General features: G+C 40.7%; 2 protein-coding genes and 2 long non-coding RNA genes across 9 annotated transcripts; 2 read left to right on the top strand and 2 right to left on the bottom strand.

The window, feature by feature from the left end:
* Positions 1-31,125: 31,125 nt before the first annotated feature.
* Positions 31,126-57,175, bottom strand: LOC118238465. Its single transcript, XR_004768893.1, has 2 exons — positions 57,119-57,175; positions 31,126-31,957 (listed from the first exon to the last, which is right to left on the bottom strand). It is a non-coding gene; the product is annotated as an uncharacterized LOC118238465 (long non-coding RNA).
* A 10,322-nt stretch (positions 57,176-67,497) lies between these two features.
* On the bottom strand, positions 67,498-84,067 carry LOC103163316. Its single transcript, XR_003483334.2, has 6 exons — positions 83,702-84,067; positions 76,880-77,013; positions 75,875-76,020; positions 70,891-71,038; positions 69,606-69,678; positions 67,498-67,908 (listed from the first exon to the last, which is right to left on the bottom strand). It is a non-coding gene; the product is annotated as an uncharacterized LOC103163316 (long non-coding RNA).
* Zeb1 (zinc finger E-box binding homeobox 1) lies at positions 83,416-244,610 on the top strand. 6 transcript variants are annotated; one of them, XM_027405467.2, is made up of 10 exons: positions 83,420-83,527; positions 125,858-126,009; positions 135,783-135,918; positions 192,438-192,638; positions 224,730-224,891; positions 228,912-229,114; positions 231,166-231,271; positions 236,001-237,805; positions 240,059-240,239; positions 242,168-244,610. In XM_027405467.2, the coding sequence occupies exons 4-10, from the start codon at positions 192,548-192,550 to the stop codon at positions 242,743-242,745; spliced, it is 3,126 nt and encodes a 1,041-aa protein (XP_027261268.1). In that variant the 5' UTR covers positions 83,420-83,527; positions 125,858-126,009; positions 135,783-135,918; positions 192,438-192,547; the 3' UTR covers positions 242,746-244,610. The 6 variants fall into 6 exon arrangements, with proteins under 6 accessions (XP_027261264.1, XP_027261266.1, XP_027261268.1 ...); XM_035442770.1 differs by lacking the exon at positions 83,420-83,527 and adding an exon at positions 136,997-137,046; XM_035442771.1 differs by lacking the exon at positions 125,858-126,009 and having other exon boundaries at positions 83,439-83,527.
* On the top strand, positions 101,587-105,406 carry LOC100761755 (high mobility group protein B1-like). The gene has a single exon (XM_035442772.1). The coding sequence runs from the start codon at positions 104,699-104,701 to the stop codon at positions 105,293-105,295; it is 597 nt and encodes a 198-aa protein (XP_035298663.1). The 5' UTR covers positions 101,587-104,698; the 3' UTR covers positions 105,296-105,406.
* Positions 244,611-288,358: the final 43,748 nt, after the last annotated feature.

Below are 288,358 nucleotides of genomic sequence, written 5' to 3'. Positions count from 1 at the left end.
TTGTCTCTGCTTGCTCAAGAGAATCGAGACATCAGGGGAGCTGTTCCTCTGCACACACATGTCTCTCAGGCACCTCTCCTATGCATTTCCACAGGGGTACACTTCTGACTATGTTATTAATTCCTGGTCGTGGCCCTCTCCTCTGCTTCTTTCAGAGCTTCTGGTCTTGGGGTCTCCCATCATTGTCTTCAGTCTTTGGATGTTCTTTTCCTAAGTCTTGGGCCCACTGATTATGACAAGCTGTGAACTTTAGCCCACAGGATGAGTTTGGCCCCAGTTCATGTGAGATTTGATTTTATTTCAAGAATCTGGAGGACTGGAGAGATGGCTCAGCAGTTGGGAGGCCTTGCTGCTCTTGTAGAGGACTCGAGTTCAGTTCCCAGTACCCAAGTCAGGTAGCTCACAACTGCCTGCAACTCCAGGGCCTTTGAGTACTTCCACATCTCTCTCTCTCTCTCTCTCTCTCTCTCTCTCTCTCTCTCTCTCTCTCTCACACCCACACACACACACACACACACACACACACACACACACTTCTTAAAAATAAACCTTTAAAAAAAGGAACAGAAAAAGATCTTGTCTGGGAGCAGCCTGTTTGCTCCTGGCTGTTCCTGAGTTCAGTCACATCTTCCTGCTTAACACCCCTTCCTCGCAGACCTCCGAGCCAGCTGTCTCACATGGTGTGTTGTCCGTATAATGGTTTGACTGACTTTCTGTCTCCTCTTCTTCTGGTTCTCCTCAGTACTCGAAGCTGATTGTTCCCACCCAAAGACCTATAACCCTACTGGAAGAAATCCGACAGCAGTTGTCTGGGCAGTGTCCTGTTCTTGGGCATCCATGTTCCTGCTTCTGCTGGGCTTCTTCTTCAGAGCACACTTATGCTCTAGGCCTCTGTATCAATCAGAGCAGTGCCCTCTGCTAACCACACCCCCTTCCTCTGTATCAATCAGAGCAGTGGCCTCTGCTAACCACACCCCTTTCCTCTGTATCAATCAGGGCAGTGGTCTCTGCTAGCCACGCCCCCTTTCCCTATTTGGCTTCATGCCAGCACCTCCATCCTAGAGTCAGCACATGTGCCACGCTCATCTGGAATAGAAAGGGTCGCATCATCCCTGTCTTTGGGATCTTGAGCCAGGCTCACAGATGAGCTCCACTTTATCCAAGAGCACCAGAGCAGAGCATGGCAGCTCCAAGATCTCCAAACAACCCCTACAGGATGACTTCTGGGCCCCCAACTGTTCTGTGAGTTCTCACGCCTTTCCCTGGGACGTCCTGGCATTCCTGCCGATTGTCAGTTCCCAGGCTCTAGCTCCATGCCTTCTCCCAGGGCTGGCGTGTGTGCTGGTTTGACTTCACTAAGTAAAGAGTTGACAGAAAGGTTATCTTGGCTCACAGATTTTGTGGTTTGGGCCCATGATCTGTTGGCACTGGCACTGTTTCTTCAGAGCCAAAAGTGAGGTCACAGGTCATGGTGGGAGCACCTGGCAGAGGAAAACTGCTCACTCCATGGCCCAGAAGCAAAAGGGAATGAGGAAGAGAACAGGGTTGCACAGTCCCTGGGAGGGCACACCCCCAGTGACCTCAACACCTCTCTCTAGGCCTCATGCCTTCTCCCTCTTTCTACCTTCTCCCTAATAACACTAAGCTGGAAAGCCAAGCCTTTAATAGACAGGCCTTGACGAAGATCTATATCTAGCTTCAGTGTGTTCCTTTTCACACCACATTCTGTCTTCTGCTGTCATAAAATCTAATGTGACTGATCTCCTTTCTCTATGCTTCCCAAAATTCCCCCCTCATCAAATAATAATCTATTGAGCGCCATCAGTAAGTCCTGACCTATCACGCCCCTCACTGCTTTGCCTACTTCCTCATGTACTTTTTATAGCAACTTTTCAAACATATCCCTTCTGATCCCATGCATGGATGTATTTATGTGTGCATGCATGTATATGTGTGTTCCTGTGTACAGAGACCCGAAGTTGACATCGGGTATCTTCCTTGATTTGCTCTCCACCTTATATATTGAGGCAGGATCCCTCATTAGAACCCAGAGCACCTTGATTTGAAAGTCTAACTAGCAGCTTGCTCTAGTTATTCCCTGCCTCCCCTTCTGTGTGCCGAGAATACAAACATGCTGCTCCACCTGGTCATCATCATTATCTTGGGTACTGAGGATTTGAACTCTGGTCTTTACACTTGTTTGGCAAGCACTTTATCCACCGAGCCACCTCCCTAGCCCTTGTAGCCTTTCTATGTCCGTTAATGACAGTGTAATTTTGTAATATGTCCTGAACCCCAATGCTTTGAACAGCAGTTGAGATGGTGACAATGGTGCCAAGTTTATTTGCCAGAATATTTAATTAACTAAAACATTTCTAGCAATCATTTCTTAACTATCACTTACTGGAAAACACTTGCACAGTTATCTTAGATAAAGCATTTATAAATTAGATGATCCCCCCCCAAAAAATAGTTCTCTACATGGAAAGTAGCATCTGGAGCAGACAGACTGGAAGAAATCCAGGAGACTGGTCCTGGCAACCCTGATGCGAGGCCTCTCAGCTGCACAGCCTGGTGCAGAGCAGGGAGAACATCCCCAGAAATCGTAGCTTCTGGTTTACATTCCAGAGAGAACCAGCACGACATGCCCACAGTAGTAAAACTGACATATTCAGAGTTCCACACCTTATGGTAAATGAGGTCTGTGTGACGATGTGATGTGGTCCCCACTGCCAGGTGCTGCAGAAATCTTAGCCACCATGGAGGTGACTTTTCATAGAGGAACAGACATAGGGAGTTTATTAACATTTTAGTCAACAGTTTTGTTTTCTTCTCTACAATAGTTACTCTGCGGTGAATGTGTTCCGTGTTCAGTCCTGAATGTTGCAGCATGTCTGCAGGCAACTGGATGACAGCACCTGAGAAGCCTGGGGGGGACAAGATGAGCACCGTGGGCGAGGGTGGTCATAGGTCTTCTGTAGCTTCCACTCATCATGTCTCCTTTTTAGAGACGAGGTCTTGCTGTGTAGACTAAGCTGGCTTTGGTTTCCAACTCTGAATCCTCCTGCCTCAGCTTCTTGAGGGCTGAAATTAAAGGTGTTGTTCTTCTGCTCGTTTAAGCCTCAGAGTTTGGTACCTAGTTGAAAGAAGATTAGAGAAAAATTCAACAGGTAAGCACGAAACTGGTCAATGCTACTCTTCATCTTTGGGTGTGGAATGGGGGCGGGGCAGACTTCTTTGTGTACTAAAGAGTCAAAGCTCAGGGCTGCTGGGAGCTGAAACCTTCCCCACAGCAGCATGCCACCAGCCTTGCCATTACTTGCCATCACGGCAAGGTGCCTAAACATGAAAGCTCTGTCCCTGCGTCTCCAGTCTCCAGGGGCAGTTCAAAGAAGCATCTCTCTGAGGACACTGACTTCCTTCAGTGAGAGAATGTGGGAACAGGGCTCCCGCCATCAGGATCCCAAGCAGCCCATCCTGGATGTCCCCCTGCTTCAGCTCTCCTTCGTAAGATAGGATCACAGCTGCCTCCCACGGATGTTATGAAGATTCAAAGAGGTAAATAGATAACAGATACTTATACTTCATAGGGTTCGCACTCATCGGAGTCAGTCCCCAGTGGTGAGTTAGGTCAAATGTGGAAAGTTCCCTGACCCCTGTGTTGCTCAAGGGGTACCATGGCACAGGTGCACATTTCTGCTTAATTTCACTCACGATGTGCTCTTTTCTGAGGGTTTGGGGAATTTTCATGGATTGCTCTGGAAAGTGTGAGAATTCCTTAAGCTGAAGCTGAGCTCCTCCATGGAGACCTGCTCTTGCTTGCTTCTAAATGGCACCAAGCTGCAGCCTCTTTAAACTGACCACACAGCCCAACAATGGCAGGGTGACGCATGTATACAACACATAATAATTGAAGCAAAGTGATAAACATTTCGGGCTCTGCAAACATTAATCCCTTTTAGTGGTTGGGATTTCCTAGTCTTTGAAGTGCAGACAGTACAATGACAAAAGCTAAAAAGACATTTGGCATCCAGAAGAACTGTGTGGACAGAAGCAATGAGAAAAGCTAACTTTACTACCCCACCTAGGTCAGGGTCTAAGTCACAATTTACATCGTACAAGGTGCTTATCAAGAGAGAAGTCTAGCTTCAGGGATGCCATGAACAAGATGCTTACACAACACCTGTCTCTTCCACTGTGGAAGTTTCAATAAGCCTGGAGTGCTTGGAGGATAAGCACGAATCCAGCAAACAGCTTTGGTTTTCTTCAACAGTTCACAGAGTGCGGAAGGCAACCCATTGTAGCACAGTATACATGCAATGGATTGGTGATGTGTGCACAGGTGCCCAGAAGAGCAAACAAGGAAAAAATACTTTAAAGAATACTCACGTAATTATATCATACAAATTTGGCAAAGAGCAATTTGATGAGATATACATTTTTAATATTTTTACTTTTTCTGATGTGATTGCCTGCCAGACTTATAACTACAGAATAACTAACTGTTAAGAAATGGACTCCTTCTAGAAGAGAAAAGCCCAATTCTGGAAAGCAGCCTGCTTTGATGGCTTGCTTTGTCTTGCTGTGCTTAGGAATGCTGTTATTGATCACTAGGTGGAATTTCCAAAACAGGGAGTTTTATAGAAATGTGGAAAGAAGTGGGAGACAGGGATGGGGTAGGAGGGGATGAAAAGATAATTTACAGAACTAACTAGAACAATAACTTTAATGGTCTTCATCCATCCCTGTACATCAACAAATCATGTGCTGCAGGCTGGGCTGCTGCAAGAGAGCTTGGCCTCATTCTGTTCCTACTGGAAGCAGTGACAAGTGCTCGGACTGGTGCCACGTTATGCATTTGGAAGAATAATTGCATTATAAAACCCACTCCATGCTCCCTACTGCTCCAGCAATGGAAACACTGAAGAACATTTGGACTGATTTAAACCTGAAGCCCTTCTACTACTCAGACACCCCCTCCAAGGAGCCTGTTACCTGCTTGCTTCAGCCAGCTCTGATGGTGGGTGGAAAGGAATCATTTTTTTCCACCCAATTCTTAAGTCAGACCACTATAGGAACTTCAGGCTTTATATGAGATTACCATGCATGGGGAGCTTGGGGACCCCTTTCTAGAGAAGCATGACTGACAAGATCCTCTGATTCAAGCTGAACCTGAACATACTCAATTAACCCTGAAGAAATCACCCTCACTTGTTGAAATGCATTCATTACGAAGCTGGCCTGAAGTTAAAAGATGCATAGCATCCTGTAGGCAGTGAAAGCCAGAATTCTGGGAGGTAAACACACTTTTTCCTACACAGTGTGAGTGGGCCCTGGGAAGGGGCAGTTTCGGTTCTGAGGGCAGAAGATGAAGCTTAGGTATGGTCCTGGGGGGATCTAAAAAGACAGTTCCAGGAGGGCTAGAGTTCTGCAGCCAAGATGAATGAAATATAGAAAAGGACAGGAAGGAAAGAAACCTGTGTCAGCTCTGAACAGGGAGTGGGGAAATAAACCCCTCTACTCTGGGAATGTGTAAGCACCGCCCTGCCAGTGTGACACAGAAAGCTGAGCTAGAAGCTCTGTTTAAGGTGGCGGTAGCTGCAGCTTGGTTCCACGTAGACACAATCAAGAGTGAGCCCCCAGGGATGAGCCCAACTTCTACTCAAAGAATTCTCACACACGTAGCTTTCCAGAACAATCCATGAAAATTCCCAAACACTCGATAAAAGAACACACCGTCATGATTGAAATTCTTCAGAAATATTAGAAATATACACATCCATGCCAGGTAAGTTTCAGGCATGAAAGAGTTCATTTACCTCAATGAAAGGGAAGATAACAGTGCTAAGGGTGGTGACAGACGTCAGGATCCCAGCACTGGGGTGGAAGTAGGATGATCAGGAGTTGAAAGCCAACCTCAGCTATATAGCAAGTCTGAAGCCAGCCTGGGCTGCATGAGACCCCGTCAAAACAAGACAAAGCAAAACCACCAGAAGCTGAATATAATGATGGAAACTGGCTTGCCTTTAAACCAAATTTGACTCAACTGATAAGAGAAAGTGAGTGGAAGAAAGGGAAGTCCACAGAGATGAATGAAATAAAACCCGAAAAAGGAAGAATGGGAAGCATGTGCTGAGGCAGGGGCATGAAGCAAAAGCCTAGACATATGCCAGTTTGAGCCACAATGCAATGCAATACAGAGAATGGGGAAGAGGAACCATTAAAGGGCAGACTTTTAAGAGATATCAGATGATCCTAATACTCTGTGATAGCCTGAGAAGGGTTTGTAGAAGCTGAATCAATAAAAGATAGATTTGGAATGAGTGGGTTTTGTGGACTTAGAGGAATGTGTAAAATACCTAACATACTGCCTTGGCATTGTGCTCAGTGGAAATGAATCGGATAGCTTTTAATACCCATATTAGTGTTGGAGATTCCTTTCCAAACTAACTTTATCCATTTTTCTTGCACTTTTTGTAGTTCTCTGTGCCAAGATAGGATGTGATCTGTTTTCAGTTGTCACATTTCACGCTTGTCTATCATCCCCCTTCCCCTGTGCTCTGTGTTCCAACTCCAGAACCACAACATAAAGCAATCACTGCCTCTCAGACACCTACCTGTTCCTCCAAAGATCCCTGTCAGTTTTCACTATGATGCCCAGGTCACTAGGATGTGATCAAGTGAGAAGCGAAGGAATTAACTCGAATCAAGACTTTCTAGGCCATATCCACAAGTGCTTGTGACAAGCAAAAGACTCTAGGGACTGGTTAAGATTGAAAGGGGCACTATCTCTCATGCTGTCTATGTAAAGGGCATGTAAAAGCAATGGTCTAAGGAATCTAATACCTCTAGGATTGACTGTCATAGGTTGCAAGTTTCTACCAGGTATACAGGTGTGTGTTTGCATACTGACACCTTGAAAACTGGGGTTTCTGTGTCATTCTGGAAGAATGGTGTCCTTTCAGTAGTGGATAGAGAACTCAAGATTCCAGAGATCAGTGTATCCCCTTGTTATTATTTAGGAGACTAAATTTGGAGACTTTAAAAAATGTTAATAAAGAAAGATTAGTAACCATAGAAACACAGCATTGATCAATTCTGCTGGCAAGAAGTCACCTTCTGTAGAATGATTTTACTTGCTGTAGCAAGTACTTCAGCCTGAAGATCTGTCTCCTACAGGTCTGAACTACTCAGAACCATGGGAATTCACTAATGTAACAGGCAACACATTTAATAACAAGCATAGCAAATTTGATTAAAAGTTATAATATACTCCATACAAAGAAATGCCAAAAAAAGTGGCATCTGACCAAACTATCCACAGTAGAGAGAGGGAGCCACAAGTGCCAAGATCAATCCAGAGACTATGAAGGAAGGAAAACAGAGAAGTGCTGGCAATGACTCTTTGCCAAGCTCTTATGCTCTATTTCATTTAGCCCTTGTGACATCCTATAAATACACACACACACACACACACACACACACACACACACACACACTGCTAATGTAATGATCATGGTAGGAAAGTGGAAGCAATGAGATTTAGGAGGAAAGCAAACATCACCCATTTTACTGTGCGGAAAACCAATTGTAGAACTTTGTGTATTTCTTGTCCCTTCATATAGTGTTTTACACAACTGAATTTATAACAGACTTTTTGAGCTGGGGAGATGGTGCAGGGGATGAAGCAGTTGTGATGAAAGTGTGAGGAGCAGAGTTCAAAGCCCCAGAAAATATGTAAATCTGAAGTGTTTATCTAATTATTCTTTATCAATAAAAAGTCAAGAGTCAGATATCAGGGTAAGAATCTGATAAATCAGCAAAGCAGAAGAGAAGCCACCAGTGACCTCTTCTCTCCTTCCTTGATCCAAAAGGGCTGAGAATCTTTCTAAATCTCTCCCTCCTACTTCCTGTGTCTCTCTATATGGCCCTTGGTCCTCTAAAATCCTCTATGGCTAATTTTGGTCAACTAGATCTAGCTCCACTCTCTGATTCAAAGTAAACTTTATTGTCAGTCTTGGGAGTGTCAGAGTGCCATCAAAATATGTCAAACATAAAGCCTTATGTGGGAGCATGCATCTGTAATCCCAGCACTCCTGAAGTGAGTTGGGAGTTAAAACAGGACAATTCCCAGAAGATGGAGTTTAGCTAGTGTGGCTGTAGGCAGTGGTGCCCAACAAGAGATCCTGTCTCATATAAAGTGGAAGACAAGGACTGAACCCAAGGTTTTCCTCTGACCTTCATATGTGTGCCATGTGCACACACAAATGTGTATGAACACACACACACACACACACACACACACACACACACACACACACACACACACACACACACATTAAAAGAAGAAGACAATATCTATTGGTACTGAACACTTTCCTTCATCATCAATGAGGACTTAAGGTTAGTCTACTCCATTACTATTTATTCAGTGTCTGATTCTGTGAATACCTGAGAAATCCTTGCCTATTGTGTGGGCATGGCTGCTTCCCTAGCCCGTTCATTTGCTCTCATTTTAAACATTCCTATTTATTAAAATGTATAAAGCTTTGTTAGAATCTCTGATTTTTCCCCTTAAGGCTAGTTTTCAGACACCAAACTTCAGAATTAAAATTCTAGGACTTTCTAAATTCATATTGCAGATTAACCATATGGGGACATCCTCCACATAAACTCAAGAGTTTCTGTTTTTATATGGCCTCTTAAATATTACATACAAAATGATTTGTTATTATTAGCATGATACACACACACACACACACACACACACACACACACACACACACACACACACTATTTTTCTTTTGTTTTTTTGAGACTGTCAGAAGTTCCATCCTGGGGGCTGGGTTCATGGTTTAGTTAGTAAAGTGCTTGCTGTACAAACATAGGAAGACCTGAGTTCAGGCCTTTAGCACCTATGGAAAGCCAGTTAACTGTCCCTCCATCACACAGCTTGAGAGGTGCTCCGTTGAAAAATCCGAAACAAAAGCTTTGGGAAGTTTTGGAGTCCACCAGAGCCATTGCAATTGTCTTCATACATTATATTTAGGAAAAATGACTTCTAAAAATTAAGCTTTAAAAACAGACACAGGAGAAAACCAGTTCATTCTTTTTAGTACTCATTCCCATGGGTTAAAAACTCAAATCAGACCTCGGAAGCAGTCAGACACAGTGAGTCTCTAGGTGGAGGGTTCCATCACGTTTGTCAATGTTGGTGTCTACAGAGAGGATTCAGTCTAGCAGCCAGAAGTACATTCTGAAACTTGGCTCAGCAGGGAAGGCTTATACTTAGGAATCTGAATTATTGTCTTTCCAGTCTCCAAGATATAAAACTTAAAGTTTATTATAAAACACTTTTAAAAATGTTGTGTGGGTTTGCATGTAAAGTGTCCCTCCATACACTTACATCCTGGACACTTTGTCTCCAGCTGGTGGCTCTGTTCTAAGAGGTTATGGACCCTTTGGGAATTGAGCCTTGCTGGAGGAAGTGGGTCACTGGGGGCGGGGCTCGACACTTTCAGATCTTTTCCCACTTCCTTTCCTGTGTCTGTTTCCTGTTCTGAGACACGAGGGAGGAAGCAATGACTCCCATCTATACTCTCCCTCCACATGGAGCCATCTACTGCCCACCTCCTCTGCCATGACGGATTGAATCCCTTAAATGATAAGTCCATTCTTTCTCAAGTTGCCTCTTTAAGCTTCTTTTATCACAGGGCGGATGAGAAAGGCCACTAATACAAATGTCTTTTAAAGGTCTGAAAAAGGAGAGTCTTCCATTGTTTAGTGAATGTCAGTGTGCTATTTATCAACTGCTAAGTTAGGGACTGATTTGTTCATCTGTGCCCTGCCATACAAAATTGTTTTAGGAAGAAAATTGATAAAAATCAGATGTGACTGAGTAACAAATGGATTCATTATAGTGGAAGTGAATACATGTCTGTATTTTAGAATAGATAATTTAAGCCAAACAGGGCAGTATGAAAATTAACATTTGTTTTTCCCTCAATCCTGGGACATGGAACAATATTCTCAGGTCCTATTTCCCAGTTACAATATCATGAATAGATATTGATGTAGCCTATTATCTCAGCAATAATGCATATTACAACAAGCGATTATTTATTAGCAATAAAAAATGTTTCTCTGGGGCTTAATTTAGAATGCCTGAAATGAAATAACAAAATCTCTGTCTTGGAAGTGATCCTTTGCATAGTTACTGTTTAGGGAGATTTTTTATTGCTTCACAGCAGTTTATGACTCTTAATTGGGTAGTTCTTTGAAATGAAGGCATATGGTGCAGTTCTGAGTGTTTGGAAGGATGATGTGAATGAATGCATGTCGCACCGGAGGCTGGCTTCTGGGAATGAGTGGTAGGTGTCTGTCGGAAGCAGAGATGGGAATCTCTTCCACTCTCAGTGACATTTGATTTCTGGTTCGGCTGCTTCCTAGCAGCTCCCACTCAAGCCCCATGCAGACTCTATATGCAGATGGAAATGTTGACTATGAATAGGTTAATCCACGCAACTCTACTTGCTCAGAATGAGGGTGTGGTCCAATGTCAGATCTGGAAAATCTGGGTTGTGGAAATAAGCTACAAAACTGGAACACAATATATGAGAGCAAATTTGCCCTAGAAGAGTCCAAGACTGGGCTAAATCCACCTTCAACAAGCAACGAAAACTAGAGTTCTGCAAATTTGGTTGGTCCTGAAGTAAGGCGAGATTTTGGTCCCTGAAGACAGGGCAGGGAGGAGCTCAGATATCCAACAGTAAGGCAGGGAGGCAGATGGAGACCTTCTGAGTCACAAGGTAAGTGAGGTCAACACTGTCCCTTCTCAGTCTCAGGAGCATCGAGCCAGAGGAATGACAGAGGCAGCGGGTGTCTATTGGCATTTTCCTGCTCCCTGGACAGAAACGAAGTTGATAGTATTGCTAAGGACAGAGCTCAGTCTCTATTCACCAAATGGTCCACCATGGGACAAGAGGACACTAGGAGCACATGATTTGAGGCCACCCACCATTCTGTACTTCAAGGACCTTGTTCTCTAGACCCCCTTTTTCCTAAAGGCCTTAATTTGGGAGCTTGATCAAGATCTAGAGGCAGCTTTACCTTGAGGATTGGGCATCATTCTAACCTCTCAAAGATGCTCAGCATAACATATGCAGCAACCCAGGCATCCTCTGTTTCATAGATCTGCATCTGTGCCATGGCATACAGATAGCCTAGGACCTTGGGGTTTTCTTCTGAGCTTCCTTTGAGTCTGCTGACTGAGAGCTGAGTAATGACTGGAGATGTCCATGACTGAACTGAAATCTGCATCCATCCAGAGCACTAAAATGAATGTCCTTAATGGAACTGCTGGCTGGGGGAAAGCCACTGTAGACTCCTGACTCGGACTTCCAGCCAAAGCTTTTTTCTATTATTCTGAACTCCGGGATCACAGTGGATTGCTTAATTATTTGGAAATTTGCTGAGGCAGCAGGTGGCCTTAGTCAGCCTGGAGCTCACCACACTGCAATAGGCTGTCACCTCCCCTGTCTCCCAAGAAAACTTGGCCCTTCAGGACCACCCAATAAGCAAAACATGCGTCTCCTATTCAATGCTCTAAGACCAAGATTGTAGCTTTGAAAGCAAAGTGCAGGCAGCCTAGGAAAGCCTGGGACACACTGACTAGACACAGTGGTCGTGGAGGAGCATGTGGGCAATAAGGATGAGTGGAAGAGGCTCTGCTGAGGATGAGAAGCAGTGCCCCAAAGACAGACCCGATGGTAAAGTAACAGAACCAAAGAGTAGAGTAGACATCTGAGAGATGCACATTGAAGGAGAAAAGATGGTTGTATATGCGTGAGTGTGTTGCGTGAGAGTGTGTGTGTGTGTGTGTGTGTGTGTGTGTGTGTGTGTGTGTGTGTGTGTGTGTGTGTGTGTGTGTAGATGCATACCCATGTGGGAGACAAAGACTGACATCAGGTGTCTCCTGTAATCACTCTCTACTTTCGTTTCTTTCCTTCTTCTTCTTCTTCTTCTTCTTCTTCTTCTTCTTCTTCTTCTTCTTCTTCTTCTTCTTCTTCTTCTTCTTCTTCTTCTTCTTTTTTTTTTGAGACACTGTCTCTCACTGAACCTGGGGCTCACAGATACAGCTAGACTATCTGGCTATCGAGTCCTGGAATCTATCTGTCCCCTCACAAGAGGTAGAATTACAGATGGACACTGCCATACCCAGTCTTTACTTGGGTGCCAATGATTCAAACTCAGGCTTGTGAGGCAAGCGCCCCCACCCCCCAAATCAGAAACTGACTCTAGCCTTTGGTGTTTAATGTTATTTTTCTAGACATATACCAAACTCAAATTGTCTGGGGAGCCAGGACTTCTAAGCAAGGATCAGAAAGTGGTGAATTAAATAAAGAAACTGATTTGTTAATTATTTACCTTGTCCTAGGCACTTTCATATCAAGGGTTTAATTTAATCCTCGATACAGTCCTGAATATATTATTATTCCCAGTTCTAATGACAGGCAGGGGAAGCTTATTTCCTGAATGTAGGATCAAGGAGAATAAAGCCAGAGCAATCCTGGGCATCCACATGCCACACCTAGGTACAAAGGCTGAATCCCTATTTATTTAATTTGCCTTAAAGGGAAGTTGCAAAGAAGAACTTGCATTAAGTAGCAAATATTATAGCCCCCTGTGCAGAGTCTGGCACCTCACAAGGGCTGTTAATTAAAGTGTCTTCTATATTTTCCATCTGAAGTGGTAGGCGCAGACCAAGCATGCTGGATTGTGCCTGTGTTTCATGGCACTTGGTGGTGGTGGGGAAATGAGGCAGGAAGATTATGATTTCAAGCGCCAGCCTGGGCTACAAAGGGATATTCTGTCAGAAAAACCAAGCCAACCAATTAAACATTAAAAAAAAAAAATCCAGATGCCTGGAGGGGCTGGCAGGACATAGATTAAGAGCCTGGCCAGGCTAATTGACAGCCGTCCTTGGCTGGCGTGAAGCTTTATAGCTTCAGACTCCCAAGATGAGTCACCAATCTTGAGGGGCCTAGAAAACTACTGCAGTGCGTGTGAGGCAGAGATACAGAGGGACAACTTATAGAAACAATCTATCATGCCAGAAGAAGGGTGGGGAATCCCTGAGGGAAGTGCCCTGCACTGTCTGAAGCTACTACTTCTGTCTAGGACCTCTTATCTACAGGGACACTCAGCTGGCCACAGGTCTGGTGAGTTGGTGGGCACTTTAAGGCCCTCTAGACATCACGATGCATGTGAAGATAGAGAAGAGCTAGGTAGGTGTCAAGAACACTTTCCAGCAGTAGCGGGACGTTCACCCCAGGCAAGGTTTCAAAGTCCACTGCTCTCTTACTCCCATCTCTGGGAGTCAGGGCTCAGTGCTTCCTTCTGTGACTCAGAAACAAGTCAAGCTTTCCAACCTGTGCTCTGCTTTGTTTCTCAGATTTCAGGGCTGACCCCGTGGGTCCTAGCTTGGTATTTTCCTGGCTGATGTCAGTTTGGTTCATAATAAGCACACTCAATGCTTAGTCACCTGAAATCCAGAGCCCCTGGAACTGCCCAGTGAGTCACTAGACCTGTAGACACCAGAGTGTTCCAGGAGATAAGTGGCCCTAGATGGCAAAGAAGTGGCTACACACAAAGCAGAACATTTCCCCCAGGGATTCCCCACCCTTCTCCTGGCATGATAGGTCTGTCATTGCTTCCATCCTTCTGTCTCAGTTCTGTCTGCATATCTCTCCTCTCTCTCTCTCTCTCTCTCTCTCTCTCTCTCTCTCTCTCTCTCTCTCTCTCTCACACACACACACACCCTTAGCAAGTTATGGAGATGATATTCTGGAAACTATCTCTTCTTGGCTATTGAATATTTTAATGGTTTTCTTCTTGGGATGCTCCAGCTTGGAGCTTATGAAAAGGACTTTCTCTGACTCCTACACCCCAATCACATCATGACTGGCGAGAAGGGAACACAGTTCATCTTGTCTGCTGGTGACTTCACATAATAGGGCCTGGATAGTATCACACACTTATTCTATTTCTCCTGGTTTGAGGCCCTGTGTAGGAAACAGCCTGGAAATATCTACAAGGTTCAAATCAATGTGTTATTGAACACATGTCCACAGCACATCTGTTGAAGAAGTTGTTAGAGATGGGCTCAGAAACAATCTTTTTATTTTTTTATTTTTTAATTTCATTTTACATTCCAACAGCAGTTCTCCCTCTCACACCTCCCCCCCACCTCTTCCCACCTCCCCTCATCTTACTAAACTGCACATATTTACTATCTATTTTCTTTACTTTCTGCTCTCCTCCACCACGAATACCATTTTATTCAAAGAAATTTCCCATATATTAGTAATTCTTGAAAGTATATTTAGTTTGCTTTTATTACTTAGTATATAATCAATATTTGGAACTATTAAGATTATTGAAAAATAAACATTCCTATCAGCGTGGGCATAGCCTTTTATATGAAACCGTTAGATTGTTTGGGTAATCTGTAATCCTAGAGAATCCTAGAGGCAGGAGGATCATGAATTCAAGGCTAGCCTAAAGAGCATAGTGTGACTCTCTCTATACCTAAAGTTAACAGAGGCCATTGTTAGATCAAGTTTATTTGGCTCTGGTTTTATCACTGAACACTGTCTGGATCACACTCTCTGTAGCAAGGGTCCCTTCTGTAGTACTATAGATGACATCAGGGAGTCATCAAACAGGTTCCAGAGGCTCCCCTGTTTACAAACTTGGCCCTCAGGCAGCCAGCATGCTCGGGAAGTTGTGGGCCCTTGCCCCTCAGATGAGCATCTCTCCCCTCAGGCATGCTCTCTGATCCCTATGGGCCTAAATGCCAGGTGCCCACAGTGGTAACATGGCTTGGCTTCCTTCCTTTCCCCCTGTTGTGTCTCTGCTTACCACTTACTGGTAGTTTCTGGGATCATTTCCCAAATAAACCATCCCGACTTTGGTGTCTTCTCTCGGGACTGATTTGGGGAAACACATACCAGACAACTAGCTTTTTAAGGAATCAACATAGTCATAGTGTATTGTTTCCTTACTCCGGAAAGTAATTTATTTGTAGGTTTTAGGGCCCCCTCCTGTGAAGAGTGCATTGCCAGCTTAAGGAAAAAATGCAAGCTGACTTGACTTGCGCATATATATATATATATATATATATATATATATATATATATATATATATGAGCTGAATTTATTTATCTGTTGAGTTTAATCCAGAAGTTGTTGACTAACTACCCCACAGGCTAAACCTGTCATGAAACCCACTTTTGTATGGCTCACATGTTAGAGTGGGCTGTACATTCATAAAGGTTTCCAGAAACTATGTAATCTAAAATGCCTAAAATGTTTATATCCAGCATTTACAGAAAGATACCTGGCTTGTCCATTGTACTCATAAATTCTATTCTTATCCTAACTAGCGTTAAATTTTTAAGACATTCTGCCTATAAAATTTTAGACAAAGTCTGAAGTTGTTCAGCACCTTAACCTCTTCCCTTTGAGCATTTCAACTTGCTACAATGGAGTTGAATTTATGGGTTTTTAAATTACATATTTTATTTGTTGTTCCTTTGTAAGTAGGTGTGAGTCAGCATGCCACAGTATGGGTATGGAAGTTGGAGGTTAGCCTGCAGGGTCAGGTCTCTTCTGTCACCAAGTAGATCCTGGGGATTCACTCAGAATGTCAAGTTCCTTCACTCACTGAGTCATCTTTCTGGCTCCTTGGGTTATCATACATAAATATCATGCAACTATAATAATATTATATATATAATATATATATAATATATAGTTATATGCAAATATGTAATTATAATATAGCTATACATTATATACCATAACAATTATTATATTGTATGTATTATATGTGTGTGTGTTATACAACGAAAGTCTGTAATTGCTTAGTTGTCTTGGTCTTTGTAATTATGAAACATCTTTATGTATCTTAGCAGCTTTGTTGAATAGAAAACTTTACATGAAAATTTTCTTTTGTCTCATGAATACGTGACAGGCTTCTGTATCAGTAATGACAAGTCTACTGCCTACCACTGAGTGCTCTGCACATTGAACCTGCTTCTGTTTCTGATAACTTTAGTATTTGTCTCTTTATCCTTGATGTTACGAAACTCCATAGTTAAAGAAATCCTGTGTTTTAGAATTTAAACTTTATTTATGCAAATTATAGCATAGACATATGTATGTGTATATACTACATGTGTGGGGGGTGTCTACAAATGCCAGAAGGAGGAGTCATATCCCCAGGAGCAGGAGTTGTGGGGGGTTGTGAGCCACACAATATGAATGCTAGGAATTAAACAATGGTCCCTGGAAGAGCTTCAGCTCCTCATAAATGCTGAGCCTTCTCTCCACCCCATAATCCTACAATCCTGCATGAAAACAGCAATACATACTCTCATAAACACACACACACACACACACACACACACACACACACACACACACACTCACAAACACGCATACACACACACTTACACACCATCCAAAGCCCTTGCTTAATTTTTTCACATAACAATCTTAACAGTTTCCTACAGGACCATCATTGTCACCTGATAAGTTCTTTGTCTACTTCCTCTAAAATGTTGCCCTAAGGGTAGAAGTGTTTTCTAATGATCATTATTGTATTGCCTGGAATATTTCCCAACATGCAGCAGTGCCTTCAATATTTGTTGAATAAATAGACCCATGTATTTTTATTTGTTCCAAAATTTAATCCAACTTAAAATTGAGCAAGAAAGACACTTACATGAAGATATCTAAAATAAAAGTGTTCTGGACAGCTTGTCACCTAGGTGGGCCATGGGGAGGGTGGTGCTGGTGGGCCACTAAAGACCATAGAACAACTTGGGAAATGTGATGAGTCAGAGCACAAAACCAGGCATTTGTTCCACCTTCAGCATAGATAAGCTTGAAAAGATCACAGAGTCAAGCTAGCCAAATGGCTGGAGGTATACAAACATACTCAGGACTAAGCCTGGATGTTCAGCTGCCTACATATCCAGAATCCTGTAGGCTACTTCAATAGACACAAGGTGAGTGAGATTCCAATTACATCCTGACTCCCTCCCATGGCAGATGAGGCCTCACATTCTGGCCTCTATCTGTCTATTCTTCCCATTGTTGAGTTATTGTACAGCCAGCAATACTATAGTCATTGTGGAGTAATTATATGTTCCTGAATTAAATCTTCACAGTTGCCACAGAATTTGGTCTGTTCCTTTTCTAATGGAATATTTTATTATATCTCCTTGCCTGTGTTCCTTTGGTCTCCTGATAATCTTATTTTTCTTCAGGTCCTTGCTTAAAAATGGGCACTGCTGAGAACTGTTTTCTGCTCCCCAGAGTTGGTGGTAATGCTTTTTCTTTGTTTCTCCACAGTACCCACTCCCCTCTATATAATGTTTAGTACACACTTTTCCAAATTGGTCTTTTTCATTGTCTTCCCAACCTGGCAGTGTGATCCTGTGTTAATCTGTTTGGTCAATGTGGTAAATGTACAATAGAAATGACCTTAAAGGGGAATGATTTAATCCTGCTGGATATCAGAGGTTACAATCAGCACTAATTGTGGCATTCAGGAAACAGAGATAACCTGTGCTAGCTGATTTTTTTCTTGGATCATCCCAAGATGTTTTTACCCACACTCATGTTAAGTTTTACCTCTTTCACTATTTGTCTTTTTTAGGAATTTTATTGCTGTGAAGAGACATTGTGACCATGGCAACTCTTATAAGGATAACATTTAATTAAGGGCCTTGCTTATAGTTTCAGAGGTTCAATCCATTATCATCATGGTGCGAAGCTTGGTGGCATGCAGGCAGATATTCTGGAGGAACTAAGAGTCCTACAGCTTGCACGCAACAGGAAGTTGACTGAGGCATCTGTATCCTGAACATAGGAAATATCAAAGCCCACCCCCTACAGTGACCCACTTCCTATAACAAAGCCATACCTCCTAATAGTGCCACTCCCTGTGAGATTATGGGGGCCAATTACATTTAAATTACCACACTAAGCCTCTCAGAGACCCCTCATTAAGCTGAAAGGACTGAAAAGCTAACTTCACACATGCTTCTCTGCCCACTAAAAATTATCATCAAGATGAAACCTCACAGATTCTCAAAGAAGGAACAGGAAATATTCACAGATATGGTCTAGCACTTAGCACATAGGTTTCCCATGGAAATTCTTATTGAATAAGAAAGGGAGTGGTGGCCGGGCGTTGGTGGCACATGCCTTTGATCCCAGCACTCGGGAGACAGAGGCAGGCCTATGTCTGTGAGTTTGAGGCCAGCCTGGTCTCCTTAGCGAATACCAGGATAGGCTCCAAAGCTACACAGGGAAACCCTGTCTTGAAAAACCAAAATATAAGAAAGAAAGAAAGAAAGAAAGAAAGAAAGAGAGAGAGAGAGAGAGAGAGAGAGAGAGGGGAGGGAGGGAGGAGGGAGGGAGGGAGGGAGGGAGGGAGGAAGGAAGGAAGGAAAAAAGAAAGAAAGGGAGTGGGGACAGGTAAGAAGATGCCAGAGAGCTCCCAGCAGCCTAACAAGGAAGCTCTATATTGGCTCAGCAGACAGGAGAACCATAGGAGAGAGACGGGGGGGGGGGGGTGGCTTAACATCACAGCAGAGAGAAGCAAGCATAAGTCAAAGGCAGCTTGAACTATCAAATATCCAGGATTCAGGCTTGCAATTCTAATTTTTCCTTTCTGGTGCTTTCTCAACTCCTGCCATACAGTCCTTTGTCTGTGCTGGCTCCAAGCATCAAATCCCTGTGTCCTCTTCCTCCTTCCTGTATCACCAGCTAGCTATAAATATGAGGAGTCTCAGGAGCTAAATGGTGCAGGAGGATTCATGGGCATTTGAGCCACAGGATGTTCTCAAATATTCCAGTACTATGGTCCACAAGAAGCTGCCCACTTCTCATAGCAGTTAGAGGGTGTGGGATTCGTCAGTTACTATGCAGAGAATCGGAGGGGGGAGGGTGTGCAAACTCAGCCTGAGAGAGACATTAAGGTATTGGGAAACAAGTGCCTGCCTTGGTTTCAGTGAGTTGGAGCTGATATCCAATTCAATCCAATCCATATATACATATCTATTTTCCAGCAAATGAAATCCATTATTATTCTTTTGAGCCAGCTGTTCTTGGGGCTTTGTTCTCTATAATGGAAGGGATACCTTGAAGCTATATATTTTAAATCCTATATCCTCAGAAATCTATACTGATGCTAATAGAGGTACTCATTTCTCCTACAAGAACCCCTCTGTGACAAAAGTATGTTTGGGTATTGCTTAATGCACTCGTAATAAATATATACAGCCATGAAACATTGCAAAAGCCCTGGTAGCCTGTTATTTGCCATAATTGCAGATTGTGAGTGGACATTTTAAAGAGAAGCTTACAAGTTAGTTGTGCTTTCTGGTAGTAATTACCTCCCACAAATGTGACTCACTCCGGCAGCTTAATGCAAGAGCCGGGTGTCCCAAAATCAGGTCTTATAAATAAGTCTCTGAATCATGAACTGCACAAATTCTTAAATATTTCTCCCTGGTCTCAAAAACAGCTTTAGAGTCGGGATTTTATACACTAAAACCCCTTAGGAGTCAAAGTAAAAACAAAGAAACAAAGAAGATTCTGGAAGCTTCCCTACACTGTGGTGAAGCTTTCTTCACTTTGGCGGTGTACAGCCTCCCTAGAGGACTCAGATCCTAATGCAGTGGTGCATGCATGCCTGTAACGGGGGAGGGGCACTGCTACCCGCTCTAGTGCAGGTTTCCACTTTGAGTGGTATTCATGGGCATGTTGTTGTGGTAAGACAGAAACCTGGATGCTTTGGGGAGTCTTGTGGGTAATAGAACATATGACTGAGGCTATGTTGACTGGGAACACTGAACAAAGAACCGCCCATGCCAGATGGGATCATTCATGTTTCGGGAAGGCTCACTCAAAGACATTCTATATCCCAATGAGCTTTGGCCTTACAAGCCATAAAACTTTTTTTTTCAAGTATGAAAGAAGTACATTTCTGAAATTAACAGAAATCTGGGCCCTGACCTCATCCACCCACTATTCTTTCTTTTTCTTCTTTTTTTTTTTTATGTCAAGTCGCGGAAGTTTATTCCTGTCTCATTATGAAGGGAACAGCATTAGAAGGCTTGTCTAGTCTTCATTTATCCATGTATTTCAGAGCATGATATGGATCATACATGTGAATCTGAGAGTAAAATGAAGGCAGAATTATGTTAAACTGTGTTTAAAATGTGAAATCACATGTCTATCTGTCTCTGCTTTCCTTTGGGTTAAAATTCTACAAAATGTTCAGTGTCAGAAGTGAATGTCCTCCGTGAGAAGTCTTTCTCAAGCTTTTCTGAGTTTGCTATCTGTTTTGTTCCTGGTTATTTTCATATCCACAGTTGCTGTGGTTGCATTCCCCTCTCTTGGAAAGATCCAGAGAAATGCAAGTTTCCCCTTCGGCCAAGGGGAAAATCCTTGCCAAGAATGCTGAACTGGTGAAGGTCACTAAATACTACCAGACAGATTAGGTACAGTAAATAACATTGATGCACACAAACAAATAGCCCCTTGCAATTATATTTCTTGGAGAATTCTGATATTGTATAATCACACAAATGCATATGGACATGGAATAGAAAAGCAAGATGCCTCCATGGCTGTGTGGCAATTCCATGGTTAGACAGCAACCAGACAGAAGCTCAGAACATCCCCGAATAATCACCATGACAAATATCTAGTACCTTTGGTTGCACATATTAGGCTCCTGTGTAGAACTCAGACTGGGAAATTTCCACCTGGCTCCATTAGAGAGCCTTTGGACAGGATGAGGAATGAGGCCCACAGAGTCATTTTCTTGAAAGTGAAATGGTCATGGGCAACTGGCTCTCACTCACAGCACTTCAAAAGATGGGTCAGCTTCCCTTTCTGTCTCACAGGAGGCATTTCAGTGGTACCCGGGATGCTGCTTCTGGACTAGGAGAGTTTGAGTTTAAGGGAGTGAGGAGGCCAAAAGAAGGGTGCAAAGTTTGGAAGAACTCCGTCACACATCATCCTCAATTCATGATTTCAAAAGATAATGAATTGAATCTAAGGAAGGAACTGGAAGGTTACTTAGTAAGTATTTAAGTATCTGAGAGTGGGAATGACCTGGAAGCAGAGAGGATTGGGACAGGCTAGAGGCTGCTAACTGGCCCTCTAATTCCCAAGATCCCTTGCCATGGAGCCTAAAGACACACCATGGGGGAAATAAGCCTGTATAATATAAAAGTACAAATTTTCCCCTGAGAATCTTGTGGGATGTGCCCAGGCTCGCCTCACTCCAGCTCTAACTCCCCTGATTACCCTGGATTGGTTTTGACACACTACAGGACAGGCTGAGTACTGAATGGTGTTCAACTTCCAAATGTGTGTAGCATCAACTTCCAGCAGGGTGATATTTTAACCAATGTAAGAGGAGAGCCAGTCAGTAAAATCTCACTTCTTGCCCCCCCCCCCGATTCAGCTAGCTAGCTTAAGGAGGTATTTACACAAATCCTCAGAGAACATTTTGTGGCGTAGAGTTATCCATTGCACAAACCAGCAACCGACTAAATAAACAACACCTTTTCCTATTGTCTCTCTGCTTCATTCTTCTTGACTCTCATGGTAGCCCTGATAAGATAAAGCCCTTATGTTGTGACTTTAACTTTCTGGAGAAGCGAAACTAGAACACGTTTGCATGTATGGCTCACCTTGAAGAATAAGCCATCCCAAAGAGAATTGCATTCTCGTATTAAAAGAAGACTGGATAATGTTAGGTCAATGGAGGTTCATCAGTGGAAGCAAATGCCCACATCTGGTGTGGATGTCGATAAAGGTGATGCTGTGAAAATGTGTGTGTGTGTGTGTGTGTGTGTGTGTGTGTGTGTGTGTGTGTGTGATGGAAAAAAATCTCTGTATCCAAACTATTCTAAACGCAAATTATTTTAAAAGCAACAACAAAAATGTTACAAAAACCCAGTATTTTATAAGCATCATACAATTGGAGTTTCCCTACACAGGCATTGTGCTCAACCCAGAAGTCATAGGTTGTCTATAAAATAAAAAGCCCACTGCCAGATGTGCTGTATCCCCCCCTCCAGATTTTGGTCAGAGGTGTCCTGGTAACACTTAAATAATACATTGTTAATGCTTCTGATTACCCACTAGAACTTGTTAAGACACATTGGTCACAGGGCATGGAGAAATCAAGCTGATATCGACCCTGAAAGCCTCGTTCTCATAGTGCTAGAAGGTGCTGTATAGCCTGCTGGAGGGAGAGGTCCTTTTCTTAACCTTGTGAACTGAAATAGTGGCCAGTGTGACAAGATTTGCCCATGGTTTCTATAGTGGCACAAATACTATGGGTGTAACCAACTGCTTTCTGGTTGGATTTAAGGCTCACTACACAAGAGGAAACACATGTCTGATACTGTAAATCTGGCCAAGAATCCATGATTGGGGAATTCATGAACCCCCATTATTCTGCTATATGGACATCAGCCTGGTATCAAATTGTATCAAACTGGCCTGAAAATCTGTTTCTTTCCATTTGTGGATTAGTGTAGCTCTCCAACCCTGTTTCTTTCCATTTGTACTTTAGTGTATCTCTTAGACTTTTTCACAGAGGTTTCTTTGTGCAGTGGATAATTAATGAGAAACTCACAAATGAAGTACAAATATGTATCTGTTGGGTGCTCATCTGCAAATGGGTTCATCCATAGCACACCTCTCACCAGGAATCAGGGACCATTTCTATCCTAAAGAAAGGATGGAAAGGTTGTAAGAACGAAAGTTGGAGAGGACTGCAACTAAACAGAGTCTTCTGGACACGAGCTCACTGCCCCTGTGAACTCACGGCAGCTATGGTTGTCTACACAAGACCTGCCAAGATTAAGTTGGCCAACATTCTGGCATAGAACAGAGTGGCTCATGATCTCCTAGTGCTCAGTGGGGATGACAGCTGATGGCTTCTGGAAGAGAGTCAGTGTTTTCTTTAAGTCTGTGGTTCCTGGTAACTCTAACATGCTCCAGGAGATGGCCGCACATCCTAGAGCATATAAGCAGTCAATGGATTATTTAAAAAAGGGGGGGGACATGAGTTTGGGGTTCAGGGAGGTGGGAAGGTCCGGAAGGAATCAAGACAAATATGTGAAGAAACACTCATGGGTAGGGGGATCCTGGAGGAGCTGGGGATGAATATGATCAAAATATGAAATGCCCAACTAACCAATTAAAACATTTAAGTGTTAACAAACTAGCTAGCCTAAGTATTAAACTGCAACTTCAGTGACTTAGTTCACTCTTTTGTAAGAGGCTAGGTAAGCTTGTGTGCTAGACTCTTGTGGGCTGAGTTCTAATCTTCAGGACAGCTTGTTTAATAGGTGTCATTTTTGTCATCATCTTATGGATTGAACACATGAGGCATAGAAAGTTTTATAAATTTATCCAACTAGTGTATTGGAAAATTGAGAGTTGAGCTCTTGAATGAAGGAAATGCATAGGAATATAGGTGAAAAAGAAGTATAGAAAACTAAGCTTATAACACATACACAATGTTAAAATGTTCTGGGGGTGGTAGCACAGGCCTGTATAGCACTCAGAAAACTAAGGCCAGAGCCTCTCAAATTTGAGGTCAGTCTGGGCTACACAATGAAATTTTGGACTGAGGAAATTCTGGACAACGGAAGCATGCATCCTGTCTTAGGGTGTAAGTCCCAGCTCCAAAATGAGACAGCTGAAGTCCCTAAAGAGATGAGATGAATCCATTCCTAACAGCTGTTTCTAGACTGAAATAGAAAACAATTTTTCTGTATTTTTAATTTTTTTGTATATGGCAGGCACAAGGCCACACACTCACGATTTCCCGTTGTTCTGGGCTCATAATAACACTGCACACACAGCTGTGCTTCTAGGTGGGCGTCATGTGACTCATTTTGTCCACTGGAATGTGAGTACATCATCGTCCTTTATCTTTGCACTCTAGAATTCCAATTACCCATAGTTGACCAAGATCTGAAAATACTGACAGTTGTCTGGAGTCGAGGCAGAGACCACATTATGTAACTTTTATTTCTGTGAATCATAATTGTCCCATTTTATTACCAACCATTGCTGTTAATCTTTTGCTGTGATGGATTTATGAAGGAACTTTTTCTGGCATACACTTATAGGAAACGACTGATGGATATACAGGGTTTGGTATTCACTGTCTGTGGCCTCAGCATCCTCTGGGGGCCCCTGCAGCTCTCTAGGGGATGGCCACAGCATCGTGTATACTCTTTTATGCCTGTCCCCCGTGATCCCAAGAGTTGCTTGGTCCCTATGTCTTTGCTGGCTGCCTGCTGCTGATCCAACAAATGAATCCAAGATCCCAAAGGATCCCAGGGGCCCAGGAGGCAGTTGCTCCAGTAGAAGAAAGATTCTAGATCTCTAGAGCTGCTTTCGGGATAGCCTCCCAAGCAACACTCAGAAGGAGGGTGTGATGGAATGAGACAACTCTTTTATTATGTTACTCCTTGCTCAAACTCCTGAGCTCCAAGACTGAGGAACACGTCCTTGCTATTACTTATTCATGAAATGTAACCCAAATAAAAAAATAAAACAATATTTTGGCATTTAGGCTCAAGATTTGAAACTTTTGTGCTTTTTTTTTAAACTTCCTTGAAATTCTATGAACCTCAAAGCAATAAGAAATCATGACATCAGCAAGAAGAACCAACCTGCCTGAAGGACACTGGTGATTGGGTACACTCTGTTAACCAGTCAAGGCTAGAAGGATGCTGGTGATTGGGTACACTCTGTTAACCAGTCAAAGCTAGAAGGATGCTGGTGATTGTGTACACTGTGCTAACCAGTCAGGACTAGAGCTTTTCTGCTCAGAATGCTCCCTTGGCCTCTTGATAGCTGATGAATCCACAGGACACTGACCCCTGAGCTGTGACACCATGGCTTCTTAAATGAGGGTCACAACTCCTACAGAAGTCATCAAAATTGGCAACAGTGAGCAGTTTCTGAATGCACAAAAACCAAAAATTGATTCAAAATCCAAGAGGTAATGAAGCTGAGTGTTGTTGGCAGTCCTTGCCTTTGTCACACCAAGCCACTGCAGCCTTGGTTCTGAACACACAGCACAAACCCATTGCCTTGTGTCACCACACTACATCACACAGCACCAGCAAATGCTTTAGCTCAGATCTGCATCTACTATATGTTTTTAAATGCAGTGTTTTACTGTACATGCAGAGGTCTCTACTCTTATAGAAGCATAATGCTTTAATTATGAAAAACAAGGACTTAACGTTTTCCTACTGTCATCCCTCAGCATGTAAGTTTCAAATTAGTACATCTTTGGGTTGTATTGTGTGAGAATGTTGACTTTAAAAGGAAAATTGCTGTTTGAGTTGCTTATGTGATCATCATTTAACAAAAAACCACTAAATGTTCGAACGGGAGGGTTCTAATCAAAACATATTGTATACTTGTATGAAATTTCTTTTTTGTGTGTGGGGGTCAAGGCAGGGTTTCTCTGTGGCTTTGGAGGCTGTCCTGGAACTAGCTCTTGTAGACCAGGCTGGTCTTGAACTCACAGAGATCTATCTGCCTGCCTCTGCCTCCCGAGTGCTGGGATTAAAGGCAGGCGCCACCACCACCTGGCTTGTATGTAATTTCTAAACAATAAATAAAAATATACTTTAAACTCATTAAAAGAATTTGGCCTGGAATTAGGATAGAATTTCCAACAATTTTGGAAGTGATGCTTAAAGTATGTCTGCCATTTTGTAGTACTGTTTTGGGGAAGCAGTGCTCTTGGCATTGATGACTGGAAAACCAAACTTTCACTCACCTCTAAAAAGTGATGAAGATGTTCTACATCCTGTAGTGTTAAATATTCAGCCAGAAATTAATTCTTTATGCAAAAACAAATAAGCGCATTATTCCTATTAGTATGTACCTTTGCTTTTCTCTTTAATAATGATAAAATTATGTATATATATTGAAGAAATGGATTTTCCAATGGGGGGTAATGGAAGGAGGGAGCTTATGCATATGTGTGCACATGTATGGAGGTGTGTATGTGTGCACATGTATGTATAGAGGTGCATATGTGTGCACATGTATGTATAGAGGTGCATATGTGTGCACATGTATGGGGGTGCATATGTGTGCACATGTATGGGGGTGCATATGTGTGCACGTGTATGGGGTACATATGTGTGCACATGTATGGAGGTACATATGTGTGCACATGTATGGGGGTGCATATGTCCATACTTGAGCATGCGGACACAGAGATTGACATTGGGTATCCTCCTCTATCACTATCTTATTTTTGTAACAAGGTCTCTCACTGAACCTGGAGCTCACTGTTTTTTGGCTAGACTGGCTGTCTAGCAAGCCCCCAGGATGCTCCTATCTCTCTGCTCTCTCAAGTGTTGTAGTTACTGAAACACCAGGCATATATTGGTGTCTTGATCTCTTCAGTTCCTGGATTCTCTTCTCTCCATTACTGGAATCTCCTAAGTTCTATCAGGTCACTGACTTCCCTGTAAAAGCAATTGCATTCCCTAGTGTGGCTCTTTGATTGAGTTCATTCCAGGGAAAGGGGGAAAGAAATGGCAAAAGGTATTTCCAGGTTACTTCCTTAATGACAAGTTTTGCCCTGCCTTTCTCTTTCCTGCTGTATTAAAAGCATGATGATGGGAGCAGTCTTGGGAGCCATGTGTCTGGGGTGGTAGAATATTCCCACCGATCCAGACATGCTCACCTATGCATTTGAGCTGCTGTATGTTAGCAGCACAAAGTAACCTGACAAATCTATTCTCTGTGAAGTGTGAACTGTAGCTTACATCATCCCACTGGTGCTTTTTACTGACTGTACTTCTGTGACCAATTACTGGAATCAAAACTGAATAAATGAATTCCATAGATATTGTAATACTAGTGCTGAGAAATTTTTTTTTTTACTTAGTTTTACAGAGATAGTGTGATTGTGTTGCCCAAGTTAGTCTTGAATTCAGTGATCCCCCTGCTTCAGCTGCTCTGGTCGTTAAACTTATAGGTGTGTGACATCAAATGAAATATGTTCTACTAGGTAGAAAGTGCAGAAAATGGAATGACTTAGGAAAATGACTCTTAGCATGCTAAATGATGCTTTATTTTTTGAGTTCTCTACGTATTACAGAATCATAAATGATATGATTAAGGGTGAAATACGGCTTAACCATTGAAAAGGATTTGATCTTCATTAAATGTATGCATTCTCCTTTCCAAGAAATGTCAACTTCTAAATCAACTAAAATTTAGCTATGAAAACCAAAATAATAATTTTTTAAATTTTACATGTGAGCTAGTGGGAGTCACATTGAAAAGTATGAATTGGTCCTCAGTGAAACGGACTTGATTCTTTGGTGACAAAGTATGTTACTTAAAATACTTTGTAAATATATTGTATATTCTTCAGAAACATTCATTATACAAAAATTTAAAAGTATCCTGTAGCTCATCATTTAATCACTGTGATTAGTGCAATGATCCATAAGAGAACAGCTGATAGCAGAGAACACTAACAGGACTTCATGTTGGCTCACAAATGGACCCTGCACAGCTGAGCCCCTACTGCTCTGATGCCATTCTGACAGTGAGACTTTAGAGAAAAGTTATTCTATTGTGAAAACCCCAAGAAGTAACAACATACAGTCCAGATGTCAATATATGGTATTAGTTCTAGAGCAGCACCATCTTGGATCTTGAATGCCTCCCCAAAAGCCCATGTGATGAAGGCTTGGTCCCCTGGGAGGCTCTTTGGGGGAACTGGCGGGATCTTTGAGAAGAAGAGCCTCCAGGGAATGTCTCTAGGTCGCTGGGAGGGTAAATCCTTGAAGGGGACTATATAGTTCATGTCTCCTCTTTGTTTCCTAGCTCACTGGGTGAGTGGTTTGTTCTGTTGTGCAGTGTCACAGGACCAAATCAATGGCTCTAACCAATCATAGAGCAGAAACCCTGAAACAGAGCTCGAAGCTGATTGTTTCCAGGATTTTGTTATTGTAATGGAAAGCTGACTGCTGTAAGGGTCAGGGTTTACACTACAATAAAGCATCATTGTCTCGTGACACGAGAGGAGCTAAGCAGCCAATGGTCCATCTGCTGGGCATTCTTGCTGTTCACAACACACCCTGCTCCACTCAGCACCAAGGGCACAGCTATGTCTTGAGGTCAAATACAACACTCACCTCTACTGATTTTCCAGCTCTTAAAAAAAAAAAGTATCTTAGCAAATCTGTTTCTTTTCTTTGTGGGTGTCATTTGAAATATAATGACTGATTAGGGCCCTTTTAGCTTAATAAACTGTAAATGTTGTTCCTGCACTACGCTTACATCAATATCTCAAATGACTCACCATTTAGGATAATGAAAAATCACTTATGGCCATTTACATAGCTGGCATGTAAATTTAAAGTAGCTATCCATCATGACAATATTATGTGAAATTATTAAAATGGTATTTCATTGTGCTTAAAATAGTCATCCTGGTGTGAATTCTGAGTGAGTTAAATACATTCCTCGATGATCTCCCCGTAAAAGCCTTACCATACTGTTATTTGCAGCAGAATTTCAACAAATAATGGTTATTTGCCATACAATAAAAACTAGAACGGCTGTTTGACATTTAGAATTGAAAATGGAAAGTTCTTTTCATCCCCCTGCCTGTTTTTGGAATTGCATTTTGTCTTAATATTTCATTATCCTGTGAGAGAGACTGCCAGTTTTCCTAACTTTGGGTCATGGGACTTAGAAAATTATGTTCAAGGCAATAAATCATGTGATGAGGGCTTGCCCGAGGGTCGTCTTCTTGCTTTTCATTCTGCTTGCCCTTACATGGGGAGAGGAAGAGTGGGAATGGAAGTGAAGGGGATAATGAAGACATGCCAGAAAGAAGCAGCAGGGTCAAGGTGAAAACATCTGTCTGTCCAGTCTCTGATGCAGAGTGGCTCTGGAGCTGCTGGAAGGGACAGATGGTCCTGGTTGAAGCCCATGCCACCTGGAACTGACAAACCAGATTAGGAGTGGTGATGGGCGGCTGTTGATCTTTGTAGAACCAGATGCTTTCTTGGATTCTCAGATTAATTCCAGGCCCAAGGAGCAAAGGAATGCTAGAGCAGAAGTGTGGGACGTGAGAAATGAAAAGAACTCTGGATATAAAAGCCCTGATGTTTAGAAGCCCAGGTGGTTCATGGGACTTGCCTGGATGTTGCAGAGAGCAAGTGACTGAGCTGGGAATCTAAGTCTCATGACCCGAGTTCACATCCATGTGTGAGACATGATTTCAGAACATACTGCCCATCCTCAGGCCTGTCTCACTTCTGTTTTCTCCCTAAAAATGCAGGGTGGGTCAGGGATACGAGTAAAATGAATGACACTGTCTACATGCCCTGGCTCAGGCTTGCCAAGAAAGCTTGTTCTGGACTTTTACATACTTGTCATCCTTGCATCAGATCTACTTTGTTTTATCCCCAATCCCCCTTCAACCAGGCAAGCAAGGGAGTGGCCAGAGAAATTTTTGATTCTTGCATTTGGTCATGAATTTGCATGTTGGTCATGAACACACAGCTGCAGTGTTCTTGGCAGAATATCTATCTGCACAAGACCAGGGCCTTCAGCAGTCCACCAGGGATGGGGATGCAGCTCATGAATCCTTCACACGTCAACACTGAAGCTGATGGGCTTGTGGGGCATAGTGGGGTAGATCATATTTCTCAATGGTTTGGCCCCTGGTTAACTTGCCCATACTCCAGTGTATTACCCCACTCTGAGCAACCCGAATTAAACTCGGTGGGTCAAACAGGAAGGAAAAAAAGGCATGAAATTAGAAGCTATGAATGGTCAGGGGAGAGAGTGGAATAAGAAATGATAATGGACTGAATATAATTGCAATATACGGTGTGTATGTACAAAGCTGTTAATAAATGAGGGAATTACTTTTACAAAGATGATGCATGCATATTATAGCCATTAACTGGCTTCAGAATTATTTGCCTAGATGTGCTGTAATCAATGTTTAACAAAATAAATGTGGTTGCTTTTTTTCCAGTTAGAATATGTCTTAGTTTAGCTTCTGTGATTGTGATAAACACCACCATGACCATAAGCAGCCTGGAAAGGGCTTATGTCATCTTACAGCTAATAGCCCTTCATGAAGAGAAGTCAGGGAAGGAATCTGGAAGCAGAAACTGAAACAGAAGCCATGGAGGAACACTGCTTACTGGCTTGCTCCATCTGGCTTGTTTAGCCTGATTTCTTATAGTACCCACCTGCCCAGGTGGCTGTACCCTCCCACATCAATCATTTAGAAAACATTCCACAGACTTGCCAATGGGCCAACCCAATGGAGCCATTTCCTCTTTCCAGATGACCCTGGCTTGTATCAAGTCAGGAAAAGAGAATGATAATTAATGCACACAGAAGGCCACAGTGCCACAGCAACCATGCTTACAAACTTCAAATTTCAGGAGTCCTTCTTTGCCACACAATCTCACTATGGCAGTGCTGTCTCATTGAGCTGTGTGTTGGGTTTACTATCAACACTCTACACACGTGTACCAGTTTGCACATTATTTGAAATGCATGTTTTCTCCCATTGCTAAGCATATACCATAACCAGCCTTATTAAAAATGAAATTGGCTGAAAACTGAGACTGTTATAACTAGTACTTTAAATGACTCTACCACACAATCTACAATACTACCCTCATGGGAGAATTCCACAAATAATGTTTGGCTACTGAATGCATTATATTTCAGCTAAGACTTATGTCTTGCAGTAGCTTTATGGGGTAGATCCTGGTATTATCCCACTTTATGGTGAGACAAACAGAGTCACAATTGTTAAGTGTAGTCACATACCTAGTAACCTACAGAGGCAGGCTTTGAATAGTGTAATCTGAATTTAGCCTGTTGTAGTGACCTTATACTGTATCTGTCCAGGTCAATCAGTTCACAGCAGCTGCGTGTATGCACAGGTGTGCGTGTCTGTGTACACTCACATGTGCACAGTGACAGAGTGAAAGAGCATAATTTTATTTTCTGAGATGGGGGGGTGTCTCATTATGTAGCCCAGAAAGACTCCAAACTAGAAATCTCACTGCTTCCCAAATGCTGCAATTCCAGGCTTGTGCCACCATGCCCAGCTAAGACAGACTTGAAAGGCAACCCAAGACTGAATGTAATTCCAGATCATGCCCATAAGTTAAGTGGTTTTCTGCATGGCTTAAATGACCTGGCTTCCTCAGTGATAAAATAAGAACAGAAAACGACTGCCTCACCGAGTCTGAGAATCCAAAGCGGGTGCATGGAGACAGTCTAAGCATGGGCTTTGTTGTTGTTGATGATGATGATGTTTGCTTTCTTTTTGGTGGTTGTTGTTTTGTTTTTGAGGCAGGATCTCCCTGTACAGTCCTGGAACTCATTATGTAGATAGACCAGGTTGTCCTTGAATTTGTCCCTGTGCTTCTGTTTTACCCTTCCCGTGTGCTGGCCACATCTAGCTCTTCCATCTGCTTTCGATCTGGCTGATCTGGTCAGTTCTTCATCTTTAAAGTGAGTCTTAGGGACAATGGGAGTCAGAATGCATGATGGGAGTGCTGTGCTCTCCTTCTGCCTAGCTGTTCTCCAGCTCAGCTTCCACTGGTATCAAATACAGGAGCCTGACTTTCCAGGACAATGGGGTGCTGTTGGGGAAGCAAGCCCTGGGCAATGTTGAACATTCTGTTGCACATTTTTGCTTCTTGTATTTCCACAGTCTTGAATGTGAGCAGTTTCTTCTCCGCGGCACATATTCAGGGTCACGAGACCCCTAGAGTTGCCTACTTCAGTGTTTCACCAACGTCTATCAGATATTTAAAGAGATTTTTAAATGGTGAGAAAAGTGGAGACATTTCTCTACTCAAGTGTTAGTATTTCTAGTTCAAGATGTGTATAGTGCAATGCACACACGACTGTCAACAAACAACAGTCCCCAGGTCCATACAAAAGGTGACACCTATGTCCCAAGCTTTGCTGACCAAGTCTCATCCTCTGCAAAAGAAGGAGCTGGCTCCATCAGGGCAGCCCTGGGGCTCTGCCAGGTGTTCAGATTTGGCTTTGGGCCATCATATGGGGACACTTCAGGAGACAAAGGGCTGGCCTTCTTGTGACCATGGTGGTTAATATTGATTTGTTAACTTGACAGGATCTACAATCACCTAGGACACAAACTTCTGGGCATGCCTGGAAGGGAGCTCCTAGATTGGGTTTATTGAGGTGAGAAGATCAACCCTAAATGTGGGCAGTACTCTCCCATGTGCTGGGCTCCAGACTGAATAAAAGGGAGAACTGAGTGTCAGCATTCATCCTTCCGTGCTTCCCCACTAGGCGTGTAAACCGACTAGCTGCATCAAGTTTCTGTCACCAGGATGTCCCTGCCATGATGGACTGTATCCTCAAATTATGAGCCAAAAGAACCCCTCCCTTCCTTAAGCTGCTTTTGTCTGAGCAACAAGAAAAGAAACTACTGCAGTAAATGGCAGGGAAGAATTTAAGGCTTGAAAAACCAAGCAGAGCTTTCTTTCTGGGAAAATGCCTACAGAACACAGACAGAAGCTGGGGAGATAGATAGCTCAGTGGTGAAGGGCCTGAAGTGCAAATGTGAGAACTGGAATCTGGACCCCTCCAACCTACACAAATGCCTGCAGACACGGGAGATCTCCTAAGCAAGCTGGCTAACCAGACCAGGCTAATCAGCAAGCTCTAGGTTGAAGTAAATGACCCTTTTTCAGCTTATAAAGGTGGAAATGATCAAGGAAGATACTGGATGTCAACCTCTGGTTTGACAACCATACACACACTCACACATACATACACACACACACACACACACACACACACACACACACACACACACACGTACATGCACAGGTATGTACACACACATGGGGGTATATGTTCATGCATGTAGGAACAACACACACATAGATAAGAACAGAGACAATCTGTTCACATTGTTTGGCTCAGGAAATACACTCTCCTTGTTTTTGCACAAACCACATGTGTCAATTAGCAAAGCTTCCTATGTGCCACTACCCAAAAATCACCACAGCCTTGATTTCAGATAAAGCTGACCATGGCTTGATGTCAGAAATGGTTCACTCCAGTTCTTGCCTCCAATGCAGGAAATATTTAACTGATTTAGAGCAGAGACTCTTCCATGGACTTTTGGATGTCTTCAAGTCCACAGTTCGGTGACTGGGGAGCCATTTCTGACTTGTCACATAGAAAGGAAGACAGGAATGCCTCTACAAATATTACAACCCAACGGAGAGCATGTTCTTTGGAGCCAGAAAAGCTGGTTCCACTTTATGAACCAGGAGATAGCCTCTTGGGACCTCACTGCCCTTTTCTCAAAAAACAAAACAAAACAAAACAAAACAACAAAACAAAACAAAACAAAAAAAACGAGGATAGAAGCCCTGTGTGTTTGGGTGGTGATAATAATAGAAGCAGCACACTACTGTTTATTGAGCATTGTGTTTGCTCTCAGCACTTGATGTGTTGTGACTTATTTAATCTTCACAGCACAAAGACATAGATTCTGTTGTGGTCCAAGGAAAACCCTGGTGCACAGAAAAACACACAGTGGGAGCCATTGTTACTAATAATCATGACATCCTTGATGTTGGTATAGTTTCAAGTGGTACAGCTAACACACAAGAGCGTAGAGGGAGTGTCTTCATTTAAATGCATTATTAAAGCCAGGGGACTAAGATAAATCACTTCATGCCTCTTTCTCCATAAGTAGTCAGGAAACATATTTATTTTAAGTGAGTCTTTTGACCTAAACAGCCCTATAAATACATGATTAGAAACTGAAATTATTTGTAAGTCCTAGAGAGGGGAGAGAACGTGGACAGAGGAAGGAATAAACAGGTTTGTTTTTTAATGTCCCCACATTAAAGTGTAAGGATTCTCAGACTGACGGAGGAGGCTGTGACATAATGAACATGGAAAGACCTGTGTCACATTGGTGAGTTATAGTAACATACCACCCTAAAATCTTCCTGAAAGGAACAAACAAGCAAGAAAAGCTGCCAGCACCCAGAGGTGTCAGCAAGTATCAGCTGTCCCACAAACCATGCCCCAAGCCAGAGGGCAGCTGAGAAATGTCTTCAAACTGCTCACAAGAAATTGTTTCAAACCTAAAATACTTGACCGAGGCACTCTGTCAATCAATCCTGACATCTTATAAAATATTCAAATGTTCAAAACCTTAGCTCCTATGCTTGCTCTTTCTCAGGAAACTGCTGGGAAATGAACTACAGAAAAGAGGAAGTTGTTGAGGAAGAAGGAAGACCATAGATACAGGAAACAAGATGTGGGAGACAATGGACACCCAGGAGTTAGAGAAGGCAGGTCCCAGAACAGCATCTGTGGCGCAGCCTTAGATAGCAGTCCCTGCCCCTGCCTTGAGCAAAAGGACTGAAAATTGTAGGAAAGAAATCTCTAGAAACTGGAAAAACAAACTGATTTGCCATGTTTAGCTTTCTGAAAATGTTATTTTTAGTTGCTTGACGTTATAACACAGAAAACTTACCCCAAAGACAGACACACAGAGACTAAGCAAATAAAAACATAAAGGAGATTACTAATTCTAGAAAGAAAAAAGAGTTGTATAGAAAAAGGGAATAATCTAACTGCACAATGTAAGATGTAGAGTCGTGCCCCCCCCCCACCCGCCATGGGTGTAAACAATGAAAGCAGCTGAGCGCATTCCGGTGGAAGCAGGAGGTGGAGGGTGGGGGATGAGCTACTCTCACCCATGCGATATGCTGTTCTCCAAAACACTCAATCCACTATTGGATTGACGAGAGACAGACATCTAGCGCTTGAGTTTCCCTGCCTCTGGGTAGTCAGTTTAGGGGATTAAGAGGACTGGGGAGGGCCGTATTGACTCCCAAAAATAAGACTCTAGGTTTTTAGATTGCAAAATGTACTAATGGGTCATGTGTTGTTCCTTTGTACAGTAAAAATAAATTGTTTCTAAGAGGGTCATTTTAATTAGGTGGCATAACCAGAGTTGAAATTTAAGGAATTGCTTTTAGATCCATTCTAATGGTAAAAGGTTACGATTTGCTCTTAACAAAAACAAACAAACAAATAATAATAATAATAAAAAACAGAATACCCACCATATACACACACACTTGATCACAGGAAATTATTCCCAATGCCCCAAACTAATAGAAACTAACAGAAAAACTAAGAATGAGAGAATTCATAAAGGAGGCAAAAATGAGAGAGAGGGGAGAGAAAGAAGAGCCAAAGTTAAAGTAACAGAAGACCTTGTGACCTGCTGGCCAGTCACACTGAGAGATGGGGTGTGGGAGCTTGTCTCTTCAGCTAGAAACAGGAAGACATATGACCCCAGACCCCGGGGCCTTCCATATCCACCAAGCAAAGGAAGCAGGAACCAGAAGGCAGGACAGCAGATAACCCGATTTAAAACTGCCTGCTAAACAGATTTACTCTCTCCTTGCAGCCTTGGAATAGAAATCTACGAAAATACGTACATAAGAGCAGACCAAAATGATTATGACTTGAGGGGGGAGGACAGTTCCTGAAGAAGTGAGGAGCTTTCTCCCTAAGTGTGACAGAAGCAAAGGTCATATGATGGGCAGCTGTCTTGTTTGGGGACACAGAAGGGTGTAGAGCAGTTAAAGAACTGTGAAGGCTGTTTCTCTGCCTAATGGGAAATGGATTCTGAGTCTAAATTAATACTCTCCTTTTCAGACCAGCAATGTGATCCAGCTGTGCCGATTCTGGATATATAATCTCTGTATCATTAATATAGAGATACCAGCATATCAGTGTTTGTTGTTCCACGGTAACCAAGTTGTGGAATCAGCCCAGACATCCAATGGAGGAACAGATAAAGAAAATGCAATAGAGTCTCGTTGAACCATAAAGGAGAATGAAAAGATGTCACCAGAAAGAAAAATGGTACAAGAGGAAGCCATGATGCTAAGTGAAATAAGCCAGAGTCACAATGACAGACACTGCATGCTTTCTCTCATGTTTGCAATGTAGTATATACATGTGTGTGCATGCATGCATGTGTGTACATGTGCGAGTGTGTATGTGTGTGTGGTGTGTGTGGTGTGTGTGTGTATGACGAGTTATGAGGGTGAAAGGTGTACTACCAGGGTTATGGAGGGGAGAGGCGGGGGTAAGGGGACAGAAATGTTCATGGGTGTGTTATCTCTATGTATGGAAATGCTATAGTGGCTCACTTGAGTATAATTTAATTTTGTGCATTTAATATAGGCTAACAAAATTACTCCCCCCCATCTATATTTTAATAACTATGAATGCTGCCTACATTTACAAATATTTTGATCTCTTGGGCAAAATGATATTTAGGCCTCAGTTTGTTTGTCCAATGCACTGTGTGGTTTGAGAGCTAGCACCCTCTGTGGAAACTTCAGGTCACAGGCAGATTATTTTGAAGTGAAAGTGTCCATTCAGATACCACTAACTATTTATGGCAAGAAAGTCTGAAGTCTCTTAAACTATGTGAAAAGAAGAATTTTTTTAAAAAAGCACTAGCTTTTCTACAAGTACAGGTGTTTACTGTTTCTCCCCGGGGGTGGGACCTTGGGCCCATCTTGTCTCTGTGCTGGGGATTTTGCCTAGAATGAGCTTGTGTAGGTCTTCTGTGTGCTGTCACAGTCTCTGTGGGTTCATATTGCAACAGCCCTATTCTGTTTGTGAAGTGCTGTTTCCTTGAGATACAAGTAAGACCTATCCCTATTCCTGCCGGGAATTAGTTCTTAGTGAGGTAACCAATGGTCCTCATTAGTTGTAGAGGATGCACAGGAAATTCCATCCAGTTTATTTCCCTTCCATGCTAATAAAATGGCTGAAAATCACATTTATTAAACAATACTGTTGAGCACTGTCTTCTAGGTTCTCATGACTCTGCAGTAGGCCAAAGCTTACAGAAAATCTTGTCATTATTATCCCTGCCTTGAATACAAAATCCTGAGATCTGCTTGAATGTTAAAGTCCATTTCCTTTTATGAAAATATGCTGGTGAATCAAGTTTGTAAGACTTTTTTTCATAAAATATAGGAAATTTGGGCCAGAGAAATGGCTAAGAGGCTCTAACTTTGTGATCAAGAGGACTGCAATTAAGATTCTTAGAGCCTATGTCAAAGCCAGGCAGGTATGAGAACTGCCTATAGCAACACTCAAGAGGCAGAGGCATGGGTACTCTGGGTAAGCAGTCTAGCTAGACTAGCCAGAACTGGCAAGCTCTGGGTTTAGCAAGAGACCTCATCTTGATCAAGTAGAAAGGGTGTCAACCCCTGGCTTCCATATGCATGTGTACCCACACACATGTCACCCCAACATATGTGAACATACATACACACATGCACGCACACACACACACACACAACACACACACATATACACACAAATACACACACACACATACACACACACACACACACACACACACACACACACACACACACACACACACACACACACACACACACACACACACACACACACACACACACACACACACACACACACACACACACACACACAAACACACACACACACACACAAACACACACACACACACACAAACACACACACACACACACACAAACACACACACACGGAAAAGTATGGGAAATGTATAAAGACATTTGCTAAAATTACTTCTTGAGTTAGGAAACTTTAGGTTGGAGATTGGTTGATTTCTGTAACTATAATTTCATGAAAGGACAGAAATTTTCAGTTACTCAGCGCTTCAACTATGTATTTAATCCTGAAGTAAATTCATGATGTCCATACCACCTCCTGTGCCATGCACTGCCTACAAATACAGTATTATTTTAAATGTAATTTCTGATTATAACCCAGTTCTATTTTGATGTGACTGGGTCTCATTTTGTAACAACAACAACAACAACAACAACAACAACAACAACAAAAGTTACTTCAGTGTGAATCCCAAGATTAATCAACTTGTAGTAGTCATAGAGGTATATTATCATATAATCATCTTATCTAGCCTATGAAGACTCTCCATTGATTCTCACTTAGCATTAACAACAAGATCAATAAATCTAGAGTCTTCAACAGTCATTGGCAAGTGGTCATTCCCCAATCTAGTTGGCCAATTATGTATAGGATTCTTGATATACCACACCTGCAAGGGGTACTGGGAAATCACAGTCAGTAATGGGAGCACAGACAGGGCAAACTTGGACATCTATGTTCCTTCCTAACTGTATCTCCAGAACAATTTAGCTCCTTTTCCACACACCTCAGTTCTCCACACTCCTCAACTGTTTTAGAACTCCCCATGCCAGTGAGACCATGAAGTACTGTCTTCCAGTGCCTGGCTTATTTCATTTAACATACTGATCTCCAGTTGCATCCACATTGGTGCAAATGCTCAGATTTTGTTTCAAATGGCTGAATAGTATTCCATGGTTTATACACATAGTCCACATTTTCTTTATCTATTTATTGTGTGAAGGGCACTGACATGCTTCCCATTCTTTGGCTACTCTGAATAACACTGCAAAAAAAAAAAAAAAAAACATGGGGAATTAGAAGTCTCTTCACTATGCTGATGTAATTTCTTTTGGTTACATATTGAGCACATATATATTTATATATATACATATATATGCATGTATGTATGTATGTATGTATGTATGTATGTATGTATGTAGTGTGACTGCTGGGGCACATGGCAGCTCTAGTTTTCTTTTGACCTTACTAACTCGCATTCCCGTGTACATTATGTATGGTGAGAGTTCACTTTTCCCCATATCCCCACCAGCACCAGCTGTCTTTCCTACAGTGAGGTGGTAGCTTCAGTTCACATTTCTCTGATGGTCAGTGGGGCTCAGCATTTTTTTCACATGCCCACTGATCTTGTGGTTGTCTTTTGAGAAATGTCTACGTAAGTCTGTTATCCAGTTTTACTTTCATTTTTTGGAGCAGGGTTGGAGTTTACTAAGAGATTTAAATACAGATTTTAAACACAGTGGGGGAGGCCACTCCCAAGAGCACAGGCATGGGGTTCAGAAAGGACAGTTGCCTCTTAGGCATCTAAAAACTAGATTCTTAGTTTTGACTATTGTTTCACTTGAGTTACTTATTTTTCTGAATATTAACTCCTTCTTAGGAAGTTTGCAAATATTTTCTTCAGGTGAGGGTTTAAAGGAAGTGAAGAGAACACAATGCTGTAGCTGGCCAATGAGAAAGCAGATAGCCACCCTGCCTAATGGAGCCACATGTCACCATCACTTAATTTAATGAATATTTATTAGCTGACTAGTATTTGCAAGATTTTAGTGAGACCAGCTGTGGATTTAAAAATTTCACAGTTCTTTTCCTTTAAAAGCTGTCTGTCTAATAAGAGGGATAACACAAGCACACAGGCAAGTTTTCTTCAACACAGATTATACTAAAAGTCCCAGGAGAGACACAAGCCAAGTATTCCAGTGGTGTAAAGGAAGCAAGGTCACATCTGGCTGAGACCAGAAATATTTAACAGAGAGTGAGGAAAGGGAGAAAGAGAGTACTAAAAATAAGTAGATCACCATAAACAGAGATAGGAAGAGCCAGCAGAGGAGCCGGACAAGCATATCTCTTCCAGGAAGAGATCCATGATGTAAGCAAAGACTCTGGAAGTGTGGAGAAAATGGCATGTTCACAGAGCAGGGTGCCTGCAGCATCTCTGCAGATACCATGAGCTGTGAATGTCCAGCCTCCTGTACAGAATGCCACAGTGTTTGCATGGAGCCTGTACCTATCTCCTGTGCAAGTTACATCATCAACAGCACTGGGGTGATTTTTGAAGTTGAGACAAAACTGGGCCACACAGTAAGCCCTCAAAAATTTGAAATATGTAATACCATTTAAATGTTATGTGAAGACTCTACAAAAAGCCATAATACTGCATTGTTTAGGGAATCCTGACTGTTTTAAAACTATATGTTAGGTAGGTACAGACACAACTCTTCCTTAAGCCCTTTGGATCTGTGGCTGGTTGGGGATCTGTGAATGAGATAAGGATTGTGAGGTCAAAAATAGTCTAGTGTGGCTCACACCTTTAATCCCAGCACATGGGAAGCAGAGTATATGTGCTATATGTGTAAGGCTTCTCATCATTAAAGGAAGATCGGAGATCAGGAGCGGCCAGGAAGCTAGTGCTGGTGGCAAAGTCTGAAATGGCTCTGGAATTCCCTGGCCAGGCTGAATTGATGAGTCAGCAATCTCTAATTTCTTCTTTTTAGCCAGCAGGAGTGCTCCAGAGCCTTCCTTAAACTTGACTTTAAATATAAATGCGTGGGAGCAGGGGTGGGTGGAGGTTGGGGTGTAACTTGGTAATAGAGTATGTACTTTCACACAGATGCATCCCTTAGTCCAACCCTGTGCATTGCAAGAATACACAATTTAAAAAAAAAAAACAAGCATAGCTGGGACTGCTTTAAATAAGGGATGATATGAGACACAGGATTCCATTATCCATGGGAAAATAACCCATTTGGTGAGTTGGCTGTCTCCCCTCTATTTTTCTGGCAGTTTACATGTACTGATCGTTATTACTTCCTCTGCACTCTGACTTGGCATCCACCCTCCAGAGGCTTACCTAATTGCCAACGTGTTCTTCACTGGGGATCTTTTTTCTTGAACTCACTTAATAAGGACAGCAGGATCTCAACTGCCTCTCTACAAAGACCCAGAAATATAGCCAGAGCCAGGAAACCACTGTCTCTCCCCACCCTCCCCTCTCTGCAGCCAGACAGGTGTTTCCTTGTCTCCAAGCCTAGGATAAGCCTAGGAAGTTCTATATGGAGGAAGAGACAGCATGTTTGCTGTATGTTAAGTAAGACCTGCTTCCTGCAACCTATGGATATTTTTTTATATTACTGGTAACTTCAAAAGCATTTTAAAGGCCACATTTAAATTACAAACATTAAAAATTCTCTCTTATGTTTAAATAAAGATCACTAGACTCCTCCCAAATTAATCTGTCTGCCATAACGTTTTAAAGTATTTAGTTTAATATTGTTAAGTGACTTCACTCAACAACATATAGAAAGCTGAGAGATACAGACACACACACACACACACACACAACACACACACACACACACACACACACACACACACACATATATATATATATATATATATATATATATATATATATATAGACAGGATCTTGGTATATAGCCCTCCTGTTCAGCCTGAAATTTGCTATGCTTCATATTTGCAGCAATCCCTGCCTTTGTTTCCTGAGTAATGGAGTGCAGGGGTCATTAGCGCACTGGCTCTAGACTGTCTTCAATGGAAAGGACAATGTGAAAAATGAATCTCCATTGTAGAGTATGATTGAGTATGCCTCAAAAGAAAACTGTGATTTTCTGATTGAGCAAGAAAAATAAGAAAAATTAAGATTTCTCCTGGCTACTTTATGAGATCTTGTGGCTGGAGGAGCGCTGCTATGGAGAGATGCATGGAGCCTCATCCATTGTGCACTAAGCCAAGTCCCAAGCTATACAGTTGATGTGACCAGCCTTTATTGTCTACCCAGAGAGGAAAGGGGAAATTTTGCTAGGGAAAGACTATGATCTAGAGTCTCTATGCTTTTTTAATGCATTATATCCATAACTCAATAAAAATGTTACTCAGAAGTCATGCATGGTGGCACACACAGTAAGTATCAAGAGGCTGAAGCAAGAGCAGCCATGGCCAGACTAGACTACAAATATGTCAAGAACCTAATAAGTCAATAAATAGATAAATACTTATATTCTATGGATCATATGAGTTTTAAAAACTACTGTATGTGAAATTGCTGGGATTAGCAGAAAAGGACTTTGAAATAATTATAATTAATCTGGTAAATGAAGTAGAAGAAATTAAAGAAAGTATACTACAATACTTTAAAAGTCAAGATTGGATTTTAAGAACACAATGTATAAGTTTAACAGCAGATTTTATACAAGCTTAAAGGTGTAAACTCCAAAGTAGAATAATCTGAAAAACTGACATTGATGAACAAAGTACACCAAAGAATAGAATATATTGCAATGCACATACTACATAATGGAAATGTTCAAGATACAAGTTCTTGGAGTTTCCAGAAGAAATGGTGAGAGAGAGTAAAACTTCAGTAGTATTTGAAGAGATAAAAATTTATGATTCTAGGGCCAGAATCATAACAAGATGGCCCAGGTTAGGTAAAGTCATCTGCCACCAACCCTAACAACTTAACTTTTATTCCTGAGACTCCCATGGTGAAAGATGAATACCAACTTCTGTAAGTTGTCCTCTGACATCATAGGTACACTACATCACACGCATAACCCCAGAACACATATACATACTTATGGACACACATGCATGCACACAAGAATAAATAACAATAATTTTAAAGATACTTTTCCAAATCATGAAGTTTTAAAGACATAGACCATTAAGCTCTGAAAACCTCAAGAAGAAAAATTCAAAAGTTAAGAATAAATGTTCCTAGAACACAGAATAAAACTACAAGAAAAAAAAACTATCTTAAAAACAGCCAGAGGGAAATTTTTACCTTCAAAGGATCAATAGATTGAATGATAATTTCTCAACAGATTTAACAGAAAACAAAAATAGCATTGCATATTTAAGTAGAAAGAGAATAACTGTGGATCTATAACTGTCTCTAACAAAAACCAAAGTGATACATGTGACCATTCCAATAGAGCAGAAAAGGCATCCCATAAAGTTCAACATGACCTCATAATAAAAGTGCTTAAGAATTTTGAAATAGACAGAACATCAAAATAATAAAGCTATATAAAACAAACCCATTGCTAACATTATACTAAACGGTTAAAAAAAAAGAATGAAAAACAAAATACCCTGAGTATTCCATCCTACTTAAAATCTGGAATGAGATGTGGCTGCTTGGTTTTCTTCAGTTTTATTCAATACAGTTACTGAAGTCTTAGAGTAGTAAGACAAGAGAAAAATATAAAAGAGATAAAAATGTAAAAGAAGAAATAGAATTATCCCTAATTGCAGATAACATGTTGTATATTTAAAACTCTTTGGACTCCACCAGAAAACTTTTAGATCTGATAAATACTTTCATTAAAGTTACAAGATACAAAATAGTATTTTGCATTTATACCAATAACATATTTTTCTGAGCAAGAAATTAGGAAAAGTATCTTATTCACAACGCCTCTAATGAATGAATGAATAACCTAGGAACAAACCTAGCCAAGTGGAAGATATATATGGAAACATTTTGATACTAAAAAAGAAATTGAAAAAGATACTAGATGAAGGAAAGACCTCTCATGTTTCTAGGCTAGCAGAATTAGTATAATGAAATTGCTATATTACTAAAAATGATTTATAGATTCAAAGCCACCCTTGTGGAAATCCCAATGACATTATTCACAGAACTAGAAAATATAAAAGTGTAAAATCAAACACAGAAACCACAAATAGAAAGAACACTGTTGGTAGTGCTACAATCCCTGATCTCAAATTATGCTACAGAGCCACAGTGGCAAAGACAGCATGTTTCTGCATGTTATTGGCACAAAAACAGATGTGTAGTCAGTGGAATAGAAGAGAAGACCCAGAAATAAGTCCATATATCTATGATCACATAATGTGTGACAAAGGTATCAAAATAAAGTGGATAAAAGGCAGCCTGTTCAACAAATAGCGTTCGCAAAACCAGCTATCTATCTGAAGAAAAATGGAATTAGATCCATCTCTCTCACATTCCACAAAAGCCAATTCTAAATGGATCAAAGACCTTAAGATATGAAGTGTTGAACAGCTAGAAAAAAAAAACCGGAGAAATCATTTCGAGATATAGGCATAGATAAAAATTTCCTGCATAGAGCTCCGATGGTATAGGAAATATCCCTGAAAATTAACAAAAGGAATTACATGAAATTAAAAATCTACACAGAAATGGGAACTAGCAGCAAAGCAAACAGACAGCCTATAGAAAAAGCTTTGACACCTATATTTCAATATACAACTGCAAAATTTAAACAGCAAGAAAAAAAACAAAACCTGATGATCCATAGATGGGTGAGATGTCAACTTCCAGTCAGAATGGCCATCATCCAGAAAGAAAAGACAAATTCTGTTGACAGTGGCCCTTATACTTTGCTAATGGTTGTGTAAACTTGTTCAGCTACTATGGAAACCAGTGGGTGGACTTCTTAAAGGTCTAAAAATAGAACTATTGTATGCTCCAGATAGTCCTCTTAGGCAACTACCCAAAAACCTCTATATCCCTACCACAGAGGTACTTCCACATCTATCTTCATTGCTGCCCTATTGGTAATAGCAAGAAAATGCTAGCTTTATGTTATTATCCCTCAACAGATGAATGGATAATAAAAATGTGGTAGAATGCACAATGGGCTTCTCATCATCCATAAAGAAAAGCAAAATTATGAAATTTCTAGGAAAATTGATGGACCTGGAAATAGTATATTAAGTGAGGCAAGGCAGGTTCAGAAAGATAAATATTGCACATTCTCTTTCAACTGTAGATCCTGGATTTAATGTTTATGTAAGTATGTGTGTGGTGTGAATTGGGAGTAGGCCATAAATCTAGAAAGAGACCATAAGAGTAAAAGAAGAGTATTGAGGAAGGAGGTGGTATTCATGTGATGGGAAAGTGGAAACGACATTGCTGGGGGTGGATGGACACAAAGGGAGGACAGGGGAATGGGGAGGGCAAGATAGAAGAAGCAGAAGAGGAGAGATGAAATGTAAAAGCTACCAGGCCCTAGCATTATCCAGGAAACACTGAAAGTACTCATCTGTTTTAGGTCACAGTGTCCAGCATGTGAGCTGCCATCTCCAGAGGAAAAGTTAAAGAACAGATAACAAATTACCGACAAAACAAAATAATGAAAACCTGATGAAAGTGGTCAAGGAGAACAGAAGAAAGAGTATCACACAGGGCTGAGCGTTGGTGGTGCACGCCTTTAAGCCCAGCACTCAGAGATCCCAGAGGCAGGCGGATCTCTGTGAGTTTCAGACTAGCCTGGTCTACAAGAAATAGTTTCAGGACAGTCTCCAAAGCGACACAGAGAAACCCTGTCTTGAAAAACCAATGATGATGATGATGATGATGATGAGATGATAACCACACAGATGAGCCAAATAGGAGACAAAGAAATGATTTTAGTCTAACAATGTCAAAATGAACTAAATATTCCAAATGAAAGGCAGGGATATTCAAAACACAAAACAGTCATTAATCTCTATAATAGTTTACTTATATGAGATATACTTAGATATGAGGACTCAATTTGAAAGTAAAAGTAAGGGAAAGATTCTTTAATTATACTAATAAATGAACAGATTTTAAAAGAAGATACATAAATGACTGATAAAGAGGAACTTTTCATACTGATTCAGAGATCAATCCAAGAGGAAATAAGATTCTTAAATATATAAATTACAAATTAATAGCACTAAAGAAAGGGATTTACCAGAGTATAACCAAGGAGGGATTTTAACACACACATCTAAGCAACTGATGGAACCATCATGTCAAACCTTAGTAGGACGACAGACCAAAACAACACAACTAACACACTTGATCCAAGATACATCTAAAAGCAGTCTGCTTGGCACACAACAATATCTAGCAATATTTGGGTTCATAAAAATGTCTCAAAAAAGTTTGAAGACTGAAGTCACTGTGTTTCTTACTACAGGAAGAAATTAATACTCACCCAGCTGTTTGCCAACAAACACATTATAACAATAAAGATAAACAAATAATCATAGAAAAAGTATGAAGGAAAAAAAGTAATACTCTGCATTAAATTATAATGAGTAAATAACAAAATTCATAGTTCATAGCCAAAACCTTACTTAGTAGGACATCATATTTGAATTCTATTTATGAAAAAAAGAAAAGCACTGAACTAAAACTTAAAATGGCTAGAAAAAGAAAAGCTCATCAACCGTAAGGAAAGTGAAATGATGAAAATGGTTTTTAAAATACACAATAGAAAGCAATTAAACAGAACAAGGAAACTTACAGAAAACACAGAGCACACACAAACTTGAACACAAGGAAAAAGCAATGGGCATCCTACAGGGTCCATATAAATACAGAGAGCCCTTTCTGACTTAAACACAGGAATAACAAACACATGTGCATCACACAGATTTTACAAATGTAGAAACCTGTGAAATGGCCAAATGCTTCCAAAATTAAAACTCAACAGTGCCAACAAAGAATAAATAAAACATCTTGGGGACTGGGGAGATGGCTCAGGGTTTAAGAACACTAGATGCTCTTCTAGAGGTCCTGAGTTCAATTCCCAGCACCCACATGGTGGCTCACAACCATCTGTAATGAGATCTGGTGCCCTCTTCTGGTCTGCAGGCATACAGACAGACAGCACACTGTATATGTAATAAATAAATAAATAAATAAATAAATAAATGCAACATCTTAATACATAAATGTAATTTTAACATAAAGTTATAGCTAAACCTTTATTTACATACCATACATATATTCAAGAGTGAAGTCTGTTCAGGAAAACTTTCCCAGATGGTTAATCTGACAGAATCTTCTAAAAGTTGTAAGATTCTTTTTCATTAATAAATATCACATCGCATAAGGAAGTAAGAATTACAACTCTTTAACAAACAACAGTCAACAAAAAAACTGCAGAACAGTTTTTCTCTTGAAAATAATTTAAAAATCCTAAATCATGGAATTGTAGATCATAGTTATGTAAAAAAAAAAAATTAAGAGTGTTACTAAACAGAGTTTATTATGGACAAGTGGGGATTTCATAACAATTAAAGTCAATTCATTTAATTCACTTCACTAAATAAAAAGGAGGAAACAACACACTCATTTTAACAGAGAACAGACATGTGATAAAATCCAACAAAAATAAAACTCCAAGATGTATGACTAAGAATCCAAGATATCACTAATCTGATGAAAGCTATGGTTTATTTAAATAGGTTCTTTGTGGCACTCATTGGAGAATCTCATCTAAAACTACATGGAAAAGGAGTGGGCAAACAAACGGGCATCTAAAAAAGAAGAAGAAAATAAAATAAAAATAAATCCAAATAGGACAAAATAAACAGAAAAACGAAACAAAACAAAACCCTAGCTCTTGTTTCCTCGCCCTTATATTCCTTTCTCTTCCCAGCCATATTCGTCCTTGTCACCACCTCCTTAGTACTGGGATTAAAGGCATGTCCCTCCAAGTGCTGGAATCACCTTTGTGTGAGCTCGGTTTCTCTTTTAGACTGATCAATTTCATATAGCCCAGGGTGACCTTGAACTATCAGAGATCCATCTGCCTCTGTCTCCCGAGTGCTGGGATTAAAGGTGTGTGCCACCATTGCCTGGCATCTATGGCTAACTAGTGTGGCTAGCTTCGCAAGCTTTATTTGTTGGATAATAAACAAAATATCACCATGGGGCAAGGGGTGGGGGTGTCAGCTCTCCTGATCTCATGCCCCCAGGGCTGGCTCACCTTCAAACTGAGAACAGGGTCAGCTCTACTGTGCTACCCAGGAAGGATGCAGGGCCTGCTCTCCTGTAATCTGTAATGGGTGAGGGGCAGGGCTAGCTCTTAACTCTCAGGAACACAGGGGCAGCTCTCGTCTGCCACAGGCAGCAAGGGGCAGAGGGGGGAGGGCATCTTTCTCTCACCCATGCCACCCATGACAGATGATGGGGGGTGGGGTCAGCTCTTTTGCACTCGGGACCTCAGAGTTGGTTCACATACATGACCAACAACACGATCAGCTCTAGTCTGCTGCTCAGATGGGGTGCAAGTCTTTCTTTATCTTCCAATTTCTGGCTATTATGAATAGAGAGCAGCAATGAACATGGCTGAGCAAATACCTCTGTGGTAGGATATAGAGTCCTTTGGTATATGACCAAAAGTGGTATAGCTGGATCTTGAGGTCCATCTATTCCCAGCTTCCTGAGGAACCACCATACTGTTTCCACAGTGGCTGTATGAGTTTTCACTTCCACCAGCAATAAATGAATGTTCCCTTTAAACCACATCCTCATGAGCATGAGTGTTCCTTGCTTTATTGATCTTGACCATTCTGACTGGTGTAAGATGAAATCTCAAAGTAGTTTTGATTTGCATTTGCCTGATGACTAAGGATACAGAACATTCTTTAAGTGTTTCTCGGCACTCTGTGTTTCATCTCTTGAGAACTATTTAGATCTGTATACCATTTTTAATGGGTTGTATTTTGATGCCCAGTTTTTTTAGTTCTTTATATATTTAGACATTAGTTCTCTATCGGATGTGTAGTTGGTAAAGATGTTTTCCCATTCTTTAGGCTGCTGCTTTGCTCAAATGATGCTGTCCTTTGCCATACAGAAGCCACTTCATGAGGTCCCATTTACTAATTTTTGTTCTTGGTGCCTGTTATCAGTGTTCAGTTCAGAAAGACTTTTCCAAAGCAGAAGAGTTCAAGACTATTAGAGACAAGAGATCTAGGGAATCATAAGGCCATATTTTAAAAATCTGTAAACCAACAAGTTGGAAAACCTAAAAGAAAAGAAGAAGAAGAAGAAGAAGAAGAAGAAGAAGAAGAAGAAGAAGAAGAAGAAGAAGAAGAAGAAGAAGAAGAAGAAGAAGCCGGGCATTGGTGGCACACGCCTTTAATCCCAGCACTCAGGAGGCAAAGGCAGGCCGATCTCTGTGAGTTCGAGTGCCAGGATAGGCTCCAAAGCTACACAGAGAAATCCTGTCTCTGGAAAAAAAGAAGAAAAGAAAAGAAAAAGAAAACCTAAAAGAAACAGATAACTTTCTTGATATGTGCCACCTACCAAAGTTAAATCAAGAACAGACAAGCAATTTAAACAGTACTATTACCCATAGTTAAATAACAGCAGTAATTAAAAACTTCTAACCAAAAAAATAATAATTTTTTTAAAACACAGGGCCAAATGGGTTTAGCACAGATTTCTACAAAACTTTCAAAGATGAATTAACACAAAACACAAATACCTCCAAAATTATTCCTCAAAATAGGAACGGAAGGAGCATTGCCTAGTTCTTTTTACAAGAATGAAATTACTCTAATGCCTAGCCCATGTAAAGATTCACAGACAATTCCCTTATGAACATTTCCCTTGGATGCAAAAGTTCTCAATAAAACACTTGCAAACCAAATCCAAGAACACATCAAAAAGATCATCAAGTAGGCTTCATCTCAGGGATTCGGGGATAGTTCAACATGCATAAATAAATAAATGTAACTCGCCATATAATCAAAAAGACAAAAAAACACATGATAATTTCATTAGATGTAGAAAGGCCTTTGACAAAATCCAGCACCCCTGCATGATAAAAGTACAGGAGAGATTAGGGATAAAAGGGATGTACCTAAGCATAATAAAGACAATTTACAGCAAGCCCAGAGCCAATATCAACCTAAACAGAGAGAAATTCAAAGCAATTCCACTATATTCAGGAATAATACAAGGTTATATATCCACTTTCTCCATATTTATTCAATATAGTATTTAAAGTCTTAGCTACAGCAGTAGGACAATTAAAGAAGATCAAAGGGATTCAAATAGGAAAGGAAGAAGTCAAAGTATCTTTATGTGTAGATGATATGGGTTTTTTTTATTGTTTTTGTTTTTGTTTCAGGCAGGGTTTTCTATGTAGCCCTGGCTGTCCTGGAACCTACTCTGTAGACCAGGCTGGCCTCGAACTCAGAGATCTATCTGCCTCTGCCTCCCAAGTGCTGGGATTAAAGGCATGGATCACTAACACTGAGATAATGTCTATATATATAAATGACCCTAAAACTCTACCAAGAAACATTGACACCTGATAAACAGTTTCAGTAAAGCAGAAGGATACAAAATTAGCACACAAATCAGTAGCCTTCCTAAATACAAATGGCAAATGGACTGAGAAAGAAATTAGGGAAACAATATCTTTCACAGTAGCCTCCAAAGATATCTTGGAATAATTCTAACCAAACAAGTCAAAGACTTGTATAATAAATACTTTAAAATGCTGAAGAAAGAAATGAAGAAGACATCAGAAAATGGAAAGATCTCCCATGCTCATGGACCAGTAGGATTAATATTGTGAAATGGCTATCCTACCGAAAGCAATCTACAGATTAAACACAATTTCCACCAAAATCCTAACACAATTATTCACAGAACTTGAAATGACAATTTTCAGCTTCATATGGAAACATAAAAAATCCAAGATATCTAAAACAACCCTGAATAATCAAAGAATTGTTGGAAGCAATCACAAAGATCTCAACCTGTACTGTAGAGCTACAGTAATATAAACAGCATTATATCAACATAGAAATAGACATGGTGATCAATGAAATCAAGCTGAAGACCCAGACAAGTCCACCCACCTGTGGACACCTGGGGTTTGGGGTTTTGTTTTTAAATAAAGAAGCCAGAAACAAACACTTGGGGCAAGGGGATGTAGGGGGAAGACAGCATCTTCACCAAATGGTGCTGGTCAAACTAGATGACTGCATATACAACAATGCAAATAGATCCGTACTTACCACCATACACAAAACTCCAAATGAATCAAGGAACTCAACATAAGACCAGATACACCGAATCTGATAGAAGAGAAACTGGGGAGTAGTCTTGAACTCATTGGTACTGGCTAGTTTTATGTCAACTCGACACAAGCTAGAGTCACTTGAGAAGAGGGAACTTCAATTTAGAAAATGTCTCTACCAGATTGGCTAAAGGGCAAGAATGTCTTGCATTTCTTGATTGATGACTGCTAGGGGGCATCCTGTTGTAGGCAGTGCCAGCCCAGGCTTGTGGCTCTGGGTGCTATAAGAAAGCAGGATAAGCAAGCCATGCAGAACACAAGGCAGCAAGTAGCACTCCTTCACGACCTCTGCTTCAGTTTCTGCCTCCACGTTCCTGGCAGGTTTGAGTATCTGCCCTGACTTCCTTTAAAGATGGACTGTGATGTAGAACTGTGAGCTGAAATATATCCTTTCCTAATTAAGTTGCTTTGGGTGGTGGTGTTTTATCATAGACATAGAAATGCCCTAACTTTGAGACAGTGGGAAAGCTTTAGTTAGAGGGAAACACTAGAAGAAAATGGTTAGCCAGAAAAACTGTGAATAGTGAGACTGAGCCTGGGTGAGTGCAAGGAAAACCCTCAGGTGTATACTGGCAGGTGTATACTGGGACAATACCTTAGGAATAATGAAAGAAAACCTGGTAAATATTGGGAGAAGACCTAGCTCAATACTGGGAGAACACCTGGGTGCATACTAGGAGAACAGCTGTGTGAGTACTGGGAGAAACCTTGGGCTAGTACTGAGACTAAACTCTTTTCATACTGTGAGAACACCTTGTTCAGTAGTGGAAGACCATCTGTGTGGATGCTGAGAGAATTCCTTCAGGATTAGTTAGCTAACACCTGTGCGAATACCGGATATCTGCATAAATACTGGGAGGACACCTGTATGAGCACTGGGCAAAAACCTGGATAAATACTGGGAGAACACCTGGTTCAATACTGGAAGACCATGTGTGTGAATACTGGGGGAACATCTGGATAAATATTCAGAGAGCACCTGGGTGAATAATGAGAGAACACCTGGATTAGTACTGGGGAAACACCTGGGTAATTATTGGATGTATTAGTCAGGGTCTTTAGAGAAGCAGAACAGATAGAATGATTTGTAAATCGTTGATTTATAAAATAGGATTTACTTGTAAGAATACATACATGCAGGATTTATTAGAATGGCTTACAGGTTATGGTCCAATTCAAACATCTGGTAATTGTTCATTTTGTGAGGTTGGATGTCTCAGCTGCTCTTCAGCATATGCTCAAATCCTGAATAAATAGGCTCCAACCCAGGGAGAAAGCAAGCTTCCTTCTTCCATGTCCTTTATAGCCATCAGAAGGTGTGTCCCAGATTTAAGGTAAATCTTCCCACTTCAAAAGATCAGGACTTAGGTTGGATCTTTCTACATCAAATAATTCAACCAAGAAAAATCCCTCATTGGTGTACCTAGGTTCTTGTGGTTTAGTTAATTCCACATGTAGTCAAGTTGACAACCAAGAATAACCATCACACTGGAAGAGTACCAGATAAGTAATGACAGACAACCTGGGTGAGTTCTTCGAGAACACCTGGTTGAATACTGTAAGAGCACCTGGGTGAGTTCTGCGAGAACACCTGGTTGAATACTGTAAGAGCACCTGGGTGAGTTCTGTGAGAACACCTGGTTGAATATTGGGAGAACATAGGTTTGAATACTGTAAGAACACCTGGTTGAATACTGTAAGAACACCTGGGTGCATACTGGGAGAACACCTAGTTGAATACTGGGAGAACACCTGGCTGCATACTGGGAGAATATCTCCCTCCCTGAGTGCATGCTGGGAGATGCTCTGCATGAGCACAGTCTTCTCTGCTTACCAGTCACTACCTTGCCCAAGGTTTTGGACGTCTAGTCTCTAAAATGGAACCTAATTTGCACCCACATCATAGGGTGTTACGATCATAGGAACATTTATGAGTGTATCATGCTCATGATAAGGAGTCATACAATAATTGTCACCAACCAGGTTAGAAGTCATTCACTTACCTGGGCTTCCATCTTATTTTCTCCCTTCTTGTTATTAGTAAGCTTGTATTATGCAGCAGAAATATTTTATTCTGATATATCAAGTAGGGGAGTAGCTAGAAGCCAGAGTACTTATCTACTGGCTGTAAAGTAATTCTGGATTGTTTTGCTTTCTAAATTCAGCTCTCTTTAGGGAACCTGAGTGCATGCACTGTCCATTGCTTCATCACTGAGAGCATTTGATGCCTTCATGTCCTGGTGTTAAACTAAAAACGACTATCAGCAGTAGGTACAGACTTAAATGATCAACAATTTTCCATTATAAAAAAAAAAACCTCAGTCCTTAGAACAGCATGACTCAAGGATTATGGATTTTCCAAGTATGTTATAATCTTGGGATGGGATCTTCTGATGGCAAGGAATCTACATAAATTGTCCACTTGATGTATTGGTGATTGAATTTTACTGAATTACAATCATGACTATAGTTTTATTTTCTGAGATTATAATTAAATTTCCCCTTAACCTTCTCTCCCTCCAAACCCTTTCTTATGCCCTCCTTGTTCTCTTTCAAATTCATGGCCTAATTTTTCAATACTTCTTGTTACACACACCACATGGACACACACACAAACACAGGATACACACACACACACACACACACACACACACACACACACACACACACACACACATATATATATATATGGATATACATATATTACATAATATATATATATATATTACATAAACACAACCTTTGCAGTCTATGGGTTACTTGGATATATGTTTTCAGGGCTCACTACTTGGTATTGGATATCCACTTGATGTACTCTTCCCTCACAAAGACTATTACTTTCTCTCAGAATCCTTAGTTACCTGCAGTCCTTAATGAAGGGCAAAGGACTGTTGGGCTTTCCCTCAACCACCTAGCATGTCTATTGTCATCCTCTTTCAGCTCCTACTTAGGCAGTCACTTTGGTGAGACTTTATGGGTGTAGGTTCTGACATTTCCAGAAGACACAACCTCACAGGAACCTCTGTCTCTAACAATCTTTCCACCCTCTTCCACAATGATCCTTAAGTCTTGTCTATGAAGTGGTGTTGGTTCTCATCGAAGGCCTTTTCTGCATCTAATGAGATGAACATGTTTTTGTCTTTAGTCTATTTATTTGGTGAATTACATTTTTATTTACATGTCAAGCTTTTCATGTATCTCTGGTAAGGAGCAAACAATGTGGCAGATAATTGTTTATGTGTTCTTGAATTTGGTTTACATGTATTTTATTGAGATCTTTTGCATTTATGTCCTTAGCTATAGTCATCTATAATTTTTGTTTTTGTTAGGTTTTTGTATGTTTTTTTGTGTCAGAGTCATACTGGCTTTGTAAAATAACTAGAAAATGTTCCTTCAGTTTCTGTTTTGTGAAATAATTTGAGGAGTATTGACATTCCTTCTTCCTTGAAGGTCTGGTAGATTTCTACACTGAATTCATCTGACCCTGGGCTTTTATTGGTTGGGAGATTTTAAATTATTGCTTCTATTTCACTAGAGGTCGTGGGTCTGTTTAAATTGTTTCATAGTATTTTAAATTTGGTAAGTCATATGTATCAAGAAATTAATACGTTTCCTTTTGGTTTACCAGTTTGGTAAAATACACGTTTGTTCTTATGATTCTCTGAATTTCCTCAGTGTCTGTTGTGTTGTCTCACTTTTCATTTCTAATTTTATTAATTTGGATCTTCTCTCTCCATCTTTTGGTTATTTTGATAAAGTCTTGTCAATCTTGATTTTCTACAAGAACCAATTCTTTGTTTCATTGATTACTGTATTTTTTGTTTCTATTTCATTTATTTCAACCCTGAATTTGATTACTTATTCCCATCTATTCTTTTTTGCATATTATTTGTCTTGCTTTTCTAGAACTTTCAAGTGTGTAATTAAGTTATTAATATGGGATTTCTCCGTTTTTATATAAGCACGCAGTGCTATGAACTTGCCTCTTAGAAATGCCTTCTGTGTCTTATAGGTTTGGGTATATGGTGTTTGCACTTTCATTCAATTCTTCTTGAATTCTGTCTTGTCCCAATTTTCCTTTAGTAGGGAATTGTTCAGCTTTCATTAGTTTGTATACCTTTTTTTCTATTTCTACTGTTTTTGATATGCAGCTTTAATCCATGGTAGTCATGGATGCAGGGTGACATTTCACTATTTTTGTATCTCTCGTGTTTTATATATCAACGTGTGGTTGGTTTGGGGAAGACTTCCAATGACTCATGAGAAGTAAATTCTTTAGTCATTGGGTAAAATGTTCAGTCGGTCTAACTGATTTATGATTTAACTCCAGCATTTCTCTGTTTTTCTATTTGAATGAACTGTTTATTGGTGATAGTGAGGTATTGGAATCATCCATACATGTTAGTGTCAACAAGTCATTTTTGCTATAATAATGTACATTTTATGAATTTGTATGTTCTTTTGTTTGGTGCATAAATGTTTCAAAGTATAATATCCTCTTGATGGGTTTTTTTCTCTAATGAGTATGCAGTATCCTTCTCTATCTAGATTAGTTTTGGTTTGAAGCCTGTCTTATCAGGTACTAAACTAGCTACACCTGCTTGCTTCTTGGTTTACTTGCATGGAATACTTTTTTCCCCATCTTTTTACCCTTAGATGACATCTGTCCTTGGTGGTGAGATATGTTCCTTGGATACAGCAAAAAGATGCATCCTGGTGTCTAGTCATTATTTTTAGTCTGTGTCTTCTTATTGGCAAACTGAGACCACTGAGTTATTAATGAGAAGTGACTATTAATTCCCATTAACAACAATAACTTTGTTGTTGTGGGTCCCCCATTTTTAATTACTATCTGTGATAATTTATTCATTGTAATCTCTTGGGAATAGTTTTTGCCTTCTCAGACTAGTGCCTTATGTACAGCTGGATTGGTGGAAATGGCTTAAATTTTTATCATTAAAAGTTTTTCTTCCTCTGTTGATTGAAATTGATAGTTTTTCTGAGTACAATAGTTTGGGCTAAGTATAACAGTTTTTGGTCTCTTGGAAATTGTAGAACATCTGCCCATACCCTTTTGACTTTTAGAGTCTCCATTGAAAAGTCAGGTAATATTCTAACAGGCCTACCTGTATAAATGACTTAGTCTTTTTCCCATGCAGTTTTTAATATCCTTTCTGTGTTCTGTTCATTTAGTGGTTTGATTATTATGTGTCAGTGGGAGCTTCTTTTCTGGTACTTTTTTGGAGTTCTGTATGCCTCTTGTACCTTGATAGGCATTTCATTCTTTAGATCGGGAAATTTTTCTTCTACAATTTTATTAAAAATATTTTCTGTTTCAACATCAGTTTATTCTCTTTCCAGAGTTTGTAGATGTTTTGTACCTACATTTTTTAGATTTAATGCTTTCTTTGACTGAGTTGTCCATTTCCTGTACCTTGCCTTCATGACCTGAATTCTATCTTTCATGTCTTTTAATCTGTTAATGAGGTTTACCTCTGAGTTTTTTGTTTGGCATACTGAATTTTTCATTCCCAGTTTTATTTCAGTTTGGGTTCCCTTAAGTGGTTCTATTTCATTGTTAAATTCTACTTTTGTGTCTTGAATTGTTTTTATTACTTAATTCAATTAGCAGTTTGTGATTTTATGATCTTCATTGTTACTTATTTATATCCTTTTTAAAGTCTTTGAACATATTCATAATTGATATTTTTAAAATAAGTCATTGTCTTATGACATAACAGTGTAAGTCCTTGTCTAGGCTTCAACTAAATTGCTTTCCTGAGGGCCTAACACAACAGTTTCTGGCTTTTGAAAGAGACATATTATCTTGGTTATTTATGTTTGTGTTTCTATGCTGGGGTTGGTATCTGGAGTTAAGATGTTTGAGGTACTTCATTGATGTAGATATTTTGTTTTTGTAGGGTGGCTATTCAATTTTGGGGGCTTGCTGTTTCCCTATCTGGGTCTTATAAAAGTGTGGCATCTGTGGAGTCCTTGAGTTCTAGCCAAGTTCTACAGGTCTGCAGGGACTCATGATAGAGCAGAGACAGATAGGCCAGAGGGGAGGCTGAGAGGAATGGTGGAGAAGAACTAGAGGGACCCTGGGTCTGCACCAATAGGCAGAGGCCCTAGGGGATGAGGGCAGGTAGAGAGGAGAGAGCCAGTCTGGAGACCCTGGAATGGAGGACAAGAAGGGGAATGAAGGTTCCCCCGCTGGAGTCCCAGACTTAGTGTGTCAAGGTATCTGATTCTGGTAAGTGCTCACAGAAGATAATTGTTTGAATTATTTTTAATATAAAAATACATACCATCGAGAAAGTGGATCCTTTACATGTACTGTCTCAAATACATGAAAAAAAAACCCTAGAAACAATATAAATACCTTTTAGTAAGGGAAATGCTAAATATATTATGACATTTCACTATATTGGCACATTATACAAGTTTTATAAACAAGGTAGATATTATACGTAAAAGAGTAATATAGACGGGCGGTCGTGGCACATGCCTTTAATCCCAGCATCCAGGAGGCAGAGGCAGGTGAATCTCTGTGAGTTCGAGACCAGCCTGGTCTACAAGGGCTAGTTCAAAGCCACAAAGGACAGCCTTCAAAGCCACAGAGAAACCCTGTCTTAAAAAACCAAAAAAGTAATAATATAGACATTTATGTATGAAAATGTATTCATGCTGCAACTATACTGATTAAAGAAGAAGTTGCAGAATATGGTCTCGAAATATGCAAAAAACAAACCAATCCCAAACGAAAGATAAACACATTGGCATATATGTGGGGAGTTTATGGGAAGGTGCAAAAGTATTTTTTAATGTGCTTAATTCTGAAAAAAAAATACAGATGCAGGGCTATGAGGCTGTTGGGGCGATACTCATCCGATAACCTTCTAGTTTGGATATCTTAGCAATTACTTTATAAAAATAAATGGCATGCAAGCTTTTTGTTCTCTAATGAATAGGTTAATTTAAAGCATCTATCTTAGATGTAAGAATAAATCATACAGTAATTTGCTAAATGTGGTCACATTTAATTAAAAAATACATTGGTAGGTGTATTGAAAAATCCAGCCATAATCTAATGCCTAAAACTTAGATGGTACATTCAGAAAGTATTAGTTTACGAGAATTAAATTTTATTATTTTTCCAAATAAAATTTGGTTTTATTATTTTTTTCTCCCTTCTTCTTCACCTTCAAATACATTGTTAAAAGATTTTTAAAAATATATTGACTTGACAAAAAGAAAACTCTTTTTGAATTTTGTTTCCATGGTGGCTAATTCAAAGTATCCAGTAGAATGTCCAATAACTGCTAACCCCAACAGTATGATTTCTTTTATTATTAATTTATTTTTTAAATTCTACAGGTATGGGTGTTTTGTCAGCATGTGTATCTGTGCACTGCTTGTATCCCTAATGCTCACGAAGGTCAGAAGAGGGTGCTTCATCTCCCGGAATGGAGTTACAGGTGTTTGTGAGCCATCAAGAAGGTGCTGGACCAAACCTGGGTCCTCTGAAAGAGCAGCTAGTGATCTTAACCCTTGAGCCATCTCTCCAGCCCCTGCCTTCTTTTATTGATACAGTACTGTCCTTTCCAGCAATTGCAGTGTGTTGTAACAGGAGGAAATCAATTCACAAATGGTATCTGTTAAGACTTGTGTGCTGGTTAATTTCTGTCAATGTGGCACAAATCTAGGCACACCCAGGAAGAGAAAAGCTTGACTGAGGAATTGACTCCATCAGACTGGCCTGAAGCTGTTTGTGGGGCCATTTTCTTAATTGCTAATTGATGTGTAAAGGTTTAGCCCATAGTGGGCCATGAATTCCTAGAAGGTGGTGTGGACTATGAAAAAAAAAAAAAAAAGATAGCTGAGCAACAAGCCAGAGAAGACAGGAGGCAGTGTTCCTCCACAGTCTGCTTCAGTTTCTGCCTCCAGGTTTCTTTAAAGAGTTAGTGAGAGGCTCTAACACCTTCATAATCCAATTCAAGGAATATAGCATCACTGGCCAGCTCCTTAGTCTCCTGAATTGGTTTGGTCTGATTTTGAACGCTGCATCTTCTGGTTCATGTGCACAGGTATATGCACTTCTACTGAACATGAGGTTCCTGGTTCAAAGTTACAGATCTGGTCAGCTTTCCTAGGAAATAGGAGCTGATTCCCTAAACACCCACACCAATTAGAATTGCTGTCATCATACAGGAGTGCTTTGTGTAACACCCTCTCCTGGGGCAATCTGCTTCTCCTTATTCTTTCCAGGAGGTTTTAAGAGGTGTCTCTTCTTTTATTTCACATTCTATTTCCTTGAAAGAGAATGATTTCAAAAAAGAAAAAAGAAAAATTATTTCACCTTTCTATGTCTTTACTGAACATTCACATTGTGTGGAGGGTCCAAGTCTTCCCAACCATTCTTCTGTATTGTTTCTCTCTTACGATAGTCATTTCTGTGTTTTGATAGAAGTTCTTTCTTGGTTAGACACATTGGAAATGGCATGTTTTGATGCTGTTGAGAAGTAGAATACTTTCATTTTAATGTAGTCTTTTGTAAATGTTTTCTCATTGTGTCTCTATGGTCATGTGGGGTGAGGTGTGTATGTGCTTATGGAAGCTACAGGCCAGCCTCACATATAGTTCCTCAGACATCCATCTGACTGTTTGAGACAGGTCTCTCACTGGCATGTGGAGATTGCTGAATAAGCTGGCTGGTTGACCAAAAAGTCTCAGACACCTGCCTGTCTCTGCCCCCCCAGTACCGGATTACAAGTGAGCACCATCATGCTGGCTTTTCACACAAAGTTCTGGGGACTGAACTCCAGTTCTCGTGCTTGCAGAGCAAGCCCTATAAAGACTGAGCCCTCTCCCCAGCTCTATTTTTTTCTACCTTGGAAATGCTCTTTTTGTTGTTGTAGATATTCCAGCAATGTTTGCCTACCCACAGGCCCTGAAGACAGTATTTTAGTCACTAGGAGATTTAATTATATTTTGTGGCTGATATTCATGTGAAATAACTACAATTTCCTTATAATCCATTTTTTGCATATGGTAAAAAGTTTCCTTTTTAATCACATGACCCAATATCACTTATTGAAAAGATGCCCTCTTATCAAAATCAAGGGTCCATAAATGTATGTTAATTTTGGAACTGTCTTTTGTGGTCCCTTGACTGTGTGTGTGTGTGTGTGTGTGTGTGTGTGTGTGTGTGTGTGTGTGTGTGTGTGTGTGTTTTAGAAGTGTAGTATACTTGCATCAGTGTGTCTGAGTACTCTTACACAAGTGCATGCCAGGAGGCTCAGGAGGCTGAAAGGAGACACTGGGGTTCTCCTGGATCATTCTTCCCTTGTTTCTTTGAGACAGGGTCTGAGCCTGGAGTTTGAATGTCTTAAATTCTGCTGATGGCCAGCAAGCTTCGGCAATCCTCCTGCTTTCACTTCCTACTCAGTGCTGGGGTTGCAGGCATCTGACAGACTTCTCTAGTTATATGGGTGCTGTGATCTGAACTCTGGTCTTCATGCTTGTGTGGTAGAACTCTTAGCTGCTGAGCCATCTTTTGAGTCTCCAGAGATGCCATCCCCTTATTAAAATTCTTTTTTTCTTTTGTTTTTTTGTGACAGGGTTTCTCATTGCTTTGGAGCCTGTCCTGGAACTCGTTCTGTAGACCAGGCTGGCCTCAAACTCAGAGAGATCCACTTGCCTCTGCCTCCTGAGTGCTAAGATTAAAGGCATAAGCCACCAAGGCCCGGCTTCATTATTAAAAGTCTTAATTGCTTTATTTTATAGCAAATCATAGTTGATGAATGAGTTCCTGCATAGCTCCTTTTCTTCAATATTCTTATTCTTGAATGTTCGCATTTCCATATAAATTTGAAAGTCATCTTGTCTCTCATAAAATGCTTCTGGGATGTTTTTGTTGTTGATATGTTTAGTACATTATGCTTACTAAGTCCTCTAGGGGAGGACTTGTGTCTTTATCATACAATGTTTTGTATACATACATGCTTATTAAATTCTGCTATGCTTTTGATGATCTTTTATGGCTTATTTACATCTTTTATTATGCTTTTTCCTGGACACTTGATTTCAAAATCTATTCTACTGAGTATCTTTATTTTTCTAAGCAATGTTTACTGTTAATGTAGAAAACTTAAATGTTGTGTGTGTTGTGTACTCATCATCATTGATAATCACCCTTACTCATTCTAGAAGTCTATCTGAACATTCTCTTGGATTTTCTCTGGTCCAATCATCTCATCTATGAATGATGACTTTTCTTGCTTACTTACTGATTCTTGTGTGTTTTAAGTCTTTTCTTGTCTTATCTCACTGGTTAGGACATTGGTTGGACATATAATTATATTATTTGGATCTTAGAAAGCTTTCATCATGTCACAACATTATGTAATGGCTGACAGAAGTTCTTTTTGTGGGTATCTCTTGTCAGATTGCTTCTATTTCTAATTTCCTCATGCTTCCCCTTTCATGACTGAAAGCTGAATTGTATCAAAAGTGGCTTCTGTAACTATTGATATGACATTTAAAAGATGAGTGTGTATATATGGTATATGTGCGGTCCCTGCATGTGAGTATGTGGGTGTACAACCCCTACGTGTGCCCATACAGAAGCCAGAGCAGGACTTCAGGTATCCTCCATTGCCCTGTTGCCTAGAGACAGGGTCTCTCAAAGAGCTATCAGTTAGTTCACTGTTTTGGCTAGGCTGGCTGACCCCCAGGCTCTTGGTGATTTACCTGTCTTCACTCTGCTCCCAGTGCTAGGGTTACAGGCATATTCAGCCATACTGGCTTTCACATGAGAATTTGAACTTGGGTCATCATGCTTCCAAAGCCAGTGCTCTTACTAGAGGAGTCATCTCCAAATTCCCCTTAGTTTCTTTACTTGTGATGTTGTGATTCATTAATTGATAAGTGAAACTAAGTAAGACCTGTATTCTCAAGTTCATTTAGCCCCATGCTACTTAGCTAGGATGAACCCACCTATGGTGCTGCAGTAGATGTTAGTACTTAGCATGTCCTAGGTAACTATTTGTTAGAAGTGTGGATAGTCTTGGCTGGGCTACTCATTATTAGGTATTCTGTACATATAAGACATTGCAGAACTCAATTATGTCATTTTCCTTTTCATCCCATAATTGTTTCCATTACATTTTAGAAAATAGTCCAGGGAAATGAAGTATTACATAATGAATCCCTTTAATAAGAGCATTTAAAAATTAGTATTGATCAAGGCATCACATTTTTATGAGAGTATTCTAATTTGGATTTAGAAGTGGACCTCTATGCCAAAGTAGGAATGTGTCTGGCATTTTCAAGGAACAATGGAAGGCTGGTGAAGCTAGGAGAGCATGAAGGATGGGAAACAGAAGACTAGAGAATTGGGAGGGACAATCACAGACCAAAGCTGAAGACCATTTTAAGAACTTTGGATATAATTTATTGAGGGGAAGCTATTCAAGAGTCTCCGGCATATAGATGAGAATCAGAGTAACAAAACTGAGACAGAATGAAAAGCATCTTCGGACAGAGCCTGGAATCCTAGCATCTGGTTTAGGGAGCAGATCAACAACAAGGAGAGTTGTCAAGAGTGTCAGAAGCCAGGCAAGTATGAGGTCCTCTAGGTTTGGGTGGGGTGGGGATCGTGTTTCAAGGAGAATAGAGGATCAAGTGTGAACACTCGAGTCAGAAGAACTGAGAACTAAGGACCACCTATCTATTGGATGATCTCTCTAAAGGGAATTTGTTTGTTTTAAGACAGGGTTTCTCTGTGGCTTTGGAGGCTGCCCTGGAACTAGCTCTTGTAGACCAGGCTGGTCTCGAACTCACAGAGATCCGCCTGCCTCTGCCTCCCGAGTGCTGGGATTGTTAAAGGAGGTCATGTCACGGACAAAGTCTTGATGAAGAAGAAGCTGTAGGATTCAGGCTTTAAGCAAAGGAGCTCACTCTGTCTTGTGTCCAGGCCAGAAGCAAATGAGGCAGAAACCCCCCAAGTCAGCAGCATACCTCCTGAGCACCATGGAGGGCCATCTTACTATTCCTGTCAATTGTCTGGAATGAGGCTGCAACTCTCCTTATTTAATATGCAATCAAACTTGTTCACTAATCTCTTGGTAGAGTAAAAAAAAAAAATCCAGAAAGTTCTGAATAAAAATAAAAAAGCCCATTAGGTTTTTTTGTTTGGTTTTTTGTTTGTTTGTTTTCTGTCACTATTTCAGGAAACAAACATTTTTTTCCTTTGTAAGTATATCTAATAACTAAGTGAGAAAGAGGCCTGAGGCAAAGACTACAGTGGCTGAAGTTTCTTATACTAACTTATTGTAACGGGAGAAAGTGACACAGTGCCTTGCAATTCTGCATCTCTCCTGGTAAGCATTAAGGGCAGCACATTTTGCCAACTTGAATTATGAAAGTTTTTAGCTCGACTCAAATTATATACAAAGTAGCTAAAAATTGATATTGAAAATACTCACTTTGTAACAACCAGTTTCTTTGAGGTTTTTAAATCTTAACAATAGTGAATTGTATTGTGTCCCTTTCAGGACACTTCTAGTCCATATGCTAAGTGAACTTAACACTTAAGCCAGCCAAAGCTCTTGTGCATAATCAGATTCTTTGATTATTGGAATTTTGAGTAGCTCCATCCCTGCAGCCTGAGGGGTGGAGGGAAGTGGGGCCGAGGTGAGCTGCTAGCTGGGTAGAGAACAGAAGACAGGGGCCAAAGAAAATACTCTCAAGCACTAAATAACAAGTTCTCACCTAGACTAACCTTGCCTGCATTTGGTCAGCCTTGTTACACACTTCTCCACACTCCATAACTGATCCAAATCACTTCGGGAGAAATAATTTAGATGTCTGTTAAGGCCAAGGTCATATTCACCTCAACCCAACAAGACACTGTGCCCCCATCCCCATGACTCTAGGATGGACAAATTGGTTTAGTAACCTCTATGACCCTCAGTTTCCAGGGAATCTTCCAGCCATTGTACTATTATGGAGATCAAGTGAGATTTTAATTAGTAAAGGACACAAAGCGCTTTCAACTGTTGCTATTGCAGTTTAATAACAATAGGTTAGTTTCCTAATTCTAAAGCCCTTTCATTAGCTAGAAAAGGAGGCAGAAGTTCCCACACAGTTTTGAACAAGTGTTATTAACAATGACCCCAGGTGGGACTATTACAGCACCAACATAGCTGGATGCAATTAAGGGCTAAGCAAAAGCTCGGTGAGACTGCAGGTCTCTAGCCTTCTCCCTTGTGTTCACTCTCTGCCAAAATAGACGAGCATACATATTCATCCATGGTAGTTATATAAATTACCCCCATTTCCTTAAGCATATGAACATAGACAATTACATTTTCATTAAATCTGATGGGGGAAATGTAAACGTTTTAGAACTACAGTTGCACATATGTTCAATTATTTCATTTTTAAAGCAGCAGTGAATTAGTATTTGCCAAAATGGAAAACAAAACTAACATGGATAAAAAAAGAACAGGTGTTAGGGATTCAATCAATAGACAACACCACAGGTTTTGTTTATTATAGAATTCATGAAAGATCGAATTTCTCTAAACACAGAATAATCTGTGTTTATCTACACCTTGTTTTCTGCTATGACACCTGACTTTGAACCTAAGAACTACTGAGGCCCGAAACGTCAATTTACTGGACAGCTTCCAAACCTGGCCCCTTCCAGCACCCTATACCTGCATCTTTCTGAGAACAGTGCCCGGGCCCTGGGGTTTTCACCTTCTGTAATTTTAGAGGGGGTTCCAAAGCCTCAGCACCTCCTTCCTGTCTCTTGTCTGGGGTGTCTAATCTTCTAGCATTGTTCACTTGCCTGTTTGCTGTTTGTTGTTTCTCTCTGGCATCGATGTGCTGGGTAGGGCTTTCATCTGTGAGGTCCCTTGACCAGGCCATGAGAGCAAAGCAAGAAGCATTTGTTAGTAAAATGGACAAATGCTTCCTTTGCAGCATCCATCTTTATGACAGTCAAAATTCTCCCTTGGATCCAAATCAGTCAGCTGAATTGTGTTTTCACATCATTGGCTTAATGTATGTCTTGATTTTTATCTTACTTAGGTACACAGCTTTGTTCAGTTTCCTGGGAACCACCTAGAACTACACATTCTGTAATGTCCTCCCACACTGACGTTCCATGAGACAGCAGTGGTTCCTATTCGGGAGTCATGTAGGTAATGGAATCCACTATAATTTCCTCTCTTTTGTCTTTGCTATTTTGTCTTTGATTTCTATACATTGTTTAAACTGGCATTACAGCATGCAGTTACAAGTGTGTGTAAACTGGTATATGCTACCTCATATGCCTTATTTTTGCAGGGAACACACTTAACCTCCACAAATATCAAGCATATGTGCATATTAGGAACTATGATCACCATGGCATACAGTGCAGTTCCTTGCCAAGCTCTTCCTAACCTAACACTCTATCACTGGCCAGCATCTTCCCACCCAACACTCATCTCTGGAAACCACCATTCTGTTCTCAGTGTCTCAGAGTGTGACATCCTTGGATTCCACATATCAGCCAGATTATGTGGCTCTTTCTCTGCTTGGCTTACTGCATTTAATATAATGTGCTCCCAGTTCATATTGTCAATGGCAGGATTCTCTTTCTTGAAGGTTGAATAGTATTCCACTGGGTTTATGCAATAAATTTTATTAATTCATCAACTTTTGGACACTTTTACTGCTTGTACACCTTGGCTATTGTGACTAACACTGAAATAAGCATGCAATGGCAACACACCACTCATGTTCTTGGAATATATACCCAGAGCAGTGGGAGTTCTACATTTAAATAGTCCAGGAACCTCTGCACTGTCTTCCAGAATGGCCACGCCAGTGTGCATTTCCACCAGTGTGTACCAGGGCTCCTGTCCTCCACATCTTCACGTATTATCCTTCATCTTTGGGTAACAGGCATCCTAACTGGAGCGAGTCGACACTTCAAGGTAGCTTCCATCTGTGTTTGCCTGCTGGTTAATGATGTTGAACATGCTTTCACATACTTGTTGGGCATCTGTAACTTGTTTTGAGCTCAGTCTGTTCAGTCCCACTGGCTGTTCAGTCCACATTGTCCTGCTACAGAGAGTTGCTCCATGCGAATTTGCAGCAATGCATAACTTTCAAATACACCCTCTAGTCCTCAGGCCATCTCTCCACTCTGGGTCACTCTCTTTGCTGTGCGGAGGTGTCTTGCTTTGCTGTGATCCCATTGATTAATTTTTGCTTTTGTTTGGGAGTCAGATGAAAACACCTATTTCCTCAAATCTGTCCAGGAGTGATTCCTCTATCTGTCCTTCTAAAGGTTTTATATTTCCAGGTCATGTGGATAGGTCTTTCTTTTGATTTTTTTTTTATTTGTGAGATGAAAATCTAATTTCACACTCCTGCAGATGGAATGTCTAATTTCCCCAGCACTTTGTTAAGTATGGGTGTTTTGCTTTCATGTATGGCTATGCACCTCATACATGCCTGGTGTCCTGGAGGCCAAAAAAGGGTGTCAAATCTCCTGGAACCGGAACTATGGTCAGTTGTGAGCCACCAAATAGATGCTGGGGATCAAGCCCAGGTCCCCTGGAAGAACAGCAAGTGCTCTTAACCTGGATCCATCTTCCCAGCCCCACTCTGTTACCTTTTAAAAGGTATTCTTTAGTGATGTGCCTTTCTGGGGGGAAACTGTGTTAGTTTCATCTATATTTGCATTTTTCCCAATGAGTGCCACACATCCCACAGTCACTGGTCCTTACCTGTATATAATAATTACCGTTTTCTCAGATACTGAGTTAATGTTTAGTTCTTGTTTAACACTCTTGATCATTGCATCCTGTATGTGTTTGCACATGTGTGTAAAAACGATTTTTACTCTCATAGAAACCAACCTTGATTTTCAGATACAATGATTTTAAAAATCTAAAAATTTACCATGAACTACTTTGGGTGGGCTTCTGAGATTTTCCTGCTCTGTTATCTTTTGACTAGTGGTCATTCTGTGATACACCTTTTTGAGGAAGTTTGCTTTGGTGCTTAAATTCCTTTTCATGACCCCCTTATCTTGTGGTCTCTCAGAGCATGCTTCCTTCCCTAATTCCTGCTTTTGCCATTTCTTAACTCTTGTATTCAACTGAATATGCACCTTGAGGGAGTAGCTTCTTGAGTGTTCTACTAAGTAATTATGTGATGGAGTTGGTTGTTTATTTGATACAAAAGGAATCACTATAATTATTACCTCTTGGCTTCATATACAATATAAGGACTTTGTGTTGTTTTTCAAGACAGGCTTTCTCCGTGTAGCTTTGGAACCTGTCCTGGAACTAGCTCTTGTAGACCATGCTGGACTCAAACTTACAGAGATCCATCTGCCTCTGCCTCCCAAGTGCTGGGATTAAAGGAGGGCACTACAGCTGTCCAGCAGGACTTTTTTTTTTTTTAAAGATGGGGTCCCACTATATACCCCAGGTTATCTTTAATCCATTATCCCCCCTACCTCAGCCTCCATAATGCTTGTATTACAAGCCTGAACTCCCACCCCTGACTAACAGCATCTGTCATGTTTCAGGAGATTTGATTACAGACTTCTCTCTCAGCTCTCAGTTCTCTCAGGTAGAGGCATGCACTCTGAAATACCTATTTGTGACACTCTGCATCTCCAAAATTCCAAAGATATTCTGTCATGAGTACTAACATTCATGAGTAACAGAGACTCCTTCCCATTCTACATAGTATACTAGCAACAGTGAGCCGCCATTTTTGTTGTTGTTTTGCTTTATTGGGTCATGTTAAAGATGCTTATTTTATTCATAAAAGAAAAAAACAAATCTTTTCTTCCTTGGTTCTGGGATGTAACATATGAGTGCAATGTGCATGGTGCTGAAATATAATGGGAAGTCGTGTGTTGTGGGCAATTCATCTGGAAAGGACCCTTCGAAGCTTTTGCACTTCCTCTTCTGTGATGTTGGGTTAGTCTGTGCTTGCAGACACTGTGATCAGCTGCTACAGCATCCTCCAATCAGGTTCCTCTTCTGACACCCACCACAGTGAGGTAGCTATGGTGCATCTGTTTATTATAGGCAGATGCTCTCATGACTACAACGGGAGCTATTACCCATAGACAGTATGTAGTCTGAGAGATAGGTGTCAAACAATAAACTGTAAAACAGGTGTTCAAAACTTGGGCTGAGTGATGAGAGACCAGAATAAATGGAAGATGAAGAGAGGTAAAAGGAGGGACATTATAGGGTTGTCCTCACAAGGAAATCATTATAGCAGGAAGGTATGTATTATATTTCTGAAATTGTTCCACTAGACAAGAATTAAGTAAGAGTATTCATTTAAAATATTTTGGTGGTGCTGTGGAATTGAACCCAGGCCCTTCTGCATGTTAAGTGCCCCACCACTGAGCTACACCACAGGCCTAAAGTTTTGTATATCATGAGAACATGTTTGGAAACAAACATACAGCCATTACTCAATAAAGTATCTCTGTTCCTATTTTTATCTGAATATTTATACATTGTGCTTTGGAATCTAATTCTGGGTGTGACTGAGTTTAAGTTACAACAGAATTAAAGACAGGATTTGCAGCCATGAAAGGAAGAGCAGATGGGAGTGGCAGAGGGGAGAGGGTCTTCCTTTGCTTCCCTCACTTCCCCCCCTACACTCTAGACACAGGATACACATGATCACCGAGTAACTGCAGGAAGCAGCTTGCTGCCTCATCAGGAACATGGCTGCAATCGTTCTCTAGTTAGGTCCAAATGACTGAGTTGCCAGGTGAACTGTGTTGGTGGCAAACTCATTTTCCCTCACCTCCAGCACCCTTTCTCAGAGATCAAGCAATTTTCCTGGGTAATGAACTGTGGCTGCTATCAAGTGGCCTGGAAATTAAGAGGTCCAAAGTGTCTTCCTAGTCCTTGTTTCCTTTTGGCAGCAGGGGACCTCTTGCTGCTACACCACCGATCTGTACATTCCCAGGCCAGACCCGGGAGGGATGAGAAAGCAAGTGGAATTCAGCGAACACTTTTCTAGCTAATGGCCATCACACTCTGCACTCGGTGTCTGTCGGTTAGATGATTATCTCCAGTCTGCTCTTCGGCAATGGAAGGAGCAGATGGAATCAGAACATGCTGTGAGCCAGCACCTTCTCCAAAAAAACGTGGCCTTAGGCTTTGATTTGCACTGATAACACACCCAAAGTCCAGGGAAAGTGAGTGAGTATAAGGGAACACAAACTTACAATAAACTAGGCAGTACAAAATTAACAAAAATATTTCAAAGCTATGTACTTTAAAAATTTAATATGTCTTTCATAATAATAAAAGAATATGTCTTCCATAAAAAGAAAAAGGAAATACCTATAATAAATTCACTTCATTAGCTCAGGAGAATATTTTTTTCATGTGGTCAATGTTTTTCATCATTTTTAGTGACAATATGAGTAATTTCTTCTACTAAGCATTTTGTTATTTATAAAGTTTATGCTAAACATTTGATGCTTTATATGTTCAAACATTACTTTTTGGCATTTGCTAAAAATGTTTCAAGTTTGCTAGTGAAAATACCTGCCAGAAAACTTCCATATTGTATGCCATTTTAAGAAAAAAAAACATAGATATTTATTGGTAATTTAAGCTACTAAAAGAAAAAGGTATTTGTTGAACAACTAACTCAATACAAGGGAAGTGACTAAGCTACACAAGTGTTTACATTTAAAAAATATAAATTTTAGGTTGAAATAGATAAACATACCCTTACCCAGAGATGACTTTATCATCAATAAAGTGAGGTTTCTGAAGATGAAACAATTATTCGAACCCACGCCGTAATTCTGTGGAATAGCAAATAAAGACCTAAAAATAAGGCTCTTTATGGGCACTTTTCATGATTTATAACAATACCACATAAAGTATCCTAATAAGAAAAATATTATCAAGTTCAACTGCATTTAAGAATTAAATTTAAGAATATTGTCTTAGTTAGGGTTTCTATTGCTGTTATGATAAAAACCCTATGACCAAAGGTAACTCAGGGAAGAAAAGGTTTCATTTCTCATTATGACTTGTTACTCCATCACTGAGGGAAGCCTGGGCAGGAACTTGGGACAGGAACCTGGAGGGACCTCAGAGGAGCTCTGCTTAGTGGCTTGCTCAGCCTGCTTTCTTATACATCCCAGGACTGCTATCTGCCGGGGGTGGGGGGCACATGACCGCTCAATGGGCTGGGCCCTCCCACTTCAGTCACCAATTAAGAAAATGTACTATAGGCTATTTCCTATAACCAAATCTTATGGAGGCATTTTCTCAGTTGAGAGTCTCTCTTTCCCAACAACTCTTGACTTATGTCAAGATGGCAATAAACTAATCAGGACAAATAATCTGGCCAAAGTTTAGGCAGATCATTGATGAGACAAATGGCCATACACAGAAATCAAACTGGAACCCTACTGAGTAGCAAACAAACATAGTGCTTGAAGGTGCATTGCAGGCTGTTGGGGGGCAGTCATCAACAATCCTGTACAACCACATTGCCAACATGCCAGGCAAGATGTGCCACTGGTGTAATAGTGCCATGACTGTTGAGGAGATGACAGACTGCTGATTGGATTTGAGGCCCATGCTATAGGAGAAAATGCACTGTACTGCCAATCTGGTCAAGACTCAATGGCTGGAGGGGTAACTGACTACTGTTGTTTTGCTAAATGGGCATATATTCTCAGCCTTGACCAGAGAAGCTTCTCTTTGCAGTGAGTGCCGAGACTCACAGCTGTTCAAGGTACTGAGATTAAGCGAAAGTTGAGTGCTTAGCTTTAAACAGGGTATTTATATCACCCTCCTCTAAGGCCTGAGAACATCAAGGAAGGGAGGGTAGAAAAAACGTAAGAGTCTGATGATGGGGAGAAAGACTGGGAAGCTCTACTTTCTGGACACAGACACAGCTACTGCAATCACAAACTCAAGCCACCGCAGATGCCTTCACTGTGCATACATAATACTGGCCCTGCCAACAGTCCTGGATGGAAGAGGTGTTTCTGTGGCCTTACCCCTCCTTGGGGAACTACTGGCTATTGACAGAAGCTGTGGAAGAGACTGTCACTTTTTTTTTTTTCAGTTGTGCACCCACTGGGAAGTCCAAAAGACTCCAGCAGAGAGTTCCACACCCATTGTCTTGCAGTGGCTAGATTCAGTGGGCTGAAAGACAAAAAAAAGACATGGATATAGAAAAATGCCCTATAAAGAGGAAGAGGGGGTTAGTGGGGATAGGAGGGAGACAGGAGAGAGAGAGGGGAGGTGAAAGTAATCAAAATACATTATGCATGTGTATGAGAATTGTCAAAGAAAACTTAATAAAAATAATAAAGTATTAGTCAGAAGCCAAAGCCAGTCCTCTGTGAAAACCTTCATAAAAATGGGTTAATTTCAAATTAATATCAGAGCAGAGGAGGTGGTTCATGGGCAGAGTACTTGCCTGACATTAGAAAGAATCCAAGTTTGGTCTCTAGTATTATAAACAACAATAACAAAAGCCTCTATGTGTGAATTAATTTAATGCAGAGTACACTGTTCACATAGGTTCTTGTCCCATCTCAATATTTTCTACCTGTGCTGGGTAATTTTGATGTCAGTTTGACACAAGGTAATGGCCTCAGGAAAGAAGGAATCTTTATCAAGAAAATGCCTCCATAGGTCAGGCCTGTAAGCATGTCTGTAGGGCATTTTCTTGATGGATGATTGTGGTGGGGGCAGCCTATTCTGGTAGTGTCTCCCCTGGGCTGGTGGTTCTGGGTACTATAAGAAAGCAGACTGGATTTTCTGTAAAAGCAGGGGCAAGTCTGTAAGCAACACTCCTCCCTAGCCTCTGCTTCAGTTCCCACCTCCAGGTCTGTGATCTGTTTGAGTTCAAGCCCTCAGTGATAGACTGACCTGAGAATTGTAAGTTGAAATAAACCCTTTCCTCTCCAGGTTAGCTTGGTCATGGTGTTTTATCATAGCAATAAAAATCGAACTACAACACCATCCTTTATAAAATAACAAGGAATTCATATGCTTCCAGCCATTGTAAATAAGATCCCACCTTAGAAAAAAAATTTAATCATGGTGAGACTTTCTCATATACATCACATAGAAACACAATCCTTCTCAAAAGCCATACCTTTATAAAACAGTTCACTGGAGAGATGGCTCATCCATTAAAAGGCAGGCTTGCAATTAAAAATAAGAGTTTGTTTCCCAGTACCTACACTGTCTCTCCCCTTTAAGCTGGGCATGGTAGTTTATGCCTTTAATCTAAGCAGTCTGGTGGCAGAGGCAGGCAGATCTCTGTGAGTTCAAGGCCAGTCTGATCAACATATCAAGTTCTAGGATAGCCAGAGCTACATTATAGAGAGAGAATGGCAAAAGGGGAGAGCAAACATGTTCATTCCCATTTATTAATTCATTACAGGATGAAGGATATTTTTTCATAAAATTACCAAAACCCAAACCAAAACAAAAACTGTACAGTAGCAGTTTTTATTCTTTACCAAATAAAACATTATTAGTAATTTAAACTTTCAAAAATATGTGACAGTCCATTTATCAATTGTGGAATGTTATAGTCCAGTAAAAAAAATACAAAGGTCATGTAGACCTAAGGGAAAATTTGACTGGAAAGTAAAATCAGTGTAGTAGTAAATGTAGCAGTAAATGTTTATGCACATTCCCAAATTAATATTGTTATAATTACGTAACCTGCTCATGTATAAAAGATTTAATACAATCTTTAATCACACAATTTGGGCTAAAAAAAATCTTGGTTTCCTCTAAGCACTGTAAAGTGATGCTGTGGTTGTATGTATCTCAGTGACTCTATGTACCTCTTTGCAGACTATCCACCTTCATGCACAGCAGGGAAACAATGAAACAGGTACAGTGAGATGGAAGAGTTCCTATAGCTCCATCCCTACACTTGGGATCTAAAAAACAGCAACAAAAACCCTCTTATCTTTATAAATTACTCATTTTGTGTCAGTTCATTCAAACTGGTGTCTGTGAAATTCAAATCAAGAAATAAAATTCAGAGTTTCTCTTACAGACTTTAACTTATAGATGGATAGTTAAGTTCCACATGCCACCTCACCATCTGCACTATTGATGGTGCCTTTTGTCTTAGAACGAGTCTACTGCCTGGAGATGCTGTTCCGTCAACAGCACACCCCTTGAAAGTCAACTGCATCTCCAGACAACGTTCCAGCTAAAGCTCACCAGGTTAGCTTGCTGTCCCTTTTGCTCTCAATGTAATCATTCCACCTGTCACTGAGGAGATGTTTTTCTCAGGGGTTAAGAATTTGCTTTTAGCCTTGGGGAAGAAAGCACTTTGTACAAATTCCACCAGACTAGGCCTTTAAGTGTTTTATTAGCACTGAAAAGATTTAATCTTTGTGAACTTGATGTTTTTGTTGTGACCTTTCATTTGCAGTTTACCAAGTGCTAGACTCCAATTCAAACTTACATATACTGCTCCATTGCTCCCCTGCTCCCCTTGTTCTTCACAAAAGCTTATTAAGCAGTGAGTCACCAGTAATGAGAATGTCCACTCTCCCATTGCACAGATGCCAGCTTAAGCGTCACAAATGGAAAAAAAAAAAAAAACTCAGAGCAAGAGAAGAGATTGGTAGCCTGGCGATGATGGCGCAGGCCTTTAATCCCAGCACTCGGGAGGCAGAGGCAGGCGGATCTCTGTGAGTTCTAGGCCAGCCTGGTCTCCAGAGTGAGTGCCAGGATAGGTTCAAAGCTACACAGAAAAACCCTGTCTCAAAAAACAAAACAAAACAAAACAAAAACAAAAACAAAAACAAAAACAAAAAAGGGAAGAGATTGGTGCAAAAAACAAAAATAAAAAAAACTAAAAGCACATGTAGTAATAGGATATTAGGCTCTGTCTCCAGCACCACAAGGGGAAAGAAGAATGTTTGTGTACATGTTCAGGGTCATGGCTGCAGCAATTGTACTACCTTGCAGAGGTCACTGCTATGGAATATTATTTTTAAGATGTGTTACATTTTTTCCCATAGAATGTTTGTTTAATGATGCAAAGATGTATTGTATTCTTTTATGTGGCATTTGTTTAACTCTGTGAAGCTGTGTTACTTTGCCTGTCTAAAAAGTTGATTGGTCTAATAAAGAGCTGAATGGCCAATAGCAAGACAGGAGAGGGTTAGGCAGGGCTGCCAGGTAGAGAGAATAAATTGAAGAAGAATGAGAAGATGGAGGAGTGAGAAAAGGAGGAAACGAAGACATCAGGGGCCAGTCACCCAACAATACATGAAGCCACAGAATAAGAAGTAAAGAGAGGTACATAGAATAGAGAAAGATAAAAGTCCAGAGGCAAAAGATAGGTGGATAATTTAAGAAAATCTGGCTAGAAACAAGCTAAGCTAAGCATGTGCATTCATAAGAATAAGCCTCCATGTATTTTTTGGGAGCTGAGTGCCAGGCCCCCAAAGAGCAGAGTGAGAGTAAAACAAAACCAACTACAGGTCACTAGTTTGCTCCCCGCACGAACTTTGAACAGCTCACAATGATCTGTAACTCAGGTTCCAGGGACTCTGACACCTTCTGCTCACCACAATCATCTGCACTCATGTAAATATATGTGCCCACACCCACATAATTTGAAATAAAATAAAACAAAAACCTGTAGCCAGATAAGGCATTTAGGAGTATATGGAAGAATGATCTGTGAGGGAGATCCATCTGTGAGGGAGACTGCTTTCTGGTCCTAGAAACTCCAATGCACCTGACATGCACAGATACTTTTTAGCCCAGAAACAAGCAAACAAACAAAAAATCCAAATCTACCTTCTTGGAAGCAGAACAGGAACCTAGAAGACAGCATATCTCAAAGGGATAGGAGTGGCACTCTGTGTTAGAACAAAAATAACAGCCACAAAACAGCAATAATCAATGGGTACATTCGGGGATCCTATTAAATACGTGTTCAGGGAGCATATATATTTTGAGGGTCTGTCATGGTGGAGAGGCCTTATTAAAGAGCTGGCAACACCACAAGAATATGCAGCTTGGTGCAATTTTTAGTAATACTGACAACAGAGGAAATATTAACAATGCTTAACTTGTAACACAGCTACACACTTGTTAATACCATCTGGGAATGCTGACCCTGCCCGAGATTCCTTGGGATCCTCATGGTATGTGTGCATCCACATGGCTATTCCTTCTTGAATCCCTTCTTACATGCTTATTCTAAAGAAAATGCTAGGGTTCTCTTACTGTTCATCCTGCTCATTTTTATTTTCCCCTCTTGAACTACTAATTAACATCTTGTATAATGCAGTCCTCTTAAGAGCCAAGGCAATGTCCTCTACTTACTTTAATATAATGTCCCACATTCTCATAGTATCATTCACACAATCTGTCTCCTACTCACACACCTACACAGCCTCATCTAGAACCAGAACACCTTATAGTCAAAACCTCACTTCTATGGTTTTACCTCTAGAAGAGCTATGCTTTCATCCTGGGATTTTTCATATTCTGTTATTTTCACCCTTAATTCTCTCTGCTCCACTTGACTTCTGACAAACTCCATCATTTCCAATACAGACATCTTCTACCTTAGTCAGTATCTCCTATGTATAACCATGCCTCCCTGTCATTTTTGTATTATTGCTTTTGACAAATCTGCTTCTCCCACAATCTGTAAGTTTCTTGAAGTCAGGGACTGTGCTAGATATTTATAGATCCATGCTGTATCTATCTCATAAAATGCTCTCAGGAACAGAAACTGAAAAAAGTAATTAATATTTAATTATTAAAGATTCCTATGTGCCATAAAAAGTAATGACTAATTAGCACAATACTGGAAAGCTGCATAGAAATTAAAGTTAAAGATGAACAAGTTAATAAATACTTGTTTCTTGATCACAAAACTTTAAACATATATTACTCTGCCTCCCAAAGTTAACCTGTGAATACATTAGTCATGTGACAAAGGGGACATAAAGTTACAGGTGGAAGTGAACTTACCAGATAATCTTAAAGTAGGGAGGCAGCTGGAATGATTCAGGCAGGGCTAAGTTCATCACAGAAACATCCACCTTGTGGGTTAGATGAGCAGAACAGAGGACCAGTGAGCAGGTCATTGGAACAAGGCTCTGCAGATGTTGGTGAGTCTGGAGACAGAGAAAGAGGCCTGCCAGCTAAGGACTATGAGTGGCCTTCAAAGCTGGACAAGACAAAGAAATGTTCTCCCCTAAAACTTTCTGATTCCCCCAATCCTGCCAAAACGTCAATAAAGAATAATTTAGCCTTGTGGCATCCATTTTGGACTTCTGTCTTCCAGGATGATAAACTATTGAATGTGGTTTCAATTCATTGGTGGGCCAGATTTTCACAGCAGCCAAGAGAATAAAAATATACCCACACTAAGCAGGAGTGATGCTGGCTGAGTATCAACACAACTTCTGATGATGGTGGCTTATCCTTGGTCTCTCTCTCTCTCTCTCTCTCTCTCTCTCTCTCTCTCTCTCTCTCTCTCTCTCTTCTTGGAAATCTGGGGCTGATTGTGGTATTTCAGTATCAAGAACCCTGCTCCTTCACTTGGGTTCTGCCTTCCTTTTGGAGCCTGGCATGGCAGGTCTGATTTCAACCAACAGGGGGAAGTACAAGAATGGTGAGTCATTTCCTTAGAAGACTGTCCCCAGTGCTGCACACACCACTTCAACTTCTATCACACTAGTCACAACTAGTAGCATGGTGGCACCTAGGCCCATGCAAGGAGGGAAGAAGTAAAGTCATTATTGCAAATAGCCATGTGGTAAAAACAGACAGTTCTGCCATTAAAAGTATTCTGTCATTATGAAACTTAACTTTGTCTCATGTACACACAGACTCTGGTTTAAATTACTATTTTGAAGTTGTCTCACCTAGATTTTAGATAAGGATAGAGCCTTCATTCTACAGTTATTGAATAATTAGTGTCTGCCAGATTTTGCCTGAAGAACATGCATTAGGATAACACAAGATACTTACCTCACATTCAAATTTTAATGTAGAATCAATGGGACCGGTACTCTTTGTTGACAAGGTTGAATACAATTTCTAATTCCCACTTACATATTACTCAGGGTCCTTGGCAGGAAGCAGATGGCACCTTCAAAGGATAACTGAAGAGAGTTTAATGAGGAGAGTTCTTACAAAGGTGGAGACAACTTTAAAGGGAAGGGACAGAGAATGACAGAGAATCTAATCGTGACATCTCTAGGCCTGAAGGTACAAGGGAGATAAGCAGTTTCTAGAACTTGGCTACAAGACACAGGTATCTGGCAGGAGCTGCAGGCCCTAGTAGATGAAGCTGCAGTCACAGGGAGGGAGTAAATATTCTGGACTCTTTCCTTCCTTTGATCTTTTGCCAATGCTTCCCAAACTGGCCTAAACCAAACAGACTCGGAGGGCGAAGGAGCCTGAGTGATGCAGTCCACAGAAGCCAGCCTCTCAGAGCAGGGTCAGGCAAGAGACTGGGTTTAACCAGTTGGAAGAGTACTCATCATGCAAACAAGCAGGACGTCTCAGAGTTGGAACAATTTTTAAAAACCTTGACCTAAAAGATAAAGGGAAAGGATCCAAACAGAGCTATGTCAGACCTGGGACAAAGAAAGACAGAGGAAGAGAATGATTAAAAAGTAAAATAGTGGGTGGGGCACAGTGTGTGGCCACATTATATAAGATAAAGGAAAGCAGCAAAAGAACAGAAGCAAGGAGGTGAAAAGATGAGCAAGGTCAGACCAGGGCTTGGGGTTGTGGATCTAACTGAACATGGGATTTTTCTATCACAAACTTTTTCATATGACCTGAACATGGTGGTGAAAGATTTAAAACAGGCTACTATTTTTCCTTTTAGCTTTAGCTACATATGCTTCAAGGGGTAAATACTGGCAGTGTCTGTAACTGAGACTATGGGTTACAGAAAGCCAGGGGTGTAAGCCAAACAACAGATGCACTCTGTAACAAAATCAGTCAGCTGCTCAGAAAAGTCAAGATGGCAAACAAAGAAAGAGACTGAAACAAAGGGGCAAAGACAGAAATGCAAACCGAATGCCAGACCCCAATACTGTACTAAGTACACTCCGCTTGTAACCATTTGTTCATACTGGGCTCTCTGGTGTCAATCACCTGGGAATTGACAGCATGCCACTCTTGTTCACACATGATATCAATCAAGAATATCTTCTCTAGGAGCTACTGTTGTGTTAGTTTTTAGAGATGATCATGGACATTCTGCAAATATCTCCCCAAATAAATTTATGCTTCTATATCTGATGTTTTGAAAAAATGCTACTTATGTTCAACAGCCCCACCTGTTAACAGTTCATCGACTTCTACTAAAAGCAGAAGCCTTGTCAGAGAGAAATTTTGTGGGTGCAGTGCATAGTAAAAATTACCTGGAGGCATGAGGAAAACGTGTTTCCCTTCATCACCTCCAAGGAGGCTTGATTAGAGAAGTTGGCATGGGTCCTGAGGAGGACTGTTGGTTTTGTTTTTGTTTTTGTTTTTTTGTTTTTGTTTTTTGATTTTTCGAGGCAGAGTTTCTCTGTGTAGCTTTGGAGCCTATCCTGGCACTCGCTCTGGAGACCAGGCTGGCCTTGAACTCACAGAGATCCACCTGCCTCTGCCTCTGCCTCCTGAGTGCTGAGATTAAAGGCGTGCGCCACCAACGCCCTGCGAGGACTGTTGGTTAAGCATTGCTCTGGGACCTGGCTGAAGAATCTGGATGAACTGCAGCAGTGAGGTGACCACCACCTTCCTTTGATACATTGTGAACAGCAAATCCAGTGTCACGTGAGCCATTACAGAGAAGCAGCGCAGCTGGGTCTTGGCATTCTTTACATGCATCCTGGTCAGTATAGAGTTATTTGAGAAAAGGGAAAATGACCCCCACCTGAATGGCTTGTAGTGCATTTTCTTGATTGATGACTGATGTGAGAAGGCCCAGCCCACTGTGGACAGTGTCATCCCTAGGCTGGAGGTCCTGGGTACTATTAGGAAGCAGGCTAAGCAAGCCATGATGAACAAGCCAGTAAGCAGCACCCCTTTATGGACTCTGCAACAGTTCCTACCTCCAGATCCTTACGCTGGCTTCCTTCAGTAGAATATGATCTGAGAGTTGTAAGCTTGAATAAACCCTTTCTTCCCCTGTGGTGGTTTGAATAAGAATGTCACCCATTCGCTCATCTATTTGAATTTTTAATCACCAGGGAGTGGAACTATTTGAGAAGGATTAGGAGGTGTGGGTTTTTAGGAGGAGATATGTCACTGAAAATGTATTTTAAGGTTAAAAAGGCAAGCCAGGCCTTTTAGTGTCTCATCTTCTCTGCCTGCTGTCTGTGAACCCGCATGTAAAGCTCTCAGCTATTGCACTAGCATCCTGTTTGCCTGCTTCCCACCATGATGATCATGGATTAATCGTCTGAAACTGTGAGCAAGCCCTCTGTGCTAAATGCCTTCTTTATTAAAAATTGCCTTGGTCATGGCGTCTCTTCACAGCAATGGAACAGTAACTAATCATCATCCAAGCTATATCATAGTGTTTATCATAGCAGTAGAAACCCTAGCTAAGACAATGTGAGTACACTCTTGCCACTTCAAAGGTCCAATGTGAAGAGGCACTGAATGGAGAGGTGGCACTGACACAGGTGCCTTCCATAAGACTACCTGATATTTATGTTTGATGAGGTCTAGGGAATTTAGTCATGCTTCTAAACACACTTGGAAAGTGAGATGCCCTTGATGTAGAACACCTGATTCAAACATCAAAACAGTAATTTATCAGACTTTATCCTAAATAATATATGAACCTTATGTAAAAGCAAGTACATGCAAAGAGAATCAAACATTTGGAGGAAAAATTTAGAATTGAAAATATTCCATTCATTTACATTTTTTCCAGTAAAGTTTGAAAATATAGTAATCTTTTTTTTACAGGATTTCTTGCTCAACATATACAATCCTAGTGTTCAAAGCAGTGTTAACATTCCATTAACACATGAATAAAGGCACATACTGAAGGCATGTTCTGTGATATATCACAGTCACTCAAATAAGACATGAAGCATGTTAAATTCACACTAGTCTTCTTACCTCAATTATCTAAACTCTTGTTAATTTGAGACAGGGTTTCCTGTAGCCCAGGCTGGCCTGGAATTCAGTATATAGCCTAGGGTGATCTTGAACCTCCGATTTTCCTTCCTCCACCTCCCAAGTGCTGGATTTGATTTAAATCTTAATAGGTATTTTCTTCATAAGTTGGTTCCAAAGATTTTTTTCCCAGTTTTTTGATTAAAATATAGCTATCAGACAAGAATCAAGTTTAAAGCAGTACTTTATATTCTGAGACTTATTTCTGTCTGTTCTTTCTAGTACAGATTTTAAATATCCTCAATAATATTGTGAAACTATGAATAGAAGTCAACTATTTACTTTGTAAATTATCAGAGGCTTTTGTAAAAGTTAAACTGTATTAAATTTGGCTTACCAGTATTTCCTGGGAATATTTTAAAAATAGAACTGAGCAGAAGTAATTATTTAGGGAAAAGGAAAATGATAGTGGAGAGATTAAGATCAAGATTAGCATGGACATGAATGGCAACTATTGTGTTTCACATACACCTAAGAACATGATTAAGTAAGACACACAATCTTCATTGTCAAGAACAGGTTCAGAAAACTTAGACAAAACTTATCTCAGAAATATTTATTAAACATCTACTAGGTGGTTAGGCAGGCACTTTGCTAGGTGTTGAGGATACAGAAATAGCAAGCCCAGGGAAAGGTTTACTGTTCCCCACAGTTAATACCTCCCACCACCACACACACTAAATCAGTAACCACAGAAGAAACAAAGTATCTTGTGCTATTTGTTTTCGTGTGCCTATGGCTGTTAGCTGAAGAACACAGAAGGGTTTACAAGCCAGAAAAAGAACTGGATGTGTGACACCTCCCAAGTTTAAGGGAAGGTAAAACATGCAGTAGAGTAAATCTTATATATTTTTTTTCCTTTTGGCCGGAAACAAGGTGAGTGTAAAAAAGTGGAAACTATATAAGTTCTGGTATAAGACAAAAGTTTATGATCTGATTTAGAGATCAGCTGAGGCCTGGTCATGGCTCACTCTTGTGATGCCAGCTACTCTTGATGCTAAAGCAGGGGCTCCCAAGCGCAAGGGCCCAGCCACAGGTGATCCAAGGCCACAAACCCAAGGGTACCATTCTGACTCACAGGTGTTTTTGGTTAACATGGTACTGAGGAAAAGAAGCACTGCCTGTTTTTACAAAGATCAAGAAAAAGTCTATTTTTGCCATGAGTACAGATCTGATGTGCAAAGAACATGTGTAATCCCATCATTCAGACACAATAAATGTGGGAAGGTTTTCATCTATAGTTAGCACTTTTAAGATTACCACGTGCGCTCAGAGATGACCTATAGTCCGTGATGGTAAGATTTCTTTATTCAGGAAAACACCAGAGCAAAACACAGGCCAGAGCAAGCTTACAGGAACCAAGCTAGCCTGGCTAGAGAGAAGGGGGCCAAGGTCTCCACGTGCAGCCCTTAAGAATCTTCCCGCCCAGATCCCAGGTCCACCTGGCACCTGTCCAGTTGCTATTGGGCGGGGCTAGGGTGTCTCCCTACATAGCACTTTTTAATTACTGGACTTTGGCTGTACACTTAACTTCAGTTTAATGACTTTTTTGTTTATTTTTGTTTTTTCGAGACAGGGTTTCTCTGTAGCTTTGGAGGCTGTCCTGGAACTAGCTCTTGTAGACCAGGCTGGTCTTGAACTCACAGAGATACACCTGCCTCTACCTCCCTAGTGCTGGGTTAAAGGTGTGCCCCACCAACAGCTGGCTAATGACTCTCTTAACACTGGGGGTTGGAGGGTGTTTTTTGGGAGTAGACAGACTCTCACTAAACAGAGTTGGTCTGAGACTTGTGACCTTCCTGTCTCTACCTCCCATAAGCATAGACTGCTGGTATATGTCACCATGACTAGTCACACAATATCCTGCCTCTGGCACGGCAAAATCTGTTGGCAGAAATTTATCAAGAAGCTTTCATGCATCAGCACTGTGCTGGTTTAGTATATTATTCCTTATACTCCAAGGCATGTTTCAGTTGTTTCTATCCACAACTCTCCCATTTATACACTAACATTTAATAATTACATATTTGAAATAATGGCTTAGGTCATTTATCTCATAAAGTTGCCCCATACAATTCCCCCTTTAAAAGGGGTGGGAAACAGGGAGAGAAAGGTAAATTTACTTTTCTTGTTTCTTAATTAAATCATTTGAAGTGGGAAGGCCCATTTCTAGCCCAGATCTTTCTTTTCTTTGTTTTTTTTTTTTTGGGGGGGGGGGTGTTTCAAGATAGGGTTTCTCCGTGTAGCTTTGGAGCCTATCCTGGCACTCTCTCTGTAGACCAGGCTGGCCTCGAACTCACGGAGAGCCGGCTGCCTCCGCCTCCCAAGTGCTGGGATTAAAGGCGTGACCCACCAACGCCTGTCGAGAAAGGTAAACTTAAATCCTAATTACTGAAGACGAGAATCAAGGCATTTTGGGTCTTGTACAAAGTCACGGACTTCAGGTAAAAATCAGCCTCAGCTTTGCTTTTAGCCTCGAGGACACTGTACTGCTCAGATGTGTGTGTGTGTGAAACTCTAGCTATTTTGAGGCAGAGCTCCACTGTAGTGCAGGCTGGCCTCGAACACTTGGCCATCCTCCTGCCTCACACTCTCTCTCTCTCTGGCACTTGGGATTAATACGTTTTCCAGGACTGCTCTCCTAGGGTGCTTATGCCTCAAGGGCGAGTCTCAAGGCCCACAGCCTGGCCACCCTGGGACCCCTGCAGGGCGGGGTAGGCAAGGTGACAGCAGGTGAGGTAGGCGCGGATGAGGAAGTGAGCCTGGCACCGTGCGGGGATTACTCATGCTGCTTTCCTGAGAGCGGAATTTCTCGCCTCCTTCTCTGTCCAGATGAAGTTCAACCCAACTGCTGTCACTTCCCGTCCGGGTAGGCCGGGGAAACCCGCGCGTCTGTGGGAGGGGAGGGGAGTCAGGCAGAACTGGCCAGGTAGCTCGCCGCGCGTCCACGCTGCCCACGTCCCCGGCGCGCACGCGCGGCTCGCCGCGCCGACAGCTGGAGCGCGCGGCATCCGAGGAGTGCGCACCCGTCCGCGGGGGTCTGCGCGCGGGTGTGGCCCACGCCGCCAGCTCCACCTGGTCCACGAGGCCACCCTGTCGCCTCCCGGCCCGGTCCCCGGGGTGTCAGCACCCTCCTCTGTCACCCCATCACACCTGAGCAAAACTTTTCCCTCGCCTCCCCAATTCAAACTCCGCAGCGTCCGAAGCTGCCGCAAACCGCCCCGGCCCTAGCAACAAGGTTCCGGCCGTAGAGCGAGCGCCGCTAGGTGTTAGGAAGGTGATGTCGTAAAGCCGCGAGTGTCGTAAACCAGGTGCGGTGGGGAGGGGGAGGGGTGGAGGCGGCGGGTGTGGGGGGGGGAAGGGGAGGGAGGGAGGGAGGGAGGAGGGGGAGGAGGTGACTCGAGCATTTAGACACAAGCGAGAGGATCATGGCGGATGGCCCCAGGTGTAAGCGCAGAAAGCAGGCGAACCCGCGGCGCAATAACGGTGAGTGGCGGAGGGGCCCGGCGCGGCGGCGGGCAGCGGGCGGCCGGGCGAGGGGCGCTGGGCCGAGCGGGCCGGGGGCGGCGGCGGGGCCGGGCCGAGTGGAGTGGGAAAGTAAAGTAGTGCGCCCCGCTGCCGCCGCCGCCGCGGCCGCCGTCCTGGACCGTTATGTCTTACCTGCCTCTGCGCCTAGCGGCTCGCGCGGCCGCCGGGGACCGTTAGCCGCGCCGCATCCCGCCGCCGCGCCCGGCCACTTTTCCGCCCGCGGGTGGAGCGGCTGTTGCTTCTTTCCGCACTTTCTCCACTCTTGCCGCCCCTCGGCGTCTCCCCGCGCGCGATCCTCCCTCCGCGCAGGCCGCGGCGGCGGGGAACAAACTTGCGGCGGGCGGGCGGGCGCGCGGGCTGCGGGGCGGGCGGGCGGGAGAGGACGGGCGGCCGCGGGCCGGTTGCGTGTCGGCTGCGTGTCGGCCGTGCGCGCGTGTGCGCGGGAGCGGGCGCTGCGCGCCGGGTCGGGCGCCCGCGGTAAAGTTGCGCCTCGCGCGCTCGCGGGCTGGCGGGCGGGCGGGCGGGGATGGGGACGCGCGGGGACGCCGCTAGCCGGGCGCTCGCGGGGCTGGAAGTCGGCGCGTGCGGTGACCGTCGTGGGCTGAGCAGGGTCGGGCGGCTCCTAGCTGCTGCTGCCGTGGGGCGAGCGTGTGCGTGGACTCGCCGCCTGCCGCTCGCCGCCGGGAAGCAGCACAAGACTGGTCGGGACGCCCGGGCAGCCCGAGTCCCCGCGGGCACGGGGCTGTGTGCATGCGCCTGGCTTTGACTCTTTCGGTTTGGGGAAGTTGTTACCTGGGCCGGACGCGCGAGCCGAGGGCAGATAATGGGAGTTGGGCTGGCGCTCGGGGTCGCGAGTGGGGCGGGTGGGGGAGGGGGCGGGCGGCCCGACGGGCGCACGGGGCTGCGGCTGGCGGTGCAGCTGCGCGGGGTATTGATTTGCGCGAATGTGCCAGGGAAATACTCCTTGGCCTGGCTGCAGAGTTTTTTGTTGTTGTTGTTGTTGTTAGTGGTGGTGGTCTTTTTGTTTTTGTTTTGTTTTTTAAGAAAGAGGGAAAGCCACAGGCACCAGGAGAGAGCGCGACACCCGGACCTGTATCGGTGGGTGCATCGTGGGCTCTCCCAGCGTGGGGAGGCGAAAGAGTTGCTGGATGGTGCCTCTCCTAGGCGAGTGTGTGCTCTCGGCTCGCGGCGCGGACAGCCGTCTGCTCTTGGTCATTGTCTGGACAGTCCCTGCGGCGGCGGCCCGGGGGGATGCCCCCGCCCGGGTACCTGTGTGTGGTGATGGGCGGCCACAGCCCTGTGCTGCTGTGGCCGCTGCTATATAAGGAATTCCTCGTGCCTTTCGCACCCGGTGGCTCCGTGGGGCTCCCGCGGGGCGTTAAACGACGAGGGTTTTTTTGTTTTGTTTTGTTTTTTAAGAATGGGGGAATAAATGCGCCCCTGATGGCATCGATGTGGCGTCCGGAGAACTAGGAAATCCTGTTTAAGTGGCAACCCTGGCGCGCCCCCCGCGCCCCACCCCCGCCTGGTCTGTCTTGCTCCCTCCCCTCCGGGATGCCAAACGCCAGGTTTTGTAACCTTTCCTGGCAATTTTAGATTTTGTGTGGGATTTCCTGTCTAGAAACAGATAGGAAGATTTTAGGCTGTTCCAAAGAGGTTTCCTCTCTGTTGTAAACACATTTTGAATATATCTGTGCCTACATTAAAATCCCCGCTGCCATGAATGATTTTTCAGTTGTTCAGAAAAACGTTGCGTTTCAGAGAAGCCTGTTCGTTCAGAGGGAAAGGTGTGTAGCGTCATTGTGGAGAGGTGACTGGTTGTGGCAAGGACCCGAGCACAGGCTACTGCAATTGTAATTTCCTGCTTCTAGCGTCAAATAGTGTCTGTTCTACATTGAGCTGTTGCCGCTATTGCTGATGTGGCTTTATGAAAGGTAAGTTGGTTAGAAAAGGGCTGTTCGTTGACCTTACCTTATTTAAAATGTTGATCGCCAGAGAAAGGGGCTTTTCTTGTTGCTGACGACATGTGTGTGACATGTGAGTCTGAACCACCCAGCGTCTGTGCAGCTGCTGTAAACATGTTTACCTGAACAGGAAAGAATGGATTTTTCTCCTAGAGATCCTGTGATATTAATATCACACACATAAGGCATATCAACAGATGACTTAAGGGTGAAAAGCTATCCCGAAAGGTGCTTGAAATCAACAGGAAAGAGATTCTTGATCGCTGCAGCAAATGGCAACTTGTGCAGGTAGAAAAAAGATGGTGTTTAGTTTTCTCCTGCATGTATGTCAGCCCCCTCCTGTTTGCCGCCTTCCTTCTCAGGGGAGGGATTTATTTACCACGTTTGCTGTCAGTGTTCTTCCTTTGTGTTTAATATTAGAAAAACAGATTTGGGGCTCTTGAGCCTGAAATGTCTTGACTGCAGTATGCATTACTCCGAGAAAACAAAAGGTGTGTGAGATAGCGCTGTGCTACCACAGGTATCTTCCATTTTCATCACTTTTGGCTCTCTCTTTGTATTTCTTTTTGTTCTCTAATGCTTTCATCCATCGCTGACCGTTGCAGCCATGCTGTTTGATTTAGCTGCTATTTTTGCAAATTTAAAATGAAGTTATATGCATTGTGTTGTGAAATCTGGGAATAGGTGCTGACTGATATTTCTTAGCAACGCAGTCATATTTAAGTTGCAGTTGTTTGGGGAGAGAATTATCTGGAAAGATATTAACTCTTAAATTTTATTTAAATGAATAAATAGTGGTGTATACAGTAGGAGATAGTAATAGAGATATTTTGTTATTTATGTATAGATTATATTTGTATTCAATTTTTGAAATAAGGTATATAGATTTTACAGCTAAGCCAGCAGCAAAACATTTTTATTTCCTTCCTAGAATGTGTCTGCAGGCTAGGATACTGATGACAGCATCAAAAACTATAACTTAACAAGGGTGTAGCAATTGAGCAGGTTTGGCTAGATCATCAAACCTTCTGTGGGGACAATATGGTAATGATGCTAGCCATCTAAAGGAATGGCATTACAGTTGCTAAAATTGATTTTTCTGTTTATAGTTTAATGCTTTGTTGTATTTAGAAATATTTCTCTTTCCCAAAGTTCTATTCTATGTGATGTTTTCCTTCCCCCTTTTTATTGTTGACAAATGAGCTCTGGCTCCCAGTGACTACATGCTGACTAATTCACCTTAGATGGAATAGCAGGCACATACCTTTCTATCATTAGCACCATTTCTTCTTGCTGTCTTTGGAAACCACCAGTAGAGGATGCTAACAAAAACGACTATTGGTGCAGCATCTTAACCGTCTTGGTCTTCTGTGCTGATCGTGAATCTTCTGTGTCCTTCTGAGTCTTTAAAACAAGCCTAAGTGTCTTCTAGTTTACCGACACTAGAAAGAGGTAGGGATGTGTTCACATGAATGTATTTACAGATTTAAGCTTCAGAATCTTGAAATTGGTGCTTTTTAGTATTTGCTAAAGCACTTATATTAAAAAGTTTGGTTTTAGACTTGAACAAGAAAATGCAGTGGTTACATATATTTATTTTGCATACTTACCACCATACTTTAAAACCTTTTGTTGTTCTGGTTCAAAGTAGGAGTCTTGAAAAACACATTTTCAAATATTAAAGATGTCCATGGTTAGAAGATGCCTATGGTTAAAGAAATTCCAGTTAAGAGATTGACAGTACTATGGTGCTACCCATAGCTTGCATAAACTTAAGACTGTAGATGGGTTGGGTGACTAAAGTAGATGCTAGTTATTTGTTGTTTGGTTGTAGGCTTTGATTTTATCCTCTGTCCTGTAAGTCCCCTTGTTAATGGTGGCCCCTTCTCATACCATGCATAGTAGCTTTTTAGTGAAGAATCCGGTAGCATATTAACTTTGAATTTACCAGTTATAAATTAAGAAATACAAGTTTTTAACAATTTATTAATTTATTATTATATTCAAATAACTACTACTCTAAGCAAACCATGTATACTGAAACGATGACTCTGGCTTACAAATAGTGCGTGAAGTGTAAAGTATTTAGTTATGTTATTGTTTTGTGTTCATCCATATATTTATGTGAGTACAACTATAACCCTTAAGCCTTTCCCTGTCTGTTTTAATGGTAGTTCTAGAAATGCACTGTGGCCCTGCCATATGCAGTAGTCACACTGTTTGTCTTGAATTAAGTAGGATTTACCTGACTTGTCAGGTAAGTCTTTGTGAACTTCCTATGGATTGTGTTTGTAAACACTGCTTTTCATTGCTGACAGGTATCTCTTTAATTTGGTACTGTCCTACTTCATGAGATCTCCATGAATAAGTATAATTCATTTTTTTTCATGAATTAAGGAACTTACTGGAGTTTACAATGTATGAAATTCGAGCATGAAGCAAAACGTCACAAGTATATTGTAAACTGAAAGCATAAGTCATTTGGTTAGATGACCCTGCTATAAAAGCATGAGGAATAACTATTTTTGTTTTGTTACTTTGTCTAGCCTTCATTTTTTTTAAAGTCAAGTACACCTCTATGTTTATAATTTTAGTGGTTTTGAAATATGAGAAAGTTGTATCAGGAAAATTTCTTAAATGTTCTAAAATAATTATCACAGTGATTTTTTGCCTCTTTTTCTTTCTCCTTTGTAAATCACTTCTAAGCATGTGACTAGAGTCAGATGTAAACATAGATGCAGTATGGTGTGTGGTTATACTGCTAGCTGCTCTTAAGTACTTATATTGAATTGCAGTGATAGGAGAAGATCTGAATTCATGTGCAGAAGCACAGTGAGGCTACAGGATGTCATGAACACAGAAAGAACACTGAAGATTGCAGTAGTTCATATGCTTTGCAGCATGACTGTTAATCTGTTGTTCATGTCTCATAGAGATGCAAGCTAAAATAAAAATTCCTGTGGAAAGAAAATTCAGACAGTTTAAATTAGAAAAGCACCCTCATTGGGGTATATGATAAAATTACTTTCAAAATTATCCTTTGGAAAGGTAGACATTGTACATACTTCTAGGTAATCATGTTATAAACATAAATTATATGTATTATATGTAAAAGTTTTAGTGCACTGTAGTTAAGAATTCAGAGGAGTGGCCCAGTTAACACATAGCAAATATATCTGTTTGTACAGCAGTTTCTGAGGAGGAATGTGAAGTTTTATAACAGGTAAATCTGATCTTTTTGTAGGCATTACCAGGGGAATCATCTTTCCTTTGTATGAGACAGTGTTTTGAGTATTGCATTTCTAAAGGAAGCATCCTTTTTTAAAAAATTATTTTATTTTAAATTATGCATGTCTCTGTATAGGTATATACATGTGTATACAGGTGCCCTAGGAGGCCAGAGGGATTGGGTCCTCTGGAGTTGGCATTACAGGCAGTTGTGAGCTCTTGATGTGGATGCAGGACTGACTGAACATGGGTCTTCTGGAGAGCAGTGAGCACTGTTAACTGCTGAGCCATCTCTACAGCCCCAAAAGGCAGCAGTCCTGGGACATCAGTTTTACTACATAAAGATTCCCCATGTAGAGAGGGCATGTCTGTCTGAGTTTTAAACTTAATAGAGGTGAAGTATACTATTCTTAACCTGAAAGCAAATTACTGATAATATCATAGAATTTATTTATTTATGTATTTATTATTGTTTTGGAGACTGAATCTGGGGCCTCATGCATATTCTGCCATACTCTACCACTGAATTATATCCCTACTCTTTTTAAAGTTTTTAAATTAAAGACAGTGGCTCATTAAGTTGTCCTGGATGGCGTTTAACTTGTGGGCCCTCTGCTTCAGCTCTCTAAGCATCTAGGATTATAGTTGCCAGATCAGCAAGTGCTCTTAACCTCCAAGCCCTCTCTCCAGTTCCCTCTACCTTGTTTTTGAGAGAAGTCTCTCACTGAATCTGGGGTTTACCAATTAATTAGTCTGCCTGGCCTGGGAGCCCTAGGGACACCCTCCCCCAACCCCACCTCTCCACTGTTTGGATTACAGGCATTTCTGACTTTTATATGTGTGTTGGGTATCCAAACTCAGGTTGTCACAGACAAGTACAACTGAATTAACCATCTTCCCAGCCCACATTTTAGTTATTTCAAATACTCTTAATTGTAGCTTTCTTTTAATGAAATGGGTACCCCCTTCAGATATTTCCATTACTGTTCATGGTCACTAGCATAAATTTGATTTCTCTGTTCATGAATCCATGAATTATTTGAACTCATAGTGTGGGGGCTTGTTACTATTGTTAAATAGATAATATTCAGAGTGTAATTACCTTGATGATTTAAAATTAATCATTCTAATGAAATTTTACACTTTCATTTGAACTTCTGGGATTGAAAACACAGTGCTGACTGACCAATCACTTGACTACTGAACTACACCCCATCCTAACATTCTGATTTTAATGTGAAGGATTGTTTTACTCAGAATCATTTTTTCAGAAAACTGATGCAGATAAAGTGATATTTGAGATGCTTTGGTGGAAACTACAGAGAGACTTGAACATGTACAGTGCAGTTCCAGACTGATCTGTAATGTGTGGATAGTGTAAGTGAAATCCTTCATGGAGTAGGTGTCAGAACCTGGGCTTAAGTTAACCTTGCTCTCTGGGGAATTCTACAATGGACTGTGAAAGTCACCATCTGTTTTGATAGTTTCTCCTTTTCCCCCTCAACGCTAAGTGCATTCTTAGAAATTTGTTCTACACGTTTTATTATGGTACCATCACAGAGAGCACTCTGTGTTGTGTCACTGGTCAGCACAGTCTTATGGGACCACAACTGGCGATGAAACTTGTCATTGAACACATTTTTATGTGGCACAGGATTATGCTATGCTAATTCCTCCTTACCATTGGTGTATGCTCCAAGACGGGCGCTAATGCCCACTACTTGGGCAGTACTGAACACTGTTGCTAGCTCACTTTTCTAAATTGAATCTCTCCATATACTCGAGGGGTTTTTTTTTTTTATGTGAATGAGAAAAGGAAGTAGAAAAAAAGGAAAATCATTCCATATGAATAACATTTAAGACAATAAAGTAGTGTATGCTTAGAAATGGAAAGATTTAAGAGATCATCAAAAGCATTTTTTTTAAAGAGAAAACAATACTAGTGTGGTTCATGCCTGCAATCCTGTGATTCAAAGGCTGAGACAGGAGGATAGTGCATTTGACACTGTTAGCTTGGGATACAAAGTGAGACCCTGTGAGAGAGAGGAAGTAGAAAGGGAGGAAAGATTAGGAAGGAGATATAGGGGAGAGGAGGGTGGAGCAGGAGCACACATGCACAAATGTGAATACAGGAATGTGAACTGACTTTGCCATGTTTGTGTTCTTAGTTAGTCCGGACTGAGCCCTAGTTCATGTTCTGTTACTAGACTATTAAGTATATTCATCTGTGAATTTGTAACAAGCAAGTAGATGCCAATATTTGTTGTGTATTTATAGAATGCTCAGTCATCTTTGCACAAAGGGATTTCTACTGCATATGCATGCACCTAGCAAACAGCTGTTGCTTTAGCCGCTTCCCTAGGCTTAGCTCATTTAGAGGAATTCTCTCATTTGGATGATGTTGCACTCTACTCCAGTCACAGTATCTTCCCTGCCCTTCACTGTACCAATCTTAGGTTCTCTATGGTTACTTCTAACTGTAGTCATTTCATTTGTGTAACAAAGCACTAATTCATTATGAATTCCTCCAGCGTTGGATCCCCCGTTTGCCTCCAACTCTTGGGGACAAGTGATCCCATCATTCCTGTGTGCTGGGAAGGCCTGAGGAAAAGTTTCTCTGGGGATAGTGACTAAATCCTGCCACATTGTTTGGAGAATGGCAAAAACACTCTTCACCCTCAGCAACAATGTATAACTACATCTTATTTCAGAGTTTTCCAGAGTATGATATTGTACAATATCTTGCATTTTGTACTTTTTAACTAAAATTTTATGATTTTATATATAGGAATGTTTTGCCTACCTAGTGTCTGCTCACCGTTTATGTACTTGGTGCCTGTGGAGGCTGGAAGAGGTCAACAGGTCCCCTGGGACTAGGGTAGTAGACAATTATGAGCTGCCATGTGGGTAGTGGGAACTGAACCCAGGTTCCTAGAAGAATAGCCAGTGCTCTTAACCACTGAACCATCTCTCCAGCACCAATTTTGCTATTTTGACAGATGTTAAATACGATATCAAGGTAGTTTTATTTTACTAGGTAGTTGATCATTTCTGTATATCCTTGGCTAGCAAATTGGATTTGCCTTTGCCTATCTTACTTGTGTTTCTTGTTGATATCCTAGATTTTTTTTTGTGAAGTCATTATGTTCCAAATATGTTGATCATCTGTTGATTTTGATGATAGTGCAGAAATCATTAATTTTAATCTTAACTCTCATCTATTAAAGTTTTGACTTTATGGGTAGTCTGAAATCTTTCCTAATATGTAGATTGAAAATACTTTCATAGAAAATATTCTATTTTTTATTTTATCTTTCATGTTTCGATCTCTTGTATCTGTGGAGTTCACCTCTGGACATAATGGGACCTTTAGTTTGTTTGCTTTATTTGTTTGATTGTATTTATTGTTTTGAGACAGTCTCATATGGAAGTTCAGACTAGCCCTGAAGTTGGCTAATTCTCCTGCCTCCCAAATGCTGAGACTATCCGCATGATCTACCATGCCTGGCTAGATATATATAGTGTTTCTTTTTCAAAGATAAGCAGGGGTAATAGCTGGGGCTGATCATTCATATATATATATATATATATATATATATATATATATATATATATAAATTCAAATTAGGAACAAGCTTGATTCACATATCAATCCCTTGATCCTATATTTTACTAGTTGTCTTAACACAGCCAAGTGACTTAGCTTTCCACTAGAATTCTAATCTCAGAGTTGGAAGGCTTTGCCAAGGTTTATGAAACAGCATATTTATTGTGTTTTAAGCATTCAATAAATGCTACTTTCAATTTTATGTATTTGCTTTAAATATATCTTGCATCAGTTGACCATTTCTTATCCATTTCTAGCTAATGTAACTACTATCTGAAAGGATGTTGCTAGAAAGTGCACTCACTGCTCTGTGGCCTTGGTCTTGAGTGTTTGCTAGTTCTGACAGGAGCAATAAACTAGTGCATTATAAGTATAAAGCTTCCATATGAAGCTGCTGTATGAAAGCTTATAGTGAAGCTTCATCCCCCACCCCCGTGTGTGTGTGTGTGTGTGTGTGTGTGTGTGTGTGTGTGTGTGTGTGTGTGCGCGCGCGCACTGTACATGAACATCAGTGTATTTGGGCATGTTCCTGTGCACACGTGTGAATGTCAGATGAGGAGAACAGGTGTCTTTAAAGCTCTAGCGCTCCCTGCATTATTCATTTGAGGCAGGGTCTCTCACTGAACCTGATAGCCAACAAGCCTGAGATCTTCCTGTCTTTGCTCTCTGCCTCCCCACAGCACTGGGGTCACAGGCCCCTTACCTTACCTCAACCTATACATGTGAAGACTGGAATCCAAACTCAGGACCCCAGGCTTATTCAGCAAGCATGCTTACCCCAAGTCATCTTTCCAGCCCCCTGAAGTATCTGTCATCTTATGCTGCTTGAGATGTGTGTTTTAGCTCAAGGAGGATCGTCTTAGACTCAGCTCTTGGGGTACTTTATGTGGAGAGATACTGAAACACTTTTGTGTAAATGTTAACATGGAAATCAAAAATAATGTGTCACTGTTACACTGTTGCATAAAACCAAAACCAAAGCCCAAGGAAGCAGTTTGAGCAGTTTAAGAAGCTTGGAGACCACTGTTTTTCATACATCTGATTGGCTTGGAATATTTTGAAAATGCAGATTTCTTTTTTTTTTGAAAATACAGATTTCTTACTGTATTCCTATGGTTTAGATCAGAACAGTCCTAAGACAAAAGTTAAAACCATATGTGGATCAGTAGGTTTGGTTTAGTTAACTTTATTGAGATGCTATTATATGCAATCAGATACATTGTACATTTTGGAGAGCTCTGGTATACCCATATGCTTCTACAACCACCATTGCAATTTACATAGGAAGTATCTCTTACCATCCCAGAAGTTCCCTTGTGTCAGATGGCAGTCAGTACTTCTCAACTTCTGGCCCCCAAGAAATCTGTGGTCTGTCTGCTTTTGCTCACTAGAGATTGGATTTCTTGTTTCTAGAATTGCAACCAGGCAGTGTGTACTTCTTCCTTTATATTCCATATTTTGCTCTGCACAGTGTTGTTGAAATTTATACCATCGGTAGTTTATCCTTTTGGATTGCTGAGTAGTATTCCATTATATGAATAGAATACAATTTGTTTAACTATTCACGTAAAGTTGACCGATTAAGTTTGATTATTTGTGGGGTTTGGTGTAATTAAATCTGTAAATACACATAGGTTTTATGGGATCGTATGCTGACATTTCTCTTGTATACTTAAAAGAATGGCTGGGTCATTCACTAGGCATATGGCTAACTTGATAAGAAACTGCCTGAATGTAAAATGCTTGTCACCTTTGTGCCTCCCACCATCATGTCTAAGTTCTGCTTGCCCCATGTCTTTCCAGAAGTGTGCTTGTGTTTTTATTGTAGCCATTCCCATGGGTGTGTGACAGCAATCTACTGGTTTGGTTTGGACTTTACTGGTGAATAAAGACATGTGAAGAAATTAAGTGGCTGTGTCTGTCACTTGTTTTCTTTTGCTAAGTGCTTTTCAAATCATGTCCAGTTTTTAGCTATATTTCTTTTCTCAGTGTTTGAATTGAAAGAGAGTCCTTTGTATTTTCTATACTCTGTTTCTTTATTAGCTATAGGTATTTAAAAAGGACTTTAACCTTTTCTTGAATAGCTTCTGATTTTTAATGGTATCCTTAAAGTTTAAAATTTTTAAATTTGTTATCAGTTTATGATTTTATTCTTTGATCAAAGTGATGACTTTTCTAAAATCATTTAGAGGTTTAAATCATTCATTAACATTTAGACCTATGATCTGTTTCATATTTATCTTTGTCCGTATTTTCTTTTGATCTTGATCTATAAGCGCCTTAATCTGCCTTCAGTAATTTGCAAGAGGCACCACCAGAAAACAAACAAACAAAAAAAACCCTAACCCATTTTTTCTAATTTCTTTGTGTGTAGTGTACGTGTGTATATGTGAGTCTGCATGAATACCTGTGGAGTGGAGAGGCCAACATTGGAATCCTCCTTAGTTGATCCTCACTGTGGTTTTTGAGATAGGGTCTCTCATTGAACATATATCTCTGATTTAGCTAAGCTGGCTGGCCAGCAAGCTCCAGTATTCCTTCTGTCTTTGCCTCCCCAACTCTGATATTACAGGCATGTGCCATCATGAGCTTAAGATTTTGGAAGGCTCCAATATGAGAGAGTGCTGCCCAAGTGGAGCCACTGGGTAGGCAGAATTTGATTGTTACCCGCTGGCTTGTTTCCTGCACGGTTTTGATGAGTCCAGCACTGTTCTTTCACATTGCACACCTTCTAACTTTACACAGAGGATTTAAACCTGCTACTCGTCATGAGTTCATTGAAGGACATATTTTCGTTGACATGAGCCCTTGGTCTTACTGATTCTTGGTTATGTATCTTACCCATTTTGTTACAGCTAAAGAAAAAAAAAACTTGATTAAGCTGACCAGTGCTTACACACACACACACACACACACACACACACACACACACACACACACACAAACACACATACACACACCTCATTTTCTAAAAGATGTACTATCACTAGTTTATTTCCCATTTTATTCTAGCTTTTCCATTTCATTTTGTTATTGATTTTTCTTTGAAAATCTGTTAGCGCTTACATACCTTGGTTTTGCTTTTAAGTATCTCATATTTTATATTTCCTTTAATTGTGTCTATCTTGGTCACTCTAATATAATTCTGTTTGATCTGGTATTCATGGGTACATTTATAGAAAAGTATTGAATGGGAGATAGAAGTCTTAGGTTATTATTAAAATTTGATGTTATTTGGCCCATGGAATTTGAACAATAATTCATTTAAACTTGCATTTGCTTTCTGTGAAATTGATATTGTAGATTACTGTGTACCAGGCAGAAACCAAAGGGGTTTACAGTATAGGAGAAACAAAACAAGAATTAAGCCCAAGAATTTAGTTTAGTAACTGGTCCTGTCCTGTATGCAGAGAGGATAGTGCTTAGAGATGAGGCTTAAAAGGGTGCATGGCTACCCTGGAGACTATGCATATGATGATATTCCATGAAGGGGAATAGTTTGTGCAGCTAGCTGCCTAAGACACATCTGCATGCTGGAGCTTGAAAGACATTTGTGCTTGAGTCATGTAGGATGAGAAGGGCTAACTAAGGATGAAGCTCAAGAGTTAGGAAGCAAATGAAGAAAAAGTTTATATTGACAGTTGAGTTTGGATTTTGTCTTGAGAATGATGTGGGTCTGTCAGTGGTCTTGAAGCAAGGAATTGGAGGGTTATATTTGTGTAATTTATCATGCAATGTTTCTTTATGTAGTAAATATTAACATATGTTTGCATTATTAAAAGAAAACATTGTGAAAGTGGTAGCTTTCCTGACTTGCTTATCTAGTCTAGTCATGCTGACAGATTAACATAGCCATTGCTTTGAAATGGTACTGTCCCTATCATCCCTATCATAACTGCCACCCTCATGCCATTGACAGGATTATTTTGTTAGAAGCTTACTTAGGTCAGTGTTGGTAGCTAAACTCATACTTCAATTGACAGCGAATTTGTGCTCTGTGTTCTTATAGGGAATTACATACTTGCATTTTTTTCCTCCCAAGTCAAATTACAATCCAAACACGTTACAATTTTCAAACCTCTTGAATGAGATATTTCTACCACCATTAACTATGGTTTTCCAAAGACAGAATGCTCTGTATTCTTGGTTACTAAATCATGTCTGTTTATTGTGCTGCTTGTTTTTTTGTTGTTGTTTTTGTTTTTGCTTTTTTTTTTTCAACTTGACACAAACTAGAGTCATCCAGGAAAAGGAACCTGTTGGCCTGTGGGCATGTATGTAGAGCATTTCTTTAATGATAGATGTGGGAGGGCCCATCCTGCTGTGGGTAGTGCCACTCCTGAGCAGGTGGTCTTAGGTTGTATAAGAAAACAGGCTGAGCAAACTAGAGAGCAAGCCAGTAAGCAACACTCCTCCATGGCCTCTGCTTCCGTTTCTGCCTGTAGATCTTGCTTGCCTTGGCATTCCTCCATAATGAATTACCTCTACACCACACAGAGCCTTCATTTTCCAGTTGCTTCGGGTCAGAGTGGGTTAACACAGCAGCTGAAAGCAAACTAAAACAGTTATCTCTTCAATTTATTAATGTCCCTGAAAAAAACTCTACCCTATGTACCTGTCACTGTACTTTGATACTGACCCTTACATATTTAACAAGCTACAATTAGGCAATTCTTGTCTTTCTTTTCTAATTGATTAATTTCATTATCTAGGTTAAGGCAGGCTTTTGCTACAGTCCACTCTAGCTTGAAATATACCTATGTAGTCTGGGCTGGGTTCAAACCAGCAATCTTCCTGCCTCATTCTTATAGGTGCTGGATACAGGCATGAAAGACTGTGGCTGTCTTACTCTTGTCCTCTTACACTGTCATGGTCCAGTGCCTGATTGCCTGTGATAAATGATGGTAGTAAGTGATCTAGCTGTTTTATTATTTGAATTAAATTAGCTAAGCAGTTAAAAATCTTCCAGTTCCAAATAAAATAAAAATTTACATTAATGCTTCATATTCAATATACTACAAATTGGACTGGTAAATTATTCTTTTATTCAGTCAAAGAGTGCAGGCTGGATGTGGTGGCACTTGCCTTTAATCCCAGCACTCAGAGACCAGGCAGGAGGATCCATGCATTTAAGGTCAGCTGGGCTATGTAGTGAGGCTTTGTCATTAATAATAATAATAATAATAATAATAATAATAATAAATAATGATAATAATAAGGATGTTACAAAGCAAACTCCTTTTAAATGTGCATTGTATCCTACAAGACACATTAGAGCCAATGCCTTTTTAAGAGTTGTGTGTTAGGAAAATATACTTTTATCATGTCTTGGCCTCTGAGTTTAATACTTCTTACATAAAGATGAGTGTGCTATTTATGTTTGTATCTGTTTTTCTAAATATTTCATGTGATCCAATTTGTTCAGTTAAGGGGCTTTTGTGTTCTCTGTGTTACTATATACAGTATGCTGTATGTTTGTGTGTTTGTTTTTTAACTTTAAAGAATGACTAACCTCACTGGCTGTGCTCCTTTTGGCTTCACTTCGTCGTGTGTTTAACTTGCTATGTGTATGTCTTGTGTGGCAGCTGTGAAACCGAAACTGAGTGTGCTTCAGAAGTTCCTGATAACCCAGCTTTCCTAACATGGGCTGGCCTTTTCAGCCCTTGTTAGGAGCGAGAGAAAGTGGGAAACAACATCTTTCTCTTGCTCCTATTTTCTTAATATGTGCAGATGGAGTTTTATAGTGCCTACTTCAAAAATAGTTTAGGTCAGGAAGGGGCAGAAAGGCTGCCCTTGGCACATCTGCTCCTCAGTATATTGAGCACGTGGTGGAAGGAAACTAGGTGCCGGCCTTTCCAGGGTTCACCACTGCATTCACCCTCATCTTGTTCCTTCTTTGACTGAGCTATCTAGAGCCTGGAAATGACAAATGAGTGAAGTCCTCAGTGCTTTAAACTCTCTGAGGTCCTTACCGCCTCATTTCTCAGACAGGGAACGTGGTTCCAGATTGAGGGGGAGTTACAGAAAGAATGAGGGAACAGAGAGGTAAATGCTGTTGGTTATAAACAAATGCTGAATAAAACTTGGGATCAAGGTAAAATTATTGATTAGCTTTAGACCTAGAAATAGTGTAACGATAATACAGAAAATGGATGTGAATAAACGTCCAGTATGAAACAGCTAAGCAGGCAATGGGAAGAGGAAGAAAGATGATAAACAGCATGCAGTTAGTAGTCATGACTAGACACTGGTAGGTCAGTGCATATACAGTGACAGAATGCCCAGGCAGTGGATGCTGGCAAAGTCCTGTTAGATGCGCGTTACAAGCCACATTCCTTTAAGGAATACATAGAAGGTTAGTGACAGATTCCTGTGTCACACAAAAGCTGGGACTCCATTATATCAACCAACATTGACTTAGAGACAAAATTGATTTCAAGAGTCACTAAAAGATAGGACAATTCAATTTTAAATTGATATATAGCTAATATACCTCTAAAATCTAGTAAGCAAAAAGGAGAAAGAGAAAAGAAAAAAAGGAAAGAACCACAAAAAAGCAAATCCATTATATCATTGTCTGTTGTTTGAACTAAACTTCTTAGTAGGTGCTAAAAGAGCAGAGAAAAATCAAGAAGAAAGATTTTAAAAAGGAGTTTACTAACTTGGTATGATGGGCAGATATGGAACACTGTACCCCCCAACCAAAACATTCTTTTTGAACATACAGAGATTATGTAATCATGGTCAAATACAACCAGTTTCATAAAATTTTAGCATTCAATATTTTGTGCTTATAATACCATTATTTTTGATGCGAGTGTCCTTGAAAATTAATGTGCTTATTTCTGAATAGCATGTGATTCAGAGAAACAAGGAAAATTAGAAAATAACTGTTACCAGGAAAGTACCATCAGAACTTGGGAATAGCCAAAGAAACCCTTTCTGTGAATTTGTAGGGTTTTAACAGTTATTTTGCAGCATTAGAGGCTGAAGAATAATAGCCATGTACCTCTGAGAACTAAAAAGGAGTTATGTGATATTCTTCTAATTGAAGGAAAACAGAGGGTTGGGGAGATAGCTCAGCAGGTAAATGGCTTACTATGCAAGCAGAAAACCCAAGTTCAAATCTCAGTACCCATGTAAAAGCCAAAAATGGCAGTGCAGGCCCATAACCTCATGGCTGGGTGGCAGAGACAGGAGGCTCCTGAGACCTCACTGGCCAGTTAGTCTAGCGATGTGGCAAGCTCCAGATTAAGTGAGAGGCCATGTCTCAAAAAATAAGGTGGAAAACAATAGAGAGGACACCACATGTAAACCTCTGACCTCCAGATATGTATGATGAACAGGTGGGTGTACCTGTCCACATAAAAACGGGGTATGTTGTAATGAAGTAGAGAATAAAAATAACTCAGAGTGAAACAGTGCTGCTAAAGTAGTAGATTGACTGTAAAACCTATCAAAGGTGACAGAATGCTAGCAAGATTAATCAAAGAAAAAATCAACAAGATCTGGGGTAAAAATGGGGTGTGACTATAGATGTTTCAAGAAAGATCAATTACTGATAGTTAATAGATTAATGTAAGTTAATATAACTGAATGTCTATGTCAAAAGGACATATTTGGGCAAACTAGTAGAAAATTGAAGACTGGGAACTGGGCAGGAAGAGGTGAAGTAACTTTATAACTGTTCAGCTAGGAAAGGAGCCTAAGCCTGGGGTGGCAAGAACAAAGGAACTCAGGGACTGGAACTCCCGGTTGTGTGGAAATGAAGGCAGAAGGGGGAAATAAAATATTGGACTTTATATTTTTTGAGGTAAGATTGTTTGAAGTGATGACAAAAGTCAGATCTTGGGAAAGGAAAACAAGGTGCTCTAGAGGTATCTTTGTAGACACTGGAAACTCCTAAGAATAGAATCAGAATTTGATTAGAGAGGAACATCTTGATCCAGGCCTCAGGAATTTATTTAATTGCAGATGTATAGATAAGGAACAGGGGAGCATAAAATGCATGTCTCATTTTCTTTCTGTGAGTTCTAACTTTTTTGAACATAGGTTGATGTTAATTGGATCTGGCTTGCAAAAAGACTGAAATAAACTGAGTTTGATATTATTTATTCCCACTTATAAATAAAATGGCCATAATAATTTAAAAATATTCAGAATCTAAATATGTGAGTTTTTAAATTTACCCGATAAGCCAACCTTACATGAAATACAAATTTTGAATGTTACGTTTCACATACACACAAACCTAAACCAAAAAATGTATCTCATTTTTTCAAATAGTAATAGAGCAGAACTTTTGTGTGTGGCAGCACACCTCACCCATTTGACTGATGACTGCTGGGTACATTTCTCAAAGATGGAAACAAGCTTTTGTTCTTCCATACCATTAGCACCTGCCCACTGAACCATCATTTGTTCCCGAAACCCTTGCTGTCCTATCTGTCGAGTTGCAGTCCCTTGGCCTTGTTAACAGTGCCAGGTGTAGGTTCTACCTCACAAAGTGGGCCTTAGGTCCACTCAGAAAATGGTTGTTTACTCCCATAATGAAGAATCTTTCTTAAAATAGATTTTGTAAATATTAATTTAAATTAATGAGAAGCATTACCTTTCTAGATAAGATCTGCTAGTTTCTACCAGAAAAAATTGCTACGATTCAAGAATTAAGTGAGGGTTCGGAGCTGTGATGAGAGGTAAGGGGTTGGCACAGATTGGTTGGAGATGTGTGAGGTGAGGTGTTGGGGCAGTGTGAGGTGAGGGTGTGTGTGAGGTGAGGTGTTGGGGCAGCGTGAGGTGAGGGTGTTTGTGAGGTGAGGGTGTATGTGAAATGAGGTGTTGGGGCAGTGTGAGGTGAGTTGTTGGAGCAGTGTGAGGTAAGTTGTTGGGGCAGTGTGAGGTAAGTTGTTGGAGCAGTATAAGGTGAGGGGTTGGGGCAGTGTGAGGTGAGGGTGTGTGTGAGGTGAGGGGTTGGGGCAGTGTGAGGTGAGGGTGTGTGTTAGGTGAGGGGTTGGGGCAGTGTAGGTGAGGGTGTGTGTGAGGTGAGGGGTTGGGACAATGTGGGGTGAGGTGTTGGGACAGTGTGAGGTGAGTTGTTGGGGCAGTGTGAGGTAAGTTGTTGGAGCAGTATAAGGTGAGGTGTTGGGGCAGTGTGAGGTGAGGGTGTGTGTGAGGTGAAGGGTTGGGGCAGTGTGGTGTGAGGGGTTGGGGCAGAGTGAGGTGAGGAGTTAGAGGTGTGTGAAGTGAGGGGTTGGGGCAGAGGTCGGCCTTAAATAGATGTGCTATCCAAATGTTCATAGCTATTTCCGCATCTGCATTTTTTGTCATTTAGTGTTTCATTTTCAGGGGTCTTATATCACTCCATAGATTAGGAACTACATTGAGTTGAAGAGTAAAGTATGTATATTTTGAGAAATGATAACAGATTGGGTTGTATTGTAAAGTCCTTTTAAAGCTATTTAAGATGGAAACATTAATTTTACCTTTAAGAATTGCTTTTGTGACAACATTTGGGTGACCTAGAATTGTTTTTCTTCTCTAGATTTGTTGCATACTTTAGATATATGGTTAATATTGATTTTGGTGCTCTGCTTTGTCCGCCAGCACACTATTTTCCAGAAGCTTGTCATCTTACTAACAGTATCAAGACCAAAGCAAGCCAGGTTACTCCACGAGGCTCCTTTTCTCTATGGAGGAGCATGGGGAGCCTGCCATCAAAGCAGTAGGTGGCAGTGGTCAGAAAGGAGGGTGATTAAAAGAAATTCATTAGCAGAGACAGCTCATTCTATTCATGAGATACTCACGTTTTCTGCATTCCCAGAGTTTGGCAGTACTGGAAAAATTAGGCTTCCCTAAGCTCAGATCTATGGACAAAGACACATTCTTTTACTCTGACTTGGTACCGTTGAGGAAAATGTAAGGTAGAGACATGAAGCAAAGATTTTTAAGTGGGAAAGAACTTTAAAATTCATTTAGTATGAGTTTCCTTATAGAGAGGACCAAGAGTACCAGAACATTATGTGTTCTGCCTTAGAAGCAGAAGCTGCTGCTTCTGGGCTACATTTATTTGGTTATCAGAGGGGCAGTCACTGTTGGGGACCATATACAGAAGAGCTACTAGTTGTTTCCTCTGCGGTATGTACACTGCACCCACCATCCCATGTCAGCAGAAAAGCACTACCAGTATCTATGTGGAAGATGCTGACCTCTGTACAGACATAGTCAGAAGAAATTTCTCACTGACTTGGGTGTTCCAGCTACTCACAGGTTATTTCTAGTCAATAGTTGCCTTTCAGAACTCTAGTTACAGAGTAGTAATGTATGTCTGAAAGCTGGTGTGCAGAAACCTTTAACACCCAGAAGCCTGAGGGAAACACATTGCCTTCACAAGTCACTTTAGCAGATGCCTTAGCCGTTTGTATGACACATAATGTTTCTTTTAGTTACTTTTAAACTTTATTAGTATTAGTGTGTTGTGTGGGTGTGTGCATGCCGTGGCACACATGTGGAGGGCAACAAACAACTTTGTGGTGTTGGTTCTCCCCTTCACCTTCATGAAGGCTCCAGGGATTAAAGTTGGGTTGTCAGGCTTCTGTGGTAATCCCCTTTACCTGCTGAGTCATGTCACCAGTCCCTAGTATTTCTTTTAACAAACAATAAATACATAAGTGAAACTTGAGAGTCTAGTTTATTTTTCTTTTTGAAGTAAAATTTGCATCTTAGTGTACTCATTATGTCTTGGGGAAGTGAAGAACGGAGCACTTATTGAAGAGTACAATGAAAAGTAGAAAAATAACTTGTTATAAAAATAACCTGTCTTCACTGCCTTTTAATGTATTTTCTTTCTAAAGTGCAAAGGGAATTTAATAAATCTTGTTAGGTTGCACACATACCATTCGAGCCTTAAAAGCATAATCATGCATGTTTAATAAGTTATCATTCTCAGAATGTGTTCTGTTGAATCAGCCTTTTCTTGGGAGTTAGGTGAGCTTTGCAGGTTTCTAGGGTGTGAGCTCTGTAGCACCTCAGGATAGCTAACCCTTGACAAGTCAGGTGTCATGCTTTACGTGAGAGTATTTCTCACACTCAGTGTCTCCCCACTTCTTTTTCTCCAGGCTCTCAGTACTTATCTTTGATTGGCCTTGAACTCTATATAGACAGGATGGCCTTGAATTCAGAGATCCACCTGCTGTTGCCTCCTAGGAGCTGGGATTAAAGGCATTCACCACCATGCCTGGGGTGCACGTTTCTACATCACCTTGTAGAGATTTCTGTTCTTCTGGTACAGTACAGTTCAGCCGTGATAGTGCAGACCTAAATCTGTCTCAGATGTAGGAAACTTACTGTATTTATTACTTTTAGCCTCATAAGGTGACAGGAAGAAAATTAATTGCACAATACTAGTTTTGTTTTAATCACAGTGGGGCCAGGGATGTAACTAAGTGGAATTGTGCAAATGTAATATGCCCAGGGCCCTAGGTAGCATTCCCAGTACTGAGAAAAAGGGTTTTGTGTGCATGTGTATGTATGTGGAGGCCAGAGGTCCACCTTGGGTATTCTAGAGAGCCATTCTAGTTTTTTAGATGGTTCTAATTTGTATCTGGGATTCACTGATTTAGACTGGGTTGGTTGACTGGTTAGTCTTAGGGGTTTGCCTGTCTCTGCTTCCCCAGTGCTGGAATTTTAAGCACACAGTAGGAACACCCTTGGCCATTTATTTTAGCTTTATATGTCTTCTTTTTAAAATATCCTTTTAACTGAAACAGAATTATTTCAACTTTCCCCTCTTTGTTCCCTCCAGCCCCTCTAATATATCCTCCAACCCTCTCTGTGGCCCCCTCAACTCTCAAGTTGATAGCCTCTTTTTCTTGTATTATTTTGTATTTTGACACAATTTATTATATTTCTATCATGTTGTTGTACTCTATAGTTCTACCTCAGATTAAGACACTTCTAATACCTCTGTTTTAGAGATTCACGTGTGTGTGTGTGTGTGTGTGTGTGTGTGTGTGTGTGTGTGTGTGTGTGTGTATTTAGTTATATTGTTCTAATCTTGGTCCTTGCTAAATTTTTTAGGAAGCTTAAACCTTTGTACAACTAGGCTCCTGAGAATTACAGATATTTTCACCCACATTCTTAAATCTATGAAATTAGTTAGACATAGATTTTGATCTTCGATGTTACAGAGCGGAGAGAGTGAGGAGGCTGCGTCTGGCTCCCGCTCTCACAGCCATTGCAGTACATTGAGCTCCATAGAGACAGCGCCGGGGCAATGGGGAGCTGGACGGGCACTGGGCGACTCTGTGCCTCACGGACGAAAATCAACTAAACATGGGCAAAGGAGATCCTAAGAAGCCGAGAGGCAAAATGTCCTCATATGCATTCTTTGTGCAAACTTGCCGAGAGGAACACAAGAAGAAGCACCTGGATTTTTCTGTCAACTTCTCAGAGTTCTCAAAGAAGTGCTCAGAAAGGTGGAAGACCATGTCTGCTAAAGAAAAGGGGAAATTTGAGGATATGGCAAAGACTGACAAGGCTCGTTATGAAAGAGAAATGAAAACCTACATCCCCTCCAAAGGGGAGACCAAAAGGAAGTTTAAGGATCCCAATGCACCCAAGAGGCGTCCTTCGGCCTTCTTCTTGTTCTGTTCTGAGTATCGTCCAAGAATCAAAGGAGAACGCCCAGGCTTGTCCATTGGTGATGTTGCAAAGAAACTGGGAGAGATGTGGAACAACACTGCAGCAGAGGACAGGCAGCCCTATGAAAAGAAGGCTGCCAAGCTGAAGGAGAAGCACGAAAAGGGTATTGCTGCTTACAGAGCTAAAGGAAAACGGGATGCAGTGAAAAAGTGGGTGGTTAAGGCAGAAAAGAGCAAGAAAAAGAAGGAAGAGGAAGATGAGGAGGAGGAAGAAGATGATGATGAATAAGTTGGTTCTAGTGCAGTTTTTTTTGTCTATAAAGCATTTAAGCCCCCTGTACACAACTCACTCCTTTTAAAGAAAAAAATTGAAATGTAAAAAAAAAAAAAAAAAGATTTTGATCTTCAAACACTTCATAGACCTACTGAGTATGGCATTTAAATGTTTTAATATTAGTACTCTGTTGAAAATGAGACACATTTGCTCCTGATAGCACCAAGCTATTCCCAAGAAAATGTTGAGCACCGATGTCACTCCTCCTGGAGTCCACTGCTTCCTTGGCTAATGGCCTCTTGGGCAAAGAACTGCCCCCACTTCAACTGCTGACTTCAGACATGCTGTCCTACTGTGCTTGCAGGAGATAATTTAGAAGACTGCTAAACCTTGCCAAGTCAGGGTGAGACAGTCTTTCTACCTCCCTGCTTCTGTGTTGGTGAGTGAGATGAGTGAGTGAGGCCTTAGCCAATGTTGGTTGCCCCTACACTGCTGTGAGACTTTGGGTGACTGTCCAGGTAGCCTGCTGTTTCTGTCTTTGCTGCACCTTTGGAAGTTGCTCACCTGCACTTCCTGCCTACCCTAGTATTGTTAGCCTCCTTCTCAGGTCTTTGATAAGGTTGAAGATTAGGCTGTCACAATTACTGTTCTCGCTCCTTAGAAATATTAGATACAAGACTTAAACTTTCCAGCCTAGTACAGCTCTATAGAAATCTCTGTTACACCTTTACCTTAGGACTAGATAATGTAGTTCTTGCCATTTGCTCTTGTTGTTTTGCTGGCTTTAGATCTTGAGGGTGTATATTCATACTCTTCCTAGTGCATACTTGAATTTTGCCATCTTTGTATATAGTTTTGTATAAAGTGAATCTTTTCTTTAGACTAAAATTGAAATTGTAGGGAGAGATCTGTAAGCACCTGTGGTGCTGACCATGCCCATTTGGGCATGGCCACAGGTGCATAGGGGTTTGTGGGATAAAGAGCTGAGGAGAGGGGTGCTCCTCCTCTCACTGGGTTCGTGTCGGGTCTTGGAGGGCTGCTGAGATTAACCTGGGTCATTGGTTCCTCATATGAGTGATTTCCCCTTAATAAATTAACTATATCCATATTCTGTGTACGGTTATTTTCCTCCACACTCATCACGAGTTCTGACTAGTCTACCAGCCCCGATTCTCAATTGGGAGAGAAATAGAAGTAAGGAGAATTAAATGAACACAGAGATGAAAGGGTGCTAAGAATGTTACATAAAACATGCTTTTAAAAAAACTTTGTTTTTAGACATTTATTTATCATGTGAGCATGTAATGTATGACATGACACACATGTGGGAAGCAGAGGACAACTTGTGCAGGTTTGTTCTTCTTTGACCATGTAGGTTTTAGTGATCAAACTCAGGTCCTAAAGCTTGGTGGCAAGTGCTCTGAAATCATAGCCACTTTGCTGGCCCTTTCAGAATTTTTACATGTTTTTATCCTGTTATTTGTTTGGTGGGGAGGGGGTTACATGTGCCAGTGTCGAAGTGTGGAGAGCAGAGGACAGGTTGCAGGAGCTGATTGCTTCCTTCTACAATGCGGATTCCAGGTTGAAAACTTGTGGGTTTTTTTCTTTTCTTTTCTTTTTTTTTATCTTAACACAAATGAGGTCAAGTAAAATTATGTAGATGCTTCTGAGCTTAAGGATTGTTCACATGGTTTCAAATAAAGTATAAAGATGTACAACTTTAGAGGTGGATACTTCTCCAGAAGTTGTGTGCTTTGTAGGTTTTAAGTTACAGAAGAACCCTGTATGAATATAGTTCACTTGTTCACAAACTGATAAATGTTTTGATTATTTTCAAGTGGAAAAATATATATTTATGCTATGCAACTTGATTTTATTATGAATGTACTGTGAAATGCATTAACTAAGCTGCAAATGTATTGCCTCTTAGTTCTCATGTTGAGAAGGCTTAGTCTTCCTAGCCATCTTCAGATCTATATTGTCATAAACTATAGTGGCCATGACACTTTTGCTTCTTACTACAGAGAAATTACAGATCTTTACTTGTGGACTAAAATTTTGCTATAATTGAGCCAACATATATCCCTGCCATTCACTCTTATGTTATTTTCTGAGAAATGTATTTTAACACCTTTTTAAAGTTGTTTTTCTGCTGAAGACTTGATTCCATATATGTTATCAGATGCATGATTTTCAAATATTCTCTACCAACTGGTAGGTTGTTGTCTTCAGTCTTGATCTTTCCTTTGCTGTCAAGATATTTTAAGTTTGAATTCCCATTTGTTAATCCCTGTGTTTTGGACTCGCCCCCAAAAGTTATTGCCAAGGTCAGTGACAAGCCACATTGCCTGTTTTCTTCTGATGTGTCTGTGTAATTTGCAGTCTAATGTTTAGGTCCTTAATTTAGTTTGAGTTGATTTTTGTATGTGGTGCGAGGTCAGAGTCTCATTTCCCCCTCTATATGGAGACACACATTTGATTTTCCCAACACCACTTACTAGGGAGATTTTTTCTCAGTTGTGTACTGTTGGCATCTTTGTTGTAAATATGTTGGTGTATTTCATGGATCTGTGTTCATATTTTTAAAGTAAATTGTTTTGTGAGAAGATATGGCAGGGCTGTTCATCCATTGGAGTAGAGACTAGACCTGTTTTTCTATCAAGAAGCAAGGACCTTATCTCTGCCCTTATTCAGAGGAGACTTAATCTCTATTAATAATTTAGAGAAACAAACGTTATTAATGGTTGTGGGAGAAATCTGACTCTAGCTTGTCTCTGCTGATCAAGAGCCAGTACTTCCTTCTAGAGTCTTCAGTGAGATAAATCTCAACAGCATCAGCAGTAGAGAGAGATTTGTTTCTAGCAGTTTAAGATGCTTGGTTATCTGTCAGGCACAAATAAGAGAGCTCGTAAATAAGCATGTCTGCACTTGGGTTCCTAAATTAAGAACCACAGAGGAGTGGTTTGTTAATGACTAAAAGCTGGTCATGAAAGCTACTTGCTGATTTTGGGTCACTTAAAAGTTGGCACCTTGCTCTGCTTTACAAAATGTATAATTAAAGTTATAAATTTTGGGTACACTATAATCTGTTATATGGTTAAGATATTCCTAAGCAGGAAAAATCATTACAGGTTGGCTAAGGAGTGATAATCTTGCAACTTTTCATTCTTGGGGTTCACTATTGAGAGTGCTCTGATAGAGTGTTAGTTAGAAATGGTGAGTTCATGGCTTGACTGAATAAATAATTCATACCGTACAAAAGAGGCCTTTTCTCTCCCCCAGTTCCTTTCTCCCCATTATGTTCACTTTCTCCCTTTCAAAAGGCCTCTTTACAGCCCAAGAGCAGCTCTGTGTGAATATGGAATGGCTTGGGCATGGTTTCAACCTCAGGCTTAGCTGAGTCTGGGGGTCACGTCAGAGAATGAAGAATGTCCTCAATGTGTATTCTGTAGCAGCAACTGAGAAAAATACACTAGTTGAAGTTTGGAGGCCCTCAAATCCTCATGATAGAAAAACACTCAACACTTCTAGCAAGATAGAGTTTTACTTTTCAAAAATATTTCAGTATACCTATTTTAAGAATTGTTTTATTTTAAACTTGAGTAAATCATTAGATTTTTCCTACTTTTTAAAAGAAACCTTTTACTACGTTAAATAAAATGTCTGGTAGAACATGGGATTTTAAATTTTCTTTAATTTTTAAAATCCTTTAATCTGTGACAAATTTGAAGATTTATAATGCTTATGTTGAATTCTAGCTTTCCTAACTTTCATCATACTACAAAGCAGGAAATCTGCCATATGCTCTTGTCTGCTCTGTAGTTCGTGACTCTCTCAGTGATTTGTTGGCAGAGGGCCCTTGCCTTCGTTGGGTATTTGCTGAGGACAACACTATTGGAGATGATGTTTACCCTTCATCAATAAACTTCACTCTCAGTTTTGGTTGGAAGTATATAATATCCAAAGCAGCAGTAGAAAGTGAAGTTTATATGAATTAAGCACTTTTCATGGTATGAGATGTTGGGATTTATTAACAGACATTTAAAGTCAATGAACTGTAATCTAAACTCCTATCAAAGGGAACTATTTGTGAATGGGAGTTCTGCTGGCTCTCCAATACACCATGCTTCATCAGTGTGTTTGTCCTTAAGGTTTTAAGTAAGATAAAATAGCGTGTTTGGTAGAATTCAGTACTCTATGCTCCATCATATATGAATTCCTCATATGATGTAGGCTACATAATACAGAACATGTAGGATACAAAGCTAATCTAAGTGCTGTATTTTCATAGAAGTAAAATCTGTCTGTTACCTACTTGCCTTTTTCTCAAACTTGAAGTACTGCCCTTATTTTCTTAGTACTTAATAATCTCTTCAATATTAACTTTAGAAATAATAGTAATTTTATGAGAGGTGATTTTAAATACTGAATCATGTTTCTTTTTTTAAATTAAATGAAACCATCAACAAGTCTTAAAACTTAGGCTCTACTGTGGTTTTTCCACAATTCTGTTTCAGTAGTCACTAAAACCAAATGTTCTGGAGTTTTACTGGACTTTAAATGCCGGTGGTGGTATTTTTGCAATTCATGTTTAAGGAATGTTTCACTTACTGCTGCATAGATGTCAGCCTTGAAATTTAGTGGCTCAAAACAACAATAATTTACTCTCATAATTTTGAGGGCTGTCTATATGATTCTTCTGCCTTTTGTGTTCTAGTGTGGGATGCTGGGAAGGGCAAGGCTCTTGTTCACTAGCTGGCTTGGAGTTGTTCACCACATGGCAAGGATCTCAGAGTGGTCCAGGGACAAAGGCAGAAGCTGCATCTTGTTTGTTTGTGTTACTCTGAATTTCTAATGATTATGCAAAAGGGTTTCAGGAATAATGACAGCAGACCCACCCCATGTGCCAAGGGAAGAGTCTAGAATCACTGGCCTCCTGTATGCAGGGCAAATTAAAGCCACACACCGAAGGTTTCCCTGCCCCAGTGACCCACCCTGTGACTTGGTATTCTAAGTTGGTGTTCCAGAAGATGGATGACTCCATTGTCCTTTCACAGAACAAATGGCAGCACTGACACTCAGGGTGGTCTCCTGTGTTATTCATCTCACTTATCAGAGGACACCTGGCTGTTAAGCCTGGTCTGCAGTGTTGATCCTCCATCTGCTTCTTGAAGATCTCAGGCGGTCTTCAATGTTCAGAACAGCAGAGATCTTCACCAAGCTGACCTGTGTGTCCACACCTGAGAAGCTGTAATTTTCAAAGTCTAGGTTCTAAAATTTCCCAGAGTTCATTCTGCCCATTTTGTTGGTTAACACAGGTTCTATAGCTAGCCTGGATCAAGGGAAATATGCTCTTTATGGCGAGGACACTGAACTGAAAGTAAATGGATGATGATAATGTGACTTGCATGTGCTTCAGGCATCCAGTGGGGAGTCTGGAGCATATACTGTAAGATAAGTTAAAGATATTTTGGTAACATTGTAATTACCTCCAGTGTTTATCCTTTATACTTATACTGATATATACTGATGTATATGTATAATATGTATAATATTTGTCAAGACATTCTGATAGTTCCAGTCTGAAAAAGTTATAGTAACTAGGTTACTTACAGGTGTTCAAGCATCTACTAATGCTATAGCTAGTTATATTCTATACCATATAGGTTATGCAAAGTGTAGTGGACTGATATTTGGTAAAAGTAATTTAGTTTATGACTCTTCCTCTCGCCATAGTTTTACATTGTACATTATATTCTACTCTCCATTTTCCAGGACAATCTTGTGACTATCTTAAGCAGCCACCCCCTACTCCTATCAGCTGCAGAAGTTTTATTTTATGATCTGTTTTCCAGATCGATAGCCGTTTGGATTTAAGATGCTGAGTAATGAAAGATAGTAATTTTCCCATGGCCATTTTTCCTTTTCTCCCCATTCCCATGGCGATGGAGATGAAACACAGGGCTTTGTGCATGCTAAGCAGCAAGCACTTATCAGAACTGTCCCTCCACCTCAGTGGTCATATTTAATAAAGACAGAAAAAGACAACACTTCCTAAAGCTTTCTTTAGGAGTCAGCTATTGTTTGTTCTAGTCTTCCTCCATCCTATAATACTACCAATGCAGAGTTTCATTTACCAAGTTAGACTCACAGAAACCTGGTCCTTCTTAAAGAAAAGTAAATAAAAATGTGTGTTCTGATTTGCTCTGGAAAATAATATTGAGGACAAGTAGTTTTAAACAATGTCTACAAAAGGCAAAACTAAATAAAAAGTTACTGTTAGAAAACAGATAGTTAAAAGAATGGAGCTAGACATAAAGAACAACTTTGGAACCCTAAAAATGAGTAGCTATCAGAAAGAGAAAGAGAAAGAGAAAGAGTTGTGTGTCCGTCCGTCCGTCCGTCTGTCTATCTTTGTGTGTAGAGGAAGAGGGGAGGCCTGGGTATTTGGGATTTTTCTGTTCTTGCCAGTTTGACACTTAGAAGAGAAATTGAAACAGTTTTGTTTCAGACACTATTCTATGAAGAAACACTTTTCCATTATAGTAAGAGTTTGCATTTGGATCATCAGTTCTAGAAATAGACTCCTAGCTAAACTAAGAGACTGAGAAGGAAAACAAAGATAGTTCCAAGAATTCTTAGGGGTTGCTATAGTTTCTTAAGCAGTGATATTTCTTGTGGTCTGTTTTTATCAGGTACAGCAAATCAGATCCAGTGAAGGCCTAGACTGTGTGGCGTTCGGCCATTAGGGAAATACCAATGAGGCTGCAGCAGAGTTTGTGCTCACCTAAGTGGAGAGGGTGCCATCTGACATTCTATCCCACCGTACTGTGGCCATGTGGCATTCAGCCTCATCATTGCCAGCATTCTGAGAAGGATCCTGAAATAAAGATTTTATGTGGGTTAGTGGCTAATTGTAATCAAATATAACAGCCTGTGCTGATCATTGTACTAAGCATGTTATACCTTTGGCAAATACTTGGCCCTCACTTCTGCCTTATAAAAGACTTCAAGAGATAATTTAAAGATAAAGAAAACTATAAATATTGAAAGACAGAAAAGAGGAAGGGAAAGAAGAAATGCTGTCTTCAAGTATAAAATACACTGTTTGTTATATTTTTACTCTTTAAGTTCAAGAAGGTATTCACAGGCACCAGAAGAGTTTTCATGCTTTTAAGTATCTGCCTCACAAGTTCAGTCATCTGAAACTGAAAATGCAAAACTGGGAACTCAAGGAAAGAGAGCATGTACTATGTAGGGAGCCAGTGAACTAGGTAAATGAGAATATTATGTTTTCTCTTTACCTCAAAAATAAAGAATGGCAGAGTGCATCCAGTATCAACCTAAATGGAGAAGAAGCTTGAAGCAATCCCACTGAACTCAGTAATGAGACAGGGCTGCCCAGTGTCCCCACTTCTTTTCAATATTGTGCTTAAAGCAGCAGCTGGAGCAGTAAGGCAAAAGAAGGAAATTAAAGGGGCACAAATAAGGAAAGAAAAAGTCATCCATCCCTATTTGTAGATGATGTAGTCTACATATAAGATCCCAAAACTCTACAGGAAACTTACAGATCAACTTAAACAAACCAACAGCTTTTCTATATAGCAAAAGCAAATGTAAAGGAAGAGTTTATGAACACACTCCAATACACAATAGCCTCAAAGAAAATTAATATCTAGGAATAAGTCTAACAAAGGAGGTGAAGGACCTCTACAATGAAAATTTTAAACCTCTGAAAGATTAAGTTAAGGCACTAGAAAATGGAATAATAAGGAGTCCCATATTCATGGATTTGTAGAACTAATATTTATGAAAATTAACATTTTCCCAGAAGCCATTTACAGATTCAGTACAAAGCCAGTTAAATTCTCCATCTCATTCATCACAGAAATAGAAAAAACTATCCTAAAATTCATATGGACTCACAAAAGACTGCAGATAGAAGAAAAATCCTAAGAAAAAAGAACAATATTGGAAGGATTGCCATTCCAAATCTCAAGATATAAAACAGAGTCATAGTAATTAAAATAGCAAAGTACTATCAGAAAAACAGACATGTAGACCAGACCAGTAGAACAAAATTGGAAACCCAAACAAGAGTACAGATGACTTCAGCCATTAAAAGATGCCAAAAACCTATGCTAAAAAAAGAAAGCATCTTTAGTAAATAGAAAATTGGATGTTCACATACAGAAGAATGAAATTAGGGCCATATCCATCATCTTGTATGAAAACTAACTCCAAATGGATCAAAACCCAATTGTGAAACCAGAAACACTGAAACTTCCAGAACTCCTAGACATTATCTGCATGAATCTAGTGTAGGAAAGAACTTTGTGAATAGGACTCCATTTGCTCAAAATTTAGGCCTGTCAGTTGAAAAGTAAGACTTCATAAAACTAAAAAGCTTCTACACAGCTAAAGAAGTAAAGAGAGAATCTTTGTCAGATATATATCTGACAGAGGATTAATGTCCAGAATACATAAAGAATTCCAAAAAAAGTTTTTAAAAATGGGCCTGAGATCTGAATTGAGAGTTCTCAAAAGAAGAAATAAAACTGGCTGAGAACTATCTCAGAAATGCTCATCAAGCCTTGCAATTAGGGAAATGCAAATCAAATGACTTTAAGGTTCTACCTTATCCTAATCCCAGAATGGTAAAAATCAGAACAGCCAATAACAAATGCTAGAAAGGATGTATCAGAAGGGGAACCCTCATTCAACTGGCCTAGCTACTTTGGTAATCAGTGTGGAAAACTGTCAACAAGCTAAAAATATATCTACCTTGTGACCCAGCCATACCATTCCATAACATGCTCAAAGGACAGCATTTTACTCCATGAATATTTGCTCAGCCTTGCTCATTGCTGCTCCATAATAGGTAGGAAATACAATTTAAATGACCTTCAATAGATGAATGAATAATGGAAATGTGTTAATATACACAATGGAGTATTATTCAGCTGTAAAGAAAAATAAATTATCAGGTAAATGGGTGAAACTAGAAAAGAGTTGGGTAATCCAGACCTAGAAAGACAATCATCACATGTTCGCTCTTATCTGGGGTTCCTAGCTCCAAATCTTCAGATGTGAGTATGTAATCTAGAGTAAATGCAGAAACAGGGAAGTAAAATGGGACCGTTGCTGTAGGTGTGGGGGAGCAGTAGAGAGGGGAATAGCAGGGTACAAGTGATCTCATCAGGGAGGTGGGAAAATTGGGGGGGTCTGATTAGGAAACGGAAAAAATTCAAAAGGAGGGAGGAGAATAACAGTAAGGGTGTCTGAAGAAATCTTCAGGAATTCTGTTATTAATTATCTAAAAATGCCTATAACATTTATAAGTTGGTGTATAAATGTGAAAATGGGTTGACAGTGCTCCCCAAAAGAACCGTAGACTAACGGACCTCAACATCAAGCATGAAAAGCCCTCTTGTAAGCTGTCATCAGTCAGTTTCCAAGAGGTTTCCAAGGCATTATAGGTAATTGCTGTTGCCCTTGTTTGCCTCCTGGGAGTGAAAGGTAAGTCCCTATTGCTGAAGACACTGTGTACTTCAGACACAGGGCCCAGAGGACTCAAGCTAGGTCTGATCTGAAAGCCTCCTCACTTAGGACCAGCTTGCAGGGAACCAAGAGACACGATGCAAGCTTACCAAGGAGGGAAGCAACGAGTAGTCCTGCCTAGCTATTACAACAGTGAACCATCACAGCCATCATGGCACAGTAACCCTAAAAGTGCAGTAGTGTCACAAATTCCTTGGTGGTAACCAACAACTCTCTGTTTGGACTTAGGACCTGTTCAACAGGAACGAAATCATACCTGGGGTACTGGAAAACCTAGCCAACTACCCAGAGCTAATTAAGTCACGAATTTTTTGAAGAAAAATCCATAACTGCCACTTTACTAAACCAGCAGAATCCCTACCTACACTCTAAATAGTTATCCTTAGACCCACATATAAGTGTAGTCCTCACCCCTCATCAAGGAAACTTCTCTTTGTAATAGAGACCATTATAGAGAATGATAGCAGATCAAAATGCAGAATTGTGGGGCTCAGTCCCAACTGACACATCTACAACACAACACCTGCACCTTAGGCCGGGGATAATTACAGAGTAGGGGGTTTGGAAAGATGCTCAGAGCCGAAAAACAGTTTTCTGTGAGATGTGTTTCCTTAATGTCAGAAGCTATACCCATAAAGTTTTACCAACATGGCCTCTTAATCATGACCTGAACAAGTAGCTAAACATGACTGACAAGCTAAGGTAGAAGGAGGAAAGCTCATGAGGCTTCAACCCTAGACAAAGATCTACAGGCAACTAAGGAATGCTGAGTGTGAGAGAAACAGTCTTCTCCAGGGAAAAGCAGACCAAGTGGTTATCTAATGCCAATTTGCCCTGAAAATAACATACAGGTAACATAATACTGACTGAGAAGGTTGTACTTTTTAGGAATGTGTGTTTACACACATACAAAGAAAAAGAGGCCATGACTTTGAAAGAGATCAAGGAGTGATTATATTGGAGTGTTTGGAGGGGGAAATGATGTAATGATAACATAATATCAAAACATGAAAAGAACTCTCTAAACTTTTTTAAAGCAAAAGAATAGCAGAAACAAGATGCAGCTGGTATCAGAACAGTGTCACCCCTTAAGACCTAGTAATCTTGAGTACCCAGTAGGCCCATGAAGATACTGATGTCATAGAGGGATAGTGTGGGTGATGATTGATCAAAGAGAGGTCAAATTGTTGGGGATAGTCTGATGTTCACACAATAATTGTAGGGCAATTTGAAAACTTAGGAAATAACATCGTATTTTTAAAGCTAGAAATGAAGTAAAATAGATTTTATAATTTTCTTAAAAGTAAGCAGAATTTGGCAATGTTGGTTCCTTAAGAGCAAACTCATTATCAAATGGGTCAAGTTTAGGTGTGAGTAAAGAGGCTGTCGGTTGGCTCTGATGATTCTTGTTTCTCACCCTGTCCAAAAATATCAGTGTAAAAATGGACCAAAGGCCCTAATGTGAGAGCTGGAACTCTGAAGCTAAGGAAGACATTTTAAAGATACAGGCACAGACAAGGACCTACTAAGAGACTCCAGCAGGTTAGACAGCAATGCCAATAGAAGACAATGGGGCTGCATAAAATTTAAAACTAAGTAATCATGTGAAGAGACTACCTGAGAGTGGGAGGAAATCTGCCAGCTATGTGTCTGACAGATACTATCTAGAGTACACAGGGAGCTAAGAAGATCTTGATGCCAAAAACCTCAATACATTCTAACCAGCAAATGAGCTAATGAATAATTTTCAAAAGATGGCCTGTAAACATGAGAAATGTTCAGTATCTTTTGGAGTTAGGGAAAATGTAAATTAAACCTGCAATGAGATTCTTAAGACAAGTAGAATGGCTCTCATTTTAGAAAACAGTAACAAATGCTTGGATGGAGGTGGGGAGGTAATCTTACACAGTGTTAAATTTTTGGGCTTGTATAATTTCCTCTTGTAAATCTAAAGTGAAAAAAATTGAATCACTTGAGCTTCATGTGAACAGCAGTTTCCTTTATGGCAGTACTCCCTGCCTCTCAGACCTGCGTCCGTCATGTGTGATGTTGTTGTGGCTCAGGGCACATATGACTGATCCCTGTCCCAGGAGGCATACTGTACTGGGCTATATAATATAGGTTCTTGTGCTGTGGGGTCATTATGCTTCCCCTGAGGTACACTGACTCCTAGAAGAGCATCTCTTTACCAATTGGCAGACTCTGGTATATCCCCCAGCACCACAGTAAAGGAATGGATGAATGAGTGATTGACAAAATGGAATGCCTATAATGTGTGGTTTCTTATGACTCAGTCATAAAAGCAAAACTCAGATAATGGCTCATTTACAAAGCAAAACCACATTATTTTTAAGATCTTAAATCTCTTATGAAGATGTTCATTACACTGTACCATCTTGACAGAAATATCTAACTGATTAACCATATATTTCAGATTTCCGAGTATCAATATTTTAGTTTCTGGGTCACACAGACATTTCAAACAGATGGAGCCAAGTGGTTTATGTATTTCATTGCCAGCTTAGTTCTTTGACCATATCCTAACTTCTCATTATTTGGTCCCCTTTTAACTAAACCTATTTACTTCTATTTGCACAATGTGCAGAGTTAGTTTGCGTGTGTGCGTGCACCTTAAATAAGGGTGACAATGACAAAGCAAGCAAATGACTGGATTGGATTGAGATGTTTTAGAATCATTGCCATACAGGTCACACCTATTAAATTACATACTGCCATGCTAATTGTCACTTGGAAAGCTTGCTCGAAAAGCTAGGAACACCAGTCTCTTTTCTTCAGCTCTTTGCATTGATCCCCCTAGGCTTGCTGCATGCTGGTACCCTGCCCTGCTTCTGTAACATGTCTTTAAAGACACAGACTGTGTACAGTTTGGTATTGAGAAACTCAAAGAGTTTAAAATGAAGTTGGTTTTCACACTCAAGGTAGAGACTTTTTCAAGTAAAATGAGTGGACTTATCTAGAATGTTGATTCTCAACTGTGGGTTGCCTAAGGCCTTCAGAAAACAAACTTTGTTTTGTTTTTCGAGACATGGTTTCTTTGTGTAACTCTATGTTAGCTGTCCTGGAACTAGCTCTATAGAACAGGCTGGCCTTGAACTCAGAGAAATCCGCCTGCCTCTGTCTCACGAGTGCTGGGATTAAAGGTGTGAGATACCATCGCCTGGCTCCAGAAAACAGATTTTTACATTACAATTCATAACAGCAAAATTACAGTTAGGAAGTAGCAATGAAATAATTTTGTGGTTGGGGGTCACCACAACATGAGGAACTGTATGAAAGGGTTGCAGCATTAGAAAGGTTGAGAATAACTGGTCTAGAGCTTGTTCAAGAGAGATAAAGAAAAGCAGAATCGGATCAATAAAAACTTCATACAGTGCTATAGAATCTCAAATTTCTGTAAAACTTTATAAGTGGTGTAGTTGTCTGTATTAAGTTTTGTAAAATTTAAACTTAAAAACTTCATTTTCTTAACTTTGTACTTTCAGAATTTATAATAGCTTTTATTAACTCATCTATCTCCAATGTACAATTCATGTAGTAAGCATGCTGAATTTAGAGCTAGTGTTATGGCAGTTCAGTAAAAAAGCAAAACACAAACTCTACCTCTTTGGAGCTGTTCCTCAGTGACATGAACCATTGATTGGTAAGATCCAAATGTGCTATCTAAGCCTACAAAGATTTCTGGGAACAAGATAGACTCAAATCATGGATGTGACTTTTGATTTAAGACTTCCTTGTGTTTAAAAGATTGATGATATGGTAATTAAAGGTGGGTTCAGTCTAACTAAACAAGGATTCTTCTCCTACCAGAAAGATGACCTTTGTTTTTAATTGAAATTTGACCACAAACACTTGATAGGTGTGTTGGCATTAAATATAGCAAAGCTTTTTGTTGATTGTTTTTGCATATTTTACATTGTTTGCCAAAATACATTTGTTGTGCACAGTTTAAGGTTATAACTCTAGATTGTTCATTTGAAATCTGGCTTTTTACTAAGGTCCTGAGGTGCATCATTAAGGTATTAATTTGAGATCTGTGTGTATTTCTTTTACTGAAAGTAATTTTTTCCCTTGTCATAATATATCCTGATTATGGTTTCCCCTCCCTCTACTCCTCACAGTTCGATTCCCATCCACATCTATAATATGATAAAACAGAAAGTAACACAGGGATTGGACAAAACAAACAGAAGAAAAAGAACCCAAGAGATGCCACACTCAGGAATTGCATAAAAACACTAAACTGGAAGTCATAATATATATGAAAAGGATCTGGTGCAGGCCCTGTGCATGCTGCCTCAGTCTCTGACTTCATGCGTTTGATAATGCGTTTTGATTATGTTGATTGAGGACCTCTATCCCTTCTGGCTCCTATACTCTTTCTACCTCCGCTTTTGCAGGATTCCCTGACATCAGGGGAGGGATTTGATGGAGACATCCCATTAGAACTGAGTATAGCAAGTTCTCTGGTTCTCTGCATAATACCTAGCTGTGGGTCTCTGTATTTGTTTCCATCTGCTGCAGTAGGAAGCTTCTCTGATGATGGCACAGATCTATGAGTATAGTATGCCATTGTATTGCTATGTAGTTTTTTTTCCCTTTCTTTAGAACAACAGTATTCGATTTTACCCTAAGTCCCTAGGTCATCTTTCTCAGGTTCTTGGTCATCCAAGCAGTATCTGGTATGGGTTCCATCTCATGGAGTGGGTCTTAAGTCAAATCAGATATTGATTGGTCACTTCCACAAGCTTTGTGCCACCATTGCCCTAGCATTTCTTTCAAGAACACCATTGCCATTTCAAGGGTTTATGGTTGGGTTGCTGTTTATGTTTTCCTTTTAGTAGAATATAGAGTACCTTCCTCTACCCAAGACATTGGGACACAAGATGAAAGCTCTATATAGGTGCCAGCTCAATTTCTGCATGTTCAATGACTTGTGTAGTTTTTGTCTTCAGCAATGGAGCCTTGCTGTCAGTTTGTGGAGAGCAGCTTACAGTCTTGCCACCAGTGATCTCAGTGACGTCTTTCCTGTTGTCTCCAACTAAAGCTCTTCCTAAAGCTCTTGGGTTGTTTGGGGATCCCTATGGGACCTTTTTGACCAACAATTCAATTATATATAACCCAGTTCTGGTATTGAAAGCTTCATTTGATGACAAGAGGTGGCTCTATATTCCCCCATTATTTGGTGATTGCTTTCATATATGTAAATGTAGGCATTTATAGCTTTAAAATAGTTTGCCATTATTTTCTAGACATTATGTTTATTAAACTGTTTTGTCTTTTCTTCTACAGTAACAGGACCTTTAGCATATATGTTAAAAAGGTATGTGGAAGCTGTCTGCTTTGTCCAGCAAATGAGCACTGATAAATCTAAGGACTGTATAATATGCTCCCACATTCAAGTTTCTCTGCTGAAGCTCCTCTCTGCCTTTAATGCCACAGCTTAGTTCTTTCCTTACTCTGAATTCTCCATGACCACTATTAAAGCCACATTTGACAACCTACATTTCCTTCCTCCTGAATATACCAGCACAAAATAGGAAGTTGCCAGAAAAAAAAAAAGCCTTCAAGGTTAACTCATCTTTGTTACCTACTTTCTCTCTATAGTAAGTTGATAAGTTTTAATGATACTTTAGGTTCCCATCTCTCACTACTGTCAAATGAGAGGTGAGCTATCCAAACACCAGCTAACATAATCTTCCTCATAGGTTTTTGAGCTGAGAATGTAAAGAACTTCCTTTCAGGTTGGCAGGCACCCAGTGTGTAGATGAATCTGAAGTACCTGCAGTTCCTCCGTGGTTCTGCTTTCTGTCACACTGTCCTCTTTGACCTGAAATAATTCTTCCTACTGTTACAGCGTTAGTTATCTTAAGGCCACCAGTGATCTCAGTGACATCTTTCCTGTTGTCCCCAACTAAAGCTCTTCCTTGTGTCTGTCTTGGTTAATACCAACAACCAAAATCTCTTCTCTATTCTATTCATACTACTCATTGAACTGGAATAAACATTTTTGGTACCTGAAAACATGGAAGTTTTTTTCCCACTGATATTCTGGGAGGACACAATGTGCCCCGTTCCCTTAACAATGAGCAGAGCTTATCATGTATAGTAATTATGTGCTCAAATACTGATACTTGTTTATTTGTAGAAGTTTTTGCATAAAATGTATTGCTATTCTCTACCCAAGAAAGGATAAAATATGTATCTTTCTTTTTTAATATTTTTAATTTTTTATAATTGTAATTAGACCAATTAGAAACAAGCTTCTTTTACATGTCAATCCAAGTTCCCTTTCCCTCTCCTCCCCTCCTCCCCTGCCCCTCCATCCCAACCCCTTTTGTATCTTTCTTCAATTATTTATTGACTCAGGATTCCCTTATGTTTGTTTCCATCTGTTCCTGAGTAGTGGGCACACTGGAGAATGCTGTAGATTTCTGGATTGGTTGCATGTGCTTTGGAGAAGAAAGTTAGGTTGTTATTGAACTTTCAGAACTCCAGTTTGCCAGGTGTGGTGGCTCATGCCTCCCAGCACTCAGGAGGCTGAGGCAAGAGAAGCACAGTGACTTCTAGGTCAGCATAGGTATATAGAGTGTTCCTAGACAGCCTTGTGTAGACTGAAACCCGTTCTCAAAGCAAAGCCCATTCTCAAAACAACGAAACCCACCAGGTTTTAAAAAGAAAACTATTTTGCTTCTTACTGTAGATGGTAAGATGGTATTGGTATAAGAAGTGTGTTGAGTATGTATCTGTAATCTTTGTATTTAATCTAGTTCTTTCTAACAGTGAACAAATTTCTGTTGAGCTGTACACATCATATGCATATACACTTATGGACACACAGACATACAAAACACTGAGGTTATCACTTTGTGACAAAACAGAATATAAGTAAAATGTCTTAAGCAAATGTGTTTTTGGTACCATATGGTAATCTTTTGTCTTTTAAAATAATAAATGGCCAAAACGTTGTATGTCCTTAGGGTTTGTAGCCTTTGATGGTGTAGAGGCTGAAAGTGGTGAGTATGGTGTGGATGCAGCACGGACTTGTTCAACATTACTCTGTACGCAGATGTTTTGGTGATTTTAGATACTGCCTGATGAGTGCTCTTTTGGGACCTATGAAACAGAGGACACACTTCACTGTACTAAAAACATCTGAGTTAGTATAGTGAAGTAGTAATTGAACTAGCGGACACTCTTTTTAGTATAACTAAGTCTAAACCATGGCATCTTAAGCTCCTCGCACTCAAGCTCCTTTTCACTCAGGAGTATTTATGTGACCCTAGGCTTATAGGCATATAAAATAGACATACAATTCCAAGCCCTGATACTCATGAATACATTTTTAACAGTTCTTTGATGTACTTGTAATTTTTTCTTTTACTAAAGATGAAAGCAAATGTGCATACTAATGAAATGAATGTAGTTGTTTGTTTTTCCAAAAAATGAATTCTTTCTGAATATTTGATACAGCAGGACAAAGACTATATTCCAGAGTTGATTGATTTTATAATTTTGATTTTATAAGTTTGATTTTATAATTATCAATGCTGAGCATGCCATTCACATCAATACCTGATACAGAATGGCTAATGTAAGCTTAAGAGAACTTCAGAAAATACTGGAAATTCTGCTCTAATCTCAAGCCTTAAAAATCATCAACAAAACAAATAGTAATTTAAAAATCAAACATTCTTAACAAAGTGCATTCCAAAGATACATGAATTTGATTCATACTCAGGAATGGTAGTAGGAAAATATTTAAAAGTCTTTGTTTTCTGTATTTAAACCATTATGCTGTAAGAGCAGAAAACTGTGTGAGCAGTAGCAACACGGCTGTTTGTAGTGTAGTCTGGAGTCTGCATTGAAACATTTCAAGCATTGTGGAAGGCCTTGCATGCATGGCATGTGCAATGCAAAGTGCATGTCCTTATGTCCAGTGCTGCAGTGCCATCATGAGATGCAGCACCCTTGAGTGCTGCCAGAAACACATTCGCTTTGTTACTGTTTTATTTCTAATTAACATGTGATTGTTGCACATTCAGAAACTTTTTTTTTTTTTTGGTTTTTCGAGACCAGGTTTCTCTGTGTAGTTTTGGAGTCTATCCTGGCACTCTCTCTGGAGACCAGGCTGGCTTCGAACTCACAGAGATCCTCCTGCCTCTGCCTCCCAAGTGCTGGGATTAAAGGCTTGAGCCACCAACACCAGGCACATTCAGAAACTTTGTTGCTAATTTTTATAGCTCTCACATTCCGTTACCTGCCCCACCTCGAGTCACAACTTAGTTTAGAAACTTAGATTCAGTGTTTCAAGTGTTTCTTCTTACATCTGGACAGTAAAGTCTTCATACCTTCTCTTGCTGTCCAGGTACATTTATAAAATACAAATATGTGCATTATATTGAGAGATTATATGTCATCTGAAACGATGAGATCTTTGTTTTTCAATGCTGTACATGCTTAAGATTTAGATACACACACACACACACACACACACACACACACACACACACACACACACACACACACACACACACACACGGGTGCCAAGTGTGAGCAATGGATGGGAAGCCATGGAAATTTTAGGGAATTCCATTTCATGAGTCTTTCTAACTTTATGGATTATATGGATAATATGATTTGCATTTTCTGAGGTTTATGGGCTATCTGAAAATGTAATATTAGCATGGATGTTAAAATATTTAAATTTCTATTCTAATATTCCTTCCCCTGGTGTCTTTTTTCTTAATTGTGGTAAATGTAGGATGTATTGTTCTTAGGAGTCTTATTTTGATAACCATGTGACTTTGGGCTAATGATGTCAGGCTTCTGGGTTTGTTTATAAAATGAAGAGGTGGTGATAAATTATAAAGTGTACATGTATTAGAAATGTTTAACTACATGCAAGCACATGCACCTGTAAGCTGGTCTTACGGGATTTACCTGCTGAAATCTGAAGCAGCCTTCTTGTGTAGGTGTGCTAGCAGGAATCATGTGTTCCTCATCTTGTCTGTCTCAAGGAGACCTGTCTGTTTTGTGTCTTGTATTAAAAATGAACTTAGAGCTGTGATGACTGTGATCATTAGGGTGTTTCAAGTTGCTTCTTTCCTGCTGACAGTAGGACTTTGAGGGAGTGTGGAGGGGTGCTTACATTCTCTATCATTTCTTTTGGCTGAGGAATTTCTCTTTGATCTTCCATACTGAGTTCATGAATACTTCTATGGCCATATTCTGTATTCAGTCACTGTTTGCTGTGAGGACTTTATTAAACTAAATAAGAAAAAGTAGCTGGTATTTTTCACTTCAGAGATGTTTCTTAGTATAAATTAGGCTTCTCAAATTTGCTCCCTATGTCATCAACCTGTTCAAAACAATTGCTGCTGCTGTGTTTGTGTGTGTTGGAAATCCAGTCATTTGTGCATCATACTTCACACATATGTGTGTGTTTCAGTGTGCTTGTTTCTGTTGGATATCCAGTCATTTGTACAACATACTGCACACACACACACACACACACACACACACACACACACACACACACACACACACCATTAAGTTTTACATTGTAACCCCCTTAAGAAAAAGAACCTTTTCCTTTGTTGGTACATAACACCTGAGAAAGAACTTTGTTAATCTTTGAATGGTTTGTAAATGTTGCACATATTGAGGTTTTGGGGCGGTCTTAAACATATCAAACAAAGTGGAATGTGCTGCTTTTAGGATAGCAAACTGTTTGGAGGTAAATATGATAACTCTATTGAATTCCTGTGTCTGAAGTCTGTTCTTTTGGTTTGGTTGTGAGCTGATTCAGCCTAAAGTCTCTCTTACATAGTACCTTTGTAGCAATTTCAGGATATGATATAGGAACATTGGATGGGAGGAAGGATGAGTATGTGTATGGGTGGATGAGTGTGTGTATGGGTGGATGTGTGTGTGTGTGTGTGTGTGTGTGTGTGTGTGTGTGTGTGTTTGGGTGTGTGTGTGTATGGGTGGATGGATGTATAGGTGTGTGTGTGTGGATGGGTGGATGGATAAATGGATGAGTGTGTGGATGGATTATGGGTGTGTGTCTGTATAGGTGGGTGGATGTATGGGTGTGTGTGTGGATGGGTGGATGGATGTTTGGGTGTGTGTGGATGGATGGATGGGTATGTGTGTGGATGGATGGGTGGGTGGATGGATGGATGGATGGATGGTTGTATAGATGAGGGAATTGGTGGATAGATGGGTGGGAGGTTGAATGGATAAATAGATGTGCATCTGTGTGATTGTTCATAGAACCTGAAATTTGAGGTCTTTTAGGTGTCTAGATATGTGCACTTAATTTTGGATCTACTATAGCTTATATTCAGAAAGTTTTTAATTAGTCATTTTAATATGAAAATCATTAAAACAGACTAAACAACCAAGTAATAATAAAAACCAATAATGATTAGAGATCATACATGATTGACAGACTCTCCAAAGAATAGCTACCAATTAAATGGGCAGGGGTGTGGAAAACAGACTAAAACTTTTTGTATTATAATTGCAAATGGGTACCCACATTATTTCAACACTAAGATGATATTTTCAGTGAATTCTTTGTCTGCAGTAACCTTGAATTTCTTTTATGGTACATAGTACTGCAAGTAGTTGATGAGTTAGTATTTTGTAAAAACGAATGTTACAGTCAACCAGTTTCCAGACATTATAATTAGCTCTTAGATGAAGGCAATAATATTTGGTGGCATTTAACTTTGTGACTTAATAATTTATTGCATCATCAAATAAATACCATCTTTATTATATGTTTGGGATGATTGTGGGGACCTAAGTGGAAAGACTGAACTGATACTGCAAATTTCAGTTTGAGGTGATAGTATTTCTTCTTAAATATGATATGACTGCCTAAAAGGAGGTAGACCATGCATTTTTTTAAAAATTTTCCAGTTAGTGTCATTGCTCATTATCAGCTGGTGGATATGGGAATGACTTAATAAAGTTTGGGTAATTTAGTTTCCAGTTTAAATTCTCAACTGGCAATTGGCTGAAAATTCCCATCTGAAGAAGGGAGAACCCAAGTGTCATGTGACCTGGTTACTGTCTACTTGACATAGGAAGGAACCATCAAGAGAAATGGAGTGACTAGCACCAAAAGGAAATCAACGGTAAGGATTTTCTCTTAACTTATATGTTCATATATATATATATTTATATATACATATATATGTGTATATAAATATATACATATATATATATAGAATATATATTTAAAATAAAATTTTAGAATGTTTTATTCTAGAACATTAGACCAAATGTGTGAGTTTTACATGTCTGTTATACTTTTTATAAGATATGTACAGAGAACAGTCTTACAAGGGACTTTATACATGCAGTATTCAGAAAACTAGTAAAAACACTCAAAAATTAGTTTATGTGGTTCATGTAAAGTTTAACAAGTTTAGTTTTCATAGTTCTGTGTTCCTAATTATCTTTAAAATGACATGCTATAAATATTGCCTGAATGAAGTTAAGTTTTAAGCATATTTATAGTAAACTGAATTTGCCTGTGCAATTTCTAGGTATCTCTCAGAGTATATGTCTTAAAGTTTATAATAGTATATTGAATAAGAGTATCTTTTTGCTTTGATAGCAATAATATAAAGAAAAAATAAAATTATTTACCGTAAAAATTCTGCTACAGAAGTCTGGTATGGTAGAACACACCTATAGTAGAGCAATCTTAGGCTGAGGCAGGACAATCGAGAATTTGAGGTCAACCTGAGCTGTGTAACAAAATGCTGTCCAAAACTGTTTCCATACCTTGAAAATTGCTATTACAGCTTTGTATCAAATACTAATTTTACAAAGGTGCTTCTTTAACCAAAATGAGCCAGACAATAAATTTATAATTCTAAACTTTGGTGATAAAAATCAGACATCTCTGCCCTATCTTTTTTTTTTTTTTGCTTTCACTGAAAAACAGGAACCCCAATGTGCTTCATTTTGATATGCTGCAAATGAATGTAAACAGACTCTTTTTAGAATATATTTGGTGTCTACACATCTCTTCATGTGGACATCTCTGTCCTGTTGGACTCACGGTTGTTTTGGATAGGAGTGACAGTTATGATCTAAAGCCAGATTTTATCAAAGCTTATGTTACCATCTCATAGACATTGTAGCTTTATGATAATTAGATAATAACTGATAAAGACTAGAATATTAATACTGCATAGTAGTTCAGTTGACTGTTTCATATCAGACAATTTTTTGAGACAAATAGTTTGAATAAATTTTCTTGCTTAACTAGAAATGTGAAAATTATATTATTAAATCTTGCCATGTTCTTAGCCATTTTCCATAGCTTAATGACAAATGTATCAGAATTGCCCCCTGTGACAAGCACTTGGCTTCAGCATCTCTCATGCAGTCATTAGATGTTGACATGTCCTGAGTACTCTAGATCACAACATCTACCTCAGTCTAAAGGTAGAATTGTAGTCACAGACAAACCCATGAAATAGCATATGTTGCTGTGAGTGGAGAAGCAATAAAGTTGAGATACAACTAAAGCAGATTTTAAAAAGTGAAACAATATGAACTTTTATTTTACAACTGTAGTAATTAAACATCTTTTAAATAAAACCTTGGAATGATTTACTTATGACCAAGGAATCATACATTTTTATACTTCTATTATAGTTTCTTAAATTTCTTAAACCTTTGCAATAGAGGCTCATGAAAGCCAAATTCTTAGTTGAGAATTTCATCAGTGGGAGAATTCCTAATTAGATCCAGTACTTCAGAAATTAAGCATGGAAAACTCCAAGTTCTTTCTATCCAACTGATAGAAAGTTACAAGCAGACATTTTAAAGGCACTATTTCTTTATAAATTTTATCCCTGTTAAAATGTAAAAATTATGTTCTTGCACATTTATTTTTAAGGTTTATGCATCATTAAGTTTTGAAAAATAAAATATTAGGTCATTTGGATGTCTAAAGTTGGCACTTCTGTCATGATACAATCTCATTTAAAGGAGACACTAGTAATGTTTGAAAAATAATAGTTATTTTCATATGTTAGATAATGAATATTTTGCAAACTATGGTTAGCCTGGATGTTAATTTTACCATGTGTTAATTGTACTTACACTGGCACTGACTAACATTTGCTTTTGTCTTTGCTTTATTTATGTTTGCAGTCTTGAGATATTTTCTCTGACCTTTTATAAACTATGCAACATTATTGTAAACTGTTCATCTCACACATGAAACCAAAATCGGAAAAGTTCATGTTTTTAGAACTAATGGTCTTTCTCTAATTTACCACTGAATATTTAAACATTTAAACACAAAATTAAGACCAATATTTCTCAAGTAGTAAAATTCCAAATTAAGTACCTTATATTTTCCTGAGAATTATGTGATTGTATCTGTATATACTCAGGTGTCCCCAAGCTGTCTCTTAGGTACTCTGATTTGAGGATGTCAGTTTAGAGATGTAAGACAGTCCAGAGCCTCAGGAGGGGTATCCTGGGGAAATGGAAACATTCTTTACTGTGTAGCATGCCTTGTGATGTCTATAGCATTCTCTTTTTTTTGACCACTCCTTTGGATCTGTGAGTTAGATGTGACTGGCCTAAGATGTCAGGTAAAGAGTTTCACTACACGAAGAAACCTGAAACACAAAGGTATAAGAGAGGATAATGAGGAGTGAACATGACCAATGTATAGTGTATGCCTATCTGAAGATATCACAATGAAACCCTTCACTTTGTACAGTTAAATATGTTAGTAAGCATCTTTTTAAAAGTACTGTTGCATACATAACACAGGTAGAGGTGATGCATAGCATCTCTTTTGTTGAAATGATTATTAATGGCTTCTGAAGCAAACAAAGGCTATTGGGAATCTTTTAGGGTATCTATGGTGCAGCAAATGCACTATATGTTTTAATAACTTGTATCTGGGTCTTTGAAGCTACTATTGTCAGAAGAAGTAAGTTGTAACTAAAAATGGTATGGAACTGGAAGTTTAAACTCTTGCTGCTTTGAACCATGAGGGCTCATTTCAAAATTCTGTCCTATCTTTAAAGTTAATATCCTGGCAATAACTGTCAATGTGCTAAATCTTATGTGAGATAGATATTACCAGATATATTAAACTGCCAGTTATGGTAGGTCTTTGCTGAGTAAACATAATAGAAGAATAAATCCCATTTATGCATCAAATGACTATTTAGTGGCAGCCTGCTTTGTGTCAGATGTTGATTGCACTGGACACTGGGGGCCAGTGCTAAGCCTGTGATCCCTGGGTTATAGTTGAACACAGAACACAGACATTGAACAGATAAAAACCACCCAGTAACTTGTGGCATTGCAAAAACAACGTCCTTTCTTAAAGGTACCTCAGGGGTTGACCCTCTTGTGTGTTAGTAATTTAACTAATGAATAAACTAATTACCTTCCTCCTGAAATGGGTTTCAATTTGGCATAAAAAGTTGTCAGGAAGTCTTTAAAAGTATTTTCATAGAAAGCAAAACAATCTTTATATATATATATATATATATATACACTATATATATATATATATATATATATATTACTTAATACAAGAAACTTCTGTAGAAGATCTTTAAGTTACTAAAGCATAGTAAATATGGCAGAACATGGATGGACTGCCTGTCATGTGTGTGTCATTCGTTACAAACCCATAATGCCTGTCTTGGGTTATACGTTAGACATGCCATCTAATAAAGTTATGCCAGGCACTTCTGCATAAGGACTTCCATGCTGTCATTAAGAAGTAGGTCTCTAGGTCAGACTAGCTAGATTTGTTAACACCTACAAATGGAGGGTTCACATTCTTAAGAGTTCCCTGTGCTTCTGGCTCCCTCTGTCTGAAATGAAACAGTATACATCATACAGAAAATTAGATTGTTTTATGTATATTAAATGCTTGGAACAATATTTCACATGTGGAAAGTGTTTTGCATGGTTCTGTATTTTATTGTTCATAACAGTAACAATAATGATAACAATTCTGTTATCAAAAACAATCCCCAGCACCAGTGAAGTAACCTGACATGATTACAGAATAGATGACTTTGTGTGATGTGTATGTTGTCATTTACTCCAAAGAATTTACCTCTAATACACAGATTGTAATCACTACCAAGACCTGTTATCATAATTGCTATAGAGTAATAGGGCAGGCGAATCTCCACCCAGTCTTGTGGTTCCTCAGCAGCCACTTTAAAATGGCTACCATAATTGCATCTCTAGGACCAAGGTCACTTTAGCATTTAGCCTAAGACTCTTGCCTGTCCCAGCCACATAAGAGTGGTTCTTCTCATCTAACAAAAAATATCAAACACCTGTTATCAAACGCCTCATAAAAAAGATAAACTAAAGTATGGTAAGTTTGTGAATGAAAAGATTGTGCTGAATACCCTTTATGAAAACCCCAATCTTTTCATCAGTAGGTCCAGCTGTAACCCTAAAAGGACATAGTGATGCTTGTCATCTTATTGAAAAAGTATTCTCTTCGCAGTCCTTATGTTACCATGAGAATTAATGTTTAAGTTGTAAAGCTTTCTGTAAATATCATATCTTTTAAGTTCATATCCTACACAGATATATTCACACTTAATTAATTAATTCTCAATTAATGAATTTGTTGAAAAACAATTTCAGGGTGAAATTTCAGATGACACTTTCTTTGAATTGTGATTCTATGGCTTTGAAGTTTATATATGCAAAACAGAACTTGTGTAGTGAATTAACTCAACTGTTTTAAGTATGAATATTTTTAATTTAAATAATGAAATGAAAATAGGGGTTGGAGAGATGGCTCAGCAGTTGAAAGCATTTGTTGCTCTTGCAGAGGACCCAGACTCTTCAAGTCTCAGCTCCCCATGGTGGATTACAACAAACTGTAACTCCAGTTCTCAGAGTTACATGATCTCCTCGGACCTCTGTAGGCACATACATAAATAAGTACATACAGGCAAAACACTCAGACTTGTAAAATAAATATATCTAAAACTTTTAATACATAAAATAATCCTAAATTTATGTTTTATAATCTAGTATATCTTTTGCTTTGCATTGTAGAAATATTTCTCTCATTGTAAGATGCTAAGTGAAAGATATTTGGATACAGTCTCCACCTCCGCTGTTAGTTCTGATGCAATCTGTTAACAAGTATCTACTGGGGATTTACTCTTTGTGTATTGTATGTTATTACTCATTTCAAAAGAATAGAGGCATTTAAGGGATTTTAAGATTGAATCATGACTGGGCGTTGATGGCACACGCCTTTAATCCCAGCACTTGGGAGGCAGAGGCAGGCAGATCTCTGTGAGTTCCAGGCCAGCCTGGTCTCCAGAGCAAGTGCCAGGATAGACTCCAAAGCTACACAGAGAAACCCTGTCTCGAAAAACAAAAAGAACAACAACAAAAAAAATTGAATCATGAACTCCAAGATTAGGTTTCTGCCCTGCCACAAATGAATAATAGAATAGAGAGTATAAATCTTCTGAGATGATTAGTCCCCTAACTTGTCAATTTACAGAATGTGTATATTTCTGTCTTGGACGTGTGTGTGTGTGTGTGTGTGTGTGTGTGTGTGTGTGTGTGTGTGTGTGTGTGTGTATCCCTAATTTTCCACATTAATGAAAAGCTGTGAAGTTACCAGTTGCTTTTAATTTCCAGATTTATTAGTAAAGAATTCTGTCCTGAAAAAGCATGTATTCATTCTGTAAAATGAAAATGCATTATTGGTTTTTGCATATATTATTTCAGAGCTTCCCAAATATCCCAACGTGAATCATCTGTTTTCTGTTTACAGCCTTGGAGGCTGTTTGCTGAGATTGAGTATAGTGTTTCTTTTTCTGTGTCTTTTATTAAATATTAATTATATATAATAATGAGCTTCATTATAACATTTTATACATGTATATAATGTGTTTTCATCATATTCACCCCAGTTTCATTCTCTTGTCCTTGTCTTATCCTACTCCTGATGATCCCCTTCCTGTTGTCAAATAGTCCCCCTTATACTGTGTGTGTGTGTGTGTGTGTGTGTGTGTGTGTGTGTGTGTGTGTGTGTGTGTGTGTGAGTGTGTGTGATGCCATTGCTTATAGGGCACGGTGATAATTTATTTACAAGAGTTTGATCAACTTCAGTGGCTATTACTGAACAAAATGTCTTTCCCCCAGCAAACTGAACTGCCAGTGATGCTCAAGGAGAGATGAGGCCTGTGACCTTCTCATTCCTAACCACCTCGGGGATGGGGAGGGGCTGTGATGGAGAGCAGCAGGATCTTGTGGAGGGTTTGTGTAGATAATCACAGCTGCTGGAAATTTGTGAGTTCAGTGGCCACACTGCTATAAAGCATCATTCCACAACACTACCCCGTCCCTTCCTCTGGCTTTTACCTTCTTTCTGTCTCTTCTTCCATAATGTTTCCTAAACTTGGGAGGAGTATTAGTTTGTTTCATTTGAGGCTGAGTATTCAAACGACACTTATTCTCAACTTTTTGGCTAGTTATGAGCTTCTTTTGTAACCATTGTACACTGGAGAAAGAAGCTCCCTTGACCAAAGCTGGCAGCAACAATAGTGTATGGGCATATATACACACTCACCCACACACACACATACACACGTGTACACACACACACACACACACACACACACACACATGCATATATGTGCCTATATGCATATGTGTTTATGGCTATTCGACAGATGCATCATATCCCTTTAGCAATACAAGAACAATAGATTCCCCACTAGGATCTATATCCTCCTTAGCCATGGGCTTTTTACCAAGTTTCCAGTACCAGAAATGAATTCCCTCGTGTGGAGCAAGCCTCAAACCCAATTAGAAATGTTTGGTTATCCCCCAAACAGTCATGCTACTATTAAATCAGTAGGCCTTTGTTTGCCTGGCAGGTCAGTAGTGCAAGGCACAGTCTACAGTTGAGGATGACTGTTGATGACAATTCTCCACCTAGTTCCCAAGTCAGTCTGACTCTGTGAAGCTAGTCATCAAAGAAGGAGCTTCTGTAAGTCCTAGACTCATCTTTCTATGTCCTACCCCCAAAGTGTGTGGTATCTCTACCAACGGTGAGAAACCAACAATAGTGGCAGTAGCCTGTGTTGTCTAGGAGACTTCAGGGCCTCTCTGACCAGCTCATCCCTGGCACCAAGATTTTCATTTAACAACCTTACAGAGTCTGAGAGCATTTTTATCCACCCATGCAGGGAACCTCTGTTCAGACTTTAAAAAGTTTTTTCCTAATTAGCTTACAAAATAGCAGATTTTCTTTGGGCTTTTTCACATAATTTTGGTTGACTTTCCTCTCATTATCTTCTCCATGTTATCTCCCTGCAACACGAGCCCCCTTAAACCTTTTAACCCTCATCCCATCCATTTTAATATTTCATTTATTCTACTGTCCTGCTCTCCCTCAAAGCCCCTTCTCTTCTCTGTCCTCCCCTCCTCTCTCCACCTCTCCTCTCCCTTCCCCTCTCCTCCCTTTTTTCCCCTCTCCTTTCCCCTTATAGTTTCCTAACCTCTGGACATCTAGGCTTCTTCATTTTCTTACTGAATAAAGCAGCTATAAATATTGATGTGCAAGTTATCTGTATGGTGGGTACATGGTCCTTTGGGCATATACCAAGCATGCTCTAGCTGGGTTATATGGTAATCTTTAGATTTTTAGGAAGCTTCTACACTGATTTCTATGGTGTCTGTACCCATTTGCATTCCTGCTCACAGTGTAACCAAACCATTGCCAGAATTTGCTGTCATTGTTTTTTACCTTAGCCATTCTGACTAGGATGAGGTGTTGAACCCTTTTTATAAAGGAAATGTAAAAGTTCTTTAGTATAATTTTCAGATTGATTTTTTTTGTTCTATTGATTAGGATTCTTTTGTTCTAATAATAAATCATTAAAGGTAGCAAAATGTTTTCATCTTTACACTGAATCTTTATAAGCAAGTTTTACACAGCAGGAGTAGTCATTACAAACCCTCTGTAGGAAGCACTGCGAAGCAGTACTGAGGTCTCAGTTAGTGTCAATCAAAAGGACACTATAGCCTTTTAAGGGAAAGGAAATAAAAACACACAGTAATGTCTATCATAAAATACATATGAGTGCATGCACATGTGTGTGGCCTTTCCTGATTTACCAGATGATTTCACTAAATTATTTAAACAATTTCCACTACTTCTGAGGAGAAGAGTAGATGGGAGGCACCACTGGAAGTATCAAATCCAGTTGTAATTTAGTGTTAGCCAAGTCTGTGCTCTGGTTGTTTGTATGTGTATACATAATTTGTATGCTATATTCACACCATAATTTACATATTATTTATCATTACTAGCAGTTGGATACTATGCCTTTGATAATGTGTGTATATACATGTGTGTGAATATATTTACATTTATATACACACATACATACATACTAACCATCATAAATTAGCATGCTTATTGAGCTACTATATGTTGATATAAACCGAGTCTCAAACAGACAAGTTAAAGTAGATGCCCTTTAAGGCCACTACATTTTAAATATCAAGATGTTTGTAAACATTTTCAAAAACTTTGTCCTGTCATTAACTCAGTAATTCAGAGTAAGCATGAGTCCTGAATTTCCTTTGATTTCCACATTGTGGTTTTGGAAACTCTGTCCCGAAATGAAATGCACTGTTGACTTTTCAGTTTATCTTGCAAACCAGCATCACACTTTGAGAGTGTGCAGTCAAATAGAGTCAGTTATGAAGAACTTTTCTTGAGTCTGGTGTCCTTGCAGCTTTGATTATTTAAATTATACACAATACCTTATCAAAGCTCTGACCATGTAACTTCTGCATTTCTCCTTTTTCTAAAAAATTAATTAGTCTGAATAGTTGGACAGCACTTTAAGAAGGCTGCCTGTATTCGGTCATGATCTATAAGTTAATGGAAAACAAATGAAGAGACTTAGTTTATTACGTTTTACATCTTTAAAAAGTGAACAAACTATTGACATGTAAAACAATCTTGTTTTTAAATTAAAAATGGAGAAAAAAGAAAAAAGTGAACGAACTACACTTATTCTTTAAACTATATATGGACTGAATGGACTGAAATCTTCTGATTTCAGTGTGATGTCACAACTTACTCAGGCAGAATTAGAGCTATAGGTGTTCATGTCCAACTTGCCATAAGATAAAAAGAAATGCTAAAATATAAATAGCCATTTCATCTCTTAATATTCTCATACTTCATAACTTTTCACATAGGTGTGCTATTCTGTTCCTTGTCAGGGGTGTGGGTTATAATAACATACTCTGATTCTTTCTCATGATCATTTTGAAACATTTTCTTAACATGTAATAGGTGGTTAAGATTTATATTATTAATATTGTTAATTTTAAAGGGCATATTTTCAAAATCAAAATGCATAGTCTTTTAATTATTTCATTTTATGTAATTTTTGACTTTGCAAATATTGACTAGTTGTTTAATATTCTTTCTATTCGTGAAAATTTTATTGCTTACTAAATATGCCAAGACTAGATAATCCACATCTTTAAAAAAAAAAAAAGGAGTCTGTGGCCCTTATGCTCTAACAGGCTGATTCAGACAGATTCTGGGCTATACTAATCATATTTATTAAAGTGCAGTATAGGATTGTGATCATTTTACAACACAGGATTTTCCCAGGTTTTTCTCGATTTTTTAATTCCCCAGAGATAAGGCAGAGTTTAAATTACCCTAAGATCTGGTGAAGGGCATAATATGTGCATATGTGTAACAAAGAACATAGTTTTTTAAAGAAGAAAATGTGACCTTTTAGAATTGTCTCAATTTGATCTAGAACATAAACTTGGCCCCTGTGGTCTCAGGGTAATGTTTCACTCTTCTCTCCTCCTTCAGGATAATCTTAACTTCCACCACAAGAAGACTGTAGCGGTTCCTCCCGCACCAAGAACCATCCGCAGATCTTTTTCAGTGTTCTTGGAGGTGGGCTGAGAGCTTGGTCAGTTTGTGTCAGCCACTTTGTTCTCTAAAGGTAAGCACTGGGTAGTGAGTGCACATATGTGGGCCCAAGCTTCCAAAGCAGGACTGGTTTTGGAATGCTTTATTGAAGGCCTGAGATCATCAGACCTGGACCACCACTGGTGGCCAAGATATTATGTGTCCATCAAGAATTTTTATGGTTTATAAATGGAATATTCCCTATAGATAATATTTTTTTAATTTTTGTCTTATTATTTTTTTAATCGGGGCCTGGGAATAGAGCTTCTTTGTCAATAAAGTTCCTGAAACACAAGCACAAGACCAGAATTTATATCCCCAGCCTTGGTGTGTCAGCCTCTGTCTAACCCTGGGGAGGTAATGACAGGCAGATCCAGGACTTCATTGTCCAGCTAGCATAGATGTTTGATTAGAGATCCTGTCTCCAAAACAGAATATAGAATGATCCAAGAAGAAACTCATAATTGACCTTTGGCTGTCACTGTACTTAACATGTATGCACACTCACACACACCTGGGGAGGGGAGGCATACACAGGAACCCAATTATACTAAAACTTATTTTTTCAGTCAATCTGCATCTACACCAGTATATAACTGCTGAGTTTAGTTCCTCAGCAAAACTGTTGAATGTCTTTAGATTTGAAGTCAAGAATTTTGAAATAATCACATAATTTAGGCACTCTGGTGACACCATTTAAATTGATAAGTCAACTTTGAAGTGCTGGTGTTCATTCTCTCTCTGAAGCTGCTGCTTGTCTTTACTGCAGAGGAACTCTAAAATCATTTGCAATCAATTAAAGCTTCAAAAAGTACAGAAACAAAGGTCTTCTTAATGTTTCAGAAACATATGTTCATCACTTTCATTATGTCAAGTCCTAATAGAAAGAAATGCTGAAAAATCACCTTTTTTTTTTTTCTTTTGGACTTCATTTCTTCAGGAAATAGAGAATAAAAACATTGACTCCAGCAGGAGAAACTTAGGGCAGAGACATAAATTAGACTTATTAGACTTGAACAGCAGAAAACCTTATGGTTCTTTTGTTGATTTATTAACACCTCAAAATGGCTAACCCTAGATGAAAATGTCATCATGCGTCATTCATTTTCTAGGGAGGACAAGAAGATGTGTGCTGATCTTGAAAATGCTATGTGAGAAGTAGGTGAGCACTAGATAGATAACTTTTGCTTTCAACAAAAGCTAAATTCTAACACAATTCCCTGGGTACTCTAGCATTGGTAACAGGGAATAGCAGGGCTGGGTGACAAGGATTGCCACCTGTCCGCTTTCACCTACCTCTTCTTACTGGTCTTGGAGACAAGCTGCACATGTTTGGCAGCCCTACTTCTAAAACATGGCTAACATCACCCTCTTTCAAACCACTGGCCTTCCTGTGTCTGCCTAATAGAATGTGTTGTAGGAAAATATCCCTTGCCTCTGTTGTTAGAATGAGAAGAGGGAGAATTTAGACCTCCACAGAAAGGCCTTGAGAACCATTTCACTTTTTGGTATATAAATAGTTCAGTGGTCAGAGCTAGTCTTGTTGCAGGTAATTTAAAAATTCAAATCCCTTAAGTAGCTCTAACACAGACTAAGTAGCATAGAGTTCATTGCTTTTGTTTATTTCTGAGAGCATGCTGCATATTTTGAAACTTTGTAGTGGCATGGAAGAAAGTGGGTGAATATAATAACTCTTCAGCCAGCTGGGAAGAAATTTGGGAGTAGTACATAAACCTACTGAAATTGTAAGGTGATGCTTAGTAATACAGGTTATTTCTTATTATTAATGCTTTATTGTGAAATTATTGTTGTAAAGTTATAGTTAATCTAAAATTCCTGCACACGTCTTTTTTTTTTTTATGAGTGTTTGGGGACTAGAGAGATAGCTGAGCAGTTAAGAGCACTTGCTGTTCTTGCAAAGAACATGGGTTCAACTCTTAGCATACTCAGGAATTCTTATAACCATTTGTAACTCTAGTGCCAGGGGATCTAATACCTTCTTATGGCCTGTAGGCACCAATGTGTGTCAAAACACTGATACACATAAAATTAAAATAAATACTCCCAACTGGCAGTACCAAGTGGAAGTTTCTTCCTCTTAGAGCATAGCTATCATGCATTTCAAATGCATTCACACATAGGAGACTGTGTCTAACTAAGAGAGGGTATGTTTATAATTCTGTATCTTTCAGAGAGCTAGAATTATAGATAAATCTTTTTAAAAAGTAATTATTTTAAAGAAATTCTAAGATAGCTCTCCTCCTAAAACCAGGTAGCTTGAAGGTCCCGATCATGATCTTCATGGTGTGTTTTCCTTCCTCACTCTGAAAAGGAATCAAAGCCGGTTGGCAGTGGTGGACTTGGGTGGAGGGTTATTGTCATCTGAAAGATAAAGTGTTACACATTGCTGTGTATGGAAATACCTTAGATTTATGTATGAATCTTGCTTTGCCTAACTTCAGATTTCTAAGGCATGAATTAAACCTGCATCTATATATAAATAAGGTGTTTAGACTTTCTAGCTAATATTTTTAACAGAAAAGAGCATATCAATGACTTGTGTTTGGGTTTTCATTTTTCTTCACATGATTGGTTTTCTTTTGTTTAAAGGTTTCAACATTATTTCTAAAACTATAACTTAAAACTACAGGAAGAGACTTAAGTCTTAGTCCCTGTTTAATCCAAGAGTTCTTGGGTGACCATCAAGAGAGTTTGTAAAACACCTGGTAACTTAATCATTTTCTATGTATACTCCTTGTTGCTAGGCATCTGATTCTTAATTTTCATCACATCCCCAAAGAGTTTGTATCAAAACTTTGTCAAACCACTGCTGATATAGTGTCATGGGATCATTTTACTTATAAAGAAACTGAGGGATAAGGATTTTTTGTTTTGTTTGTTTTTCGAGACAGGGTTTCTCTGTGTAGCTTTGGAGCCTATCCTGGCACTCACTCTGGAGACCAGGCTGGCCTTGAACTCACAGAGATCTGCCTGCCTCTGCCTCCCAAGTGCTGGGATTAAAGGCGTGTGCCACCAATGCCTGGCAGGGATAAGGAATTTAATAATTTGCAATTATCTGATGTATTCACCATATAAAACTTTAAAACCCATTCCGAAACATTGCAAATATATATATAAGTATGTATAATTTCTTTAAACTCTACATAGGCATATTAAATATTATCCTCTCATTCAAAAAACTGAAACATTAATCATTCAACTCATAGAGTTAGTGGTGGATACTTGATTTTCATTACCATCAAAAATAATCTGACATCCATGCTACATAAACAATTATTTATGTTTTTAAGAATAGTGTTACAAATGCTGCTGTTTGCACTAGGACTTGCAGGCAAGTGTGAGAAACATTAAACACATTTTTCTTTATCCACATGCATGTCTTTCTTTGCATTAACAACTTAGCATTTATCTCTCATTTCCTTCATATTTATGTATCAAAAGCTCTTCACAATTTCAGTTTTTACTGAAATATTTAGGCTTTGAAATATCCATAGCTACCTTTCATATTCCTAGATAGGACATAATCAAGCTTATGTAATCAACTACTGACTACAAGGAGAACTGTAACAAAAGAATGGTAATAAAATGCATTTTCTACCCTTATAATTCGGTCTATGGAAAATGTGTGCTGGAGAGTTGCACAGGGGAGCAGAGGGCATAGGTCAGAAAATAGTTTACTTCCAGCTGTAGAAATGAAACTTTAAAACAAAATGGGAGCCAGAATAGAGTTCTGGGTTGAGGGCATGGCAGATATGAAGGCCCTGAAGGGTAAGGGAGGACAAAGCATACTCAAGACCAAAGACTTTCAAGCATGGCTAATAAGGGTATATGGTGCAATGCCTTCCCGGTCTATTAGGTATTCATCATTTGACCTTCATATTAAGAGCAGAAAGAAGCTACTGGATACCAGATTTGTATTTTTTCTAAAACTTTCCACCAAAGCCTGCTGCCCATGTAGAGCAGTGAGCATACTGGGGGTGTAGAGCTTCAAGAATTTTCACAAGTGAACCCTTTGTAAGCATCACCAGTGTCTCAAAGTCGTCATTTTTCTCTCCTTCTCACTAGCCCTGCCCCCCCCCATTCATCGAGGAAACTTCTTGCCTGTGTTCCTAACATACCCATGGTATGCCTGTGTACTTTATAAAAATACCAATACGCAGGATGTGCTCATTAGAGTGAAGGAAGCCAGATACAAAACCGTAAGATCTGTGTTGTTGAGCAAGTTACTAGTCATTGTTGTGTTGTAGAATGTTATGTAATCCCAGCAGGCTTCACAGTGAAGCTAAGAAAGGGACAATGGGCTTAAGCTAGTATGGTGGCAATGAAGATGAAGAATAGGCATGTTATAGATATAGCTGTGGGAAGGATTAACTAGATAGGAAGTGGAGAGTGTAGGAACACCTATGACTAGCTCATAGGCTCTGACATGGGCAGAAGTTAGTGATGGTCTTTTCTGTTAAGGCCAAATACTGGGGAGAGAGTGGGTGGCTTGAATTTTAGTGCTAGAGGACAATAATGAGTTTGACTTTTGATAGTTGAGGTACATATCAAGCATTGCACTGTTCTGTTTCCCACAAGTCAGTGTTCATGGCTTTGTCAGTGAGTAACTAGCTGTACATTCATTAGCACCTGGGCTAACAAAGATACTTTAGCATATGGAAAACTGTCTTCTATTCCCCTTTGGTCTCCATGGACACTTCTGATCAATGTGTCTCACGATGGTTTCCCTATCTGTGTACACATGTACAGTATAACTTTCCCAGGGTGTCACTAAATTTATGTGCAAGAATAGCATTTCCTATGTATTTTACATGAAGGGCATTATTAAAATGCCTTCATGCTTTTTTTTTTTTTTTTTTTTTTTTGGTTTCTTGAGAAAGTGTTTCTCTGTGGCTTTGGAGGCTGTCCTGGAACTAGCTCTTATAGACCTCTGGTATCGAACTCACAGAGATCCACCTTACTCTGCCTCCTGAGTGCTGGGATTAAAGGCATGCACCACCACTGCCTGGTATGCCTTCATGCTTAACAATTGCATTTTTATCATTATAGTTTCACCTTTAGTTAGTACGATCATCACACCTGGAAGTGACCTTCTTTATTTGAAGTGATTAACCTAGTTCCTCAGGAAGACTCTAATAGATTGAAATAAATCTTCAATAAATTTTGATGGAAAGTTATAAGTCTGAACCCATGAGTAGGCAGGTTGCCCAAGGAGAAAAACACAACCTCAAAGCGCTGCAGGAAGTGCTGCCCCCAGGGGTGGAGGGGAAAACCTGGTCTGCCCCACAGACCTGCCTGGCAGGGTTGAACCTTTGGAAACTTTCCTACAGAGATGAGACTGCCACCTTAGGAAGAGTGGACTACTGAGTAACCTTAACAGTTTATAGCCATCAGTGATGGTTCAAGTCTATCTTTAGACCACAAATTGAACTAAAATCAGGACAGTGTATTACCTCATCACAGTGTGGGGGAGGGCAAGAGCAAAATAATTGTGGTCACGCTTTACAGTTTATAAGATTTCATCTGGCTTTGGGTTCTATCACATCACTTTTTAAAATTCAATGTTCAAGTTTATTGCGTTTTTTTCTTTCTAAGTTTTGTCTTCAGTTTATATTTACCTTTAACAGCCAAACCATTGTTTTCATAGGCCATTGAATAAATGCATTTAATAATTATGTTTTAATTATGAATCATGTTTGTAACAGTACTGAAGCCTATGATGATGATTGTAGACTTGGAACATAGAATGACATTGTAGTGATACAAATTATTATATGACTAACCAATTGTGCTAACTGGACAGTAGTAACTTTTGGGGAAATAAAGTGTGCCCTATAATATCCAAAAGAGTAGGGCCAGAAGTAGAATTTAACTGAGGTCTTTGTGGAAATGTACAGTTTGAATAGGTATGGTAAGAAGACGAGGGCCAAGATCTGGAACAGTGGATACAGAAAAAATACAGCCACAGTTAGAGTGAGAAGCTAGCCAAACTCAGAAACCACAGCTTGTGTGAGAAGAAAGGAAATGTTGGATTAGGTTTGTGCAGGTTGTTAGCTTCGAATCATTCAAACCTCCACCAGAATACAGTAAAAGCCAGAGTTACTGTCTTTGTTTTAGTGTGGTGTGGGGGTTGGTGCTGGGACCTTGCCTGCTAAGCATACCATCTATCCTTGTGCTACACCTCCAGCCACTTGATCTTGTTTTTTGGTTGTAAGTATAACTCACTTTGTCAACATATGGTAATTATGTAGGTTTATCTTTGTTCACAAACACATGAGTTGAGAGGTGAAATTATTGTGTGTTCAAGTTCACATTCTGTCCTGGGACCCATGAGTGGCTGTCACAAACTCTGGATCTCTTAAATGGAAGTTGTCTCTCTCCTTCTGGAGTAACGGTATTTCTTGGGTCTGGAGAGATGGGTCAGTGATTAAAAGTACTATTCTTCCATAGGATCTGGGTTTGATTCCCAACCCACATGGTGGTTTACAACTGTCTTACAACTCCAGTTCGAAAGGAATCTGACTCTCTCTTCTGGCTTACCTGGGCATCTGGTAAACAGACATTCATGCAGGAAAAACACTCATGCACATAAAGAATAAATAAATTTTTAAAACAACAAGTTGTTTTTCTTTCTCATTAGTACTTTAGAGATAATTCTGTTCAGTGTATCCATTAGGTTATATAACCATATGTGATAGTGATTATCTTATCAATTCCGTAGCTGTCATAGTTACTTTTTTTAAAAAAAAACTTCTGTTGTAAAATATCATGACCAAAGTTACTAATGAAAGAAAGTGTTTAATTTGGGGCTTATGGTTCCAGAGGGTTAAATTTCATCACCATCACAGTGAGGAGCGTGGCAGCAGGTAGGCAGGCATGGAGTAGTAGGTGAGCTTACATCTTGATCCTCAAGCAGAAGGCAGAGAGCTAACTAGGAATGGAATGGCATGGAATTTGAAAACCTATAAGCCCATCCCCAGTGACATACTCCTCCAACAAAGCCACACTCCCAGTCCTTCCCTAAATAGTTGCATTAACTGTAGACCAAGCTTTCAAATATAGGAGTTGGGGTGGGGGTGGGTGGCATTATCATTCCAGCAGAATAAAGTTTCTTTTAAAGATCTGGTTTGGGGGGCTGGAGAGATGAGTCTGTGGTTACAGGGCTTCTTATATAAGAATGAGGGCTGGAGTTCAGGTCTCCAGAACCCACATAAATGCCAGGTAAGTATAACAGCAAGCCTGTAGTTCCAGTCTTGAAAGGTGAAGACAGGATTCTCCAGAGCAAGCTGAATAGCAAGACTAGCTACATCAGCATATCTTCGTTTGACTGCTTTAATGAAACAAAATGGAAGAGCCATCGAAGATGACTCCTAACATCAACCTCACACATGGTCGCAAACATGCACATGTGTATACACATGGAAAACAACAAATGCAGAGCTCTGGTTTCCACACAGCCCCATTTTCTTTCTTGTGCTGGCCTTACTTATAGTAAGTATCATTGAGCCACTCACTCAGCTCTGTATAGTCCTTTTTCTCATTTTAGGCTTAGTTGGTAATCACTGATAATTTTTTTTGCAGATTTTTTAATTTGAATTAGAATCAAGATTGTTTTACATGACAATCCCAGTTCCCTCTCCCTCCCCTCCTCCCCTACCACCCCACCCCCCAACTAAAACCCTACCTATCACATATCCTTTCTGCTCCCCCTGGATGGTGAGGCCTTCCATAGGGTGTCATCAAAGTCTATTGTATCCTTTGGGATAGGGTCATCCTCTCCTGATACAGGTTGTCACATCTGCTATGTGTTGGTGATTGCAGTGGCCATGTCAGGTATTCTTCCCCAGCACCCTTTTATCCTCTTCTACAGTGTCTCCTGTACCTCAGAGAAGATTATATAGATGCCCATTTAATGCTGAGCACTCAGCAGTTACTTGCAGTGCTCTGACCAGGTTGAGTCTCCACTTTGACTATCACCCATTGACTAAGACTGGGAGCTACACTAGTCTAGAGATAAAACCTTAAGTATTTAGAAGGCAGTTTTAACTACATATTCTTTTAGCAAAATAACAGTAGTAGATCCTACCATATGGTCCATGTCCTTCCTAGTCATGACCATTGACCAATACAAAGCCAGTACTTTCTTTAATGGAGCGGGCCTCAAATAGTCAGGAAGTGGTTGACAGCTGCCAAAATAGTTGTACCAGCATTGCACCAATGGCTATATCTTGTCTAGCAGGTTGGTATTATACCACTCAGTATTTCATTTTAAGTAGGAATTGGTTTTTGGTTATACATATTATAGATCTTTTCTGTAATATGTAATGTGTCTTTAAAAATTTAATTCAAAAATTGGACTCATCTGTATTGTGTGTAACCTTTTGTACAACTGTTTAAAGCAGAAATCAACAAATTATGACTAATGCACCAAATCCATCTCTCAGCTTAGTTTTTATGACCCTCAAAGTCAAGAACTATTTTGACATTCTTATTAAAAAGGATTGCATGGATTACACACACACACACACACACACACACACACACACACACACACACACGAATGTGGGACAAAGGCAATATATTGGTTGGTTGATTGGTTGGAGTTTATTTTGACAAACTTTAATTTACACTTAGGTCAGTTTTCCTTAGTTCATTGTTTGGGGTTTTTATTAACTACTAGTAAATCTCTAAGTTATTTAGCAATAAAATATTGTAGTGAAAATAGAAAGTTCAATTCCTATGAGAATGAAAAAACAGAGCTAAAGTTATTGGTTGTATTTTACAATGGTTGTAGCTATATACCAACACTTTCCAATTTCTTACCATCCAGTACTGGAGCCAGGAAGGCTGCTCTAGATGTTTAGCTAGAGGTCCCTACGGCCTCATGGAAAATTTCTTTATGTAGGGAATTAAAGTAGATGTGTATCTTTGGCTTGATTTATTTGTTTTAAAATGGACCTAGAAAGTTATATGTTCAAAAATATTGAAGTAAAAGCTGTGAGTGAACAAGGGACATATAGTTTCAATGACAAGAAGGAAAGATAAATGAAGGTGCTCAAGTTTGGTTCTCACAGCAAATGTGGCTCATCAAGCAAGAAAGATCCTGATAGGAAAGCAAGCAGAGAAAGATATAGGGAACTGCAGAAGACTGCAGTACGCTGAATGTAAACTTTATGACATGAGCAGGAGTGTTTCTGTAAGCTCATGAGAAAATGAATACACTGAATAATAAAAACACAGAGATGCACACATTCTGGCAAATGGTCTGCATTAGACCTATATGGTGCTGGAGCTGTTACTGCCGGGCTGTGGTAGACTGATTGCTACCTAGTGAGCAGGCATTGCCCTGTGTTCCATTCATGTGCTGTGTTCTCTCCATGGGTATGATGTGTTTACTCCTCCATTGATAAAATTATAGTTATTATGCACGGTCATTTTGTCATTTCTGTTTTCTCAGCCCATTGACTTGTTGATGAAGTCTTTACCTTTTATCATAATTCCTCCTGTGTATAGTTTATAGTGTTGTGGAAAAGAATAGGTTTTAGGTATTTGTATGATTGATTTCTTGTTTCTCTTAAATTGAGCAGATTTGTCTATCTGTAGATACTGTTAATACAAAATTCAAGAAACTCCATACATTTTGAAGGCCTGCTAAGCCACTGGTTTTAAAAGTTCTAGGCAGCAGAATCACCTGGAGAGCTGCTCAGGCATGGACTCTGCCATTGTCGTTCAGGTTCTGTAGATGGGGCTTATGAATATGTAAAAAAAGTTACCAAATCCATAAGGTGGTGTTGAAACTGTTAATCCAAGACATGTTTTGAGAATGGCTGAAGTTAACTAATAACGGAACACATACATGGGGGCATTAAAAACAGAAATGTTTGAATTGCACACATTGAATGATTTTGTTTCTCTGTTACTTGGTTTTACCATTGAAGCCAATAATGACCTCATCCCAGGTAATGGCAGCAAACTAGTCTTTATTTTAATAAGCGCCAACATAACGCCTTGTTTGAAGAAAACTGTGAAATAAGCCTGCTTCTATTTTATTTTATACATTTAAAAATAGTGCTTTGTTCCATGACAAGTCCTTATGAAGCTCATTTTTCAAGTCAGAATCTTGGGTTGTTCATCTCTCATCTGGCACGAGAGGGTCAAGTCCTGTGGGGTTTGCTTGTTTCTTCCTGTAAGATACTCAGTGAGGCAGGAACAATGGCTCAGCATTCCAGAGTGCTTCCTGTTCTCCAGAGCACCCATGTCAGCTCCCAGCACTTATGCAGCTCACACCCACCTGTAACTCCAGCTCCAGGGTCGACGCCTCTGGTCTCCATGGGAATCCATATGTGCATATACAATCAAAATAAAATGTATGGATCTTAAGAGTTTCCTAGCATATTATTTGCATTGCAAATTCAGTTTTGGTATTATGAAATTAATTTTTCAAAGAACTACCATAAAATTTGACTTTATTTTTGAGATTATAATTACAATATTTCTCCCTTCCCTTTCTTCCCTCAAAGACCTCCCAAATACCCCTTCCTGTTCTCTTCCATACTCATGGCTTCTTTCCATTAATTGTTACATGCACAAGTGTCTATATATATACATATATTCCTAAATATAATCTGCTCTGTTTGCTGTGTTACTGGTGTATATGTTTTCAGGACTGACCATATATGTTCCAGTATATCTAATTTGGTTTCAGTGTAAAGAGATTGGTAATGCTAATGAGAAAGTAAAATTAGCATGTCTTTGCAGAAATTATATTTTCTGATATCTTTTAATAGGAAAAGAAATTTTCTGAAAATGCATACAATTTTAAATAAAACTGCATTTGCTATGAACAGAGTGGTTATATATATTAAATTTCTAGATATTAAATATTAAGTATATTACCCTATTGGATATTTAAAAATTTAAATCAGATTTTTAAAAGCAGGAACAATGTAATTGAAACAGGATATTTAATTTTATGACTATAGTTAGACTTGAAGAGTGTGTGTGTGTGTGTGTGTGTGTGTGTTGCACATCTGTGTATAGCTGTAGAGGTCACAGGGTAACCTTGTGTGTCATTTTAAGGATGCTACTCACCTAGACTGGAACCTGGGGCTTGCTAATTAGACTAGAGGATGGCTGGCCAGTGAGCAGCAGGGAATCTGCCTGGCCCTGCCTTCCTAGTACTGGGTGCCAGGGTGTTCCTCACACTACCTTTTCATGTGGGTCCTGGGGTCAAGCTCAAGTCCCGTGTCTGCCTTTACCAAATGAGCCATCTTCCTAGCTCCTGAAAATTGTTTTTGGTGTGACCTTTGATCCTCTGATTGTCGTGTGCTCTTTTCCTATAATCTGTTAACTTTGGGCTCTTCGTAATGTTTGCATTTCTTCAGCAGTTCTCTTGTCTGAAAAGTAATAAATGCATTTTACCGCTAAACAAGAAGCTAGCTGCAGTTGATACTCACTGGCAAAGGAAAATGGTTGTCTCCAATGGAGTGTCACTGTGTGTGCCAACCACACTTCAGGCAGTCCAGATGCCCAGGAGTAATTGGCCAACACAAAATGAAGTCAGTAGTATTTTTGTAGACTTTTTGTTTTTGTCTTTCCAAGGTTTTTGTCTGTTTGATTTTTGTTTTGTGTGTGTGTGGAGGATTGGTTGGTTTGGTTCTTTGGTTTGTTTGTTTTGTGAAAAAGAAAACAAAGTTGGGTGGGTAGAAAGGTGGGAGGATCTGGGGAGGAGAAAAACATCATCAAAATGTATAAAAAATTAATAAAAAAGTGAGAAGAAATTATTACAGCTGAGAACAATTGCTTTTCACATGCTAGGGACTTCTGTAATGGCTTTCCATAATTCATCAATGAATGAAAGTCAAATGATAAATGTATCTGCTGTTTGTATACACACAGAAATAATAAATGCTTCTTAATTTGTTAATACAAGCTCTGGTTCTGTGCTTTAAACATCTTTACTTGGCTATGCACAGCACTGTGGCAAATACTCAGTTATAGAAAAAGTTACCAGTTTAGTGACCTTGTGCTCTTTTTTAATGTAATGTTCTGATTACAAGCAAGGGCTTGTCTCCCATTTGACATGATTTTACCACACCGTTACAGAAAACAGTGGCAAGCAGCCATTCTGCAGTACCCCCTGCTTTTGCACAGCACCCCAGTCTTGCAGTGCACTGGGGTAGAGTTTGGATACTGTGGTACCACTGGGAAGTGTTGTGCTAAGCTGTGGGCCCTGACTTTGATCTTGCTCAGATTGCATTCCCCCTCTTATTTATTTGATTTGGAAGTAGAAATAGTAGAGGGTGAAGGAGGTCTCTGCCAGTGAGACACACGGTGGCTAAGATTGGAAAGATAAGAGATGGGTGACCTTAGAGGATGTGAGTGTTTGACAGGAGAGGCCTTCAAATATGGTCAAGGTCACAAGACAAGAGACCTGCTTCATGGGTGTGTGATCTATGTAGAGGACCCATTCTAAAATGGGCCAGATGCTTGGTATAATTCTTAATTTTCAGATGAGGGTCTGATATCTTCTTAGGCCGCAAAGTCCCACAAACTGTGGCCTATACCATAGTAGAAATATAATAAGAGGACAGGAAGCAGAGATTTCTTCTCTTTGAGTCTCATTCCTTTTCATAACATTACCAGACTAGGAGTTATTTTTCAAATGATGACTCAAAGACATAGAAAATTTGGCCCAATTTCAATGTAATTATATGGGTATATAGATATTCTGTAATGAAGAAGCTTGGTAAAATTTTCTTATATGATATCAAAAGTAATCACATTTCTCATATAGAGACTCTATGAAGTCAGATCAGTACAGTTATATAATCTGAGAAGCAAAAGTGATTTGTGCTCCTGAATGTTGGTTTATTCTAGGATAGTCTTTCTTGCTTTCTTTTTTTCTTCTGTAGTTCTTCTCTGGGGATTTGAACCCAGAGTCTCACATGTGCCAAGCAAGTGATACTTCCTTTTCAGTATAGTACTTTTATTATTTGATAATCACTTTTTCTTACTATTGTTTTTGAAGTAGCCTTTGTCTCATGAATTTATTGCAGTACTAGTAAGTTTTATTTTTACAAAGACTTTAGAACATGAAGTGTGGAAACTCAGAATCTCAACACTTTTGATTTTTTTAAGGAAGCCTATTAGTTTCCTATTTTTGATAGTTTTACAGTGGTCAAATATTTAAAGTGGAAGGTACTGTTTGTAAAATGCCTAGACCCATTTTTCTAGATCTCTTCCTTGTTAGCATTTCCCTGATGTTATTGACTATAGAACAAACTGAAACAAACCTCTGCTTTAATGATAGTTCCCTCTATTCTAATAAATGGTGGTACAGGGTGAGGTACCGGGTTACCTGAATCCACAGGGATCTGAAGAGACTGGAGTGGGGCAATTCAGATGATTTTCTGAAAATCTGTAACTTTGCTATATGAGTGCCAGCCAGAAGTGATGGTGTTAGAACCCTGCTGGTACAGGAGACACACCTGTTACTTAAGGGAGTAGAAAAGAGTGAGGGAGGCTATATGATGTCATATGAATTGGTCATCAATCTCATTATCAGGGGAGGGCATTTAAGGTAGCCTCTCCTCTGTTGCTTAGATTGTTAGTTGATGTCATCTTGTAGCTCTCCAGACATTTCCCTAGTGCCTGATTTCTCTGTAAGCCTATAATGTCTCCCTCTTATTATATTATCTCTTATCTTGCTCTCTTCTGTTCGTCCCTCAACTCAACCTCCCTGCCCCATCATGTCTTCCTCACCCCTCATCTTCTCCCCTTCTCATTCTCCTAGTTCCCTCCATGCTCCCAATTTGCTCAGGAGATCTTGTCCCTCTCTGCTTCTCCAGGGGACCATGTATGTCTCTTTTAGGGTCCTCCTTGTTTCCTAGCTTTTCTGGCAGTGTGGATTATAGGCTGGTAATCCTTCACTATATGTCTAAAATCCACATATGAGTGAGTACATACCATGTTTGTCTTTTTGTGACTAAGTTACCTCACTCAGAATGGTTTCTTCTGGTTCCATTCATTTGCCTACGGATTTGAAGATTCCATTATTTTTTTTCTACTGAGTAGTACTCCATTGTGTAAATCATATAGCCTTCATCCAACAGCTGGTGGAAGTAGAAGCAGACACCCACAGCTAAACCTTGAGCTGAATTGGAATCCAGTTGCAGAGAAGGAGGACTGATGAGTAAAGGGGTCCACACCAGGCTGGTGAAACCCACAGAAACAGCTGACTTGAACAAGGGAGAGCTCTTGGTCCCTAGACTCATAGCTGGGATAGCAGCATGGGGCTGATCCAGACCCCCTGAATGTGAGTGTCAGTGAGAAGACCTTGGAAATCTGTGGGACCTCTTGTAGTAGATCAGTACTTATCCCTAGCGTAGGAATGGACTTTGGGAGCCCATCCCACATGGAGGGATACCCCCTGAGCCTAGACACAAGGGGGTGGGCCTAGGCCATATAAGAATAAGACAGACTTTGACGACCCCCTATGGAAGACTTCACCCTCCCTTGGGAGCAGAAAGGGTATGGAATAGGTAGGGTGTTAGTTGGGGGGGGGGTGCAGAGGAGGAAGAGAGGGAAAGGGACCTGTGATTGACATGTAAAATAATTTTCTTTCTAATTAAAATAAAAAGAAAAGAAAAGAATGCAGGGATTGTTGGCCATGGCATTTCTTGGCAGATGTAGTAAAAGCATGTGGCCACAAAGTGTCCTGTGTCCCCATCTGTACACAGGTCACAAAGAGCTAACAATGTTTTAAAAATAGGTAAGAAGAGTAATTTTTATTATGACACTTTTTGTGAAATCTCATCTTTAAAACTGAATAAATGCCTATATTTAAGATGAGCAACATTTTAAGGAATCAGTGACTTAGTTTTAGGTCTCTCTGTGGCTTTAGTCCAAAATGCCATAACCTTTTAGAAAACCTGTCCTGAGCTTGCACAGAATTCCAGAGAGATACCAGGAGCAGCCAGCAGGCTAAAGGTTTAAGCAGGAGACTTGCTGTCATCCTGGGGACAGTGTTGAAAGTCCTGTGTCCTGAATGTGTGACCTAGTGCTGAAGCCTGGCTTCGCTAGTGGACTGATGTGCAGCTCTTCCTCAATCATAAGGACATGTTCATGAAGCAAACAGTGGACAGACAGATTTATTTCATTGGGGTTTTTTATTTAAAATCATAAAAGAATGTACATTTAGATCATTCTGCATAACATTGTATGAGGCACTGATTGTAAGAATGAAGTTAAATATAACCTATGTCATAGATACTTAAAACATATCCACATAGACCCTGTAGCATGGCTGAACAAGGAGCATGGATCAGAGGACAGGCTAAGGGGTGAATGTATTTCACCTCTAGGTGGTAGGCCTTGTTTCCTTTGGACTAGTCAAACAAAATCACATCTCCCCTCCCCCCACCCTTAGCCTGGGGAAATTTTCTGCAGAAGATAGAAATGTAGTTGATGGGAGAAGTTGCTTTTGACACATTTTAGTGAAAAGGAAGGGAATGTGTGATCACAAATTCAGGGGTAAGAAAGCTCTGGACTTAGGATTTGGTGACAAACATACACTGGTAATGGCATTAAAATACAATGCAAAAGCTATTGAGCAAAGGGACTACATACACACAATTGTCAAAAGGAAGGAAGACAACTTGGAAACACCCAGGAGAGTTTGTGCAGAGTCCACCAGACATGCCAAGTTTTTTCTTAGTAGACAAATGATGGTCTTCTATGCTGCCTGTGAAAACCTGAACTACTTTCAGTCCTCAACAGGATCTTTGCAAATGGCTTGGTGTCTCTGGGCTTCAAGCTGTTTCCTCTGTTAAGTAGGTCACTGAAGGTTACTGTTGCCACTTGAAAACTAATGTTTGGTTACTATGTTTGGCACATGTTGTTTCTTTCTTTTCAAGTAATAGTATACAAATTAAATGTATTTTCCAAACTTTTGTCTTATATTCATGCAGTTAATGTATTTTCTTTTTATAGTTGGTTGTTTCAAAGACAAAACACAGTATCATTATGCCATCAAGGTCTCAAGTGACATAACTATCTCACATGGAAGTTTAAGCATTAGTAAGTGGGCTCATGACTTTCAGTAATAAATTTCTAGTTCTGTGTCTCCATCAGTGAGCTGGTAGCTCAGAGATTTTAAATACTATTCTGTTTCTACCTGTAATACTTCATTGTAGAATATCTGATGGTGGCATCCTTATCCTCTTCACTCTATGAAACCTTTATCATCAATTATCTCTCTTTTGTAACTCATGAACCCTCAGCAAAGTAAAATTCAGTCTTTACTTGGTTAGAAATAGTAGTATTGTCAAGTAGACTTCTGGTATATTAAATAAGGAACATATATCTCAAAGGTTGATGGAGGCATTATTCATAATTTGTAAAGCTTAAACACTGATAAAGAATAGAAGAAAGGGTATTTTGATAGGTAGGGTTTTAGTTGAGGGGGTGGTAGGGGAGGAAGGGAGGGAGAAGGGAACTGGGATTGTCATGTAAATCAATCTTGTTTCTAATTCAAATAAAAAAACGATAAAAAAAATAATAAAGAAGTACCTAGGTTGATATCCAGGGCATTGAGGACTTCAGCACAGGGGCTAGTTGGTGATAAATGCCCATGTCAGATCCCTCTATCCCCACCCTGTTATAGAAAGATGTGTGACATATTTAAAATTCACTCCACCTTTCCTGTACCCTTCCCTGTTGATAAAAGAACATATGGCGTGTTTACCAGACGATCCACATTCCTGTCTATGTCCTATCCAGAAGCATGGTTCTTGAAAAGCGATTTTCCCAGATTTTACATGTGAGGTCAGGTTTAGGGTTAACATTAGTCACAAGTACAATTCTTTGCTTGTCTTTCTTTTGTGGGGAGGGTACTGGAGATTGCTCATAACAGGCAAGGCTCTACTACTAAGTAATATTCCAAGCCTATAATACTATCTTGATTAAATGTTCTTAATGATTATAATTTAATGTTTATTATGTTTAATTAGTCTTATCTTTAATTTATTTGTCTACATACTTATAAGTGTATTCTTTATCTCTTTCTGATGTAGATGTCCATACCAAAGTTAGTGTAATTGAATGTTAAGCCTATTCATTGTTTGTTGTAGCACTATAATAATACAAAGTGCAATAAAGCATTAAGTTTGATCTCACTTTCCAATGATAACGCCATATTAAGCTTGAGTAATTTATTATTTACACAGTACCCTTGTACCAGACATTGAAATGGAGATCCAGAAATTTACAATGTTAAATATTTACCCTCATTTTCCTATATGGTGTGGAGGCAATTTAAGATGGTATTTTTTGGTGGGGGGTTTTGAGGCAGAGTTTCTCTGTGGCTTTGGAGGCTGTCCTGGAACTAGCTCTTGTAGACCCGACTGGTATCGAACTCACTGAGATCTGCTTGCCTCCACCTCCCGAGTGCTGGGATTAAAGGCATGTGCCACCACCGCCTGGCCTTAAGATGTTATTTCTATTCTTTAAAAAAATTGATACAATGTCTTTTGATCATATTCATCCTCCCTCTCCCAACCCCTCCCAGATCTACTACCACCTCCATACTCACCCAGCTTTAAAAATTTAGCATTTCCTAAGGATGTGAAAAAGTTTATAAACTAAGGAGTAGAAGGGAACTTGAATCTTCTTCCTATACACCAGAGGGAAATAGTGCATGGGAAGAATGAGTTCAGCTGTACATTTTACAGTTAATCCAAAAACTGAACAGCATGGGCCATATGCTTGCCAAATAAAATACTCGAACATTCTCTTGATTGTGCTGTATCAGCCCCCGAATTTGTAGTGTCAGTCTGATGAGTGAGACCAGCTTCCCTGCAAACACATTGGCTGTCACAATGTTTGCAGACCTATTGTTGCTGAGCTGCTACCCCAGTCCTGTCATGTCTCTCAGCATAGTGTTGGCCTCAGTCTTGCATTATGTATGTCTAATCACAGATCTGTTTGTGGACCTGCCATTTGCCACATAATTCTGTTTAGCAGTGTGTTTGTGTTTGCCATTCCTAAGTGAGGAAAAGCCTCCAGTTGGCTACCAAGTCAAAACTAAAGAACCTAGAATCCAGTTTTTCAGAGCTTGCCTGTGCTTAACTTTCAGAGTCTCTGGCCATACATATGTCCATTATCATCTCTTGTCTTTAACACCATCTTTCTTCTTAGGGATGTTCCTCTTCTTACTTAACTCTCTAAAAGCATGTGAAGTGTGTGGTTTCAGTCAGCTGAAACCTCTGGTCTGGGTCATTCTCTCATTGGGATCCCTGAAAGTGCCATTAGGAAACAGTGTGCTGCAGCTAGTCACTGGCACATCCCACACCACCGTGCACTGTCCCCAGCAGTGCTGAGTACCTTCATATGTTGATATGTACAAGGTAAATACCAGCATGGTGAGTGCTTCCCTGGTGATGTAGAAGGTAGCTTTGAAATAGATATACATACAGGTACATTTTTAAAAAATAAAAATCTTTACATTTTTGTGATTTAATATTTGCTGATGTTGGGCTTTTGAAAATACTTTAACTGTTTCATATGTTTAAACCAGATACTCTCTCCATTTCCCTATCTGAACCCCATGTGTTTCTGTTTTCACCATGGTTTTCATAAAATCTTTGATTCACATAGTCCCCCAAAAATTGAATGTTTAAACCAGGCAGTGGTGGCGCACACCTTTAATCCCAGCACTTGGGAGGCAGAGGCAGGCGGATCTCTGTGAGTTCAAGACCAGCCTGGTCTACAAGAGCTAGTTCCAGGACAGCCTCCAAAGCCACAAAGAAACCCTGTCTTGAAAAAAAAATTGAGTGTTTATTTTATGCCAAGCATTTTGTTAGAATTGGGACTACAACCTCATAATGGCAGCCTACTTTGCAAGCTGCTTCTAGGCTCATGGAAGAGATATGCAGATGGCATTTGGCAGACAGCCCTAGTACAGTCTCTGTTCTCTAAGGCAGAAGGATGTGCAGTGCTCGGCTCCTGTATGTTCTGCAGCCTTTAGACAAACTTCTGTGGTAGAAGCAGTGTGAGGATGAAGGATGAATGTCAGTGTCTCTTCAGGTGATTCCTCTGGGTTAGATAAAATCCTACAACAAAGTAATGTCACTTGCTGTACAAACGCCACTGTCAGACAAAGCCCCAGCATGCCTCCCACAGCATAAACTCTGCTATCTCCCATACAGATAAGTTTTGAACCCTCTATGAATACAAGGGATAGAGAAGATGAGGGTGAATCTGAGTTGTCCTGAGCAAAGAGGGGTTTCTGTGGCAACAGGAATATGAACAAAGTTTAGGGTGTGTGTGTGTGTGTGTGTGTGTGTGTGTGTGTGTGTGTGTGTGTGTTATAACAGAGTGGGAGAGGAAGAGGGGAGGAAAAAACCAAGTGATTAGGAAGCAGTAATTCTCTTAACATTTGATTTGAGGTAGATGGGAAGAGATGTGGACATAGGCATAGGTGTATTGTAGCAATAGGCAAGCCATGCCATGAAGGATTTTTAAATCAATAATTTAAGAGCTTGGTATTCTTAACAGAATTCTTAAAATTTTAGCAAGTATCTCAGTATTTTTTAAAAGATAAAGCCAGACTGTTTGTGCTTTGGGTGCTGTTTGGTGTTTTGTTTTGTAGTAAGGATGTGAAGTAGGCAGGCAGGGTGAGAACTGCTCTGGTGGCTTGCTTCTCTGCTGCCTTAGGAGCTGTGCTCTGGAGTGGGATGTATTGCTGATTGGGCTCCCTGGTTCAAACTTGTGCTAGCAATAGCTTTCATGCCTTGTGGTTGGCTGGTATCTTAAACCTTCACTTTTATTAACAGACTTGTCAATCAATAGATGGTCAGAAAGATTGCTAGATACCTGTGTTCTTAGTATTAATCATATTTTCTGAGCAAAATAGATATAATCAGTGACTTCAGGGCACGTAGCATAATGCAGGTGAAGGGCATTTAAGAGTGTTCCTAAGATATAGCTGTAAGCTCTGTGGTTATTGCCATGCATAAGATGTCCTTTACATCAAAAGATCTTTGAGGCCATGGCTTTTAGGTCAATATTTAAGTTCAGATCTGAAGAATGAGTAGGGTGATAGAAAAGACAATAATCCCAGCATGGGGTATAACATACACAAATGCTCTAAGGTGGTAAGGTGAGTGTCAGGGACTAAAAGTGAAGAATGAGGCTGAGCCCAGCTTATAGAGAGCCAAGGTAAGGACTTTGGATTTTACTCTAGTGTAACAACAGCAGCAAACAGCATCAAAGGATTTGGAACAGAGAAATGCAAAGGATTTCCTTACTAGATTATTCTGGCTTATGGGACAACTAGAATAAATACAAAAGCACTTGTTAAAAGACTATTATAGAAGTTTTATCCTAGCACATTGTAGGGTCCTTAGAAGAGATTTGATTAAATCATGACTGCCATTGCCTCTGCTGTAAGAGCTCAAATTGTTTGTTAATCAGACAGTGAGACTTACATGGTGGTGGGATATCACAGCACACCAGAGAAGCAGTGAAGTATACTCACTGTGTATGGAAGACAGACACGTGTGTGTGTGTGTGTGTGTGTGTGTGTGTGTGTGTGTGTGTGTGTGTGTGTGTGTGTGTGTGTAGGGGGCGTGGTCTCACTTTATGATAATCTACTTTCACAATAATAACTCACTCCATGATTAGCTCCTTCAGCCCTGGTACTCCAAGGCATGATTACCTTGATCTAGGTCCCATGTCTAAAATGTTTGGATCACCTCAGCATACCATAAGGCTATAGCTCCCAAAATATGAACCTTTTGGGATATAGATCTTATCAAACCACAGTGTACGCTCTTAACAATTGAACTTCATCTTTCTCCTACATCCTTTCTATTCTAACTACATTATCAAGTTTCTATTTTATTATCTTCAACTATGCCTTCATATGTCTTACACCTGTGACACGACTTGGCAACTTAAAGATTGAATCCCGGTTTGCCTTGACTTTTCAAAAAGTTGGATCCCAGTTAAACAGATTAACCTTCTATTGTTTCATAGCACATTGCTGCATATTTGGTGACCAGAAAAATGCATGTTTATTATTTCACAGTTTTTGTGAATTAGAAGTGTAGGTACTGCTCAGGTTGGTTTTCTGCTTGACATTAGAGTAAAGGCATCAGTGGGCTGCATCCTTCTGTGGAACTTGGGGCCTTCCTGTGAGGTGATTTGAGTTGTTGCCTGTATTCACTTCCTTGTTTTTGAGATTGTTCTCGTCCTGTGCAACTCACAGCATGATCCTCTGCATGGCCCCTCTCCAAGGAGAACAGGAACAGGTAGGGTAGCACTTTCTGTTGCTTCGAGTCTCTAAGCTCAGTGAAGGTTTAAGTCCTATTTTGAAGAGTGTGTCTTGGGGGGCAGAGCCTTCAGGCTCACCCAAGTCCATGGCCAGCCTGGGCTACATAGTAAATTTTGAGCCTGTCTCAAATGAATAACACACAGTTCAAGTCAGGCCCATCCAGGATTCTCTTCCTTGGTAATCATAGAGTCAGAGTCACCTAGTAAGAATTTAATTACATGTGCCGAATCCCTTCACACTTCGTGGATGATTTAACGTAATCATGGGAGTGATAAACTGTCATCTTCACAAGTCCTGTTATCAGTAAAGTGCCCATGGGTATTAGAGCTCATAGAGTTCTGGTAACCAGCTTGGCCCTTTTAAGGACCCCAATGTCTCTTGGCTTCTAGCAAGAAATGTTCATCTTAGACTCTTCTTACCTTCTGTGGCTCCTTCGCTGTTCTTTTTCTCCATTTCATAGATGTTATAGTTTCCCCAAATGTCCCATCAACTATTTGGCTGTTTCTGGCCCCTGTGCCTCTTGTTTTATACTGGCTTAGGACCAGTTTATTTACTATAAAAATGAAACTGGGAGCCAGCATCCTTTCTTCCAGTTTCTTGATGAACAGAAATGCATTAGATACTGAGGTAAAGCAGCCCATGAGGATTAACAGGGCATAGCCTTTACAGCTCCTGCCACCCAAGATCTGGAAAACCATGTGTGATTGATGGAACTGTGAAGATGCTAGAGAAGATCCAATACATTGGGGGACAGGTGCTAGTGTCATTACAGTCTGGGGGATAAAGCCTCACTGGCAGGAAAAGGTATTGGCCTGTTATGCTAGAATGACTTTACAAAGTATGGATGTGCTCATCAGTTTCATTGGGAGGGGCTGCTTGTGCAAAGTTGGGGCAGCCCAATGGTCTTAATGCACAGATGGTTTCAAATCATATTGACCAATTACAGATACTGTCTTAAAATTTAAAATAGAATTTGCACTTGAATTCAGCCTTCTATCTTCTAGCAAAATCCTGTGTCTTGCATTTAACTTAAGGCATCCATTGGTCTACAGCTAAAAGGTAGTTTGGTGGTGTCCTTGAGGAAGCACTTTGATTTCTTTGTTCTAAAATAACCTTTCTCTCACTCTGTCAGATACATTAAAACCCTGCTTAGGGAAATAGGCTTAGGTGTTTCCTCCTTGCTAAAGCCTTTCCATTTCCAGAAACCTGTTCCTGGTGTCTATTATTAATCCTTTCTCTCTCCTTTTATTCTCTGCTTTTTGCAGATGTTCCTCTCAGTGTCTTTCATAATTTGTTAGAACTTACTTAGGTGTCTCTCCACCATACTGGTAAGATCCTTAGGGGACAGAAAGTGACATTCATTTTCTTAACTATTAGACTCTGAAACAACAGATGCTCAATAGACTATTTGAATAAAGAAATGTGTCAGTCATTGTGTCATAGCAACCACTACATTCCACTTGTCTGACTTCAGGTGACTATATCTGAGGCCCTTAGACATAGGTGTTGATCTCATTTAAGTCTATGTTTACTTTATTCAGCGTGTATATATATAGAGAGGAATTGATATAGATGCATAGATATTTAGAATGATGGTCATCTTTTCTATAGCTAGTTGGGTTGCTCTGACCTAGACTTCTCTGATTTTTACTTCCTTATTCACCAGCACATTTTAGTCATAAGACCAGTGTTCAAAACAGATGTTATGTCTGAGACAAAGCCTTTTTGTTTTGAAGGCCTGCAAGTCATCCCACAGTCTGTGGAAAGCTAAGTTCTTGGCATGAGACACAGCAGCAGTAAAGGATAGTAATGACAGTTATTCAAATTTGGGTGAAGTTCTGAAGGGAGGAAATAGACAAGTGGGAATTCCCACCTTAGCAACTTGAATGTCTTCAAGAGTCCCCACATCTTGAGATGTCTAATACAAATGTAAGGCTGTACAGAATAATTTCTGTAAGTGAAACATTTGAACCACCAAAGAGGGTGCTTTTCCTTTCATACTCCCCAGAATTAAATCAGAGTTAGTATGTGTGTTACCATTTGCCCTGAAGAGCTTCATAGACTTCTGGTTTTGACAGCGGCATTAAAGATGGCACATCTTTAGAAGAGCCAGCTTCTGCCCAGACATCGGGTTTAAATGTGAAAACGCTATGAAATCCATTGTACTGCAGCATGGGGTACAGACTGAACAGGCCTGTTTCAGAACAGTTACATGCCATTCCTCTGGCATGTGGTAGATTTCTGTATGGTCAGCCATTATTTGAAAACTTACCATGCTAGAAGATACCAAAATACTGCAGTTAACTAAAAATTTTTATTTTTACTTTATGGATGGATAAACAGAGTCTAAAAGGTGGCTAGTATTTTATTTTTTAGAAATGTTTTTGGGCAAACAGCATTATGAGTAGGTAAAATAAGTTATTAAGTGGAAACTGGGCCATGCCTATTGAAAGATCAAGACCCTTGCTTTCTATTGTGCATGTGTTCCAGCTTCTTTGTGTTTTCAGATTATTCCGATACTATAGCTAACACAGTAATACCCTTCTAAAAGGCGGTGCTGCTGCACAGTGTAAGTTCATCGGGATCTCTTTTAATTGACTATGCAGGCCTTTTTTTTTTCCCTAATTGTACTGCCCATCTTTGCTGTCGAGACTGTAGGAACAAACAGAAAAGTGGGCGAAGTTGTCTGTATAGCAAGTTTGTTCATTCAGAGAAATTCTAACTAAAAAGTCTTTAGTGGCAAATTTATTGGCAAATTTAAAATGGCCAAATAAAAAGAAACCTGATTGTAGTTACTTGGTGTGAGTTGTTATTTAAGCTTAGTTTTGAGTCTTTGATTCTTAAAATTCTTAAAAGAGGATTTTAGGAATTTGTGTCAGTAGTGGGAATGCCATAATGCCTGGAATGTTCTTAGAGATTCTATGGCAGTCACCTTCTATAAAGTACCTTTGTGCAAGACCAACTTTCAGCTTTACTTTTGTAGCTGTTTGTACAATGTGTTCCTTCATTTTCTTTGGATGGAAGGACTCAACTTGTTTTAGATTTCTGTCTGTTCTTAGTAGTCAATTTTAATTTTTTCCCTGAAAAATATTCTGCAACTCCATTAAAACACTTTTCATTTTCTTCTCTAACATGTGTTTATACAAACTTGTGTTTAAAGGCTTACAGTTAGATCATTAGACCTGTGCAGTTATTAATAGCCTAGTGTCATCAGCAAGATTATACATTTTCCTTGTAGGCTGCCCTTTATCATAGCATAGTGCTACTTCAGCCAAATCAACAAACTGATTATCATATTTACTAGATCATGAGTGAATCCTAAGTCTATTAATGAGAGTGAAATTGATTAGAGAGGGCATTTCTTTGACGTCACTGTTTTAAATGTGATGCAATTTAGTTGTCACTGAATCTGTGTAAATACTTGACATGGTTAATAAATGATTTTGTTAGCTTTACTTAAAACATGAACAAGTCACAGTTATGTTGTACCTTAGAATTATGTTAAAGAACATTCATTAGCTTATTTGTTTCATTTAAGAAATGTATATGGTGAAAGAGGTATGAATAGTGGGTTACTGGGGCCTGAAAGCTCCTGGCTGGCTAAGCTTACATTAGAACATTATTGCTGCTCTTGTGGACTAAGACATGTTAGACTGTAAAGGGCTGACACTCTCAGGTCAACTGATCAATCTTTTCTGCTTTAAGACTGATGTGTCAAGTCAGAAAATAGTGCCTGAGTGTTCATATTCTGTTGCTTTCCTATAAAGTAAATATAATCAAGGGGTTTTTGTTGTTTGATGGGAAAATCCTCTTTGGTAGGTGAATACTTCTTTTGGAAGGATCGGATCGTAAGTCCTCCTGGGGACACGTGGGATCTTATAGTGTGTGTGTGTGTGTGTGTGTGTGTGTGTGTGTGTGTGTGTGTGTACAGACATGCTTGATATTTTACTGAGCGCTAATTCTATATACAGAGAAAAGAAAAAGTATGCATTTACTCTTTTGGTTATTAGATCACTTTACTTAAAATTAAAGCCCTCTAAGAAGAGAGAAATCTTAGTAAATTCATCAATGAGCCTCCATAGCTGTGTCTCATGGGTCTGGAGCACTTGGCCTTTGGTAACACTTGGTATATATGAACAAGGATTACCAAACTGAAATTCACTTTCCCTTGCCAGTCAGGAAGTTGTGTTTCTGAAAAACTATAGCACACAAAGTTGGGCCTTATGAACAAAAAGCTTAGAGAAATAGTAATAAAGATTATTATGAACATTCTACAACAGATCTGAAATTCCTTAATTTAACAAAAAAAAATCCAGTTTAAAGTGCATTTCCAGCATTTAGTGTGACAAGCTGCTGCCACTGAATTAGTCATCACTTAACCCACTTTCCTAGGTTGTAACCACAACTGGCATCGGAGTCTTCAAGAAATTTTGAATTATACAAATTTTATCCATTTTTAAATATTTTAAAATATGGTTAAATCTAAATGTCAGTTGATATTTTCCCTCTTTTTCTTATTTATGCAAGCCTGAAAAATTATCATGTAGCAGTCTATATTTTAATGGGGTTTACATTATGGTTCTCTAGAAGAATAGAACTGATAGAATTAATATACACTAAAGGGAGATTGATTAAATTGGCCTTCGTGATATGGTCTGGGTAGTCCAGCAATGGCTGTTCACACTGGTAGCTGCTTAGACCACGACTGGATATCTGTACCAACCTGACTTTGAAGCCTGGACATTCCTGGGGAGCCACCAGTCTTCAGTCCATGTTGGAAGCCCAAAGAATCTGGGTTGTAATAGTAGTGAGAAGGTATAGCAGCATCTAGGTAGATGGACTCACCAGCAAGACGCCAAGGCAATGACCCTCAGACCTCTTTTCATCCAGCTGCTACAGGAAGGATGAGTCTTCCCATTTCAAATAACTTGATTGAAAAAGTCCTCACAGCTGTGCCCCGTAGCTGACCCCTTAGATGATTCCAGATGTAGTCAGGCTGGCATCCAAGGTTAAATATCACAGTATTTGAGTGTGTTTGAGACCTAATTATGTCCATATGAGAAGTTCAAGTACGATTATCTAATAAGTGATGTACGATTTTAAAGAAACTTGTATTTAATCCTTTCTTAATCTCTGTGTAAATACGAGACATTTACTTAATATTACTAGGCTTCATATACCTTTTCTAGTAAATCTACTCATATCTGAGTTACCCTTCTATTGCCAATGCAAAACATTATCACCAAGGCAGCTAATGAAAGGAAGCATTTAATTGAGGGCTTGCTTACAGTTTCAGAGGGTTTGCCCATGATTACCATGGTGGGAAACATGGTAGCAGGCAGGCAAGGGTGATGCTGGAGCAGTAGCTGAGAGCTCACAGCTGATCCTCAAGTTTCAGGCAGAGAGCGAAATAGACTGGACTTGGCATGTGCTTTTAAACTTGCAAAACCCACCCCCAGTCACAGGTCCTACAATAAGACCACACCTCCTAGTCCTTCTAAAATATTTCCACTAACTTGGGACCAGGCATTCAAACATGTAAGCCCATTGGGCTATTCTCATCCAAAACAACACAGCTAGGCTTGCCAAATTATTCAGAGGCTGTTCTAGCCAAAGTGTCTGTAACCTGTAAATTGCAAAGATGTTATAGGTTTGATAATACTGTATTCATTTCCCATCTGAATTGCAAGTTGAAAACAAAGTATGTGACCCAAACTTAGCCTTGTGTCACACTCTTGTAATCTTATCAGTCAGTAGGTTGAAATAGGAGGATTGCTGCAAGTTTGAGGCCAGCCTAAGCTTAAAGTAAGACCTTGTCTAATAAAAACAAAAAACAAGGAGTAATGGTGGCTTTTGGGGAGGTTTCTCTCTTGAGAGGCCCACACCCACGTCTTCAGTTCCCTTCTCCACTCTGTCTCTCTTGATGCTCATTCTTAAATCTGCATTAAAACTATTGCTTAAAATGTGACCTAGAGAAAACATCCCCCCAACACCTACCAGCCTCCTGGTGATAGCTGTGCCCAGTTAAGGGACTTTCTGCAGAGCTAGCTGCCTGTGAATCTGCTGACTTTTGGCTCCTCTGGACTTTCTGATACACATTTCCTAAGAGAGTCTTATGTCCACAGCTTTTTGAGTCTTCAGATTGCTAAGACATTCTGGCCATGGTGTCAGTCTGATTTTCCAGTCCTCAATTTGTGCAGGGAGCTCTCTCATTTCAGTTTCCCAATTGGGGATGTCCTGGGACCATACCTGGTCCACAAATAATCATACACATATCCTGTTTGCAAGTGATTGGATGTGTGCCTGGAAATATCAGCACCCTATTTAGTCTTCGATGGCATGAGTCTCTCGATCACCTTTGGAGGTTAGTCCCTTCTCAAAATAGGAACTAGGCCTATTTGGTCCTTAGCACATATCCATGACTCAGTGACAGTGGGACACAGAGCTGTGACCTTCCTATGCATCAAAGACAATGAGTTCTGAATATGTAGATCTTTCTATAGAATCTAAATTATCTACTGAACTAAATTGGTAAGGATATGAAATTAGCAATGGAAAGTCAGGGAAGGAACTCAAACATGAGCCTGGAACTGAAGCAGACAGACCATGGAGGAATGCTGCTTACCAGCTTGCTTTTTCTGGTTTTCTCAGCCAGCTTTCTCATACCGCCCAGGTCTACCCACTTAAGGGTGGTACTGCCCACAGTGGGCCGGGCCTGCTTACATCAATTAGTAATTAATAAAATGCATCACAACATACCTACATCTAGGCAATTCTTCAAGTTAAGTTCCCTCTTCCCAGGTGGCTCTGGGTTGTGTCAAGTTGGCTGCTGAAGCTAACCATGACATCCATAATTTGTATAGTAATAAAGATGTGTTTTAGTTATAAGTTTCAGAAACTCAACTCAGTTAGCAAGTCTGTAAGCCACAGAAGGGTCGAGAAGGCATGGACTTCAGTGACTCACCTGACTGACATACACCAGTCAGGTACAAGCTCACAGTATCATCAGGACTTAGACTGTTGCAGTCAGCCTCTCCCTTTCTGTTTTCCTCCACATCTTTAATGGAAGAGGAGTTTCATCCTCCTCCATTTAATGGAGAAGAGTTTCATCCTCTCCTCCCTATGTGAAGTGTGAAGGTCTTTAATTGCTTTAGAGGTTAATGGATTATTGGGAATTTTAATAGGTAGAATTCTTATTTAAAGAAGGCTGCTCCTAAGGTTCCAGCTGGGAAACCAGAATGGGACTGATCCAGACCCCCAAGAACGTGGGTGTCAGTGAGACCTCAGAAATCTATGGGGCCTCCTGTAGTAGATCAGTACTTATCCCTAGCATAGGTGTGGACTTTGGGAGCCCATTCCATATAGAGGGATACCCCCTGAGTCAAGACACACAGGGATGGGCCTAGGCCCTATCCCAAAGGATATGACAGATCCTGAAGACCCCCTATGGAAAGCCTCACCCTCCCTGGGGAGCAGAAAGGATATGTGATAGGTAGGGTTTTAGTTGGGCGGGGGTGGTAGAGGAGGAGGGGAGGGAGCGGAAACTGGGATTGACATGTAAAACAATCTTGTTTCTAATTCAAATAAAAAAAGAAAAATTGTAATAGTCAGGTATAGATTATTAGGATGAAATCAAGATATAATGTGTATGTATACTTGGGATTTGAAGATGTATGTAGTAAAGAGAGAATATTTACTCTCTGTCTATAAATTTCTACCATGTAAATATATTACCCAATATTTATCTTAGTATCTGATTAATTTTACTTGGGAAATAAATGCACACACGTAGTCTGTATTGACAATAAAAGTTTGTTAGCACTTTCTATTTATTTCTAAGTCAAACTGTATCTAGCTTTTCTTAAAGATACTTTTCCTAAATAATGATATTTTAGGCATGACATGGGCAGACACAGTTATTCCCAGTATACAAGAATATTGAGACTCCCTGCTGTGTGGACTACCCAATCAGAAAGGCACTGTAGTCCAGTGAGTCTTCATGTCACCCTGTGACCTGGGAAGTATTGACATCTGCCATTAAAGGGGTTGTCAATGGCTTTTCACAAGTGGACCCTGCCTTTCAGGAAATGAAAGGAAAATGATCAAAATTATCAATCTGAAGGTTCCAGTCCTTTAGAGGACAACAATTTCAGTGATGCCACTACAAGGTCCAGATCACAAATACACTGGCAAAACCGACTTTAGGGGTGGGGGGCAGGTCCCAACAGGCTGCTGGTTGTAAAGGAGTTAAATATATGTTGATGGTGGACAGGAAGGAGGATATGGATATGAATTTAGAGTCTTCCCACACCACAAGGCATTTTGTGTCAAGGTAGCTAACATGTGGTAAAGGGGGCTTTCAAAACTCATGGAAAAGAAAGGAATTTTCTCCATATTAGTCCAGCTTAGGACACATTTCTGTTAGTGGCATATATTCCTCCCTTTCTACAAAACAAAATTAAAAAGCTAATATTGTTTGTGTAGGGTTGAGACCTCATGGGCTTTTCCCCATCCAATTTGGCATGTTCTTTGGTGTCATCCTTATTCAGCTCACATTTGGGCAGGCACATTGGTGAGACTTTATGGTATAGCTTCTGATGTTACTAGGAGACAGTCTAACAGCAAGCTTCCCGATCCTCTGGCCCATGTGATGTTTCCACAATATTCAACAATGTTCCCTGAGATTTAGGTACAGAATTGTTTTGTGGGTGTATCCACTGAAACTGGGCTTCACAGTTTTGCATATTGATTGGTTGTGGTTCTCTGTAGTGGTCTCCATCTGTTACAAAGAGAAGCTTGGTGAGGGGGAAAACTACACTTACCTGTGGGTGTAAGGAATTTTTATAAAACTTGAAAAAATAGTATTTCAACTGTATCATCACTCGGTCACAGTTATCAAAAAAAAGTGCTTACATCACATGGCATCTCCAACATCTTCAGCCTTCTGTGCCCATCTGCATGATTATTCTCACAGCATTCTGTGTCTGTCTGCATGGTTATTCCCACAGTGTTTTGTGCCTATCTGCTTGGTTATTCCCACAGTGTTCTGTGTCTGTCCACATGGTTATTTCCATCCTTGCCAGGATGGATCAGCTTCTCCCCTTCTGTTCTCTGCAAGGACCTCGTTAGTCTCTGGCTTTGGAGGAGCAGGTTTAGCAGACAGTCTTACCAGTCTTTGCTGCAGCGCCTTCACCTTGGCCTCCTCTTCCTCTCTGGCAATCCCCTTCAGCCTCTTTTTGGGGCATGGCCTGGAGGGAGTCCACAACTAATGTAGGGTTAAATTCAACTAAGCAGTGGCTGTGGCTTTGCTGGTTCTGGGGCAGTCTGGACTCCTGACACTGCTCCCGCTGATGTCTTTCTGGTTGTGAACTTTCCTACTTACAGACATGTTGTTTTGAATGAGTTTACACAACAAGACTAACTAAAAACAACAGCTTTAGAAATGAGCATAACATGAAGCTTAGAGTTCATAAAAATTGTTGAAATAGCAATGATTGTATGTGCTTTTGCAGAAAAAGCTAAGTCTCTAATATAAGGTACATGGGCTTTCACATGGTGAAAATGATTTTCCACAGCCACAAACAGCACTGCTGCTCAGCTTCAACTACTATACTGCTCTTACGCAGAATATTTCTGTTTCTCTCACCCAAATATCAAATTTAAGATGAAAACATTTCATTTTCTAGAAGGGAAATATGTAGAAATATGGAAGGGATGTTACATAGCCTAAATTGGCAGAGTCTGAATGTGTCTGAAAACACTTGTTTTCTCCCCTAGTTCAGGGCCTTGTCTGGGTTGATGACTAGGAGTCACACCTGCCCAGAAGCCCACATTTCTCATGTTCTTCCCCAAATGTGGTTCACATATCAGGGTACATTGCCTGTAGGGGACCCAATGCCCTTTTCTGCCTCCTTGGCATTACATACATGCAGGCAAAACACTCATACACATTAAGACAATAAACAACCTCCATCAGCAACTTCTTGTTTATGTTATTTAATATTTCTACAAGAGCATTAAGTATTCTTAACCACTGAGCAGTCTCTCCAGCACCAACATTGTTATTTATAATAATAGGAAAAGTGTTTGCAAATTTGAACAGAACTATATTGACATGTACATGATCAGATACATAACACATAGTGCCTGGTCTATGTAAAATTCCCCAAAAATATTTATTAAGTCAGTAGATAGTCAATTCTGTACGTTATTGTTTGGGTGTTTTGCCTCAGAATATAAATATAAAACTTTGTGATTTATTATATACATAATATATGCATCTGTATCATCACATACACATAGATACAGATTTCAGTGTTAAAATCCCTGCCCTAAAAAAGTTACATATCCTGTGAAGGGAGTAAACATGGGTGTGATAAAGTACTGAAGGATTTTGAGGGTGGTATTCAGTAAGACCCTAATCCAATGCACTCAAACATTAAAACTATCTGTGGCAGAAATTATCTATATTTTATCAATAGCTACTAGCTACATGTTTAAACACTTTTACTTACCTCAGTATCCTTTTTATTTAGAAATAATTGGCCCAACGTGCTTTTGATTATGTAGGTTATTATTGATCAATGTTAACTGTGTTCAGAATTCAAACTTACAAAGTTTCAAATATTTTATAAAGTCACTAAATGTTAGCATAACTAACATTTTATGAGAAATATCCTAATATTATATAGTAGTATTGTTTTGTTTGTACAAAGATTTCTAAGCTGCCTTAAGACAAATGGCATAATTCTCATATCTGCTTCTCTAATCAATCTGATGCATCAAGTTCCCTTTTAATGTCAGGAATACACACCTAGCCCCCCCACCAAGGGATGCCTGTGTAGTAAAAACTTGTAGGCTTAATTGAGAAGCACCCTCAAGAGGTTGGCAAAGCATACCCATTGCTGTGCCATCAAAAATCAGTAATTAATCAGAGACATCCAATAGACTAGGGACAGCTGTGGGAAAAGGGGGTGGAGCTTTATGGCATAGGCATCTGTCTCTCCTGCAGCATGAGGTGTACCGCTCCTCTCTCCATTCCCTGCCCACAGTGATGGAAAGAAACCGTGAGCCAAGTCATCTTTCCACACACCTGATAGCTCAGCTAGTATTTGGTTCTCTTTGCTCCTGTTTATTGTTAACTGTAGCTCTCACCACTCACAAAATTCCAACTTTTTTCTTAGGATGTTGAAAACTTAAACCTTTTCACACAGTGGCAATATGTTATTGCTTCTCTATGGCACTTATGAGATGCTAGTATCATCATTCTTGTACTTTGGGACAATTACCAAGTAAAACTTGAACACAAGCATTAGGAAAAAATACTGGACAAGTCAGTATGATATTGGAAGTGGCTGCTATGTTGCTCCTGTGTGGATCACAGTGTGGATCTGCTGCACAATGGATGATTCACATGCCACGTAGAATGGACACTGAGCAAGATTTCATCACACTGCTCAGAGAAGCATGGGATTTAAAGCTTATGCATCATTTATGTCTGGAATGCTCCATTTAACAGTTTTGAACCAACATTAAGTCTAGGTAATTGACACTGTGAAAAATAAAACTGCTGATAAGGAGGGAACCGCCTTTGTTACTTTGGTTAAAGTGTGTTAACAGTTCACACAGATACCATATCATTAAACTTTTGGGTAATTGTTGTGGCAGTTCTTAAAATTTAGTTGTTGACTGGGGAGTTGAAAGCACCTGGGCACAATTTGTGGCTTGTCACAGTATTTTGAGATCCACCCACCCATCTGGAATTTTGAGTAGTCCTTTTGACTAATAAATTTGTAATCTCATTCATTAAATAACAATTTGGAATAGATCAGTTCATTGAGTTATACAAATGTTGAGAGTTTTATTTTGCTGAGCTTCAAAAAAAAAAAAAAAACAGCATTAGCACCAATTGATTCAGAAGTGATTTTTATATTGAAAATTGTGGTATTTTCATGGCAGTTAACAGGTTTTCCAAAATTCAAAATCTCAAATTTTGCTTGGCAACATACTGGGTGGTTGTTTTCTCATTAGAGTGGACAGCTTTCTTGGTGAAGTTTGAGAAAATTTCTGCAGTACCTTAATCTGTATAACTGCCCTTCTTAGTCCATTGTTTCTTCTCTGAGGTTAAAGTGGTGCACCTGGAAAACGATGGCTAGTAGTTTGAAAATGGCTGGGATCTCAGGATATTCTGCCATAAGACAATCATACTCTAGAGTCGGAATGGTAGCTCATATGTACCTGATGTTTCATTGTGGAGTGTTGAAAGATAAAAAAAGACTTCAGACCCTTTGGGGGGCCAAGGTTCTAGTGGGGATAATTTTATTACTTCATCTAGGACATTGTTAAGTAAAACTACTAGAATTTGGGGTTGGTTTGGTTTGGGTTTTTTGGTTGTTGGTTGGGGCTTTTTTGTTTGTCTGTTTTGTTTGTAAGGGTTCTAAGGGCAGGGTTTGCTTCTCCTACCTTGATTCATGCCAAGCTGCCAATGGTTTTAGATACCATCAGGTGAGTATAAAGGAAATTAACCCATGAGAGTACAAATGTAAGAACACAAAAGGCAAACAACACAGTATTACCATTCCAGAAATGGCTTTGACCTTTCTGTATGGATGGCGAGGGAAAGGGAACTGATTGAGTCATTTAGAGAAAGCTCCCTGATAGAGATCAGTGTCATACAATGATGAGTCTTGTTTCTTCACTTTCATTGTGTTTCCTATAAAAATAGAAGTAGGAAAGAAATTGCCATTTTAAATTTGTGTAATCATGTTATTTTTTAAAAATCATCTACAGATTCAGCAAGTGTTTACTTAGTGCTCTGTGTAAGTTATTTTTAATTGTGAAGAAATGTCTGTAGAACAGAATAATGATAATGCCAACAAGCCTGTCTACAGAGGCTTTGTAACAATAGCTCCTCATGACACCCAGAATGTGAGTTCTATATAAAAGCTACTGGATTTGGGGCCTGTCTTAACATTTTGTGTATGTGTAATTGAACAAATATTTACCTTCTTTGGCTTTCAGTTTTCTTTCTTTTTTTTTTTTGTTTACAATGCTGCTGGCCAAATGACTAGGATTTCTTATATGCTAGCTCAGTCTTAGTTATCATAAATCTATATATTTTATAAGACTTATGGAGGATGCCAGCAGTAAGTGCCCTCTCTTGCTGGTGGATCAGGATCACATGGCAACTCCAGAGCAGAGACCAGGAGGAAGAGCAATAGAAAAGGAAGGACTTCCTGCTTGTCCTTGCTTAAATATGAGGCTGCCTGCTATGTCACTTCCTGCCTGTATCTCGAGACTTTTTACTACATTTACCAGAATCATCCTCAACTCCTAGTCCCGCCTAACTTGCTGCCTCATTGGCCAAACAGTGCTTTATTCAACAATTAATAAGACAAACATACACAGAAGGATATTCCCCATCATTTCCTCTTTTCTGTCTAAATAAAAAGAAAGGTAACTTATCTTTTATAATAACTGCAGAAAACTATAACCATAACTATCTGTCTTCAACTCCATCAAAGACCACAGAAGGATAATATATAAACTCTAGAATTGACAGAGACATCTCGATACTTGGACAGTCACCCAAAGTTCCTCTGCAATGTTGGGGCATCCATCTTCAGCCCATAGGCCATAGTGGGTCTGGCATACTTCTCCATTTCAGCAGGAACCCTTCAGGACTGTCCGTCTTGTTTTGTAAGTTCAGAAGTCACTTTCTTGTGGGTCCTGCATGTTCAGTTTATACAGCAACAAATAGTCTAGACAAGAGCAGTTTCTTGCCCAAATGGCTAATCTTGCCATGTTAAAGGTAAACTCCATAATGAATTTGTTCAATGCCCATCTTCCTCTCAGATGTAATTGGTGTGCCAGGAGCACTGTCTCACTGTCAAGAAAAACCCTAAACCATTTGAATGTTATATATTCTGTAGGTCTTTGAAAGGTTTGAAGAATATCTATCCATCTCAAATACATCTCTGTATATCTAGAAAACCCAACTAACCTAACAGTAGGTTGTGACTATTATAGGTGACTATTATAGGTAACTATATAATCTGTATTTAATTATGCAAAATTGACCTTAAATTTATACCAATAAAATAAAATCCATACCAATGTATTCATCTCCATATCCTATTCCCCCTTTATTTCCTTTAAAAAGAGATTGACTATGATCATTACCATTTATAACCAACCCCATTTAAATGAAAACAAACATTTATAAACAGTATTTGGGAATTTGGGCGTCATTCATTCCAAACTGCTTTCTGTTGGTTGGGGGCGATGTCATGGGGATCATGATAAAACACAAAAATCTGGCCATAGTCATCTATGGCTGCATCATCTCAGCTGTTTTAGTTGTAGGATCAATTGGGCCACTGTTTCAGGGGGGTCTTGCTTGATGAAACCTTATTAGTCTGCAAGGAATCCACAGCTTTTCATTTTCTGTGAAAACACAAGCAAGAAATCTGTTCCCAAGTAGCCAGTCCTTAGACTTAAATTTTGAAGTCAAAGCATTTTTAAAATGTATAAGTTGGATTAATTTAGCAGCATTGATAATCAAATGTATTTTAGCAGCTGTAACTCTTTCCTTGGCATTCAAACAATTTAAAGACAACACCGCAGCATACAGTATCCATATTCTCTGTGTATTTTCCATCTTTATGTGGCTTTTTATTATTTTATTCCTTTTACTTTTATTTTTTCCTTTTATGAGACAGGGTTTCTCTGTGTAACTTTGGCTGCCCTTGAATTCACTCTGCAGACCAGGCTGGCCTTGAACTCACAGAAACCCACCTGCCTCTGCCTTCCCAGTGCTGGGATTAAAGGTTGTGCCACCAACACCCAGCTGCTCTATTTTTTGCCTCCTGTTTCTTTTTCTCTCACAAGCCTACATATATTTTTAAATGGGAGGCTTTCAGTTTTCTTAAGTGTAAAATATGAAGCCAAGATTTATCTGCAATAATGTTTCTGGGTTTCAAATTCTTTAATATGATGCGTTTTACAACATAGTCACCCTTCGATGACACAACATGACTTAATTGTGGGAAGCACCTCCAAATCATTAGCTCATGGTTTTTTGTTTTTGTTTTACTTTTATTTGTTCTGTGTCTTTTACATCATGTATCTTGACCCCATTCATTTCCCTGTCCCTTCACATCCACACACTCTGCCCCTTCGCCCTCCCCCAATTAAATGTAAGAGAAAAAAGGAAAAAAATTAAAATCTCGTCATGGAAACTGCAGTGTGGCATGGTGAGTCATGCAGTAAACCGTTTGGCTATATACCTTTATTTGCGAGTGTTCATTGCAGAGAGTCATTGGTCTGGACTCTGGATTCTGCTACACTAGGACTCTTGTTGGACACCCTGTTGTTGTCCTGTATTGTGAAGATCCTACAACTTTGATCAGGTCCTTCTCTGTGCTCTAACAGATCATAGATGAGGTGGGGTGTTGGGATGGGCCAAGTCATAACCCTGATTCTGGGACTGGGCAGCTGCAGGGTTAGTCAGCCCGCCAATTCTCCCCTGTCCTAACCACCAGGGCAAGCTCTCCAGCATTGCACCAACTAATTTACCTCTTGCAGCAGTGAGCAAGGGGTAGGGCCAGTTCTCTGGCTTTCATACCCTCAGGGTCATCTCTCTCAGACCTATACCATCAGGGCCAGCTCTGTTGTATGTGTTGCCCAGGCCAGGTACAAGGGCCACCAAGTGCTGCAGTTGGCAGGGACCACCCTCCCACTCTTATGATCCCAGGACCAGCTCCTCCACGTGTCTCAGGCATTGATGGGGGTTGGGAATCTCTTCCGTTCATGTCACCAAATGTCAGATGAGTAATGAGAACAGCTCTCCCATACTCACAACAACAGGGCTGGGTCATCCTCACCTCTGACCACTTGGCCACTATGCTATGCTGCTTCCGTGAGGGGCAGTACCCACTTTCCTGAGTGCTGCAGTGGGTAAGGGGCAAGGTTATCTCTCCAGACTATTGTAGGCTGTAAGGGGCAGGTGGTAAGAGGGGGCATCTCTCCCCCTCCCACACCACCACATGATAGATGAGTAGTAGAGGCAGCTCTCCCACGCTTACAACTTCAGAGCCACCTCACTCACACCTCCAACAAGGCTGGCTCTATCGTGTTGTCCAGACAAGGTGCACAACCTGCTCTCCTGAGTGTTGCAGTTGGTGGGGTTCAGGGACAGCTCTTCCACCTGCCTCAGTCATTGATGGAGTGATGAGGGGGATACAACTCCACAAGACAGCTTGTGTTTTTAAGTGTGATTCAATATGAGTTTTTGTAGCACTTTGTCCTTTATTGTAGTGTTAATCAGAATGTTCCACACTTCACTAAAGACCTAAAAGAACCTATGAATATAATGAAAAGGTGGGAAGTGGGCACTGTTGCAGATTACTGTAAGAGCCAGGAAAGTCGAGAGTGTGATTAGGGCTGAGTGTGCAGCACAGCAGTAGAGTGCATGTCTGGCATGTCCAAGGGCTGAGATCCAAATCCAAGGCTGTAAGAGCATCATCAAAAGCCCTTTGTTTTAGCTTGTTTACTAGTTCCATAAAAATTTTACATGTATGTGCAGGACCTGAAAAACTTGGAACTTAGACTAATGGTGTGAACAATGATGTAAAAATAGCACCTTTATCCTTATGCACCTTACTTTTAATCAAAGAGGGACAGGTAGAGTAGTGGCCTCTTAAATACATCCATGCCCTAATCCATACAACCAGTAAGTATGGTTCCTGACAAAGGAGAATTAAGTAGTAATTCTGCTTACTAATCAACTCATCTTAAATTTTTTTAAATTGTTGTTCAGAATATGGCATCTTAATATTGTGTACTGTTTAGCCCCATTACCCTCTCTTATTTCCTCTCTTTCCACAGTCAATCTTACACTTTCATGTTATATAAGTAAAATTTAAATTGAGCATATGAGTGAAACACACAATGTGTTTGTGCATGTGTACATGAGTGTCGTGTGTGTGTGTGTGTGTGTGTGTGTGTGTGTGTGTGTGTGTGTGTGTGTGCGCGCATGTGGAGACTATTTTTTGAAGCAGGGTCTTCACTTCACTTGGAGCTCACCAACTGGCTAAGACTGGCTGTCCAGCGAAGGCCAGGGCTCTGCCTGTCTCAGTTCCGCCCCCTCAATGCTAAAGCTATAGGACTGCACCATCATGCCTGGCTTACATGGGTGCTGGGGATATGAATGGATCTTAATGCTTGTACCACAGGCTCTTTGCTGACTGAGCCATCTCCTTAGGCCCAAACATGCAGAATTTTGCTTAGTATTATCTCCAGTTCCATCCCTCTTCCTGCAAATGACATGATTTATTTTTTATGTCTGAATAAACCCCATTGTGTATATATGCAGCATCTTTATCCATTCATCTGTTGATGGGCATCTAGGCTGGTTCCCTTTCCTGGTTACTGTGGCTACTATGAATAGCACAGCAGTAAACATAGATTGTGCAAGCATCTCTGTGGTTCTCTGATGTAGATCTTTGGGAATATGCCAGGAATTGTATAACTGAATCATATGGCCACTCAATTTTTAATTGCTTGAGGCTCCTCTTGGCTCTACTAATTTAAATTTCCCTAGCACATTGTTGGCCTCCCTTCCTACCTCCCACCAGCATTTATTTTCTGGTTTGGGTTTTTTTCCCTTGATAATTGCTGTCTTAATTTGTTTCCTGTTGATATGATAAACCATTACCAAACTCAAACTGGGGCGGAAAGTATTTATTTCATCTTAGAACTCTCAGGTTGACGTCAGTCAATCATGAGGGAAGTCAGGGCAATAACTCAAGCACAAACCTGGAAGTGGCAGAAACTGAAGCAGAGACCATCCCTCTGGCTTGCTCAGCCAGCTTCTTTAAACAACTGAGGACCACAAACCTAGGGTAGCACTGCCCACAGTGGGCTGGGCCTTCCCACATAAGTTATTAATCAAGAAAATGCCCCACACACTTGCCAATGGGCCTGTCTAATAGAGGAATTTTCTCAATTGAAGTTGAATTTGTGTCAAGTAGACCAATAATAATAATAGTATAATAATAATATTAATCATCATCATCATCATCATCTAATCTGAACAGTCTGATTAGCAAATGAGACATCATGTGATTTTAAATTTTGTTTTTCTGGTGTCAAAGAACACTAATTAACCTATCTCAAAGAAGGGGGATTATTTGGGGTTCTCTGAGCAGGCCCAGTGTTAAGGATCCATTGAGCTAGAGGGTAGAGGCCAAAGACGGCTGCTGTAGAAAGATGTACAAGGAAATCTTCAGCTGGCCATTGCTGACCTTGAAAATGGGAAGGACTTCAAGAAAAGGGAAATGAAATTTCTAAACTTTATAAACTCTGAAAGTGTAGTAAGAACATGGTGGATGTGGTCGTATGAATGCAGATGGCTCTCAAGGGCTCATGTATTTGAGTATTTGGTCTGCAGTTGGTGGACCGGTTAGGGAGATTAGGAGGTGTGGTCTTACTGGAGGAGGTGTATCACCAGGGGTGGGATATGAGGTTTCAAAGACCATGCAAGGCCGTCTTTCTCTACCTTCTTCTTGTAGATCAGTGTAAGTTCTCAGCTACTGCTACAACACCATGCCTGCCTGCCTGCTGCCATGCTCCCTGCCATGATGGGCATGGAATCACCCTCTGAAACTGTAGGCAAGCCTCAATTAAATGCTCTCTTTATAAGTTGCTTTGGTCATGGCGTCTCTTCACAGCAAGAGAATAGTGACTAAGACAGTGGAATAATCCAAGGCACTGACAAAGCTCTGTTCAACACAAATTTGTTAAAGCAGCAGCAGGAAGCTAATATACAGAGAAATTAAAATAGAGAAAAGAAAACAAGCAAATAACTAAAGATGATAATTACAGGTAGTAAAGTCTGCCAGGCATGAGAGTATAAAAGTGGAGGACAGGCCTAAGGAAAGAGAACATTCCAGTCAGAATGAAAGGCAAGCACAAGGGCTAAAAGGGTGAGGAAAGGCTTGGCATTCACAAAGAACAAAGAGCCTCTAGTGATAACATACAACTATGCAGGAGGCCAGAGCACATGCAGAGCCATGCAGGCCACAATAGTGCAGAGAGAAGCAAAAGGCTTCAAAGAAACAGAGACAGTGTTTCATGCATTCAGGTGGTCACCTGACTGTTTCATGGCATAGTTCTGGTATAGAGGAGGGGCTCAGCTTGAAGTAGGAGCAACACTTTTGAGACAGTGAGGTAACCAAGAGACTTATTGATGGATTAGATATGAATTCTAAAAAATGTGTTGTAATTTAACACTAGACAAAATGATGAGGGGGAAAGGATGCCTAAAAGTCAAGGGTTGTGTGTGGTGAGTAATGGGTGGTAAAGAGGATGTGGGCTCTGGAGAGGGCGACTTGCTGTGAGCTGGGATTTGGAATTTGTATAAGATTTGCAGTAGAAAGCTGTTAAAAATTTTATATCAGGGAAATAATCTGAACTAGGGTCTGTGTTATAATTGCCCTCCACTTTTATTCTGAAAGAAAGAAAAATGGTAAGGATATATAACATTAAAATGTATTGGAGTCAAAAACTAAAAAATGTGATTAAATGTCTGTTGAGCCTTTAACAGTTCACTGGGAGCCTCGCCCTTGTATTGCTGAGGATATTCTTTCTGTCACTCAAGGATTTGACTTCTGTTTCTTGGTCTGAGTCTGGTCTGCAGAGCCACATAACCTGTGCTAGTGTCTCTGGCTGCAGTGCGAGGGTGCAAGGCCTGTGCCAGCATCTCATGGCCCCTGCTGGTGTCTCATGGCCTGTGCTGGTATCTCATCACCCATGCAGGCATCTCATAGCATGGCCTGTGCTGGTGTCTCTTAGCCCATGCTGGCATCTCATGGCCCATGCTAGTGTCTCTGGCTGCAGTGCTAACCAGTCTCCCTCTTGAATGTAGAAAGTGTTGGGTCCCCAGAACCCATATGGTGGAAGGACAGAACTGGTTTCTCCAAAGTGACCTCAATATGTGTGAATCCTTCTCATGCACACCAACCTCATATGTTAAAAAAAAAGAGTAGGGACTTAAGTTCCAGTTCAAACTTCATCTTTGTAGCCTGGGCTTCCAAGTCTGTACAGTAGATAACCAAGGGGACTTTGTCTCCGAGGCAGTACTGAGTACCTCAGTACTGAAAGTGGCCCTTGGAAGAGCTCCCAAGAGGGGGGAAAGGGCTTTGTTTGGGTCTTAGTGGGGTACTACACACTCCTGGCACTTCTGGAAACAAGTGAGGAAACCAATGGTCAGACGGTTAATCTGTTTCTTGGGTTCATGACCTTTCCTCTTCCTTCTTTAATTTTCTTTCCATCCTAGCTTTTTTACATTAGAAACTAGTATTTCTAGTCTAAAGGCATCAGGAAGGACCAAATGAAATTAATTAGGATAGAACTTTTGTTCCCTTCATCATATTTTTCATTACCATTTCAGCTACTAATCAACAGGTCTCAAAATCAAAGTCAGAAAATGATAAAATACTTACTGATCTATGTTTTTGTAAAATGAGAAAAATAACAAGATGCAAACACCTGCAGTTGGCTGTGGTATGGGTAGGTGGGTGCTACTGTAACTGTAGTGGAGTTTTTCTCTTGGGGACTGAAGGCACTTGCCCTCTGCAAGGTATGGACAACTTCCGGTGCACCATGGGAAGGGGCAAAACTCACCCTGCTCTTTGCCTCTTATCTTGTATTGCCTTTCTTTGTGTTCTGTGCAATTCCATGTCTCATGTGGCTATGAACAGAAAACATGAATCTATGTTATATGTACTTTGTGACATATTGCTACCTTTTATACAGGAAGAACATTATTAATTTAAAAAGTTAATTATAGTTACATAATTTCTCCCCTTCCCAGGCCTCACTCCAATCCTCCTATGTCTTCTCCCTCTAGCTTCACCCACACCCTCTCCTTCCTCCCTCTTAAACGCATGACTTCTTTTTTATTATTTTTATATTTGCACATATATATCTATAAATACATGAAAACAACCTGCTGAATGCACTCAGTGTTGCCTGTATGTATATATTTTGAGGGCTAACCACTTGGAATCAGATAGTTAATTAGGAGGCTTACTCCTGGGGAAACCACTTCTACTCTTGGCAATCGGCAGTCATTAGTTGCCTGTAGTTCTTTGTCAAGGGATGGGGCTCAATGAAATTTCCGCCTTCTGTGCTAGGATGTCTGTTGATGTTGTCAATGTTCAGGTCTTGTTGAGATATCCTGGGTGTATCTTCCCTGTTGTTTCTAGGTGACACAATCTCACAGCAGACATCCTGGTCCTTGGCTCTTAAATTCTTTTGTTCTCCTTTCCAAGCCGTCCCTGAACTATGGGTGCAGAAGTTGTATTATAGATGTATTCACTGGGGCTGGACACTCCATGATCTGCTGTTCTTAGCTTTTTGACCAGTTGTGGTTTTCTGTAGTGGTCTCTATCTGATGTGAAGAGAGGCTTTGTTGATGAAGGGTAAGACCTATACTTACCTGTGGGTATGAGGGTAAGTAGAATTCTGTAAAGTGGTGGCCATAGATTCTCCTATAAGAGCCTCAGTTTCACTAGCCCTGGGAAGCTGGCTGGTTTTCAGTACCAGGCATCATTTCCCTCCTGTTAAACTGGACTTAAGTCAAATTATAGAACTGTTATTGCCCAGGTATGAGTGCCACTATTTTACTGTTAGGAATATCTTGCTGTGATGGTCATTGTTGTGGTTCTTAAGTGTCACAGCTGGGTAGGACTATTGATTTTTCCCTCCCTTGGCAGTGTGAATAGCACCTTCTGGTGCTGTGAAAGCTAGTTTTGTTCATACATATCTATTTACAACATTTATTGTCTTCTTAAATATCATTTACTCTTTCCCTTTAAATTTCAGTATTTTTAAATTTGTCATTATATTTATTTTTATTTCATTGTGTGTATGAACACATGTGCTTCCCCCAGAATGAATATAAGGGTCAAAAGACACCATGGGAGTTGGTTCTTCATTTCACCCTGTAAGACTGAGGTACTAAACCCAAGTCTTCAGGCTTGGTGGCAAGTGTCTTTCTTGTTGAGCTGTTTCTCTCTTTCTCTCATTCTCACTGCTTATGTTGATTACTGGTTTTTTGTTTGGGTTTGGTTTGGGCTTTTGCTTTTTTGAGACAGAGTCTCTTGACAGCCCTGGCTATCTTGGAATTCAGTATGTAGACCAGGCTGTCCTCAAACTCAAAGAGATCCACCTGCCTCTGCCTCCCAAGTGCTGGGATTAAAGGCATGCACTACAGTGCCCAGTTTAATTACTGTTTTCAGTTGTAATTTATACTTAGTATCCAAGCTCAAATTCATAATAGAAATATTAGGAAACTATTTTCTTGAATTGCAGTTAAGTTTCCTGAAGTTTGCCACTAGCAACAGTGGTGCTGAAAGTCATTTCAGACTTAAACATTTAAAGAACTTATCTTTGTTAAAGTATTTCAAAACAAAGTAAACATTCAAATTATATGAAAAAATAAAGCAGGATCCAAGTGACTTTTTCCATATCTCATTTCCTCATTTGTATGTCCTGGACAGTGTCATTGCCCTAAATGTATAAAGTAATATATGACATTTGTTGTGAACCCTGCAAAAATAGAATCAAACTTTTATAAAGGACATTTGCATATATCAGTAAAAGGGGATGGATCTCCAATGAGTGTTAATAGGTTGTGTAATTAAAATCAGTTTAATGATAGAAATATATATGTTTACATGCATGTGTAAGTAAGTTTGTACACTAAATGCTAATGACTTTGTTTTAGAATAGGTAAACATTTTAAATTTTGAAAAATGTTTACTGAATTAATTCTGTAGTGTTCCTTAGCCCTTGCTTATACCATTTTTTTCTGGGACTTTTTTGGCCAATATATCAAACTTCTGTCTGTCCATCCACCTAGTAGATAATGGCAGTAAGTGATAAACACAGATAGCCCCTGACAATGGCTCAGTTTAGGATTTTTCAAGTTTACAATGGAATGAAAATATATCAATTCAGTAGGGCCATGCTTTGGTCTTTTCCTGGACTAACCATTTGTGATGTGAAGCTATCTTCCATATAGACAGCAGTGAGTTGTAACTCCTACCCAGCCTGTGATCCCTGGGGTGAGTAACTGGTGTTTTCAAATAAAGAAGGATCCATTTGGATAAAATTCAATGATAAGTTGAGGATTTCATCAAGAGAGAGTATATGCAATATTGTGGTTGAGGGGAGCCAGACTGAAGTCCAGGAGATGAAAGATCCAAGAAAGCAGCATCTGGGAAACTAAGAGGAACCCATCCAGCCAAGAGAAGGGATTATTTTCTAAGGGAGAGAGTCATGGGATGTGACAAGTGTGCAGTAGATCAAGTATGTCATTGCATTGGTATGACTCTCCTTCACAGTCATGACAATGGCTAATGCAAGGTTATGACTGGAGTGTATTCAGTTAAAAACAGGAAGAAACTCATTTTTAAACTTTCCAAGAAACTTTGTAATCAAGAGAGACAGAGCCATGGATTGTGAAAAGTGGGAATTTTGAGATCAGAAAGAACAAGAAAGTTGAAAGTACACGTGAAGGTGATTGCAGAGGTCAGGACCCACCTGTGTGGTCCCGTTAGGAGTCTAGCTCATCTTGGCCTGTTTGGAGGCCATTCATGGTGCTGTGTGTGTATATTTTTCATATTATTATTGGGTGACTAATCTTTTCCTTATGTGTATTGAGGGTTTTTCTGTATCATTAAGAAACTGACTTTCTCTCATGTTTGCATATGTTGTTCAGATTCTGGGTTTGTACCCTGCTCAAAGCAGCTTTCTTACTCTGAAGTTCACCAAGGTAAAATCTCTGATGTATGTAGATTTCACTGTAGTGGAAATAGTGAGCTACACGTTTCTGGCTTTACTTTTTCCACATGATTTTAATTGAAAACTTCTTCCCTACACTGATTTAGACTTGTGTTTGTGTGGGGATCTATTATTGAAGTGTAGTCAAGCCCATGACTACCTGTAAAAGTATAAGCGCACATTTGCTGTTTGTGACAAGTCCATATCCACCCACAACTTTTTCTGATTTTCCTGAATATTTTTATTTTCTCAGATAATACTAACAATATTCCTTGAGACTATGTGTATAGTACTCTACAAAATGTTTTGCATATATAATAGTTTCCATCACTATGGTAACCATGCTAGAGACATATCCCCATCTTTCAGTGAAGGGAGCTAGGGTGTGCAAAGGATAGGTCATATTCCAAGGTGATGTGGATGGTGAGTGGCAGGGCTGTGGTTTGAACTAGGTAACCTAATCATAAGACTGAGCTTCTCCTTCTTGATGAACTCTGGAATCTTTGGATCCAAATCACTTACATTTCTCATCCATATGCCAGGTTTAGTGTTTTCATGAGCATTGTGCTGTTGTAGAATATTTTAGGTAGAATTGGTGTATTTATATTATAAAATCATTCTTATCCAATAAGATGAACCTTTTTGTTTGTTTTGGCCTTCAGTGGAATGCTGAAGGTCTTCATGTGAGACCTTCCTGTCTCTAAGCTTTTCCTTCATGCACTGTCTTTTGTATGGTTTGTTTTGTATTAGTGGAATTTTTCCTTCCATTGTATCTTCAGATGGTTGTTGTTGACATATTAGAAGGTTATTAATTTTTTTCAATTTAAGTCACAAGTGCTTAATGCTAATATTTAGTACTATTTTTCTGAATTTTTCAGAAATATTATATTACCTACAAATAATAAATTCCACCTTCTCATTTTAGTATAGTTTCTCATTTATTCTTTGTAAAAAATAACTGTTTTAAAACATTGTTAATAATAAATTTCACTTTCTCATTTTAGTATAATTTCTCATTTATTCTTTGTAAAAATTAACTTACTGTTTTAGAACATTGTTAATAATGACAGTCAATGTTTTTATCTTATAAATATCTCTAGTACATAAATAAATATCATGATACTAGCTCAGTTTATTTATTACTGTATTTTGTGTGAAAGTGTGAGAGTGTGTGTGTGTGTGTGTGTGTGTGTGTGTGTGTGTGTGTGTGTGTGTAACTATGGTATGTCCATGCATGTGTGTGCAGATGCAAGACATTTACATGATTACAGACTAGATGAGGATGCCAGTGCCCTGCTCTATCACTTTCCTTATTCCCGTGAGTCAATGTCTTTCAGTGGACCTAGAGCTAAGCTGGCAGCCGGTAAACCCTATTCTCTGTCCTCTCTCTGCCTCCCCAGTGCAGGTATCACAGGCAATCACTCTCATGCCCTACATTTTACTTAGGTTCTGGGATCCAAACTGAGGCTTCCTGTTTGTTCAGCAAGCACCTCTACAGCCATCTCTCCAGTGCCAGTGTTGTTCCCTATACAGATATCAGGAAGGATGTTAAATTATTTTTCCAAATGCCTTTCAGATTTTGTAGAAATCATTCTTTCTATTAATGTGTTAATAAAGTCTCATCTATTCCTGGTGTTGGGCAGTGTTTACTTTATTCTTTGAATAAATTAGTGACATACTTAATTTACATTTACTAGTTGTGACTAGTAAACTGCATCTCCGTTGAAGGGGATATGTCTGAATGTCATTTTCAGAATTAAATGATAATTATGCTGCCTCAGAGAAGAGTTGGGGTGCCCTTCTATGTGCTCTTAAGAAGCATCATAACTATATGGCTTTGCAAGAAAGTCTCCAGGGAAGGCTCTGGTAATTGGGGGATGATTAGTTAGCTTTTGGGCAACTTTCCAGATTTTATTCTGGAGTGTCTGTATGTGTTATCTCCCTTCTAAAACTATAATCATCTATATTTTCCAGGAAATTTTTATCAAATTTACTTGCTTAGACTTATGAAAATATTTATTTATAAAAAACCTTAAGTTCCTTTATAATTAGTTACTTTAATTTCACTTGCTTCTTTTATTCACATACGTGTGTGTGTGTGTGTGTGTGTGTGTGTGTGTGTGTGTGTGTGTGTGTGTGTGTTTGTGTTTGCTGGGGATCAAACCATACATACATACTAGGCAGGCACTCTTCTACTGAATCATATCTCTAGCCCACTGCATTTTGACATTGAATGTTTGTGTTTCTTAGTTTTTCTCCACAATTAATCAACTAGGCTGGTGGATCATGTATATCACTTGATCCTTACAGAAGAAATTTTGCATTGATTAGTCAGGACATGGCTTGTATAGTTTTAATTCAATACATCTGTGTTTGATTTTTCAATTCTATTTCATACTTTTCTTGGGTTTGTCATACTAATATTCTGTAAGTCACAGTTCATATAAGTTAAACCATTTTTTAAAGACAGTTTGGCTATGAAGAAAATATTAGTTATTGATAAACTGGTATGAATTATTTCATCACAAACACTTTGTGACATGCAGTGCCTGTTTCTGGGACTGAGTTAGTTCAGTGTGTTGAGACTCAACTCTCACTGTTTGATCTCTCTGCTTGTGAGCTGAGTCCATTCTCATTGAAATTAGCTCTTGTGTGAGTGAGAGCTGTAAGAAGGTGTTGTTGGAGTGCAGGTAGAGGACTTGTGGAAGATGAGAAAAGACCAGACTAAGGACTGAGAGAGTGCTGAAGTCAAATCCTGTGAATTTCTAGTAGGTAGTGAGAGACAAGGAAAAAATAAAAACTAGGATTCTGCAAGTGATGAAAACCCTGTGCCTTTGCCTATCAGTTTTCATTCTATTAATAGCTTGTGTATGAAGGCAGTGAAAGCCGCCAGGCCTCTCAGGGAGAGTTCACAACCATTGTCTTTCATTCTGGTTAGGTTTAAAAAGATACTTTGAATATATAAAAATGTTTTATGATTACTGTTCAATTGAATGTATATGCTTGATTAAGGAGAGTATATACAGAGTGATTAAAACCAAATTGGTGAAACCATTACTGTTATTTAACCTAACATTTGTTTGGCACATGAGTGCTTTAAACCTAGTTTGATGCCATTTTTGTTTGTCTTTTAAACTTGAATAATACATACATATATATATCTTACACATTATTATGTCACCTATGTATTACATTATGTATACTATTATATCATTATATAGTGAAATGCATGTAGGTAATAAATTAATGTTACCTTTCATTGAAGTAAAAAGCCATGTCAAATCATATTTTCAGTGTGGACCAAGTATAATATGCATGTATGTCTTTCATGGAATACTTTCATGTGCAGAATGTTTCTCTAAACTCTGGGTCATCAGATGGTCTCTACTTTTTCTTCTGTGTGGTTATTTATTGTCCTGGTTGTTTAAAGGATCCCCCAACCCTCTGTTTTCTGGAATCATCAATGACATTTATTTACACTGTCTAGTTTCTTTACTGAGAAAGTATGGCCCCATATTCAACCCTACAAATGAGTCTGTGCCTGCTATACAGAAGGCAGCACCCGGGTACTGTCTTTAAAATGTCGCACACACACTCTCACATGTGAATGTATGTCATGTATGTGCAAATGTTATTTTCACCTCTACTAATAGAAGTTCCCATTCAATTTCTCTTACCTTTTTCTTCATAGGACACATGCCTAAATTTGTATTGTTCTCAGCATCATTCTAACACATACAAAAAATTCTTCCTAAAAACGAGACCTGCTGGCTCTGGAAAACATTTCAAAACTTTTCTAAGTCTCTTACTTCATGCCTGTATGCTAGCCTGTTGAATACAGAGATGCCCTGTTAGATGCAGTCTTTGTAAGGTAAGACTTTCCTAGGAAAGGCTCTGTCTTTCTGCTGTGCAGATGAGTGTTTTAAGGAACTAGATAGGAATGGATAAGATGTAGGTTAAACATAAATTAATGTTCTCACATAATGAAAAACCTCTGGAAAGGAAAGCCTTTGCATACCAAAGCGTATGTTGAAATGTGACCTTAGCTTGTCTCATGTATCATCTGACAAGAACTGAAGATTCCAAAGTTAATCTTTCCTCTCCTGCCTCCGAAAGTGGCTTCCTCTAGGCAGGTTGAGTGTTGCGCAGTCCACAGTGAGTCACTGTGGTGAAAGTCTTTCTTTCCGAAGCACTGAGTGGCTTTGTAAAGGGCAGTGGCTGAGGTTGAGGTTACAGTCCTCCGTTATGAAACCATATACATGTAATCTGTTGAATATTTTTATTACCATCACATATCATTTAAGGAATGGGGGTTTGTAGAGAATTTTAATTGGTATAGTTAATACAATGCTGTGTGCAAGAAACTAAGTAATTTAGACACATTTGAAAGGTTTATTGGCTGTAATGATGATACTACCCAATAGTATACTGTTATATCATTATCAAAATTTAACCATTATCAAAATGGTTAAAATTATTTTTCTATTTGAAAATGTTTTCAGTAGCAAGTTGTTCGGTGTGGAGCTGAGAATTTCTAGGACAGAAAAGCAGCAAATGTACTTACCAGTGTCTGTCACTAATGCAACCGTCTTCAGTGAGGAGGCGCCATACACCGTACAGTCTGTGATGTTGTAGTCCAGCCTTGTGCAAATTTCTTACCTAGTCTAATCATGTGTAGACTAAAGAGAAATGCAATAGTGTCTGCTTCTTGGGGTTACACTAAGGATTTGGAGAGGAGGGAGACGTGGGAGCAGCCACACCAAGCACAAGAGCCTTAAATAATACCACAAGAAATAGCTCTAAGTCAGTAATCATTAACCTCATGTGGTGATAATAAGAATGCTTTCTTGATATTCACCATCCCCACATCTGACAGAGGGCTGATCTCCAAAATATACAAAGAACTCAAGAAGCTAGTCTCGAAAACACCAAACAATCCAATTAAAAAATGGGGTACAGAACTAAATAGACAATTCTCAATAGAGGAATCTAAAATGACTGAAAGACACGTAAGAAAGTGTTCAACATCCTTAGCCATCAGGGAAATGCAAATCAAAACAATTCTGAGATACCATCTTACTCCTGTCAGAATGGCTAAAATCAAAAATACCAATGACAGTTTATGCTGGAGAGGATGCAGAGAACGAGGAACACTCCTCCACTGCTGGTGGGAGTGCCAACTTGTCCAGCCACTTTGGAAATCAGTATGGCGACTCCTCGAAAAAATGGGAATGAGTCTACCACAAGATCCAGCAATTCCACTCTTAGGCATATACCCATAAGAAGCACATTCATATAACAAGGACATATGTTCAACCATGTTCATAGCAGCATTATTTGTAATAGCCAGAAACTGGAAGCAGCCTAGATGCCCCTCAACTAAAGAATGGATACAGAAAATGTGGTACATTTACACAATGGAGTATACTCAGCAGAAAAAAAATAACGGAATCTTGAAATTTGCAGGAAAATGGATGGAACTTGAAGAAACCATTCTGAGCGAGGTAACCCAATCACAAAAAGACAAACATGATATGTACTCACTCATATGTGGACCTGCTTTATGATACATAGTAGTGACCATGCTTTATCAGAGCTGTTTTTAATGATGTTGCTCAGAATGGTTTCCTTCCAGATGATGATTGAGAAGCTAATTTAAAAAAAAAAATGGTGCCAGGTACCACAAGGGTAACAGAACTGTGCTGTTTTTCTGGGATTTTGTTTTTTACTTTTTTTTTTTAATGGAGAGTGCTGGATATCTCTACAATTTTGTTCAAATGACTGCAGAACCTGGAAAAGCTGTTGCTGCTATTGATGCATAACATACTGCCATTATTGGTCTTTATATATATAATTTGAATTTTTGGAAACTTTAGCTGTGCTGTCAACTTTGGAAAAAAGTATCCCAGTTTACCGCGTTCAGTTGGCATTGTACAAAAATTAACACCCATATTGTTCTAGAAATGTTGAACTTAATTTTTTTCCATTTGTACAGGGGTAATGCACTGTATTAAATATGTAAGGTCTTTAAAAAAAAAAGAAGGGATTTTGAGAGCCCATCCCATATGAAGGGATGCTCTCTTGACCTGGACACATGAGGAAGGGCCTAGGCCTGGCCCAGGATGATGTGGTAGACTTTGGAGAGCCCCTTTTGAGGGTCTTACCCTTTCTGGGGAGTGGAGGGGGGATGGCTAAGGGCAGGAGGGATGTTGGGGGGGAGGGGAGGGAGAAGGGATTGACATGTGAAGCAAGCTTGTTCCTAATTTGAACTAATAAAATAAAAATTAAAAAAGAATGCTTTCTTAATATCCATTGTTTTAACTAAATTCAGAGTCAGAAAGATCACCTGTACTGAGACTATAACTCTCTTAATGGTGATTAAGGGTTCCAAATATGTTTGGAGGAGAAGAAATAATGGTACCTCCCTGTATGTAGCACAGTAAGCCAGCTCTTGTCTATAGCAGTCTACTTCAGAATCACTTAGAGAAGAGTTACAAGGATTTGCTGAAAACAAATCATAAAGGATGTATTTTAAAACAATTCTTTGGCATACATATGGTTTTCTTACATATTAAAGACAAAAAAAACTTGCTAATAGCTTGAGATTCTTGTTTCTTTTCATAGGAAAATTAAAATCTCAGCTGAGAATGTAGTACTGTAGTATCTATAGCGTCTTCACTGTTTTTCAGTTTATCATTTTTATTTTTATAATTGCTTATTCTGTGAATGCTATGTGACATAAACACATAAAATAGTAGAAGGATGTTTATGGCTCTTTCAGAAAATGTTGAAAACTCTGTCCTAATCTCAAGCCAAAAACCATTTACCATTTTTTTATGAACTCAAATCAGCAACTCAAATGGCAGTTTTAAAAATAAAGTAATACAGCACAATCCAAAGATAATGCTGAATGGGTACTTATGTGTTGAGGGATAAAGGTACTGTGTCTCTGCACAAGCAAGAAACTTTGTAGATACAGTTAAAATACTGTGGTGTAGTTTAAATGCACATTAGTGAAATGAGGTGTTTCAGGGAAGCATGTGCCATGTTGTTTGTATGTCTGCAACCAATACTGTGCTGAAGGTGGTGACACAGCATGGGTGACCACTTCCCACAGCACCACAGATTTATTCTGCATTTGATTGTAAAATAAGTTTCTGGGTTCAGAATCCTTTGTTGTTGTCAAATCTTTTAAGACACCCCCACACACACACACACACACACATACATTTAGCACACAGTTTATTGTAACATGAAAAAATAAAAGACCCAGAGACAGATATTGGGGTTCAAACATCAAGCTGAAGGTCAGAAAAGCAAAGCAGCCAGCCACTAATCCTTACCTCTACCACAGGCTGAAAGAGCTGACACTTGAGCTCTCCTCATCATGGCTAGAGACTGAATGCTCTACTGACTACTGAAGGCCCTGCTTCTGTCTTTTATACCCCTCTAGTGCTGGGATTAAAGGCACATGATCTGTTACTCTTAGACTGATTCAATCTCATGTATCCCTGGGTGGCCTTTAACCCAGAGAAATCAGTCTACCTACTAATCCTGAGTCCTAGGATTAAAGGTGTGTACCACTACCTCCTAACTTCTGGCTGCTGGGAGCCTAGCTTCTATGGCTTGTGGCTGACTTTGCTTTCTGAATCCTCAGGCAAGCTTGAATAAATCATAAATATCACTACAGTTTATGAAGCAAGGTCACAAATGACTATGTTATGTTGTGGAAAGTATGAAAGAATACCCCTCTCTCACCAACTGAACATTACTTATTTTAATCAAAGATTAATGGAGATACAATGGGCAGAAGACTAAATGCCAGGCTCTCCCATTAGTCTCTAGAAGGACTGGGGCCTGCGTTATTCTGTGTGCTTCAGTGATACTTTAGGAAAATCGTCTGTAGAAGTCCACAGCTTTACAGGCACTGGTGGCACACACCTTTATTCCCAGCACTCAGGATTCAGAGACAAGCAGATCTCTGTGAGTTCGAGGCCAGCCTGGTCTACATAGTGAGTTCCCGGACAGCCAGGGCTACAGAGAAACCCTGTCTCAAGCTTTAAAAGGCAGATCCAGAAAATGGGGAAAATTGACTGACATCTAAATCATGATGAGGATGATTGATTTCCCCTGCCTGAGTGATTGAGACAAAAGATAAAAAGAATAGGAAAAAAAACTTGGAGAACAGTTGTTGGTATTTTTTTCTGCCTTAAGCAATAAAGTTTGGAAGTTTGGGTGTTTTTCCAGTTTTATGCCACATATCAAAATATACTCTTTAATCAATCTTACATGTATATTGTTTTAGTTGTTCAGGTTACCTTTCATATCACAATGATAGATCATACTGGGGAACAGGAAAGTCCTATAAAATAACAAGTAGCCTTTGGAATACCCTACCCTGCAGTGTAGCTTAAAAGGTAGTCTGAAAATATAAGGCAAAAGCCAAATACTTAAAAATACTGCACTTAGGTCATAAAGCCAAATTCAGAGAAAGCATCCAAGTCTAAAACATTCTAGTTATACATTAAATATATAATCTAGAGTTGGCCAAACCACCTAAAAGTAACAAATTTAATTATTATAATGCTAAAGTGTAGTATTCATTAAAATGTAAGACCTTATGAACTGATGGCCAATTTGGAATCCCTAAAATGCCCAGTGCTTCCCTTCAACAAGTAGCAGGGAACTCAGTTGTCCATGTGTATACTCACTTTTCATAAGCATAGAGAGAACTCTGCAGTCATCCCAGCTCTCCCGCATAGCCAGGGATTATTGGAATTGAGAACTGGTTTGTTTACCTAGCTATCAAATGTCTTTAACAAATCGTTTAGAGGGCTACTGATAAGGAACCCTTGAAAATTAAGATGAAAGTTAATAGCATGTTTTATCATGTGCAAAGTCCCCATTCTGTGTGTGCACATACATGGCTGCACTTTGTTGTTGGTTAGGTGCCCATCATGAGAGCCATCACCAGTTTGGAGAATCATCTTCCTCCCTTCCCACACTCTTCACTCTGCTGTCTAGAGTTGTAGATAGTGTATAGTTGCTTTCCAGCTCTTTGCTGTGGCTTGTCACAAATAATCCTCTCATGCTTCCATCTTTACTAAATAAAGGAAACTTTTCCCTTATTGATATATTGAGCGGACTTTCTCAGGTAGTATCGGGAATGGTTAAAAAGTCACTTTGAAAAGTGGCAATTGAACACTATCTACCGAGCAAATCCCTACTCCTCACCCCTCCCTCCGATCCAACCATTCTACCCCACAAACTGTCTGGTAAATCTGTTTTCGAGAGGGCCATTGTAGTTCATGCTTACATATGACTTTAGCCAAATTCCTGACAGAAACAACTTAAAGGATGAAAACATTTGACTCAGTAGTCCAGAACATCCAGTCACTGGTTGACCTCATGCATCTAAGCAAACCATCTTACAACTGCAGAGTAGTATACACTTCATGGTATACAGGAAGCCAAGGGCAAAACAAGAAGCCATCATGAATGACCCACCTCTCCATCCATATCGAGAGCTTTCAAAAGAATGCCACCAATGCCCAGCCTATCAGCACATGAGACAGTTCTTAGCCAAAACATATCAGCAAAGAAAAGCTGTTTTGATGTTAGTGATTATCACCAGAAACAAAGTAAATTTTAGCAAAAACTGGGTTGGGGGATACATCTGCACAATGGAATGCTGTCTGGCCAACCTGAGGGAAAAATGGAGTTTCAGATATATTGACAAGGAAAGTTCTCTGCAACACATTCTAAAGTGGCCAAACAGTAGAATATGATGCTGTATGTTGCTTTTATAGTAGGTGCCATACAAAAACTATAGTGTTTTTATTATAGGATAAGGATTATGACAGTGTTCAATATCGCGTGCCTAGTGCATTGAAGCAATAGACTTGGCTGTTTTTAACCTTTATAATGTAAGTTGAGAGAAAATGGTTACTTTTGCTTACTTTGAGAGTTTTAATTCTAACTTTTTTATGATGAACATGCATTTTGTAATGAGAGAAAACCATTTTCTTTTAGAAAAAGATCTAGATGATTGTATTCATGCTAATGTACCTAACTGTTTTCTTTGGACCCAAAGTGTGAAAAATTCCTGCTATACATGCAATGGCACATCAAGTACTTTCTGAGCAAACTGGATCTTGCTGCAGCCCACGTGAGCAATTCTGGGCTTTGGTTATTTGCTGTCACTTTACATGCTCAACTATACTTTCCATTGTGTGTGTGACTCATGTGGTCAGTGGTGTGCATATATCTGGGTGGTTGGATGTGGCTGGGTGGAGCACACACCTACAGTGTGTGTATGTGAGCTTATTTGGGGTGAGGCATATGGATACCTGTCATCTAAGCATTTGGTGGTTACTTTCTTTCAAGAATGTAACTAAGAGTCAAGGAGAAGGATAATGGGCAGTAACTGTGTTGGTTATTTAGACAGAACTGAACATCTCTTCCTCCTTCCCTCTCAGTGTGGCAAATAGTTGAAACTAGGTCTTTCAGCAAACCCCATTAGATACTAAATGTGCCACCTGAGTGATTATTGTACACTCCAGAGGAAAACTTCAATTGTGCTAGATTGTTTGAAATACTTTTATTTTCTTCTATATCTCACAGGATCTACAAAGTATGGAAACTATTCAAAAGAATTGCTTATCTCTATACTTTTGATATTAAATTCATTGAAATTAGTTAGAAATTTTGTTACATACAGATTTGCCTAAATTAGCTTATACTTTGCAAACTCACTGTGGGATTATTACATTGCATATGGCTGATAGCAGTCCTTTTCCTAGAGTAACTTTGATGAAGAATGAATTGTTATTAGGAAAGATGGCACCTGTAAGGATTTGAAGCCTGATTGTATATAGTAGTGCTGTACATAATAATCTCAGTGCAGATGAAGACTGTTTGTAACATGATTTGAGAACACAAAGCATGGACTCTAAAGACTGTTGGGTTCCAAATCCTGGCTCCGTGACCTGCTGGCTGCATGCCAGAGACAGTACCTTCTCTCTCCCTGGCTTTCTTATGTGTAGAACAGGGATATAAGCAGTAACTGGAAGAACTCTGTACCATATGTTTATTTTAAAATTCTAAGAACTAGATGCAGCTAATATTTGCAAAGCATTTGTACATTACATGAATTTTTAGTAAGTGTAGATATTATTATTTGTCACTAATTATCTAGTTTCTAAATGTGCTATCAAGTTGCTTACTAATTATGGACTTATAAAAATTATTGAATTGCAATCTATTTTTAAGTTAATTTGTATTTTCATGAGGGGTAGAAACTGATTTTTATACCAATTTTGATTATTCATTCCTTTGTATTACAGTTACAAATTATAACACTGTGGTAGAAGCAAATTCAGATTCCGACGATGAAGACAAACTCCATATTGTGGAAGAAGAAAGCATCGCAGATGCAGCTGACTGTGAAGGTGGCATGCCTGAGGATGAGCTGCCAGCAGACCAGACAGTATTACCAGGAGGCAGCGACAGGGAAGGCGGTACCAAGAACTGCTGGCAAGATGACGGTGAGTGTAGTTCCTCATAAAAATTCTCTTCTCTTTGCTCTTTTAAAAATGAATTAAATGAAAAGATAAATTGGATAAAAGTTTTTAATAAACAGTAAAATCATTTGTATATTAGCCAATATTAGATGTCCTACTTATTTTTTAAAAGTAGATTTTGAATCAGAATGATATTGTTTTGACTGTTTGAACAGTACCTAAAATAAATGGAATTTAATAGAGTTTTTTAACCAGGGTTAAGCTTCCCACATATTGTTAAAATGCTTGTATCTACCTTTAATTTCATATTGGGATACCCAAATTAACACTGGGCTTATAAAGTAATAAATGATACTTTAACATAATAAAATAATGCAGTATGCAAAAATCTCAAACAAAGATGTGTTATGGGGGAACCCTGAACAGAAAACAACCCCCCTACTGTCTGTACCCTGCCAAAGTTAGCAAATGAAGTTGGCTAGGCTAGGCATTAGGAAATAGAAGACTGAGAAGTGGTTCCATACTCACTCTTGTGGATGCTTTTGAGCCCCAATTCACATTGGTGAGTGGTAACCTAAAACATCTTAGGCCATGTTTGAATTTAAAGTATAGGTATTGCAAACATCCATAGCCATTGAGCATACGCCTTCATCCTGGTGCTAGAGAGGTCTCTCAATAATTTAGTAAGTAGACAGGAACATGAGAAAGCAAAAGAAGCAAAAGTTAACTCAGACTATTCTGATTATGAAATGCTCCGTCTTGTTTAAAGCTACAGATATAATAAATGATTAGCTCCAAACCCATGAGCATACAGATAGCCTGGTTCATCTCAGTGGCCACAAATTAGAATGAATAGACAGAAATGTGAAAGAGGGATTTGTGGGTAGTAGGGGGTTGGTAGGAGTGTTGAAGAGCAGTGGTGAGGATGATGTCTATGTATCACATATGTATACAAAATTAGTAAATGAAGTATGCTAAAAATAACATTTCTAAAATTTAAAAAATAAGTGCTAAAAACCCAAAATGAATTTAATAGCAAGTCAAGAGAGTCGAAGAGAGAATAAATAAGGTAGAGAAAAATTACACACAAAATGAAATTCAAACAGACACATATAACAGACATCAAAGTCTAAGGCATGTGTGAATTTCAGGAGAGCAGAGTATAAATAGCAATAGTATCTAAAGCAGTAAATGCCATGAATGCATCAGAATTGATGCAGATGTGATGTCTGAGTGTAGAAGCACACAGCCCAGTCATCCCAGTGCAACTCCAGACAAGGGAAGGGGGAGAGAATGCATGGTGGGCGCCTGCTTCAGTGAGCTAAGTGAGCAAAGCACTGTTCTAGGAGACCTAGTTGTCAAAAAAGAGCCAACCAAACGCAAAGAGGAGGTTAAAAGCACCAAAAGAAAAATGACTCACTACAAATAAGGGAAACTTCACAAGGCTGTAAAATTTCTAAGCAGAAACTTCTTTTTAAAGGCAAGGATAAAGTGGAATAATATATTCCACAGTGCCAACCAAGATACTATACCCAGCAAAGCTATCATTTAGAAACAAAGAGATAAAAATTTCTCCAAACACACACTGTAAGAAATATGGTACTCATAAGGAAAAAAAAAAAAAACCTTACAGAAGATACATGAAACAAAAAATCAAACTACACTCTTGCGATGACAACATCCAACAACAAAGGCAGACAATAAGAACAAAGGAACTACAAAGCTGCAGAAGTAACTAACAGAATGGCATTGTCCAATGTTATCAGTGATTCAATGTGAGTGAGTTGAACTCTAATCAGAAGTTACAGGTGATTATACTGATTTTTTTATTCCAACTACAAAAGAGTCACTTTAGCTTTGAGAACATAGGCTCAAAGAGATAGAGTAGAAAATTTCCCCATAAGAATGGTGATCAGAGAGAATAATAGAATGTAAATTAAGCGCTGTTACCCCAGACAAAGAAAGTCATCACTTAATGATAAAGTGCATTTACAAAAATGTTAGCAGGATCAGCAACATGGCCTGACTGTCAATTCAATCCACAGGAGCCACATGGTGGAAAAAGAGGCCAGCTCTAGAAGTTGTCTTCTACATAAACTGAGGCACATGTGCAAGTACATACTAACTAAATAAAGTATTTAAAATTTTTGAAAATATGTTAACATGTATCTACTGCAAGTAATAGAGCTGAAGGAAGAAACAGCAATATTATAACCACCAAGGCCTTCAACAATACACGCTCAGCAGTGGCTGCATCATTTAGGCAGAAAAATCAGCCAGCTGTATAAACCACTCTACCCTGTCTAGCAACATACCAGCCTTCCATAGAAAATCACAGTAATACCTGAAATGAAATCTCAAAAAAACACTTCCTTCAAAGGTGGAAGGTAAGGAGACTGTTGTGTGGCCTGGAACATTATGATATAACAAAGTTGAAACTGTTGGCATGGAGTTTGACAGAAATCCGGAGCATTATTCTGAGTGAAAGAAATCCATTTTCAAGGTTACATTCTTTAATGGTTGCATTTGACATCCTACTAGGGAAACTCTTTAATAAGTAACAAATCCTTGGTTGTAAGGACCTGAAAGGGAGTATGGTAACTAGCCCTGGGGACTTAGGGCAATAATAGAACTGTTAAGTTCTATTGCAAAAGGCCTTACATGAGCTCATGGTTAAAATATATAGACCTGAACACCAAAAGAAATAACAGTAAGCTTTTCTGTATATTAGTGTGTGTTTCCTGCATGGACCCTTTAGCCTCATTGATACACATAGCAACAGTGAGTTCTACTAAACACCCAAGGACATAAACATTGTAGTCTCAGGCCTAAGTTCTTCAAAATCTAGTATGAGAAAGATGATCACCTATCTCTTTAAATGGACTGTCATAGATAGAACCAAATAAAAGAAAATACTCAGTCCAAACACAGATACCAAAATCCCAGACTAAATATTAGCATTTATATATATATAAAATTGAATACTTTTACAGATGTTCAAAATGAGAAAAATATGTGCATGTACATATGTGGAATGCTATATCAGGATAACCTTTGAAGGAGATTTTAATTGTCACTGTAATAGACTTCAGAATAATCAAATACTATCTCAAAAAGAAGGAAAATGTTTAGTAAAACTTAGTGGATCTCATAAAAGCAATAGTGAGCATTTCTGGGAATAGTAAGAATTTCTATGTCTCACAAGAGCACATCTTTGTGACTATAAACAAATTAAGGATACCCATTGTCATTGCTTTGTCAACCTTCTGTTGAGGTGTTTTCCACTGTAGAAGACTAGAAAGTCAATCAATAGAGGTAGGAATGCGAATGGGAAGAGCTATCATTTACAAATGATACAGTTACATCCTTAACAATAAACCTACAGGTAAGTAGATATTAGAATGAGTAATCTGCCAGGTTTTCTTCATACAAAATAATAAACTGCTGGGGATATAGCTCAGTGGTAAAGGACTTTCCTGGGATATGTGAAGCTCTGAATTCAATCCCCAGTACTATAAAACAAACAAAGTAATGAACTGAATTTAAAGTAATCTCCATATGTCATTAAGAGCTATAAAGTAAAATTAGGTGTGTATGACAAGAAGAGAGTATAAACTTTTAGTGGTAGCCTATTAAGAGGACACCACAGTGAGTAAAGAACATGGAACGGAATAGATTTAACTTACCTCTAGACTTTATTTCAATTTGACTGATGTTCCAGGGCTCCTTCTAGTGTGTCACCTTGCATGTAGTTCCTGTGTCCCTTCATCGTCTCTTCTGTGTAACAGTATCACAGTCATCCTTTGTGTCCCAGGACACAAAGGTTGAGTAGAACCAGTCGGGTATCTTATAGATCATCCCTCAATTTGGGTTTCTCTGATTTTTCTTATAATTAGACCAGGGGTGCGAGTTTGGGAAATAACTCAATAGTGAAGTAACCTTTTTTGACTTCATATCAGCTGTACACGATAGCTACAGGGCATCACTGTAATCTTTCACCTGTTTGATAGGAACAGCCAGAGGCTAAGAAGCAGAAAGAGATTAAAGTCAATAAAGCCAGAGTGGTAATGAAATTCCATAACATCTGAAGATCTTAAAATTATTAGAAGCACTTTGCAGAGGGAGGTGTGAGGAGAATACAGATAGATTAGTGGTGTTGCTTGCTGTAGATGCTGTGTCACCAATCCGGAAACAGGAAGGAAGGCAGCAGCATAAATGCAGATTGAGAGCAGTAGCTTGAGTCAGGATGATGGCTAGAGAGAAGGCAAGAAGGTAGGATCCTGATTGTTAAAGGATGTTTTGAAAGATGTGATCTGGAGTAAGAGAAAAAAAGCTTAAGATTATTCCATCTCTGTTGTTTATTACAATTTGAAGAAAACTGAATATTGAGGTGTTCATTACTCTCAATCTTGTTGGAATCAAAATTGCATACTTTTGTTTTATTTTGTGTGTGTGTGTGTGTGTGTGTGTGTGTGTGTGTGTGTGTGTGTGTGTGTGTGTATTCATGCATGTGTTCCCATATATGTGCAGGTGCTCACATGGGTGTGTACCATGCATGTGGAAGACAGAAATGGGTATCTGATGTCTTCCTTTATTGTTTTCCACCTTATCTTTTGAGAGTCTCACTGAAGCTACACCTTGCTGGTTGGTTGGACTGGCTGACAGTGAGCTAGAGATCCTCGTATCTCTGCTTCTCCTTACCCGTCTGTGCTGGGATTTCAGGTCTGCCACTGCATCCAGCTTTTACATAGGTGCTGAGGGTCTGAATTCAGGTCCTGCTCACACAGTGTTTACCCTCTGAACTGTCTAAACCACCCTTGTGTTTTGTTTTTTTCCTGCTTCTGTCATTCATCCTGTCCATTTCCCTTGTATCTTCTGGAGTATTTGCTGAATGGCACCAAGGACAGAGCTGGAACACAGCTGTAGCTTTCTTCTATAAATTGCTTTTTGTCAAGCTGTTTCAAGCCAGGAGTTGCCTAGCTGTTGCTGTTGTTTCATTTAGCAGTGCTGGGATTGAACCTGCAGCATCATGCATGTGAGGCAAGTGATCTACCCCGGAGCTGCCATTCCAGTCCTGAACAACTTTTAATCCATCTCTGCAAAAATAATAATAGAAAATCATGCTAAATATCCAGTTATATTAGAGCTACATTCCACTCATATATAATAACATCGTCAAAAATGGATATGAGGCCAGTTTTTGATTATTTTTCTATTCGCTAGTAAAGTGATGTGGCTGCTGGTGGTTAGAGTTGGGGGGGTTGTTTTTGTTTAATTTTGTTTTTAATTTAGCTTGGTATGTTTGTTCTTTGTTTACTTTCTAGCACTAGTTATCAACTTAACCCATAAAACATTCTCTGTTTGGAAATTAAATGCTTTTACCTAAAGTTTACAGCAGGTGGTCAGAAGTAGAAATACATAGTAGATGGCATTTGCCCATCTATCAGTTTTCACTGTTCCTCAAAGCTCAAACACACCAGCACTAAATGACACTGACCAGGAACTTAAGCTAGTATGGTAAAAATGCCTTAACAATAAGCATGGCTTGAAACCAAGAACAGGAGAGCAAGTGTTTTGTGTGGAGACTTGTACCCTGGTTTGGGTGTCTTCAGATCTTGAACTTGGTGCTTTCTGAAAGAGATCAGACTCATTCCTGCAGCTCCTGGATGCATTTGGATTTGACCTTACAGTCACCCCTCACAAATGGGCTCTTATTACCACTCTTGTCCCTTATTCTTTTCTCTCTAACCCTTCCCATGTCTTGCCCCCTCTGCCATCTGAAACTCCTTTTCCTTTTTGTCACTTCCTCTTATACCTGAACTCCCTACACACAGTGGATGCTGCACCCTACAGTATCCACAGCTGCTTTGGATTGGATTATTGATCGCTCTGTCCCACTAAACAACTTCTGAAAGGCAGGGACTGTGATTTACTGAGATCTGTGTCTCCACACTGACACCTAGTACATCTACATGTTGAAGAGATGTCTACACCTAGTACCTTAAGACATGTTCCTTTTAAATTTGACATCACTGATCTCAAGAAAAACGGGTTTTCCCTTCTTTGCTTTTCTTTTCATTTTGAGAGCTCCACTTCTTTGACATTTTTATCTGACACTGTTTAGACATTTCACTGTTTAAATTACTATATTCATCTTTAATTATATGACATTCTGTCTGACCTTTGTAATACACTTATAAAAAATGAGCTATGTAAAAGCCTCCCTGCAGTGTTTATCTTTCCTGAAACATGAATAAAGAATACACCAAATTAAAAATATTAAGTTTTCTTAGCTCATGAGTAAAGTATCTGAAAACTAGTAAAGATAATCATTTAATCACTTATCAACTATTGAAAAAATATAGAAATCTCTGCTTCTGGAAGAATGGAATAGACATTTTTCTCTCTGTTCCTCTCTCTCTCTCTCTCTCTCTCTCTCTCTCTCTGTGTGTGTGTGTGTGTGTGTGTGTGTTACATACAAAAATGAACATTTAAAAAGTCTCTAAAAGTGAAAAGAAGCCAGAAACTTCAAGAAGCCAAATGACAACACAACAGTGGAGTCCTCAGATTTTCTGTCCTCTCTCTCTCTCAGATAAGACTGTGTGTTGGAGAAGCCTGGTCCAAAACCTCTGCAGGTACACACATGACACAATAGTTCAAGCTCTCCCTGGCCAAAATGTAGGAAAGCAACAAGCTTAGCTCTTTTAGATAGTTAACTATTTATCTGTAGCCAAATACCACAGAGGAAACTGCAGGTTCCTCAGTAGGAAGCTCTGTCTTCTATTCCCACTGAACAGAAGCATCCCAACCCCCTACCAAAGTGGTGGCAGACAAGAGCAAGTAGCAATAAAGCATCCCATCATCTTGCTGAATAGGGCAGAGGAACCTCCTGGAGAGTCAAGATGACAAAAGGTATTCACTCAAACAGGTTTTCAGTAGAAGCCTCTTGGAGACAGGAATGAAGCCTTTCTCATCCAGGGTGATATAGATGGAGGCTAGTGGGAAAAGCCTGACGTCATCCTGTCATCCTGCTTTGCAGTAAATAGCAGCCTCTTCCAAGAAGCCCCTTTTTCCCATCAGGGAACAGATGCTGAGAGAGTATCCTGGAATGCATTTCCCTCTGCCTCTCTGCTGGTTACTTAAATAAGAGCTACTGTCTGTCTTAAGTGATAACTAAAGACATCCATGTTTCCTTCAAAAATACTTGTTACCATGAAAGAGGAAATTTCAATTTGAATAGAAGCAGCAGCAGACACCCAGAACTTAAGTGACACTGATATTAGACTTTATTACCAGGAATGTAAACCAGCAGAGTAAAACTCAACAATTATGAACATGGCTTGGAACCAAAAAACAAAGCCCCACCCAGCCAAAGCAGGGAAAATAGAAGCACTAAATGAAGTTATAGCTGAAGTATACAGTAATAACAACAACAGAAGAAATATTAGGAGCCGGTAGCAGAAGAAAGAGGAGAGGGGAGATGGAGGTGCAGGTGTGACACAGTTTAGCTTCTGGACAGTGGGAAGAAAGGGGAGCATCTGAGTGCTTTGGGATTGATGTTTATGACATTAGCTCTTAGCAAAAGAGGAGAAGAGAGGGCGTAGCTGGAAAAATGTTCAAAGTTATGAGTGAAATGTTCTAATACTTGTCAAAAGACATAAAACTGTGCCCTGAATAGAATAAGACTGGAGAAGTGCATGCCAGAAAACACCAAAGTCAAACCTGTGAACACTAACGGTGGGCAAAGTGACAGAGACAAGGGCAGGAGACTGTGGTTGTAGGGGAAACCCAGTTGAATGTCACCACTTCTTAGAAACCACTCTGGAGGCCAGCAGAGGCTCACTTCTCAAATGGTGAACTTTGTCAGCCTAGGGCTGTGGGTCCAAAGAAACTAAGGGCATTTTCAGATAAAGGAACCTCCCCTACATGAAGTCAGAAGCTGCCTGAAAAGAAGGGGATTGTGATGGCCATTCTTGGGTGTCATCTTGACTACATTTGGAACTAACTAACAGCAAGCAGCTGGACATACTGAGAAAGACTATTGAATTAAATAATTTGATGTGGGAAGACCCACTTTTAATTCAGATCTTTTGAAGTAGGAAGATCCATCTTTAATCTGGAAAATGCTGACTGCCAATATAACGGGCATGGAAGAAGGAAGCTTCTGCTCTTTGTCGCTTTCCCTTGCTCTCAATGGCATTAAAGCCCACTTCTTTGAGATCCCATCATATAATGAAGACCAGCTGAGATATCCAGCCTCATGAACTGAACAACTAGAGTCTTGAACTTTTTGTTAATAGACAGCTGTGGCTGGACTAGCTGGGCCACAGCCTGTAAGCCACTCTACTAAATCCCCATATGACAACCCTGACAAATACAGGGGTGATGGAGTCAGGAAAAGGAGAGGTGGACAGGGATGTACAGTCACATGTCCTCTTCCTGCAGTTTCTTCACTTATATATGAAGATTGAACAAACATACTACAATTAGCAAAGCCAGCCAAGATACTATCAATAATTTTTAATTTGCATGGTATGAAAGCTACCTAGAAATATGTTCAGCATGATCCTACAGCCAATTTAGTACTCAAGTCACAGTATATATAGAGTTGTACATTCATCCTGTACAACTATTACTGACCTACTGTTAGCATGCATTACGTTGTTGATGATATTCTCAGCACTGGAAATTACTTAAAACTTCTAGAAACAAAATTTTCCAGTTAACACATGTAGTTTTCATATATAAACTCTATTTCTAACCTATGTAAAGTGAGAATGCTAGCCTTTACCTCACTTCATTTTAAAAATTAAAGATTTATGTATATTCCACTATGCTTAAGACAACCTTGCTCAACCGAAAGCCAAAAGAACAGAACTAAAATACAATTATGAGTTCCTTTAATAGATAGTGTGGCCCCACACGAAACATTAGTGTCAATGTCAGCCACTGAAAGCCTGACCCAAGGCAGTACCAGCACTGTGCTTATTCCAACACCTCTTTGCCATTACAAGAATTCAGGCATCAGTGAGATAAAGACTCAAGAAGATGTGAATTTTGAAATGGTAATCTGTTAGTTTGAATATGGTTGATCTAACCACCCTGGTCCTGAAACATCAACAGAATTTGAGTCACCACAAAAGGAGCTTTCTTCACAGAATAACATCCACCCTGCTGGGCAGAGCTTGCTAACAGCATTGTTGCTGCCAGGTTCTCTTCCTTGATCAGAGCCTCCTGCTCTGCTATCCAAGTGTTCTTTCCTTACAGCAGGGTCTCAGGTCACCATAACTTCAAGAGGACATGGTATGAACACACTGCAGTGTTAGATAAGTGTGCCTTGTTGAGAAGGGAAAGGGAAAGCAGAGTTTTCCACAGGAGCTGGAGAAAGCCAGTTGGCAGTGATGTTTTCCACGTGCTAATGTCATGTTTTCTATAGTACTTGTTAATGCATGCTCTGATAAGGGGAGCTGACCACAGAGTAGACAAAACTCCTATATTATAACTTATATATAGGTCTAAAAAGTTTCAAATTAAAGGCCTTTAAACATACCAATTAGAATAAATCTTACAACATTTTATTGGGTTCTGTTTCTCTGAGAAAGTTGAATTTGCAACTTTTTAAATGAACCTTCAATAGAACAGAAGGAAAATGTTGAAGCCTAACAGTTGAGATTATGTAATGTACATACTGTTAGAGGAGCAGTCATTCTCAGGCCTGTGGCCCTTGTCTCTTTCCCAGTTACCGCCACATTCAGTGTGGTCTAAAAAGACTTGAAATTGGGGTCAATGTAAATCAAGGTTTTTGTTTTTAATTGGGTTTTTTTTTAAATCAGGTCTGGCCATATTATAAGAAACACATCATTTACCTAAAACACTGAAGGTAAAGGATGTCAGGTACAAATATCCAGCTACAATGCTGATACATTCTCTATGAAAAATAATGAGTGTTCATGAATGGGTGAATCATCCATCACTTCCCTCTGTACATTGGTCTTTTTGTTCTTACAACAGGTCTAACTGTTAACTCATTAGCTAAATGGAAGACCAATAATCAAACCAAGTCTGTGTGGTTCTGAAGTATTCTATCTTATTTTTTACTAAATCCAACAGAAAATATGTACACACTAAACATGCCATTCATATAGAAAGCTAGCAATGGGTAGGAAGTTGGATCACGCCATCAGTGCCCATCCATAAAGAAATATCTTAAGAGCAGTTACCATGTCAAATTCCACTCTGTATTTTTCATGGCTTCCAACAAGGCTAAGAACCACTAATTACTGGGTTTCAAATTCAGTGTCTGGAAAAACTAAAGCAGCAAAATGGAAACAAGACCAAATCTTCCCTGTGGCTAATAGAAAAAAAAAAAAAAAAAAAAAAAAAAAAGCTGCTTTCCTCATTCCTCTCCTCGCTCTAACAGTGTTTCATCAGTTGGGTGTTTTCTATGTTGCCATGACAAATGACCACACATTTGATGGTTTAAACCATACACCTTGGTTTTCTTACAGCCATTACAGAAGTACCATCCTTTTGGTTGAGAAAAGACATTATTCCCTTGCTGGCTTAAGCCCATTTCTGGCCTCCAGAGGGTACTTACATTCCTTGGCTTATGACCCATGTCATAGTTTCTTTTCCAGTTGCTGTGATAAAACACTCTGACAAAAGCAACTTAAGGGAGAAGGGTTTATTCTGTCTCTAAGTTCAAGGTACATCCCATCAAGGCTGGGAAGATGAGACAACAGAAGCTTGAGGCACACATCATATCCATGGTCAGGAACAGGGAGGGATTAAATACATGCTGCTGTTCAGCTTGCTTTCTCCAGTTAGAGTTCAGGACCCCAGCCAGGAACTGGTACCACCCACACACCCACAGTGGACAGCTCTTGACACTTCAATTAGAGCAATCAAGATAACCCCCAATGAGCATGCTCAGAAGCTTATCTCCCAGGTGATCCTAGATTCTGTTGACTTGTCAATTAACAATCACAACCATTTTCTGAATCTTTAGAGCCAGCAGAACGAGACAAGTGCCTCCCATGATGAACTTTCTTACTATTCCCATTTCATCATCCACACTTCTGTCCCCTCTTCCACTGTTAAGAGCCTACAAGGAGTAACCAACCTCCCACATAATCCAGGAAAAGCTCCCTATCTCAAGGTCTATAACTTTAATCACATCTGCACATCTATTTTACCACTTAGGTGCACACCTTTAATCCCAGCACTCGGGAGGCAGAGGCAGACCGATCTCTGAATTCAAAGCCAGTCTGGTCTACAGAGGGAGTTCCAGGACAGCCTCCAAAACAATACAGAGAAACCCTGTCTCAAGAAAAAAAAAAGATTATTGTGGAGTGGTAGAATTACAATGTAGACATCTTTGAGAAGGCATTATTGTGTAGACCATACACTTTTGTTTAAAAATGTCACCACAATCCACACATCACAACCTGATGTTAATAATCATTGTAGTGCACTGTTAGTGTACGCTTTGTATGTGTGTGTTCTGTGTGCCCATGTTCTAAACTGTGTTTGACCCTCATATAGTGAAACAGGTCACATTCCTGCTTTGTAGATGAAGGAATGGATACAAAAGTGGACACTGTTACAGAGTCACTGTTGTGTGAACAGAGGCTTGAAGCCTGCTGGTCTGAATTTGCCATTAACCTCTGCATTGCCATAGGACACTCATGTGATTCAAGGCTTCTGGCATTTAGCTAATGTGTGGTTTAAAAAATGGTGACTTGTTTGTGTACAGGCAGGTTACTTATTATTTCTTATAAGTCTTTTAACTCACTGAAAGGAACAGTAGTAAAGGAACGTGACAGTCTGGAAATGTATGTGACTTAGCAGATTTTGCTCACCATCACTGTCATTTTGAATGCCACCCTTTGTTAAATCAATCCCTTTGGGACAACTTAAATAAGAATAAAAAAGTAATTAAGTTGCATCATGCAATCCAGTAGCACCCTGTTGCAGCACTCAACAGTAACTGTCTCTCTTAACAACTTAAGTTGCTCTTTGAGTATAATGATGAAGTCTTTGTAATGTCATGTTCTAGCACCTAGCACAATTTCTGGTTCATGGTCAGCTCTCAAATAATGAGCAGGTGAATGGATGACTTAATTAAGTTGTTCCTGAAACTGTCAATCCACTTGACCCTGCTCTTAGAATTGAATGAATTAATTTGAGGTCATAAGGTTTCAGACTATGATCTCCAAATTCTACATGTAGTGAGGGTAATTGTCTCTAAACAATGGCTGTGTCTTCCTAAGATCCATTACAGCAGCCATAACTTATTGAGGATTGACTGTAAGTCAGGCATCAGGCTGAATACTCCATATATGTTCTCATTCTGTCTTTAGACAATCCTATGGGGTTACTGATAACCTAGTTTTGTGGCAATTAAAACTAAAGAAATGATAACTCTCTCCCAAAGTGACTCATGGACCTGGTAGAACCAGGATGTTAACTAGGAATAACTGATCTACCCGGATGATTCAAAACTTGTAATGTTTTCCATGACTAGAGGTAAAAATTGGTAACCTGCACATATATGGGTTATATATTGCTAGTCTTGTAGACACATAGTGCGTCTTCCTTCTTGGCCTTTGCTCTCCATCTCTGGCTCCCTATTTCTTGTTCTAAAAGTACCCACATGTTTTCTGGGTTCAGTTTCATTTACCATTTGTTTTTGTTTCATTTTTTTGGAGACAGAATCTCACTATACAACCCACATTTGCCCTGAGCTGAACATATAGCCCAGGCTGGTCTCAAACTTGGAAGCAGTCCTCTTGTTTCAGTCTCTCAGAGTGCTGAGATCACACACAAGACACAACAGCACTTTGATTTCTCATTAGTTTATTACTTAATTATATTCAGCAGTAGATTTTATTTATCAGAAACTTAAGATAGCAAAATAGTTTTTAGTCACATAATTCCACATTTCCATTTATAGAAGTAGATATGGAACCTATAGTTAGAAAAATCAAGTTTTTCTTGTTTTTTTCTAAATGTTAACCTAAGAAATTAATCTTTTTGTTATTTATGTTCAGTCCTGTGCACTTTAATACAGGACAAAGACCTTTCCATCAGTAAAACTTAGAAGTGTGACTTTTTCCTACTTATGTCTTCCTCCTACTCAAATGCTAGCTATCACAGTCTAGACTCGTTTCTATAGTTTCTTTCCTTGGGGAAATGTCATGAAAATTGAACCATCTAGTGTGAAATCATATGCATTAGGTTATCTTTCACTAAGCACTGATATGTGGTCCTCTCTGTTGATAGATGGTATTACAATGTATGATGTGCCAGATGCACCCTCTGCCATGTTCCATGTTAAGGGCACATGAATTGTTTCCACGTGTAGAAATGTAGATAAAGCCTCTAAACACTAATATACAGGGTTGAGGAGGTTGTGAACACACTTTCAGATCTAAAGAAGAAATGTCTAGAGGTAAGATTGTTGTGGTATATATTAAATATATTTAACATTGTAAGAAATGGCCAAACTATTCCCCCAGAGAGGCTCCACTGTGACGATCTTTACCAGGAATCAACTTTTGTTTCAATGGCGTCCAGTTTTATATTTTTAATGGTATTTATTTCTGGTTTTTAGTGTTTCCTTTCACCTGTTTCTTCTCATCTTCTTTTCTATTTCTGTTACATGGAAGCCTGGTATCTTGGAGCTTTTTAATAACATTAGCATTTAATGCTACAGTTGTCCCTTTAAGCACCAATTTAAGGTCACTCAAAATTTTTGACATTTTTAAATTTTTACTCTTGACCCATGGATTCTTTAAAAGTGTGTTTATTTCCATGTCTGCAGATTTTTATATAACCTGATTCTGGTATCTAGTTTAATTCATTGTGATCTCAGAGATGTGTTTTGTAGGACTCCAGTCTTTAAAACTTACTACTTTGCACCTTGAGCATCTTGGTATGCATGTTCATGTGTGTACATGTGTATGTGTGCAGCCCAGAGACCATCATCAGATATTTTTCCTCATTGAACTTGGAGCTTGACGATTTGCTAGTCTGACTGACCTGAAAGCCCCAGGATCCTCCTCATCTGCCTCCCCAATACTGGGGTCGCAGTCACATGCCACTGTGCCCAGGTTTTTGTGTGACTGCTGAGGTCAAGCTCAGATCCTCATGTTTGCATGGCAGTTACCTTACCAATGGAGCCATTCCCTGGCTCCCTATCATCTCACATACTTTGTATCTTCATGAATGTCCTGTGTGTACTTGGTAGGAATGTAACTTCTGTTGTGGATGGGTGGAAATTCTATAAATGTCAGGTGAATCTAGTTGTCAGGCCACCATCACAGTGGTCTAGTTTTTCATCCTTGCTGGTTCTCTCCCTACGTGGTTGTCAGCTGTTCGAATGAAAGGAGTTCCTTCTGATGCTGGGGTATGTTTCTGCTCTGTCCATTTGACTTCATACCTTACGTTTTATGTGTGTGCACTCAGTATTGATACATTCTCCAGCTGGATTGAGTGTCATTGTGTGCTGTTTCTCTGTTACCCTGGTACTGTCCTTAGCTCCACACCATACTTTTGTCTGATATTAATATAATCACTCCAGCTTTCTTTTGATTGATGTTTGTGTAATTCGATTTTCCATCATCTTATCTCAACTGCCTTTATCATTATATTTTATAAAATCTTTGTAGCTAGCAGATAAAGTGGCACTTTAGTTTGTTTGATTGGTTGATTTCCACTTTAGTCTGAGAAAGTCTGTTCCTTAATTGCTTGTTTAGACTATCTATTATAATACAACTTTTGATGCTTGGATTTAGGGTTTTGCCATTTTGTTATGTTTTCTTTTACTTTTTTCTGTTCTACTTTTCATAACATTTTGATTATCTGATTATATTTAATATTGTACTTTATTTTAGTTTTGATTGAATCTCTATATAAATTTTAGTATTAACTTTATAAGTTAGAATAGATGCATTTTTGAGTTCTGGCTAACCCAGTCAATAAAATATTAAGAATTTTAGAACAGATAAACATAACTCTTCACAACCTGCTTAGGTTTTACTTAGTGTCTTTGCCACTTCAAAAAGAATGTAGAAATCATGTCACCATGTTTCTGTTGTAGTTTTTCTTCCTGATGCTATGGGTGTGATGTATGCATGCTTATGTAAGGGGCGTGCATGCACATGGAGAGATTCTGTGGTCTGCTATCAGGTTCCATCCTGTGAGAGAGTCTCCTGGAATCTGGAGCTCGGCAGTTTGATAACAAGCTACATAGGGAGCTCCAAGCTCCCAGGGATCCCCCCCATCTCGCTCCTGCTCACTCTGGTGCTGGGGTTACAGACATGCAGCACAGTACCTGGCCCTTTACATGGGTCCTGGGGATCTTTACTAATTATACTATCTTTCTAGTCCCTATTCCTAGTGTAGCTCAAGCTAGCTTCTTCAGACTAGTAATGGTAGCCAAAGCATTGAACCTACTGATTTCGGGCTCTCATCTTCCAAGCACTGAGATTATAGGTATACTCCACCAGGCCCAGCATTGTAAGTATTCTTACAATGTCATTTCCCCATCTACTTGATGATCCTCTTCTACCAATTTTCTTCCAAGAGTATATTTATTCTTCCTTTAGAACTTATTCCTAAAGGTAAATTACATTTTTTTCTTTGTAATATTTTTATTTAGAAACAATCTTATTTTATATACCAATCCCAGTAAGGGAAATTCTTGAAGGAATTTTGACTGGGTATAGAATTTTGAGCTGACTGAGGATTTCTTTTTCTTTCAACATTTCAAAAATGTTCCACTTTCTTATTGAATATGTTATTTCTGATGATAAATCTGTAGTCTTTTAAGACATTGTCCTTCGATAGTTACGTGTCATTTTCACTGGCTGTTTGTATGAGTATTATTAAACTTGAATTTTTATTCTTCCATGATGGACTTGGCCTCAAGTTATTCTCAGTTTATCTCTAAAAATCAATGAATTTCTTGTACCTATTGGCTTTTGTCTTTTACTTAATTTCTGGGAGGTTTTTTTCTTTTATCTGTTAATCCTTCTGTTGTTCAGATTGAATAATTTTTCATTGTTTTTACCATAAAGTTCACTGATCTTTGCTCTTTTATATCCATTTAACTGTTTTGTTTTGTTTTAATTTCTGTCACTGTGATTTTAATTCTGAAGTTTCCTTTTGGTTCTTGAGTTAATCAGTGTTATCTAGAGTCACTGAACTTATAAAATGAGTCTGTCTGTCTGTACAGAAAGGGAACTTATTAGAATGACTTGCAGGCTGTGGTCCAGCTAATCCAACAATGACTGTGAACAGTTGCCGTTGCTCAGATCACAAGGCTAGATGTTGGTCTTCAATAAATGATGGAATCCCGAAGAAGTAAGTTCTAATGCAAGTAAAGGAATGGACGTGAGGGCAAGCATGCAAAGAGTAAAAGCTTCTTTCTTTCATGTCCTTATATAGATTTCCAGCAGAAGGCCTGGCCCATTTTAGATCTGGATTAAAGGTGTGCCTTTTCCAGATCAAAAGATCTGGATTAAAGGCATGTCTTCTTATCTCAAAGATCCAAATTAGAAATGGATCTTTCTACTTCAAATTAAGCAAAATTCCTTCGTTCCTTAATTTCAGATGTTGTCAAGTTGACAACCAGGAGTAGCCCTTCACATGATTAATTTTCAAATGAAAACAATAACTAGATCATAATAATAACTAAATATGGTATAACTATCCCACATACACTCAAAAATGCATTGTATTTTTAACCAGGCCATAATTACACCTGATGTGATATAACTATCCCTCATACAATTAGAAATGCTTTATAAATTTAGAATAGGTGGCAGTGTCCCTTAAGGGACATTCTTTTAGTATCTTAAACTTAAATATGATAACCATTGATGTTCTCTTAATTGATGTTATATCAAATGGTAAATTAAGGGAAGAAAATGCAAATATCTGTACAAATACATTAACAAAACATGACAGTTACTCATGTCGATAATAATCCTCTTTTCTGCAACTGGTCACATGGTCTTAGATGGTGCTTATAAATACCTTCCTTTACTACCCATTTTGTATTTCCTTCAACCTCTTTCCCTGGAGGAATGACCCATACCTTCATTCCTGAAGGGTCTGTGCCCTTTGTCATCCTGCCTGGATTAGGTTATTGTAATTTCCCCCTTGAGTTTAATCACAGGACATGGTAGCACCAAGAGTCACTCTAAAGGATCCCCTGCACTTCAGACATAATCTTTCTTACCTCCATTATGGAGAAGCAATTCATTTCACACTGGTAATCTGGAGCAATTGCCCCTCCTAACACTGTTATTCCTTTCTTAGTCTGTTGGCTTAAGAACATCAGAATCCCAAAGTGGCCAAGAGAAAGTCTGAGCTTCCAGTTCAATGGAATGTGTGTTGTGTCTCCTGGCAGAAGCACTCCCTGCTCTGGAACCAAAACTCCTAGGCCAGCAGAACTGAAGTTCACAAAGAATAGGAAACAAAAATTTCCCTACTGGGTCACTATAGGTGATAAGTGTAACTATTCCCTGTTCTACCTCTTGATTCCTGGACTCATGGATCCTGGCTATGGGAAAAACCATACATATATTGGTCACTGATTCAAAGCATATACTACCTTCTGGAGAACCCTGCCCCAGCCCTCTAGGCTGCTGCCACCTAATTGGTACTGTTACTGTCTTCAGCATACCATTCCATCTTTCTATCAGGCCAGGTACTTCAGGATGGTGGGGAGCATGGTAAGACCAGTGGATTCCATGATCATGGTCCTGCTATCACACTTCTGGGGATAATATGAATTTCTTGGTCCAGAAACAGCAATGTATAGAATACCACATCAGTGGAACAGGCATTCTGTAAGTCTATGTATGGTGGTCTTGGCAGAAGCATTATGTGCCAGAAAGGCAAATACATAACCAGAATAAGTATCTACTCCATTAAGGACAAAGTGTTGTCCTTTCCATGGAGGACATGGTTCTATGTAGTTAACCTGCCACCAGGTCACTGTCTGGTCACCCCAGGGAATGGTGCCGTATCTGAGGCTCAATGTTGGTTTCTGTTGTTGGTAGATTTGGCACTCAGTAGCAACTGTAGCCAGGTCAGCCTTGATGAGTGGAAGTCCATGTTGCTGAGCCCATGTATAACTCCGTATCTGCCACCATGGACACTTTGCTCATGGGCCCATTGGGCAGTGACAGGAATGGCTGGAGAGAGAGGCTGAATGTTCACAGAACAGGTCATCCTATCTACTTGATTACTGAATTCCTCCTCTGCTGAAGTCACCTTTGGATGAGCATATACATGGGACAAAAATATCTTCACATTCTTCACCCATTTGGAGAGATCCACCAACGTACTTCTTACCCAAATGTCTTTCTCGACAAGTTTCCAATCATGCTCTTTCCAAATCCCTGACTATCTAGCCAATCCATTGGCTAAAGCCCATGAATCTGTGAATAATCACATATCTGGCCATTTCTCTTTCCAAACAAACAGTCTGACCATATCTACTGCCTAAAGTTCTGCCCACTGTGAAGATTTCCTTTTGCTGGTATCTTTCAGGATTGTCCCAGAAAGGGGTTGTAATGCTGCAACTGTTACCTTCTGGGTGGTGCCTACATAATATGCAGAGCCATCAATAAACCAGGTCCTACTCTTCTCTTCCTCAGTCAGTTGATCCTAAGGAACACCCATCAGGTGCAGATGGCATTGCAACAGGAGTAAAAACCTTAGGCATTTGGGCTACTTCTTCATGTAACTTGCTTGTGCCTTCAGAACCTATTTGGGCCTGATCACATATATACCACTTCCATTTGTTAATAGATTGCTGCTGTGTATGTCCTATTTTATGACTTGGTGGGTCAGATAACACCCAACTCTATGATGGGCAGTTCAGGTTACATGGTAGCTTGGTGCCCCATTGTCAAACATTCAGTTTCCACTAAGGCCCAATAGCAGGCCAGGATCAGTTTTTCAAAGAATAGTTTTCTATAGATGACGGTAGAGTCTTGCTCCAAAATCCCAAAGGTTTCTTATGTGATTCACCCATAAGGGCCTGACAAAGGCTCCAAACAGAATCACCATCTTCCACGGAGTACCATTGGGTCTGCTGCATCATACAGTCTTAAGTGGTAAAACAGCCTGCACAGTAGCCTGGACCTGGTGAAGAGCCTTCTCTTGTTCCAGGCCCCACACAAAGACGGCTTCCAACCATTGTTCTTATTTCGGATCTTCTGTACACTGGACTTGTCCATCTCCTACAAAAGTGTTTGCCCTTATTTCTTAAAGTAATTTCATATTCAGTGCCTTAAAATGTTTAACTGATAATCCCAGCCTGTGTCTTTGTGTTGTGGATTTTATTTTTCCCCTTGCAAGTTGACACTTTGTTGTTTGCCACATGTCAGATCACTCTTGGTTGAATCCTGAGCTTTTTCAGTAGTGTGAGATTCTTGGTCTATTTATTTATTTATTTATTTATTTATTTATTTATTTGAGAATTGAGGTTTAGCAGGCAATGTACCCAGTTGTATGTAGGCTGAAAGCAGTGAACTGTTTTCTGTAGGTTCTGGTTTCCTCATCAGTCAGAGTGCTATTTGGATCTGTCCTGTGAATACTACCCAATGGTCAGTCTGGAATTCAGGTAGTGAGATATCCTGTGTTTGTGTGTTATGTCTGGTCAGATTCATCATGAACAGTCTGGGGATAAATCCAGGAGTTGACTGACAATCTAATGAGCTCAGTTTCCTGAGCATCTCCATTGTCATGTGTTTCCCTGGAACCTCCCCTTGTCAGTCATCAAACCAGAGATCTGGGCCTTTACATACTGAGCTTGGCTTCGTTCCTGCAGCTACACTTACAGGAAGGTGAAGAGGATTCCTGCTGTTGAGTCAGCCATTTTCCCCTTAGTTTTCAGGTTCCTTGATCACCTTCTTCATTGTCTCATCTCTACCTTAAAACCACCTCAGGGCATGGAAGAGAAACTGTTGTTTTCTCTTCCTTGAGCCCTTTCTGGTCCATAAGATTAAAGTGGAGTGTCCCACCTGGCCAAAGGACACTCAGTTGCCTTGTGTGTGGAGGGGGAGGGGGATTTCCTTGGTGGTACTTCAGTACCTTCTCCAGAATGTCTGCTGTTACTTACCTCCAAGCATCTGCAGGTGCCACTCTGTCATTTTCCCAACTTTCATCAGCAACATTTGACAGGAAACATGGAGTAGTTCTTTCTTCATCTCAGCCAAACCTTGCTTCTTGTTTCATCTTTGTCCCAGTCAGCAGGTCTTCACGGACATCATGAGCTACAATTGCTGAGGTTTTCCAGTGGGATACACAGGTTGAGTACTCTGCATCTGAGTTTCTTCAGATCTTGAGATGCTAGCATAAAGTGCCCTGACATCTGAAACTTAGGTTTGGATTTTCAAATTCGCCATGTTCAACCTGTACCACAGATAATTGGTATAGAATTAAAACCTAGAAGATACAAAGTGCAAAAAGAAGAAATAGCCTGGAAAACTACACAGTGAAATATATTATTCCCAATTAAAGTTTCAACACTTTTAGTTTGAATTCAGGAATTTGCTGGCATTTGCTTTCTTTATGGTTTCCCTCAGCAGGTCAGTATTGTTGGGCCAGGTATGGAAAAGATGATGCAGGCCTTTCACTGACGCTCAGAGATGGTTATGAAAGTTTCCATGAACAATCTGAAGTGATTACAGGCAGATGAGTCTAAATTTCAGGTTTTAGAGTTCAGCACATGGGCTAATAACAAATCCTGACTTTGACAGTTTCTGCCCCCCAATTGCAAGCAAATCTTCTAGATTTTTAATTAAAATGAATTGTGTTTGCTGTCTTTGTTTTTCCTTACCAGGAATTATCTGATGGCTAAACTAACATGTGTTACTCCTTTGGCTTTATGTTTCTGTTATTTTTCTTTGACCTATTTTAACTGAACTTTAATTTTATGTAATTACATATTTGTAGAAATTCACAAAGTTATAGATTCATAAAAATTCAGATAGATTCTGTGTGCCCTTTACATGGGTTCCCGCAATCCTGCAGAGTTGCAGTCGAAATCACAACCAAAATACTGACACTTAATACTCATAATCAAGACACAACTCTACAAGGACCACTTCAAGGATTTGAGTCTCTATCCACCCCATCCCTCATTCTCTCCACACCATCACTAGTCCCTGGCAATCACTAACGGGTTCATTTTTGTCATCATTTCAAGAATGACATATAATAAACTCATGCAGTATAAACTTTTGGATCAGCTTTTTTTCACTTTCCATAATTTCTTAGTGATTCATCTGATTACTGTGTGTATCATAGGTTGTTCCTTTTAATTCATCAGAAGTATCATAAAACTTACTTATCAGGCTATATTTGCATTACTTGAAATGAAAAGTCTTTAAGAAGTTTCTCTTGTTTATTATATATTCACTTTGGAATTTAGACAAAAAGCCTCAGGAACACTCTCCTAGTTCCACTTTTCTCCTCCTCTCCCTTTTTTCCTTACACTTTCCAGGAAAGTGTTCTACTTCTGAGCCAAGTCTCCAGCCCATCTTGTTACTTTATAAATTTGCATTTAGGTAACCAGTAATAAGGAATGGACATTGTTGTCTGATAGAAAAAATATCTATGTACAATATCTAGATTTTAGTATTCCCAGAACTAGAAGTGAAACCCAGGGGGAGAATGCTCGTGTGTCTTCCCCAGAAAGGAGACTGGTGCACACGCTTTGCAGTGCTGCCTCTATGAGCCACCCTCGCGCTAGGCCTGCGAAAAAACAGGAAGGGGAATCTTGCTGGGGTCTGTCTGTTGTGTAGCGAATGAAGTGTACACATGTGTTAAGCCACCATCACACTAGTTTCTCTCCTCACTAAATCAGCTGTTTTCAGTTCTTCAACCAAAATTTCAACCCCAAATGAGGAAAAGAGTAGACACTTCTGCTTTTAAAGCAAAGGAAACTGTCAGCAGAAGAAACAGGAGAAAATCTTTGCTGGGTATAATTGTGAGAAGGGATTAATATCTAGAATATATTAAGAGCTGCAAAAATTAAACACAGCACACAATAAATGTGCTAGTGCTGATGAATTGAACAGATAGTTCTCTGAAGAAGAAATATAAACAAATGGTCAGTCCATACTTGTGTTTGCCATCCTTAGTCACTAGGGGAATACAAATTCAAACTACTTTGGGATTCTAACTCACTACAGTCAGAATAGCTATCATCACAAAAACAAATGATAACAAATGCTGGCAAGGATATGGGTAAATAGGAACCCACACACACTGTTGGTAGGAGTATAAATTGGTTCAACTGCTATAGAAATCACTGTGGCGTCTTCTCAGAAACCAAAGACAGAACTTCCATTATGACTGAGCTCTACCACTCCTGGACATATGGCCAAAGGACTCTTATGTACCCTACCACAGAAACACCTGCACATCCATGGTCATTGCTTCTCTATTTACAATGGCAAAGAAATGGAATCAGGTCAAATGACCATCAACAAATTAAATGGAAAATGAAAATGTGATATGTGTACACATAAAAAAAAATGCAATTTGCAGGAAAATGTGTAGAAAACACTATATTAAGATCAGTAATGCCCATTCAGAAACACAGTGTCCACGTGTTCTCCCTCATGTTCAGACCTAGCTCCTCTAGCTCCTGAGTTCTGTATCTGTTTATTCGTGTGGGAGTGAGTATGAGCAGAGGTCAGGAGACTAGGAAGAGGCCATGAAGTGGAGGGGATGGATAAGCTATAAGGAAGAAGTAGGGTATGGGGAGGAATTGGAAAAGGAAGTACATGGGGTGGGAAGGAAGATGGGAGAAAAGAATGGGTTGGGGGGGGATTTGAGGGGAAAACAACCACACTAAGCATTATGAAAGTGCCATAAGGACACCTGGTACTGGGTTGGGTAGAAGGCCTGGGTCGTAAAGTGCTTGCCCACAAGCCCAGGAACCTGAGTTCCATGCCCATAACCCATGTTTGAAAAAATAGAGAAGTTAGGTGTGGCAGTGTGCACCTGTAATCCCACCACTAGCAGGCAGAGGAGAACATCACTGCACCCACTGGCAGCCAGTGTAGCTAAATGAGGAGCTCGGGTTCTGTGAAAGACCCTGTCTTGAAAAATATGGTTTTGTCCCTTTCCCCGTCTCCAGAGGACCATGTATGTCTCTCTTAGAGTCCTCCTTGTTTCCTAGCTTCTCTGGAGGTGTGGATTGTAGGCTGGTACAAGAGCTCCTGAGCAAATTGGGAGCATGGCGGGGAGAGTGGAGAGAGGGAGGTAGGAAAAAGAAAAGGGAGAAGAGGAGGGGGGAGGAGAACATGAGGGATCAGGAGGAATGAGGCAGGGGAAGAATAGAGGAGAGCAAGAAAATAGATACCTTATTAAAGAGAAATCTGACACTAGGGAAATATTCAGAAATCCACAAGGATGACCCTAAGAATCTAAGCAATAGTGGAGAGGCTACCTTAAATGCCCTTCCCCAATAATGACATTGATGACTACTTTAAAATGCCATCCTAGAGCCATTATCCAGTAGCTGATGGAAGCAGAAGCAGAGACCCACAGCTAAGCACTGAGCCCAACTCCTGGAATCCAGTGTAGAGAGGGAGGAGGGATGAGCAAAGGGGTCAAGACCATGCTGGAAAAACCTACAGAAACAGCTGACCTGACCAAGTGGGAGCACATGGACCCCAGTCGTACAGCTGGGGAACCAGCATTGGACTGAACCAGGCCTCCTGAATATGGGTGTCAGTTAGGAGGCCTGGGCAATCTATGGGACCTCTGACAGTGGAACCAGTATTTATCCGTAGTGCACAAATGGACTTTAGGAGTCCATTCTCCCATGGAGGGCTACTCTCTTAGCCTAGATACACGGAGGAGGGCCTAGACCCTCCCCCAAATGATGCGACAGACTTTGCTGATCCCCCATGGAAAGCCCCACCCTCCCTGGGGAGTGGCTGGAAGGTGGGATGGGGGGGGTCAGTGGGAGGATGGGAGGGAGAGGGAACTGGGATTGATATGTAAAATAAAATTGTTTCTAAATTTAAAAGGAAAAAAATAGGGTTTGGCTAAAAACAAGGAAGGAAGGAAGGAAGGAAGGAAGGAAGGAAGGAAGGAAGGAAGGAAGGAAGGAAGGAAGGAAGGACAGACTAGGGAACTGAGGAAGACACCCAATATAAACCTCCACCCACACATAAATATATGTGCTACTTTGTCTATTAAAAATAATATTTAAAAATAAAGTGCCAAGAATAAAATCATGAGTAATAAAACTCTGGAAATAGATACTGAAGTATTTTAATTGGTCATCTAAAGAGCATAGGGAGTCTTACACCAAGGAGCAATGAAGGAGAATAAATGGAGAAATTACCTAATTGAATCACAGATAGATTTTTAGTTAGCTATAATAACTATAAATAGAAAAACCAGTAATATTCAAAAGCTAATTATACCATTGATATCAGTGTTCATATTATGTTAGCAAGTAGTCACTGTTTTGTTTTTCAGCTGAAGAAAATGAAAGACATGCACAATAAGTAATGATAACCATCTTTTAATTATACATTTACCATATTACCATTATGTTTTAAGTAGATGCATTAAAAAGAAAGAATGAGATAAAGACAATAAAAAGAAGGAACAAAGAATGAATGCTTCAAAGTTTGCAGACACATAGCAGACATGCTGCCTATCCTATAATTCTGTAAATCCTAACTGTCATTTTGCCAGGGGGAGTTACAAACTAAGAATTATTTCTCATAACTATCTATTTTAGACAGCATTTCCATATTTATTTGAAATTACTGAAATATTTTAACTGCTTTTCATATAATGATTATCCTTAAGTATTAATGTAAAGGCTAATAAAGAAAGAAAATCTGCTGGCCATGCTTGGTAGGCCATACCTATAACGTAATACCAACACTCAGAGGCTGAAGCAAAGCCAGCCTAGGCTACAGTGTAAGACCTTGTCCTCAAAAAAGCAAAAGAAGTGCGGAGGAGAGGCCAAACTTGCAGGAGGGCATGCTGAGGTCTTGGCATGCTAAGTAATCCACAGACTTAGAGAATGGGTGTTCTAACAGGTGCTCAGGTATGTGATCAGTGCTCTGCTTCTCAACAGTCAAACTTAAGAGAAATCAAAGTCAGAATTTTTCTCTGACATCTTCAGTGGAATTTAATTAGGTACAAATAAATGTGCTATTTAATATAATTTTGTGAGTATTCTGATTATAATTGGGATATGTATTCTACTCCAATTAAAAAGTTCTTTTGTGAATGCACATTCCTAAATTATGATAATTTAAATGTACCTGAATGTAGAAAACAAATTTTCTTCCTGCCCTAATGTAGACATGTATTTATAATATCTTTATTCTAAATCTATTCCATATCAAATATTATAATTAGCCCACTGTGAATCCAGAGGCGGAATGTGAGAATAACAAACCACCATTTCTATTTGTTATAATGAATCAGTTGATATGATAATGAACAATGAAACAAACCCTGGAGTGCTTTGTGTGTGTGAGTTAGGGGCATAGCAAGGTTTGGTTCAGTCCTGCTCGTGGTTACCTCCAGTTTGAAGAGCAGGGTGTGACAGTCAGGCCAACCTGCGTCCAAACTGTACTCCCAAGTGGCTGTGTCTGGCAAGTTGTTGGTTTCGCCAGGATAGTTTTGTTTTGCTTTTTAACTTATAAAATGTGCCATTGTGGAAATTAATACAAAGAGTTTGTGAAATTTCTCATGCAGTGCCTGGAGCCTGGGAATATGTAATTTGGAGAAGAAATGGGGGGTGGGGGGGTTCTCTGCTGCTTCCACCAGTAAATAAAGGTATTCTCCCTTAAGACTCCAGCATCCCGGTGTGGTATGTTCCTTGGGTTAGAAATCTAAAATCTGAAACATTGTGTGTGATGATAGAGTTCATAACTAGTCAGAGCCCAGCTGTGGTGCTCCAAGAATAGGGCTGCGTATATATAAGGTATATACAAAACAAACATTTCATATTTAGATTTGCTTCTATCCCAAAGCTATCTCATTTATTTGCATCAATATTGAAAAATCTGAAATCTCAATGTGAACTTCTGGTAAAAGCAATCCAGGTAAAGTACACTTAACCTATAACTCTAAAAGAAGTGTATTTCCAGAATTAGTTCCAAAACTGGTCTGATTTTGTTTCTTTGTGATGTCTTCACGACAAAGCTGTCTGATTTCTTTATAAAGCTGTATTTTCAGAAGCACACTATACATTTTTAAAAGGAAAAATTCAAAATAAAATATAATCTGAACTCAGTTCCTATTCATATTTCAGAAGCTAGAAGTGTGGATCTGTCTCAATGCCTTGTTCTTTGCTTTGGTCAAGAAAGGCAAGGCAAGGAATCTTGGGGCCAGAAGTTCAGGGAGGTGGCACAGGATGGGCAGGTAGGCCCATTACTTGCCTTGGTAGAGGTTTTTGGTTTTTTGTTTTGTTTTGGTGACACTGGCTTTTGCATTCGTGGATCCTGAGTTTAGTCTATCTCCTCATCTTTTATCTTGTCCTCCTTAACTGGTTAATAACTTTAGCATTGGGGCACTACAAAAAAACCTGGATGTTAATGTGATTTAAATACAATATAAAACTACAGGTTTTTATAATACATGTTTTCTATTCTGTACATATGATGAATATAATCTAAAGATAATCCAAGAAACAAGTGTTTAAATGGCACTTTGAACATATATGATGTTTTTATCAAAGTTAGAAAAGTACAGACATCATGACTACCTTGAACCAGGTCATTAGTGCCAACGTGCTTTGAGTTATCCACAGCAGAAGACAGGAAATAGCAGTGTCTTGGGTTCTCTGTAAACTAGATGATAGTCATGAGCATTGATGAGTTGAGTGAACATATCACAACAAACAAGAATCAGCTTCTTTTTTCCTTTAAACTCTGTGATTGCAGTGACCAAAATGAAATGCAGTTATAGTAAACAAGGGAACTTGCTTTTGGGTGACTAAAAGTACATATTCCCGAGACTTAAGACTATCCCCACTGTAATGGATTCAGGCCAAAGCTGAGAAGCAAAAGAGTAAAAGGGAAGCTCCAGTCATCTATCACATATGGTGACATCAAGCATTCTTCTGCGGCCCATAAGCCAGGCAGGGCCATTAGGATGTAAACCAAACCAACAAACTCTATAAAGATGTACTTTCCACAAAATGATGTGTGTGCATGTGTGTGTGTGTGTGTGTGTGTGTGTGTGTGTGTGTGTGTGTGTATGAAATATATGAAATATAAGCTCAGCCTTGGTTTAGATATTCCTAACATGTTATTTCAATTATGTTTTTTCTTAAAGCTGGGCAGTGGTGGTGCACGCCTTTAATTCCAGCACTCAGGAAGCAGAAGCAGGTGGATCTCTGTGAGTTCAAGGTCAACCTGGTCTACAAAGCTACACAGAGTGACCCTGTCTCAAAAAATCCACACACAAAAAAAGAGTCTTCAGGGCAATCCATAAGTCATCTCTAGCTTGCAAGTGACCAAAACAGGTGTCGTTGTTCCATAAGCAGTATCACTACACAATCATCATTTCCTTCAAACAGAAAGTAAACTTTGAATTCCAAATAATTAATTAATAATGAAGTATATGAGGAGTTGGGCCAATTGCCTACTATTTTTTTGTCCCTTACCTTGGCCATGTGTAACTTACATGAATAATGTATTCAGGTCTTCTTGTTATCAAATATTTGTCATGCTATCTTACAGATCAAATAAGGTAATTAAACTTGACATTTAGTATTAGTAAAATAATAATGTCATGAAATATTTATAAAGTATTTGTTTTGAGTTAAAACATTACACTTGTGAACACAAAAGAGGGCTGCTTGTGCTTGTTGCCTTTAATAACTTCGATGATTTATAGATATAGTATTACCAGAGTTACAGGACCATCCCCTCTTCCAGACAAAATACCACCAAACAACACACCTATAGCTCCAGGCTCATGTTTTATCTCACAGCTTGATCTTCACTATAAAAACAATTCTTTCAGTTTGCAGTACTAACACATAGATTTCCTCCATTCATAAAACCATGTGTAGAAAGCAGAGAATTAGCCACAGTGGCTACCAAAATGCCAGACCTCTTCCCCTAATGAAATGTCCCTCTCTACAGCAGTGGTTCTCAACTGAATTACTGGATGTTGCATTTTCCCATCACTTTAGGGGTTATATACATAGTTACAGGAGATTTGCTTCATAGTTGACCTTTTCATCATGTGCACTTCCCAACACTTAAAATAGATGGATGAAATACAAATTGCTCGTGTCAGCCTGAAACCATGCATGGTAAATTCCTGAACACAGTGCAGTTTAATGCAAGCAACCCAGGGTGTGATAGAGACACCTGATATCAAGTCATGTGTGCTAGCAGGGATACTTTCCCATGGGACTTTGGCAAAGCTGTCCATGTCTTAACCCTAATTTTTTATTGAGAAGAATGTTAGCTGTAGAATTAGGGTGTTCATCTGGTGAGTGCTGCTTTGACAAAAATAGCTAGCTCACAGTAATAGTACTTCCCATGTGCCAGGCACAGTATTAACGAGCATTGTACCACAGCATTGAGCCCTCAGCAATCCTGAGTTAGTGGCATCCAAATTTTATAGTGTGTAAATTTAAACATGTTAATTAGCACCTCAGATTTTGTATTTTATATAAAAAGTAAATAATCTCTAGCATATCTGATCTCTGTATACCAAATAGGGTTTTGTGCTAACATGTGTTTTCTGTTTAAAAAGTATTCTTAATCAACTATCATATTTCTCTATAAGGAAATATGCTTTGGTTGTCCAGTGGCAAATGGTCAGCCCTGAAAACATACACACAGGTAATATTATATAGACTCAGCAGGTTGTTTTTTGGATGTATGTATATACAAATATGTGTGTATGTGTGTGCGCTCTCGGAGCAGAAATTTCTTTTTAATTTCAGCAGCAAGAACAAGTTACCTTTGTCAAAATAAGGTGTTCGTAGGTACATGGGTTAATATCAGGGTTTTTAATTTGATTCCATTGGTCTATCTGTCTATTTTTGTGCCAATGCCAAACTGATTTCAGAACTATGGCTCTATAGAAGAGCTTGAAGTCAGGGATGGTGCTGGCTCCAGAAGATCCTTTATTGTAAAGAGTTGTTTTGGCTATCCTGAGTTTTTTATTTTTCCATATAAAGTTGAGTATTGTTCTTTAAATGTCTGTGAAAAACTTTGTTGGGATTTTGATGGGGATTGCGTTGAATCTGTAGATTGCTTTTGGCAGGATTGCCATTTTTACTATGTTAATTCTACCTATCCAAGAGCATGGGAGATCTTTCCATTTTCTGGTATCTTCTTTAATTTCTTTCTTTAAGGTCTCAAAGTTCTTATTGTACAGGTCTTTCACTTTTTTTGGTTAGTGTTACCCCAAGATATTTTATATTGCTTGTGGATATTGTGAAAGGGATGTTTCCCTGATTTCTTTCTCATTGGATTTATCATCTGTATATAGTAGGGCTACTGATGTTTTTGAGTTAATTTTGTATCCTGCTACCTTGCTGAAGGTGTTTATCAGCTGTAGGAGTTCCCTGGTAGAGTTTTTCAGGTCAGTAATGTAGACTATCTTGTCATCTGCAAATAGTGAAAGTTTGACTTCTTTCTTTCCAGTTACAGCTTCAGAGTTAATCAGAACACAAATATATTAGATATGCATTAAAATAAATCTTTAAAACTTTATCCTGAGGGCTAAATAACCCTGTTAGTTTTGTGTTAAGTATCTCTCTAATCCATGCTGATAGTCCTGTAATTCTAGACAACCAATACTGTTCAGTCTCACCTAAGGGTAAACTAAAGGAAAAATGTTACTGTTGATGAGAATAAAAGAACTGAAATATTTTTATTTCAGTAATTATTAACTTTTTTGGTGTTTTTGAATATGCTGCTACATAGCTCTGGCCAGATTTGAACTCAGAATCCTCCAGAGACTCCCTGCTGAGTGCTAGCATGACCACTGTCTTCTTCCTGCCTCTCTCCCTCTCTGCCTGCTCTATCATCTTTTCCTTCCTGTTTTGTTCGGGGGGAGATGGGACATTGACACAGGGTCTCATTTGGGTGCCCAGGATAGCCTAGAACTCATGATGATCCAACTGCCTCAGCCTCCTGAGGGTTGGAATTACAGTTATGAACCACCACACCTGGTGATGTTATCTTAAAAATCAAAAATGTGCCATGCAAACTGTGTTTCTGGTTCTGTTTAGCACTAGATAACCTTATTCTCAAATAAGATGAAATAATTGGTTTTTGTGTTAACTCTGTTGTTTCTTTCTACAGCTTCAGGAGGGTGCACCATCATAAGATGCATTTATTTGCCAATGAATTATTTTAAACATTTTATCACAAACTTACAACTGGATTTGCTTCCTAGATTCACATCATTTGCTCATTTCTGTAATAGCAGGAAGATTTGACTATTCCTAGTAGGCTAACAGTGCCGGCTAACTGACATTTTGAGTCTTTTTCCTCTCCATTGACTTAGAGATGCCTTTTTTGGTTGGTGGAATTGAAATATGATTAATTTCAGAATTTTGCCTGAACATTTTAAAAATCCTGTGTCTTTCTGCATATACTATACTTTTATCAGTACTTTATTTCACCAGTTTCTAGGGAATTTCTACCAAGGAGCCTAATTTAGCAAAGCCAGTCATCACCATCATACCAGACCACATAGGCAGCCTTCCTATAAGAAGAACAGGGCAGGCCTTCAGTTTCTCAGCTCAGATAATTGTGTCTGTACATTTTGAGGGATCATATAAAAACTTCAATAGGAAATGTATTAAAAACAAATCATAAGTTAAAAGTATACAATAAATACATTGTATAGATTAGCTGGTAATGAAGTCAAGATTAAGATTATATAAATGATTGATCTACCTTTTATAAGTTAGGCAGATCTCTGTCTCCAGATGAGTGCAGACACTCAGTGTACTGTAAAAGCATACCAGACCCTCCTGAAGTATAAGGTATGGACTGTGTGGTTCTGAAAAGCAGATGCTGTCGAAAAACTCAGTATTCCTGTGTGTGTGTGTGTGTGTGTGTGTGTGTGTGTGTGTGTGTGTGTGTGTGTGTGTGTAGGTGTATAGGTGTGGTGTGTGTGCACATGTGTGTGCACACACATATACTATAATATATATCTTTGTTACTAGGATGTGGAAAGTATTACCATTAAAGAATTATAAATTGTAAAAATTTTCACAGCTATTTGAGAAAAATAGGTGTACCTATCTCGGCAAATCTAACTGTATATAATCTATAAAATAACATAAAATCTAACCTGAAGTCTATAAGCAAGTCTATGTGGACTCATTAGTCACAGCATGGAGGAGGCGATGTCCTCTAGAGCCAGTGGAGAAAACAGGGACCATGGAGCAACAGTGCTAGCTTAGAGGTCCCAGGGCATCCTGGGTCACCATTCCAAAGGGAAGACATTCTGGTTCTCTTAAACCTTTGAACTCAAAGCCCCTACCATAACACCATGATTAAACCAAATGCTTATTGAGGCAGAAGCCAAGAAGGAATAGCTTTGTTTTGAAATGCAGTTTTACCGATTGATACCTTTGACTCATATTAGATGTCTAGCTACAGATGATTACTTTCTAGGTAATCACACAACTCAATTCAAAGGCTGGTGTGTGTGGTAATGACTCAGAGTCAAGGTATGACTTTAAATGTCATGATAGGTAACTAAGGAATGAACTTAGACAACTAAGATATATTTTCCCTTGGTTTGTCATTAAGTGAGAAACATTCTTTCAGATCTCTTCCTTTCTCTGAGTTCACTATTAGTGATGTGGGATGAGGTGTGGCTCTGAAGCTTAAAGGGGACATTGAGAATTTCAGACATTTACAGCACTTGAACTCTATAAAGCAAATACTGAATAGATTGCAAAAATAAATAGGACACAGTTTTAGCTTTCAGGTATGTGCCCTGCAGTTTCAAGAAGAATCATATGTATCAAGATAAATAAATTATTAGAAAAACTTTAAAACAAATTGATGGTAAACTAGCTTTTTATAGAGAGTATGTTTCTTTCAGTAAAAGATGACGAGTGCGACTCAGATGCAGAAAATGAGCAAAACCATGATCCTAATGTGGAAGAGTTCCTACAACAACAAGACACAGCCATCATTTATCCTGAGGCGCCCGAGGAGGACCAGCGGCAGGGCACGCCAGAAGCCAGCGGTCAAGACGAAAATGGTGAGTACAGTTTAGCCCGTGGTTTCCTTTCTCAAGTCAAAGTATTGTTAGTTCTATTACTCTATTATGGGAACATATTTCTACTAAAGGGAACACATATGAGAACAAAAAACTGTAGGTACTCAAGAAGAGTCAGCACAGTGTTGTTGACTGCTCCTGGACACACTGGGCACAGTCACACCAGGCATCTCTACAGTGCCTGGATCACTTCCCATTGAGATGGCAGCTGCTGACAGAAGTGAAAAGGAACTTGACTCATTCTATCCTTTGATTATTTTTGTTTGTTAATATTCTTTTAGCCCATGAAATATGGTGGTTTGGTTGAAAGCATACAAACTTGGGCACAGTAGTTTCTTTAGATGGGCTTTAGTCAGCTCCAGTGTAAATTCTCAGTGAGTAAAGAATGGTAAAACTACAATAAAAAAAAAAAGTGTTTAGCACTCCTAATCAGAAATAGGCCCCAGTTTCCCCTTTCAAGAATAATAATCAAATGCAAATCACATGTAAGTATGTGTAATTACTACACATAATACACATGTAACTATGGGTAATTTGATGTCATATTTATACCAAGAACTAGGCAGGTTCTTGAAATTTTCAAGATTCATCGAGTGTTAATTTCCTAAATGCATCTTCAAGTTTCTGGGGTTCTCCATTGAGTGGATAGATTTAGTTTAATATTCAAACAATCAACTTTGAACTTCTTTGAGGAAATTGAGAAAAGATGGCATGAAAAAAGAAAACAGGGAGCCGAGATGTGGCACACATAGTTGGTATAGCACTTGCCTAGCATGCGCCAAGACTTCAGTTCAATCCTTATTTCAATCAATGAAGTAAATTGATTCCAGGTGGCACACACCTAGAATCCTCACACTTAGAAGATAGAGGCAGGGAGATCAGAAGTTCAGGGCCAGCCTTAACCACAGAGTAAGCTGGAGGCCAGTCACCTGAGCTACATAAAATCTTATCTAAAAACAACAAAGATGGTATAGTCAAGTGTAAAGACCTGTATCTTTTGTTGAATCAGTAGTCAACTGTATCTTTGCTAAATCAAGAACCAAGTGTGCTCATGTACACATAATTCCAGCACTAGGGAAGCTGAGCTGAGGAATCATGAGTTCAAAGCCATCTTGTGCTTCCTAGTAAGATCCTGTTTTGGGAGGGGTGAAGAGAAGAAACATGGTTCAGTCCAGAATGGACAGGATTTCCTGTAATGAAAGTAAGTGTAGGACATCCAAGGACTACTCCTCTAGCATGCTAAGCAGGTGGATTTGAAGAATGTAGATGCCAACTCAAGGGTCTCTGTGAGTCAGTTGACTAATTAGAGCTTTGTGCTCTGTTAAGGCACTATTGTTTTATTACTGGAAGACTCTGTTTCTACTTTCAATTCCTGGCTATTTGTTTCTAAAATGTTTTCATTTCACTCAAAGATTCAGAAGGTTATAATAGAAATAGAAGAGGAATGGGAAAAAGTTAAACATAATGAATGTATATAAAACTTTCTTGATGAAAGAAAAATACAAACATACAGATTTGTTCCATAAATCAACCCACTATGTTCAGCCTTATGAAGCTTCTTGTTACCGGTCAGTACAGTAAACCTGGTAAAGGGAGCTGGGGCTAACCGCTCTAAATTAGCAAAATATTTGCATTAGAGAGTAATATACAAACAACTATAGCCACTGTGATGTCATGAGAGCAATGGCCATGTCATACCAGAAGACAGCACTTCACAGCACTCCTTCCTATCCTGTACCTCTTACATTCTTCACTTCTTCTCCACATTGTTCCTTGAACTTTGTGGGGATCAATATTAATGTTCTATTTAGGGTTGAGCATGTAAAAATCAGTATTTCCCAGCACTTTGACCAGTTATGAGTCTCTGCATTAACTGCTGCCCGAAGCAGAAAGCAGCTTCTACAGAAAATGTTAAAAGCAACATTAATGGATGGTATAAGCAGAAATAAGCAGAAGAAAGCCTGACAGCATGGCCAGTTATCAAAATAGTGGCAGTAGGTTCCCATCTAGTGCCCATGACCTCCCCAGCCAGGTTAGCGATATTAGACATGAATATGAGGAGGTTAGCAGTATTAAGCATGAATTCCTTCCTGTGGAGAAGGCCTCAAAAAAGCTATTGGTTATCCCCAAAGCAGTCATGTAGCTATTTCTCCAGTGGGCACATTGTTCCTGGCAGGTCAGTATTATAATATGTAGGCTCTACAAGGGGTAAGCTGACTGACAGCTTTTTCTCCCTAGTGACCCTACATAGTACCTTCCAGCACAAACTAGCCAGCAGGAAGATTCCCAGTAAGTTTAAGATTGGTTTCTCTATGTCTTGAAACCAAAGTGTGTGGTGTCTTCAGGAATAGGGTCTTGCCATCTAGTTCTGATGGGCAACAAGAGTAGTGGCAATAACCTGAGGTCTCCTGACCAATAATGTATCAACACCTAGCACTATGGTTCATTTAATATTCAAGTCTTCTGAGGAAGCATTGTTCAGCTGTGCAGGCTACCTTCATTCAGGCTCCTTTTTAAAATTATATTTGTATTAGTTATCTTATAACACAGTAAGGTTCCACAAGGCTTATTTTCATATATCCATAGTTTTGATTAACCTCCCCTAGCTCCTTTATTCTGTGATTCTTAAAACACATTCAAATTTACTTTTTATTGTTTTTTGCTAGTGACCAAAAAGAATAAATCCATACCTTATGTTTCAGAGAATCCAATATACTAATTTATGAAAATAACTTGCTATTCAACTATCACAAGAAGCCTGTCATTTTCCCAACTCACTCATTATACAAACTAATCATGAAGACAGGCTGTAGCACACAATGGGCAGGCATAACTCTCTGGCACTGGGAGAAGTGAAGTTTGGTTAATGGAACCACGGGACATTGCCATGCAGTGAACACCAAGAGCAGCAGCTCTTGCCTTTTGGCATTATCACTACATAGAATCAGTCAGGTGCACTGGGCATCCTGGCAAGGGAGACGTCCCAAAATGCTGGTTTCCCAACGTCCTGTGCAAACTATAACATGGTTTGCTCCCAGAGAAGAGTGTGTATTAGAATATCCCTAAGCAAACTCTCTGGGCCAAGTGGCCTTGCTAGCTACCAGCTAAAGATGCCAGTGTGAACTTTGGAGCACTGGTTATTTGATCTTTACTCACATATTTGTAGGTATTTCAACATACTTGACTAGTCATTTTAGAGTTCAGGTTTTCAATCTCTCATCTGCAGGTTTGTCTATAAGTAAGACATTTAATTTACATGGACTCAAATTCTAGCATATCAAGGAAACATCTGAAGAGTTTTATCAATCTACCTTAGGTTGCCTATTTTAAAAGAATTTAAAATTAAAGAAAGTAGAGAGTATATTCACAGTAAAATCTCACTATGAACTAATTTCTTTTAAAAAGTAAATAAAACTTGGGGAACTACTCAGAGTAGTATTAATTAGCCAATCTAAGACTTTCAGTCATGGTACGCCTACTATTTCTCTGAGTTTGCACACCCTTTATGGCCTGTCATGTGACCACGCCTGACTACAACCCACCTTGGAAACTGCACTACTTACTTGTGTCATTTTCAAGTGAAAAAGAGTACTAAGTAAGCAGTGGAATTGTCATGAGCAGACTCTGTGCTATACCTCCCATAGTGAGTGTGTGTGTGTGTGTGTGTGTGTGTGTGTTCACTAGGGTAACTCAATCCTAATTTTACTTGTGTTTCTTCAGTTAACCACACACATAAAAAAAGGGAAGACTTATGGTTCCAAGACAGAAGATTTGGAAGTTGTGGTTGAATGCTGAATTAATCATTTGCTTGCTGTGTAACTTTTAAGCTACTTAACCTGTGTTTATTGTCATATTTTTTTCTTTCATAAGTAGAAATGACTGTCCATCATTTGCGGCTAATGTGAAGTGAGCAACACTGCTGCTGTATGTGGTCCAGGGATTTAGTGGTAGCTGGCCATACTCTTTGGATGCTTTAAATTATGGGGTCTCTTCCCTTCACAGGAGCACCAGATGCATTTTCCCAATTGCTCACCTGCCCATATTGTGATAGAGGCTACAAGCGCTTTACCTCTTTGAAAGAGCACATTAAGTACCGCCATGAAAAGAACGAAGACAATTTCAGCTGCTCACTGTGCAGTTACACCTTTGCATACAGAACCCAGCTTGAACGCCACATGACATCACATAAGTCAGGAAGAGAGCAAGTAAGTGAAAGAAGCCAGGGGCTGCTACCTTCCCACACTTGGGGAGCTTTGGGAAAGGCTGGCCTTTGGGCACTCGCAAATCATGCACGGAAGCTGCCTTGTGTGCAGTCTTACAGACATGAGAGGGGCGGTTAGTGAGTTTTCTCCTCAGGTAAAAGCCTTGTCATCCTATCTTGTTTTGCATAAACCATAGCAAGTATCTTCAGAGTCTGAGAGACTCCAGGGTATATTCTATCAACATATTTTGTGTAGGAAAAGAAATATTGGTCTCTAAACCACTTGAGTTTGGCAATAACCAGATAGAGGGGAGGCTTCAATTTTTAATTTTCCTGGAGGTAGTGACTACACTAATATAAGGCACTATGCATTGTCTGCAGTAGTAAATAAAGTTTGGGAAATTCCAGCCTGAAGACTCAACTCTGATGACTTAGTCTAATTCTGCCTAGTCTAATTCTAATTCTAATCATGCACATTTTCTAGAAGTATAAACTGAGTGTTTTAACTATAAATTACATTTAAAGTATTGGCTTTATATTTAAGATTAAAATTAAAGGAGCTTTGGTAATTGTTCTTTTTACTCTCAGCTACCAACAAGCAAGCTAATACCCACTTGACATTAACATTACAAATCAAGTAACAATGTAACAGGCTGCTGTGCATTAGTCTGGGTTTCAGCACATGCCCAGCTCCTTATGTCACAGGATTATGAACATACACCTGCTGGATTTGTGAGAACTCTGTGTAGGGGCCTTATATAAGTCACCTGTCCCACAGAGAGTCTTCGTGTGTTTGCTAAGTTGATGGCTAACCTCTATATAAAAAGGTAACAGGAGAAGAAGAAACAGTCAACCTGTTTGCTCACGACTTTGGCATCACTCACAAAATCCAATAACAAGGGGAAAGTGGTACTGAAGCAGGAAAGGACCAGAGACTGCAGAAGTAACTAATGGTGAAATCTTAGAGGAACCATTGAAAGTGGAAGGTAATGATGCTGGGCGTTGGTGGCAGAGGCAGGTGGATCTCTATGAGTTCAAGGTCAGCCTGGTCTACAAGAGCGAGTTCCAGGACAGCCTCCAAAGCTACACAGAGAAACCCTGTCTGGGGGGGGGCAGGGTAGGAAGGAAGGAAGGAAGGAAGGAAGGAAGGAAGGAAGGAAGGAAGGAAGGAAGGAAGGAAGGAAGGAAAAGGAAGGAGCTCCTGGGGAAATGGCCATCTGCTCCTGGGTCTTGCTGAGGAGGCATACCAGGGACAGTACCATAGAGTGTTCTCTGCCTTAGAGCCTTTTGCAGCCACAGCTTAGGGAAAGAAGTGTCCATGTGACTTTTGGAAGTAGACCCAGTCTGCAACAACTGCCACCATCTTGGCCAAAGAACAGACAGACACCAAAGCTGAACACTATAAAAACAAACTCTTAAAACCTGCAATGACCATGATAGCCACTTTTGTGAAGATTTTTCTGGAGGGTATGAACTAAAAGAAGGTGTGGTTGGAGTATGGGGGACAGTGTAAGGAAGGATGGCCTACAGGTCTTGGAAACTTCAGGAATGTTGGTCTTTCAGGCCTTTGGAAAACATACTAAGGGATGAGCATTTCCATGTCTTACAAAGGTATGTGCTCCATCTCTGTTATATGTCAGACCCTATTCCAGGTAATAAAAACCCAAGAAGGAAGAGGACAAAGTCCTAACAGCAGGGAGCACACATAACTGAAAAAAAAAAAAAAAAAACAAACTAAAATGAAAAAAAGGAAGGTATTTTCAAAAGCATCAGATTAAGACAGATTTTGGAAACATCAAACATATAAGAGCTATACCATCCTATTAAAATGGGCCTGGCATTCCATTCAGGTCCTTGTTCTATTGACAGATCTCTATAGACAGCTTGTCTGCTTTATCTTTAGAGTGTAGACAAGACCACCCTAGATCATACTAAAACATGCATCACTCTACTTTTGGTAAATATTCTGTATTTGTGACTGCTACAACTTCAGGCCAATAAACTCATCAAACTCACCTGGAATGTGAGACATAAAACGCCAATTCTTTCTTGCAGAGACATGTGACGCAGTCTGGGGGCAATCGTAAATTCAAGTGCACTGAGTGTGGAAAAGCTTTCAAATACAAACACCACCTGAAAGAGCACTTACGAATCCACAGTGGTGAGTATGTGTTTTCTTTCTCCCTGAATCCTGTACAACTATGACATTTGTGCTGATAAGTAAATCTGTCATAACAGGTTCTATTTGAATGATATTTTATGAGTATCTAACCTCTAAAGTATATACTACAGCCAACTCCATTTTCCTATATGAATATAAATAAAGATAGCATTTACATGAGAAAAGTAAAAAAGGAACCTAATAAAATCATGGAGAGGTGGTATGGACCCAGAGAGGTAAAGCAACATAAGAGAGAGAGTTGCAGCATAAATGAGAATTTAAAACAAAATGTATTCTCCACAATCTTTACCTTTCTATTCCACATCAGTTTTGCACTGCTTTCTACATTTAATAACAAAAGCTTATAAAGAAAATTTATCAATCCCACATCACACTGTAAAATCTGTTCTTTTGATTAAATTCAGATATGTTTTTGATTTAAGTAATTTTAGTGACAAAACCATCAGCCAACAAATATGAGAACATGGTGTTTGGTTTTATTGACCTCATGATGGTTAATTCACTGACAAATCTCCCAGGCAGTTGTGGGGTGGTTTTGTGAGTAGTGGTGGTTCTGTGTCTTTTGGAATTGCATTTTTGGAACTTTCACTGTATCAATCATGGAATTAACTCTCAGTGGTAATTTATGCCAAGGTCATTCCTTGAAAATGGTCAAACCAATATCCTTAAGGGGAACTGTATTTATCTTCACATATTATTTATTTATTAATTTTTCTAGAACATATAGGGTATCTTTTACAGCCTGCACAGTATGGTAATGTGGTACAGTGTAGCCCCTGTGCTACTGAATACACTCACTGATTATATATATTATATATATATATATATATATATATATATATACTCTACCTTCTTATTAGAGATGATTTGAAATGTTAGCTAAATGCATGAAGGTTTATAAGTGTTGAAATTAGGTTTCAAGACCAAAAATAAGATAAAACTTGAATAAGATTTATGCTGTAGTTTTACATTAGCATTTATTATCTTTCTTAATGGAACAAAGTTGGGATGCATAGCTTATTCCAAAGATCAAAACACTGGTCTAGAAACAAGACATTGAAATTAATGAAGAAATCCTGCTTGGTGATCAAAACTCCATCACAATCAGTATCTTAGTCAGGGTTTCTATTGCTGTGAAGAGACCACAACCATGGCAACTCTTACAAAGGGTGGGAAGGCTCGCTTACAGTTTCAGAGGTTCAGTCTATTATCGTTATGGTAATTGAGCATGGTGGTGTGCAGACAGACATGGTGCTGGAGAGGTAGCTGAAACTCCCACATCTTGCTGGCAACAGCAGGTTGACTGAGACAGTGGGCAGTATACCCTCACACATACCTACAGGCAGGCAAAACACCAATGCGTGCACACACCACACACCACACACACATACACACACCAAATCTTAAATTTAAAAAGAACAAAGTATTTCATCATCAGAATTATTTTTGAAATGCTATACGAAAACTTGATAGAGTTTGTATTTTTAAATCAGATTCTTCAATAGAGGCTACTGATATTTCACCCAAGAATGATTTAGAAAACATGTTTCCCCACAGTGGCCACTTGGATACAGCCCAGTGTACAGCTCTTTGAAAGTCTGATTTATGCCAAAGGAAAACTCTCAAGCAGGGCTTCTCCAAGTGTCAGCCAAGGCCTGGCACTGCACTGCCAGCCTCCTATTCTGGGCTCTGAAAGAGGTGACACAGTAGCTGAGATTACATATTTGAGCAGCTGCTTTCCAGCTGTTGCTATGACATTTTCTTTATTTTTAAAAAATTGCTTGGGGGGGGGGCATGTGTGTGTGCGTGTGTGTACCACAATACACCTGTACAGGCCAGAGCGTAGCTTGCAGGAGTTGAGCTCTCCATCTACCAAGAGTGAAACTTCAGTCATCAGGCTTGGTGGGAGAACTTATATCACTGAATCATCTCACTGGACCCATTTTCTTTATGTATTTTACAAAATTATAGGCAATAATGGATTAAAGCCTGATAGTAAGTGGACTGCACACTCTTTACAAAACATCTCTAGTGATTTTTGCTTAGTTATTTCTTCTTTAGCTTGAATTGAGGCTCAGAGTCCAAAATCACATTCCCCAGATGACCTGGATTGTTACTCTGTTCTCCTCACCATAAAGCTTTAGCTGTGAACCCTAGGCAGACCCCTGTGCACTAATGGGCAAGTCCATGTGCACTAATGTGCAAATGTGCTGTGTTAGGAGCTGAGCTGTGCCCAGGAGGCTCCCATCTCTCCAGTCGGGTAAGACAAAAGTGCTCCTGCCCAGGGTACAAACCTCCCCGCAAAGTATTGGCATATTTATTTCGTGACTTCAGTATCAAAGCCTGAAAATTCTCATCTAATGTGATCAGCCCTCTCCTCAGCCATTAAGACCCCTTAGCTTGTTTAGCAATGCCACTTCCTGACAGAACTCCAGGCTAAGCTGGCTGCAAACAATAGCCAAGGTAAACTGGGTAATTCTGTAAACATAAAGCTCTGAAGTTAGAAACCAGTTCTCCAACATAGCAACTTTGGTTTAGAATAATTATTGTATGTACATCCTTCCTCACAGTGGTCAAGTATCAGGTGTTGACGTTTACTTACTTCTGTAGGTCTCAAAAAACCCATAAGGTGATTCTATTACACCCCACCTTTTCTGACAAAGACACATAGGCTCATAAGTTCTCCAAGATTACTTGGCTGTTCATGAACACCTGAACTCTGTGAGCAGCATCCCAACTCCAAGCCATGCCTTGCCCACTGGAGTGTTACACATCTTTTCCCTGTCTTTCAATGGGAAAATACTGGTGTGACTCCTTAAAGCTGTTACCAAGTCCTTAACAGTTGGACAGAGATGAGCTCGGGCAGACCCCTTGTCAAACAGCTGCATTGGCACTCAGGGCCAATGTACACTTCGATCTGATGGCATTCTGAGCATTGACTCCTATACCAGGCAGCCTGCTGGCAAACTTTTGATAAACTGGAGAACATCCAGAGGTAGGATAGCAAGCAGGTAAGGGGCCTGAAAGAAGGACCTCTGGTTTGTTCAGTCTACAGGGAAGCTGAAGACAGTGTGTAGTGGATTAGAAGGTCTGCTTGTAAAAAAAAAAAAAAAAAAAAAAAAAATCCTTGCTGTGTTTGTTATCAGAAAGGACAGCAGGGAATGGCCAGGGCATGAGAACCAGCAGTTCTGGCTCTGCCCTCGGCCTGTCCCTTGGTAAAACTGCTTTTTAAAGGAAACACTGCAGTTTGTAGGGAGCATGATGAAGGTGTTGTTGTATAATCACATGACCTTCACAGCAACCCAGTGAGAAGGCGTCTACTCATGTGCTAAAGCACCGAGGCTTGGAAAGATAGATGGAGGAAGTGGTATATGATAGAGCCAGAATCTGAGCCCATTCTCTGGGAAAGAGCCTGGCTGTCTTCCCCAGAGTCCTTCAGGAGTCACCTGCTTTGTGCTAAACAGTTTAACCAAAGACTGATAATCAAATGTGCAGACATACACTATGGAAAGAGTTCTAGGCAGAGGCTTATTAGATCCCTTGAAATTCCAGTACTGGTCCTTCAAATAAGCACATTGCTGAGAAGGTGAGTTCACCTTTCCTCAGCCTCAAGGCCTTGACCCCACAGCAGCAGCAGCAGCAGCAGCATTTACACTGCCTTCTCAGTGCTCTTCTTTAACTTGAAAGAAAGGAACACATTCTGCTGTGACACTCATGGAGAGATCATCATAGTCACATTTCCTAAGCAGCCAGGAGTCTTCAATGATGTAAGAGTAGCCATGTGACCCACGCTCTGATAGACATAAGAGACAATAGCTAGTAAGACCCAGAGAGTCCCCTTACTGGACAGCTAATAGCTATAACCAAGTTGGAGTCAAAATTTTACAACTAGGCTTGTGTGACAATATTGCCTTTGTCTCAGTACTTCTCAAAATTTTCTCCTAAAGTGTATCTGATGGCCAAGGAGAAAGAATGCCTTGTGTCCTGGTGACTCTAGGCAGAATTTCAAGGGAGACCTCCACTGACTTCATGATGTTTTTCCTGCCAATTCACACAAATATTGGATTTAGCCAAATTTAATCTGTTTGAACATAAAAACAAAGCTCTACCATACCCACTAGCCATGAGAAATTAAGCTGATGCCTTGGTCCCCAGTCCCCACAAGACAGCCTGGTCTCTGGGGGGAAGTCAGTGGTTACAATGCTTCTATTAAGGGCTTCCTCCCCATAAGGGAAAGATTTTTCCAATGGAGCCGTTAGGACGTGGGAATTTTTATCAATCAAGGACATGCATGCTTGTTAAGTCTGAGAGGAGATTACATTTATTTTTCTTTCCTTGAACTGAACATCAGTCTCTTCTACCAATGCTCGAGTGGAGTTTTAACATTATACAAATTGATGAAATAGGATAAGAAAAAGTTACTCAGAAGAGTAGACCGGTTCTTTTTGATAGTTGATCATTATTGAAAGCTATAGAGCATGGCAGGAATGCTGTGCACATGTTGAAGGGTCCCTGCTTGGCTAGCACACCATTCAGAGAAAGGTTCTACTTACATGTTTTTAACATTTCTGTAGCTTTTGAACTTGAAATTATGCTTAAATAAAATAGTGTCATGGCACACAGGGGCATCTTGCTTTATTAAAATTGCTATTTTGTATTATAGGGTAGTGTGGAAATGACTCAATGGATCTATTTTGTTGTTGTTTAGGAGAGAAGCCATATGAATGCCCAAACTGCAAGAAACGTTTTTCCCATTCTGGTTCCTATAGCTCACACATAAGCAGTAAGAAGTGTATTAGCTTGATGCCTGTGAATGGGAGGCCCAGATCAGGACTCAAGACATCACAGTGTTCCTCACCATCTCTTTCGGCATCACCAGGCAGTCCCACTCGCCCACAGATACGGCAGAAGATAGAGAATAAACCCCTTCAAGAACCGCTTTCTGTAAACCAAATCAAAACTGAACCTGTGGATTATGAGTTCAAACCCATAGTGGTTGCTTCAGGAATCAACTGTTCAACCCCTTTACAAAACGGGGTTTTTAGCGGTGGTGGCCAATTGCAGGCAACCAGTTCTCCTCAGGGTGTGGTGCAAGCTGTTGTTCTGCCAACAGTTGGTTTGGTATCTCCCATAAGTATCAATTTAAGTGACATTCAGAATGTACTTAAAGTGGCACTAGACGGTAACGTAATACGGCAAGTTTTGGAGAATAATCAAGCCAGTCTTGCATCCAAAGAGCAGGAAGCAGTCAATGCTTCATCCATCCAGCAGGGTGGTCATTCTGTTATTTCTGCCATCAGTCTTCCTTTAGTCGATCAAGATGGAACAACCAAAATCATCATCAACTACAGTCTTGAGCAGCCTAGCCAACTTCAGGTTGTTCCTCAGAATTTAAAGATAGAAAACCCAGCCCCTACAAATAGCTGCAAAAGTGAGAAGTTGCCAGAAGACCTAACTGTTAAGTCAGAGAAGGACAAAAGCTTTGATGGGGCTGTGGATGGTAGCACTTGCCTTCTGTATGATGATTGCCCAGGAGACCTCAATGCACTTCCAGAACTAAAGCACTATGACCCAGAGCACCCTGCCCAGCCTCCACCCCCAGCCCCAGAAGCCGAGAAGGCCGAGGCCTCTGCTTCGTCAGCCAGAGATGGCGATTTGTCTCCCAGTCAGCCACCTTTAAAGAACCTCCTGTCGCTCTTAAAAGCCTACTATGCTCTGAACGCGCAGCCAAACTCAGAAGAGCTCTCAAAGATTGCAGACTCTGTGAACCTACCACTGGATGTAGTTAAGAAGTGGTTTGAAAAGATGCAAGCTGGACAGATTCCAGGGCAGTCTCCTGAGCCACCTTCTCCAGAAACGAGCACAGTAAACATCCCTGCAAAGAGCAACGAACAGCCTCAACCTACAGATGGAAGTGAGCCCCAGGAAGACAGCACGAGTGGACAGAGCCCTCTCAAGATGACTAACTCCCCAGTTTTACCAGTAGGCTCAGCCATTAATGGTTCCAGAAGTTGCACATCATCCCCGTCACCTCTAAACCTTTCCTCGGCCAGGAACCTGCAGGGTTACTTTTGTGTGGCGGATGGTGCCCAGGAGGAGCCCCAAGTGGAACCTCTTGATCTCTCACTACCAAAGCAACAGGGAGAGTTACTGGAAAGGTCGACTATCAGTAGTGTTTACCAGAACAGTGTTTATTCTGTCCAGGAAGAACCCTTGAACTTGTCTTGTGTAAAAAAGGAGCCACAAGAGGACAGCTGTGTTACAGACTCAGAACCAGTTGTAAATGTAATCCCACCAAGTGCCAACCCCATAAATATTGCTATTCCTACAGTCACTGCCCAGTTACCCACCATCGTGGCCATTGCTGACCAGAACAGTGTTCCCTGCTTACGTGCACTGGCTGCCAACAAGCAGACTATTCTGATTCCCCAGGTGGCTTATACATACTCTACTACAGTCGGCCCTGCAATGCAGGAACCACCAGTGAAGGTAATCCAGCCAAATGGAAACCAGGTTAGTAAAGTACTAGCTAACTCTTTCTAGTGACGAACCCTCCATTCACTGGAGAGTCAACCAGATTGATACAACTGTCATGTTTAAAAGGAACTTAAGCAGTTGCTTTCCTTGTGTGGCAGGATGCCTTCCTTTGCTTACTAATCTGAGGTGGAGGCATCAGCTACAGTTGAAAGTGTATTTTCCTCTGAAAAATAGTGCATAGACTTCAGCTAGAGACATACCTGAGCTTAGAAGCATAAGAGAAAAGTTATACTCATTAATTAGGTGTCTGGTTTTTTAGCTGAATTCTCAAATTGGTAAGTTTTTACTTTGTTTATGATCATTAGTAAATAATCGTGTGCCCATCTGCCATAAAACACCAGGAAGACTTTACTAGTGCATTATGTACCAACACATTTGTTAAGAGGTTTTGGTTAAACAGAGTATGCTGGGAACTTAGCCCATGCATTCATGGGCTGTAAATTAAGTGTTCAGTCATAATTACTGGGGCCAGGGGCAGGCGGGAGGGGGGGGAGGTATTGCTGTGCCCCGAGTGTGCATTTGCCTCTTTAGACAGATATTGCTTTGCTTGCTTTGTTTGAGTTTTGGATAGAACTCTACTGTATGGCTGTATGTTTCTCAAAGTCTGTCCAGAATTTTTCCATGTCACCAGCCTTTATGTCACCACCTTTTCATCAGTTTTTTTTTTTTTAAATTAAATCCAACACCAGTGGTGACTGTTTGATCTTACTGCGAGTACAGCTGTAGTTACATATGTATCCTGCTCAGATGTGCCCTGTTCCCTTTGGTGACCTTTCAATACTGTACCCATGGGCTTCCCCAGAACTGTAGTAACTCTTGAAGAAAACATCCATGTGACCAATGACATTAGATTTCTGATGTATAAAAAAAAAAAAAACTAGTGTGTATGTGAGTGTGTGTGTAATGAATACTTTCGTATGTACAGGTGTGTCTAACCATGAGTGTGCATGTAGAGGCCAGAGATTGACAATGCAGTCACTCTTATTATTTTTGAGACAGGGTTTCTCACTGAACCCATTTTGTCTAGACGGGCTGGTAGCAAGTCCTCACTATCTGCTTCTCTATACACACTCACATATACTCCAGTGGTGGGATTACAAATGAGGGGCACACGTGCCTGACTTTTACATGTGTGCTATGGATCTGCACTCACCCTTATGCTTGCAGAGCAAGCATCTTCCCCCACTTAGCCATCTTCCAGCCCTTTTGACACATTAGAATTTAAAGAAAACAATTTTTACCATTTCAAATGACTGTTGAGTCAAAGAGCTGTAAAGTGGAGTCACTTCTGCACTGGCAGCCACAGTGACAGGTGCAGATAGCTGTTTTCAGGAGATCAGTGGGTTTAGAGGCAGAACTCTGGAAGACTTTAGGAAAAACACAAAGATCTTAGCTTACCTAAGTTTGCAACAGGCCCTCTGCAGGGTTATTCCAATGAGAAGAGTGCCTTCCTCCCAAATGACTTCCCTGAAACCATCTGAGATTCTGTGTCATATTTTGTTCACTTTGTGAGAATTGTAGGGCTCTTTTTGACAGGCAGCTACTACTCCTATTTAAAAATCACAGACCCTCTTATTCCAGAGAAAGTGTGGACTAAAGCAAAGCTGTCTTTGTCAGACCAAGGCAGCCAGCGCAAAAACCTCTAGAATGGAGGACACGGTTTAAAGATATTTTCTAAACAGTGTGCCTTAGTGTTTACTGTGTGAAATACAGATTTTTTTATGAAAAGTATGGTAAATGATGAAGTTGTAAATGAATAATGAACTAGCAAGCTCAGTGGTTAAAACTTTCTGCAGAATTGCTATAAAATCATAATTTTCCAGAACCAAGTAAATGTGGCTGCTATCCCTCCAGCTTTCCTTCTTCCTCTCTTTGTCTGTTTGTAGCATGAGCTAGTGCTCCCGGGAGCCCATGTGTAGTATCATTATAGTGTGTACTTCTTGTGGTCAGGGTGATGGAAGCAACCTTCCAACATGAAGTTTATCTCCTGTGCAGCATCTGATTTCCCTACATTTGTTTATTTATGGACAGTGGAGGATCTCACATGCCACCACTCACACGTGGAGGTCAGAGGACAGCTTGTGGAAGCCAGTTCTCTCCTTCCACCATGTGGATCCCATGGATCCAGCTCAGGTCATCAGCCTTGGTGGCAAGTGCCTTTACCTGCTGAGCCATGTCACTGATCCTATCTCTTAAATCTTGAAATTTAATCTTCTTTTTTTCCCTTAGGATGAAAGGCAAGACACTAGCTCAGAAGGAGTTTCCACCGTGGAGGACCAGAATGACTCTGACTCTACGCCACCCAAAAAGAAAACTCGGAAGACAGAGAATGGAATGTATGCGTGTGACCTGTGTGACAAGATATTTCAGAAGAGCAGCTCACTGCTGAGACACAAATATGAACACACGGGTATGTCAGTGGACACGAGCACAGCCAAAACCCTGAAGCAACATCTGAAGTTCTCTCAATTACCCTTTGGTTTCCACTTCTCCAGTCTTCCTACAGGAAGTAGTGTTTAAGCCACTCCTTCTGCCTTTAATGACTTCTTTCCTACCCTGACACAGCATTTGCTCTGTGCATGTTTGTTACCTCTAGTTCAGCTTCTGCTGTATTAACAGTGTGGGGACAGTGGGCTGAAGTGACAGGGAGAGGACCCAGCTTCAGGAATCACCAGCTTGCTCCTGACCACCTGAAGGTTTTAAAATGAAAGACCTTTGCTTTTTTAGAAAGAACTTCTGCTAAGAGGCTGAACTTGATTTTAAGATCCCTTCAGCTCTGAGAGTCTATAATTCTCCACAAAATACCCAAGCCTTGGGCCGATCTAGGGACTGGCAACAGTGTGTGACAGACCAAACAGGGCTTCACTCATCTCTCCAATGCCCATGATTGAAGAACAGACTTTTCATTTTTAGTGACTGAATAAGATAAAAGATAAAAATTAAAATCAGGCATCCTAGGTGACGTTTTATTCCTCTCAGTACACCCCTAGATTGCCTGTTACCCAAGGCTGCTTTTCTGCTCTGGCCAATGATGCATTTGAGTGGTTGCAGCATGTACAAAGGCCAGCCAGTCCTGAGATGCTTCACTAAAGGGCTTTTACAGAGAACACTTGCCAGCCTGGCCTTTTCGGTTGCCTCTATAGAGCCACATTGGTCACTTTGAGTCCGTGTGTCTCTGCAGCCCGGGAAATCCAGTTAGGAAGTATATGTAGACCCCTGGGGGCTGAGAACTCGCTCTATGACTGACTGCAAGCTTGAACTGCTTTTAGATATCTCACAGAATTCTGATAGTCTAGCACCAGACTCCTAGCTGATAGGAGCTGCACAGCTGGCCAGTTTCTCTCCAAGAAGATTGCTGGATGAAGGAGTGGTTTTAATCTTAAAACTCTAATTCCCAGCCTTTTTTGCCTGGTCCTCCTCAGCCGTTTTAGCTGCAGTGTCCAAATACATGCCTCCCATGCTCTTATCAGCTGTGTTAGCTCATTCACTCTGGTGAGAAGAAATACAGAGACGTGTTCTTTCTTTTTCCATCTGTACATTGCAAGGTGACACCTTGGCAGTTGTGGGAGTTAAAAGGCAGTGTGAGGTAGGAAAACCTGGGCCACTCTAAAAAGGCCTTAGGCCACACTCTCTAGTTGTTTTCAGTGAGAGAATTAGAAAATCTCCCTATTCTTTAGAAAGAGTTAAATACTAGCAAATACCAAAATTAAAATTATATCCTAGCTGTACAAAGAGATATCAAACGTGATTTCTGCGTTTTTAAGGGCTGACTGCCTTCTAACACTGGAGTTGTTAATAGCCACTCCCTGTTATGCCCAAGCCATTGCTGTCTGTGTCTGCAGTGTCTCTCAAGCTCACACTCACTCACCAGGAGCAAGATGGCCCTCTAGGGCAAAAGCTAGTTTCTTGGGGTCAAAGCAATCTTGGATATTATAATTTCTAAAGAACTTTAGTACATAAACTGTATATTTATGTGAATTTGGTCATAATTAAAAGATACATGAAATATTAAGATACCATTGGAAACAGAGATTTCCTGTCTCTTGTGCTTAGCACCCATGGCTCATGAGAGCCTTCCTTTTAAACATTCTGCAGTGTGGTCCTGATGCATGTATTTTTGGCATTTCAGCCTTATATAATTCCCACTGAGCTCATCAGCAAAGTACAGTGTGTAGCCTTGAATATTTACATATAAAAGATAAACCCTAACATTATAAGTACAGTCGAGGACCTCCTAGTTTCCTAAGCATGAAACTAACCATTCCCTTTCAAATGCTCACAAGCTCTTTCTTCCCTCCTGCCACTGTTTTGTTTCATATCTGTGTTCTTACCTTGCAGGTAAAAGACCTCATGAGTGTGGAATCTGTAAAAAGGCGTTTAAACACAAACATCATTTGATTGAGCACATGCGATTACACTCTGGAGAAAAGCCCTATCAATGTGACAAGTGTGGCAAGCGCTTCTCACACTCGGGATCTTACTCTCAGCACATGAATCACCGCTACTCCTACTGCAAAAGAGAAGCCGAAGAAAGAGACGCGGAGCAGGAGCAGGAAGAGGCTGGGCTAGAAGTCCTGATGAATGAGCATGTGGGTGCACGGGCATCTCCCTCACAGGCTGACTCGGATGAGAGAGAAAGTTTGACAAGGGAAGAGGATGAAGACAGTGAAAAGGAGGAAGAAGAGGAGGAGGATAAAGAGATGGAAGAGTTGCAGGAAGAAAAGGAATGTGAAAACGCACAGGGGGAGGAGGAGGAAGAGGAGGAGGAAGAGGAGGAGGAGATGGACGAAGCCAAGCAGGAGGCAGCAGCCAAGGGTGCAGTGGAGGATGGGGCTGCTCAGCAGGCAGGCAGCTTAGAGCAGAAGGCGAGTGAGAGCAGCGAGCAACTGTCGGAAGAGAAGACAAATGAAGCCTAGGAGTCCTTCTAGAAGGAAATTCTACTTGGTAATGAAATTTGCTCTATATTACCCACGCTTTTCATGGAAACACTGCCCCTGTGCTGTGGTTCCTGCTCACTACTGTGTAATGTCAGAACTGAAAAAAAAAAAAAACAAACAAAATACAAAAAAAAAAATTCCGGGTGTGCCTGAACCTCAGACCTAGTAATTTTTCATGCAGTTTTCAGAGTTAGGAACATGTATGTAACATGAAGCAGAATAGAAAACTTCAATGACTGAGAAGCAGGTTTCTTAGCAGGTTACAGGGAGCTGGATGGGCATCTGGCATGGTTATCAGTATTATCACTCTTACGTTGGTTCATTCTTAAGCTGTACAATGGGAGAAATTTTATAATTTTTTATTGGTAAACATATGCTAAATCCGCTTCAGTATTTTATTATGTTTTTTTTTTAAATGTGAGAACTTCTGCACTACAGAATTCCCTTCACAGAGCAGTAGAAAGCAGTTCCAACCGTGCTGACTACCTGTTACCAAGTCAGTCAGGAGGTAGGACCTCTATGTTAGACGCCATGTTGTCATTTAACATGTATTGCTAGCCTTAAGGAAGCAGCCGAGAGAAGAACTGAAGTTTCTTACTCATGTGATTTTAAATGGAGTTCAAAGGTTGTCGTTGAGTTCTGACTGCAGGGACGAACAGTGTTGATGTGGCGAGGACGACAGAGTCGGCAGAATCAGTGTTCGTGATTGTGTTTGCGTACGTGGTAGCAACTATGAAGGATCTATAGGAAGCGTTGTGTCTCCTTTGGCCTTAAGCAAGACCTGTGTGCTGTAAGTGCCATTCTCAGTATTTCAAGGCTCTAACTGCCTTCATTCAGTGTGTGGCCTAAAATAACTAGCATTTGTTGATTTGTTTGATGTTTCAAAATTCCCAAATAAAACTCAAAACCACTGACTCTGTCAGAGAAGCTGGAGCACTGGGGCATCTCATACCTTGGTTCCTCAGTATTCATTTTACGTTGATTGACTTTCAGAGATCTCTACAGAAACAAAAGGGAAATTCTCTAAACTACTTAATCCATGTGCTTGCGTGTCAGACATGGATAAGCCATTGGCATTTGGCTTGCAGCCATTTCCAAATGTTAGTTATTACGGACCCAGTTGATGAACAACATTAGCTGATTTTTACCTATCAGTATTATTTTATTTCTTTTAGTTTATAGATCTGTGCAACATTTTTGTACTGTACGTCTTCAAGCCTGGCAGTATTAATACCCTTCTTACTGACACGTACTTTTAGTTTTAGAAAACTTTTATATTTATGTGTCTTATTTTTATATTTCTTTATTTATTACACAGTGTAGTGTATAATACTGTAGTTTGTATTAATACAATAATATATTTTAGTATGAAATTTTGGAAAGTTGATAAGATTTAAAGTAGAGATGCAATTGGTTCTCGTGCATTGAGATTTGATTTAACAGTGTTCTGTTAACATTTATACTCGCCTTGGGCTGTAGAGCAGAGTTTAAATGGGAATGTATTAGTTTTACAACTACAATCAAGTCATTCTCCCTTTACCCAGTTTTTAATATGAAACTCTTCACTTTGAAACTCACTGTGTGACTCATAGCATGATGCTCTGCAGTTCTTCTGTTAAGAGTTGGCCCAGCCATAACCCATTCCCTTAGCAAGCCAAATTAGAATTGCCTTCTGTAAACAGTATTGGGAACAATGTTTAACATGTTGTGCCAATTTGTTCCTGTATCCATGTATGTAAGCTACCGATCCGACTCTTCCTTTTAAGTTCCTTGTTACACCATGGTCATTTTCTAGTTTTTTACCAGACTCCCCAGCTCACAATAAAATGCATCAACAAGCCTGACCTGCTGTCATTCTTTGGATCATGTCTGAGTTCAGATGCCTTTTGCTTGCATTCTGCTGCTCTTTGTACCCTTTTCATCAGCTCCTGTACTGACACTAATGTCCCTTCCCTCTGTCACAGTCACTCCTCAAGTGCCCTCTGCCCAGCAGACCGCCTCTCACTAGTTGCTACAACAGACATTCATTGAATGAGCACCGAAGCCGCACATTTGCAGAGCCTGGCTGCGCTTGCACTCGCTACTTTACTTCTAATCTAAGAATCCATATAGTAAATGATTTCTATAATTTGCAATGGTCTTGTTTGAGTTATTAGGCACTCAGCACAGGAGATATAACAATTACTGCCCTTTCAGCTGCTCCATTGTTATGATGTGTGGAGAGGCTATTTTTAGGTGTCTTTCTGCTACTCAGTTTCATGGTACATGGTACAGGCGTTAGAAGCGGAGGGTGGGACTGCTTCCAACTCGATAGATCCAATTCTGACAGCAACTTCCCATGTCAGGACTGTACATTCCTATGTGCTCCCCATATTCCTGACCCAGGGCCCTACTTCCCCCTATGTCCTTTGTCATCAGGCTGCCTGATTTCCTCCTCCCCTAACACCAACTACCGCATAAACAAACATACTATAAAAGGTTATGAAATACTAAGTGCCACTCTTAAGGAGTGTCCATTAGTCATGACGGTAAAGCTCGAAGAGGACGGTGCCTCACCCATGTGGTTAAAGGGTCAATGAGCAAATTGTGATGAGGCATTAAGGAATAGTTCTTCCCACTGCTTCATCACCATGAGAAAGCAGCAGCCATGCCCTTGCTGTCTTTAGTTTTTCACTGAGCCTTAAAAATACACAGAAAAGCCATATGCCCATGACCATGTGCACAGTTAGTAGAGTGAGGCTCTGCACACAGGCCTGTCTGACTCCAAGGTTCATGCCTGAATCACATTTCATGTTGAGATGGATACTCCTGGCCACATAGAAACTTAGGCCCAGGCCTAGACAAGAGGAATAGAAAATACCCCGAAGAGCAGTACACAGACTGGCAGAGTTGAAGGAGGAGACATAGGATTTTTCTCAATCTCAACACAACAGCCTTGGGGGAAAGTACTATGAAAGTGGTCAGAGAAATCTAATGGATTTCAGCTAAGATCCTGAAGAATGACCATGTATTAAATCTGGCTCTGCCAGAACATCAGACCTACAGAAGCACCTCTGTTCAGAGAAGAAAAACTCAGCTAAAACACGTTATCCCAACAACTCCTGGGCCATTTGTGGGGCGGGGGTGGGGGGTGGGAACCATAGGGCATAACAGAACTCTCATGTTTGAGAGGACTAGAACAGAAGGTTCCCCTAACTATTCAGTGGGTAAAAAGCAAGTTGCCAAGAATGCTAAGTTCCATCCCCAAAACCCACAGTGGAAGGAAAAATATAACTCCTAATGTCCTCTGACCACTACATGTATGCCACACATACACACACACCCCATAAATGTTTAAACTATAAGCCATTAATAGATATGTTTCTAAGACCTCTCAAACTATTCCAAAGCCATATAAAGTTGTTCCTGATGGGAAAGATGATTCTCAAATGATGGTGTCTTATATCAAAACTTGTAGCATAAAGTTAAAATGATATATGCAAGAAAATGCACAGTGTTAAATACTGACAATAGGAAAGAATAGGGGACTCACTCATCCAAGCTTCCACCTCAAACCATAAAAGTAAAAAACACAGAGAGGAGAGAGCCAATAATAAGGAAGAGAGAAAACAATGACATAAAGATAGATTTCTAGCCGTACAGACCAAGGAAGACAGAAAAGATATAAATTGTCAATCTTGAGAAAGAAATGAGGCAGTCTACAGACCCTACAGAGTAAGGTAAGGAAATAACAACTCTGTGTCTACATATCTGACAGCTTAGGTGAAAGTGACACATTTCTTAGAAGGTAAAAAATTAAACTGATAGCTAAGGCCTCCCTACAAAGGAAATTCAGCCCAGGCAGTGCCACTGGTGAATTCTTTCATACATTTAAGAAGTTCATAACAATTCTATACAAGTCATCTCCTTCCTCAATTGCCTGTGATGCTCAGATCCACCACCAATGGAGTTTCAAAGCGAGAACTACAGACTTAAGTTCCAAAAGAAACAAAGCAAAGACCTAACTGAACATTAGAAAGTTACTTTGAACACTTTATCAATAAGAAAACGTATGGTGATTAGGTGGGATTTGCCCTAGAACTTCAAGATTCATGAAGCATCCACAAGCCGAGTAGTGTCACTCCCATTGACAGTAAGGTTGACAGTGGTGGGGACTATATTATCTTAGTAGGGGTAGGAAAGACATTGAAAAAACTTAACATCAAGTCAGAAATTACCAGAAGTCTAGACATAGGAGGTGATCTCTGTAATAACTGGCATCTTCAAAACCTTCACAAGTAAAACACTCAGTGTGGAAGATGCACACCCTCCTCTGGATGAGGAACAAGACCAGAGTGCCACTCTCATGCTCAATGACCCTCAAGCTGGGTTGTATCCTTACATACAGACTGCAGCAGCTTGTTGCCTACAGGCAGCCTAGTCATCTACATAGGAAACAAGGAATTTGGACAGGAAAGGCAAGAAGCCATGAGAAAATTCAGTCACGTTCTACTAAATAGTCCTAGGTGTGGGAATTTACACCCAGACATGGTACCGTAAACACTAAAATATTTAGTGACAATTTAACAAAATACATACAAAACCTGTGTTCTGAAAACTCCAAAATATTGATGAAATAAATTCAAAATACAAAGAAAGTAAAATCCACATCCGTTAAGTTAGAAGATGAAAGGTTATTGAGGAAAAAGTTTTACCCAACTTAACTATTGACATGATGCTGTTATAATCAAAATAGCAGCTACATTATTGAAGAACTTCGTAGAAAAGCAAAGAACTAAGAAAATCATTTTGAAAAGAACCAATTTGGAGAACTTGGAATTTGTAGTTTTATAAAGCTACAATATTCAAAACAGCTTACTGAGCATGAGAATAGCCAAATTGAAGAAAATGGAATTAGTATCCAGTACCCGCACATAATGTGAATTGATTCTGTCGAAGGTGCCAAGACAATGCAGTGGTGAAATATTGTTCAAAATGCGATGCCGGGCCTGCGGATATATGGTCTATTCCCACAATCCCAGAACCCAGGAGGCTAAAGGAGGAGATACATGAGTTTGAGGCCAGATTGGGCTACATAGCAAGCCACTATCAAAAAAAACAAACAAACAAAAACCAGTGATTCTGGTCCTCAGGAAATGAATGTGCTCCTCATAGCCAGTCCAGAAACTGGCGAAAACTGGTGATAACCCTGACTGTAAGAGCTAAACCTGTAAAAGAATGAGCATTCCTGTGTGACCTTGAGTTAGAAAGATAATCCTAGAGAAGAAAAAAGCAGAACAAAACTTAAAGCTTTTGTCCTTAAATGATATTAAGAAAGCTAAAAATCAGTCTGGAATAAAACATTTGCAGAACATACATGTATATACTATATTCCCATAAGAAATCAAAGCATGTCTACACAATAACCTATACATGAATGTTAACAGAATTGTAGCTAAAAAATTGGGGGTAAAACTGAGTCAGCTGGCTAAGCAACTACGTTATTTATATACAATAAAATATTGGACCATGAAAAGTGATGAGGTTGTAACACATGTGATGGGCCAGATGAACCTTGAAAATGAATGAACCTGTGCTAAATGACATCACTCACAGAAGACTACACACTCTCTGACTGCATGTATGACATGTCTTAAAGTATGGAAATCTATACGGAGAGGATTTTCAGCTGCCTCAGACTGGAAGCAGGGGAAGACGGTGATTAATTCCTGTGGGTACAAGTTTCCTTGGGGAAACATAACAAATGTTCTAGATTGTGGTGCTATTTGGGCAACTCTGTACTAACCCATATAACTACATCCCAGATGGGTCACTGTGCTGAGGTATCAATAAAGCTGCTAAAACGTGTGTGCATGTGTAATCAGTATAGGGGAGTCTAACACTATCTTTCTAAACACCTAAGTAAGGTTAAGCTAACCACATTATGCTGCCATTATACACCGAACAAAATGGCTAAACTTTTAGAGACTTGGTAACACCAAATGTTGTTCAGGGTCTAAAGCAGCCAAACCATTTGCATGTGGCTGGTAGTAATGTAAAATGCCAAGAACCCTCTGGAAAATTACCCATCTAGTCAAGTTCAACCCCACTCCTTGACATCCAGCCAAGATAGAGGAAAACACAGGTCCTCCTGAAGGGTTGCATTACAATGCTCATAGCAGTCAGGATACCCTGTCCAGAGTGGGCCCAAATGTCCATTGCCAGGGATGGAATAGACAGGTCTACCCATGCAATGGGCGCCACTTGGTAAAATGTACAGTGTGGATGAAGAGGAGAAGCAAAGTGTTTGGTGGAACAAGATGCAGGAACTACACAAGGGTGGTGCATTGTCCCAACCCCTGAACTATTTAAGTTTGAACTGAGTGAGTTTTAGCATATGCAAATTAAAATAGCTCAGTAAAGCCCATTCTGAAGTAGATGGTAGACCATGGACAAAAGGGAAGCTCCTGAGTGTAAGCCAACATTGCATATTCCACCCCAAACAGTCTGTTCTTAGTGGGTTGAAAGGAAAGAAATCAATTACACCAAAATTAATCCTTAGGAAAAAAATTCTCTGCTTCATACTGGCTTACATAATGATTATCTCATTTAGCCACGGCACATTTCAGTTTCCCTTTGAAATGCATCATTGCTGAAAGCTTTATGGGTGTAATTCTGTGAGGCTTGATTTTTGACTTAAATAGGCTCTCCACCTGCCGTTAGATGGTTTTAAGCTAAGGGAACTAAAGATCAACACTTAATATTTCACCTACAGGAATGAGTGCAGTCTGTCAGAATCATAGAAGTGCATTGGAGGATAGATTATGTTTGGGGATGTCAGTGTCACATAACCCTCATTCCCTTGGTTAATTAGGAACAGACCCAAAATGGACTTTGTACCTGAACAGGGCCAGCCAGGGCCACCGCACTGGGGGCTGTTGGGGTTGGGGTTGCTTTTGTTCAGTAACACTGTTTCTGTTGTGAGACTAGTGGGATTTTCCTTTCAGCCATAGAAGGTGGGAAAAGAAAGCAGTATCTCCAATTTAGATGTCTTCTAGGCTGACTACAAGCTACATTTGCTTTCATCTGGGTATCCAGAAAATGCTGGCTGTTGCTGAAACCCACTCCAAAGCTGTGATCTGCACAGTGGGCAGGCAACTCAGTCATGTGTCCACTCCATAGATGACACAGAGACACTGGACAGCTACACTCAAGGAAGAACAGCATGGACAAATGACTCATGCTCAGCTCCTCCTGCAGTCAGCCCAGCCTAAGTTCTAGAACCATTGTCCTAGTGAGGGTTTCTACTGCCGTGATGAAACACCATGACCAAAAAGCAAGATGGGGAGGACAGGGTTTATTCAGTTTACTCTTACACAGCACTGTTGATCATTGAAGGAAGTCAAGACAGGAACTCAAAACAGGGAAGGAACCTGGAGGCGGGAGCTGATGCAGAGGCCACGGTGAAGTGCTGTTTACTGGCCTGTTCCTCATGACTTGCTCACCCTGCTTTCTTATAGAACCCAGGACCACCAGCCCAGGCATGGCATCATCACCAATGGGATGGGCCCTCCCCCACTTATCACTAATTGAGAAAATGCCCCACAGCTGGATCTCATGAAGGCATTTCCTCAACTGAGCTCCTTCCTCTCTGATGACTCTGGCTTGTGTCAAGGTGACCCAAAACCAGCCAGTCAGACCATCTTCTAGAGTGAACAGCTCTAAATTACTAAGCTTCTAATCCTGCTTTCGGGTTGTTCCAGGGCTGCCCTGGCACAAGCAGCCTACTTTCCCTGTGACTGAGATGGCCATGCACTAAAAGACAGGATTTTAGAATCAGGGTAGTTTTATAAAAATGCTTCCCTCAAGAATCCAGTCAGTTTTAGGGATAATAGTGTGAAGTCCTATTTAACCCAACAAAGCTACTACTGTCTAGTTCCTTAAAATGAGTAACTAGGGAGTGTTTAGGGTCATCAATAGAACAATCATTAGAAATTAGAATCATTAAAAATAGAATCCTGTGTGAATTATTACCTCTAATGATCACTTTCCCAATGAAAACAAATGATGGTGCCAGTGCTGTTGTAAATTAGTGTAGTTTGTGGTTGGTGATTAGCTTTCACTGACAAATGAGGACAAAAATCCTTAATCCAGTCAACCTCTGAGAGAAACAGGACACAAAACCTGTGGCACCATGATAGACAGTTGGAAAGGAGGCTGGTCCTAGAGCTGTAGCCTTGAGGTATGTGCATGTATGCATGTGTGCTTGCCTTGGAGGTGTGTGCCTCTATGCTCGTGTGTCATGCATGTGTGTGTGTATGCACATGTATACATGTGAGTGTATGTGTGGGCACCTGTGTGCTGTGCACCTGTGTTTGGGGACTTACAGGCTACTATGGATGGATACAGTTTAGGATGTCACATGCTGGAGGGTCCTGTGCAGGAGAAGGTGTGAAGCTCTTCATTGCCACCCCAATCCTAACTCTACAGACCTCTTCTGCTTGCCCATTCCTGAATTGTGTCCTTTCTAATAAACTAGTCAGACCTGCAGTGTTTTCTTCCATTCTAGAATTACTCTAGCCACTTATCAAACCTAAGCTTTGACACTGGGAAACCACAAAGCTATGGTCACCAAGGCAGGGAACCACAGAATGAACTCACACAGCAACCACTACCCAGTTGGCCTCTACCAGTCCTGTAGGGACTGCCTTGCATTATGGACCCTGAGACTACACTCTCCACGGGCTGCTCCCAGGAGGCTGGGGACAGCTCTGACACTGGCTTTGCCTCAATGACTGCCAACAGCCTGAAGAATCATCTTCAGCTCTTGGTGGCCCACTCTGACACTGGCCCTTTTCTGCCCTCAGTCACAGTTAGGTTTGCATGGTGACGTGATGACTACATGGGCCTCTCCAGAGCTAGCACCTAAACTGAACCCTTGGGCATTCAAGTCTGTGCTCTGCTCCTGGATCATCCATCTACACAGCCCTGCCCTCCCCTGAGCCTTCTTGGTGCCATGGGAGGAGGTATAATGGATACCGTTACTGTACAGTTCCACAGTTGGGTTTTAAGCATCTCTCAAAGCTCAAACGTTGAAGTTGGAGATTTAGGTTTGTTTTTGTTTTCTTTTTTTTTCCTCTTTTACATCTTATAGGTGGCCAACAATTATTTGGTGTGTAAACAGATGAATAAAATAGATGAGGAAAAGGGAGGTCAGGGTAGAGAGAAAGATGCTTACAAAACTTTCTCCTGAAGAGTTAGTGGGTGTAGTCAAGGGGGAAACTGGTGGTGAGATAGCTCAGTGAGGAACTGCTGGGCCAAGCAAAAACTGAGCAGGTAGTGTACAGTAAGCTTCCAGTGCCCCAGGCTGTTCTGCTTTCTGACTCTTCAAATGCAGTCTTTTAGAATCTCAGGACAGATGTGTTTTGTTGTATTTTGCTTTTCAGATTTGTTTGTACATAACTAAGCATATGGGTGTGTTTCTGTGTAGTATGTGCACATGAGGAATGCCAGGTGTGTGGTATCCAGGTGATTCCCCCTGGATCTAGACTTACAAGCAGCGTGAGCGCCCTGACGTGGGTGCTAGGAACCCAACTCAGGTCTTCTTTAAGAACAGTATATGCTCTTAAGCACTGAGCTGTCTCCCCAGCCCCTGGAATGGTATTTGCAGGGACTTTGAGTTAAAATAAATTTGCAAGCCCAGTAGAGCTTTCAGAAGCATGGTTTATCTCATCTTGGCACATCTTGGAGAACTGTTGAGGGTGGGGACAGGAAGGGGACTCTCAAGGCAGTATATAATGAGTGACAGAGGTAGACAGGTACAAAACAGGCAGAAAACCCATAGATTGTTGGTCTACAAGGTTCCCACGTGGTCCTAATGGATAGCAAGACCAAGAAGGAAGGTTACAGAGAGCTGTGTTCTGGACCCTGCTTGAGGCACAGTATCCTGTAAGCCCGATTTACAACCTAGGGAAAGATGGCATAGTGGTGACAGAGGGGTCCCTAGTTTCTATTAGAAAGGCATCCTCATGTGTAGAGGTTCAGCAAGGAGAATTCCAAGTGAAGAAATCTTGAGTTTCCTATCTGAGACAGTTCATTTAACATCTACTCTACACTAAATGTGGTGGGAAGATGTGTAAAGAGACACAGAACAACCTGTCTGAAACAGAAAATCACACCCCTTATTTTCTTGACTTTTTCCCTCTTGGGTTTGTAGCCTATAATTACTTTGTAACGTGTGTGTGTGTGTGTGTGTGTGTGTGTGTGTGTGTGTGTGTGTGTGTCTGCATGCATATATATATATATATATATATATATATATATATATATATATATATATATATATGACTCACCCCCATCTACTATTACCAAAGGCATTAAGGCTACATAACTTCTCTTTACCTCTTTACTCAGTAAATCCTGCTCAGTTATCAAGAAATAATTTCAAGGCAGAATAAGAAAGAGAAACAACTGGCAGTTTGAGGGGACAGGCAAATACTAGAACCAGGCAGAATGAAAAGCAGGGATTTAAAATCCCTGTGATTGGCTTGCAAAGGTGTTCAATGAACAGAGTTCTCAGTATGAAAGAATAGATTACTGTAAGCAGAAAGCTAGAAACCCTTAGAAAGAACCATAGAAAGTGGCCCCAAATCAAAACTAACCGGCATAATATGGGTATGTGGAAATGTGAACAGCACAAGGAAATATTTGAAACAATACAGCTAAGAATTTTCCTCAAATTAATGTCAGACATCAAAACACAGATCCAGGAAGTGCAAAGAACACCAAGCAAAATAAATACCACAATCCCTACAGGTACACATATTTTCAAACCACAAAATAGTAAAGACAAAGGGGGAAAAGAGCTGAGGAGCAGACAGCTCACCTACAGGACAAGAAAAGTAAGAACTCACCAGTTTCTCCTCAGAACCAAGCAAACCAATAAAAATAGAAGAGTGGGATAAAATAAAGTTCTGGGGGAGGCAGCTAAGGGTCTGCACCATAAATAAAATTTGAGAACTAAGGAAGTTTGCTGCCAAATGGCCTGCCTTGCAAAAAAAAAGAGAAAGTTCGTGTGTGTGTGTGTGTGTGTGTGTGTGTGTGTGTGTGTGTGTGTGTGTGTGTGTAAAAGAATACAGCTCAGAAGTTTGAGACTAATATAATTCACAAAGTGTTGAAGAATAAAGTCAGTGTAAACATGTTAAACTCATTCTTTATTGTTAATTGATTTAACCAATGTTAATTTACTCAAAATAATAATAGCAATAGAATAAACTGACAACACAGATTAGCCCCAGGCCTCAGTGCCCCATAGACAAGAGCACCAGGGAGGGAATCTAACCCTTGAAGGTTCCTAAGACACCTGAATGGACAGAAGAACTGAATAAATCCTATGCTAAAAGGTAAGAAGAGATGGTTTCTCTTTGACCACACTCTCCCCCCACTTCTTCCCCAAATAGGGACGATGTCACTGGACAAGGTTCCCTGGGGATTCACAGTGGGAAGACCACCCCACTCAACTAGCATCCCAGAAGCTCACCCTGGCCTCACCTCATAAGCAAAACCAAAATCTGCTGCAAAGAGTCAAAAAAACAGCATGAACCTTTTGTGGCTAAGGAGAGTTCACCAACATTGCAAGATGAAAAATTCACAAAAATTGATAGTATTGTTCTTTGCCTACAAAAGCCTATGAGGAAATAAAATAGAATACAAGATTGTTTATGACAATTATAATTTTAAAAGCTGTAGAGTTCCTAGAAATTTACCTAACCATTAACATGAAGAAAAATGTCATGTTTTTAACTGATGTAAAATAAAATCCCTGAAGTGACAAGTCACACTATATTCAGAGATGGAGAACTTAACACTTGAAAGTCAGTTATTTTCCTCTTCATCTGTAGCTTGATGTGACACCAAACAGAACTCCAGCTGCATATGTCAGAAATTCAAAACTGCAAAATTTTTTTTGGAAAAGTAAGAGTCTACAAAGTAGGAAAGTCAAGTTTGAAGAGATAGGTGGTATTGTTGGTGGGGTTAGAAGAAATCATACTATTGTGTAGCAACCTTCTTCAAAACCAACAGAACACAAAACTGGAACACACAAGCAGCCAAAAGGTACAGAAAGGACCAAAACCCTTAGTCACCTTCTTGACTTGTGGATTCCATTCTTGTGAATTCACCTGCTGCTAACATGTATTTATAACACCAAAACCAAAGTCACAGGTGTTAGCAGCCATTCCTAGACTTGCTCAGAATGAATAGTAACTCACCAGCCAGGGCAGGCCAGCTCAGGGTAAGCCAGGCCACTGGCAAGCTTTCAACACCAAAGATAAAATTAAGTATCATTTTCTCAATTATTTGGCTCCATGTTTTCTCATTTGTCTGCTGGTCTGGGTGATTCTGTCTTCTCCCCAGCCTGCAAGCACAGCTGGAGTGCTAGTGGGTGTTCCTGAGCCGGGTAGCTGTGGGCACCTTCAAGGCGTACACATGGTAGATAAGCATGTGTGTCAGCTCAGTTAGTCAACCCAGTGTTGAGGAAAAGGGGAGGCTTGCCAGTCTGTGTAGGAGGCTATCCTGGAAAAAATCCAAGTTACAGAGTACTACAGGGGATGGCCATGAGAAAATGGGGGTACAGCTAAGGGTATGAATAGCGTGTTGTCAAGAAAGCGCAAGACAGTAGCCATATAGCGACACTGGAAAATTGGAGGATGTTGGCTCCCTCTTAGCTGTCCTGAGTGCCTCCCACATTTGTAAAGGTGACAATGTATGGAAAATGTGAGGATGCAGATGAGGCAGGCTCTGTAGATCAGGAAGCTTTGGAAGAAACAAAAGCCAATGAGCTTTTGGGTAGGAAAAAAACCATGAAGGCCAATGGAAGAAAGCGTGGGAGGGTATCTTTGTGACCCAGGTGCAGGAAAAGCTATCTTAACTAGCACCTGAGAGAATAAAACATCAAGTAAAAATGATGTATTTAGCAACATAAAATTAAAGATGACTCTATCACAAAAGGCATTACAATCAGAACAGATTTTAACGAAGCTTTGGGGCTGAGGGTGCAGCTCAGTGGAAAGGGTACTAACCTAGCATGAATAAGGTCCTAGGTTCAGTCTCCTGAACCACAAAACAAAACAGAAACAAGAAAGTGAATACACAAGAAAAGAAACAGAATTAGGAAGTCCTATAGATGAGTTTAGAAAAGGATGTGAATAGGTGCTCCAAAAAAAAAAAAAAATCGACGAACAGGAAACAAATGAAGAATATTTTTGGTGCCACAATACACATGTGTAATTCCCAGATACTTAGTAAATTCAAAGCCAGTCTGAGTAACTTAGCATGACTTTGCAAATTGATTGAAGATCAATCAATGGAAAGCAAGAAAGACAGGGGGGAAGGAAGGAAGAATGGGGGTGAGAGACAAACTCAACCAAATAAGCACATATGAGAATCAGATACCACACATGGGGGCAGGTGATGTAAGAATGAGCAAAACAGCACTGCAGAAGGGATTATAAACTCCAACATGCTGCCAGTGCATAGGGAATGAGGAATCCCCTTCTTCCTGGCCCAGCAGCCTACCCACAGCTATACAGCTCCCAGGCATTCCCACAAGGTCTTCCTTCTGCAGCAGTGGACGGCATTGTTTGCAGTGTCAGGAACAGGAAGACACCCAAGTGTTTGTTACTATAAGAATAAACCAGCTTCATGGAACACATACTACTGAACTCTGTGGCATTAGAGACTACAAAATAGATCAGCATTAACTGATAAGAGGTCTTAGAAACAGTGTTGAAGCCTGGTGTGGTGTTGCACGCCTTTAGTTCCAGCACTCAGGAGGCAGAGGCAGGCAGATCTCTGTGAGTTGGAGGCCAGCCTGGTCTACAAAGTGAGTTGCAGGACAGCCAAGACTGTTACACAGAGAAACCCTGTCTCAAGAGAGAGAGAGAGAGAGAGAGAGAGAGAGAGAGAGAGAGAGAGAGAGAGAGAAGCAGTGTTGAGAAGAAATAAAATCGGAAATGTACATAATATAGAAGTATATAAAATGGCACTAGAAATCTGAAAACAAAGATAATATTGCAGGCTTTTCCATATAGAGCCTCCTTGAGTTTAAAAGCATAAATCATAGACAAAATTAACAGAGCCAGAGCCAACCCCTGAAGTGGTATAAGAAATCACTGCCTTCAAAAATGCATTCCTCCCAGTACTGTGCTGAACATCAAAATGCCAATTAGTCACTCAAGAATATTACAGAATTTTTTATCTCACCTTGCAACCCTGGGCTGACCTCGAACCTATAACCCTCCTGCCAGGGGCTCCTGGGTGTATGGCAGCACACCAAACTTGTATCATGTATTTTAATGGCATCTTAACAAGCTGTTTGCTCTGTATACTACATGTTGCCTGACTTTATAGCCTCCACAATGCTTGAGCTTTCCGACCAACTACAGCCTTGTCTTACGAGGTTTGCTGGATGTAGACTCACATTGTCACTGAGAGGCACCAGGAGACTGGAACCCTTTCATCTACCTGTTCTTAAATCAATCACAACTGTGAACCATTTCTCATCTTAAAGATCAGTTAAGACCTCATGTAAACTGAAAACTTGAACTTTCTAGAAAAATTATAAAACATAGCCAAAAAATTGAGACCATGGCATGCACCAAAAATTCCTAGGTGTGATGCTAAAGGAGGAGACTGTAAATTGGGTTTCATCAAAAATGTGGAAATTTGATCTTCAAAAGATAACACGAAGGGGTCGAGGAGATGTTTCAGTGGGTAAAGTTACTGGTGTGCAAGCATGAGGACATGAGTTTGGATCCCCAGCACCTGTGTAAAAGCTGAATGTAATGGTGTACACTTAGAACCCCAGCACTAAGGGGTGGAGACAGGTGGATCCCTAGAGCTCACTGGCCAGCCAGGCTGCCAATCAGTGAGCTCCAGATTCAGTTAGAGGCCCTGTCTAAAAAAGTAAGATGAAGAACATAGAGGAAGAGGCCCAACAGCAACTCCTGGTCTCTAAATACACATACTTACAGGTGAACACACACACACACACACACTCTCACAGGAGCACGTGTGCACGGATTTTTGAAGACATTAATTTGAAAAATAGAACATCACAAAAAAAGTATTTGCAAATCATATATCTAATAAAGAACTTGTGCACAGAGTATATTTCAAAACTCTCAAAATTCACAAAACAAAACACTCAATTTTAAGGAAAATATATATTTACAAAGCTGTTTCACCAAAGAGGGACACCGATACAAATGGGCCCCCCCCAAAAAAAAACACACTCAGCATCATCAATCAAGAAGACAATGGCAAGTTAAACCAGAGCCAGACAAACACCATTGAGAACTTGCTGGAATGGAGGGGACAGGGACTGAGCAGGATGCAGCCAACTGCTTTTACCCCTCTATAGACGGCAGAAAATGGTGGCGGTGCCTTAACAAGTTAAACATATGCTTGCCTCCGAATCGCATAGTCTCACACATAAGCATCTGCCCAAGAGAAGTGAAAACCTTTTTACTCAAAACCCAGTCTGCAAATGTTTTCAGCATGTCTATTCCAAACTGGAAACAACCCAACCAGCATCAGTGGTGGACATTACAGTTCAGCTGCAGAATAAGAGAAGTCATCAACAAGAAAAAAGCGTAAATGAAGCAAAGCTGAAAGAGAGGGTGAAGAACCAGGCTCAAAGGCACTAACAGGGAGGAGCAATTGCAGATTTGAGACCTGCTGGTCCATCATACCACTCTGTGCCTCTCTTGCTGGTCACCCTATGGTCGTGGCATCTCTAATATCCTGGGGTCTTGAGGGGCTGTACCTTCACCATGGCCTTTCCTGGTCTCTTCAGAGACTCCAACTCTTGGCCTCGACTTCTCTCCATGACTCCTTCAACTTTACTGCTTCCATGATGCCAAAACCAGCACCACGGAGGAGATGCTTACACATCATGAGTTTTGGCCACCAGCATACGATGAAGCCTTGCTGCCCTTTGGACCTTTAGCTAGCTACTATCTGCTGACCCTGAGGAAACACTTTCCAGAAGATTTCAATTCAGTGATGCTGGTTTCTTCTTAATCCCAGCTGACCAGCATTATAACCCAGGAAAGCAAAGGTTTCGCTCCAGTGGTTCTGGTTTTTGTTTTTTGTTTGTTTGGTTGGTTGGTTGGTTGGTTTTTCAAGACAGGGTTTCTCTGTGTAGCTTTGGAGCCTATCCTGGCACTCGCTCTGGAGACCAGGCTGGCCTCGAACTCACAGAGATCCACCTGCCTCCCTAGTGCTGGGATTAAAGGCGTGCGCCACCAACACCCAGCTCTGGTTTTTGTTAATCACGACTGATTCTTTGACTTCTGCTCACTAAAAATCATGGATTCTTAACTCAACTATATCATGCAAACAGCCCTATAGAATCTTTAAAGGACTCTAAAATTCCCCTGTGAAGCTTCACCAGCCAGGCCTCTATCATCTGCACTGTTGGCTTATCTTATCTTCCAAGTTCCCACAACAGCTCAGTAAGCTCTCAACATTCAACCAGTGGCTTTTCTACCCCAAATTTCCAAACTCCTTCTACACTCCTTCCCAAAACAACATGGTCAGGTCTGTCAACACACTGCCCCCAGGATCCTGGTACCTCTTTCTGTCCCAGTTTGCCTTCTATTGCCGTGATAAACACCATGACCAAAAGCAGCTTGGGGCCCTTACAACTTACAGTCTATTGCCACAGGGAGTCAGGCAGGAACTCAAGGCAGAAACTAAAGCAGAGGCCATGGAGGAACACTGCTTAGTGGCTTGCTCTTTGTGGCCTGCTTGACCTGTCTTATACAACCCAGGACCATTCACTAGGAGGTGGCACCACCATGGTTAGCTGGACCTTCCCATATCAATCATTTATCAAGAAAACTCCCACAGAGGTGCCCAGGAGCCAATCTGATAGAGGCAACTTCTCTATTGAGATTCCCTCTTTGTAGGCGGAGTTTTCCTGGCCCATAGCTGCTCTCAATAGTTACTCTGAGGTTTAATATTAACGACAAATGCTCGGCAAGTAGCTCAGGCACATTACTAATTTGCTCTTACATTTTAAATTAACCCATATTCCTTACCTCCTGCCACATGGTGGTTTTATTAGCTTGGCACATTCTTCTTTTGCTCCCATTGCAACTGGCTGGTGACTCCAGACACCACCCTTCTCCTTCGCAGCATTCTCAATTTGGCTTTCCCCGCCTAATTTTCAGCTGTTGGCCAGTCAGCTTCTTTATTAAACCAATAACAGCAACAAAGCTTCACAGTACACAAAAGGATTATTCTACAGCAGGCGTCTCTAGTTGTGTCAAGTTAGCAAAAACTACCTAGTATAATTACACACTAGACTAGTAGCAAGGTAGGTTACGGAGGGCCCAGATATCATCCCCACCCCAATCCACGCTGCTGCCTCCAGGGAGACCCTGGAAAGTTGAACACAGTCAGCCCATATAAGCTGAGATGGAAGGAGGTCTCAGCTTCTTCTCTCTGTCCCCCCCCCCCCCCGCCGACCACCAGTGACCTCATACAAACTCTTCTGTGCATGAGGTAAAGCCTCTAGAGAGTGAAGACAGACCCTCCCCTGGGATCTGACCTTGGCTTCAGTCTCTCTCCCGAGTCTAAAGGTCATCATGAGACTGCAGACATAGGCTACTTCTAAAAGCCAGGGTCCCAGCCCTGCTATTATATATAGTTAGTAAGACACTAACATAAGCTGAGTATGTTTTAGAGTGTCTGTTACTGAATAACCTCCCAGAAGAATGCCAGCCTTCTAGACCAGAGCATCTAGCCAGAAGAAGAACAATATGCCAACTTGTCCTGGGTGGTGTGGCCCTGTTCTGGAACCTCAGCAATAGGACAGAGGCAGCACAACATTTTCTTTCCTAGGTTCAATATCCACCACTCAGCAAGATCTTTTAGGGATCCATTAGCATTGCCCTGTGTGTCAGCGACTAGACACTGATGAGTAAGACATGGCTTGCCTGGTTGGACTACTCAGGGGTTCTTGGAGGCCTTCATTTTCAGCACTGCCCCTCAGAGGATGGCAGAAACTCCTGCTGGCTTCATGTTTGTACCACCATAGGCTCTGAAGCCTGTAGCCAGCAGGTCCTGTCTCACCTGCCCTTTCCTTTGCTAAAATGCCCTTACTTCCTCCAACCTAGTTCCATCCTCCTCCATTACCCAGTTTCTTCTCTCCCACCAGCCCCTACTCAGATGCCCCTTCTGGTCCCTCTCAGGAAAGGCCACACACCTTCCAACTGCCAGTTCCCATCAGGGTCAGAACACAGCAGTATAAATCCAGTCTTTCATCCATGCCCACAGATGAACCAGTCTTTACAAATAGGCCAGATTCCCCTGGCAGCAGTGACTGTGTGATGACCCTTCAGACTGAACTAAACCCACATCAAGCCATCACGATCTCACTTGAAGGTGAAGCAACTTCCTTTCATCTTGAGCTTGAGAGCAGCTACAATAGAGACACCCCCACATCCCCAGAAACTTCTTCAGAGTGGCAGCATGGTCCTGGGCACTTCACCTCATGTTCACAAAACCTTTGGTGGGGAAGCGCCCGTCACCTCTGGAGTCTGTATGAGGCTTTTTGAAAGCCCTGGGCATCTGGGCCATCAGATACTGGCATAAAGAGCTGGCAGGATTTTAACTGAGGTCACTACTGAGTCATGAGCCACAGGGCCTCACTTCTGCTGCAGTACGTCTCCAGCTTGCCACGGGTGACCTATCACAAAGGAAGATTTTAGAGTATCTAAGGTCGAGCCCACTCTACAATGAGTGGACTTTATGCAAAGGCCTCTTCTCTAGCCAGACGGACTCTGAAGGGCCCTCGTATTAACACTCCCATCCTTGCTGAGGGCACGGAGCTTCCAGGTGGACTGGACCTGCCACAGGCCCATCTAAGGATGGCCAAAGCCAAAGCTGGCTGAGATGGGGCCTGGTCCCTGAAACTTCACAAGTGTGAGAAACTGGTACTAATCCAGGGAGAGAAAGAATGAAAAGGGGCCTCTGGGTTGATCCCTGAAAGAAAAGACTCAGCTGTGACCTTAGATGTGTGTCTTGAGCATTTCGGACCTTGATATCCAGGTCCCTAGCATCAGTAGGGTGGATGACAATCTTTTGTGGGGCGGGGGTTCAAGACAGAGTTTCTCTGTGTAGCTTTGTAGACCAGGCTGGCCTCAAACTCACAGAGATCCGCCTGCCTCTGCCTCCCAAGTGCTGGGATTAAAGGCGTGTGCCACCACCATTAGGGTGGGTAGATTACAATCTTTTTTTTTTTTATTTTATTAGTTCAAATTAGGAACAAGCTTGCTTCAGATGTCAATCCCTTCTCCCTCTCCCTCTCCCTCTCCCTGTCCTCCCCCCCCAACATCCCACCTGCCCCTAGCCATCCCCCCTTCACTCCCCAGGCAGGGTAAGGCCCTCAAAAGGGGCTCCCCAAAGGGGTAGATTACAATCTTAAAGAGGAAATATATATGAGGTGATCACAAAGCAAGACAAATACAAAGTAACTCCTTTTCTTACTGGTCCAGACCAATAGCAGTGTGTGTTTGGGTGGAATCCAGGCTCAGAGGGATGTGGGACTTGGCAGAGAGTAAGGGGATTGAGCCTGAGCTGATGCAGCAATGGAGAGAAAGAGCTGGAGATGAGTCATCTTTCCAGTGACATAAGCACAAGGCTAAAGGAAGGGAGGGGCCTATGTGGTCATGTGGCCTGCATAGCATAGAGAAGTTCAAGCACATCCCAAAGATGGTGTGTATCAGACTTTTTCTTTTGGGCCATCTACCAGCTCCCAAATCATGACATGGAGACTTATTAGTTATGAATGCTCAGCCTAACTTAGGCTCATTTCTGGCTAGTTCTTTCAACTCAAATTAACCTTTCTCTTTATCTTCCTTTTGCCTCAGGGCTTTTTACTTTTCTTTCCTTCTGTATATCTTACTTTCACTGCTTCTTATGTCTGGCTGTCTGGCTTCTTGCCCTAGGCATGTCCTCCTCTTTCTCGTCATTCTCTTTTTCCTCTGGTTTTTTTTTTTTTACCCCCCTCATTCTCTTATTCTAGATTTCTCCTATTTATTCTCTCTGCCTGCCAGGCCTATCCTTTCTCTGCCTTGCTATTGGCCATTCAGCTCTTTATTAGACCAATCAGGTGCCTTAGGCATGGTGAAACAAATGCAATGCATCTTTCCATAATTAAACAAATGCAGCAGAAACAAATGTAACACACCTCTACACAGTTAAAGTAATATCCCACAGCAGAAACAAGTGTAACACATCTTTGTCTGGTTAAAATATATGCCACAACAGTGGTGTGTGTTCTTTGTATATGGGCACCTCCTTGGGAAGTTGAGCTCTGTCCCTACAAAGATCTGAATCTATGGGAGATCTTGTAGAACAGCCAATCGAAACAAGCCCAGAAACCTGCATGCTGTGACTGCCCATTGTTGCAAAGGACCTCAGGGCCCTGTGAAATCAGTTCTCAAGGAGACCTTCCAGAGTCCCTGCCCTGGCTAAAAGGAGGTGGAGTCATGGCTATAGAGCTGGAGGGCAGAGAAACCAAGACTTTGAGGCAGTGAGAAGGCCATTGCAGTGGCCACACTGTTGGGGAAGTCCCTAGCTCCCATCATCAGCCCCGCCCCCCTTCATCTAACCAGAATGTTGTTCAGGCAAACATTGCTGGCCCTAGCAGGAGACCTCCCTGTCCTCAGTGGCTATTTCCTCACTCAGAACACAAGTTGTTTCAGGTGGAGAGAGTTCTGAGAAGGGTCAAAGCTGAGGACAGGGTCAAGCAAGGGAAAGAGGTAGGCTGAGGAACCCTGCCAAGGACTTGGAGGTTAGCAAGGCCCCAGAAAATTCTTAGTTCCCTAAGGAAACTCTCCCTCTTGTTCTTGTCATGAGTCTTTCCTCATAACCCTTCTGAAGACTTGGCTGAGCTTGTCCAGATTTTGAACTCTCAGAGGCCAGTGTTTGGTTTGTCTCAAATCTTTATCTTGAGAAGCATTTTTGAGGTCATCCTTTTCTGTTTTCTGTCTGTTTTTCCCCCAGTCCTATTGGGCTGCCTGCTTTCTCAGAACCACTCTAGGACAGTGACTAAAAGGAGAACTTGGCTGCCTGGAGTTTTTCTCTGCATCTCTGTCATTTCCCCAAGGGGCAGACTGGAAAGATGAATGGCTGCAGCTGGGTTGGGCTCAGCAGCTGCCCCAGGGCCCCAGAGGCTACACTGCTCTGATTGGTCAGCCTCCCTCCCTTAGTTCTTAGCTTTATCCAGAAAAAGCACCTTCCTGTCTGTCTGTGGGCTGATTATATAAATGTAACATTTCATGTGGGTTGGCTCCTAGCAGCCTGGGCATCAGATTGGCGGTAAGGCTGGGGAATCAGACTCCAATCCATTTAGGGGACCAGGAGCTGATCAAAAATGTCCGTTCTTCCCTTGTGGGGGCACCATGATGACATTTGCACAACATGGGATAAGATCTTTTTTCTCCAGACTCTGGCTCTGTGTCACAGAATGAAATTAGCTCAATTTAATTACAGATAACAAAGGGCCTTGCTGAAGTCCCTGGAGTGCAGCAATCTGAAGCCACAGAGACCCTCTACCCACCCAGGTGGCCAACCTGTGGGGGCTAACCTGTCTCTCTAAGGACCATCCCCCTCACCTCCAGGCTTCCACTACTGTTTGTTTATCTTGGCAACTGTTGCTAGGGCCTGTGGATGTAAATCACTAAAGCAGAGCAGGAATGAAAGAACTAAAGAGGCCCAGAGAGCATCCAGGGTTCAGGGCTCTCAGCCCACAGCCCCAGAGCACGCCAGGCTCTCCCTGGCTTCCCGTTACTTGGTACAACCCTAGCTTCCCCATCAGGCATGGTTCAGCCCTAGGAAGCCAGTGGGGTGGGTGAGCACCGAACTATACCCTAGTGCCCTGCTGCCTGCACTGTGCTGTGGTGGTACCTGCCACCCTTGGGTGTCTTAACACAAAGGGCACTGTACAGGAAGAGACCAGTCATGTAGCTCAGTGGTAGAGGGCCTGCAGTTCTATTTTTGGTACTTTAATAAATAAAAACTGAAAGCACTGTGTTTGTGAGCACAGTCATTCCTGGCCACAGCCTGCCTGTGAGCCCATAGTTTCTCTACATATGTAAAGTAATGCTTATCTAGAAAATTCTCCATAGCAGCTCTCTGCAGAGGTGCCATGGATTCCAAGTGAAGTCAGACCATTTCTGCTCCACAGAGCCCACTGTCTGAAGGAGAGAAGCCCATGGCTGCTCCTGCCCTGGAACAGTCCAGGTTACCCTGCTGCATTGCTTGCCCTGCTTCTGAGAGATTCAGTAGTATCCTTAGATGCAACATTTCCCTGAGTTGCTGAACAAATATCTTAGGAGGGCAGAGGAGAACAAATACCTGGAGGGCAGAGGGCGGGTGGTGGAGGATGTTTGTACTTCCCCAAGTGTGGAAAAACAATAGGTTGGATCGGCAATAGCAAAAGTTAGTTGATGGGAATGAAGTGTCTCTGCATAGGGAGAGACACTCCTTTGTGAGAAGGTAAGATGTGGGCCATGCAGTGAGGACACTCCTTCAACCTGGCTTTGCAGGGTAGCTGGGAAAAGCTGGCACCTTCCATGAGGGCTGATTCTCAGCTCCTGGCCACAGCTATCTACCCAGGACAGGAGATGCACAGCACCCTGGAAACGGAAAAGGCTGCTTTTTCTCTCACAATTCTCTTGTTTTCCTTTGCTGGCTTGGACAGTGCTCAGCTTACTGATGTAGGTCCCAGACACAATCTGATCGGAGGGGGGGGGTGGCATCTTTCCATGAGGTAGCCTTGGGAGAAGAATCTCAGAAATCCAGAAGGCAGGAAATGAATTCCAAAGGGGTCATGGTTGTCTGAGCCATCTAAATTTGTATGCCAGGCTCCTCACCCCCGGACTGAGTGTTCTGACATCAAAATTTTAAGCCCTGCCTTCTCTAAGGCTCCACCATATACTGGCTAGTTTATGTCAACTTGACACAAACTGAAGTCATTTCACAAGAGGAAACCTCAGCTGATTTTCCTGTGGGCAAGCCTGTGGTGCATTTTCATGATTGATGATTGATATGGGAGGACCCACTGTAGGCAGTGCCACCTCTAGGTTGGTGGTCCTGGGTTCTATAAGAAAGCAGACTGAGTAAGCTGTGAAAAGCAAGCCAGTAAGGAGCACAGCTCCATGGCCTCTGCATCAGTCCTACGTCCTGGTCCTCCACTCCCAACCTCCCAACCCATTTGAATCTCTGCCCTGACTGCCCCGGATGATGGACTGTGTAAGTTTTAAGATGAAATAAATCCTTCCCTCCTCAGGTTGCTCTTGGTTATGGTGTGTGATCACAGCAACAGAAGCCTTAGCTAAGACACCCCATTTTGTCCTGAGAATCCTGTAGGCAAGTTGAGTTCTGGGCCCTGCCTAGCAGGAAGCTCAGCTCCCCACTTCATTGTAAGCAGGGCTGTACTGGGAAGAACAGAGGAAACCCACCTACTCAGGACAAGCCAGCTCCCACTCTACCTCCACCAGCTGTGGAAAGGTCATAGTATCTCCAAAGCCTGCCCTGTGGGCCTCTGTCTGATACAGAAGCATGGAACAACCAGAGTAGAATCAAGGAAAAGGAGAAGTGGGCCAGCTCTGGCCCCTGTCCCTGGTCCTCAGAGGTATCTGTGTCTCTTCACATACCCACATGCAGCCAGCCTGCGTGGCCACCCTGTTGGTTTCACCAGGCTGCCACCTAAAAAAAGTAAAGGACAATTCAAGCCAACAGTATCACAGAGAATGGAGTCCCTATCCCTGGACACTGGCCCAGTCTTCACCACTGACTGTGGGTGGGGCTTCGAGGTCCTTAGCCTCAGTTCTTTGTGGGGGCTACTCAGCACTGGACATTAGGGAAATTCATGACAGGGAAATAGAAACTACAGCCGTGTTCTGTCCACTGGCTGGCAGAGACAACAGCTGCCTCCACCCCAGCAGAGAGTTCCAGTCCCTCCACAAGATGCTAGCTCCTCCGGACATTAATCTCCATTCCCCAGGGCATAGCTGCCTGCCTGCACGGAGGCACTGTGACATCATCTGCTTCTGGGCAGCCAGGAGGGGTGACCTCAAGGTTTCCGTCTCTGTGAGCAGACAAGGGATAGAAGCTTCCTTCCACTGACCCAGGCAAAGTGTTCCTGGAAACTGTGCAGTGTCCCGGACACACATCCTCACCTCTCTCCTGTTCCAACAGCAAAGAAGTGGGCCAACTCCATAGCCATTCGTGATGAAGGTCTTTTCCCTTAGTCTCATTACCATGTAACATCCACTGCGATTTAAACTGTTTAGACGCCTTAATTCAGTACCCTACAGAAGCACTTCAAGATGCCTGTACTGGATTTTTATTGCAATAGTTTTTAAGTGACAAAAAATGTAAATAACCTATGCAGATGTATTCAATTGTTTAGGTGGGAGGCAGCAGAAAAAAAATACAGTGTGTCCATAAGATAAAATCTGTACTAGGAGATATCATAAAACCAATATTCTGGGTGTGATGGCACATGCCTATAATCTCAGAACACAGGAGGACTTGAAACCCTATGTCAAAAATTGTCCATTATTCAATTGCTAAAATGAAAAAATAAGAGGCACTAAATCACATAAACACAGTCTGCAAACAAAAAGAAAATATTGTGTGCAGCCCAGTTTCATTCTTTAAGGGTACAACTCAAAGTGGGCAGAGAGACAGAAGTGTTTGTGCATTTTTAATGACTCGAGGAAGATGTGAAAGAATGTATACTGAATTATTAACATCTATTTCCTCCAAAGCATGTAGGGTTTTTCCTGATATATCTTTGTATTAGTTGACGAGTTGTAAGTTTTTCAAAGCTTAAAAACCAAAGGGTAGAAGTGAAAGGTTCAGGCATTATGCTGGCCTGCCCCTGTTACCTGGTGGAATCCACTCAGGCAATACCCTGGTCAGCCCAAGGTTCCATGGGAAAGAAGTCTGCACGCAGGTGCAGAGGACCCCTTTAAAAGATAGGCCCCTGCCCCTTTACGCTCTCTCTCTCTCCCTGTTTCTCTCTCTCTCTCTCTCTGTGCTCTCCCGTTTCTCTGTTTCCCCGCTCTGTCTCTCTATGGCGACCAGCCATGGTGGTCAGCCATTTACCCTGTTCCTCTTCTTAGTCTCCCCATTCTGTCGGGCCTTATAATAAACTTATAGTCAATATGTCTGTCTCAGCAATTTCTCTTTTCTTCTTTTTAAACAAAACAATAACAAGAACTGAAAGAAAAGGGTGGCCAGAGCTGCTTTCTGCATCTTCTCACACGACAGACCACTCCCACATTCTTCCAACTGCTCTATGGACAAGTGATGACTGTCTTAGTCAGTGTTCTATTGCTATAAAGAGACACCATGACCATAGCACATCTTACAAAAGAAGCATTTAATTGGGGCTTGCTTGCCGTTTCAGAGGTTTAGTTCATTATCAGTATGGCAGCAAGCATGGAAGCATGCAGGTACATATGGCGTTGGAGAAGTAGCTGAGAGTTCCACATTTGGATCTGCAGAGTCACTGAACCTGGCCTGCTTGAGCTTTTGAAAGCCCATACCCAGTGACACACTTCCTCCAACAAAGCCACATCTCCTAATGCTCCCCAAATAGTGCCACTCTCTAGTTCCTAAGCAGTCACACATATGGTCCTATGGGAGCCATTCTTATTCAAACCACTACACTGACCAAAAGGATGTGAACCACAGCTGCATCTCCTTTCTGCTTCCTTCCCTTTGTTCTTAAGATACCAAAGCTAATAGTTGATACTCACCTTGAATGAGGCTCAGAACTGTGTAAGACAGCTGAGCAAGTGGCCTAGAAAGCACTATCTAAGAATAGTACAGAGACATCTTTTCACCCAAAGTGCCTTGGCCCAGTCTTTCACAGAAGGAAAGGAATGTTGCTCTTGTTTAAATTGTTTTATTGGGGCCTCTTTTCATGAAATCAAATAAATTCCACATAATATGAAAAACATAAAAATCGGCCTCTTCCTTCATCATCAGGGATTCTGCTGCAGGCCTAGTCCCAGGGGGTAGATGGGAACAGATTTGGGAATTTGAACTGTAGGCAGGAGATAGGGCATATTCCCCAAGAATGAAAGAGGGAAGAGGAGGGTAAAGAAGGGAAAGGGAAAAGAGAGAGTGGGAGGAGAAGGAAGGGAAGAGGATCCTGAAGCCCAGGGTTGCCAACAACTCACCAAGAGCCACCTAGCTAGGAGTATAACCAGCCTTGCCCTGATGCAGGACCCTAGGTCCTGGCATGCACAGCGGTGTCTCATGAGTCGTACTGCTTTCAGCCCCAGCTTGGGCCTTGCTGAAGGGGAGGGATGAGAGCCGCAAGAATATGGAGCCAAGGAAAGAACCACCTGAGGAGCACATCTCCCTGTTACACAAGGGTATATCCAGACCTGAGTGCCCTTCTAGGCCTGTGCCCTCACTTTGATTCTTCCTTTTCTGAGCCAGAGCTGAGTCCTTCACAGAAATCCATACCTTAGCCTTTCTGTAGTTTCCAGCCAGAGCTTTGTGAGCTGCTGTTGAGCCCTGTTAAAACAAAGGTCAGGACCCTCTCTCAGGGAGAATCACTGACTTGGATATGGGATGGAAAAGTTGCCCCTTTCTCAAGAGCAACAGTTTGAGGGTCCCTGAATAGTCTCTCATTTTTGGGTAACAGTAGCAGGGACATTATCAGGAGGCAGAAAAACAGAGGCCTGGAGTGCATAGCCACTCTGCCTCAGAATGCAATGCCAACGCTGCTGACGTCTACACAGGTGGGCTCTCTAGGACTCTTCTTCTGGGGAATAAAGAGAAGCAGGCCCTTCTGGAAGCTGATGGGTAACTGGATGGAAGGACTGGAGACTCACTCTCCTCCCTCTTCTGGAACAACCAACAGCAGTTCATGGAGGGTGTCTGGACAGCAAGATAGGGTCCAGGCCCTTGGAACATAGAATAAAAGTTCTGTAATTTGTATATAACTTGTTTGTGATTGTTTAGATAGAGGCTGTCCTGTTTACAATTGCATCATGCCTGTGTCTTATTTTAAGACATCAGCTAAGTGTATAATGAAGATGAAGTTAATGTTTAGTCTATATTTAAAAAAAATATATCTAAAATTGGATGTAGCTCAGTGGTAGAGCTCTTACCTAGAATGCACAAGACCCTGAATTAGTCTCCATCACCACAAACAGAAGAAAAAGGGTAAAAATTTCTAAGCTACCACAAGAATATCAGTAATGACTGTGCCAGTGGCAAGCCCTTTTGAGCTCTGTTACTGAATCCATGGTGGAAGGAAAGTGCAGACTCTGCAAAGTTGTCCTGATTTCCATACACAAGCATCATTGTGCTCACACACTACCTCTATACACACAATAACAACTTTTAAACTATACTAATCACAAAGTATACCCATCTAATAAGAGCAATTTAACAATAATTCATTAGCCTTTGAAGCTTTCAGTCACCTCTAAGTATTAAGAAATAACTTATTTTGAAGTCTTGTCATTTGCTTTTGCCACTAATGTGAACCTGGCCTCTTTTCTTCTCTTGCTCTCTCTCCTAGTTAAAGCAGGGTAATAGGACTTAGGCTGTGACTGAGGCCCAAGTGTGTTCATGGAATGAAGAGTGGGCACTGAGTCTGGACTTTCCTGAAGTCCCATTCTGCAGACAACTGCACCGTGGCCCTGCCCACCGGCCAGTTTACTTGTCTGTGTGTCCCCACACTTGAATTTCAAGTAGGTCAGTTCATGATGAGAAAGCAAAGAGCAACTGCTCAAGGCTCTGGGTCCCAAGGTCAAGGCTGGCTAACACATTCAGCCTCTCCCAAGGTCATTCCACCTCAACCACTGTCTGCTCACGGAAGGCATCTGCCTCAGCTTCCTCTGTGGGTAACTGAGTGGTGCCGAGTAGCATGTTATCTATGACTTCACAGCGTCTATGGAATCTAAGTCTACTCTTCGGAGTCCCAAGGTTTCAAGCACTGTACCAGCTCAGCCTCGTTATCCGGCGGGCCGGCTGAAGAGAACCTGCTCCAATTGAGAGAGGTTGTTGGCAGATTTTATTTCTTTGTAACTGTAAAACTGACGACCTTAGCCATCTGCTGGCTGTTGGCTAGGGACTACCTTTGTGACCCACAGGTGCTTACATTTCTGTGACGTGTAGCCTTTCCAACATGCCGTGGAGTCCATTAAGCTCTGAGAGTCCCAAGGAGTGCACTATGAAGAGATAGCCTCCTCGGATGGTATTAGCCACCTCTGCATCACCACAACCAAAGTGCCTGACTGAATGGAAAAGAAAGGAGTTGGGCTCATGCTAATTTCAGTCCATCACGGTGGGGAAGGCATGGCCACCGCTCTACCTGTAGTGGTGGGAGCCTGAGGCAGCAGCTTCTCACACCGTAATGGACTAGGAACATGTGACTGGAACCAGGGGTAAGTATACCCTTCAAAGACCACCCCTTATTACCTACTTCAGCCAGACCAGCCTTATCTTCCAAAAGTGCCATAGACGATCCCCCAAAATATCAGCATAACAGTTCAGATTTAAGCCAGTTACATCCCAGGACCTTTACCATGCAGACAGCAGTGAGGCTCAAGTGACAGGAAGTCATGGCCAAAGGAAAGGCAGCACACAGGGTCATGGAAACCGGGACGAAGGCATCATGGCAACTACCCTCAGGCTTCTCTGACATATGGCCTTTAGATGAGTTTTTGAGCAAAATCCACAGAAGTACTTCTGTAACATTTGGAGATGGGATCGTTTTAGGAAAAACAGGCAGAGCCCAGTGAGGAGAAATCACTAGATTGGAGTCTGCAGCAAAGCATCGGCTAATAAGGCCTTCAGAGGTTCCTTCCCCAAGCCTACCTCAGGACTGTGAGAGTGAGTAACTGGAGTGGAGTTATCAATAGTGGATGAAGCATTGACCAAACCAAAGTGACACAAGTAGCAATTTCACCGTTCAAGAGAAAAACAAGTTATCAGCAGTAGGACTTTAGAGAGAGCATCCTCAAAGACACAGAGCTCAGGAGAGCCCAAAGAGGCTGTGTGAACGCTGAGGCAGCCAAGGAGAGGAGAGTGCAGCATGGAGGTGTCTGTCAGAGTTATCTGGCTGCAGTAGAAGGCGGTGCTGAAAGAGTCACTGAAACCAGACTACAAATTGCAAACCATGTACATTTTACCCTGTAGGTAATAAAGGTCTTTGAATATTAAAAATAGGCTAATGCTACCAAAGCACAGCTTCAGGACAATTAATATGGCTATGCAGACAGGACTGGTGTGTATGTCTTTAGGAGTAAGTTTTGCTAGATGCCAAACCTTCATTTTATGTTCTTTATATAGCATTTGCTATACAATCTGTGGTTACACTCTGCCTTTCACAATGCTGTCGCTTCTTAAGCTTGAGCAGTGTCCCGATGTGTTTTTTCTTGAACTCTTTCTCTCACTCTGCCCTCTGTAACCCACACTGCATTAATCTGATCCACAGAATGGTGTGCTATGATTTCTTATGTTTCCTCTCTCTCTCTCCATCTGCTCAGACCTGCGGTTGTTCCCCTCTAGTGAACATTTTAGTTTAAAATTTCCATTTTATTCATTGTATTTTTTTTAAGCTCCAGCCCCTTTCATAATCTTCCACCTGTTAATTTTCTTCTTCTCTTGACTTAGTTCTTTGTCCAGGATTTCTGTCAGCTCTATAGCCACATTAGTAACAGTTGTTCTAAAATCTTTATCTGGTGCATGTCCAGGCTGACTTTGGGAAAGGGCACACAGGTTCCCGCAACCAATGTTTGATGACGCATTTGTTGCTGCCTCTTCATATGTCTTGTGATTTAGTGAAAAAATGGGCCTTTGGTTATGATAATGTAATACTCTAGAAGTAACCTCCCATTGAAAGCCATAGCTATACCCTTGTTTTTGAAACTGTTCAAAACTTTTTTTTTTTTTTTTGCAAAGGCTGTGTGTGACCTTTTGCGTGGAAGTTTACATCCTTTAGTTTGTGTTCAGACAACATTTTAACAGAAATTTCCTAAACTGCCAGGAGGTGAACAAACGCAAAAAATGAAAAGTGTCCCCACCCCCACGAATAAAACAAAGAGAACAACATCCATCCACAGTTTCCCAGCCTTGCAGGATGGTTTTGCGCTCTAGGCTTGCTCTGAGCCTTGGGTTCATTAAAGTGAAAGCCTAAGAAGCCTTTCTGGGAACTGTCATTCACTAATGTCACACTCTGCTACAAGACTCTGGATAAATGCTGAGGACCTGAACCTGGCAGAGAAGGTGTTGTGAAGATAGAAACAAGAAAACTAAGAGATACTTTTAAAGTTCATTAGTGGCTGAGACTGGAGGCTTGCCTGGCATGTGTGATGCTTTGAGTTTGATTCCCTGCCCTACACACACACACACACACACACACACACACACACACACACACACACACACACACACACGCAAGCACACACATACTACATCACACACACACATACTTACCACATCACATACGTATATAAATACATGTTAATTATTTACTATAAGGAAAGCACAGGTGATAGTGTTCAGAACAGGGTAGAAAAGCTGGGGTGTTATTATTCATGTACTAGGCCAGATAAAGAAACCTCCACTCATCTCTATCCATGCACCAGGACCTGGTAACATAGTGATAAGAAATGCAAGCACCATCCTGAAGCCACCAGGCTTGTGATTCAGGTAGACCAGCAGTTAATTAATCCCTGGCTTTTAAAGAGTAGATATCAAATGAACTCCTGCTAAACTACTAGAAAGGAGGAAATGAAAGGAAAATTATCTTTAAAAACTCAGGAAATGGTGAGACAGAAGAGATGGAAGAGTGATGAGGAAAGGGTATAGAGAGAGGTAAGATGGAAATTTAGCACTGTCGTGAGGGATACAGGCACCAAAGTCAAGCTTCTAATGCCAAGTGATGAAAGAGAAGATGAGGAGGTACAAGGAATTATGGGAGTCTGGAACAAGGAGGAAGGTGGGTGTCTAAAGAGCACATGGTAGCTTGGAAGAGAACTTAAAGATGAAGGTAAAGCCGATGCAATTGGGAGAGGTGGTAAAGGGACAGGAGGTAGAGGAAAGTATATGTTCAAAGAATCAAGGAAGAAACTGAAAGTGGTCCTTGTGGCTTGAAGAGAAGAGAGAGAGGTGAGCTGGGATTGATGAGTGGAACCAAGGTCATGCATGGTCTTTTTGGTCATTTAAAATACCATGTGGCACGGGGGGTGCATCTCTGTTGGCAAAGTGCTTGACTAGTATGCACAAAGCCCTGGGCCTGGTGAAGAGCTGTAACTTGGGAGGTAGAAGCAGGAAGAGCAGAAGTTCAAGGTCACCCTCAGCTAGCAAGTTCAAGATCAGCCTGCGTGCATGAGACCCCATCTCAAACAAACAAAGTCTAAAACCTCATGCAAGCCATGGAAGAGTTAAGGAAGAAAGTAACATGAAAAGACGGGGATTTTAGAAAGATGAATTTGCCTACCTATTACCTATTATCTACAAAGAGTAAACTAGTCAGTTACACAAGAGCTGTTGTAGTAATACAGAAAGTAGAATTCAGTGATGTCAACTTAGATAACGACCACAAGAACAGAAAAGATTAACTGGGAGCTAGCAAGATGGCTCTCTGTAGGTAAAGGCACCTGCTGCCAAACCAGATGACCTGAGTTCAATCCCCAGGATCCATGTGGTGGAAGGAGAGAACCCACCACACCACTAAATAACGTAGTTTTAAAACCATAAAAAGAGGAAACAGAATAATTAGGAGATTGCACTTGAGTTCTGGAGAGTGACTAGATTGGATGAATGAAGGCTGAAGAAAAGGAAGACGATGGAAATGCTGCCCGGATTTCTAATTTGGACAACTGGAGTGTTCATGTGCTATTTGCTGAAATCATCTGTCCTTAGGGCGCTGCCTCACGGGGAGGTCACACCCCACACCCTCTGGAGCAGAGAACCTACAAAAGGCTTCAGGGTAGGACTGGTTCTGTGGTGTTCTTGAGCTCCCAGGGATCAAGCTGTGTATGGGCTTCAGCTGAGGCCAACACCCTGCGGAGTCCTTCCTGTCCATCCCACCACTCTTTTACCGTTAGAGTCTCAGCAAGTCCTAGGCATTCCACCCCTGACTTCAGGAAACACTTAAGAGATGGTTGACATGGACAGCAATTGTGGGTGAGTCTGGAGCGGACCTTATGCCAGCTGACTGGCAATGTTCACTCCACCGTCACCAGTGGAGGTCAGGCCCATCCAGAAACAAACATACCCAGAATAATGCTTCAACAAACATGTGGCCACTCTGAGTGCAGGTGACGGTGACAAACAGTGCTAGTAAGTGGTGAATACAGGGTGGGAACTCTGGACAGGAGGATATGGATATTTTTAATTAATACTATCTGGGAAGGTAAGAAAGAGACCGACATTTGGGAATCACCAATATAGTGTGACACTGGAACAGATTCCAAGCCACCGGAGTGAATGAGGTCACCAAGGAGGATATGAAGCTTGACAAAAAGGGTCACAAAACCTGAGGCTCATCAGTATTCTAGAGAGGTCAGGACAGATAGCCCAGGCAGAAGAGGGAGACAGAAATTCAGAAGAGAAACTAGGGGAACTTAGAGGGCTAAATGAGGCTTGTATGTGGAGAGGGCCCAAAACTGTGGAAGAGTAAGAGACTAGTCTGAGAAGAGTCATCTATTGGCCCTGGTGAGAGCCATTCCAGGGCTGGGATGAAAGCCAAATTTACAATGACTAGGAGCCGCCAGAAGAAGTGGCATCAAGTTGGGGTGTCCATGGCTCCCTGGTGGCAGGGAGGTGAGGGAAGGCCAGGCACTAAGGGGAATATTGGGAAAGGGTGGCGGACTCCAGTCTTGACTTAGTGGGATGTGGTACCAGCCTGTGACTCCATGGAAGATATCTCTAAGAAACACAATGAGCTCAGGAACTGCACCTTGATGTGCTGCACACTCTCTCCTCAGCCTGGCCACTTTCTCTCTAGACCTCATCTGTAGGACCATATCCTTCAAAGTCCACTGGGGTTAACTCAGAAGTGCACATGACATCATTCTACTGAGCATGACATCACTCTATCAGCAGCCATTATCACCTCCAAAGGACAAAGATGTCTGCATTCAAGACTCCAGAAAACCTTTTCAAGCCAGAACATCTGGGAAATTGCAACATGGAAATCCTGGCAGGGAGCTTTGGAGAGGGAAGGGTGACAAGGTTGGTTTGTGCAGGCCATTGCTGGGTCGTGGCAAGACATCAAAAGAAGAAATGCTTAGCAGATATGTGGAGACAAGGACCAGATGTTGAAAGAAGTCAGGGTAGAGTTGGCTCTGTTCCGCCCAGAGGTGAGCAGAGAGGAAATGGGCCATTATGTAATATGCAGCAGAGTCACCCATGGATACCTATGACTGCCACGCAATCTTCATTACCTTGTGTCTGCCCCCTATCTCATGATGACCTGCATTTTACCGTGGAGAAAATTGGGGCTCAGCGAGGTTACCCAACTAATAAACGATCCAGCCCAGAGTCAAACACAGTTGCTCTGGCTCCAGAACCTGCATTCTTTCCACTACCTCATGTGGCTTTGAAGGCAGGGTGCTGGAGGAGGACTGTGATTAGGAGATGAAAGGGAACAGCTCACAGGACAGACCCACCAGAGGCCTAGGTCTGTGTAGGCCAGGAAAAGATTAAGTTTCAAAATGGTGGGCCTGAAAACAGACATGTCAAGAGACCTGAGAATTGAGACATGGCCACTGGAGCTAGCCAGCAGATGGCTACTGGCAACTCCGGCTGGCTGGAGGGGCTATATCTGTGAGAAGAGAGGCTTAACCTCTTCATGCCTCCAAGATGGTATTAGTGAAGAAACTTGGTCCATCAGATGGTGACTTGGATGGTCACTCACTGCATGTGGCTAATCAGGGATGTGGAAGCCCTTGTTGTCAAGCAGCCCACAAGTTAACTGGGGACATTCATTTTCCAGTGTGAACATAACCAGAGGGTACACAGGCTGAAGGAAATGAATACATTTCCCAGGATTTCTTCCACTGTTCCGCCCTCCACCAACTTGTGGATTGGATGTGCAGATGTTAGCGGTGCCTAGGAGTCTGTAGGCCAGTGTCTCCCTTAGCCCACCGCCAGGTCCTTCCTTCTCTCTCCCTCACTTGACAGCCCTTTTTCCCTCTCTGCTGAGCACCCCACTCCTTTTCCATTCCCTCCAGCAACAAATTCAGTCTCATTTCCTCTCCCAGCCTCACTCTCTGGGCTGGGGCTGTGATGGGGGTGGGGGCTCAAGAATAAAGACACCCACCTCTTCCCTCCCACTCTGCTCAGCCTTCATCCTGTCATCCTTTACCTGCCTGCCAAAAGAAGACAAAATTCCCTTGCTGGACCAGCCTCAGGCTCATGTGGCCCCAGCCAACAAGGCCTTTAGCTGCTTCCCCTTAGAATCCTTTCAGTTAAGAATCTCCCTCCCCTTTGGTTTCTGTCCTAAAACATTAATTCACCAGGGACAGCGGCACATCTTATTTCCAACCATCTAAACTGCCGGGATAGCCTACATTCTCACCATGCCCTGAAGAGTTAAAGCATTTGGGATCCCAGCAGCTGGAGTTGGCACCAGGAGAAGGGTTAGGGAGCAGAGAGGGAAGGTGAAGGGCCAAATGAAATCTTAACCCATTATGCAATTTTGTCCTGGGTTAACCTCACTCCTTGGCATGGGTTCGGGGAAAGAGTCATAACTCATTTGTAGCTGAGGTGCTCTGGCCACATCCCCTTGACCTACTTGAGAATGTACCTGCCACACTTTCCACCAACAGTGGGGAGAGGAGGTTGTACGTTGCCTGCTTTCACTGGTGGGGCACTGTGAGGGATGCTCTCCTTCTCCTGCCCCCTCAGAGGGCCTCCTGCAGGACTGAGCCCCAGGTGCTCCCAGCAGGGGCCTGTTCATTACTCAGAGTGCTTTCTGAGCTGCATTAGAAGTGAGGAATTATCCATAAAAAGACACCGTGCATAATGGGCCTTTCCCTGACATTCCCAATATGGGTGGGAACAATTAAACTCTGCTGGCCTGAAAAAAAAAAATTCCACAGGCTCCAAATATAGAAATGTGCATCAAAATGTTTAAATGCCTGTGTCCTTTAGCCTACCGATTCTACTTCTAGAAGTTTATCTTAAACCTAACAGACTGAGCACTCAAAGATGTATATAAGCAGGTACTGATCACCAAGCAGAAAAGTAAACTCTGTGAAGCAAATTACATTTCCAGCAATATATTTTGTTAATAGACTGCAGTGTGCCTTATGCCACTAGAGAATGTGGTAGAGATTTTCTTCATCTTCTCATGCCTGCCTCGAGCTGAGAGAAAATTTTAGTCACAAACATGGACAGCATAATCTTCTTCTACACAGAATCCAGAAAGATGAAGGCTTGCCTGGGGATGCAGGCTGCAGCCCTAGTGCTCAGGAGGCAGAAGTAGGGGGTTGGGAGGCTGGAGGCCAGCCTGGGCTACATAAATCAGTTATCAATGAGTGGCTATAGGTCTTTTTCACCTTTTTATATTTTTCCAAATTGTTTTTTAAATTGTAATTTATGGTTTTAAAACTTGAAAAGTTTTGCAGAAGAACTCAGTGGCCTTACCCACACAGAACTTAACTCCACACTTTCAACTGTCACTCAACGGGCTAGGGCTATTAGTCTCCTACCTCACCACCTGCTGGAGGCTGGATCTCACTGAGGCAAGGCCTCCAAGCCCAGGTCAGTGCTTGCCAGTCGCTGTTCTAAGCAAACACATCTGCTCACTGGCCCAAAGGAGAGTCACATGCCTAGCATGTGTAGCTCCATCTGACTCTAAAAATGCTGCCCCATCTAGCTTAGGGCTGTGGATCAGACTCAGCAGCCCCTGCCCCCACCCGGTAGACCTCACCTCCCTCCCCCCGCCGCCGCCCGCCGGGCAGAGAGCCCCAGCTGGCACTCAGGCTGCCCCTTTCCAATTTGCTCCACTTTCGGGACTTCCCTATTCCCACGGGAAGAACTTGTTGCCATGGCAATGGAGCCTCTAGACCCAGAAGCTGGCCCAGAAGGCCAAATTCTTCCCTGCGAAGAAGCCCTGTCTCCGTGGACCACCTTGTCCTGCAAGAGAGGACTCCTGGACTCCAGGCACTGGGGTGGGAGGGGTGGAGTCGGTACATGAGGACACAAGGTTAGGGGTACAGGGAAAGCAGAAAAGGTGTAGGGGGCTTTTATTAAAGTCCATAGTCACCATGAGCTCCACCCCACTATGACTGCACCCCCACCCCCACCCCCATCCCCACCACCCATCCCCACCCCCATCAGGTGCTGTGTCCCATTAAGGAGCGCTTGGCGTGCCAGACACACCGCTTTTCTAAAGTATTCCAAGAACCCTGGGCATTTCTGGAAGTTTCTGGAATGGGGCTTTATTCAGACTTGCTTTTTCTAGCCTAGAGTAGGGGAGTAGGGGAACTCTGGGCTCAGGCAGACAGAATTCTGTATCCCCGGACTGCGGCCCCGCCCTGGCTGGATACCCGGTTTCAACAGGCGCTGGCGTCCCCACGGGCCCACACAGGGTCGAGCTGCGTGGCCGGCCACACCCAGCCCCAGGTCGCTCGCTCGCTCCCACTGAGGGCGGCAAAGGTCAAGAGAGCTTGCAGGAGACCACGCCCCACTCGGGCTCTGCTCTTCCCCTCCCTTCGCCGGCCCCACCCATCGTCTGCTCCACGCGGCTCCCTCCTGCTGCCCAGACCTCAGCCCTCGAAGAGCTGTGCTGCTCCAGATACTTGCCCCAGGGTGGCTGCCCAGGGAACTACTCGTGCAGTCCTGAGTGGACTGGAAAGCCTTTCGTCTTTGCTTGAACAGCAGTCGTGCTGGGAATAAAGCAGTCCCCTGGCTTTGGCGCCTCCCACAGTACCGCACTGAAAATCCTTGGGTGCTTGCTGGTATGCCCAGGTACACCCCTTTCCTCTACCCCCATTCCCTCCTCCTGCTGCACCCCAGTCCCTGAAGGACGTTGGGTCTTAGACTGCAGTGAACCTTAGGCATACCAAAGCCTTTTTTCATTTTGCTTTCTGTGCAGCCACCCACTCCAACACCTGCCATTTTCCTTCGCCTGTGCCTTCCCTCTTAGCCCAGGGTCCTCACACTACTAGCACACAGAGGCTTCTTCCCTCCTGCTCCATCCTCAATCTTCTGAGAAGTCACCCTCGTCCCCCCGCCCCCCCCACACACACATAGGAAAGGTCCCAAACAATCCCAGACAGCTGCCCACTAGCCCGGGAGAGGAGGGCTGCGCATAACAGCGGCCCATTTGGAAATAGTGCCTCGACAAGCCCAGGCATCATATTTCCTAAGTGAGCCAAGTGCAGAAGGGATTAGCTGTTTCACCCAATAAGCCCACATCTGTAGTTACACTCTGACTGAGGTAAAATTACCCTAGTTATTAATCCTTCTGCTTTAGGGTATAAGCTGATCACCAGCTGGGGGCAGGAAAAAATTCTACCCCAGCTCCTGCCAGCCTCCTCTTCCTCACCATCTACTGTGGCTGTTGTTGAGGTCTGCACACCAAGATCAAGTCCACCAGCTAGGTGATTCTGAAGCAGGGCAGCTGTAGTTTGCCCTGGAGAGCCATTCCTATGATCATCCTGTGTCCCGTACTGAACATCACCTCGTAAGAGACATCATTGGCTGTCCTGTGGAGGGTGTCAAGATGATTCCCCATGACCTTTAGCTTTTTTATGCCAAGAAAATCTTAAGTGGGTGGCTAGAAACTCTGAATGATTTCTGGGATTTCCTGACTCAGGGCACCTCAAGGAATCCCGCCTGGAAACAGGCAGTCTCCACACCAGGTGTATCACCCTGGGAAAACACTAGCCAGTACACTACCTAAGGTTTTGTCTCTGGCATGTGAAGAGACATGGCTGAGACACAGCCCTGGGGAACTACCTGAATGGCCTCCCCAGTCTGTCCTCCTTTACCTCTGTTCCTTTACCCTCGCACTCAGAACCCCTCTATTCTGCAACTTCACCTAAGAGCCCAGCTCTTACTGCTACTATGCCCAGGAATCTGAATCCTAGCCGAGATTGCCACCAATAATGCCAGCTAAGGGGGTGTGCATTGCCCTCAGCTGCTTCTCAGGGCTGCTCACTCATCCTGTTGCCTTCTCATTTCAAATGGCACAGTTCTAAACCTTCTAAACGCTGGCTTTCCCTCTACTCTTAATTTTTGATAGAGGTCTGAACTTTACCAAAGACAGAAAACAAAATGAGCACCCTCCTCCAAAACCCACAAGCCTCTGAGACAGGACCTCTAACTCAAAACTAAGTCTTTGATGAAAATCGTCCCTGTGGACTCTGTCACTGAGACAAAATATATGAAAGCAGTAACTTCGATGACAAAAGATTTGCTCTGGCTCATAGTTGTAAAGGTTTGAGGCCACTGAAGTGTGGCTCTGTGTTTTTGGACCTACAGGAAGGCAGAGCATCGTGGCCTGAGGGCCTGGTAGAGCAGGGTTGCTCACTCCTATGAAGCCAGGAAACTGAGAAAATTAAGAAGGGGCAAGTTATATCTTTCTAGGACACTACTCCACCCCTACTGACTTACTTCCTTCCACTAAGCCCCACCTCCCAATACTGTGGCATATTATGACTCTGTTAGGGGATTAAACCATTTGATTAGGTCAGACATCTCAAGACTCAATTACTTTCCAACAGCCCATCAGCTGGAAGTCAGGCTTTAATACAGGAGCCTTTGAGGTGTGGTGTTTGAATAGGAACAGTCCCATAGACTCATGAGTTCAAATGCTTGGCCCATAAGGAGGGCACTATTAGGAAGTCTGGCCTTTCTGGAGTAGGTATGGGTTTTTGGAAGAAGTATGTCACTGTGGAGTTGGCCTTGAGGTCTCACATGCTCAAGCTATACCCAGTGTGGGACACAGTTGCTTCTGCTGCCTGTGGATCAAGATACAGAACTCTCAGCTCCTTCCCCAGCACCATGTCTGCCTGTGTGTTGTTATGCTTCCCTTCATGATAATAATGGACTAAAGCTCTGAAACTGTAAGCCAGCCCCAATTAAATGTTTTCCTTTAGAAGAGTTGTGGTAGTCATGGTGTCTCTTCACAGCAATAGAAACTAAGAGTGGATATTTCCTATCCAAGTGAGAACACTCTCCTTCCTCTCCACTTATCTGTCCCACAGGCCAGGCCTAAGGATTTCCTGTCCACAGCCTGGACACAACATAATCACTCCATTACTGTAGTCCTAGAGATGCAATATGGACCATGAGAACCTTTGTCAAACCTGAAGTTTGAAGCCAAGAGTAGCAGCCCAGTCTTTATGGATGCAGCTATCAAGGTGTGATCCCGTGACTTAATGGCAGCCTTTACTTCTCTGCCAGGCCAGAGAAGCTGAGAACCTGATGGCAGAACCCTGAAGAAGAACGAGGTGGACATGGAGAGAATATGAAAAGAGCAGAGAATGGAGCCTGGCATTTAGATGCTCTGAAGACCCCTCCATCATGTTTTTTTTTTTTTTTTACTTAGACTTTTAACTAGTTTTTATTTATTCATTTTGTGTGCATGTGTATGGATATGTGTATGCACACACATCACAGCATTGTGTGGAGGTCAAAGGACAACACGCAAGAGGCAATTCTCTCCTCCTATAAAGTGGGTCCCAGGGATTGAACTTGGGTTCTCAGGCTTGGCTAAGCATGCTCTTACCTGCCAAGCTATCTTGCCAGCCTACACTTGGATTTAAATTGACTTCTGAAACTTGCAATGACTTCTACTGCCATGTATTATGACATCAATAATGTTTGCCTGCTTCTCAAAGGGTGAAGTTCATTCCCTTCTAAGCCACGTTGCCTGTGGTCTCTTCCTAGATGCTTGCCTGCAGCATCTGCTTCCTTCATTCTGGAAGTTCCCACTTCCCTCAATGGCTTTCTTCCTTGTTTTTTCCCCAGTCCAGAGAGGCTCCAGTTGTAGAAGCTGCAGGGATGCTTACAGGACCTGGAGCTCCAGACCTTCCCAGCCCTCTTCTTGTCCCATAGAACTGAAGCTGGGGCCTGTGGCAGCTCACCTCCTGCTCTGCAAAGCTGACTACCCTAGTGAGGTCACTGAACTAAGGTGTTGATGAGTGAGTTATTTCAACATTTTAGTAATAGTTTTTAAAGACTTAGCTCAATGTCTCTTAGACCTGGATTGCAGTGGAAAGGGGCAGGGAGAAAGGAAATCATGGAGAGTGTCCTGATTTGTTTTTCCCTTCTGTTGCTGTAATGAAACACTCTGTCCAAAAGCAGTTTAGGGGAGGAAGGGTTTATCTGGTGTAGGACATATTCCATCACTAAGGGAACTCAGGACAGGAACTGTAGCAGGAACTTGAAGCAGTAACCATAGAGGATGACTGTTGGGTGGCTTGATCTCTGGTTCATGCTTAGCTAGCTTATACAACCCAGGCCACCTGTCTATGGAATGGTTCTTCTCACAGTGGCCTGGGACCTCCTGCATCAATTAATAATCGACACCATCCCCCATAGACATGCTCATAGGCCAATCTGATCTAGGCAGTTCTTCAGCCTACGTGTTCCTCTTAGATAACTCCATGTGTTTCAAGATGGCAATTAAAACTAACTAGGACAGGGGTGCTTTGGGTAGACACCAAAAAACCATATCTTTTATGAGATATTCAAGTTCCCTGTTTTCACTGTATTTTAGCACACTTTTGAGCTTGTGTACATGCATGTGTGAGTACAGATGTATATGTGCCATGGTGCACAGATCTGAGCTCTGAGTGAAGCTGAGAGATTCCATCTCAATATACTAAGTAACCCTGGAAAATTCCATCATCAACTCCCGGCCTCCACACACATGTGCACACAAACACACAAGCACACACACTTGTACACATAGATACACATGGACATGAAAAAATACAAATGGCTAATGTATCGCCATGGTGTGTTTTTTAAGTAACATGAATAGCACTATCTACTGGAGAACAGAAATTCACTCTAAGAATAATCACTGGAATGTTTATTTGGGAAGGGTCTTTCTTAGGGAGGGAGCGTGGAATGTGTCTGGGTACTAAGCTAGGCTTTAACTGAAAACACAGAATTATAAACCAGAGAGCAGGAGGATTGAGATTGAGACTAGAGAGCAATTGATTAAGGATCTGGGCCAGTTCTCAGAGGCACAGAGGGAGATGCTGTACGTTCAGTCACCTAGAATGTGGTCAATGTATCAGCATGGTACAGATACCAAAATGTTTTGCTTAAAGACATTATGGAAAAATTAGAGTTAGATTTCACTATCTTTATGTTACAGTTGTTCCATGGAGACGCATCATTGCACACGGTGCTTAGGCCCTCAGAGGATCTAACGCAGCTCCCTTGGTAAAAGGTGATGCTGGAAATCTGGAGAGATAGCTCAGTGGTTAACAACTCTGGCTGCCCTTGCAGAGGACCCAGGTTCAGATCCCAGCACCTATATGGTGGTTCACAACTATCTATAACTTTAGTCCCAGGAGATCCAACACCCTCTTCTGGACTTCACAGACACTCATGGGACCCAGGCATATATGTAGGAAAAACACTCATAAAAACAAATGAATGGTTTCTTTTGTTGTTGTTGTTTTAAAAAAAAGTAAAGCTGGGGCAATGTTTTAGAAGACTGGAATTCCAAGTGAGGCAGCTGGCTTGATATACTTGGGGTTTACAACACTGACTATTGCAAGTATCCTGTGGGTCTCGGCAGGAAAATGTTTCTGAGGTCACATATGTACTCAAGTCTGGTTTTCAGATTCCTTGTTGACACAGGAGTCTGTAGTTGCTGCTGTAGTGTTGTGGCTTCTTTCTCCATGAAAATTATTGTCAACCAGGCAGGTGAGATGGCTCAGCTGGTAAAGATTCTTGCTGCCAAGTCAGATGATCTGAGTCCAATGCCCAGGACCCACACGGTGGAAGGAGTGAACCGTTCTCACAGCTTGTCCTCTGTGGTGATGTTTTGTTTATGATCTAATAAAGCTTGCCTTAAGATCAGAGTGCAAAGCTAGCCACAGCCATAGACCAGGCAGAGACGGTACACACCTGTAATCCCAGTACTCAGGAGACAGAGATGGATGGATCTCTGTGAGTTCAAGGCCACCCTGGGATAGATGAGAGTGAATCAGTCTAAAAGAAAAACAGAGCTCCCACCTTTAATCCCAGCACTAGAGGGGTGGAGACAGCAGTAATATGGCTGGGCGGAGAGAGGAATATAAGGTGGGAGGAGACAGGAACAGCCTAAGGAGCAATTCGGTATGGAGATGCAGTGTGAAGACAGGATCATCCCTTCAGTCTGGGCATTGCTAGAGGTGAGAATTCTCTACTGGCTGGCCACTTTGCTTTTCTGATCTTCAGCTTGAACCCCAATATCTGTCTCTGGGTTTTTATTATTGGTGCCATAGTTCTCTGGCCTCCATGTTCACACTGTGACATATACACACACTAAATAAGTGCACACACTAAATAAACAAATATAATTTTAAAACAATTGTTGACAGCCATTGGTTAGATGAGATAATGTCACTTTGAAAGCAAAGCCACCATTTCAGAATGGTTCTTAAAACAAGTGATGATGTTTGTTGTTTTTATAACCTTGCCAGTACTGAGACAGCCCACCATGTTTCCACCCTCGATGTTGCTGGGATACTACTTTACCATGACCCGTGGTCACAGGAGGCTCAAGACAGTGGGGACAGTGAAGACCTGGTGATTTTGTATCCTGAGCCATAGATCTTTGAAGTGAGTGAATAAATGGATAATTATGCTGGCTTTGTGCTGAGGGAAGGCATGCCAAGATTGGCATGGAGAGAGAGAGATGGTGGCAAATGGTGGCAGAAGTCCTCCTGTTCACCTCTGAAGAGCTCGTCGTGATTGTAGTTGATTGGAAAGGGACATTCAGTTCACTGAAAGCATCTCTCTGAGGAGATGGTCCTTCTCCCTTCCTTCCTGCTTCCTTAGAAATTCCTCCTCCTCCTCCTCCTCAGACTTGGTTTGTAGTTCCTGTAAGCTTCAGGGAAAGGGTTCTTCCTAATGGCCCACACCCTCCCATAGGCTGCAGCTTGAATCTGTCCATCTGTCTGCGTCTTTGCAACAACAGTTGTTCTCTAGTCAGTGTGAGACTTTGGTTAATGCTGATCTGGGATTCAAACCCAGAGGACACAGTAGGAAGGAGAGGCATTTACAGAAAAGGCAGTCTGGCTGAGAGGGCTCCTGGAAGCCAAGGAACCTCAGGCAGTCAGAATCCGGAGTAATTACATCGCACACAGCAGACCCCAGCAAGGCCCTGGCTGCAGGTTGGCTTCATCAAGTACTTGTGCATCTTGACAAATGGGCACTTCATGTACCTTGGGGAATGGGGGGAAACTAGCCACAGATTAATCACCAAGCTCCCCTGTCTGGGGAGAGTTAGAGTCCCTGGCAAGCCAAGGGACAGCAAATTGACAGAAGCAGAAAAAGAAACCAGAACTAACTTGGCCACCATCACAAAAGGTAGGAGGAATGTAACTCCAAGACCCATCTTTTAAGGCAATTTGCATAGCGACAGTTGACAAGGAAGTAGCTCACATACAAATGGATTGTACACTTCTGGCCTGAGGAGTGACCAGACTGAAGCATGGCCTGTGGGAAACCCTAAACCAGAGGAGGAGGGTCTCAGAGGCCAAAGGAAGACAACAACCCAAAACAGGGTGTGAGTGAATGGCTGCAACTCCTGAGGCTCCTAGAAAGTGATATGGTGCACTCCCTAGCCTTACCCAGAATTTTAACCACTGTGTGTCAAGAGTAACTCTCTGTTCTCACATTACTGTGGTGCCTGCTTTTAAATAAAGAGAATTTTTCTCTGAAATGTTTGTGTATGTTACAGATGTTTGTTGAGTGAATAATAGCTAACAGTTTTTGCACTTCAGCTACATCAGGCAACATACTAAGTGCTTTTGTGAATGATTTAAGTCAATCTACATAGTTATCTGAGGAGATGGGTTTTTTTGTTTTTTTGTTTTTCGAGACAGGGTTTCTCTGTGTAGCTTTGGAGCCTATCCTGGCACTCGCTCTGGAGACCAAACTGGCCTCGAACTCAAAGAGATCTGCCTGCTTCTGCCTCCCGAGTGCTGGGATTAAAGGCATGCACCACCTGTGCCCAGCTGAGGAGGTGATTTTTAATTTTCTTTGTGACAAAAAAGTCACACACACACACACACACAATATATATATATATATATATATATATATATATAGAGAGAGAGAGAGAGAGAGAGAGAGAGAGAGAGAGAGGAAAGGACCCAAGGAGGAAGGATGGAGGGAGAGAAATGGGAGGGAGAGGAAGGGAAGGAGGGGAGAGAGAAGGAGGGATGGGTACTGAGGAAGAGAAGGAAGGAGGGAGGGAGGAAGGAGGAAAGGAAAGAGAGAAGAGGGGAAAGGGTGGGATTAACAGAAGGGAGGGATGATGAGGAAGGAAGGGGAAAAGGAAAGAAGGAAGGAAGAAGAGGGGGAAGGGAGGGAGAGAGGAAGAAGAAGGGAAGAAGGGGTGGGCACATTTTAAGAAAGCCTGTTGAAAAGTCTCCCCGACTTTCTTTTGAGAACCTTCTGTCTTAACATGTGCAGGACACAGCTCTTTTTGCCTCTCTTTGCCACCAGGTGTTGAGTCCAGCAAAGAGCTACGAAAACCAGGCAAACTCACATGGCGCTAAGGGACAAGAGAAGTTCAGGCTCGGTTTAAATGAACTCAGGGAGCAAAGGGCAGGTCCTGGCTGTGACACTGGGGTTCCTGGGGCCTGTAGCCATGCCATGAAGACAACAGGAGAGAGACACTCGCTGTCCCCCTGTTGATTAATAAGAAGTGACTCCCAGTCATATAGACCAGTTTCACTCACAATAACAAAGTCTGCTGAAGGACTGGAGGGAACTATAAATTTGAAAATAATGGTGAAATGACCCCCTGCATAAATACATGGTACATGGCACAGTCAGGAGGGACAGAATTTGGACTCTAAGCTACTAAGTAGCCCAAACAATTAGGGAAATAATTGCAACAGACATGTCTACTACAAGCCAGTGGGTTAGGCCAACTTCCTAAAGTGTGGGCTGTGACTCCATAAGGGACCTCAACTGAATGTAGGGATTGCAAACACTTGGGCAGCCATGAAAGGCTTCTGAGTGTGTAAATAACAAGTAAGTATAGACCAAAGATGTTTCTGGTGACAAGTCCCTGTGTGTCATTGTACCACCTCACTGAAGTGTTGGCTCTGAGCATAACACACAGACACTTTGCGCTGTGCATGCTCTCACCACACACCATCAATGAACCCCACACACAAACATAGCCCAGACGATAGTGTGTCAAGCTCAGTGATCTTACTGCCCTCACTGTCTGCTCTTTTAGAAACATAAAGATTTACTTACAGAGAACAAAGCCTTTTAATATTTTTCAACTGTTGTTTCTCAGCATGTAAGTATAAAGTTGTGAATCTTGGGATTGTTTTGTGCTAAA

This window comes from Cricetulus griseus, chromosome 3, assembly GCF_003668045.3.
Source record: "Cricetulus griseus strain 17A/GY chromosome 3, alternate assembly CriGri-PICRH-1.0, whole genome shotgun sequence".
In the NCBI taxonomy this organism is placed as follows: Eukaryota; Metazoa; Chordata; class Mammalia; order Rodentia; family Cricetidae; genus Cricetulus; species Cricetulus griseus.
The sequence above is the reverse complement of the archived record's forward strand: the minus strand, read 5'-3'. Positions and strand labels throughout refer to the sequence as shown.

Excerpts from the sequence above, each read along its gene's own strand:
- Zeb1 (XM_027405463.2), top strand. The coding sequence starts at position 83,470 with ATGGCGGATGGCCCCAGGTGTAAGCGCAGAAAGCAGGCGAACCCGCGG. Across the intron at positions 224,892-228,911 it reads CAGCGGTCAAGACGAAAATG|GAGCACCAGATGCATTTTCC; the intron begins GTGAGTACAGTT and ends TTCCCTTCACAG. Across the intron at positions 240,240-242,167 it reads ACACAAATATGAACACACGG|GTAAAAGACCTCATGAGTGT; the intron begins GTATGTCAGTGG and ends CTTACCTTGCAG.
- LOC100761755 (XM_035442772.1), top strand. The coding sequence starts at position 104,699 with ATGGGCAAAGGAGATCCTAAGAAGCCGAGAGGCAAAATGTCCTCATAT.